Below are 288,358 nucleotides of genomic sequence, written 5' to 3' on the forward strand. Positions count from 1 at the left end.
GCAGCATTAAGGAGGGCAAAGGTCACCTGTATGTTTGGCATTCCATGAAGTGCACTGGTGCTGTTAGTAGAAAGCTTGAGGCTGAAGAGAGCATATTCGCTGAGCTTCTTCCCTCTTTCCATGGCCGCCCACCTTCCCTGATGACTGGTAGGCACCTTGGTTCACAAATGGGCTGCAGGTTCACCCGAGATTTCATCACCAGTTCACCTCTCCCTCTACGCTGTCCTTCCTCTTCACGCATCCCTTTCACTCGTGTCAGTTGAGCGAGCCTTCTCTAATAAGCCTCTTGTACGCTAGTCTGTGTGCAAGTCTGATTCCCTGAGAAACCAACCCACCACGGCCTGCTTCACACTTCTGCTCAAGGCTAAATGTCACCAGAGGTAGGACTATAATCACATGAATGGGTATGACTGAGCCCAAAGGTGTCCTCTATTTATTGAACAATATGAAATAAAATTAACTTCACGTTATAACCTCTGACCATTTAGTTCTGTGAATTTGAATGACGTACATCAACGTGTACTCACGAGGTCCAACTTTGATTGCATGTTTATGGCAAACCTAGTGAGTTGATCAATATTGAACCTTTCTCCATCTCTGATGATTGTCAAATTTCTAAGAAAATAACTCTAATATACCTTAAACATAAAAATTTAAGAAAAGCACACAAGGTACCAAAAAAACCCCAAAAGAACAGTTAACATTCAATTCCTTGAAGCCACATGAAATGAAAGTTTATCAACTCTATATGAAGAGAAAAAGATATTTGGAAAAGGCAATCGAAATGCTTGGTGTGTTAGTCTAGCTAAATCCAACTCTGTCTGCTTGATGCACGGCAGAGGTAATCACTGAGAAATCCCGTGTATGGCAGGAAAGGGTCTATTGGAGAGGCGGCCGGAGAAGGAGACAGGAGGGCAAGCCTGAAACCCACCTCCCAGAAGGAAGAGAGGGAGAGAAATTTAAAGGCAAAGGAAAAAGATGGGGTAAAAATTTGCAGTTGCATTTATTAGTATGCAGCTGAGATCAGTCCCATTGACCCTTTTGTTACTGGTTTCATGAGAACAAGTGTTTTCTGTGGATAGACAAAAACTAAAGTAAACTGAAAAGAATTTCCAGAGTAGGCGGTCTCTACTCTGTAACAAATGTTTTTTCATGATCCAATTTTTTCAACCATACCTGCAAAATCCCAGGAATTTTCTCAGTCATTGGCTGAATGCCGGGAACATGGGTGACTCTCACTCACTTTGGCCCAGTTTCCTTCTTTCAGACATAATGCCACTTGACAAATGCAGCTATCTGGATGGCAAGTTGCTTATGAGCACATCTTCTCCTTATGTGGACAAAATCTTGATGGGAATAAAAAAGTTGAATTCTTTTTGGAGTGGTTTATGGTTTAGAATAAGCAGGGGTTTTTTTAATGTTTATCTGTTTTGAGAGAAGAGAGAGAAGGTGAGAGGTAGAGAGAGGGAATCCCAAGCTGGCTTCACGCTGTCAGCTCAGAGCCCAATGCAGGGCTTGATCCCATGAACTTTGCGATTATGATCTGAACCAAAATCAAGAGTCGGAAGTTTAACCAACTGAGCCACCCAGGTGCCCTGAGAATGAGCAGCTTTTCTTGAAAGCAGTTGCCCACATGGGCAAGCAGAGGATAAGCACTAAGGCTATCAGGTATTCTAGGCTCCAAATTTACGTTCTGTAGATGCAAGTGGTCTTCTGGGACTCCAGCAGAAATCCTAAGACTTCTGATTTTCCTTTCTGCTACTGACTTTTTTAATATGCCCAAGGAGTGGTAGCAATGAATGATTTGTCTCAACCCTATTGGAGGGCTGCTGAATTTTCTCTTATGATTTTGGCTAGGATTAGAGTGCTTAGCAGAATTTATACTTAGAAACTTTTTTGCTATCCTTATATGCATCTCCCATTTCAGAGATGTCATAACTGAAGCCCCCTGAGAGAATTGGTGACCGTAAGCGATGGAGTCAGCTCTGACGCTTTGAAACACAGGGCTTAGGATTTCAAATCAGGTGTTTCCCCTCATTTCGCTACTTTACTAGTGAGTTTTCTTGCAGTTATTATTATTACCTAATTACCTAACTAGTGCTGATGCTGCGATGAGCCTGTGGTAGGCCATCCTGAGGATTAATCCAAAGAGATCTGGAAATGACCAGTCTGAGCACTTTATTCCCCAAACTGTATATTTTATCAGAACAGCAAGGTAGGCAAGGTAGTCAGTGGATTAATGACCCAACCATCCTGCTGACTACATTTAGAATCATGCAATTACAGATTTTAATGCAGATCATGACCCAGCTTTCCTTGGCAAGTAAAATTGAGTCACCAAAGTATATACACCACATACTAGACATCTTGAGAATTGTTTTGGTATTTTCTTTAATCTTTGGAAAAGCCATTGGGGCCTTCTTTAAGAAGCAAATTAGAAGAGACAGAATTCATTAATAATAATAATAAGGAGACTTAGTTCTCTCACTAAAACCTCTGCCATTACACAACAATTTGCTGCCATAAATTTCCTACTTTTTAATAAATGTGCCTTATGAATATTACTGTGTCTATATACATGTGCTAGATTCTTACTGGTCTCTCTCTGTCTTTTCTGTTGGAGTCTAGCATCTCTGCAAAGAACTTCAAGCCCCTTGATTAAATGACAGCAAAGTTCTCAAGGAACCTGGTGAACATATCTTGAGAAACCACCTCCTGTTCTCTCTCACATATGGCTTGAGAGAATTAGTGGGGACATTCCTAAAATATAGATCCTACCTTAGCGTTCTCCATAGCATAGCTGAGTACCTGTGTGGAAATCCTGACCTGGCTTTTTACTTACCACGTGACCTTGGGCAAGTTGTTTAAACTGTAGCCATCATTTCCCCATAGATTTGGTATAAGTTCTAAATGAGTTTAAATGCATATAAGGCACATCCTATATCCAGTTCTCCATAATGTGGGTAGCAATATTATAATCCCACCTGTAGTAAACTTGGTCTATGACTTATTTGTAGTGCCTTGCTATCCTGATAATAAAACATTTCTGCTAAAACTAAATAAAGCAAAAGTGAAACTAATGGCAGGGCTTTGCAAAGCATAGTACCCCCCACAGATAAAAAGCAGGGAATGTAGTATATAATGCTGAGGTGCATGGTGTAAGAGTTAACCTTTTTGACAAAGCCCTTAGGTATGGCTGATTCGTATTTGTCATTCCTAATTCCTTTTATATACTTTTTTTTTTCCTGGAAGAAATCTAGCACATGTATAGGACACCCCTGCATGCAGGGTTCTAGATGTCAGTTAGGCTTTGCAAATTACATGCACACGTGTAAAATTTCCAAGACAATCGTGGAGTGGAGGCTATCTGCCTATTAATATGTGGGTTTAGGTATAGAGGCAGTCACACAAGGTAGCTATAATCAGTGTCCCAATGCCTGAGGTCAAGAGCCAATAGCAAGAGAGCCCTGATTTCTAGATAAAGGCTACAGTAAAATGTTATTGCATACAATAGTTTAAGGGGTGGCCCTAGACTTCTCCTCCCTTAGCCATTTCTTGCTCTTCTGGGCTAGTGCCAAACTCTATAAACAATAGATTTTTTTAAGTCACCTTTTAAATAGGAAATAGAAGGAAGAATTTTTGCATGGTGACATGGAAGTAGTTTAAAAATAGTGTGTTTTCCGGATGTTGGTAGATCATGGTTTGTTACAATGAAAGCTTGAGCTGAAGATATTAAAGAAAATAACCGTTAAGCTGTCCAAAAATTATGCACATTTAATATATTGTGCACACCTAATACTTGTATTAAATCCTCTCCTGTTTAAAATACTGGAATCATTTCTATCTCTTGCATTTTATTCTTGTTGGATAAAGTATTTGGAACGCAAACTGGTTGCAAGTCTATTTACTCAAAGATATAAATTTGGTATTGGTTACCTAACCTGGTTGTGAAAGAAGAGACAATTCTATCACTGTGTAATGGAACATTAGCAATTCTTGGCTTGCAGTGGAAAAAAAAAAATCAGCTACTGAAATTATTACCTGAGGTCACTTAGAATGAAATACCTATTAAAGCCAAAGTTTTGGTGAGCTATGTGATTTCTTCAATAGAATTTTATGATAGGAATATAAATATAATAATTGTGGGGCAGGCTAGCTCCTTATGACTGGACTGAAATGTGTAGAGAAAGAAAACAACAGCTCAGGGTTTTAAATACTTTGCTCAAGGCAAGTCAGAGGCCCAGAAAGCATCCATGACTACTCCCCACAGTCTTTTATATCTTGTAGCTGCAGGGCTGCTGTTGGCAAAAAAAAAAAAAAAAAGAAAAGAAAAGAAAAAAGAAAAAGAAAGAAAAGGTGCACAGTGTCAGATCTTGTTTATTGCTGAATTATAATGTGGGCTGAATCACAGCCTCACCATGTCTCCTCTGTAAAAGTTACGGCGTTGATTGGGAAAGACTGAGAACCTGGAAAATTCAGATGGAAATATAAGGTGGATATAGATTTAATGTTACTATACTGATTGTCCAAATCCAATGAAATCTCCTTGCCAGTAGAAGCCCATTATCCCTGTTGTAAAAGGTCAGTTTTTCCTGACTTGGGGAACTAACTTGCCTGAGGTAACTCATGTATAAGGAATGCCATTTTTCCTCATTGCTTGTCCTTGCCACTTTACTGCTCTCAGACCTGGAGTTAGAATCAGTTCCCAGGGTGTTAGAAGAGGCCAAAGGGTGAACCAGGAGGAAAAGGCTAAAACATGGGGAAAATGTCGTGTTTTTTTATTTTTTTTATTTTTATCAGTTGAAACCTGGGGAATATGTGTGGCAATAGATTTGAAGGGAGTTTCACCAGATGAGAAAGATCATAAACACATTGGTTGAAATTAACTAATATGTGTGCACCCACTAGAATCTGCATCTAATGTGCTTTCCCAAGCAGCTCAGAGTGATTCTGTCTACTGGATTGGTTGCCTAAAACCTGGACTCAATAATGGCTCACACAAAATGAAGGTGAGATGCAAGGAATCTTTGGTATGTGGTAAAATCTGCAACTTGGGGGCATATGAACAGAGGAGTGATTTATCATCTGATTCACTTTACTTCTAATCATGTCTCCTACGAGAGTCCAAAGGATATTTATTTCAATGAGGCATTTAGCAATACATTGATGAAGCTGTCCTATCTTGGACAGAAATGATACTGCCCTTGAAATGGGTTCTATGTTTAAGTGGGAATGATGGAATCCTGGAGTGAGAGAGGTCAATGACAGAACTTATTACCAGGTATAGGGTGGACATGATTATAATAGGCATCAACAGTAAAGTAGTACAAATATGGCTTACCCATTTTCTAGGAGTGTATATTTATTGTCACTTTATGAATAAAATAGATGTCCAGCCAACTTAACTCATATTACATTGTACAACTGAAGAAATGACCCAGGTATGACAAATGAGAGCCTGGCTTTAATTATGACAATGGAGTGTCATAGCCACTTACCAAGAGTTACCCAGAGTTAAGTTGTAGGGATAGTGATTTCTATGTTATCCCCATTTCACTTGCTTCTTTCACTGAGAACAGGTTGGCTCTAGTTTGGAGAATGGCAGATCTAAGTTTAATCAAGTGGTGACTTCAGTTGCCATGGTTGTAGACAATGTGGTCTTTATTGGAAAAAATCAGCTGAGCTGTGACATCTTGATTTCAGCTATTAACCTAGAAATGGTTATAAAATACCTTTTTGTTTTATCTCAATAAGCAAAGACACCAAACTGGTTTGCTTTCACCTTAATTAACATTTCTCCTGGTGATATCATGCATTCCTTCCAGGGGCCTTGACTGTTTCACCATACTAGAAGATGTCACACAGGTCTACCATTTAATGACATCGAGTGACTGAAATTGGAGAGCTATGAATAGATGATATCCTAGCCAACTTTGTAATTTACATACACGCTGAAAGGTAGGAGAAAACACCTCATGGAAATTCAGGATCTACCATCTTTTTCGTATTTCTGAAAATTTGGTGAGACATGTCTGAATATCCCTTCCAAAGAAACAGGCCCACTTCTTGATGGGCTTCTGGATGTTTGAAAGCAAAAATATACTAATTTTGGATCTGCTATTACAATATTTTTACCACGTAATTGCTAAAGCTGTGAATTTCGTTTGTTCCAGAAGAAGAGTAGACTCTCTAGCTCATCCAGGCTACACTGCAAGCTGTTCCCTATGCCACTTGGTCATAATGATGCAGCAAATTCAATGGTGTCTAAAGTGGTTGAAGCAAATGGCCTTGTAGTTTGGAAAATCTTGCAAATCTGATAGGAGATTAATAATGTAGACCTTTCGGGTATTGAAACAAAATGAGGTTTTTTTCCCGATATTGATTATTAATATCCTTTTGTGAAAAAGAGTCTACTTTGCTAATAGATGCTAAGAGAGGCCAAACACTTGACCATCGGACCCCCAAGTGGCCATGCAACCATAGCTATCATTCCTAAAATGAACTAACCATAAAGTTGAGCTTGGGCAACAAAAAATCTACATGAAATAGAAATGGTATATATAAGATTGGCTCAGTGCTCAAAATTGTTGTTTGAACAATTGTTTACCCTACCCATGGATTATGTGTTTGTGCATTGCCACTTCTTTAACCTATGCTTATTCCCCAGAAAAGCTATAGAGATGAGAAATCTTCCAGGTGGGCAGATCACTGAGTAGTGCATGTGCTTGTTCACTTTGCTTGGAAATGAAGGTTGCCAGAAATATGAATACAATTTGGAAGACTGGTAATAAGGAGATCTAGGAAAGAGGTATGTGGAAGGACCTTTTAGAACTGGTAGAGTCCATGTGGATATCAACGTCCCATAATTCTCTTATGAAGCCATTCCCAGCTGAAGAACCTCTCAATAATTGTGTGAATACAATGACTCATTATAAGAATGTCAATAAGTTACTTTCAATAGCCACTTCCCCTTGCTTGCTCAGTAGATTCATGAATTAAAAATTAGCAACAGCAAGAATATAGGTGAAAACATAGATTCAACAACATGGCTTATTTGGTTCCGTTCAATATCAGTATCCATGTCAGTATCAATATCCAAGCTGCCAATCGCAGAGACAAATGCTGACACTCTCACATATCACCATTCACTAGGGGGACCAGCAATCTATCGGATAACAGGTAATGTCACTGGACCCCTTCCATTATGGAAAGGGCAAACATTTATCCAGTTTGGAATAGACAATTCTGGATATGGATTTGCCTTTTTTGTGGCCATGCCTCTGTATCTGTTGACTTATTTAATGGGACATTATCAGAGTGACCCACACAATACTGTTTTGGGGAAATGCATTCATTTATGATACGAAGGTTGAAAAAATGGGCTCAAGTCAATAGGATTCACTTGTGTTATCATATGCCACAAGCTGCCTGAAGCAACTGGCTTTTTAAAACAGTATAATGTACTATTGAAGACTCAGTTATAGCATCACTTGGGAGAAGACACCATGGGGGGATGAGGGCACAGTGTTCCAGAATAAGAAATGTGATCTGAATTAGTGACCAATACATGGTACATTTTTATTGTTAAATGTCATGTGGGAATTACCTTAAGCTATCCCAGAGGTCATTGAATACAAAGAGGCTCACAGACTAAACTAAGATGCCCAAATCTTACATGACTAACTCAATTTAAAACACATGACAGGGGTGCATGGGTGGCTCAGTCAGTTGAGCCTCTGACTCTTGATTTTGGCTCAGGTCATGTTCCCAGTGTCGTGGGATCAAGCCCCACATCTGGCTTCACACTCAGTGTGGAGCCTGCTCGGAATTCTCTTTCTTCTCTCTCTCTACCCATCTCCTATTCATGCTTTCTCTCACTCTCTCTCAAAATAAATAAATAAACTTAAAAAAGAACATGACAGAAAGTAAGGGGAAAGAGCTGGGGTCAGTTAACATTATTCTTAAAATAAGGTGCAAGTGAGCTTAAGGTCTAAGGAAGAGTCTCTAATAGAAGTACTTTGGGACTAACTTACCCTACCCAAGAAGCACAGGGCCATGCTTAACTGGCAAAAGCTGTAGACCGCCAATTGTTGCACTAACAGCTATGTATTTTATTTGCGTTTATGAGAGACAGGACACATTGGTTCAGGATGAGTTTCACAAATGTGTGGCTAATCCTCAACCCCATAAATTTGAGTACCTCATACGCTTTATATACTTTTAGTATGTCAGGAGTATTTTGTGCCTCAGGTACCTCATGTATATTTAGCATATTATGAATATTAGGTGGATTTTGGTCTTCCCATATCTTTATATCTATGTTCAGCACACAGAAGACATACTTGTTTATCGATATTTAACATGGCTAACATAGCTCATAGGTTACTAACTTTATAACACATCTTATGAGTTTTTTTGTGTGTGTGTCAGTAATAGCAGAATTGAATGATTTCTAACAATAGAACATATATAAATCATGCAAAGTATATGTCTGGAAACCAAGCTATGGAACTGAGAGAGGAGACATTAATATTTCATCTAGAGATGACTCAGAATATTTACCTTTCTATTCACATGACCTTGAGCTGCAATAGTTTCAAGATCTTTGCACTCAAAGGAAGACTGCTTCTCTTCCAAGAAGACACACACCAGTGATTCCTGTGAATTCTAAGATTACCATTGGATAATTTGGTCTTCCCATGCCAGTTAACCAATAGTTGGAGAAGTTAACTCCATTGGCTGGCACAACTGATCCTGATTATCAAGGAAAAATAGACTTGTTTCTACACAGATAAGGAGATGTATATTGGAGCCTAGGAAATTCTATAGGATCACATTTTTAGTCAAAATTTAAATGGAAGAGAAACTTAACAGAAACCCATGGGAGAGGGGAAGGAAAAAAAAAAAGAGGTTAGAGTGGGAGAGAGCCAAAGCATAAGAGACTCTTAAAAACTGAGAACAAACTGAGGGTTGATGGAGGGTGGGAGGGAGGGAGGGTGGGTGATGGGTATTGAGGAGGGCACCTGTTGGGATGAGCACTGGGTGTTGTATGGAAACCAATTTGACAATAAATTTCATATATTGAAAAAATAAATAAATAAAAATAAATGGAAGACCATACCAACCCAGTAGAGGCAGAACCATCAACAATAAAGACCACTCAAGAACAAGGATTCCATTCCCTTATCCAGCAAAACAAACAAACAAACAAACAAACAAACAAAAACACCTGACCAATTTCAGTACTGGGAGAGGTACTCAAAAGTAAAGGTAATGGGATTAGGATAAAAGCTGTCATCAACAACATCTGTGATCTTGTGACCAGTTGCGGAATAAGGAATTCATAATCCTTCCTCTTTTCTTCCTTGCCCTGTTATGTATGTACTGACTTTCCTTTTTACCTCTTTCTTTTCCCTCTACAATTTTATATACACTATGATGTTTGTAATTTGGTCCTCCAGTTACAGACTATCAGGTTAGGATTAAGACTGGAGCTGAAGGATGACAACAGCCCAGCTATGGCCACAGTGACAAATACATTTGGGGAGAAATACAAATATTTCTATTTGTATAAAAAATGCTGGCTATATATTAGGCAGGTGCATATTGAACTCCCCCCCTCCGCCCTTTTTTAAAGTAGAAGTTGCAGGTCTTGAGTTGCCAAAGAGCGTATAGGATACAGTCAATTGGCACTCAACTTCCGTTCTCACATCCTTCTGGGTGTTGTCCTGTATTAAAGAAGCTGCAGGCCTAAAAAAGCATTTCCAACACCCCTGTTGCTAGTAGTGTAGATGGAAATTAGGTAACACCATCAGATGTACCTTTTTGAAAGGCAAACTGAGGCAGAGGCCATGCTTATGCTGCTGTTTCAGTTAGCAAGTTCACTGAGACCTGAGTGCAAAGAGCAGCTGAGATGGGATAGTTGCAGGACTGAGCAGAAGTTTTCCTAATTCCCAGAGAACAATCACTCAGATGTGTTCTAGAACTTACTGTGATTACTTGCATTGGAGGTCCCCTTTTTCTGCTCCTTCAATTCTCCCTACAATTTTCCATCTACCTATTTTTTTTTTTTTGCCTAAATACCTAGGGTAAGTTTTATTTATTGAGCTGTATCTCTGAGTAGATATTGGTATTCAGTTGTGAATACCCTTGGAACTTACTTACCCCTGGAACTGCATCAAGGACACCGGCTTCAGTGGTCATCTGTGTGATTGTGGGTTTCATGACTATCTCCTGTTTCATCACAAGATCCATGAAAGTAGAGACAACAGTTGTTTTGGTCAGAACTTAGCACAATGCTTCCCACTGTAAGCAGAACCAGAAAAGGCAGACAGACAACAGTGAAAGTGGCGAAAACAGATTTTATTTAGAAACTATTGCAACCAGGGAAAAGAGAGCTCAGTGTAGAAGTGGCTTCAACCGTGAACACAGCAAGGACGGGGCGGGGGAATTTATAGGGGGTGGATTTATAGCCAAGGAGTGAAGTGAGTTGTCAGTAATGGACAGCTAACTATGAGGAAATGTCAAGGGCAGGGGGAGTCTTGTTTAACAGAGTCAGGATTCTTCCTTTCCACAGGCCAAGGTCATCACATATCAAATGTGGAAAATTCTCACAACATGACCTAGCAGGACACTTGCTACAAGTGGGCTAGGCAGGCTCGAGGCTGAGGCCTCATTGAAACGAGGGCTCAGAAGAAACTGTCTGAAGTTTAGTCAAGGAGAGAGACTATCACACGTAGTGGGACTTAAAAAACAACAACAACTTTGAATGCATAGATTTGAAACCATGTGTAAGCTGGTACAAAGTTTGTAGATTTTTTTTCTTTTTTTTTTTTCAAGTTTTAAAAAAGTTAATTCCAGAATAGATAGAAAGTTAGCATACAGTGTTATATTAGTTTCAGGTGTACAAAACAGTGACTCAACAATTCCATACGCTACTCCGTGCTCGTCATGAGGAGTGTACCCTTTAATCGGCATTGCCTAATTCACCCATTCCCCACCCACCAGTAATTTACCCACACCCATGTAGAGTATTTTGCCACAGACAGTGCTCCAGAACTAATGTGGGCAGATATTCCATATCTCTGGGGAATTTTGATACTGTCCCCCGTCATTATGCCAGTACCTCAATGTGACTTAAGATTGTCTTGAAGTCTGGCTCCAGGATCAGAGCTCTAAATGTATTCATTTTAAACATGATGTTAAGAATCTGAAAATGTACTAATTATTAATTTTCTATTCTACAGTTTCCTCCAGAAAGCTCCGAAGTATTTATTTTGGGTAACAATTTATTTGAGCAGAAATCACTTGACCCAAATTTTGATGATTTAATAGCTCATTGAAAGAACTAGCCTGAAGCAGATAACAAAATCTGTTGCAGATGCGCTAACTCCTATTCGCATCCGTTGGTCTTTTGGTTTATGTGCTTTAATAATTTGAAAAACAAGAGGATAATCAGGAGCCAAGATAGATATGTGTGTCTCAAGGCAGAACTTAATTCAAAATTGTACAAAATATTTTGTCAGATGAACTCCTTAACCACATTTGTTATCAGTGGCACAAAATACATTGGATTAAGTTTTTGAATAATGTGCAAGGATGGTGTCACACTGATCCTAACAAACAAGCAGCTCAGGATCGCAACCAGAGCTCTGTTTCTATCACACTAATTTTAGGTAAAAGATTGTAAGATGAATTCTTTCAAAATGGAGTATCTGAATGTATCTGCACTTTTCATCATTATAAAATTTAATGAACTTAATATCGCTGACATGTTGGAGTCATCTTTGTAGTCTTCAATTATCTTTATTTGAATTTTGTCAATAATTTCTGAGAAGAAACCATTTTTTGGGCAAAGGCAACGAGTTCCTGCTTTTAATATACATCTATACACATAGAGAATGCTTTCTCATATTCTGAGGAAGAGTGTAGAGTTTCTGTCCTAGTTGATTGTACAACTTATTGCTTTGTTATCTTTTTTGTGTACTATTTTATATTTTTTATGGGGAAATCACTATTATTTACCCACACAGAAAAATAAAGAGAGCATTAAGAAGAACATTCATATACCCACCAACTACTGTTGTCTGATCTTAATATTATTCTACATTTACTTCAGGTCTTGCGTTTATTTAAAAAAAATATACAAATATAGTTGAAGCCTTTGTGTCTCTTATCTATCACACTAGTCCCTTTTACTTTCTCAAATATTTACTATGTTCACATGAATCAATAAACAGTATATAGTGTTGTTTTACATGTTTTAAATATAAACCTAAATGGTTTCAACGTCTATGAATCATTCTCTATCTTGCTTTTTTGTACTCAGTATCATGTTTGTGAAATGTACCTATATTGTTTTAACCCATTCATTCTCAATACAGTATAATATTTTATCATATAAATATATCATTTTACAAATAATATAATATGAGAATTTAACTTTTACGTTAGCATGCTGATGAACATTTAAGTCATTTTACGTTTTACATTTTAGGATCACAGAATCTTCACTGAACATACTTTTAATAGCTTATATATGAGACTTCTTGATCATATATATCTAAGATTTGAATTGCTAGATTGAAAATTCAATTTTAATTTGTAGCTCTACCTGATATTACCAAATTGTTCTCCAAAGTGTTTGTACAAATTTTAATTATCACCAGTTATACATGAGAGTTCTCATTTCCACACCTTTGCTATTTCCTATTGTAAAACATGTAAATGTTTGTCTATTTTAGGAAAGGAAACAGCATTGTTCTGATTTGAGTTTGCATTTCCCTGATTCTTCTGGTGTTTAAGCTTCTTTTCATTTATTTATTTATTTTATCCATTTGGAAATTTGGTTAATTTTTCCCTTATCGGTTCAAGTCCTCTATATATGCTAAATAGTAATTGTTAGCTTGTTATATTGTCTGCAATCATTTTAAAATTTATTTTTCTTAATACAAGACTACAAATTTTTCTCTGAGTTTCATTATCTCTCTCAACTTTTCGTGTGTAAGTTTAACATTCAGCTCTAGAATCTAGTTCTGATTCAACTGATGTAACTTCTTTGATCCATAAATTATTTGGAATGTCTCCAGGATTTGTTTATTTGTTTTATAGATATATATCTTTAATTACTTATTCCTGGTTATTTTCATTTAAGTTGAGAATATGGCCTGAAAATATCCATTCTTTGGTATTATGATTTGTTTTATGGCTTAGTAGAATTTGGTCATTGCTTGAAACGAGTGTTTTTTCCCTAATTGTTATTTATGGAATTCTATGTAACATTAGATTGAGCTAAGATTACCTCATTTTATCTTTTCAACTTTTTGTTTTTACCTGCTTGTTTGATGAATTATTGAGGTACATTTTTAAATGATTGTGCATGTGGCAATTTGTCAATTGTGTCATGTGTTGACTCTATGTTATTAAATGGGTAGATTTTAAACTAGTTCTATGTTTTTGTTAAGTTATTCCTTGTATAAATATGTCTGACCCATTTCATTTCTCAGAGGGACATTTCACTTTATTGCCTTAGACTCTATTTTGTTGTTATCATGGTTACACTAACTTTATTTAGGCTGATATTTTCTTGTTGTGGTTTTTTTCCCCCTTATTTTTAGCCTCTGTCCTTATCCTTAAACTGTCTCTTAAGAGGAAGTTCCCTCCCGCAACTGATTTGGAAGATGCATATTCTATTTTTATTTTTTTAAAAAGTGGTTTCCTGACAATCACAGCAAGCCTGTTTGAGTTAAAGTCCAAATGAATCAATGGTTTCTTATTTCTCCTGATTAATGAGAGGACTTTCAAACATGTTACTGTCCTTCATCCGTGCCTATTTACATATGCTGGCAGCTCACATATGCATACATCTGAAAAAAGACTTTTCTTTTAAATAGGGGCTTCAAAACAACACCAAGAAAATCATCTAGATTATATAAGTCTCATTAAATGAACTGTTTAAAAGTAAAGCAATGAACAAAGAACATCCAATATTTCTTAGGAAGGAAAATAAAGTATTATTAGAAGTATGTTTCATGTTGCTGAAGATTCATAAACATTATTTAAAGTCACTAGAATTATGTTTTTAGCACAGAAGACGTTTTTAGCACAGAAGATATTTTAATGATTTGTGCTAATATATTGTTTGGAGAATCTCTAAATAACACTGCTAGTTTTTTGTTGTTGTTGTTTTGTTTTGTTTGTTTGTTTGTTTGATATGCAGTAGCATTTACACTAAGAAGCATTTTTTTTTTTATAACTGTTTAGGAAAGACTTCTGTTCCCTGACGTGCTTCCTCTTCACTGAAGAATACCCAAGATAACAAGTTTTCTTTCTTTTTTTTTTTTTTACGTTTTTTAACGTTTTTTTATTTTATTTTTTGAGGGACAGGGGCAGAGCATGAGCGGGAGAGGGGCAGAGAGAAAGGGAGACACAGAATCCAAAGCAGGCTCCAGGTTCGGAGCTCTCAGCACAGAACCCAATACAGGCTGGAACCCATGGACTGTGAGATCAAGACCTGAGCCGAAGTCAGACACTCAGAGCCTGGAGCCACTCACACACCCTGCAAGGTTTCTTTGAGAAGCAATGTGCATTTTCTACCTTGGGGTGGGTTTTAATTTTTTTTTTAGTTACAGAAAATATTTTCTGAGAATTTTATTCTTGAGTTGAGTTTTTCATTTGATAAGCAAACAAAAAAAACATCTTTATTTTTAGACGAATTATCCCTTATGAAAATATAAAACTTTCAGACAATCGAAAAAAAAATGAGTGTGTCTTTTATTAGGCTACAACTTAAACATAATCTTCCTCTATTAGTGAGCCAATTGCACAATTTGAACCTCTGGCTTTTTGTTTATGTTAAGTTATATCAAATGAAGTTGCTCAAAATGAGTATATCACAACTAATAAGTATAAAAATACTGTTAGTGATTTACAAAAACGTAGAAGTTATCAGCGAATTTGCTTTATTTGAACAGTTTTTGGTTTTCAAATTTCCCCCGCTCCTTTTAATAAAGGAAAGAAAAGAAATCTAAGTTTCAGTCATTAATCCACATAATAATATCCTAAAATCATTTCACTCTGAGTTGTAGAACTTTGATCCCTTTGATTTGTTCTGCTTGAGGAATGTCATATTCCATGCTGTGAATGGAAGTTCCCTTTAACCATGAGAACTAGGAGAAAGTCAAGGTTTGAACCCAAGTCAGCTAATACACAATGGCTGGGATGATGGTCATTACCTACAACAAGGAAGGCAGCAAGTAAGTTCCAGACATTTACAATGATGCATCAGAACTCAAAACACATTTAAAAACAAAAACAAAAACGAACAAGAACCAAAAAAAAAAAAAAAATCAACTGGTGATCCATTTGAGGGTTTATGTAATTAGGCTAAAGCTTTCCAGTCACATATTACAAATGAAATGTTTTAAGCAAAGTCAAAAAAGAAAAAAACACTTTAAAAAGCAACCCTAGACACAGAATAGTTTTTTCTAAGGAACAGATGTAACTTGGAAAGATACCAACTTCGTCATCCTAGATGACAAATCTTCTGGTGGCATCAATGGGGTGCCATTTGGCTAGTCAGCCCTGGGTGAAGAATATCCGGAGGTTCTATGTTGAGCCACTAAGGATGCTCCATTAAGTCATTTAAGCCAAACTTCCAAGCGAGTGATCTCCAGAATCTCAATTTAACTGTATCTTTTAGCGGTTTAAGGGAAATCTCTGGCAAAGCTAAAACTGCTTCTGCTAGGGGACCTATTAGTATTCTCCACAGTGCTACTCAAACTCACTGCCTTTTCCTAGAAGCACATGAAAGAAACTCAGATCGAGTATACTGTATTCCCCTCACCAAAGCCACCTTGGAGAGAACGTGCCCTGAGATCCGGAGACGTGGACTCTATTAAGAGCTCAGCCACAGAGTTACTTTGATTGAGTAACTTAACCTTTGTCCTCATCTAAGTGCCACCTACTCCTGGCCTGTGTTGCAGGGACATTTTGAGAAGAAGTCCATGTGTATGAACTTTTTGCTGGGTGTCGGTATTAGAGAGACATTGTCAGGACAAAACTGAGTAGCCGCCTGAGAAATGAATGAAGAAAACAGAAAAAATGATGCCCATTTTTCTTTTAAAGTAAATTACAAAGAAGCTGTACCTTTGTTTTTCATGATACTAAGAATGTGCGATTTTACGGTTTTATCACCTATCAGTGTCATTTTACATGAACTGACTTAGTGTTACTTATCTTGTTTTTCAAAGTTATCGGATGACAATCAGAATAATTTCTCTTAATCTGAGAGATGTTAAAAGAAAAACTGGTTGGCAAAAGGACTTTGACATTCATGCCTGTGCCAAATATTGTCTGGTTCAGTTTCTGGTGGAATGATTGTAATGAAGAGACCAGCCTTCTTGCCTGTGATCTTTCTGTGAATAATAGCACAGATTTGAGATGGCTATGAAAATGTCATGTATTAATTTGTAAATAACTTTCTCTATGTAATTGCAATACATATTAATTGTGGAAAATCTAAGAAGACACATGAAATATAAAATAAAAATTACTCATATATTCTCATCGCCCAGAGCTACCAAATGTCACCATTTTCATTATCTGTACGTGTATTCTTCTTTAAAAAAATAAAATCCGGATAATCCAATCTAAACAGATCTGAATCCTACTTAAGCAATTTATATTTATAAATTTACTTTTTGAATATACTATTCCATCTTATTGAGGCACTAACCTTTATTTAACCAGTGGTCCAATGAAGAAGGATACTCAGATTAATTTTTTTCAGTAATATATTTAAAGTAACATGAACATCTTCGTGCTTGTACACTTTGAATAGTTGGGAAAATTAGGCAAAGGTCTGAATACGTTTAAGCTTTTATTTCATATAATCACCTTCTTTCAATAGTTTGTACCAAGTTACAGATTTACCTGCAGTGTATAAAGACCCCCGTTTTATGCTAGCCCCGCTAACACATTGCTAATGTAACAAGGTTGGAGCCATTGCTGATGTCTTCTTGGTAAAATCATAAAACAGACTCCAACCAGATGTTGAAATAACACCTGGCTATTAACAACAGTTAAACAAATTGAAGAAGCATCTTTAAATTCAATCCTGAAAGCTCTTCCTCAACATTTGAAAAGCTTGAGGCAACAGAAGAAGAAAGAATGCATTAATTTGAACCTAGGGGTCCATATGCTGTCTACAAATCAGACCCATTAGCTTTGCTTACCTTATGGTTTGGCTATCACGTGGAAACCATCTTTGCTGCCAAGGAGAGATAAAAGTGTACATTAAAAATACATTGCACCTTATCTCACGGAAGCGGGTGAAGAGGCTTTCATTCTTTAAGCAGACTGACTCTGCCTTTTTGTTGCATGTGTTTAAGGAGAACTCAACATAAATGCTAGCAACATGCAATCTGAGCATGCTGTTCCAGGAGCAGTGTCTGCCATCTGCTTGGGCTAAATGGAACTGCCCAGCCTTTGCCTCCCTGCCCTTGAAACTCGACTATTGGAATTTAATTACATGATTGTATGATTAAATCAAAGAGATTGAAAGGTTAAAGCTAACGTCCCTAGAGGTGAAGCAGGCCCCAGGCTTCTGAAACAGCTGGCATGGGGGAGAAAGGTCCCTCCTGGCATGTCAGAGAAGGAAAGGTAATGAGCTTTTCTGGGGGTGACACTGATTTTGTTTTATTAGATGTGGTGCTGATTGGGAAGGAATTTTAAGTTACGAGGTCCAGAAAATGACTTTGAAAGCTTTCTTCTTTTCTTTTTCTTAAGTCAAAGTACTCAAGAATTTTTATCCCCCTTGATTTAGCCCTTCGATTCCTTTGGCTCTTTAGAGTAATTTTGAGAGTCTGGAACATATTGTCTGAAAGTGAAGGAATTAGGAAGGCAAAAGAGAATCTGGGACTTATTTCCAATAGATGTGTTGCCTCAAACTTACCTCCAACAAATCAGTGTTATGCTGGTGTCAGCATCAAGATAGATATTTTCTGATGGACTTTGGCCTTGCGAGTCCTTTTGGAAGACCCATCAGATATCAGCCAATGAGGGGAGTTAATCAGTTGCAAACAATCACCTGAATTTTACGCATACTGCGCACTGAGCATAGCAGGAGGTGATACAGCCCAGATTCAGGATAATAAGATTTGTAGTGGGGAGCAGAACCTGTCTCTATCACTTACTGGCATTGGAAAATTACTTAACCTGTACTTGATTCAATTTTCTCATCTGGGAAATGGACTAATAATGACACCTACCTTGTGGAATTGTTAATCAGGATTAAACTGGCTAGTTACTGCCAGGTACCTGGAATGGGGCCATTGTAAAGATGAGTTCTTACGGCTGTTAGATCAAATGAGGGGATATCCGATTTCTCTTTCATTTGATTGTTCACATACTTGGAAAGTATTCCTTTCAGAGAGGTCTACACGTGCTACTTCTATGTTTCTTTGACAAATTCCTCTGGGCATGCAGAGTGTGCCGTGAGAATTATCACACAGATTGATGACAGTATCATATGGCCTGATGGCTGCAACTGTAGAGTTTGCGGCATGATTTGGTGATGAAAATTATTCTGGCGGGAAGAAGAGTAATAGAAATGGAGGCTGTGTTACTCAGAGGACTTTCAAATCCTCAGTAGCAAAGTCCATCTCTCATCCCACCTTGTACTTCCCTTAGTTTAGCTTCCTTGCATCCTGTCATCTTGAAGCATTCCACATTGGTTACTTTTGTTTATGAAAAGCTTATCCATCAAGGATAGGACAAAGCATTGCTTGCACCTAGAAAGCAGTGATATTACCAAATCAACAGTTACTTGCACAGGTTTATGAGAGAGACAATGTCTGGCCTGCAACTCAGCTCTTAACTAGTGACTGCAGAGATCAGAGGAAAGATAGACTTTAAATGCAGAATGACACGGGCATGGTGGGAGTGGGTAAAAATTTTCCACTAGTGAGTATGGTGAATATTTGAAACAGTGTGTATTCCTTTGTCCTATATGTTTTGTTCCTATAATTATAAGAATACTTGTCTACATTTCCACACCTGGAAAGGAATGACACCTGGTTTGTACTTAGCTCTTGGCAATCTCAAAGCCCTTATTCTTGACCAGGATGCCATATTGTACTGTGTAGAGCAATACAAGTGCCATAATAATAATTACCCAACATTTATGGAACTTTTCTATGGACTTTGAGGCCTGCAAGTCACATCCCATCCTTTTCTTAATTGTATCATATTAAAATATAAGTTTAGTCTAGAGTTTGGGAGAAAAACAAATAGCTACATATGTGAAGCATTAGGAAGCAATAAAAAACGATGAAAAGAGTTTGTGTATAAGGATGTGGAAACCCAAGTTCATGGCTCTGATCTGCCACAACTCTCTGTATCAACTTGGATAAACCAGTTAAACATTCCATACAATGAGAGAATTTGATGAATTACTATTGCACATCCTTCCAGATGACCACTCTGAATATAAGCACCAGATTATTGATACAGATCATAAAAATAAAGGTGATTAAAAGGAGAGAGACCTCATTCTGAAAAGTATGGACTACATCTGATGTTCTCACTTTATTCATTTTCTTTCACTTGTCTTTCCTTTTTTTAAATGTTTATTTATTTTTGAGAGTGAGAAAGAGAGAGACAGAGCATGAGCAGGGGAGGGGCAGAAAGAGAAGTAGACACAGAAACCAAAGCAGTCTCCAGGCTCTGAGCTTTCAGCACAGAGCCTGATGCGGGGCTTGAACCCACCACCAGAGAGATCATGCCTTGACCCAAAGTCAGACGTCCAACTGACTAAGGTATCCAGGTGCCTCTAATTTTCTTTCACTTCTCAACGCATTTTTGCAATAGGTTTCTTTTATCCCAAACATAGAACTACTTTGACAATGGTCTCCAATGACTTTCCATTTCTTATTTTTAGTTGTTTTAACTATTATTATATCAGTTAAAGAATCTTTTTGTGCCATGAAATTTGATTCATTGAGACTCTGATGGAAGCTATAAGATCTTTCACTAGAAAAGTATGCTAATGCATAAAAACACATTTCTACATGTGGTCTCAAGTGACCCACAGTGCCAAATACTGCATTCTGTTCAAGAAGAGGAGGTCTAAGGAAAATCCTGTGAATTTGTCAAGGACTTTGTAACTCTCAGCTGTTAAAGGTTGGACAAAACTCAGAAATGATTGTAGAGGGAAGAATTTGAATCAATGAATCCACTGGAAGTTTGTGGAATTTCTTTTTGAAAAAAGGACTATATAAAAAAACAGCGTTAATCCTGGGAGCATTAGAAATGATCTTATTTAAAGTCTTTCTTTTATAAATCAGGCAAATTATCTATAAAAATGGAAAGCAAACTTTGACATTATAAAATTACTTGACTAGATCCTCTTTATGTCTCCCCTTCCCCCAGCCCCAACCTAGGGCCAAGGGCAAAGGAAGTTGTCAACATCAGAGATATGTTACAAATTATTTCTTTTTGAGTATGTATGTGGGATTTCCATTTCTTTCCATTTTCATTTCCCAATGAGAAGGGTCTTACAATCTGTTTTGGCTTGAATTTCATGCTACTGTCTATCCATGAGCTTGTAGGGGTAATGGAGAACAGAACTAAGTGGCATGTTGCTGTGCACAGAGGAGAAAGAGAAGATAAGATAATTAGATAAGCAAAGTGATAAATAGCTTGGGTGACAAACACATGCTGACTACTGCTCTTTTCTCCTGATTTGAATCAGAGGTGACATCCCCTGCTACTTCCTTTTACTATTTTTCTAGCAGTGCCAAGGATGGGCAGTATGAAGTGAACCCATATGAATGTTGCTTTAGCCACTGAATGAATGACTATGAGCAAGTCGTGCAATGACTCCAGACCTCATTTCCTCATCATCTGCAAGTTTGTTGACAGGTTAATTTGTGTGTGTGTGTGTGTGTGTGAAGATCCTAGTGAAATTTCTAGCACAAACAAAAAATCAAAAAGAAAAACAAAAAAAAAGTAAAGGAAAATAGTTATACAAAATCATAATGAGCATTCAGTTTTCCATTTTGAAAAAAAAGGGAAAAATATATTCTCTAGGTGTCCTCCACCAGTGCTATATGAGAAGCTCATGTTTACACGACTGTGTATGTATGTACATATAGGCTCTCTCTATATATAGATACACCTATCTGTATCTATATTTCTCTATAGCTATCTCTACATCTATCTATCTATCTAGAGATTTATTGTAAGGTATTGGCTTCCACGGTTATGAAAGCTCTAAAGGCCCAAGATCTACTGTCGACAAGCTGGAGCTCCAAGAGATGCAATGGTGTAGATCCAGTTCAAGTCAAAAGACATGAGAACCAGGAGAGCTGATGGGGTAAGTTCCAGTTGACATGCCAGCAGATTTGAGGTCCAGCAAGAGCCAGTGTTTCAGCTCAAGTCTGAAGACAAAAAAACAACCAATGCCCCAGCCCAACATTAAGACAAAAGGAGCTGAGTCTTTTGGTTGTATTATCAATTGATTGGACGAGGTCTACACACATTCAGGCGAATAACCTACTCTGCTCAGTTAACCTCCTTCAGAAACACCTCATAGATATATTCAGAATAATGTGTGGCCAAATGTCTAGGCACCCCATGGCTCAGTTAAGTTGACATGTTAAATTAATCATCACACCAGAGAATTGTAGATGCTCCGAATTTGAGGAAGATGGAATTTGGCTGACTCTGTATGAATTGGATGTTCCTTGTGACTTGTTTTTTTGTAATCAGAAGCCTGCTATAAGGAGAGACAGAGCAAACTGGAAAAGACTACAGTCCCAACACTCTGAGCAAACCATAATAGGTATGACCTATTCTTGAGTGTGAAGTCAGACACAGCCTACTGAGCTTTGCTGTCCCTAAATCTGATCACTATTGTCAATATGGGTTAAATTCCCTTGTCTAGCCCATTGGAGTTATAACAGTAAACACTCATCTTGAAACTTTGCTTTGCCTTTCTTGAATAGGGACATAAGATCAAATCTCATAGACAAAATGGAATTTGATCATGAGAGGTACAATGTCCCAGGCAGAAAGTCTATCATAATGACTGTAAGGTTTCACCTGCATTCACCTGAACATTCTCCAATATCATCCCTAAACGTAATTATGCATATCCCCTTACCTTGCTTATGACCCATCTTTGCTTCCAACAGATCTTAAAAGGGCTGTGCCAGCCATTTTGAAATCTGGCCACTCTCATGACAAAAGTGGTACCTTGGTTTCCATGAACCAGTCAATTCTTAGTATAGTTTATGAGCATGACAGGAGACAGATGTCAACACCTAACACAAAAGCTGCTTTTGGTTTAATTTGGAAAACTATCCACTGGACAATCGATCTCACAGAATCTACTTAGTGTGATTATCAAAGTGTAATAAATTTCATTGAAGAAGAGCTTTGAATGCAGTTAAATGAACACCTTTGACACAAAATGTTTTGTAGTCTATTTTCTGTCACCAGTAATATCCAGTGAACTCACTGCCTCTCTTTTCCTTATAGCGCTTTTACTTCAAAAAGTAGCTATTTTCTTTGTTTTCTTTCTTTTCTTGGCAAGCAGAGGAGTTGTGATATCCAGGGTACCAAGGCTTCAGCTCTGGTTTGTCATCTGGGGATGCTATCACATCTAATTTTTAAAGGGGAAGATTGCATTGGTGCCCACAGGCCATAGAAATGTCAAAACTACTAAAGAGTTTGATCCTCCCAATGGGTTGGGAAAGCTCTCTGAAAATTCCATGGATGTAACAAAAGAGCAGGAGAGAGAGAAGAGAGAAAGAGAAAGGGAAAAAGTAAAGCGGTATTTATTTCCCCTAAACTGATGCAGCAATCAACTTTGCAATTACCAAGATCCATTTCACTGGACTTTATAACTGGAAATGAAATGAGTGAGAAATGAGAATCTCTAATGAAGGCTCAGGTCCCCACCCATTGCGTTATCATCACATTCCACCAATTCCAACATTCACTCGCCAGCTTTGTAATTTGCAGCTTATTTTCTCACGGCTCGCCAAGCGATTCGCATTCATTGACATTATTGCCGTTTAACACGCAGACGAGTAGAAATATGGTTTCAGATCTGATGGGCTAGGCATTTTTTTTGTCTAGTTGAGTTTGTTTTGCTGCCTAAAACAAATGTCTCTGGAGCTCTGTTTAATTTAGCATGTCAAACTGCTTCCTTCAAAGGCGATTTGGAAATGCTTTATATATACGATAGACACAAAAAGCCAGAAAAAACGGAGCGGGGAGTGATGCTTAAATGAGCAACCATGAAAACACAAGCAGGGCTGTCTATCAGCGTGGATGCGATTCCCATTTCTGTTAGATGAACACTGTGCGCTCCGGAATTGAAACTGAAAAGAAGGGCACAAGGCATTTCACAATTATGAGCTATAAAGAAGACGTTTCTTACACAATTCCTTCGCCTCTTCTTTTAATTTTTTAATTGCTTTTAACTATAACCTAGCAGCGGCAACTCAGTATTTGTCTAGAGACCCAAGCAGACATTTTCCAGGGGTCTCTAGCTCTTAGGGAACTCACATGTTCTTGATACTAGATCCTTATCAGATGTATGATTTGCAATGATATTCTTTCATTCTTGGGGTGCCTTTTCACTCTCATGGTAATGGTTTTTGGTGAAAAAACATTTTTTTTAATTTTGATAAAGTCTACTCTATCTTTTTTTGCTTTCATACCACCTGATTACCAGGTCTCCCACAGTGCCCAGTGCCCAGTGCATTCGGATATTTTAAAAATGTTCTTTAAAAATGAATCAGCCTTGGGGCTCCTGGATGGCTCAGTGAGTTAAGCCTCTGACTTTTGTACAGGTCACAATCTCATGGTTGGTGGGTTTGAGCCCCACATCGGGTTCTCGGCTGTCCGCTCTGAGCTCATTTTGGATTCTCCATCTCCCTCTATCTCTGCACAGCCACCCTCCCCCGCCCCGCCACGATCGCATGCACATGTGTGCTCTCTCTCTCTCTCTCTCAAAAATAAATAAACATTAAAAAAAATGTAATCTGCCTGGGTTTTCCAAGAACGAATGGCATCTGATATTGAAATTACGGAAATATAAGCTGATGATTTCTCATCACTGTTTCCAAAATCTGAAAAGTTATTGAGAGGAACAGTTTTTATAATTCAGGTGTGAGTTAAACCTGTCCTAAACTGTCATGAAGCTAGAGTTAGTCTTTTTGTTAATCCCACTTAGTGGGAAGATCTGTCCATTTTGCTTTTAGAAGTATTAATATGCTTAGTAATGAGATGCTATCCCAGACTCCACTAACTCTCATAATTGGCGTATATACTGAATTACTCTTTTTTTGCCCTGGGATCCCAATAAACTTCATTTTTTAAGGTGTAAAATGTGATGGTTTAATACACAAATAAGTTGTGAAACGATTACCACAATCAAGTTGACATATCCATCACCAGACATAGTTTCCTGTGTGTGTGTGTGTGTGTGTGTGTGTGTGTGTGTGCGCGCGCGCACGTGTATGATGAGAATACTTGAGATCTCTCCTCTTAGTAAATTTCAGCTGAATTACTTTTTAAAAATCTAAGATATTCTGAATTTTGAAGAACTTCTGGAAGGGGTTATGAACCTGCAATGATACTAGCAGCTAACAAGGGTGTAATGCCTTTTAGTTTCTAATGGGTTTTCTTGTATTAACACACTTGAACCTTACCAAAGATGTTTATAGAGTGTGTTAGACCTATTTTACAAGTAAAAATACTGATGCTCAGAGAGGTGAGGTCTGTTAATGAAAATCAGAGCAAGATAGAAGGCGAGGCAGTGAGGATACATTTTATTTTTTTTTAAAGTTACTGCAATAAGGAAAAACAGACTGTAAGGTTATATTCCAAATCCAGCATGGACCAATGGGAATTACAGCCAAAAATTAAGGTGGGGTGTAAATGAATATGAAATTACTAGGAAGGAATCTTCAGGGTAACAGGAGATTCTGGATAAGCTGACTTGATAAGATTATACTGAAGGCAGATCAGTGTGATCAGATACCAAGGGCCATAAATAGGGGATTTTGTTAGATATTGAGGGTGATAAGATATTGAGGGCTATTCGGAAGCCTTGCTAAAAGTGGATTCTACAAAGAAGAACATGGAGCCCCAGAATTGAAGCCTAGGCAGAAAGAGAGCTTAAAAGAGCCTGAAAAATTTTGGTGAAGGATAGAGTCTTTGTCAAATGACTTTCCCAAAAGTGATTAAGTGTCAGAACTGAGAGGTTAGTTCTCATGGCTTCTGGCTCCGAATTCCAGTGGGCAGCATAGTGTCTGTTTCTCAAGCACATAGGACAAGATTTACTAAACGAATTCACCCATATACAAAGTTTGGCCAAAACTGTGTCTAAGTGATGCTAAAAAAAAAGCAGGTGATTTATTGAGAGAGTGGGCAAGAGCAAGACTGAAAGAGAGAGAGAGAGAGAGAGAGAGAGAGAGAGAGAGAGTCAGTCTATACCAGACTCTCTCTGGACTTGACAGACAGTTGTAATTTTCTATTACTGTAGGCCTGGAGACCTGAAGCCAGGGAGTGGGGTTGATAGAACCAAGAAGATAAACAAGACTGTGGATGTAAGGTGCTCTACACCTCTCTTCCATGGGATACTTCCTAACAAATGTATAGAAGAGGCATATCAGCTAGATAAGATTTTAGGGGTAGAGAGAATTTTGGGACACTTTCCCCTGACTCTTTTCTATCTGTCAGCTCACATAGGCATTCTGACAGATTTAACTGGTTTTATTCCTGATTCATTAAAGGATGAAAATTCATACCAAGAGAAACACATGAAAATGTTTCCATCTCTATGCTTTAGTATTAATATTTTTTATATCCTTCTCTGAAAGCATAAGGACTCTGAATTTGAGATGGAGGAGGGAAGGGGCATCAAAGACCCCTGCCAACTGTTCTTAAAATTTTGGGAGTTCCAGCTCACATACCTTCTTATAGGATGTTACTTGCTGACTGCGTGTCTTTGGAGAAGAGTTGTTAGCATCTCTGAGCCTTCTTTTTTTCTTTTCCTCGGGGAAGCAATACATTTGGCCAGACTTTCAATATCTGTAAGGCTCTATCTTGCTGGCAAATAATTTGGAGGCTAAGAAATCACTTTGTACACCTGCCAGCATTTGGGAGGAGGGTGCCATTGGGGGGTGGGTGGCCATAGCGAGTGAATAGTTAGTTGCTTACATAGTCCTGAGCTTATTTCTAATGAAGACTCCATTTGGAAGTCGTGAAGGTACTTTTTAAGTCAGGACACCCATGATTGTGTTTGACTTCATTCAACCAAACCAAGGTAGGCATTGACAGTGAGCGGTACTCTGAATCATCCCCTGCCTCCTCTTCTTTCTACTTCTACGTATTGCTGAAGCAAAAAATTGGAAAATTTACCACAATCCAGCATTTAGAAGATTGTTTCTTTTTTTTTTAATGTTTATTTATTTTTGAGACAGAGAGAGACAGAGCATGAGCAGGGGAGGGGCAGAGAGAGGGAGACACAGAATCCGAAGCAGGCTCCAGGCTCCGAGCTGTCAGCACAGAGCCCGACGCGGGGCTCGAACTCACGGACTGTGAGATCATGACCAGAGCCGAAGTCAGATGCTTAACCGACGGAGCCACCCAGGCGCCCCTAGAAGAATTTTTCCTTTAAAAAAATGTTTACGATTCTTCCAAGTTACTAATTAGCTTAGCCCTCAAACACACGGATAGGTTGCCAGGGCAAGGAAGGGGGTGGAATGAAGTCTGAGTGGAACCTTTCTTATTTTGTTTGATTCAAGAAAAATAAGCAGTTCTCATAAGCACACCACCAATCTTTCCTATAAATCCCTTTCCTCTGGAATTCAGTTGAGATACAGGAGCCTGAAGGTGCCTCTATATAAGGACTGTACAATGCACATATTGCAGTGGCTCAAGTCAGCTATCTCCCACACACACCCTAGCTTTTTTAACAAAACCATCTTTACTACCAAGGTTAGGAGTATAAATTACCAGCTACAATCCTTTTTTTTTCTTTTTTTTTCCATAAAATAATTCTGCTGAAACTAATCCTGTCATATTAAGGTAGGTAGGTTAAGTAATGTTTAAGAAATTTCCCAGCTTCTATTACTTTTGGGGTGTCAAGATAGTAATTCTTACAAAAAAAAAAAAGCACATGTCTTTTTTTTTTTTTTCCTGCTTCTGTGGCTCTTATGATTCTATTATTTGTAGTGGCCCCACCACCCTGATGTAGACTCATTTCTTCTCTCCCTTGGGCTGTTAAAGCCAGGACAGGAAGCATTTTGTGACGGGCAGGATAGATTTCCAGAACTCCCTGGTGCTTCTAAATCTCCTGTTTTGGCTGGGGGAAATTGCCCAGCACAATTTGTAATATCAGACAGCAGTATACGAAGAGGCTAAATGTCAGGGCTGGGGAAGCAGAATGATGAGGGATAAATGTGATTGCCCAAAGCAGGGCTGAAATGATCTCATTAATCTTCCATTTTACGGGCACTGGTTCCTAAGACAGACAGCAGGGACATGAATAGAAGAGGTGTGCTCTGGGCAGCTTATGGGACAAAACCTTCCCAGACTGGCCCAGTTGGAATGTTACATGGCCCGGCTAATGCCAACATATGAAGGATTCTGATGTTCCTGGTGCTGCCTCAACGATCTCATTAGAAGAATATAGATGGACATTCCTTGAATCTCTGTGGAAAACATTCACAGTTTGCAGGCCATTGGAGAATTTGGGGGGTTTTGTTTTTTAAACAAATCAACCTTGTTTTAGATCTTGATAATTAAGAATAACTTATGGTAGGGGCGCTGGGGTGGCTCGGTCAGTTAAGCGTCCAACTTTTGATTTCGGCTCAGGTCATAATTTCGTGGTCCATGAGACTGAGCCCCGGATCAGGCTCTGTGCTGACATTGTGGAGCCTGCTTGGGGTACTCTCTTTCTCTCTGCCCCTTACCCCCTCTCTTTCTCAAATTAAGTCAATAAAAATAAAAATAAAAAGTTCTAAGAATAACTCATGGAAGCACGGTAATTTCTATCATTATTGCTGCTGATTACATCTGGACCCCAATGATTCAATGCCATAATTGCTATATCAAAGCCCATCTATATCTGAGTAAGCAATTTCCCATGAAATCAGGTTAGGTCACAATCAAATCATCATTTTACTTATCTCATGTCACTGGTTCTGAAGAGCCCATCCTAATCCTGGATTTACAAGTCGAATTGTTTATTTACATATTTATCGAAATAGGGTCCCGGACTAGGTGCTCTTGTAAGGTGATCAGCGTCCAGTGTGGAAGGACACTGCATGGAAAATTACAGTGAGATGCGACAGTTCCTATCCCAGAAGCAACAATGGAATGAACCATGGAAGAATGTGTGCTCATGTCTGCTAGGGAAGTGAAGAAAGTCTTCTTGGAGGAGGTGCCGTTGGCACTGATACTTGAAAAAGTGGAAGTTTGCCATATGTATAATTCAGGGGGAACTTTTCTAAGGAGAGGAAATATCACACAAACAATACATATAAATTGAGCATTCTGATAGATAGACTATTTCATCTAGAGTGCCTGGCTGGCTCAGTAAGTAGAGCGTGCAACTCTTGATCCCGGGTATGTGAGTTCAAGTCTCACGTTGGGTGTAGAGATGACTTAAACATACAAAATCTTGACTGTACTAACTTGTAAATAGCCCTGTTTCATAAAAATAATTTAATAATTGTGTTCTGTCAGAACTGAAGATGTGTAAGTTCTTTCACATATTGTGCTTCTTCAAGTAAATAAATTACCCAACAATCAGATTCTCTGTGGTGCGAATTGTGTGATTAGTCATTATGAATATTATCTGAGAATATCTCATATCCCACACTGTAATATATAATTGATCTCTTTGCATGTGTATAATGCACTGAAAACTTCTCTTCATAATAATTCTGGTAAATTACAAAATTATGCAGTGATTGCTGACATACTGGGAAATATACGAATTATGCCATGTAGTTTTAGTGTTGTGGACTTTCAAATATATTTTCCTAGCTTTTTAAAAGAAAGATTTTAGGTTTTGATAGTATTTGTGTACTACTAAACAGCAAAGACTACATCTTCCCACACTTGAGTTTTCCTGTGCATTCTGTACAGCAATTGCTCTGAGTATACACCTCTCAAATTATATTAGTGTTGTAATCCTGTTTAGTAGAATAGCTGAACGACACAAATTATTTCCTAACTCTGTTAGGGAATCTGGTTTCATGTGATCAGTTGTGATCACAAATTTTTTCATAAACTTTTTCAACTTTCATTTTGAAATAATGTCAAATTTTAAAAAGTGGCAACAACAGTACAAAGAATTCACAGATGCCATCTCTCCAGCCTTTAAAAATGATAGCATATTTACATAACTACAGTTTTATAATAACCCAAACTAGGAAATTAACAATAACATAGTACTATTAGGTAATCAGTAGAACTGCACAAATTTTACCAATTGTCCAACCAATGTATTCTTTACTGGCCCAATATTTAATCCATAATCCCACGTTGCAATCAGCCATCATGTGTCCTTAATCTCCTCCAAATTGGGAAGGATCTTTGTCTTTCATGACTCTATCCTTTTGAAGAGGATTGGACATTTACCTTGGAGAATGTCTCTCCTTTTGGGTTTGTATGATGTTTCCTCATGGTCAAATTCAAGTTTCCATTTTTGACAAGAGGACCAAAAAGGCATTATGCCCTTTTGACTGCATCATATCAGGAAGTACATCTTGCTGCTAAGTCTATTTACTTGTTTTGTTAATTTTTATAACTTTGGAGTGCCTGGAGGGCTCAGTCAGTTAAGGATCCTGCTCTTGGTTTTGGCTCAGGTAATGATCTCACAGTTAATGAGTTCAAACCCTGTGTGGGGCTCTGCACTGCTTGGAATTATCTTTCTCTCCCTCACTCTCTGCCTTTCTCTCTCTCTCTCTCTCTCTCTCTCTCTCTCAAAATAATTAAATAAAAAGTTTTAAAAAATTAATCACTTTGAAGTTTGACTACAAGAGACAAAACTTGAGTTTATTCTTTTTTTATTGAAACTAGACCAACTTCAGTTCCCAACCTCACATTCAAACTTCAATTTTGGAAATAGTGTTGTTCAGATAAGGGTGTATGAGTTTTAGTTGGAAACAAGATTGTTATTATCTTTTTAATTCCATGATTTAGCTTAAGGAAACCAAAACACAGGTCTAAACTTTTTGTGTAACTTAAAGGAATCAGCATATGCAAGTTCAGTCTCTCTTATTAGACTCCTTTCCTATCTTGGCCAAAACCCACAAAGATAGCAGGACTCTACTATCCACTGTCTATACTTTACTAGAAATGGAGCAAAATGTATCACATATCCCCACCAAAAACCTTTTATCTATACTTGCAATTCTTTCATTTTCAATCCTTTAGTATAATAGTCAACAAAATACTTTTGTTCTTACCGAGTGATCTCTCGTTGACCTTAATTTCCCTTTTACCATTAAAAGATATTATAAGGTCAGTATATGTAAAGAAAAATAAGACCAACAGCCTAGTTCTTAGTGGCAGGAAGGCAGGAGAGATAAAAATTTTTTTTGGATAAAGAAATTGTGGTTTATATACACAATGGAATATTATGTGGCAATGAGAAAAAATGAAATATGGCCTTTTGTAGCAACGTGGATGGAACTGGAGAGTGTGATGTTAAGTGAAATAAGCCATACAGAGAAAGACAGATACCATATGGTTTCACTCTTATGTGGATGCTGAGAAACTTAACAGGAACCCATGGGGGAGGGGAAGGAAAAAAAAAAAAAGAGGTTAGAATGGGAGAGAGCCAAAGCATAAGAGACTGTTAAAAACTGAGAACAAACTGAGGGTTGATGGGGGGTGGGAGGGAGGAGAGGGTGGGTGATGGGTATTGAGGAGGGCACCTTTTGGGATGAGCACTGGTGTTGTATGGAAACCAATTTGTCAATAAATTTCATAAAAAAAAAATTTTTTTAAAAGTCTAAGAGTCGCAGGAAAAATTACCAAGAGAGTTTAACTGCATTATGTCTTTGTTTGGGAAAAATTAGTCAAACGAGACTCATCCCTCTCCAGGTCAGAAATTCAGTTGGAATGGGAAGAATAGCCAACATCATGCAAATGGTATAGAGCCAAATATGGAAGAAAGGCCAACAGCATGCAACTGTTAAAGAGCCATATATGGAAGTCCGTGTGAAATTAAACTCTCCAGGTCCCTCATTATATAAAAGTTGTGCTACCAAGAGTGCCAACAGGTTAATATCCTACTTATGTGAACCTAAACAGATTTGATGAGATTATTTTAGTAAGACTCTCTGACCACTCTAACCAACTAATCATTAAAAGCAAAGAATGCTGTTGCTATGTGATGATCCAAGTACTGTGTATTATCAAGTCAGAAAATATTAAAAATGTGTGGTCTTCATGTGTGGTTAAATGTGTTCATGGACTCAAACAGGATTTATCCCTGATGAAGCATAGTAAATATGCAGTTTGGAACATGAAAGCACAACTGTCTATAGTTTCTCTATTTTGGAAAAGTGCATGACATCAGAGGAGAGAGATCTCTTTTTTAGTAGGTCTAGGATTCAGATAATTTAGGTGGGAATCTCCACCTCACCACCACTGTATAGAATGGAGCTGGTCACCCATTCCCAACATCTGGTCTCCTACATTCCTCATCATACAGATCCTCGGGGGACAGAATGAAAGTGTTTGAGTCCAAGTGCTCTAGATTATCTAGAGATCTCAGCTGTTATAAGTGTTCTCTTTTAAGTTCAGTCAGTCTTAGCTTTTTACATCAACATCAACAGCAAATGTTCACTTGACAACAGACATTCATAACTACTCTATAGTCCATCTTTCCTGACAACACCATTCAATTATTAACCTGTCTTTTCTGAAAATGATGCCATAGAATTAAATTCATGAGCTGCTTTCCCTGCTGCATTTTTTCATTTTTAAAGAGCAAAACAATCTCTGTAGTTATTTAATACTTCCAAAAAGGAGAACATTTTTTAGCTACTTCATGATTAACTATTGAAATATGTAAGCCTAGGAATTTAGCAGGTCTGCAAAAGCCAAACACCTTCTAAATCTGACTTCCATTTGAAAAATTAGAGGACCATTTAACTCTTATTATAACTGCCTGTTGCTTAAGAGATCAGACTGAATACCAAAGAGAAGTAAATAGATCCAATGAAAGGAATTTCTGTGGCTGGCTGCTTGGGTTTGTTCTGTGTAAAACACACCTTTTTATTTAAATTAGACAAATGGCAGTGTTTCCTGCCTAATGAGACTGCTTGGACTGTGGTTTGGAAATGTCACCTCCATTCTTTATCAGATAATCATAATTAGGCTGAATGAACCAACCAGGGAAGTGGGAAGCAAGTCAAAAAGTGTACTGAATGGAAACAGAAAAGACCTCCAACAGGCAGACCACCAGGAGGAAATCAGAAGGAAACATCTACAGAGCAAACACAGCCCTGGAAAAGTTGCTGGGCACCAAAGATGTGACTGCTGAATTATAGTTCACAGCAAGCTTGAATCTTGACTGTCCAGATGGTCTACCCAGTCCTTTTTGAATTGTGTTCACTCTCTCAAATCAGCCCCCAAAACACTTAACGTGTTTCTTTCTCTCTCTTTCACTGTGCATCAAAACAGTCCGTGATAGATTTAAAATGCATTAGTCCTTATACTTACTTGTGGTGTTTTTCTGCTCCAATTTTAGAAGTCTTTCAACAACATTGGTATTTATCTGCCCTGGAACCCATACACAGAAATCTTTTGAACCATAAATGTACCCCTTTGGATGCATTGTAGAATCCATATCAGACAGTAATAATTGCTATAAGGCCCATGTAATATTCAGTTTTTACAGTTTCAGGACTGCTAAATGCCCTTTTCTTTCAGGAAGATTCCTGAAGGAAATTTCTAGATCTAACCAAGACCAGGCCCTGAACTTCGATTAAATACAAAAGGCATGGTAGTTACCACAGGGATAGATGAGGTCAAGGCCAGGTTATTTTTCAAAATGGTGGAAAGACAGAAATAAGAGAACCATGTAAATAATTTGAAGGAAACATAGAAGTAAATTTTGGAAGCCTGGTGACTCAAGAAAATGGAAAGTAGCAAATAAATTCCAGATTAGTGACTTTCAGACATTGGAATAACACAAGTATATTACCAGACCTCATTCTCCATGAATTCTCATTCAGTAAGCCAAAGGTGGGGCACAAAGATCTGCATGTTTTAGATGTACAGATAATTCTGATTCACCTTGTCATCACCAAGAACACTTTTGAGGAACACTGTGCTAATACATGATTGAACTCTTTTTTGTGGCAAGGGACATAAGCTCATCTCAATTTTATTTAAGCAAAAGTAGTAGGAACATATTGATTCAAGTGCTCAAAATGTTCAAGAGCAGATCCTTAAGGTTGAGATGAACGTGGCCCCAGGTGCTGACAAGAAATCATCTGGAAACTTTTTCTGTCTTCTGGCTTTGCTTTTATACTTGCTGGCTTCATTGTCAGGGAGGCTTTGACTGGGAATGGTTTTAATGTGGTACTAACAAATTTGGCTTAAATATACTGGCTTAGCAAACCTATTAGAGAAATGACTTCTATTTTAAATGAGTTCAACAAATTTACTTTGATTTAATTATATTGAATTAATTTATTGAATTAATTAAATTAATCTATGGAATTAATGTAGTCTACTGAAATAAGTCCAGTGGACAGGAGGACGGAACATGCTAATTAACTACCTTTGTCTTCTCCCGTGGGTTTTGGGATAGGGTTTTCACACACAAACCAAATGCATTGAAGATGAGTGAGGGTTAGAATGTGATACTGGATTTCCAAAGGAAACTGTATCCTACTCTCAGAAGAGAAAATGAATGCTGAGAAAGAATAAACAATGTTATATCCTCTACCCATGCATTCGGATAAAGTAAACAGACTCCTGAACCTGAATTCAATGAGTCTAGGTAATGGCCAGCAACTCGGTGAAGAAAGTTAGCTTATGCAGTGGTGGTCCTTTATTCTAGAGTAAGAATGTATTTTCTTTGCACAGAATGTGTACTCTCTGCGTTGAAGAAGTAACTAGGAGTGTGTTCAACAGGTAATGGGAAAGCTGAATTCACAGAAATAACAGAGTTATTTGAGGGATTTTGATGGATGGGTGTAGAAATCTGAATGCAAAGTCTTCAGTAAGAGACTATCAAAGAACTTCGTTATAGAAAATGATCCCTTAGGCTGATTTACCTCTAATCAGAAGCTCTGAGAAAGTTCAAAGGTTTATTATTGGGTGATGGTTAGATTTAACTTCAATATAGCGTTCAGGACAATTAGGAGAAGATATACCAATTACATTTGATAAATAAAAAAGACCGTAACAATGTATGATCGAAAAGTTATATGTTGATGTGAAAGGTAATAGGTACATTGTTGGTTTGTTTATTAGCTGTCAATTTAAGGTCATTGACATTCAGCAGATGTAGCATGGTATTAAACTATAATATACATATGTACATATACACATTGTATGTATGTATACATATATACATAATACATGCAAAACATATATATGTATGTATATAAAGTATATATACTTTTTAAGATTTTAATAAAATAATTATAACTTAAAATGTACCATTTTAACCATTTAAGTGTACAGTTTGGTGGAATCAAATACATTCACAAAGTTGTACAACTATTATCACTGTCTGCAAAACTTTTTCACTATCACAAACTATAACTGTGTATCCACCAACAATTAACTCTATTCCTCCCTGGTAGCCATTGGAAACCACTGGTCAACTTTCTGTCTCTAAATATTTAATGACTTACATACTGCAGCTAACTTAAATAATATAATATTTGTCTTTGTTTTTAATTTTAAAATTTTGTTTTGTTTTCTTTTGTTGAGAGAGAGACAGAGCCAGAGACAGAGAGACAGAGCATGAACGGGGCAGGGGTAGAGAGAGAGGGAGACACAGAGTCTGAAGTAAGCTCCAGGCTCCAAGTTGTCAGCACCGAGCCTAAGGTGGGGCTTGAACTCACTCATGAACCTTGAGATTATGCCCTGAGCCCAAGTCAGACACTTAACCAACTGAGCCACCCAGGCGCCCTATGTATTGTTTTTTAATTAAACAGGAAAGTCTGCAAATGTATGGTTTTTAGTTGGTGAATATCTAACTTTTGTATTTCAGATTATAGCTGTCATCAGCATAAAAATCTTATAACTTATAAAATAATTTTATTTTAAAACAAGTGAGTGCTTGAGGCATCTGGGTGGCTCAGTCTTTTAAGTGTCCAGCTCTTGAATTTGGCTCAGGTCATGATCTCAGGGTTGATGAGCATAGCAGCACAGAGCCCGCTTGGTATTTTCTCTCTCCCTCTCTCTCTTCCTCTCCTCTGCTTTCTCTCTCTCAAAACAAAACAAAACAAAACAAAACAAAACAAAACAAAACAACAAGTGAATGTTTGCAGCACTTATAACACAATTGAAAAGATATAGGAGCTCCTGGGTGGCTCAGTCAGTTGAGTGTCCGACTCTTGGTTTCGGCTCAGGTCACGATCTCACGGTTTCATGGGTTTGAGCTCCCCCACCCCCATTAGGCTCTGTGTTGGCAGTGTGGCGCCTGCTTGGGGTTCTCTCTCTCTGCCCCTCTCCTACTCACACTGTCTCTGTGTATCTCAAAAACAAATACATAAAACTTAAAAAAAAAAAAAGGGGGGCACCTGGGTGGCTCAGTAGGTTGAGTATCTGACTTCAGCTCAGGTCATGATCTCACAGCTCGTGGGTTCTAGCCCCGTGTCGGGCTTTGTGCTGACAGCTCAGGGCCTGGAGTCTCCTTCGGATTCTGTGTCTCCCTCTCTCTCTCCCCCTCCTCCACTTGCACTCTGTCTGTCTCTCTCTCAAAAATAAATAAACATTAAAAAGATTTTTAAAAAAAGATACATAGAAGATTAACTTGCCCCCCCCAAACAAGGATGATATGCAAATTTGGGAAGCATTCCTTTATTTATTTATTTATTTATTTATTTATTTATGAGAGAGAGAGAGAGAGAGAGAGAGAGAGGCAGAGCACGAGAGAATAAGTGGGGGGCTGGGAGAGAATCCCAAGCAGGTTCTGCACTGTCAGTGCAGAGCCTGACATGGGGCTCACACCCACGTACCATGATCATGACATGAGTCAATGTTAGATGCTCAACCAATTGTGGCCCTAGTGTGCCATTATTTAGAATCCAAACAAACAGAAAACGAGTGAATTAAGTGAAGGTGGAAAGCCCAACCCTCTGCTGCATTTCACATTGTTCCTCCAGTGTTTTTCATCGTGTGCGATACCTATAGTATTGAAGTAAGTGTAAGTGGCATCTGGACCAACTTATTCTTTCCATGGTTATATACACATGTTTGTGTATTGGGAAAACATGTGACCAGTGCATGAAACAGGAGACAACCTTAGAATGATGCCTTGCTAAAAAACCAAAAACAGTGAGTTTGAAAACAAACAAAAAAAGCAGTAAGTGGATATGGCAAAAATTGTGAAGGTAATGACTGAAATTTTGGTAATATATCATGTATTTAGGAAGAAGTGGTGAAAAATAAATCTATTACCAGGAAGAGAGATAGTCAATTAAGTTTGCATTTGTATGCATAGCAATGACAAAATAAAAGGTCATACCACATTACAAAGAGAGAACTAATGTAGTACTTATTAAATGCAATTGCATACAAGAGACAGATAAAAAGGAAGAATTTGACTGGAGTTTGAACCAAGACTTGAAAGAAGTGATAGAAATTTTTGCCTCATCGTTCCAGTGCTGATGTCAGATTCTCTTTCTGCCAAAATTAGCTTATAAAGAAGGAAGAGATTTTCACATTGAGTCCTTTTAGCAGATGCACCTAGTTTTCTTGTTTATTGTCAATCCCAAACCCCAAATGTTACACTGAACATGTTAGCACTGCATTGTTCAGACGAAAGAAAAGTCGTTAGTTCTTAGCAGAGAATTACCTTTTTCTATTTCAACCCTGTTTTTATATGACATCTAAACCCTAGAGATGAATCGTAAAACTCAGCTCAAAATACTCAAAATTTTCTCTATACAATATTAAGTAGATAGGTAATAGAAAGGTCCTCATAGATTATCTCCAAAAGTAACTCATGAATCAAATGGTTTATTTTTGGATATTTTGATACTTGGCCATTTCCTAAAACTTATAATGATGACACTTGCTTATTTCATATCGTTTTTTTTTCTGTTACAAAGCAAGAATCAACCTTGCTGAAGGTTGAAAAGTAGAAGGATGAAAGGTAGAGTATTTTGATAGGAAATGAAGTCAGTCATTTCTAGGAAAACAATTTAAATATGCTAGTTCTTTATAACAGAAGGCCATATACTCATGATGCTATTGTCTTAAAGATTTGAGGTGAGAGCATTGTATAGAAATATTTGAATGTACTTCAAATGTGCACTTTTTAATTATCTTCCTATGAAATATAGGAGCCAGCAAACTAGAACACTACGTGGATAAGGACTTCACCTAAAACTTTTGGAGGACCTGTGTTCCACCACAATTTAAATCCATAGAAAGTGCTTAAAGATTTAAATTTTTTGTAGATTACTGTTAGTATATGCTTATTTGAATGAAAGTCATCTAAAATTTCTAACTTGAGCTTAAAAATAAATAGCCAAAATCTGTTAAGGAAAGGCTAGCTGCCTTTTGAAGTTAAAACTTATGTTTTGTAAGCACAAAATTCAAGGCATAAAATTTTAAACACTTTACAGTTTATATCAAAAATATAAAAGTATTTGGAGTTTATGGAAAAATATATTAAATCTGAGAATACAGCACTCTTTCTCTGGATTGCTTGGTCTTTTTCTTTCTCTTTTTCTCTCTCTTGCCATAACTATATCTATCAAAATATATCCTAAATCATTAAGTTTTATTGCACTTCCTAGATCGTGGAGTACTTCTGATTTTTGAATGTATTATCTTCATATTTAGGTATTACAAGGTCCAAGATTATTCTTATAGAAAAACAGGCTAATTTTAACCATTTATTTAATCTCCATTAAAGCCACCACAAATAATTTATTCAATATTTTTAAAAGACAAATTCCTTTCCATATGGATCTCCAAGAAAATGTTGGAATCATAGAGTATGCCCCCTGATGATTTTTATATTCAAAAACACTTAGTAAGTCTCTAAAGTTTCAATAGTTAGAATACTATTTTTAATGTAAAAATATGTATGTATATCATCAACATTGTCAGATTCTAGAGTGTATGAATTAATATTTTTCAAAAATTGTATAAAGCACTTGGGAACACAACTTAAAATATTGATGATAGCATGGGGCACCTGTATGGCTCAGTTAAGCATCAGACTCTTGGTTCTGGCTCAGGTCATGATCTCATGGTTCGTGGGTTCGAGAGCTGTGTCAGGCTCCACGTTAATAACATGGAGCTTGCTTAGGATTCTCTTTCCCTTCCTCTCGCTCTGCCCCTCCCATGCATACACACATCCTCCCTCTATCTCTCTCTCTTTCTCTTTCTCTCTCTCTCTCTCTCTCACAGTAAATTAAAAAAAAAATTTGTGGGGGCGCCTGGGTGGCGCAGTCGGTTAAGCGTCCGACTTCAGCCAGGTCACGATCTCACGGTCTGTGGGTTCGAGCCCCGTGTCGGGCTCTGGGCTGATGGCTCAGAGCCTGGAGCCTGTTTCCGATTCTGTGTCTCCCTCTCTCTCTGCCCCTCCCCCGTTCATGCTCTGTCTCTCTCTGTCCCAAAAATAAATAAACGTTGAAAAAAAAATTAAAAAAAAATTTGTAGTAACATTTTAAGAGTGAAAAATATGGACTAATATTCCATATTAATAATATTTTAAAACTATGTCATTTAAAGGCACAATCATGCAGCACATTTTTCAAATGTGTTTCATGAAAACACTATTTTTTTCAAAATGGTATATGATAAGAGGACCTAGTGGTCCACGAAATTTGGGATGTATGTTCTAGCCAACCATAATGCACATTAGTATATTAAAGTCTATAAAGCAATAGGATTATTCTAACATGGCTTTAACTTGAACTTATGTTTCTTTTTTTTTTTTTTCAACGTTTATTTATTTTTGGGACAGAGAGAGACAGAGCGTGAACGGGGGAGGGGCAGAGAGAGAGGGAGACACAGAATCGGAAACAGGCTCCAGGCTCTGAGCCATCAGCCCAGAGCCTGACGCGGGGCTCGAACTCACGGACCGCGACATCGTGACCTGGCTGAAGTGGGACACTTAACCGACTGCGCCACCCAGGCGCCCCTGAACTTATGTTTCATGATGTTTTTTAGCATACATGAAGAATGGCTCTCAGAACTGATGTTTGATAGAATGATGGAAGGAAGCTATAGAATACAGTGTTTAAGAGGATACTCTGGGACCAAAATGCTTGGATTCAAATCTTGCTACTTAAATCTTCATCTTGGAGCTATTCTGTAAAATGGGAACACTTATATAATAATACCTGTCTTTAAAGTAATTATATGAGTATTATATTAATTAATATAGGTAAAGGTTTGGCGTAGTGAACAGAACAATGGACACTTAAAAATGCTAACCATTCAAAAAACAATGCTAACTACTATCATAATTTGGTAAACTTCTCTGGGGCTTTGAAGTAACCCATGACTGATTCATTTGTTCCCATTCTATCTCTCATTACATATAGATGTATATGTATATGTCTGTATATGCATGTATGCATATGTTTACATGTACATCTATCCACTCAATCTAATCTATTTTAATAGGTTTTATTTCTCAACATATTACAAAATATTTTCGATGGAAGAGCATAACTTAAATAAAATCAGTCTGATCCCTTGGGTTAAGATATTTAGTTTGTTAGAAAGTATTTGTTATATTTTCTTAAAATATAAATAAAATCATGCCTTTCTTTCCAGGAAGACTGTCCACTTAGTTATAGGAGTTAGAAGTAGCATTTGCCAGGGACATACCCACCTTTGACTCAGCACATTCATTTACAGACTGCTCCACAGAACTCCTTAAATCTTCTGCTGGGATTTTGAAAATTAACTTCTGCTCAGACATGCATGTTCTCTTTTGTAACCAGAATAGAGGTTTCTGAGAGTATTTTCCTAATACTCTGGTTGCTTGATACACATGGTCTGTTCAGATTTCATTCCTAGGCTGGACACAATGTAACATTTATATTAAAATCCATACATTTTATAGTGAGATTGAAAGAAAAAGTTCTACATTGCCCATATATTGCTCCTGTTTTTCCTATATTCTCTTAGAATGAGCAAAAATGTAAACTTATTTATCTTTTATTTTAATTAAAATGATCTTTATTTTTTGATGTATCATCACTCTGGTGCATATTGCTAAGAAATAAGAGAAGAATGTATTGGCTTACATGATTATACCATTCAAGCTGTGAAATTTGCTTTAGGTACTTTTGTAGGCAGAGCCTTAAATCAATGGATCTCAGTGGGGGCGGCACCACCCTCTAGGGTACATCTTGAAATTTTATGGAGGTTATTTTTAGTTGTCACAACATTTGGGGGGTAGCCACTACTAGGATTTCATGAATGCGGCCAGGAAGGTTAGGCATCCTGCAATGATCAGGATTGTTCTGCAAAAAAATATTAGCCATATCCTGCAGAGTTCTTAAATATCTTCCATGCATCCAAAATGTATGCTTATACCTAAACCTATAGACTAAGACTCCATTTTACTTACAAATTCAAAACAGGTTTTTTGGGGGACAACTTGAAAGCAAACTGAATAACCAAGAAACACAAATATGAACTAAATCCAAGAAAAAGTTGTTCTATTTTAAATTTCATCAGATATTCCATATCATTTTGAATTTTCCATTAAATATGGCCACATTTCTCAATCTGGATCATTCTCAATTTATAGGTGTTGAATATAAATTTGTAATAGAGCATATCTGAGACTATTTTTTCACGGCCAGATGAAAATATAATCGAAATTAGTGGAGACAAAAAATATAGGCATCTCATTAAATTTTACTAATAAAGGTTGTCTAAAAATAATTCATGCTCTTGACATTCTATATTTGAGTATTTCTACCGCATGATGAAAAGCTTGTGAGGAAACATTGAAAACAATTTATTTTTCATTTTCTATACTTAGAGTTTACCCATAAACAACATGAGGATTAAGGGTAGTGACCTTCTCATGCAGTCAAAAATCTATTTGCAGCTTTGGATTCCCCTAAAAGCTTAACTATCAATAGCCTACTGTTGACCGGAAGGCTTAGCAATAACAGAAACCGTTGATTAGCACATATTTTGTATGTTTTTATGTTGTATTCTTACAATAAAGGAAGCTATAGGAAATAAAATGTTATTATGAAAATCGTACATTTACAGTGCTATCCTGTATTTATTAAAAAAGAAATCCATGTATAAGTGGACCCACACAGTTCAAATACGTTGTTCAAGGGTAAACTGTATTTAAACCTTATTTTCAGTTAAAAAAAAAAAAAGCGGGGAGGTTGCACTGGGTGGCTCAGTGGTTAAGCTTCAGACTTTGGCTCAGGTCATGATCTCACGGTTCATGAGTTCCAGCCTGGCACTGGGCTCTGTGCTGACAGCTAGGAGCCTGGAGCCTGCCTCAGATCCTGTGTCTCCCTCTCTCTCTGCTCCTCCCATGCTCATTCTCTGTTTCTCTCTGTCTCTCAAAAATAAATAAACGTTTAAAAAAATACAACCTTATTTTCAGATGATTCTAGAGATTTGAAACACCATTTTTCTACAGATTTTCATTCTTGTCCTTTTCCCATGTACAGTCAATTTCTCCAATTGTATAGTGACCAATATGGTCTTTAAATTCTTTTAACATAATAGAAATAGGGGTGCCTGGGTGGCTCAGTCCTTAAGCGTCTGACTCTTCATTTTGGCTCAGGCCATGATCTTGCAGTTCGTGAGTTCAAGCCCTGCATCGGGGTCTGCACTGACAACACGAAGCCTGCTTGGGATTTTATATCTCCCTCTTCTCCACTCCTACCCTGCTTGCTCTGTAGCTCTCTTTCAAAATAAAAAATAAACTTAAAAAAAAACATAATGGAGACAAATTATATCCATATATATATGAAATATATTTTGTGAAATATATTTTGTGATTCTTTGATTTTGTCCTATCATACAATGACCTCAAAATCAATTGTATAAGACACTGGAATCAGAATACTTGATTTCAAATCCTGGATCTGCTGCTTACTAGCTGTGGCTTCTTGGGTAAGAAACTTAATTCGTCTGTGTCTCAGTTTCCTCGGCAAAATAATGTTTTCAGTCCCACAGGGTAATTCATATGAAAAGTAAATGAGATAATGCATTTAAAAAATCAGAGAACTGAGCCAGATATACAAAAAGGCATGGATGGAGCTAAAGAGTATTGTGCTAAGTGAAATAAATTAGTCAGAGAAAGAAAAATACCATATTATTTTACTGATACGTGGAAATAAAGAAACAAAAATAATGAACAAAGGGAGAGAAAAAAGAGAGAGGGGCAAACCAAGAAACACACTGTAACTATAGAGAACAAGCTGATGATAACCTGAGTAGGCGTGGGGGGTGAGTTACATAGGTGATGGGGACTAAGGAATTTTTTTATTTTAAAGTTTATTTTATTGTGTATTTTGAAGGGGGCAGAGGGACAGAGAGATAGGGAGAGAATCCCACGCAGACTCCACACTGTCAGTGCAGAGCCGGATGCAGGCTCTATGTCAGAAACCATGAGATTAGGACCTGAGCAAAGATCCAGAGATCTTAACCAACTGAGCCAGCGAGGTGCCCCAAGGAGGGCACTTGTGATGAGCACTAGGTATTGTATAGAATTGTAAAATCACTATTTGTACGCCTGACACTAATATTATCCTGCATGTTAACTAACTGGAATTTAAATAAAGTTTTTACAAATTAAAGAAAATAAATATAAATAATTTTAAAAATTGAAAAGAAAGCACTCTACACATGTTTGATAAACAAACTATAAAGGATTATTTTCAAATTGCATGTATAAATAAGGTCTAAATCATTTGCAAATATCTTGACTCCTCATTTTCTCAATTTCAACCACCTGGTAGTTCTTAGCGTGTTATATTTACATGGATTAAAGTCATTTTCCCTTTTGTCTTATTGCTAACAGAAAAAAGTCTATTCCATTATTTTCTTATCCTCATACTAGTTTTATTCTAATGTCCACCTGGGTGTCTGCTTTCATTTTCAGTAAAACTTGTACAGAATTGCTTCTAACGGTCTTCCTCCTTCTTATTCTAAACAAACTTATAATAATTAGTGAAATAATCTGATGACTTTGTTATGTTTCCTAGTATAGTCAGCCTGAGCACTGACACACTTATATGGAATATTTCATTATAAAGTGCTTTTTGGTATTCTATGCAACACTTAATGTGTTATATTGACTTTTAAGAAAGAGCATTTTGTGTAATACATGAATTTTACTTCAGGATAGTAAAAGAAACCTTACAAAATGTTGTTATAAAAAGGTTCCAATTAGGTTAAGAAGTATTGTATAAGAATGTGAAGAAATAGCAAAAAACATCTCTGAGCACTTGTCTTTTAGAATCACATTTGTAGGTAATATTGAGAGATGACGTAACTCTTCTCAGAGTTAAGTGACTGCCTTAAAACCCCACATCTAATACTAAGGAATAAGCAAGAAACCAGGTTTCTTGAAAACTCTGTAAAACTATAGTTGAAGATGATTTTCAAATTAAGTTTCAATAAAGTACGTTTACTGAATGAAAATATGAGGTTAAAGGAAAGTAATCAATTGATCAATATTTGTCTTAAATTACTTCTTACCCTCTCAATGTTTTAAGGTAAAACATAGTGCTTTTGCAACTTTCCTGATAACTCCTTTTGACTCTATGAAAAATATCAGAGCACTTTGTCTTAGCTAATTCTACTGTCCACTTTGAGTCCTGCCTTAGAGAACTTAAGACTTTACACACCTTAAATAATAATTGGAATCATTAATCATTTTTATCTCTGAGTCAGGAGAAGATCCATTGATGCAATGTGTTGAGGGAAAAACAAAATCCCAACCCAAAACTCGAAATCACTTTGTCTTCAGGATTAAATGGCCGTAAGTATTATTTCCTTTGCTACTTCAACCAAAAGAATGTGGGTCCAAAAGCAGTTTTAGTAAGACCTGAATGAAATTACAAAGCATTTTAAAAACCAATCCTATTCTCCTGAGTTTTAATAATATAATGAGCCTTGTTCCTGGAAAATATCAGAATTGTGGTCTAGAAATGATGTGCAGTGACTAGCCTACATAATATTTGAGTCTGTGGAATATTAATTTACTGAATGATTGGTTGCTTATTGCAAATTTGGTCGGAAATTTGGCAGTGCTGACTCTGGTACAGTCATTCTCTCTGTTCATTATCTTGTAGGTGCATTGCCTTCTAAAAGGGTCATGAGAGCAATGTGCTCTAACGTGGGCTTTCTTGCAGCTGCAGCTCTACCTAATTTGTACTTTGGCACTCGAAAGATTATAATAAATGAAGTGCTGCTTTCAAAGTTTCAGACACACCAATTTTTCCCCGTTTGGCAAAGGTGGATTTAATTTGACTTTCACGAGTGCAAAATCTGTCTCCTTAGAAGTTGGTCAAACTATTAATTTTATGGCAGGGACAACTGAGTACAGTAAACCTTTTCACAAAGCCAGACAGCTTAACCTAATTAAAGGGTTGTTTTGACAGGTGGTTTAAAGTAGAATGAATACTATCAGGAACGTTTCAAGAAATGAGTTTGATGAATGTATAGAGTGTGCATGCAGGTGAAAAGGTGATTTGGAAGGCTATGATGACAGGTCTGTGTCCAAAAAGGTGGAAGATATACCTTGGTTTGTCTGTGTATTTAGTCGGCAATTTCTGTCTCTTATCTAGATATTTTAAGAGATGAATAACATCAAGTTCATATGAACATCAAAAGACATTGAGAACTGACAGTGGGCATTAAAATAACTTGCAAAATAACTTGCTTGTCTTATAGACTAATTAATCTCTCTTTAAAACATTAGAGGTGCGTTAGGACAGAAATTCTAATTCTGAATTGAGATTTTTCTGAATATTAGCAAAATTTCTCATGCCTCATTTCTATTAGAGTTTCTGAATCCTAAGACTTGAGATCATACAAAGATATTGCCATTCACCGGTGTTATGATAATTTGATCAGTAACGCACAACTTTTTGGCAACTTTTTTTTGTCCTTTCAGGCAGGTTTCAGTAATAATAATAATAAATAATAATAAAGGTCAATCTTCCAGACTATGTTTCAAGAACGTGATCTCAAGAGAAGAATTTCTAAAATTTGTTTGGATACGGAAGCCCGTGGTCTTCTGCTTCATGTTCAACAAGGACTGATTTTTAGAATGCAATTCTTTTGACTGATTCTGATTTCTCACCTTCTGTTTCTTTTTCCCAACTCTTCAGTAGAAAATGCAAGTAAGGCGATCCAAGATTCTGGGTCCCAGAAAGCAAAATGAAACCAAATCAATACAGGTACTCTATAGCCATTTAATAATCATATGCTACATTTATCTAAAAAGTGATGATTTCTTTAAAATGTAACACACTGATGATGTCAAGGTTTTCAGAAGGAATAGCCTTATCATATGCCTTGTCAAATTGCTTCTTTGCCTCTCGTATGATGGATAATAATCTCTTAAAAATAATTCATGAGAATTTCCATTTTCATTTTTTCTGTGCTTAAAAGTTTTTAAAAACTGAAAATGTTGATAGCTAAAGTGAAATTATTGCTAATGACAAGAATACTAACAAAACTTAAAGTATCTTGTTCAAAGTTATATACCATAAATTAATCTGAGGGGCATCTAGGTGGCTCAGTTGGTTAAGCATCCCACTTTGGCTCAGGTCATGATCCCTCGGTCTGTGGGTTTGAGCCCTGCGTCGGGCTCTGTGCTGACAGCTCAGAGCCTGGAGCCTGTTTCAGATTCTGTGTCTCCCTCTTTCTCTGACCCTCCCCTGTTCATGCTCTCTCTCTGTCTCAAAAATAAATAAATGTTAAAAATTTGTTTTTAAATAAATTAATCTGAAAATTAATTAAAAAAATTGAAATCCAATCCAGCTCTTTAAAATTTGAGGCACATTCTCTTAACCATTATGTTTCTCCAAAAATTTACTCTGTAAAATTTTGTGTTATGCAAATTTAATTAAACAATTTCAGATAAAATCCATTCAAAATCTAACGTTTTCTCATTCCAAATGTGTTCAGACAAATACAGATCAAGTCTAAATTATAAAACATGGCCTCTATGTAGTTTATCATTATGAGGACAAAGAAATAAGATGATAATACAAGCTATATTGAACTAATATGTAGAAAAACTATGAAAACTTTTGACTGATTTAAGGTAATTGGAATGAAGAAAAAAAAGGAAAACTGAAATAGGTTATCAACTGGCTTTGACCTGGCTTTTTGTGAGATAGGCACCACCTCAGAAAATGGACAAAATTCACACTTCTGTCATCATATCGAGATGAGCACTGACTCGTGACTGGACACCAATAACAAGACCCTGGTACATTTTGTCTCATTGCACCTTGGATACTGGTCTGTCCTGCTTACCTATACCAAATCTTCCCTGCACACTCAAGAAAATGGTACTAAAATGAAGGGAGCTTTATAAACAACACAAAAGAGTAGCCATGAAACTGAGAGATTTGCATGCATGCTGAAAGTTATAGATACAACAAATACAGAGAAATTGGTTATCAAAAGAAAGAATTCTTGATAGCAGATAACTTAGAAATTATATTTAAAAGTTAGGCTGATGGGCACCTGGGTGGCTCAGCTGGTTAAGCGTTGAAGTTTGGCTCAGGTCATGATCTCTGTGCTGACAGCTCAGAGCCTGGAGCCTGCTTTAGATTCTGTGTCTACCTCTCTGTCCCTCCCCCACTTGCGCTCTTTCTCTCAAAACTTATAAATAAATAAATAAATAAATAAATATATATATAAATAAATAAGTAAATAAATAAATAAATAAGTAAATAAAGTTGAATAGCTAGAAACACTCGAAAGCCAGGTAGTAGAAGTAGGTGAAATAGACAACTTCAGGAAAGTAGAATTTGCCTGGATCCAGATTTTAGAAGAGTGCTATGTCCATTATCTTTTCTCTCAATGTGTAAAAACTCATACCTATTATTCAGAAAATAGGAACAAAGTCAGTGTCTTTTTCAGGCCCTTGATATTGTGTGGAAATAATATTTTATCACATACAATCAAGAGGAATAAAAGTCAAGTGCACACACACATACATACACACACTCAGTAGACCTGTATCAGATAAACGATTTTCAAATATATTTCCCATTTTATATCTCTTTATTCTCTTGGTGGGATCATTTCCTACTCAACATATTTCAATTTTAATGAAATCCAACTTATCTAGCTTCTTCTTTTGTTTCATATTCTCTCTCATTGTTTATACAACACACACATCTAGACATTTAATAAATGTTCTTTATAAATGGAATCTGCATGAACTTCCCAACACAGAAATTAGATTTAATATTTAAATAATGGAAATAAAGGTCAACAATGTCTCATCACCAACTCCAAAATACAAAAAGCCATTGAAATAAAAAGCTTCTGTGACTCAATTGAGAATGAAACCTGTCCTAAAGATAGTCATAAAACTAGATACACTCTTTATTTATCCCACTTGGTGGGAATATTTGTCTATTTTGCTGCAGAAATATTAATGCATTTGATTATGGATTGCTACTTCAGATCTCACTCAATCTAATCATTGGCATATGTACTGAATCACATTTCTGAAATCCAAAATATTTTGAATTATGAAGATACCTGCTCCCAAGGGATTCTGTAAGGACTTGTGAGTTTGCAATGACAATAGTAACTAGCAAAACTGAACACCATTTCTGTTTTTAAAGGGCTTTCTTTCATATTACCTCACTTGAGCCTCACCAAAGATTTTTATAGTGGGTGCTATTCTTATTTTACAAGTAAGAACCCTGCGTCTGAAAGAGGTTATATGAGTTTCCCAAAGGTGATAAAGTATAAGACCTGAGAGGTTGGATCCCATATCTTCTGGCTCCAAATGCCATTGGTACCACAACATCTATTGTGCTATTGCACAGAAGGACAACGACTAAACAAGTTTATCCCCATGCACCGTCATTCCCTTCAAAAACCAAAACATCAGTAGGTGTTGATTATAACAGTCTGAAAGTGAAGTGGGGAACAAGTATAAAACAAAGAAGACATGTATTTTCAGGACAATGTAAACAGAAAAAGATACTATTGCTAATCATTACAGAGTTGTAAGCCCTCACAGACAAATTATGGGGAAGGTACTATTATCCCTGCTTTACAGCTGAAGAAACTGAGGCACAGAGTTATGCACTAACTTGTCCATGACTTCCAGAGTTAGTGCTGTTTTCACTATTCCATACAATTTCACACTACTGGTATCATGATATATGTTTTAAGTCAAAAACATTTAAACAGAATTAGTAGGCATTTTTAAAAATTAGTTAAGGACGCAATTCACAATGATAACATAACTAAGTAACTTCGATGAACACAGAATATTGAATATTAAAGGCAAAGTAGTTAGAGAAGTAAAGTGAAATTGACAATATGTGTTATAGTCAATTATGTAAGTTGACAGTAACATATTAATATAATTTGTCTTCAGATAATGTAGGTGATAATTAATTACATAGATTAATTTAATATATTTATATATAAAACTCTGTCCTCTTCGTACAAAAGCTATGTAGTTCCTTTTCAAGTGCAAAATGCAATATTTCAAAATTTGTCTGTATGACTCAGGGAAAATATCAAAGCCCAAACCAGAGGTTTCAAAGGCTATATTACTTAAGTGCAGTAGAGTGGCACTTTAAATTAATAACAGCTAACCACCATCCAATAAAAAAGAAACAAAATTACCCTTATCCAAAGAAATCAGTTAAAATTCCCAAATTGTTATAAACTTAAAAGAAATCTACCTAAAAATTTAGCCAAAGTTTTAGGAAATAAAAATTGTAGTTATAATGACAACAATGCCTATAAAAAGTTATGTTATTTATCCCAAGGTATATAAAGAGGAAAACTATTACTTATTTTTTACTATCAAAGAAAAAATTAGAATAAATAAATTATGCGATCAAGAGAAGGCACGTACAGTCACACAGACACACACATACTCATATGCACACACCTCTAAGGAGAATAGGTACTACTAGAAAAGTAACAGAATTTACAAATTGAGATAAGATTAAATTTTTGGAAAGATAAACCACTGGCAAAGCTATTCATGGAGAAAAAGAGTAATATAACTGCTTGCTATTATAAAATAGAGGATAAAATCACATTTAAAAAATAGCTTTTAACCTGAATAGGCCAATAACCATAATAGATACTCAAAATGTAGCAACAAGCAAACACACTTTTTATCTTCACCACGAATAGACAGCTTTTCAGAAAAGTCTAACAAACCATCCAAGAATAGATACTTCCATATAATTTGATCAGTATCAAAGCTTAGAAAAATGTGAAATGCGTGGAAAGATGTTCTACTGTAATAGTAAATAAAAGAGATGTGAACTATTAAAGTAGTAAAATATTACATTTAACTATCATATTTACCAAGATTTAAAAATAGTGATATGATTTAGTCGTGCTGAGACACTTAAGGAAAAAAAATCATGTCTGGCTTGTGAATGTGAAAATTGTGCTTTTCTGTAGGCATTTGCTACAGAAATACTGTAGGAAATCTGAGCCAACAATTCATATCTAAGAATTTGATATAAAGAATTAATAAAAACAAAGTGTGTCCTCAGACATATATGTATAAGGATCTTTATTACAGTGTTGCTTTTTTTAGTATCTAATAATATCTGTGTGGTTAAGTCAATTGTGGTGCATCTATCTGTCTATGCAATGGACTATTAGGAACTCATCAAAAGAGATAATAGAGAGGTCTGTTTTGTGACATAGAAATATTCTCATCATTTATGGGAAAATACAATAAAATATTTAAACACCATTTTTCTATATGTTTTTGTTTATCCATAGTGCCTTATACATATTATAAAATATATATTCCATACAATTTATAAATCATATATTTTACATAAATAATAGGTAGTTAATAGTTAAGTAGTGCCCTAAACATTTGTTAAATATCTACCAGAAATGAAAGGTTGAGGAAGACTGGTTCATAGAACAGTTATAACTATAACTGTATATAGAAATATTGGCATTACTTCAACAAAAGGAAGGGAATATAAGCAAAATCCTGGAGGCAGACAGTTTGATGTTTGGTGGGGGACCCACTCTGGATGAGAAGCATGAAAGAAATCCGATTTATGGTCAGTTTATACAAGACTTGTTCCTGCATTCATCATGAGCAACCTACTTTAACGGAAACTTGATCTCCTAGAATGCAATTTTTTTGTTGTTGCTCTTCACTGGGACCCACTTGACTCATTCAGAAATATGGCTTTTTTGGTGATTATCCAGTAAGACTCTTATAGTTCCTACCAGAGCACCTAGCACCCATTCGACATTTGATAAATGCCTTTCAAAATGAGAAGGACATAGCAAGCACTTGGGCTGACTCGTGGTGGGTTGTCTGAAGCTTTCTAAATATCTGTCTTCAGACTGTTTTCAGGGAGACATATGCCATAATGGACTGTCATTTCCTGGCCTCTCTATGCTATTCAAAGTGCTGATGGAAGGTGGACCAATGAGTACAAACTGGGCCTGTAGTAATATTCTGTATGATCCCCACATTTGGCTATTCCACATACAATTTCTATGTATTCCAAATAGAATTTCAATTTCTATGAACATCTTGTACGTATGCTTTTGTTTTCCTGTATGACTATAGCTTCAAGTTAGATTTCCAGAACTGGTCAAAAGTGTGTTCATGGAGAGGATTTTTGTTCCTTATTAGTTGTTCACCTGTTGGTCGTTTGTATGTCTTTTGAGAGCTGTCTATTCGGGACCTTTGTACATTTTTCATAGTTTTTTTTTTCTACTAAATATATGAATTCCTTAAATATTTTGGATGTTAATATCTTATCAGATATATGGTGTGCAAATATTTTCCCCCAATCAGTAGGTTGCCCTTGCACCCTGTGGATTGTTTCCTTTGCTGGGCAGAAGCTATTTAATTTAACACAATGCCAGTTGTCTATTTTTGCATTTGTTGATTGTGCTTTTGGTGTCATGACCAAAGAAATTATTCCCAAGACTAATGTCAAGACGATATTCCTCTATGTTTTATTCTTATAGTTTTATAGTTTCAGGTCTTAAATTAAGTTTTCAGTCATTTTGAGTTGATCTGTATAGATGGTGTGGGATAAGGAGAAAGGCTCTCTTTCATGTTCCTATATGTGTATTGTAATGTCTGTACCATACTGTTTTGATTACCAAAGATTTATAATATATTTTGAAATCAAGGAGTATGAAATACAAATCAAAACAACACTGAGCTATCACCTACCACCCATCAGGATGGCTATTATCAAAAAGACAAAAGGTAGCAAGTGTTGGTAAAGATATGGAGAAAAGATAATCCTATGCATTCTTGGTGGGAATGTAAATTGGTAAAACCATTACAGAAACTAATACGAGTTTTCTCAACCAAATGAAAAATAGGACTACTATATGATGCAGCAATTTTACATGTAAATATATATCCCAAAGAAATAAAGACTGGAACTGGAAGAGATTTCTGTACACACACGTTCATTGAAGCATTATCCGCAACAGCCCAAATATGGAAACAACCTAACTATCTGCCAGTGGATGAATGGGTGAAGAAATGTAGTGTACACACACAGACACACACACACACACCACAGACACACACACACACACACACACACACACACACAGCAATACTATTCAGCCTTAACAAAGAAGGAAATCCTGCCATTTGCAACAACATAGATAAACCTGGAGCACATTATGCTAAATTAAATAAGCCAGGCACAGAAAGACAAATACTGCATGATCTCACTTATATGCGCAATTTAAAAATGGTCAAACTCATAGGAGCAGAGAGTAGAATGGTGGTTTCTGGCAGAGGAAAGATGGTATGAGATGTTGGTCAAAGGGGCACAAGGTTTCAGTTATGCAAGATGAATGAGTTCTGGAGATCTAATATACAGCATGGTGACAATGTTTAGCATATAGTTGAAATTTGCTAATAGAATAGATCTTACAGTAAATTTTCTCACCGTACACACACAGGCATACGATGGCAATTATGTACATGTGAATGATTAGTTATTTAGCTTGATTGTGATTATCATTTCACAATGTATACACAAATCAAACCATCAAGTTGTATACCATGAATATATACCATTTTTATATGTCAGGGACTTCACAATAAAGATGAAAAAGAAACAGAAAATATGTGCATGCATGCTCTACACCTCTTCCTCTTATTCCTCCTTTCTCCTTTGTGTCTTTCTACCACATTTATTTGTTATCTCCTTCACTCTGTGAGAACTATACTATTGTGCTGTTAGGCGCTGCCGTGATAACTTTGAAAAAAAAAATGAGAAAGGCTTATTTGCCACAATATTTCTACATCTTGGCAGTATTAACTATGAGTACAATGAATTGTAATAAAATGTGGTTGAGTCTCCACGGACTTTGTTAACTTTTCAAATTAAACTTTATTGATGTTTTATGGTTTCACATTGAGATTTTACAATTCTGTCTTTAGTGAAATTATTGTATAGAACTAATGCTGTGAACTAAATTAATTATTTTAAGACTTAACCTCATACAAAAAATATTATATGGTTCTTAGATGAAAAAAATGTGCAATGAAAGTTTAAGCAAGCTAAAGACTGTTGAATTAAATATATGGAGTTGAATTATTTATTAAAATATTATTATGACTTATTAATACTAATTGCTATTTATGCAGAAGTTTCAAAGATCAAAGAATAACCCGATGATTGGAAATATAACATGTTTTACTAGGTTTTGCCTCTGTCATTTAGATCAAAACTAAGTTGAGATTATTTTTTTCTCAGTTCGGTTACTTACTACCAGAGTTCCTGAATTCACCATTCTTAAAATGAGTCGATCTAGTTCTCCCTAGACACACAAAAAAAGGTTGCAATGTGTTCTCCTTACCAAAGACTAAAAAGAGTTAGGACATTAAAAAGTGCTATGTCTAGAGCTTTATGTCTCCTTAATTGAGTGTTATAAGAAGCATTAATGGTTAGGGAGGTTGGAGTCTCATGGATGATGGACAAGAAAATAACTCATGACATGAATTTTTCTCCCAACATCCAGGTCAGCTGCAAAAGACGTATCAAGTAAAATCTGACTTATTACTAAGATTCAGACTTCACTAAAGCAGTAAATATGTTTTGCGCACAGACACAAACACAATGTATTAACAAGTTATGCAATTTTCTGCAAAAAAAAGCTATTTATAAGTTCCTTCAACTTTACAGTTCTAATCTTGAGAATTTTGTTCTAAAAATGCTACTGACTACATTTCTTTTCTCAAAGTTTTATTGAGATATGATTCAGATATAATATAAATCACTAGTTTGAATTACATAATTCGCAAAGATGTAAACATGACCACCATAAATTTTGGGACATTTTCAAGGTTTTTCCATGCTGTAGCATGTAGCAGCATTTTGTTCCTTTTTATTTCCAAATAATATTCAATTATGCATATATACCATATGTAACTTATGTGTTAGTTACTTGATGGACGTTGTTATTTCCACTTTTTGGCTATTAGTAGTGCCTCTGTGATTATTCATATACACATTTTTGCACGATTTGTTTTCATTTTTCTTTCATATATATCCAGGAATAGAACTGCTATGTTGTATGATAACTCTATGTTTAACACTAGAGAACCCCCAGATTCTTTCAAAGTGGCTGTGCAATTTTACATTCCCACCAGCAGTATATGAGAGTTCTAATTTCTCCACATCATCACCAACAGTTGTTAATATTGCCTCTTTTTTATTATAATCACCATGATTTGTGTCTCTCTGATGGCTGATGGTGTTGTGCATCTTTTCACATACATTGGCATTTTGTATATCTTTGTAGAAATGTCTATTCTGATTATTTGCACATTTTCTAATGGTGTTGTTCTTCAAATACTGAGTTGCAAGAGTTATTAATATATTCTAAACACAAGTCCCTTGTCAGATAAATGATTTAAAAATAATTTTGCCCATTCTATGGGTTGTCCTTATACTTTTTTGATGGTAGTCTTTGAAGCATAAAATTTAAAAATATTTTTAAAGCTCAATTATACTTTTTTTAGTTATTTTTTAGGTAAGAATTTTGGCATAATTCAAAGTCACTTCAATATCTTCTACGAGTTTTGTAGTTTTGTATTTACATTTAGATCTTTGACCCATGGGGCGCCTGGGTGGCGCAGTCGGTTAGGCGTCCGACTTCAGCTCAGGTCACGATCTCACGGTCCATGAGTTCGAGCCCCGCGTCAGGCTCTGGGCTGATGGCTCAGAGCCTGGAGCCTGTTTCCGATTCTGTGTCTCCCTCTCTCTCTGCCCCTCCCCCGTTCATGCTGTCTCTCTCTCTGTCCCAAAAATAAATAAACGTTAAAAAAATTTATAGATCTTTGATCCATTTTTTTTTTAATTTTTTTTTTAACGTTTATTTATTTTTGGGACAGAGAGAGACAGAGCATGAATGGGGGAGGGGCAGAGAGAGAGGGAGACACAGAATCGGAAACAGGCTCCAGGCTCTGAGCCATCAGCCCAGAGCCTGACGCGGGGCTCGAACTCACGGACCGCGAGATCGTGACCTGGCTGAAGTCGGACGCTTAACCGACTGCACCACCCAGGCGCCCCTCTTTGATCCATTTTTAGTTAATTCTGTGTGGTGTAAGAAAGGGGTCCATATCCATTCTTTTGCATGTGACCCTCCAGTTGTTCCTGCATCATTTGTTGGTGTTGAAGAGACTATTCTTTCCTGCATTTAATTGTCTTGACATTTGATGAATACTGGTAAAGTTTTGAAGATAATTTTTTATTATATTGGCTACCCTAAAAAATAGTGCAGATATATCATCCCTGTAAGCTATCCAAATCTGAACCCTTGGAAAGAGATGAATAGTGTTCTGTTTATTACTAACTGATAACTATACTTTCTATAGTTTAGTGATAATTTTAACACCTTTGAAATTATCAACATTGCAGTGTCAGTAAAAATAGTCTTGGTAGTATCATTCGTACAACTTTAATCAAATTTAACAACATAAGGACTGTTCTATGTGTGCATGTATGCATGCATGTGTATTCATGAGATTGTGTACTATGTCTGTATGTGAGACAGAGAGAGATTATGTGTAATAGTATGTTTGAAGTAAGAATGTGCCAATTCTGTTATTGATATGTAATAGTGGAGTTGTACCTAATGAGTTAAGTTCTAGAATCAGTTAATGAATGGACAAAAATTAAAATCCACCTGTGAAACCTCTTAAGTTGCCTAGAAGTATGTTATTAAAATTTCAATATTCAAGACTACTATTTTTAGTTTGTATGTTAGAAGAAATTGGAGTGGAGATTGAAAGCCAGTAAGTTGCTGTCATATCCATATTGTTCCATGACTGAAGAGTGTAGCTAAGAATTACCTTCCCCCACCCATCTTTATGGAAAAAGCCCCATTCAAAACTATTTTTTATTGATCTAGAGTAATAGGAAAAAAATCAAATGTGCCTTATCTGGCCAAGAAATAAAGACCACTAAAATTACAAACCAATTACTAATTTTGTGTAGTAATAAGATTTGGGATATTTGACCATAGAAGTCACATTTAGTTCCTTGTTATAAATTATTACCTTTTATAATTTGCAGTTCTTAATGATCTATCAGCAGTATGGTGTGACTGAAATTAAGTAAAAGGAAAAGAAATCTTTAATAAATCATATAAAATTATAGATCACTGAGTCCCTGAGATTATCATTGAATTATATTACATTTCCAACCACCGAAAGTGTAAGTTTTGTTCAATGTACTCCATTTGAGAGCATAAGAATGAATGTACTTCATATTTGAAGTACTTCCACAAAAAATAATGAACCTAAAATCCTGTTCCACATAGCTGTCCACTTGCCAAGTTGCACTGATTACCTTTACAGAACCTCTCATCTCTATCTCCTACTTTCCATCCCGACAGTAGCTGTATGTTTTCTCTAGAAAATTATGTCTTCTTTCCACTTCTGCTATTTCTATTCCTTCCCTGATCTAAACCCTCTAAAGCAAAATTCTACAATGTTACTGTTCTGTTAAAACATAATAAACACTTGGTGTTAAAAAACTCTCTACATTGCACTATTTCCCACAGAATAAAGGAAAAATAGGCCAAATATGGTAGAGGTGTGGCAATCCACTTCCCAGATACCAGCTTCTGACTGAAGTGGTTTACTGGGTTGATAGATTGAATAAATAATTCCAAAATATATTTAACCACTAGGGCTTACATTTGACACAGAGCATATGTGGTTTTAACTGCTGATTTAGCCCAAGTTATATGAGAAATATATGTCAAGATTGGATTAAACATGTAAGACATTTATTAGGGGAACAACTTGTGAATAAAATTTGAGGGGGGCCAGGACTGGAGAGGAGGAATGGCAGACCATGATGTGGGTATGCTCTTGAATGAAGGAAAAAGGTGGGTGAAAGCATTTTAGTCTCCAGTAAAGTTCTGGAGGAAATTAGACAAGACCGTTATGGAAGTTCTTAAGCCCAGGTCACTCCTGAGAAATAGAGTCTTCCAGAAATGGGTGTGACTTGGCATCCCTGCTGTGTTCAGTAACTAGTTGAGGGCAACTATGGGAACCATGAACTTGGTACAAATACAAAATTGAAAGTTGGACTGCAGCAGCTGGAGCCTCCTGTAACTATGAAATCTAGGAACTTCATCATCGTGACTGCCACAGCAAGCAGTGCATCCTCAGAAAAAAATGATTTCCATCTAGATCATGATTTGGTCATAATAGCTGAGAAATAGCTGAAGGAATTCCCACATGGGCAGTTTTTGCTTTACCTGTAGAAAATAAGTTTCTGGTGGAACATATCAAAATATATATTTTTCATGGTACACTACTTCTGAGTATCTAATTTCTCAGTGTCCACTGAAACAGAAGAGTAAGTTTTAACACAAGTATTTCAGAGTGATTATCCCATTTGATATTCTCACTAGAAGCATGGCTAAGTTTTAGTTCCTACCCATCTTTATCAACACTTGGTAATGCTAGACTTGAATTTTACCCAGTAAGGTAAGTGTACAGCTTTATCTTATGGATCATGCTTTTGATGTCATACCTAAGAATTTTCTTGCCTTTCTCAAAGTCAAAAAGATTTTCTATTATGTTGCCATTTAGTTACAGTTCTAGTTTTACATTTAGGTCTCTAATCCATTCTGAATTAATTGTTTTATATGATGTGAGGTATGGATCAGTTCTCTTTTTAAATATGTCCAAGCGTCATTTGTTGAAATGATTCTATTTTTTCTAGTGAATTGCCTTTGCACCTTTACCAAAAATCAGATGACCATATATGTCTGTTCTGTTCCACTATCTCTTTGTATTTATACTACTATCACACTGTCTAAATTCCTTTGGCTTTAGAATAAGTCTTGAAGTCAAATGTTTTAGGCCTCCAACTTTATTCTTTGAAAAATTTTTTGGTTATCTTAGATGCTCTTTTTATTTCAATATAATTTTTAATACCTACTCTAATTTCTACAAAAAAATCTAGTGGTATTTCAGTTAAGATTATGTTGATTCTGCTGAAAATAAATTGTGGGAGATTGGCATCTTAAGTATAATCTGGTATTCTGTTCCATGAACATAGTACATTTCACCGTTTATTCAGATCCTCTTTAATATGTCTTAACAGTGTGTTACAGGTTTAAGCATACAACTTTTACAAATTTGTCAGATTTATCTTTGAATATTTTACCCTTTTTCATGATATTAAAATCTCATTTTTAACTCTGATTTCTCTATATTTTTTTCTAGGACTACTGATTTTTGTATATTATTTCTGTGTTGCCAATTTTAACTCACTAAATGACTTATTATTCTAGTAGGGTTTTTTTGTAGATTCCTATCTTTGTAAATTTTCTAATTAAAATATCATGCCATGTTTGAATAGAGGCAGTTTTACTTCTTCCTTTACAATCAGGATGACTTTTATTTATTCTCCTGACTGATTTCACTAGCTAGACCCTTTAGTAGAATAGTGAAAAAAAAAAAAAAGAGTAAGAATAGACATCTTACCTTATTCCTGATTCTAGAGGGAAAGTTTCAGTCTTTCACCATTATATGATGTTATCTGTAGGTTTTTATAGAGGCCATTTATCAAGGTGAAGAAGTTCAATTCTATTGCCAAAACTTTATCAGGAAGGGCCTTTAATTTGCCAAGTGCTTTAACTACACCTTATTGAGATAGACTTATGGTTTTCTTTTTCAGTATGTTACTACAGTGGCATTCCTTGGATAAACACACTTGTTTCATATATATTATCTATTTTATATATTATTGGACTCAATATTAATATTGAATATTAAATAATAATAATATTAATATTAAGTAAATGTAAATTCAGCAGGGGAAATCTTATTTATTTATCATGTCTTATTATGGTCTTCATTCATATTGACCTTTATTTTCACTTGGTATTTTCCTTTCACCTAAAAGATTTGTTCAATGTGTATTATAGTAAAGGTCTGGTCGTGTTATGTTATTTCTGCTTCCGTATGTCTAAAACGTCTTGATTTTACCTTTTTTGAAAGATATTTTTTACTGGAGATTAAATCCTAGGTTGACTTTTTTTTTTTCCTCTCTCTATATTTAAAAGTTGCTGGTTCACTGTTTTTATCGCCTGCATTTTTTTCTGACAAGAAAATGTGATGTGTTTCTTTGACCCTCTGAAAGTAGGATGCTCCTCATTCCCCATTGGTTGCTTTTAAGATTTTCTGCTTAATACAAGTTTTGAGCATTTTGTAATGTGACTTGCTATGGGCTTCTTCATGTTTCTTGCCCTTTGGGATTGGTGAAATTCTTGGATCAATTGGGTGTATAGTTTTCATTAAGTTTGGAAAATTTGGGGCCATTATTTCTTCAAATATTTCTGACTCCTCTTTTGAGGATTCTAACTCCACATATACATGAGAATTCTTGAATTGTCCTACTCTCACTGACGCTCTTTTAATTTTTTCTTTGATTATTTCTCTGTGTTTAATTTTATTTATTTATTCATTATTTATTTAATTTTGCCTCACTGTAACCACTTTTTTCAGATTTTTATTTAAATTCTAGTTAGTTAACATACAGTGCAATATTGGTTTTAGCTATAGAATTCAGTGAGTCACCACTCACATACAACATCCAATGCTCATTGCAACAAGTGCTGTCCTTAATAACCATCACCATCCAACATATCCCCCACCTATCTCTTTCTGTCAACCCCCAGTTTATCCTCTATCTTTAAGAGTCTCTCATGATTTAATTCCATTTGTCTTTTTTCCCCTTTCATATGTTCATGTCTTTTGTTTCTTAAATTCCACATACGAGTGAAATCAGATGATATTTTGTCCTTCTCTGACTGAGTTATTTCACTTAGCATAACACCCTCTAGTTCCATCAACATCATTGCAAATGACAAGATATCATTCTCTTTGATGGCTAAGTAATATTCCATTATATATACATCACTTCTTTATCCATTCATCAGTCAGTGGACATTTAACTATTATTGATAATGTTGCATCAGGTGGCAAATCTGTATTTTTTATCCTTTGGGTAAATTTTGAGTAGTGTAATTGCTGGATCATAGGGTAGTTCTATTTTTAACTTTTTGAGGAACTTCCATATAGTTCCAGAGTGATTGCACCAGTTTGCATTTCCATCAACACTACAAGCTGGTTCCCTTTTCTCCACATCCTGACCACGATCTGTTGTTCCTTTGTTGTTAATTTTAGCCATTGTGACAAGTGTGAAGTTGTTTCGATTTGTATTTCTCTGATGATGACTGATGTTGAGCATCTTTTCATGTGTCTATTAGCCATCTGGATGTCTTCTTTGGAAAATAGTCTATTCTATGTATTCTGACATTTCTTAACTGGATAATTTTTGGGGTGTTGAGTTTGATAAGTTCTTTATAGGTTTTGGATATTAGCCCTTCATCTGATGTCACTTGCAAATAGCTTCTCCCAGTCTGTAGTTTGTCTTTTAGTTCTGTTGATCATTTCCTTTGCTTTGCAGCTTTTTATCTTGATGAAGTTCCAATAGTTCATCTTTGCTTTTGTTTTCCTTGTCTCCAGAGATATGTCTAGGAAGAAGTTGCTACAGCTGATGTCAAAGAGATTGCTGTCTGCGTTCTCCTCTATAATTTTGATGGTTTACTCTCTCACATTTAGGTTTTTCATCTCTTTTGAATTTATTTTTGTGTATGTTGTAAGAAAGTGGTCCAATTTCATTCTTCTGCATGTTGCTGTCCAGTTTCCCCAACACCATTTTTTGAAGAGACTTTCTTTTCTCCATTGGATATTCTTTCCTCCTTTGTCAAAGATTAGTTGACCATACAGTTGTGAGTCCATTTCTGTGTTTTCTATTCTAATCCAATGATTTATGTGTCTGTATTTCTGCCAGTACCATACTGTCTTGATGATTACAACTTCATAATATAGATTGAAATCTGGAATTGTTATGCCTTCAGTTTTGTTTTTCTTTTTCAGGATTGCTTTGGCTATTTGGGGTCTTTTGTGGTTCCATACAAATTTTAGGTCTCTTTGTTTAATTTAATCATATATTTTTAATTTTTTTGAATGTTTATTTATTTTGAAGGAGAGAGAGAGACAGAGCATGAGTGGGGGAGGGGCAGACAGAGGAAGACACAGAATCCAAAGCGGGCTCCAGGCTCTGTGCTGTTAGCACAGAGCCCAACGTGGGGCTTGAACTCAAAAGCTGTGAGATCATGACCTGAGCCAAAGTCGGACACTTAACTGACTGAGCCACCCAGGCGCCCCTCTGTGTTTAATTTTAAATGGTTTTTATTACTATCTCTTAAAATTCACCAATATTTTCTTCTGCAAAATCTTGTCTGCTTTTAATCTCAAGTGTATTTTTTCTCTCAGACATTAACAATTTAATCTGCAGAAGTTCATTTATAGTCTTTTTATGTTTTCCGAGTCATGACTTACCTCACGGAACATATGAAATACAGTCATAATAATAGTTGTAATGGCCTAATCTTCTAATTTTAAAATATGTCAATTTGAGTCTGCCAATGAATTGGTATTTCTCCTCAATACATATCATGTGCTCTTGCTTCTGTGTATGCCCAGTAATTTTAGATTGGATGCTTAACATTGTGAGTTTTACCTTGCTTGTGTGCTGCATACTTTTGTATTCCAATGCAAAAGTCCTTGTAATTATTTTTTATTCCTTGACCTTATAACAGATTTCATAACTCTTAGACTAACTGGGGGCCTGGATAGGTAGAACTGGTAAGAACTAATAGATGAAAAATACCAAAGACTATCTGATACTATATACACCCGTCTAGAAAGATTCCAAATGAATTATGTCTATGATATTTATTTCCCTCCTATCAAAATGTCAATACACCTTATTATTGAGACATTTAACAAACTGTAAATAACAAATAAATATAACTGGCTGAATATTTTCTTAGAAACATTGATCCTGATCTGATTATCTGACTGCATCACTTGAGAAGGTAGTAGTTCACACATTTAATATTTCCCTGTAGCATTCTCTTCTTGCCTGTGTAAAATGATGCAATTAAGGTTGACTGTCTAGATTATCAAGAAAAATATAGAATTATACAAGTATAAGACTATATATATATATATAATTTTTTAAATAGGCTTTGCACTCAGTGAAGAGCCCAACACAGAGCTTGAAATCACGACCTTGAGACGAAGACCTGTGCTAAGATCAAGAGTCAGATGTTTAATTGACTAACCCACCTAAGCACCCTTGTTTATATATGTATATATTTTTATTATATATATTATTAGGTATAATATGTATACATATAATAATATGTATTATGTATAATATATATTATATTATTATAGATCATATTACATATATGTATATGTATATGTATATGTATATGTATATGTATATGTATTTTATGTACACTCCCATCAGTGCCAGACTCCTGCTTGGATATACTCCAAGGTATGTCAACATTTCCCTGAGCCTCTGTTTATAGTGATTCAAATTATAGAAACTAACCTACTTCATGGTTAAGTCTTTTTCTATATATTGGGCCTCCTCCTGATGCAAAAAGTAGATCTTCTTTCCAGTGGTTATTGAAGTGCATTTCATTTGAAACTCGGGGGAAAAAAAAACAAGAAAATTTACGCTCAGCATTGTGAAGATTCAAAGTAATACCAGAGTTTATGTTTTGTTTTTCTTTCCACATTTGCACATACACATGGGGCAGTAAATATTTATTATCGCACAATGAAAAGATGAGTTCTTGTCCAGTTGAGTAGTGGTCTATGGTTAGATTTACATGAATTTAGCCTAATGAAGTAGATAACTTCAGGGGTCAGGAAGACATTGCATATAAGCCCATTGTAAACAGTGGGGAAAGGGGCTATGGATATATTGCTTGAGGTTGAAGTCCAATTGCTGTAGCAAACATAATAATAGAAAGGTGTCACTAGTCTATATCCTATGGACACTTAGTTTTGTTTGCTTCTAGGAGTATCCATCTTTATTGCTTTTCTTTGTAAGAGAAAAACTATGTTTGTTTAAAGTAAATCAAATCAGGTTTTAAATATGAGACTTCAACAATTTTAATTATTGCTAAATTTAAAAGCAATGAATGTTTGACATGACTTTAATCATGAGAGACTATTTTTCAAGTTCATCAGTTAATAACTGTAGACTCAATCTTTTGAGCAGGTAGATCTACCAATACCACTTCGGTGATTCCTTCTTATTTGGAGTATTTTTGGAATACTGGAATAAGTCTTTTTGGAACAAGTCTTCATCACTCAAAGGTCAAAAATCCATGGTAAAGTATGAATATCTTTGCATCCTGAAGGTGAAAAGAGATATTCCATACTTTCCTAAAAGCAACATCTTTATATGTTAGAATATCGAGTGATAGCAATACTCTGAGACATTTATGATATTATTCTTGGGCTCAGTAATATCCATTTTTGTCTTATTTACAATAGTCTTTATGTATAATGTGTAATTATACATTTTTCTGTTGTTTTTAGAAATGCTTTTTCTGATGCAACTCTTAATTCTTTCACTCTCAGACGGAGCATATTTAAAGACTAGTATAGCAATGTATTAACTTTCTGTAAAGAACAATTTGTCAAAACACTTTATTGACTCTGATATAAATTATAAAGAGTTAATAAAACAGCTTTGTGGTGCTTCATAAAATAATGCCACGATAAGGTGTTAACGGTGCAAAGAAAAAGTGTGGGTGTTGAACATCAGGATCAAGTAATGAGACAAGCTGATCATAGGAACCCAAACTTGGGAAATTCCCTAGTAATTGAGGATGCAGAATCCAAAGAAGGTTGGAAGAAATGTCTCAGAGTAAAGTATTGGAAGCCTCCATGAAAGTGGTAATTGCATCATGTTGCAGGGAAAAGTTTCTTGGAACCATCATCCACTTTGCGTGTCTTCCCAGTTGACCCTATGGCCCAGCTGCACTGAATTTTCTCTGATTTCAAAAAGACCTCAATAAGATTATTAAAGAGTAGTTGAGAATGTGATAATAAATATAAGCAAGCGGACACCAATGCTATAGGCATTTCTTGGAGGATCATGTGACTTCTGTATTTGTTGGGTAGAATGGCAAGACTGTTTAGGGAAGCCTGTGTTTATGCAGTGTTCTCAAACTGTCATTGCAAATCTCCCCATGTGGAAATTCTTTAACATCCTCCAACATGAAATCATATGAACCTAAGAGAAGGTACAAAAGAAAGTGGGAATCTGATAAAAACTGGCAAAGAATACTTGATATTATAGTCATTGAATATAAACAAGAATAATCGTTTTGAAATTTTCAACCATTTGGGGCGCCTGGGTGGCGCAGTCGGTTAAGCGTCCGACTTCAGCCAGGTCACGATCTCGCGGTCCGTGAGTTCGAGCCCCACGTCAGGCTCTGGGCTGATGGCTCAGAGCCTGGAGCTTGTTTCCGATTCTGTGTCTCCCTCTCTCTCTGCCCCTCCCCCGTTCATGCTCTGTCTCTCTCTGTCCCAAAAATAAATAAACGTTGAGAAAAAAAAATTAAAAAAAAAAAAAAGAAATTTTCAACCATTTATCTTTTTTTGATAATCTTATTTCATTTCCTGTAGCCTTTCATGTTATTGTCCCAGAGACAGGTGAGGGCAAATGGAAAGGAGGACGATAAGGCATATGGGAAATTTGCTGTAAGAAATAGAGAGATCTAATGGTGGTGATTAGGGTAAAACTCTAGTGCAAAAGAAGACAGAGCATCACAGGCAGTAAAATGTGAATTTCTCTACTCCTTTGTGTTGACCATCCTTAGGGTATGAGAGGAGAGGGGCATGTAGAAACACCCAGGTAGGTTTGAGGCTCATGCTTAGTGTCCTATGCCTTCTTTGTTGTGTTATGGAACAACATGTGTTGTGTTTAGAAGACTGGAAGCCTTCTAAAGAAGTCTCACACACGGCGTGGCACAGTGGATATTATGGTGAGAATTGCAAAAGGAACAGTATTGTGGAAGGGGGTCCAGATAGATCTACTATGTAGCACTGCAGGTTGCCTAAGCCTGTATGCACTGCATGGGGGGTCCGGAAATTAGAGAGAGCAATAAAATAACAACATATCTGAGCATATTTTAAGAGGAGGAAAAAGATGTTAATATGATGTCTGACTTTGTACAGCATTTATGAAAAAGTGTCTATTCTAAAGCAGATTAGATAGAGTTATTACCAAATAGCACTTCTCCCCATGTACAAAACATTTATTTATATTTGCTTAAAATAAAAATATTTAAATAAGTGCCTAATGAACCTGTACAGTTGAGCCTTGAATAACATGGGTTTAAACTGCATGGGTCCACTTATAAGCATATTTTATCTTCCTTATGATTTTCTTAATAACAGTTTCTTTTCTCCAAATCCTTTATTGTAAGAATATAGTATAATATGTACAATGTACAAAATATGTGTTAATCAACTGTTTATGTTATCAGTAAGGCTTCTGGTCAATGGTAGGCTATAGTAGTTAAGTTTTTGGGAAGTCAAAATTCTACCTGATTTTCAACTGCACAGGGGTTGCTGCTCCTAAACCCCACATTGTTCAGGGTCAACTGTGTGTATAAGGAGTACAAAAGTAGAAATTCAAGATCAAATGTAAAAATAAACTTTTGTTTATTTAATAGCCTTTTGAGTAAATAGCAGAAAAAAAACTTAAAATAAAAAAAAAATAACTTCTGGGGCACCTAGGTGGCTCAGTTGGCTAAATGTCCAACTTTTGATCTCAGCTCAGGCCTTGATCTCAGGGTCGTGGGTTCAAGTTCCTCATTGGGTTCCACAGTGGGTATGAAGCCTACCTAGCAAAAATAATAATAATAACTTCTATGTCAGATTTACTTTTAAAATAAATTTGCCACAAATTAGAGTCTATGGGCCCTGTCCTTTCCATTTTCTGTTATTTTTTCTGTTCTTTTTCTTCTGATTTCTTCTTTTTTTCTTGCCCTCCCATCCTTATCTTTTTTTGGGGAGGGTGACAAAACTGGGATAATTTAATCTGTATTTTTTCTTTTTATTAATTCTGGGAGAGCCCAAGGCTTATTTCTTAATGATTACCACTCCTTCATTCAAGCTTTCTTTTCTTTCTGGAAAGAAAATTTTCCTTTTATTAATTCTGGGACAGCCCAAGGATTATTTTGTAATGATTACCACTCTTTCATTCAAGCTTTCTTTTCTTTCTGGAAAGAAAATTAATCACATATTAGATTTTAATCTATTCATAATGTCTCTTAAATTTTCTTGCAGATTTTCCAACTATTTGACTACTTCTGTTGCATCATATGTGTGATTTATTTAACCTGACAAGTAGTTTATTACTTTTCTTTTTAGTTGGTTCTAATCTGCTCTAAACTTGCTCATAGAATTTTACTTTTAATAATTAGATTTTAATTTTGAAAATGTGTATTTGGACTTGTGTCCAAAAATATGTATTTGGATTATTATTTTAATCATATTTTACTTTTTTTGATGTGTGTTCAGTTTTTTTTTAATTTTTTTCAAACATATTGAATGTGTGTGCATGTGTGTAACATAAGTCTCCATATATACCATTATTGCACGTTTTATTCTGCTACTGCTTTTGCTGGCTTTTGATTATGGTACCTTGTTCCCTTGCGACTTTGTGATTTACTTTTATCTGTGACTTATAGTCCTTGGAAGTTTAATTGTAAGGATTGCTGAAGTGAGTTCTTACAGAGAGGAGCTGAACATACATCTGACACTTTCTGAAGGGCACTATCAATGTTGGATCAAATTGGACATTTGAAACAAAATTCTTTACCAGTGATTGTTTTTCTCCCCAAATTTGTATAAGTTCAGACTGTGTACTCATGTGAGAACTTCCTTCAGAGTTGACGCCATTTTCTCCATCTAGCACTAAGATTCAAGACAGGTACCTTGGTATAAAAGAAGAGGGTGATAAATATGGCATCCTTCTTCCTCAACCTTACACTAAATATGTCATCTTTACAATAAAGCTGAAGCTTATGGAAGTTCAACAAGTGGCTGTGGATAAACACATCTTCAGTTCCCTGAGAATCTTTCTGGACCTTCATTCCACATAGTCTATAGCACATGAGGATTTCTTTCTTTCTTTCTTTCTTTCTTTCTTTCTTTCTTTCTTTTCAGCATTCAGTTATAAGATGATTTTAATATTTACCTGACATTATTAGATGCTGTCAGTGGTAGGTAATTTAGGGTATGAAGTGAACCAGATTACTGACAAGGGAAATACAGACTTTGATCTCACTAAGAAAAGAATGTTTACAAATTAAATAAATGCCCATAAAAATGCATATCTCACTGTTATGGGTTGAATTGTGTCCCCCTACAGCCCAAATAATATGTTTAAGTCCTAACCCCAAGTACTTAGGAATGTAAGTTTATTGATGATAGGCCCTTTACAGAGGAAATCAAGGTAAAATGAGGTCATTAGGGTAGTTCCTAATCCTATATGACTGGTATTCTTATAAAAATCTTGGTCACAGAATTGGTATTATAAAAATCTTGGACACAGAAGTTCAGTGATGGATAAGATACACATGGTATCCCATAAGCCCTTGAGTAGTCTAGAAAAACTTAAAAAAAATTAAGAGCCAAGAAATAAACATGGTAGTTTCAAGCAGCCACAGGTGTTCTGTAAACCTTAAGCCAGTGTTACAGTAGGCGTGTATGGGAGTTCAGGATCTTTAGTAAGATGGTTGGGGAGGTCTCCCTGAAAAGAGTTCACATGAGTTAAGATCTGAACGACAAGAAGGCAACCATGGGGCACTCCTGGGAACAGGCATCCAGAAAGAAGGAGCATCAAAGGCAGAGATCTAGGGACAGGAAGTAGTTGTGATATTCAAGGAAAAGAAGAATGGTCATTGTGGTCACGAATTGATGAATGATGGCGACTTGTACTTAATATCCAGCAGAATTGAAGAGTCAGGTCTTGTAACAATAAACTAACCAGTGTCAATTATATGGACATTAAATGCTCAGGGTATTTTTCAAGGGGATATCCTACAGAGTGAGTTTATTATACGAAGTACTTGGATGCCTAGAAAATAGCTTCACCTTCACAACCTAGGACCAAAAATCTAACCCACTGAAGAATGCATAAATAATAAGAAAGAAGTTGATACTACTGTGTTACATCCTGGTGCTCCAATTCTACAGGCATCGATTGTCTTCATTCTTCATGCCATAAAACTGAGGTTTAGAGAGGTTTAGCATCCTGTCTTCATTTTCCAGAGCTTATAAATCACTCCATTAAATTTTTTAAGTTTATTTTTTTGAGAGAGAAAGAGACAGAGACAGAGAGAGAGCAAGCGGGGTAGGGAAAGAGAAAGATGGGGAAAGAATCCCAAGCAGTCCCTGCAGGGTCAGTACAGAACACAATGTGGGGCTTGAACCCACGAACCGTGAGATCATGACCTGAGCCAAAACCGAGAGTTGGATGCTTAACTGACTGAGCCACCCAGGCACCCCATAAATAGCTCTTTAAATTTTTTTTATCCTACCCTTTACAACTAAACTCAAGTACCTCTGAGTACAAAATGAGTCCATCCTTCAGGACATCTGTTTTTAGCAAGAAAAAGGGTTAGAGCTTGTTCAACTCGGCTTCTCCAACAGCTCAGAATGTGGCCTTGTGCACATCACTTCACTTAGTTCACCCAAAAAATACTGATTATATTCCTACTGAGTGCTGGGTACTCCCCTTGATGTAGGGCACTTAGCAGAGACCAGGACAAAGACAGGTTCTGATAGCTTATCCTCTGTTTGTTCTCCATATTTAAGAGTCTCTTATGTTTTGTCCCGCTTCCTGTTTTCATATTATTTTTGTTTCCCTTCCCTTATGTTTATCTGTTTTGTTTCTTAAAGTCCTCATATGAGTGAAGTCATATATTTGTCTTTCTCTGACTAATTTCGCTTAGCACAATACCCTCTAGTTCTATCCACAGAGTTGCAAATGGAAAGATTTCATTCTTTCAGATTTCCGAGTAATACTCCATTGTATATATATACCACATCTTCTCTATCCATTCGTCCATTGATAGACATTTGGGCTCTTTCCATACTTTGGCTATTGTTGATAGTGCTGCTATAAATATTGGGGTGCATATGTCCCTTCTTAACAGCGCACCGTTATCCCTTGACACATGAAAAAATGCTCCACATGCACTCATCATCAGGGAAATACAAATCAAAACCACAATGAGATACCACCTCATACCTGTCAGAATGGGTAACATTAACAACCCAGGCAACAACAGGTGTTGGCAAGGATGTGGAGAGAGAGGATCCCTTTTGCACTGTTGGTGGGAATGCAAGTTGGTGCAGCTACTCTTTGGCATTTTTAAGATACATATCCATTTGGATGCGCCTGAGTGGCTTAATCTGTTAAACATCTGACTCTTGATCTCAGCTCAGGTCATGATCAAACAGTTCATGAGTTTGAGCCCTGCATCTGGCTCTGCATGGACAGCATGGACAGTGTGAAGCCTGTTTGGGATTCTCTCAATCTCTCTCTCTCTCTTTCTGCCTCTCTCTGCCCCTCCTCTGCTCTCTCTCTCTCTCTCAAAAAAAAAAAAAATAAACTTAAAAAAATAAGATACTTTCAGTTGTTCAAATATTTTTCTGTGTGGGTAAAAGTGAGAATTGAAGAATTTTTGGAAATAAGGACCAAAAATAGTAGTTACCATTTTTGAATCCCTGTTGTGTGGACACTATCCTAGACCCTTTGCTTAGATTTTTTCTAAGTTTACAAGATCACATGGCAAGTAAGTTGGTAGATATACAACTCACTGCAGAATAGGTCCCAGAGAAGTTAAGACATTTTCTTAATGTCTGTTACAAAACTTGTCTAGCAGAGATAGACAAATCTCTTTTGTCCACCCCAAATGGTGGACATATAGTTAAAACATATAGTTTTATGGTGGGCATATAGTTAAAACAGGTGATTTAAGGAGAGTTTAAAAGTGTACAGATGTCTATCAGTCAATAAATGCGATTCAAGAATTTGAAACGGAAAGTTTAGAAGAAAACCAAGACCGAGCATGGAGGACGTAGGGGGAGGTGAGAAGGGGCTCCATGGTTAGGAGGTAACATCCATAATTCAGTCTGTAGATGTTCCATAGCAAAGGTCAGAGTAAAAGCTAGAGTGTAGAAAGAGGGGAAACAAGACTAAAAGGGTCAGGATGGCACTCCACTTTTTCGATGTAGCCCACATGCTCTGCCCCCCGATGTGCAGCTGCAGTAGCAGTAAATATAATCATTACCTAGTGAAACGTATCATTAAGGTGACCCCTCTGTGTCCGCCACCTTCTGAGAACTGTTTGATGTTACACGAACAATTTAATCGCTCTGTTTCAGTTACCTGATTTGTATAAGGGAAAAGAACAATGATAGAAACCTGATAATGTTATTGAGACGATTAACTAATGTGTGAAAGCATCTAGCAAGGGCAAATAAATCTCCTATAAAGACTGCCGGGAGGAGTGATTAATGAAAGAAATTCAAGGACTTTGGTGGAGAGAAGGGCTGCCTCTGGCACAATATTTTCCAGCAGTGGCTGCACACTGGAGCCACCTGGATGCCCCCAGAAGTTTGATATAATTGGTCTGCAGTACAGAGTGGGCTCTAGAGAAGTGCTTTACTCCTCCGTCGTCCTCTTGCACTGCTTCACCTCCTTGCGAAGTCGCTTCCACTTTGTGTTTGGGGTCTTCCGCCCTCAGTTTTACTCAGTCAGGTGATACCAGGTGACTCAGCTATGGCCAATCAGAATCTCCTAGTCCTCTGTCATGAGCAGATAAGCCGCTGAGTCAGGGCAGGGAGATGCTATGAGACTCAGCGGGGCCTTCGAAGGACAGATGCTCTAACTTGCTGGATTTGAAGGTGACAGGTGTCAAATATTATAGCCCCAGCACCCACCTTTCTGTCTTGAAAGAGAGACTACAAGATGGAGGGAAGCCTAGCTCTGAGCAGCCTAGTTAGTCGTGCCTGAAACGTCTCTAAACCCTGCACTTCTAAGTGGACTGTGTTGGCATGCTCCCTCCTTTGCTTAACCTAGTTTGAGCCAGGTTTTTCTTCCATTTTTTTTTTATTTTATTTTTTTTATTTTTTTTCAACGTTTATTTATTTTTGGGACAGAGAGAGACAGAGCATGAACGGGGGAGGGGCAGAGAGAGAGGGAGACACAGAATCGGAAACAGGCTCCAGGCTCTGAGCCATCAGCCCAGAGCCCGACGCGGGGCTCGAACTCACGAACCGTGAGATCGTGACCTGGCTGAAGTCGGACGCTTAACCGACTGCGCCACCCAGGCGCCCCCTTTTTTTTTTTAATTTTTTTTTCAACGTTTATTTATTTTTGGGACAGAGAGAGACAGAGCATCAACGGGCGAGGGTCTTCCATTTTTGAAAACAGAGAGAGAGAGAGAGAGAGAGAGACTTAAGGGATACATTCCTTTCTTCCCCATACCCAAATTCCCAAGTTCTTTGCCTAGAGGCGAGTATGGCCATGATTTCTGGTAACGGTGCTGCTGAAATAATTTAGCAAGAAGGCCACTCTGGGTTAAGCATGACATTTAATTAACTAATTAAAATCTGTGAGACATTCTCTCTTGGCTGCTGGTCCCAGACAGATCCCTGGGTAAGGAGGCCATGGCAAATGAGTCTCAGACTCTCACCTTTCTGGGTTATACTGGAAGAACCAGGTTTCCGAATCTAAAGTGGGAACGGCCGTGAAACTTACATCTCACATAAGAAAGGTGCCTTAAAGGCCACTGGGCTGGCTGAGTGGCTCTGAAACATTTAGTTTCTACTTGATCTTTCACCACAAGTAGTCAGAAAACAGCCTGGCTTGAGCTACTCAGCAAATTCTATCAAGGGCAAGGATTCACGCCATGGGTTTTTTGTTTGTTTGTTTGTTTGTTTTTTGTTTTTTGTGTTTTTTTTTGGTTTTGGTTTTGTTTGTTTGTTTTCGTTTTTTCAGGTCTGATGACTAAATCTCCCACTTCATTTATTGTGGGGGCAGCATGGAATGGAAAAGCAACATTTTGTAGAAAGAGGTTGGGTGATGAATGTGCGTCTCTTCCCCTAAAGCTGCATTCTGTCACGTTGGCCCAGGAGAAAAGCAGCACGCTGCAGCGTGTCCCGGCGTGCTATTGTAGAAGATAATGGAAGGATGCCATTGAGTGGCGAGAGAGCAGAAGAATGCGTGGAGAGCCTTCTGTGAAAACAGGGGATGCAATGGCAGCCCTGCCCTCCTCCAACTTCACAGGTCAATTGTACCTTTTCATTTTGTGAAGGCAATTGTAGACTGTTGGAAAACTTAGCCACTAGAGGGTCCCTCTGTTCAAAGTCAGGGCATATAATGTTGAAGGAAGGATTTTTAAACAAATAAAGAGAGAAGAAGAAGAAGAAGAAGAATTATTAGAAGGAGGAGGAGGAGGAGGAGGAAGGGGAGGAGGAGGACAGGGAAACAGTTCCAGCTTTGAAAATATGAATAAAAGAGAAAGATGGGAATTGGAAGGTAGTAGGCTTGCTTTAGTTCATTAATATCTGCCTATATTCTGCTAAGGCTGTTGGCTGAGCACTTTAAATGAAATTTCTCCTCTTTGAAGGAGGAAGTGATTTTGCCAGAAAGTGCACAATGGCATATTGGTAATTACTGCTTCTTATGGGCTAGTCTATTTAACATCAGAGTGGAAGATTAAGGTGATTGGCTGTAGTCCTTCTCCCCTCCCTGTCCCCCACCATGGAAGCCTTGATAGCTAAATTAAACAAAGGGTGAGACCTTGTGATTTATAAGAAATACCTATTTGGTCACGCAGATGATGAAAATATATTTTTCCTGGATTACAGCTCCCTAAACCCTTGAAATTTCATAACTGAGGAGAACCATTAAGGTGTCTTTGTTTGTTATGAAATGACTTTTAGACCCCACCCACAGATGGGTCCTGGTTTCCAGGAGAGCCAACCCTGTGATTAGAAGGTTGGGACTTTCAATCCCACCCATGACCTCCTGAGAAGGGAGGGGGGCTGAAGGTTGAATCAGTCACCAACAAATAATGGTGTAATCAATCATGTCTATGTAATGAAGCTTCCATAAAAACCCAAAAGGATGGTTTAAAGAGCCTCTGAGTTGATGATATGGGGAGATCTGGGGACAGTGACATGCTTAAAGACAGCAAAGAAGCTCCTCGTCCTTTCCCCATGCCTTGCCCTATGAACCTCTTCCATCTGACTATTCCTGAGTTATACCCTTTTATAATAAACCAGCGATCTAGTAGGTAAAACATTTCTCTGAGTTCTCTGAGTCACTCCAGCAAATGTATTGAACCTGAGGAAGGGGTCACGGGAATGAACCTCTGATTTACAGCCTGTCAGTCAGATGAACAGGTAGCAACCAGGGAAAAATGCTTTTGATTTGAGATGCTAGACTTAGATGCAATTAATTCAGAAAATTTATGAGCTTCTGCCATAAGATGAGTTGTGCCCAAATAACATCCTTCTTAAGTGTTTGGGTGTTTATAAAAGTGGCTCAAAAAGGAGGTCTGTCTTCCTTGGTTTGGAAGTGGCCGTGGATGGCCATAAAATGAGGTCAGATCTTAAACATTTTCTACTCTCACTTAAAAACTTGAGGGGTCCAGATCATTGTTAGTAAAAATACATCCTACATGTGAAGTCCCTCTCAGCATTGTATGTCTAAAGCATTTTGGTCCATTTTTAGTTTTGCTGACAGTAAGAATATATTTCCAGGCCGGCTGAGAGAGTGAGTCAGATAGAAATAATTGTCCCTGCATGGACACACTGATTAAGCTGGTGAAGATTTTATGGTTGCTGTTTTTGTATTTTTGTTCATATTGGTTTTCTTCTCCCATTGGTAATGTCTTGAAGTCTTTTTCCTGTATTTACGCTTAATCAATCTTTTAAGACTGTTAGGATCTTAAAACATCTTCAAAGTCTTCAGTCTTCCCAGAGGAATGATTCTTCTGAACTAAAAGACTCTGACCCATGGCCGTTGATTATGTGAATATCACCTTAAAATTTATTATCTTCATTTGTTATTATTATTACATAAACTACTGGAAACTATTACTTATGGAGATTTTTACCATCTATATAAAAAGCAAAGAGCTGAGATTTAACACCACGTCTGCTTGCCTTTCATACATTAAATCATCTACCCATTAATTCAGATGTATGGCTAATCATGCAAGACTAGACTTTTTGGAGGACTCCACATTGGCTATGACTGGTCTTGCATGTGACTCCATTAAACCAGTATCACCTTGAGTTATATATGTTTGCTTCTCTGGCCCTCTTCTGCATACAAAAGGATGAATCCTTGAGGGAAATATTTGTCTTGTTCATCTTTCTATCTCATATCTAATATGGCACAGGTGACATCTTAGGTATGGTATTGTCTTTCCTCCATCCATTCATCAGGTCAGTCATTCATTTTATTTCAGAACCATATTGAGTCTCTACTCTGTCTCAGGGACTCTAATTTCTAGGGATACAAAAATGAGGTATTATCTGTGTCTCCCAAAAAGTCACCGGCCAGTGGTGGGTCATTTATACTTAAACAAACGGTACCACATAACACTGTTATGGTAGAATACACCGATACACTGATGGAACACACTGATAAAAGTGTCCAGGCTGGGTTCCTCACAGGTTGAGGTTCAATCCTCTATTACCTTTCCAAGTCTCAAAGTATAATGTTTCTTTTGATGTCAAATAAAAAGTTACAACAGACACTAGTGTGTTTTAAATGCTTTCACATTAAACACATAAAATCCAATGAAATATAATTTTACTATTTGCAAATATTAAGAAGATGTCTAAACTATTCATAGGGTACAAGTCTGGGGATACGTGTTGAGCCAACCTGAGATAAAATAATAGGTATGGTATGTAATAGGTATGGGTATCCCTGTGCATATAAATGGGGGGTGTATGAAAAAACCCAAAGGAGTAGCCAAGGGAATGTATACAAAGGAATCTGGGTAACTGCTGTGCAAGAACTGTTCCAGGTATGGGACCGTTTGGGGAAAATAATGGTATCTTCCCATTGCCAAACTCTTCGGATTAATGAGAATGTGTGCTCTCCACCAGAAGGTGCTTACAGAGCTACAAGACACAACAGGTATGTTGTGGGAGAGCTCAATTCAGAGGAGGAAAGGGGTGTGAGCTCAGAGAACACTTGATTTGACTCATTCCCTCTAACGTCTATTTATTCTCTCTGGGTCATTTTCTTATTCTTGGTTTAAGACTCATTTGAATTGCAGTTGACCTAGATTATGGTGATGGGAGGAGTAGGGAATGAGACCCCAGATGCTTTATTAAGTGTTAGTGAAGTATTTGGCTCCCTAACTTACAGCTCTTACTTGATATGACAAAGCGTTCTGTTCTTACCCCAAATTGATACATGTCTACTTATCTTTTATATTTTAAAACATAAAACTATCAAATGAAGTGAATAATAAAGAAAGAACTGTTAGCTCTTTGGTGTGTGGGACTGTGGACATGGAATGTCCTGCCTTTTTTGGTTAATGACAAATTGCCAAAGGACATTTGAAGATCATTCAGAGCCTCGGGTGGGGGATATGATATCAATCATAATCGTTCTGAAGAATGGAAAAGTAATGCTTTTAATATAATGATACTATGGAAACAATGTCCCTCACCCTTTGTTAAATGCCATTTTGCTGTCAGAATCTGATGACGTTCTTTATATAATCCAAAATATCTTGGGAGTGAGAGTCACTACATTAAAAAATGTTTCTATGTTCCAAATGTGTCGCAATATTATTGCAGCAAGAAATTCAATCAGAATGAAAGGAAAGAGCTGCGATTTGTGCTGTATGTGGATCACTGTAGATTTATAGAAAAGTTATAAACCAGATCCCTATCTCTGAAGGGTTTGCATAAAGGTCTTTTCCTGTGAAACAGAGACCAAGTATATTAACAAAGAAAATATATAAAGGGTTAAATCCATGCTACCTCAATCTTCCCACTAAATTGATTTTATTTATATCAATTCAGCCTGGCTAGCTTATTTCTTGATTTTTTTTTCTTTTAAAGAAACATGTGTCAAGAAGAAAATTACCTGACTCCACTCAGATCAAATTTTTTTATTTCATAGAAAATAATGCCATTAGCAAGCAGGTGCAACAATGTTTTATTCTGTTTTATAACATTACCAGTTTCTCTCCTACTTCTCAAAGAAACATTTTGAGTTTTGGGGTTAACGGTGGTGCACACAGAAAACATGAATTGAGAATAACAAGGCTGAAATTAGTTATTTTTAAAGGGCATCTTTCCAAATTGGACTTGATATGAGCTTTATTAGCTGGTATGATGGCTGGCTGAGGGTGGCAAATCAAGAAAAATGACAAAAGGCTAGGTAGATGGTCTTGTTTTACATCTTCATTAATGATCGAAAAGGAGCAAACAGCACATTAAATTTGGATGATATTAATTCAATAGCTTTTGAAAGCCCTAGTGAGGTCAGAGAAAGAATTTTATAAAAGGCCTGTAAAACTTAAAATTGATGGAAAAAAGATTGAAATGAGAGAAAAGAGACTTCCCAGACCTTGAAAACAGGTAATGCTCAGAACCAATACTTAATGAAAAGGGTGTATAGTTAATGAGAACTACTGAATAATACCTCAGATTTATAATGAGAAAAAAATTAATGGAATTTGCAGTATGACCCAAGGGTGAGAAGATAAAGATAAATTAGCATCGTATGTCTAATACATAAATTTAAGAATGTGAGCATTTGTAAAAAATTAAGATATCACCCACAAATATGCTTCCACATTTCAATCACAACAAACAAAAGCTAGAAGAATCATTGTATGTGTCAATCATCCCTAACACCTATGCTTAAATTTTCTGTTTACTTCCAACAGCAATTAGAATTATATCCAGGTCCTCCTACCACTTTTCTTTTTTACTTTTTTTGGTAAATTTTATTTATTTAATTTGAGAGAGACAGAGACAGTGCTATCAGTGGACGGGCAGAGAGAGAGGATAGATAGACAGAATCTCCCAAGCACAGAGAATCTCTGCTAGCACAGAGTCAGTCACAGGTCTCAAACACAAAACCGCAGGAATATGACCTGAGCTGATACCAACAGTCGGATACTAACCCTCTGAGCCACCCAGGCACCGCCCCCCATCTTATGACTTATGAGCCGAGAACTCGAGTTGTTATTCTATCTACTGGGAATGTAGCCCTGAATAAAATAGACCAAATCCTTCCCTTACTGACCCTATATTCATCTGGAGGGAGACATAAGCAATTTGGGGGGAAAAAAAAACTAAAGAATTTTAAGAATTTAAGAATAAAATTAATCAATGAAAAAAATAAACATATATTTTGGAATGTGTGGAAAATGCTGTTAATTGCATTTTGTTACACCTTATGGATAGAAGAGGTAAAGTAATAAATTTAGCATCCCTTTTAGTTGTCTGAATAACAAATTGCCTCAAATTTAGTGGTTTAAAACAAAATCAGCCATCTATTGTTATTATACTGCATGTTCTGGGGGATTGATGAGGCTCTGTGAGGTCGTGCTTTCTTGGCTTCTCTTCACTGTTTTAGTGAAATGGTGGTTGGCTCTGGAACCATCTCTAAAGCTTCTGCTCTCTTCTGTCTGGTATCGGGCCTGGGAAGACCCAAACAGCCAGGAGCTATAACAGCCATAGCTCTTCAGGCATCTCTCTCTGTCCTGTGTGGTCTATACATGTGATATGTCAGCACGGTGGCTTCAGAATACTTCGGAGCTCCAAAGACAAGTGGCCGGGAAGTAAGACAGAAAACCAGGTGGGACCTGTATTACCCTTATAACCTAATCTAGGATCGCTCGGTGTCACTTTTGCCACAATTTGGTGACTGGGAAATTTATGAATGTCCTTCAGGTTCAAGGAGAGAAAGCATGGACACTATCTTTGCTTGGGAGGAATACCATGCAAATGCATACCGACATGTCATGAAGAGCAAACATGGGGCAAATTATATACTGCAGTGGTAGTCCTTGGAAAATACAATCTTCCATGTCAAAAAATAATTGCTGCTCTATTGTGTACAATGCAAGTTTCTAAGTTTTCTGGTAAATAAATTCTAAGAGACTGCAGCTCAGTAAGAAGAGCTTATGGATACAAGCTACAGTGAAAGTTTGAACAAATGTTACATACCAATATAATACTACGAAAGAGCTGACACAAGATGTTGTATGATTTTGTGTGATGCGATTTCATAGAATAGATTCTATAAGTTTTGGAGGAAGAGCTGACCATGGGACATTCTAAGAAATTTCATATTGAAGAAGGACGTTCCTCCTCTAGACTGGATTGTAGGCTGAGAAGGGCATAAGGTACTCCCAGGCAAGAAGGAGAGTGAATAAAAGCTAGAAGATGAGAACGTTCTTAGAAAGTCTGATCTGAGGACAGTGGAAAGACAGGGAAATTCCCTCAAGGGAGTGATTAAAACAATAACAACAACAAAAACCTAAACAAACTAGAAAGACCACAAGGACGTAAACAATTCTACTACATTCTGAATTGTATTAGAGAACCAAGGGTTAAGAAAATAGGAAATTAAGATGTTGGCCCTCCTTGGGTTGTGAACTAAAATTTGTTAAGGGAATCAGCAACAACGTGGTAGTAGAATATTTGCACTTTAAAACTTGACTGTTTATATGGAGGAAATGATGACAGTTTGCTGCACAAGTAGAATAAAGTATGGAACATAAGCGTGTCCTGAGCAAAAGCTAAGTGGTAGCTCTGTTGACTTTAGTGACCTTGTTTCAGAAGTTACTCAAATTCATTCAGAAGTCACTCAGTAGTCACTTCTGTCACATCTTTTTGATTAAGGCAGCTACAAAGATCAATCTAGGTTCCAGGAGATGAGCTTTCTCATAATGCTTCTTACGCTTATATGATAAAAGAGCCAGAATGAACTCAGTTGTTGCTGGATCTAGACGACCTTTCTACCAGCCAGGGAGACCCTTGAAGGTAGAGCTCATGTTCTAATAATCTTTGTAACCTCAGGGCTTGGCACAGTGCTGGGCATAAAGTACGTATATAATGAGTGAAAGAAAGCAGTAGCCCCCACTTGGATAATGATGATTTATGGATCCTTTTTTAAAAAGTTTCTATCTATCTATCTATCTATCTATCTATCTGTTTTGTTTTCTGTTTCAAGTTTTTATTTAATTCTAGCTAGTTAACATATACTGTAATATTGTTTTCAGGTATACAGTAGTGATCTAACACTTGCATACAATACCAGGTGATCATCAGAAGTACACTACTTAATCCTCATCACCTATTTAACCTATCCTCCTATCCACCCACATACTTCCCCTACGGTAACCATCAGTTTGTTCCCTATGATTAAGAGCATGTTTCTTGGTTTGCCTCTCCTTCTCTCTTTTTTCCCCTTTACTCATTTGCTTTGTTTCTTAAATTCTGCATATGAGTGAAATCCTATGCTATTTGTCTTTCCCTGACTGGCTAATTTCACTTAGTATAATACTCTTTAGCTCCATCCATGCTGTAAATGACAAGATGGCATTCCTTTTTATGGCTAAGTAATATTCTACTGTGTGTGTGTGTGTGTGTGTGTGTGTGTGTGTGTGTATTCTCTTCATCCATCCATCAGTCAATGGACATTTGGCTACTGCTGATAATGCTGCAATAAACATTAGGGTACATGTATCTCTTCAAATCTGTGTTTTTGTAGTGCAATTGTTGAATAGTAGGGAAGTTCTATTTTTTTACATATCTTTTTTAATGTTTATTTATTTTTGAAAGAGAGAGAGGGAGAGAGAGAGACAGAGCATGAGTGGGATAAGGACAGAGAGAGAAGGAGACACAGAATCCGAAGCAGGCTCCAGGGTCTGAGCTGGAGCACAGAGCCCAATGTGGGGCTTGAACTCATGAACCATGAGATCATGACCTGAGCCAAGTCAGATGTTTAATCAACTGAGCCATCCAGGCACCCCAGAATAGCCCCAGGGTAGGTATTTTTAAATTTGTGAGGAATCTCTATAGTTTTTTCCACAGTGGCTGCACCAGTGGGATCCCCACCAACAGTACAACAGATTTCTGGTTTCTCCACATCCTCGCCAATATCTGTTGTTTCTTGTGTTGTTGACTTTAGCCATTCTTACAGGTGTGAGGTGATAACTCATTGTAGTTTTGATTTGTGTTTCACTGATAATGAGTGATGTTGAGCAACTTTTCATGTGTCTGTTAGTCACGTAGATGTTTTCTTTGGAAAAATGTCTACTCATGGCTTCCATCCATTTCTTAACTGGATTATTTGTTTTTTGGGTGTCAAGTTTGATAAGTTATTTATAAATTTTGGATACTAACCCTTTATCAGATATGTCATTTGCAAATATCTACTCCCATCCCAAAGGTTGCTTTTTAGTTCTGTTGATTGTTTCTTTCACTTTGCAGAAGCTTTTTATCTTGATGAAGTCCCAATAGTTCACTTTTGACCTTATTTCCTTTGCCTCCTGAGACATGTCTAACAAGAAGTTGCTATGGCTGATGTCAAAGAGGTTGCTGCCTGTGTTCTCTAGGATTTTGATGATTTTCTCTCTCAGATTTAGGTCTTCCATCTATTTTGAATTTATTTTTGTGTGTGGTGTAAAAAAGTGGTCCAGTTTCATTATTTCACATATAAATGTCCAGTTTTCCTAACACCATTTGTTGAAGAGACTGTTTTTCCCCCATTGGATATTCCTTCCTTCTTTGTCGAAGATAATTGACCATACAGTTGTGGGTCCATCTCTTGGTTTTCTATTGTGTTACATTGATCTATGTGTCTGTTTTTGTGCCAGTACAGTACTTTCCTGCTGACTACAGCTTTGTAATATAGCCTGAAATCTGGAATTGTGATGCCTCCAGCTTTGTTTTGTTTTTTCAGGATTGCTTTAGTTATTTGGGAACCTTTGTGGTTCCATACAAATTTTAAAATTGTTCGTTCTAGCTCTTTGAAAAATGCTGGTGGTATTTTGATGGGGATTGTATAAAATGTGTAGACTGATTTGGGAAGCATAGATATCTTAATGATATTTACTCCTCCAGTTCATGAGCATGGAAAGTCTTTCCATTTCCTTGTGCTATCTTTAATTTCCTTATCAGTGTTTTATAGTTTTCAGAGTACAGGTCTTCCACTTCTTTGTTTAGGGTTATTACTAGGTAGCTTTTGTTTCTGGTACAACTATAAGTGGGATTGATTCCTTGATTTCTTTTTCTGTTGCTTCACTATTGGTATATAGCAATGCAACAGATTTCTGTATATTAATTTTGTATCCTGTGGCTTTACTGAATTTATCAGTTCTGGAAGTTTTTTGATGCAGGTTTTGGATTTTTTAATGTTTATTTATTTTGAGAGAGGAGATAGAGATAGAGTAGAGGAGAGAGAGAGAGAGAAAGTAGGGCAGGGGTAGAGAGAGAGAGAGAGAGGGAGAGAGAATCCAAAGCATGTTCCACATTCTGAGCAGAGCCTGATGTGAGGCTTGATCTTATGAATTGCAAGATCATGACCTGAGCCAAAATCAAGAGTTGGATGCTCAAAAGACTAAGCTACCCTGGCGCCTTACTTTCTTTTCTTTTCTTTTCTTTTCTTTTCTTTTCTTTTCTTTTCTTTTCTTCTTTTTTTTTTATGCAGCATATTATGTCATCTGCAATTAGTGGAAGTTTTACTTCTTTCTTGACAATTTGATTGCCTTTTGTTTCTTTCATGTTTTGTTTTTTCTTTTTTTTCTCATTGCTGTGGCTAGGACTTCCAATACTATGTTAAATAGCAGTGGTGAGAGTGGACATCTCTGTACTGTTCCTGTTTATAGTGGAAAATTTCTCAGTTTTTTTCCCATTGAGGATGATATTAGCTGTGGGTTTTTCATATGTGGCCTTTATTATGTTGAGATATGTCCCTCTAACCTTACTTTGTTGAGGTTTTTTATCATGGATGGTTGTTGTACTTTGTCAAATGTTTTTTTTTTTGCATCCATTGAAATGATCATATGGTTTTTAACAGACATATTCAGAATATTCCATCCTAAAACAGCAAAACTACATTATTTTCAAGTGCATATGGAACATTCTCCAGAATAGACCACATATTATGTCACAAAACATGCCTCAACAAATACAAAAAATTGAAGTCATACCATGCACCTTTCCTGACCACAGCACTATGAAACTAGACATCAACTGCAAGAAGAAATGTGGAAAGACCACAGACACATGGAGGTTAAACATCATGCTACTAAACAATGAAGGGGTCAACCAGGAAATCAAAGAAGAAATAAAAATAATACACAGAAACAAATAAAAATTAAAACACAAAGGTCCAAAGCCTTTAGGATGCAGCAAAAGTGGTCATAAGAGGTAAGTAAATTGTAATACATGCCTACTTCAAGAAGCAAAAAAAGTCTCAAATACACAATATAACCATACACCTAAAGAAGCTAGAAAAAGAATAACAAATGAAGACTAAAGTCACCAGAGGGAAGGAAATAGTAAAGCTTATAGCAGAAATAAATGATATAAAAGCTAAAGGAACAAATAGAAGAGATCAATGAAATCAGGAGATGGGTCTTTAAAAAAATTAACAAAATTGATAAAATTCTAGTCACACTTATCAAAAAGAAAAAAAAGAAAGGTCCCAAATAAATAAAATCACAAATGAGAGAGGAGAAATGACAACTAACACCACAGAAATACACACATTTATACGAGAATATTATAAAAACTCTATGCCAACAAACTGGACAACTTGGAAGAAACATATAAACTACCAAAACTAAAACAGGAAGATATAGAAAAATTGAACAGATAGATAACAGCAAAGTAATTGAATCAGTAATCAAAAAAACTCCAGGGGCGCCTGGTTGGCTCAGTGGGCTGGACATCCGACTTTGGCTCAGGTCATGATCTCGCTGTCCATGAGTTCGAGACCTGCAACGGGCTCTGTGCTGACAGCTCGGGGACTGGAGCCCTTTTTGGATTCTTTGTCTCCCTCTCTCTCTGCCTGTCCCCCGCTCATGCTCTGTCTGTCTCTCTCTCTAAGATAAATAAACATAAAAACAAAACAAAACAAAAAAACTTCCCAATAAACAAAAGTCCAGGATCAGATGGCTTCACAGGCAAGTTCTACCAAACATGTAAAGAAGAGTTAATACCTATTTTTCTCAAACTACTCCAAAAAACTGAAAAGGAAGGAAAACTTCTAAATCCATTCTAAGAAACCAGGATTACCCTGATACCAAAACCATATAAAGACTCCACTATAAAAGAGAACTAAAGGTCGATATTCCTGATGAACATGGATGCAAAAATTCTCAATAAAATACTAGCAAACCAAATCCAACAATACACTAAAAAAAAAAAATCAGTCACTACAATCAAGTGGGATTTATTTCTGGGTTTCAAGAGTGGTTTGATATTTACAAATCAATCAATGTGATATACAACATTAATCAAAGAAAGGATAAGAACCATATGATTTATGGTTTCTTAAATCAGGCCTAAGATCCCTATAATTGGTCTTCTCATTTCAACTGGTAGGTTTAGTCACATATATGTCCAAATATGGACAACTCCATTGATCAGATTCTCCACCCAAGCTACAAACTATGAGCATCATTCTGTAGTACATGTTGGTTGGTTAGTTTCATTACATACGCATTTTTTTTCACCAAGGAGTTAGAACTTTTTGTGACATTTTGCAAAAACAAACTTATTAGATTGGGATCAATGTGAAAAAGTGTCTCCTAACTTAAACTCGTGGCGTCTGTGATTCTGTCTTCACAAAGCAGTGGAAGCTTCAATTCCTTATATTTTTATGTCATAGGCTGTTCTTTAATTGGGCATTGTTTCATATTCATATCCCACTCTCAGATGTTTTGCTTAAAATGACCTGTGTCCAGTAGTTTTCAACAGTATCTCAGTAAAATTTTCAGACTTGGAACATACAGAATGTAAACACAATACTGCAGATCAATTCTTATAGACCCACCTCATTCTTCCCACACCCACACTGCAGAACCACCACTGATGGAGCATTACTCCCTCATTCCAGTTTTGAATTTCGAATCAATAGCAGCGATTCAATTCATAACAAACACAACTCAGCTGGGGTGGTGTTTCTGTTCTTCCCTACAATTTCTGCCAGGCAATACTGTATTATATTCAAACACAGACTCAAGTGTTTACTCTGCCAAGGATGAAGACTGGCTACAAAAAAACCCCACAATTCTCTGAAAAACCATTATTGTTCTTCCTCCTCACTCTCCATACACAATGATTCCAGTGGAATAAATTTCTATCACATATGCTAGCTTTCTGAAGCCTAAAGCAATCAGTAAAGCTCCCTTAAGTGCCACTGCTTCCAGAAGTCTTTCCTAAAGGGATCCCACAAGCCCTCCAATGTTCATAGTGATTTATTTTTATTTTTTTGATTTTTAGGTGTTCATTGCGCATTTATTAAGCACCTAACATATGGACACAGAGTGCTAACTAATGGGTATATAAAAATTGGTAAAGAAAACAAACACAGACTCCATTTGACAAATTAGCTTGGTGAGGGGCACCTGGGTGGCTCAGTCAGTTGACCATGTGACTTTGAGCATCTGACTTCGGCCCAGGGCATGATCTCATGGTTCACGAGTTTGTGCCCCACATCGGGCTCGGCGCTGATGGTGAGGAGCCTGCTTGCGATTCTCTCTCCCTCTCGCTCTGCCTCTCCTCTACTCATGCTTTCTCTCTTTCACTTTCTCAGACTAAAGAAATAAACTTTAAAAAAATGGATTGGTGATTTAAGGGAAACAAGTAAGAATCACATGACAATAAAAATGTGTGTTTCTCTTTATCTGTATGTGTGCATTGAGTGATGGGGGAGTTACAAAAAGTACTCCAAAAAAGGCTCATAAAGGTGGCATTTAAGCTGAGACCTGAAGAAGTTAATGATATTAAGGATATGACCAAGGCCAGGGGTGGGAGAATGGAGCTGGATGAGGCTGAAGGAAGAGCATCCACTCAGGCTCTAGATAATAAAAAGCCTGGCATGTTCAAGAGACCGAAGTCCAGAATGTTTGGAGAAGCAGCAGGTGAGGCTTAGTTAGGACCCAGGTGAGACACAGAGTTTAATTTAACTCAAAAGTGCTATGGAAAGCCATTGAAAAATCGTTAAGTAAGGAATTTCATGCAATTTCATAATGAATATCTGTTATCTTTTGAAGTTTGCATGCTTTTCACCAGAGTTTTTACCTTAATTTCTTTTTCTAAGTGAGATAACCCACTTTTGTTCTCAGGCTTGGTGCTTACCTATCAGTGTCTTTTCTATGGTACCCAACAGAGAGTAGATAGATGTTCATTAAATAGCTGTTGAATTGAACTGAGAAAACAAACAAACAAACAAACAAAACCCCTAATTTAACTACATATTTTTCTCAGCCTTATCAACTGTTTGATTAAATATTAGTTAGCCAGAACTAGACATCAAATTCTCCCAGAACTTAATGACTAAGAAAACAATAATCATTTATTATCTTTCACATCTCTCATTGTCGCTGTAGGTCAGGATTTGGGGAGCAGTCCTGAAAGACCTGGTATAAGGTCTTTCATGAGCATGTGGTTCACTAGGCTGCAGTCATCTGAAGGCTCGATTGGGCTGGGAGCATCTCACTCCCACGATGGCATGGTTAGAATACCAGTGCTGGTTGTCTACCAAAGTCTTCGCTCCTTTCCACTTGGGCCTCAGGTCTGCTTAAATGTTCTCATGTCATGGTGGCTGGCTTCCCTGAAGGAGTGGTTCTAGCGACCAAGGTGGAAGCTGCAACACTTGTTTTGATGCAGCCCTAATTCAGTGAGGGTGTACAATCACAAGAGCACGGATGCTAAGAAGCAAGGGTCACTGGGAGCCATCTTGGGGATTGGTGGCCACAGGCTGTAAGTACTTAATACTAAATGTGTTTGCCATAGATTGGTTAGGAGCCTTCATACCTTGTTTTCTCTTTTCTAGGTCTGGTATTCTCCAGCAGGGCCACAGATGAAATTGACTTCTCTAATGCAAAGATAATCTGGAGCTTCTAATCGAATGCTCTCGTCTGTGCAGAAGTCCACCTATGGCTGCTGAAAACAATTCAGTGTGTCTTCTGCTCTCAGCTCCATTTCTTTTTTGCCACCATGGGAACCAGACGGTAAAACTCTCGGGAGTGCTGGTGGCTTTTAAAGCATATTTACAAGATTACATGAGACAGCATGTCTTTAATTTGCTACTTAGCTGAAGAGTAATATGCTTCTCTATTTGGAAAATGGTTTTGTCAAGGTACCGGAACAAGAGATAGGAAATTAGGATTTCTAGGATCAATTTCCTAACTGACTTGTAAGTTGCTGTGTAGCCTTCAGCAAAGCACCTGATGTGCTTATGTGTAAAACAGGGATATGAAGAATAAATCCCTACTTCAAGGAAATGCATCATAGTAGAATTCATATTATTGTAATAGGCTTTGAAAAATCTCACAAGAAAAGTACTATGGAATGCAAATTATTATGGTGTAAAGCTTTTTGGGATAGAAGGTGCTATGTGCCTGAAAAATATCAATCTCTCTCTTTTATCTGCTTTCGGATATTGTCTTTTAATTTCAAAAAGTATCTCATTTTCTTGAATTGTGACAGGACAAAGGGCAAGCTCAAATTGCATTTTGTAAATAATACATTGTTTTGGTAGCTATCTTTCTGATAACCTTAAAATGGCTCTATCATTCTCATATGGAATTCACCCCTATAATCAAATAACACTGCTCAAAGATGACAATTGCATTTTACTCTCATGCTAGCAATAAAAGGTGTATCATATTATACCCACAGTTCTTTACTGCTTAAAGCATGATTCTAATAATTATGAAAGTCTGAGGGAGGATAGGGGAAGAAGGGAAATTTAACTAGAAGCTTATTGCATGATTAGTACATATAACAGTGCATATAATATAGTCGTGTACATGTATATAGATACATATAACATATGTATATACATATAATATATGTATATAACATATAATTTAGTGTGCATCTAATATGTATTGCTTGTTTTTAATTTAGTAACTGGTATATTTATGTTCCTGAAAATTATTTTGTTGTTGTCTTGTCTTAGGAAAGGAAAGAGAGAGAAAGGTGTTACAGAAGTTTTACAAAGGATTCAGTTACAGGAATTGAAATTATGTGATATGCACACATGATCAAAGTCCACTGCTGGCAAAATTTAGAGTAGTTGGATTTTTATTTTTGAATTCTCTCCCTTCCTCAACATGCTTTCCTTTTTCTAATCAGTTATGCTGCCACTTTTTATCTCTAGGAATCCATTAGTCTCATGCTGTTTCTCTATCAAAATCTCCTCTTGAGAATGAAGCTGAAATTTCTTCTCATGAAAAGCAAAAGTGACAGAAAGCAGTTTAAAATATGACCTCAGCCTAGGGAATTTGCAACTTGAACAAGAATGAAGGTCCTGTGGTAGAAGTTGACAAATGACCCTAACATGTCTCTTAGTGACAAAGAGACTTCTTCACCCACAACAAGTATGATTGGCTCTGCCCACAACAAATCCAATACCAATTTGGAATCCTGGGGGAAGAGTGAGAAATGATAAAGAGGAGGTAAATCACAGTAGTAAAGGGCAGGAGTCAGTGCTATGGTATCTCAGGTAAATCTCTTTAGTACCATGTATTCTTGTCACTCCAAATACTTAGACATTATTTATTCTTATCCAGGAGGAAAAAAAAAACTCTGTTAATCGCAAAAACAACAACAAAAAAGTGAATAACAAATCATTCCAAGAACTAGTACTTAAAATCATAAACATTTATTGTTTTCCATGGTTTTGTGGATTGACTAGGTGTTTCTTATCGCCTGGGTCAAGTTATTTGGGGTAGAATAATTTAGGATTGCTTCACAAATGTATCTGGTGTCTGGAAGTAGTTTGTCTAGGGCACCTGTCTACCTGTCTGGTGGCTGGTTTGATGTCACATGGAGAAAGGCCTTGTAGATCTTGTCATCCAGCAGATTATCCCAAATTCATTTCTATGGAACTGGAAGGGGTCCCAGCAATAACAACAAGCAAGCCCCCAATGCACAAGCCTTTGCTTATATCACATTTTCTCATACCCCACTAAACAAAGTAAGCCAAAGGCTAGGCCTGGCATCAAAAGACTAAGAAATTGGGGCACCTGGGTGGCTCAGTCGGTTGAGCACCTGACTTCAGCTCAGGTCATGATCTCACAGTTCATGAGTTTGAGCCCTGTGTCGGGCTCTGTGCTAACAGCTCAGAGCCTGGAGCCTGCTTCAGATTCTGTCTTTCTCTCTCTCTGTCCTTCCCTCACTTGTGCTCTCTCTCTCAAAATAATAAATATTAAAATAAATGTTAAAAGACTAAGAAATTAACATGAATTTTTAGTCTAAAGAGTTTCAGATAATTTGTGACCAGTGTTTTTTGTTTGTTTGCTTGTTTGTTTGTTTGTTTGCCACAGACCATAAATTCTACCATTACATTTGAGTCTTTCTTTTACTATTGGTCCCCGAACATTAAAAATATGTTTCTTTGTTCCCCATTGGATACCCAGTATCAAAGTACTCTTCCTTTTCTCTTCCCTAATAAAATAGTTTTTGAGAAACGGTATAAAAATTTTGTTTACATTGAAATGGATAATCATCCTCTTCCCTAAGAAGTCTATCAGTTTAACATGGAAAGAGTGTATTGAGCCTAATGTCATCACAACATAGAGTCACACATTTCTATGACCAATTTAGAAAGAAATATTTTAGGGTAAAGCCAGAAATTCCTTTTGATTGTGAAATATTACCATATATTGCAAGTGGTAACAGGTAGTCTTTAAAAAGTCACTGTTTATCTAGAGAAACCAGGCTAAGTCTGTCCTTTAAAAGCAGTGCTAACACAGAAAGCCATCATCTATTGGAAATCTAACTACCGTAGTATCTGTCATTCTCTCATGTATTTTCCTTGTATGTACTTTTCCTGATATATAGCTACATGTCTGCAATTTCAAGTACGTCCACCCTTCCATAAAATCATGTGTCCATCCATTCAACAAATATTTATGAAGCATGTACTATGTGACTGTTACTAAAATTTGGGTATGCTACAAGAAAGATAATAGACAATGTCCCTGCCACCATGGACCTCACCTTCTAGTGGGGGTACTGGCTCTTTTCCCTTTGATTTCCTAGATTCACTCTCCATCCTTCTCCATCCTCCTATGTGCTCTAGACTGTATCAGTGTGCTTCCTTTCCCCTTTGGCTTTCAGAGGAGTTTGGGCAGTGAGGCATCAGTAGCATAAGAGTGCAGGCAAAGAAGAATTCATAGTATTACTCCCAGGGCTCAAGTGTTGTTAGATTGCCATAGTTTGGCTGCACCTTTCTATTTAATGTTTATTTATTTACTTATTTATTTTGAGAGAAATGGGGGTAGGGGGAACATGCACGAGTGGAAGAGGGGCAAAGATAGAAGCAGAGATAGAATCCCAAGCAGACTCCATGCTGTCAGTGCAGAATTCAATGTGGGGCTCGAATTCATGAACCTGAGATCATGAGCTGAACTGAAATCAAGAGCCAGATGCCCAACGAAGCAACCCAAGCACCCCTTGGCTGTACATTTCTACTGAAGTTTCAGAGATAAAATTTATCATTAGAGACAAGGTGGGAACGATTATCATAATAAGCCACAGTTCCCCATAAGAGTGGTAATCAGAGTGTTTGGACCCATAAGGAACTGTTGTGATAACTAATTAATCATAGAATACTGAAGAATTAAATAGATAAATAACATTCTAAGGTGCTGCTTGACACTTATATAAACAGATATTTTCTAAGTATGATACAAAGAAACCAAACTTGAGAGACACCTAGTTGGTTCAGTTGGTTAAATGTCAGACTTTGGCTCAGGTCATGATCTCACTGTTTGTGGGTTCAAGCCCTGTGTTGGGCTCTACGCTGAGAGCTCAGAGCCTGGAGCCTGTTTCGGACTCTGTGTCTCCCTCTCTCTCTGCCCCTCCCCTGCTTGTGCTTTGTCTCTTTCTGTCTCTCAAAAATAAATGTTTTGTTTTTTTTTTTTTTAATTAAAGAAACCAAACTTGAGCCACTGACATGGAGGTCATGGTGTTTACCAAAGGGTATAAACTAGTTAACTGATCCAGATTTATTGAGGGTAAGACCTTATCCCTTTGAGGAAGACATAGTCATGTGGCTACAGATATACACCATGCATGTTTTCCTAAGCCTTTCCCAAAGTAGTCAGGGGCCATTTATAGAGCCACGGGGACCTCAAAAAGATAGATGCTCACACTTTCTTATTAATATTACATAGTAGCTTTGAAATTGCAACAATCACCAGACCTAAAGTACCACCCCAGCCCACTGGTTGCAGAGGCTTTTGGAGACCAGATGATAATTGGAAATTTCGATAAATATATCTCATAATCTCTCCAGTGGGACTGAGGGTCCATCCCTTGTTTTGTTTTGTTTTGTTTTCCAGATCCAGGCACTATTATAGGAATAGATACACTAAAAAATTGAAAGAATCCCCACAATGGTTCCCTGAACTTTTATACTAAGAAAGGGCATGTGGAAGTCCCTAGAAATGCCTCCCCCAGACAATAAACCAAAAGCTATATGGGCTCCCTTGAAATATGACAAATTAGTACTTTTATCAAAGCCCTAATAGATGCAAACGTCTTGATTACCATATCATCCTTATTTAATTTGCACATTTTGGTCAGTAAAAAAGCTAAATGGTTCATGCAAAATGACAGATTATTGTAGACATAATCAGGTCATGCTGTAATTCACAATTATAAATCCAAATGTGTTATCTTTGCTGAAACAAATAAACAGAAATTTTTGGCACCTGGCATACAATTATTGGCCTAGAAACATTTTTTTCTACATCCCTACTATCAGAGACATTCAGAAATTGTTTGTCTTCAACTGGCAAGGACTTCGTGTCCCCATAGTCTCTTGTCTCTGGATTGTGACGGTTCTCCTCCTCTCTCATTATATATTCTAGAAGAAATTGGTGATCTTTAATCTTCCCCCCTCTCCCCAGCTTTAGTGAGGAATGATGGATAAATAAAAATCATATCTATTTCAGATGTATAATATGGTGTTTATATATATATATATATATATATATATGGAGAAATGATTACCACAATTAAGCTAATTAGCATATATATCACCTTTTCATTTACCATGTATGTGTATGGTAAGAATACTTAAGATCTACTTTGTTAGCATATTTCAAGTATATAATAAATCATTAACTCTAGTCACCATACTGTATATTAGGTGTCCAGAACTTATTGATCTCACAACTAGAAGTACCCTTTGACCAACATCGCCCCATATTCCCCCCCCCCCCCTGCTTAGTCCCATGGAACCACTCTTCTTCCTCTGTTTTTATGAGTTCAACTTTTTTAGATTCTACATGTAAATACTGTCTCTCTGTGTTTGGCTTATTGCACATAGCATGATGGCCTCCAGGTTAATCCATGTTGTCATTCATGACAGGATTTCCTTATTTAAAAAAAAACTGAATAGTATTTCACTGTATATACACACCACATTTTCTTTATCCATTCATCCATCAACAGAAACTGAGGCTGTTTCCACATCTTGGTTTTTGTGAATAGTGCTTCAGTGAGCTTGAGAGCTCAGATATCTATTTGAGATAGCCGTTTTATTTCCTTTAAATATAAATCCAGAAGTCAGATTGCTGGCAGTCCTATTTTTCATTTTTTTGAGGAACCTCTAAACCGTCTTTCATAATGGCGGTACCAATTTATATTCCTACCAACAGTGTACAAGGAGAACTTGGTAATCTTGATAGCACAGAAACACGGTCATTATCTTAATGATAGGAAGTTAATTGAACTGGGTAGGCAGGAAGTAGTAAGCATTCTAGGTAATTTAGTAAGCTGTATGCACTTCAAAGAGTGACAATAATACTTGAGAGATTTCGGAGGCTTGTTCCATTGGTGAAGTTTCTAGGGATCGATTAATGTGATGTATGCAAGTTGTATATCACCTTTTTTTAAAAGTTTGCTTGTTGTTTGTTTGTTTGTTTGTTTGTTTAAAGAGAGCACAAGCAAGGTAGGGGCAGGGAGATAAGGAGAGAGAGAATCTCAAGCAGGCAACATGTGGTCAGTACAGAGCCCGATGCGGGGCTCAGACTCACAAACCATGAGATCATGACCTGAGCCAAAACCAACAGTCGGATGCTTAACCCACTAAGCCACCCGACTTCCTTGCAAGTATATCATCTTTAAAGTGAGAAACGAGTGTTGCATGTTCACTGTTGACCACAAAGTAAGAAACACATTTGTGTTGGTCTGACCCACATACTGTATAATCTTCAGGGCTACCAATTCCAAGTGGAGTTCAGAACAAAACAAAAAATGACTTTGAAGAGGATGTAGACTGTGATCCAAGTTTTCCTGCCACTTGGTTCTCATAACTCAACAGAATCCATCGTACGGGAAGTGCCTGTGGCATGTATACTGTATAGAGCCACTGGGAAACCCTCAGAAGAGAATCAGAGTAGATGCTACACTTTCGGAGAAGGACAATGCTTTCCACCGCCAACAACTATTCCCCGTTGTTAAAGCAAAGGTTGACTTGCTTTGAGGCCAAGTAGAAATGAATGTCTCAACGAAGGATAGTTGGAGGCCCAGTGGTCATAACTGGTTGTGGTACTCACTGCCAAAACTTGAAAAAAAAGTGGAAATATTATGGAAGACCAAACCTAGGAAGATTTTAAAGGCTGATGCAAACACCATGAGCAGATGGTTCAGGTTCTCGTGGTATCTGCTCTCACTGCTTTACTGCTTTACTCTTATTCCTTTATGGCACACTTACGGCTTCATCAGGAGTTCCCAATTATAAGTTAATGGAGGAGGAAAATATCAGACGAGCCATAAAATGGATCTTCATAATATGCTGGCATGAGCTAGAAGTAAACGCAACTCTACTTAAGGATGACCCTGTAACACAGCAGTGGAGGAAAATTCTCCCAGCGGGCAGGACTTTGGACCGATAGCTGGTGTTCCACTTCATGAAGACTTGGCCTAAGGTATGCATCTATGGCACTTCAGAGGAATTGAGTATGAGTTTTTCACAAGGTTCGCAAGTTAGAATGAGACTGAAAGATTAATGGCAAGGCAATCTGGGAAGGAGGAAGAGGACACATCTCTCAGGATGCGCAAGAGACTGTGCGGGTATTCAGGTCCTGGGTAAATGTCAGCCCGTTTTTAAGCACTGCAGAAGAGGCCCAAAATAATTAGGTGAAGTAGATGTTATTAGTAAATAACAAAGACTGAGCCCTGGGGTGTTTTCATATTTGGAAGTCCAGGAAATAGGAGCCACAAAACATTAACTATCTCTCTGATCACCCTGATCATTATTGTGAAAGTAATGATTTTAAGACATATCTGATCAAATTACTTTCCTACTTAAATCTGTCTTTAGCTTCTCCCTTTCAATCAGATCAAGTCCAAACTCCCTATTATGTCATATGAAGTATATATTGCACTTATTTCATGTCTATAGCTGTACCTCTGTGAACGAGATTCAATTCACAGTGTCTGAGACATGGGAGGACCTCAGTAAGTTCCTGACCACAGTTATCTAGAAGATTTGGATGGTGCTACTCAGCTGGTGAATAAATGTTGTGTCGGTTATGCAAACTTTTAAAGGGATACTTCTTGTGTCTATAATCAGACTGGAAAGTCTAAAGCACGATGTTTAATTTTGTGTGCCAACTTGATTGGGCCACCGAGTACCCAGATATTTTGTCAAACTTTATTCTGGGTGAGGATGTGAGGGTTTTTGTGCATGAGATTAACATATGAATTAAGAAACTGAGTAAAACAGATTGCTGTCCCTCATGAGGGTGGGTCTGATCTAATCAGTCAAAGGTATGACTAGGGGAAAAAAAAAAAAAAAGGCTGATGGACGGCCCCCTGAGTGAGAGAATTCTTTCGGCCTGATTACCTTCAGACTGGGACATTAAATTTTTTCCTGCCTTTGGACTCAAGCCAAAACTTTGGCTCTTCCTGAGTCCTACGCCTGCTGGCCTTTGGACAGGAAGTACATGATTGATTCTCCTGGATCTTCAACTTGTTGACTCACCCTGCAGACTTGGGATTTGTGCACCTACATAATTTCATGAGCAATTTCTTATAAGAAATCTCTTTATATTTCTCCTAATGGTGCTATACTTATTCACTGAAGAAATAAACTATAACAACAACAACAAAAAGGAGTCACCAGTTCAGATTTTTCTTTTCTGTATACAAATGCCTAGTTTGAGTAATTTGTTCAAATCACTGCTTTCTCATTGCTCCAATCCTTATTTTTAAACTCTCATTATTTAATTAATATCACTGAGGTCTTAGGACATTGGTAAATAATAATAAAAATAGCTTATAAAAATTGTAAAAGAGTGCCAGTATGTGCCACAGTTCATTCTAAAAGTTATATCCACTGATTCACTTAGTCCTGACAATTACATGTGGTAAATGTTAATGTTATCCTAGAAAAAAGCACATACAATTTGTGAGACACCTCCTTTATGCCAGACCCCATGCTATATGTTTTCTATAAATTATTACATTAAAATTTTCCTATGAACCCAGCAGCTACAGAGGTAGCACTGCCATTCAGTAATTTTAATAATTTGTTGAATTGCAACAATGTAGGAAATATCAATCTGAACCCCGTGTGTCTATGTAAATCCAAGACTCTTTCCCAGTATTCTAACTGGGTTTAGGCTAAGATGTGACTCAAGGTGGAAAGATGCATCTTCTTTTCACCTCAAAAAGCACTGTGGAGTTTAGTCTTTAGGGACCAAGGCAATATATTTTAGGTGTATCTCCAGGTCTGTCCAGACAGAACACTGTGAGCTTGTATAACGTTCTCTACACTAAAAGCACCGAGTGAGTGCTTATCAGAAGGGATCAATAAAACAATGACTGGGAACATGTGGATCTTAACAAGCAACAGACTTAAAAAATTCAAAAGAAAATGGACTTCGAGCTACAACCGACATGAATCTAAAGCATGTGTGAAAAAGAAACACATGTTCATACCTGAAAATCTGCCATTTCATGAGATCCTCCCTTAAATTTTCTCTCTCTTGAGTGTACTCTGAGTTTATTTATTGCTTCTGAACCATTACAGAGAGTCTCCTGGTTCTAAGCAGAGTCACCATCCTTAATAACGTAGTGACATGTCTATTGGATTATATTTCATCAACGGACAATTCCAGCCATTGTGTACTTTGTCCAATCCTCCAATGCATCCGATGATGTGTTTCTCTATCTAATTATGTTTCCAAATATTAGCAGAGATAATCTTTCCTACGTCCCTAGGAAAAGACGAGACTTTATGCTATTCTGAGTCCTTTTTTAAAGGAGCAGTCCTCTCTGTGTTTTGCCCAGAGGCATTTTCATTATGTGTTTCCTGCTCAAAGGCCAGACAACCTTTGCAGATAGAAAATACACACCGTCCGTTAAGGGCCGCACATTCAGTTGTTGCCACCTGGATTCTAGTTTAAAGAACATATTTGTGTTCCTGCTCATTCTGTGTCAGAGGGTTTAGTAGATGTGTCAGCTGTATGAGCCATTGTGAGTTTCTTCTCCTATATATAGGCTTTCAAGCTAGATGTAAGGACCCAACCACTTACAATGTTTTATTAGAAAATAATTTCTAAATAGAGCTCTAATTCATTATTCTTTTAAAGTTCTTTGAAAGACTAGAGATTTGCCTTGAATTATTTCACAGCAATTTAAGTTGTTCAGTAAGTAAAATCAAGCTGACATACACTATAAAATACTGAAGCCACTGTTTCTTAGAGGTATTAAAATGTTGTGCATGAGGATAATAACAACGGTTGGTATGAACTGACATGAAGATCTCAAAACATTTTTACATTTCTTTTACTAATACTATCCCAATTTTGCTGTGTTATTGTCCTTTGCTAGTTGTTTTTGATTCCACTTGAAGCACATTTAAGGGATTACATATCCATTATTAAAACGTAAAATACTCATCAAATTTGGCATAGTTCCTGGAAATCTGAAAGAGGTACACATATTCCTATAAAGAGGTAAACCTGAAAATGCTTCCTTCACTTTTCTATAGGCAAACGTAGAGAAATCTGGAGAGAGCTTCGAAGATGATAGCCATTTCCCTCCGATGATCACATTATTTGATGAAGATGAAACATCATTCTGGGCTTTCCTTTATTTTCTTCGCACCTACACAAACTTTGCATATTTATATGATGCATGATCATGGTTACAAATGTTTCCAAAACCATTCTTGGAGACAGAAATACCAATATAACTCTAGTATCATGGTATATGATGTAAGCTTAAGACTGTGAATTAATTATTTCCAAATAATATGCAACCTACTTGTATTTGGTCATTTTTTTAAAAAACAAAATCCATTACTTACAATGTCAGGGGTGGATTCTTGGTCTTTCCTTCAAAAAACTGTTAATATGAGTATTTAGAATCTGAATTGCAGAACAGAGTTTGTGGAGTAGAGAGCACCTTGGGGGGGAAAGCTTTAATCTTGGTGAAAACTACTTCTTTTTATCTATAGCTTTTTGTAGTGACCCTAACTAAAATAGCAAATGATGTGAGACTATTATTTATAAACACAGATAGCAATAAGAAAATCAAAAGGCAGGATTGAATTAGTCAAAACACAAGCATATATATGCTATATGTTCACTAATAGCTACACTAATATAGCTACACTAATATATAATATAAAATAGCTACACTAATACAAAAGTATCTGCCGAGACAGAGGGCCAGGAGTACAGAAAAAATAGGTGGAACCATCCTGCAAGCAGGGACATCAGGACCCCAAATGCACATGGGTCTGAGAGTTAAGTTTGTTCCATTCATCGTATTATAAATTGATGACATGGCAACCTCTACCAAGATACCAAAATGGAGACACTTCCCAACAGTTTTTACTCTGGGTTAAAATCCTATGGGCGACACCACAATTTACCCACTCTCTTACCTACGATTATTGGAGATCTGTTGGCACTTGCTATATTAGCCATGACCTGTGGGTGGAGGCAATATATGGAAAGCAACATTTCATTTTCCTAAGACAAGGTCCAGGAACACAAAGTTTCCATGCCCTTTTCCTTCCTGTCCTTTTCATCTCTCTTTAAAACATTGATTTCCTGGTAAATGGATAGGAAACATATTAATTGGTGTCCTGGCAGGAAGCAGATGGCATATTTAAACCAGTGATTTGAAGAAATTAAAGTAAAGAGAACCTCTAAAAAGAGCTTTGGAAGAATTCAGGAAAGTCAGTATGGGAAACTATGAGCTAGTGACAGCCCAGTAGGGGCAAAAGATTGAAGAAATTCAAGGAATTTGGAAAAAGGTCACTGTTGGGACAAAAGCCTGGTTGAGGAATGTGGCCAGACATCAGTCACCTGGCAGGGAGGAAGCTGGCCTCATGTCCTCACTCACTTACCTCCTGTTGGCTAAAACCCACAAAATGACAGAGGCTAAGGGGTCCTTTGATATAATCCAAAGGGCTCATCTGTCAGGGGCCCATGCAGAGTGGAAGAGGAAGCACCAAAGATCGTCGGGGACAAAAATATTCTATAACACATAAGAGTATAATAAACAAACTTTTAAGGAACCTTTACATCTGCTTTGGAGCAGCCCAATCTGACGCAAACAATACAGTAAACAATTTTTCTTCAGATTTTTGAAATTCTATTACAGCCATTCATAACATTCAAGGCAAGGTCAATATAGAGAAAGGTTTTTGGGGACTGATCTGAAATATAAAAGGAGTTCAGAGAAGTTGGGGTAAAACAGGGGAAGATGTAGATTTAGAAGCAAACTGCACAGGTCTGCCGCGTCTGAGTAGGTACTTGTCTGCTCAGAGTAGAATTCTCTGGAACCTGACCTAGGTTTGAGGGTGGACCTCTGTCTGACTTCACCAAGCTTCTCCTCTCTCATGATCCAGTGTAAGGATTTATTGAATGTCTTCTGAAATTATAGCACCTGGCCAATTCATTTGAATTTTTTTTCTCCCCAGTGAGTTTTGTTGGTGGAGAACCTGGTAATGTCTGTGAATCTCTAGATGATGTTCATTCTGTCTTTCCTCCCCTCTCTGACTGTTACTTAGGGAAAACTTGGTCTGAGCTGCATGGAGGAATGGCTTTATCATTGGAGGCAGAGTGAGCCTTGCTTCCAGCACTTGCTTTCTCTACTTAGAGAGAATTTTTGAGCCAGTCATATCATGTACATTGCTCTAAGAGTGGCGGGGCAGGGACAGTCAGAGGGGGCCCATACGCAAACATAGCACTATAAGAGAGATATGTACAGTGAACGCCCAGCATACATAGAAAGGGTAATTTGTGAAAAGGTGATTTTGGTGAGTCTTCATAAGCTATATGATAACCTTTAAGCAAATAAATTCAATTCAACAATATGTTTATATGTGGTAGTATGAATTTGCACTCAGCGAACTGTTAGGTGTTACAGAGGGGAAAATATGTATAATACATGGTCTGTGCATCAAGGGCCTTTCCACCTGGTTAAGATGACATTAAAATCCATTAAGCAATGAATTACAGGCTGTGTTGCATTGCTGTTTAAGTGTCCAGTGAGTGGGACTGGTATTAAGTATTGAAAGAGAACTGTATGTAACAAGAAAGTCTAGACAAGATGAAGGTCAGACCATAAGCTTAGAAACAGGGACTGTAAAGATTGTAAGAGGAGATGGTTTTCCAAAGGAAGTATAAGCATCTACCCCTTTCAAACTAGAGCGATAAAGAATTAGGGCAGCAGCAGAGTTGGCAAGAATAATGATTCCTGACCTTCAAAATCTTCCCTATCTATAACTCTCATGGATTTCCATCTGTCTCAGCAAAGATAAGACTATGAATTCTTTTGCAGTGTGGTCTTATTGATTTGATACGTGTCATAATTTATGGTGTCTAAGAAATACAAAACTATGGCCATTTGGGGTTCATTTTGGAGTAAAACTAGAACGCTTGTATTAAATCTATCTCTGTATTTGTGTATGTATAAAATATCATATTTCTAAATATGAGTATCCAAATACACAATTATGAATATATTTACAGTATTATCAAGTGTTATGAGTCTTTGGTATTACGAATAATGTGCTATTAGACATATAAATACCACCCAGGATTTAGAAAACTCGTAAATGTTATATAATCATTCTAAACATTTTAGTAGAAATGTTCAGTTTCCTTTGCTTTGCTAACTCTTCATCCATGTTCAGTTCTCATAAAAAATAGCGTGTTTTTCCTGGTTGGACTTAAAATTTCTCTCCTAGTGCTTGATTATTCCATTCAATATCAGATCTTGGCAAGATCTTTCAGCATCCAGGAAGTTAAAATCATACACAGAAAATTACATTTTACTTTGTTATGAGAGCAGCTCTTATCTTTATACGTTGTCTCTATTGTAACATATAGTGTAAGACAATCTTCCATTTAGAAACCACATGCAGGTACAGTTATTTTATTTTGGAGGCATCCTTAGAAAATACGCAACTACCAGAGTTAGCAGTCAGATTCTGGATGTTCTTTGTTAATAAACATTACCTCCGTTCTGACGCGTGGCATTATCATTTCCTAAATTATTGGAAAGTCTTCCCATCCTCCTCACCTCTAAAGTGTTTGTAAAGTATAAACCCCCATTGTTTTATATTGACACTGAAGCAAATTTCCCCACCCAATCTGTCAAAAATGCTTACATGGCTCTTGAATGCCTGTTGTTTTAATTTCTTAACATGGTGTTAGAAACTTTTCATACTAATATCCAACATCTCTTTTACATTTTTGTTTCTCAGTCCACCAGTTTCTCTACTGACTACATAGACGTGCCAGTAAGACTCTGCACCTGTTACTGAATAAGTTTAGTAATTTGTTTCTCCATGTATTTAGTTCTATTGTACTTGTTCCCTGCAATTACCTCTCCCCTCTCTTACTCTTATAAAGTCTGTCCTTGTAGGCCAAAATTAAATCTTCTGGTCCTAACTTTTTTCCTTTTCTATATATTCATGTACCATTTATTCTCCAATAAAACGTGTCATTCTTGGTTCTATTATAAAAATGTATGTACATATCTCTCTCTCCCTGGCTAACATTTTACTCAAGAAACATTTAGTATGTCTCTACCGTGGGCCATGTTATTTTATAAGGAATTTGGAAACCAAGACAAATGCAAAAGAATCCTTGTGCTAATAGAGTTATTTTGAATTTAGTAGATCAATAGCTAAACAAATGGTTACAAAATAGTCTGACAAATATATATATATATATATATATATATATATATATATATTTCTATCTATCTTTCTATCTATCTATCTATCTATCTATCTAATCTAATTATTATTATAAAAGAACATAAAAATGTTATATAAAAAGAGAAGAAAAACTACCAAAGTCAGCCTATGAGAGTCAGGGTAGTTGTCATTAATAACAGGTTAATCAAACTCAGTCTTTACAGAAGAAGAGAAAATTTACTAGTCAGACAAAAATGAGGCAAGACACCTAGTAGATGAACAGATAAATTGGGAAATTAGATTGCCAGATGCACATAAGGGATTCAGTGAAGTTAGATTCAGAGGGCTTATAGCAGAAATACAGTAGTAGTCAGGTCATAAAAAGCCTTTTGTGTCCTACTAAGGTCGTAGAGGATAGGAAAGACCTGAAAACATTCTAAGCTGAGCAGAGATTTGTGTATCTGAAACACTGCCCAGACTCTGGTGCAGAGAGAGAATGGCTTTGAGTACATTAAACTCGAGAAAGAGAGAGTAAAATTATATGATTGCTTGTGTGGCTCAAGAGAGCCACAATTAGATAATAGGCCATGGCAGTGGCCTTGATCATGGAGAAGGGAGATAGATTTGACAACAAAAAGAGGTAGCCAGTAGTAATGGCATAATTTAGTGGTTAATTGACTACAAGAATGAGAGAGACAGAGAGTTGAAACCATTCTCTGGTTCGGGACAGGGCAACTAGAGAAGCGGGCAATCCATTCCCCAACACAGGGAATAAGAGGAAAGGCTAGCAGAAGGAATAAGAGAATGAGGTAGCTTCTGGACAGGCTGAGTTTGAGTGAGGTGCATTTAGAATTTTCACGGTAAGTTGTCAATTTGGAAGCTGGAAGAAAAGTTGAAGAGCTCAAGAGAGAGAGATGATAAGATCTCCCAGGAGAGTATGAAGGTATTGATTTAGGACCGGGAAGCAACACAGGTAATTAAAACGGTGGCATGCAATGAAATGTCCACAATAAGATTATAGAGTGAAAAGGGTCAAAGAGCACTAAAAACTCTCACCATAAGAGGAGCCAAAGGTAGCTTATGATCAGTAACAATAAAACAAAATGAACAAAGAAACAAATGAAAAACAAAGAAGGAGGTTTCAGGGGAGTGTGGAGTGATGGAACTCGAAAAAATAGAGAAAGTTTTCAATGGTGTCACATGCTAGTCAGCTACAAGTGAAATATTAGTCATTGAATTTGGGAGTTAGGGATCCTTTATGTCTTCATCAAGTCATTTCCAGTGGGGACAGAGGCAATTTTCAACAACTCAGAAGAGGAGAAGAGGAGATGGAATGTATTGGGTTCTGTTTTGATAAAGTGAGAAATGAGGAAATAGTGCATGATAGGACAGCAGCCAAAAAGAAACATTTTACTTTTGTTTTTGTTTTGTAGGTGAGACGTCTCAAGTATGAGTATATTCTTAGGAGAATGATCTAATGGAAAGCAGTAAAGTTACCCGCTTGAGAAAGAGGGTATTTGATAGCAGTTGAGTCAAGATGAATTATATGTATTAGAAAGAAAAAAGTGATGGGATGGTCTTTGAACAGTGTATGGACAAAGGCAAGATTTTAGAGGAAAAAGTGAGACACTCAGGGCTTTCCCCCCACCCCCCTTGTAGACTAGGTTATCTACTGTGATGTGGAGAGGAGAAGGGGCCTTTGAAGACATGGCTATGTATTTGAAGTAACTACTGTGTGGATACGGACAAGGACTTGACCAAGTGCACGTGACAGGATGTCTGCATAGTTTTCTGTCTGAAGGCAGACACCATAAGGTTTTAATGGTACCTTTATTAAGGATTGGGTGATTTTTCTTCCAGGTGCAGAAATACAAAAAAGGATCATGGGACCGTTCAAAGCAGATTTAAAGAATTTTAGGTGGAACACAATTGAAGCATATGAGCAAGGAATGTTGAGGTGAATCTATAAAAGATTACAAGTAATGAACCATGAGACATTAAAGCCTTAGATGTGGGTGGTAAGTTCGGGAAAAATGAGAATTTCCTTTTGGCTGACGCAGAAGCCTGTTGTTCTCAAACCTATGTGTATATAAGAATCATCAGGGATATCATGTTAAAAGTGCAAGTTTTCAGGCTGCCTCCACAGACTTTAGGGTGAGTTTTGGGGAACTACATTTTAAACCATACCAGATGATGATGCGGGAGGTCCTCAATCAATTTATTTTTTGTTGTTGTTATTAAAAAAGAAAGAAAGAAAATACTGGGAAAGGATGTCAGTTGAGAACATAGATTGGGAATGAGGCTGAAAAGGTAAATAAGGGTTGTGTTGTCATGGGACTTAAGTGTTTGTGTGAGGAATGTAAAAATTTTCCTTCAGATAACACATTAGCCTAAGGAATTTACAAAACAAAACAAAAACTCTAAGAGCTAATAAGTGATTCAACAAGGTTGCAGGACATACAACCCACAAATATCAATCACATTTCTATATATGCTAACAATGAACATGTGGAAATCTACATTTAAAACAGAATACTATATATAATCATTCCAAAGAAATGACATATCTAAGTACAAACAACAAAACATGTATGAAATCTGTATGCTCAAAATTATAACATATTGAATGAGGAAATCAAAGAAGAGCTAAATAAGTGGAAAGATGTGTTATTTTCATGGATGGAAAGACTCCATATAATAAAGATGTCAATTTTTTTTCAAACTGATCTATAGGTTTAATGTGATTCCTATCAAAATCCCAGCAAGATTTTTGGAGACATATTCAAACATTCTCAAATGTATGGGGAAAGGCACAGGCCCTAGAGCAGCTAAAACAATCTTGCAAAAGAATAATGTAGAAGGAATTGCTGCGTACAATATTAAGCTCTGCTGTATTCCTATACTGACCAAGACAGTGTGGTCGTGGTGGAGAGACAGACACTTAGACCAACCAGACTAGAGAACTTATAAATAGAACCATGTACACATGACCAACTAATTATTGACAAAGGTGCAAAATCAATTCTTTTTTATTATTTTAAGTTTTTGTAATATTTATTTATTTCTGAGAGAGAGAGAGAGAGAGAGAGCGAGCAGGGGAGGTGCAGAGAGAAAGGGAGACACAGAATCCAAAGCCAGCTCCAGGCTCTGAGCTGTCGGCACAGAGCCTGACATGGGGCTCACACATAGGAACTGCGAGATCATGACCTGAGCTGAAGTCAGCCTGCTTAACCGACTGAACCACCCAGGTGCCCCAGGAGGGAAATCAATGCAATAGAGTAGACAACTTTTCAATAAATTGTGACAGAGCAATTGGACATCCCCAGGGGGAACAAAAAGGAATCCTAATCGAACCTCACACTACACCCAAATGATACATCAGGTGGAAGTTTTTGTAAGAAAAAGGGGAACCGGTTGCCCTTGTCTGGAACAGAGCTGGCACATCTGGAGTCTTTCCCTCCCTGCCCAGAGCCCCCTGACAGGACTCCTTCACCAGCCAATGCCACTTCTGAGTTACTTCTATGGTCCTCAAAGTGCACATGCATCAGTATCACCTGCAAAGTTTGTTAGAAGACAGATTGCTGGGTCTCACGGCCAGAGTTTCAGATTCTTGGTAGGTCTATGGTGAGAACCAGAAACTTACATTTTTAGGTTGTCTCTGGGCAATACGGATGCTACAAGTTGGGAGGCCATACTTTGAGAACTGCTGTTTTAGGTGTTCACAGGATAGGTGAAAAATTGGTGTTCACACAATAAGGAATCAAAAGACAAGTTTCAGGAAGTAACCAATATAGTGAAAATGATAATACTTTGTCAATATTTGGAAGATGATTCTGGGTGGGAAGATATTGGAGGAACAATGAAAAAAATGCTACAGCATTTAAGGAGCCAGATATCTAATTGGAAGTGATTGGTAACAGACTGGAAGTCAGGAAAGGGAAGGCGGCATGCCAGTGATGTATAGAACATTTTAGCTTGAGGAGTTAAGTTTCCCTTCAATGATGTTACGGGGGTTGACTGGAACTTTAAATCACCAATCAATGGAAATAAGTTATTAGAGGAAAATGTCTATTTCAAGAAGCTTCATCTTTTTTTCAGGTAATTCTGACTATCTTGCTTATTCTCTATGCTTCTTGAAGGATGCCATTTTGCTATTTGAGAAAGAATGGGGAGTTTCGTGTCCTAGGAATCTCTGATTATTGTGGCATTGCCAGAGGATGAGTGGTTGAACCTACTGAGGTGTGACTGGTGTCATTCAGCTTTGCAGTCTTAGATGTCCCTCCCTCTGGTCACTGTCTGCCATCATCTGTGGTTCCCAATGTTAGTATTCAAGATGGTCTCCTTTTTCTGATGCAGGCTTTGTTGGTCCACCTGCCTGCTCATCATTTCTTGGTTCCATTAACAAGACAGGTGGTAACTTCTGTTCTCCTTCATGTCATGTGTTGACCATGGAGCACCGGTGGTGAAGCCCAGTCTTCCTTCTAGTCTTCTTCTCCCAAACAAGCTCCTACTCTGCACTGCATCTAGATCCCAGCCAAATACTGAGCTCCCATCTGAGGCTATTTGGGAAATCATGCTATAATGTCTTCAAATTCTTCATAGTTTAATTTTATTAGCATGAGTGTGGGGGAAGCAGAGGCCTTACTGGGCTCTGCTCTTAGCATTCCTCTTCTTTTTCTCATACTCCAAGGAAACAAAGGCAGCTAAATACTTCTGATCAGTATTGGGCAGGGAACTCCCTTGTATCATATCCTGTTCATTCCTGAGGTGGTGTTCATCCTGTCCTGTTTCCAGAAGCTACGATCATGGATGAACACAAAAAGAAATGGATTTATTAATAACGTAAGATACACTGGAAGGCATGACATATGCAAAATATCCCAGTCCCAGAAAGGTAAAGAATATGAAAAAGGATCTACTTTGTTAGGGAAGGCAGCTTACTCTGCTTAAGCAAGGTTGAATTTACGTCTTGCCATCAGTCATCCAGATGGACATAATCCAAGAGAATTTGGGGATATAGATGCAGAGTTCTGAAATAAGATTGTGCTGAAAATACAGATATGATAATTCTCCAAGTAATTCTTCGGGTTGCCTGGCCATTTAATTAAAAGCAAAACAATCAGTTAATTAAAAGCTGTCTCTTTGGCTGGAATATATTCAAGCTAATTGGAGTGGTTTTACGGTCATTTTTTAATTTTTTTCGGAATGTCAGACTAGTTAACTCTTTTGACTATAACCCTGGGATACACTACATTTTTAATACTTAATTTTCACATTTGGAATTTGGAGAATTAATTTCATGTGGTTAAATTACAGATAGTGACACAGTATTGTAGAAATGACCTTATTTATTTCAAAACTGATGTGGTTTCAACTTAGTTCTGGGTTGAATTAAAGAAAGGTACATATTTGTAATTACTCCTACTCACAGTTACCTCTCAAAATTTCTCTTTGATGGAAGATTTGTGAAAGCAGTCTGATTGCCATGTTAGCCTTTCTGGACTCTTCTGCTAAATTCCCGTGTTCTCTCTGTCCTTGCTCCTCACTTTCCACATTCCTACCCCAGGTAAGATTTCTGCTGTGCAATCCTGTTTTCCTTTTCCCTCACCAGCCACTTCTCAGAAATTGTTTTTCCCCTGGATTTTCCTTTTTTTTTCCTTCCAATATCTGAATGTTGGAGTCCCAAGTGTCCATAGTGGGTTCTTCTTTCATTCACCCCCAGAGATCTCATCCTGTTCTCCAGATTAAATACTGTATTAATCATCACAAATACCATCTATCAGCAGAGAATTTACCTGTTATATCTCTGACTCTGACCTCTGTGAGCTGCAGATATTTTAACACCTGCCATCATGGCTCAGAACAGAACATCTTGAATTTAAAATATCTATAACAGAATTCTTGATATATCTCCTGTATCAGTCTACTTGCACTGACATAACAAAATAGCACAGACTACATTGCTTAAACAGCAGAAATGTATTTTCTGATAGGTCTGGAGCTGAAAGTGCAAATTCAAGGTTTTGGCAGGGTTGTGTCTTGAGAGGATACCTCACATGGGGTGTAGATGTACCTGGAATTTCCTGTGGAATTGTGTGGGGAGAGAGGGAGCTCTCCCTTTGTCTTCTCAAGACCATCCATGCTATCAGATTAGGATCCCACCCTCATGACCTCATGTAACCTTATTTACCTCCCCAAAGCCCTAGCCCCAATTATTGTTACAATGGGGGTTAGGGCTTCAACATGCAAATATTGGAGGGACAAAATGTAGCCCATCCCCACCCTCCTCAGGATGCTGAAACTTTTGGTATAGAATCAGTTGAAAGCAGAAGTTATTATAAGGATAATTCCATTCTCTGGTGTCCCCTTTTTTTTGGTAAGGACACTAGTCCCATGCCCTACCCTTATGACCTCATTTAACCTTAATTTCTTCCTTTTAAGTTTATCTACAAATTCAGCCACATTAGGAGTTAAGGCTTCAACTTCCACATTTTGTAACATACAAGCATTCAGTCCGTGTTATCTCCCCACCTTGAATCTTCCTCTCCCACAGTCACCCATACCTCAGTCAATGAAGACATTGGCGGTGAACTCCGATTCACCAGTAATGCCATGGGCTCCATCCTCAAAATCCACACAGGTTTTGATCACGTTTCACCTTCTGCACACCTGCCTCTCTATCAAGGCCTATTGCAGTAGACTCCTAACAGATTCCCCTGCTTCCCCTTATGCTTGTCCACAACTTGTTTTCCACAAACATAAATCAGATCCTTTCACTTGCCTGCCCCCAGCGTTCCGTGCCTTTCCTGTCACTTGGAAGGAAAGCCAACCTTCTGGGCTGTGGCTGTCAGACCTCGGGTGATGTGTGAGGCTACTGACTGAAGTCTACCTCCTACCCCTGTTTATTGTGTTACTACACTCCACATACATCAACCTCCTTATGAGTGTCCGTGCTTCTCCTTCCCCTACCTTTGCATCTGTTCTTTCCTCCGTCTGGGATGTTCTTTCCCTGCCTCTGTGCATGGTTTACCGCTTTCATTCCAGGACTGTGTAAACAACGTCCTGCTGCTGCTTCCAGGTTGCCATCCTCCAGTCACCTCCCAACCCCCTGCAGCCAGTACCACGTCAGAGAATCTGCTCTCATTAGCCAACCTGCTAAATCTAACAGAAATGATGCAACTTGTGTACAACCAATGCTTGTTGCAGTATCTGCCACCATTGGACCCCTTCTCTTTCTCCCTTGAACTAGTCCTCTTTGCTTTTCATTGCACACTTCTGATATGTCACTCCTGAAACTTGCATTCTTCTGAGGGCAAAAATAATAAACACACAATGGAATGTAGAGCATGAAGTCGCCTCTGTAGGAGAGGCCTTTTCTGTGTACCTTGTCTAAGCCACAGTCCTCCTTTTACTTTCCACCCCATTGGTTCTATACTTATCGCCACCTTGTATTCTACTACACGCTAGAATGTAAACTCTCTGAGGGCAGGGGGGCAAGAACGTTTTTATTGGTCCTTGCTGTGATTCTGGTTTTCAAAACCACCTACCATTTGGCCCTAGTGCCTCAATAAATATTTTCTGAGTTACTGAATGAGTCACTGCATTATGAAGCCAAGAAGAATACCATTATTTTATGCCTTACATCTTGGTGTAGTTTCGAGTAATTTTTTTTTCTTATTTTTGATGTGGACGATACAAGCACTTGCAAGTTTTTAGAAAGTCTGTACAGCGTCCGCATAGTCCTGAGGAGGTTGGGTGCATTTACACCATTACAATAAAATTGGAAAGAGGAGACAGACGTCTGAGCTCACATCACTGCCTGTCCCCAGGGAGAGGTTTACAGGGCAAAAGGTTGAGACGAAAATTATAGACCATTTTGTCTTGATTTGAACGAAGTTTCAGTGTGCCTGAAAAACTGTTGCGTACGTCCGTGGTTCTGTGAGGAAGAAGTCACGGTGAGCTCACATTCAGTCTATAACCTCTTCTACAATTTCCAGAAATAACTGCAATATCCATGGTGGTGCTATCCTTTTTGCTGTTTTCCAAGTATGTTTTGATCAGTTGCAGGAGATGAAATTAATTCCTCAGGCTTCAAGATTAACTGGCAAACTCCCAGTGAAGCTGACCAGATTATAAAGTGCTAGAAAAATACCGTGGTGTAGATCGAATGTGATAAGAGAATCCAAGTGAGAAAATGAATACATTTTTTGTTGTTTTTATTGTCAGAAACATATCAAATTGAATTAATTGTAATGTGTCAATATTCCCCCTTTGAATCCATAATGAAATCCCGATTTCAGTCTAGGAGGGATTCACAGACCGTCATATGCAGACACACACACACACACACACACACACACACACACACACGCACACACATTCAAAATGAAGCATCTCGAGGATCAAAACATTGAAAAGTGTTATTTATGGCAGGGTTTTTGTCAATTATAACTGGATCTGCTACATGACAGCACACCTCCCCATTAGCTTTTCTCACTTGGAAGGAAGAAATAAAACCCATTTTCTTTGCATTAATGGAAGCAGCAAGCTCACTAATTGTACCTGGATCAAGTCTCCAGCAGGGTGATGTGGATGGTTGGTATCTCACTTAGCCCACCTCCCATATCCGGCATTAAATACTCCCCAGTGAGTAGCAGTCCGTCTGTACTAAGTTTCAGAAGTTCTGCACCTCATACCTCATACTGTAACGTCACTGCCAACCAAACGACCCTCCTAAGTGCGAGGCCCTTCAGCTGCAAGAACTTCAAAGATAAGACCTATTTTTAAACAATTTTAAGTGTTGCTTCCTTGCTACTATCGCTACTGTATGTAGGGGACTGGCTGGCTGTGGTTAGGAGAGTGGCAGCTCCTGACTTGAGAAGATATGATAGGCACTATTTTGAGATGACCTCCAAGACTGTTACTTCTCTGGTCTATATGAACTTGTATACAATTCCTTCCCCTTGAGGATGGGAGGAATCTGAAATTTGCCTCTAACCAGTAAGATATAGCAAACGTGAAGAGGATGTTTTCAGATATGATTAAGGTCCTTAATCACTTACTTTTGAATTAGTCAATGGGTGGTTTTTCTGGGTGGGCCTGACCTAATCAGTCAAGTCCACCTCTGAACTTAGAGACTCTCTTTGTTTCTGACTTTGAAGAAGCGGCTTCGAAAGCCATTAAGAAATGAATTCTGCCAACAGACTGAGGGAGCTTGGCAACAGATCTTTTCTCAATCAAGTCTCCAGATGATGACACAGCTCAGTCAACATCTTGATTTTAGCGTTGTGAAACCATGAGTAGAGAACCAAGTAAGGTTGCTCAGACTCCTGACCTACAGGACCTGTGTGGTAATAAATGTGTGGGGTTTTAAGCTCATAAGCTTGTAGTAACTTATTACGAAGCATCAAAAACTGATCCACAAGGGTTCAGGAATTTAAAAGTGGTTGCTGAGTGGGGCGCCTGAATGGTTCAGTTGACTGAGCATCCAACTTCAGCTCAGGTCATGATCTCATGGTTTGTGAGTTCAAGCCTCACGTCGGGCTCTGTGCTGACAGCTCAGAGCCCTCAGCCTGCTTCAGATTCTGTGTCTCCCTCTCTCTCTGCCCCTCCCCTGCTCATGCTCTGTCTCTGTCTCTCTAAAAATAAATAAACATTAAAAAAATTTTAAGTGGTTGCTGAACAAAGGCAAGATTTTAGGGTATCAGATGTGTTCTCTGCTATCTGGGCCAAAGAAAATTTGATGAAGAATACTGAAAAAATTCTGAATTTAGTGTTTCTGAGAATCTGAAGATCTAAATGGTGTTTTAGATGTGTCTACTTATTTGACTCACAATATCATTTATGTAAATTTTACATTATCATTCTCATCCTCTAAACCTGTCTTATTATTTATCTTTTGTATACTCACTAAACTGTGTAATTCATTTGTTTCTCGATTGTAAAATGCACCACCATCTGGATGAAAACAGAAAAGAAAATCACCGATTTGGAGAGCTTCAAATATATAGATGTTTAGTGTTGAATAAACTAACATTCTGGATGGTTGACTGGTTTGAATTTGCTTTTATTTGGATGTTTTGAGACCATGCAGATATACCACTCGAATCTGTAGTTAATGATAAGAAGCCAGATTTGTCTGTTAGTGACGACAATATGTAATATGATAACATGAATTATAAACTGTCTAAGCCTGTGTCTATGTGTCTTTGATAAAATGTTTCTACCTTTTCCCCTACATCAGAGTTTAATATATTCTTTTTCTGAATGATTTTTTAAATGTTTATTTTTGAGAGAGAGAGCGAGCGAGAGAGAGAGAGAGAGAGAGAGAATGAGAGAATGAGTGGGGGAAGGGCAGAGAGAGGAGGAGACACAGAACTGAAGCAGGCTCCAGGCTCTGAGCTATCAGCCCAGAGACTGATGCGGGGCTTGAACTCACCAGCAGGGAGATCACGACTGAACTGAAGTCGGACACTTAACCGACGAAACCATCCAGGTGCCCCGAGGGTTTAATATATTCTTGAAGTGAATGATAACAAAACTTACAGACTTTCAGATACTTCAAATTACATTTCTACTTGGCTTCCCTTAAATAGAACTTCTTCTTTCTTTCTCTCTTTTCCACTGGACCTCAGTTTCACTCATTTGTAAATGCCCAGTTTTGTTGGCTGTGGTATATTATCATAGAATCAAAAATAAAGAAAAAACTGGAGGTTCAAGTTGGCAGAATAAGGAAAGCCTCCTCAATGCTCATTACATTGAGGAGGGCACCTGTTGGGATGAGCATTGGGTGTTGTATGGAAACCGATTTGACAATAAATTTCATATTAAAAAAAAGAAAAGAAAGCCTTACTGTGTTTGTGGGAGGAGATAAGCTTAGGATCTTTCTACACCACCTTCTTGAAGCGCTGTCCCTGAATAGACAAAGTCTTGTTGGCTCTAGAGTGGAAAATTCTGCTCTGGTAGGATAGATCCTGTCTTTGATAATCAGAAATATAATTAAGTGCTTACATGTGTATTGATTTATTGAGGAAGTGACTCTGAGGATTTACTGGTCACTGAAAATAATTCACAGATAGTAACACAAAATCTGCCTTCACATTTTTTCAGTGAAGTGGATGAGACAGTGTTTTTTCATAAATAATTATAATTTAAGTGAATGTGATAACATTTTCCTTCTAGAGGTACAGAGACTGTGGCATTTCAAAAAAAAAAGAAAAGAAAGAAAGATGGGCAAGAGGGTTGCTACTTGGAAGGGTAGTTGTCAACCAATTTTAAAATTTAGTTTATTTTGAATACTTGATGTCTGAATCTCTGTGGCGTATAGGAAAATATTTTAATTGTATTGAGCACTGGAAGTTGTATATATATTTTAACACCGAAAATTCTTAACCACTTAAATGAATTTTTAGGTTGCACCTTTATACTTTTATCTGATGAATGGGGTAAATGATCAGTTGCATTGCTGGAAAATTGTGTTTTGGGAGGACTGCCTTCCAGACAACCAACATTGGTATGTCCTAGAAATATAAGACAATTGCTTCTAGGAATTTGATGGTGGCAAAAGGAAGGGGTGAAATTTCCTGGATTTGGTATTTCTATATTAGTCTCTAAATGTATTACCCTTTGAGGTATTTCTCATTACAAATAAATACTACTGTCTCACTATCACGAGTAACACTTTTTCATGCAATGGTAATACTTGAGCTTTCAAGTGCTTCCATATTTGTTATTCCAAGAAGACATGATCTCCTCTAGGAGGAGAGAAACATTTTTGTTTTTGTTTCTGCTGAAGGTCACCTTGGGCGATTGAAAAGGAAAGCATTCCTCTGCATCCAGATTCATTTATTTTTTGGCTTGAATTTGTAGCAGAGAAAAAGCACCAATTCCCCACTGTTTCCTGTTCGTAGCAGGTCCAGCTGCCAGTGGGTGGTCTGTACACTTAGGAGAGTAGAGCCTCGTCATGGATAGAGAGAGAGGTTGCCCATGGTCTTCCAACTTTGGGCTCCTCAGCTGGAATTGCTCATATTTGGCACAAACTTTAAGGAGAGACTCTAGTTTGAAAAACTCTTCGCTTTAATTAATGATTGCGTCTCAATCTTACTCTAATTTCCCCTTGTTTAAAGCTACACTTACATTTACATATTGATTTTTAACATTGGTTTTATTGTGACATTGCCTTGAGATAACACTTCTATAAAGAAACGGAAATTATATTTATTTGTTGTTTCAGGTAAAGCTGAATGGCTTTTGTTTGAGTTAATGGATAGTTTGGTATCTTATAGTTTATAGAACATGGAAATGAAAGGACAGTCATTGCAACTTAAAAAATAGATTAAAAATTTCAAGTCCAATCTATATAACTTAGAGGCCATAATGTTGAATTTATGTTAAATTAGCAATGTGAAAAATGTAAATGTTATACCTTTCTGCTTAGGTTACATATTTCAAATACCAACTTTCTTTCAGGAGATAAATGGATATATTCTTGTCTTTGTGCTATTTTGTTTTTAACGAAACTTCTATCTCCAGTACTATTTTATTTAGCAATTTTTTTCAGATATTTTGTGTTCCATAAATTGTGCTATGTCTTGGGCATTCAGAGATAAATATCATGCACCTAGTAGTCACAAACCAATGGAGGAAAATAGTGTCATCTAATAGCAACGAAATGAAGGAAGTAGAATGATCTGCTTTAATTTACGTTTTATGCTGACGTCGAAATGCGAAAGGATGGCTCACTTACTGGCAGTTAATCATGTTCAGTCAACTTATATTGGTTGGTAGCCCTTTGGTGTCTGGCTGACCATACATGAGTTATTATTATCGATGAGAGGTTGTGGGCTCCACAGTCACATGGGCTGAGTGTGAATGCCAGCTTTGCCCTTCTTAACTCTGTGACCTCAGGCAAAAGAGGAAGCCCCTAGTGCTGCATGGCTCCATTGCAACAGGAGGAGAATAATCATATCCGCCTACTGGATTGTGAGGAGTAACGAAACGATATGTAGAAATCACCTAGGACACTGCGTTAAGTATTACTACTGAACATGCATCATGGGTTTAGAACTGCAAATTCCACATAATATCACAAGTGACAAACTTTTTAAACAAGTCCCTGGGTCATAGGCAAGTAGAATATTTTGATAAATGCAAGATAACCCATCTGAAATATAAAATTAGATGCAAGTACCCAGCGTTAGGTGAAATTGCAGTAACCAATAGGAAAACTACCACGTTATCAATGATGAGAAAAATGAATCGAGTGTGACATAAACTTATAGGAATGTTTTTTCTATGCTTGAAATCATGGCCTTTGGTAGGTTCCTTCAGCAATCTTGTTTAATATGCACAGGGTCCTGTAAAATTTAAATGATCTCCCCATTTTGTAGGTAAGTATACTAAGGTCTGTGCCATTTAAGTGAATTGCTCAAAGTTACAAATCTAACAATATGCAGTTTCTGGATTTGAAATCATGACTTTTGACTCTGAAGCCTGGCAATTAACCATTTCTTATCTCCTTCAGGGCGGTTGAGCCTCGGGTTCTCTGGCCTAAACTAGTTCACGTAGCCTAAATGATAATGGGACTGGTCTACTCTCAGTATACTAGTGACCTTTGGGGATGCATTAGGTTGCAGTAACAGACTACTCCCTCAAAATCTTGATGGCTTTAAGGACAAGGGAAAGAAGAACACTGTTCCCTAGAGCAATGTACTATGACAAAATGGCAAAGGGACAAGGGAACGGTTTTCTTTCATCAGTTTCTAGAGTTTGAAATGTCTCATCAATCTTTATGTGAATCTACAAAGAAAAATGTTTCCTGCATGGATTTTGAATAGAAGGGCAACATTAACATTTCTTTTGGGAAAAATCCTGCTACTGCTCGCTGCTTTCAGTACTGATGACCGCTGCCTACTGTCCCCTTCCTGTGCCTTCAGGCTTAGCCTGTATGTGGACTGAAAGTTTGTTTCCCACCAAACTCATATGTTGAAACCCAATCTAACCACCACATTCTTTTTTTTAAGGAGATATCTTTTTATTATTATGTTTATAGATATATGATATATATTATAATATATATTATAATATAATATAATATAATATAATATAATATAATATAATATATATACACATATATTTCAGAGAGAGAGAGAGCAAGCTGGGGAGGGACAGAGAGAGGGAGAGAGAAATCTCAAGCAGGCTCTGCACCATCAGCTCAGAGCCCAACATGGGGCTCGAACTCACGAACTGTGAGATGATGACATGAGCCGAAACCAAGAGTCAGAATTCCCTGACCCAATGCCTGTGAATCTACCTCTAGTCCTGCAGTGTTCTTCCCTAATTGGCCTCCTAAAGGACCTGAGAAATGACCATTGTCAGAACCTGGGAGGGGCAGATGCATGAGCACAGACGAAGCTTAGAATCTAGCAGATGGACATCCACACACAGGCACAGGTGATCCTTTATGCTGAGTATCAGAACCTGGGCTGGGAAGGGAAAAGCCAAGGTCCAGGATCTCCGGTCGTCCTCTTGCCTTGGGCCTGACAATTTTTAAAGGTGGGCCTCACAGGAGAGGAAGAGAAAAAGGGGGTAGGTGAGAGGAGGGAGATGCACGAAGTACACTTGTAATTTCAGGTCCATGAAATTGCCTTTCTCTTTCTTAGGGAAAAGAGAACTGAATCCTCTGTGAAGAACTTGATAGGGTCATATCAGGGAGTTTCTGTGGCTTAATTATGCTCTGATAGGAAGAAAGCACACGCAGGCACAGTGAACAAAGAGAGAGAAGCTGAACGTTAAGATGATTATAATTGCTACTGGGAAACCAAAACTGCTGTTGTATCTCAAAAAACAGAGCAAAACAAAACTGTCCAGTTCCATGAGCCTTTAGATGTGACTACTGAGGCAGCTGTATATTTCCATCCTCCCCAGTGTATCCTTACAATTAACGCTAATTCCCTGGGGCTCCATTCTGGTCCTTGCAAACTACAAGGGCTGAACTAGGGGAATAATTATCCCCAGCACCACTGCCACCTTCCTCATGCCTACAGAGACCCACAGCTAAGATGTTATGAGAGATCCCTCTGTGGGGGTTTGAGGTTTGCAAAATCAAAGCACTTTAGCAAACTACAAATCTGCCCCCTGTTCTCTTCAGCTGATAGGAGGCAAACGCTTTGAAAGCCTTTGACAGCTCTGCAGATGGAGAAACTGACCCCGGGGTGGGGGGGGGGGGGTGGAGTTTCACTCGCTTCAAGCAATGGTGGAGTCCAAGGCACCTGTTTGCTCCTACTTCCTCCACACCTGGACGTTCACGCTTCCTGACGGTACACGTTCAGTGAACCACCAACCTCTCCTTGGTCTATGTCAGATGTTTGGTAGAAAACACAGTTTCTGGTTGAAATCTTTCTTTTTCTGCCTTCTTCCCTGTCTTATTTTTCTTTTACTTTTTTTTTCCTTCTTTTTCCTTTATTTTATTTTTTCAGATGCTTTCTCAAAATGCTGAGAGGGTCAACTCATTGACCTTGCTGCACAGGCCCATCCTTCTCCTCCAGTCCTAATTTCTGACTCCTGTTGAGAGCTATTGTGTGAGGGCATTACTCGGCTTCCATGCCTGCTGGATCCCCAGCCTTTCTTCTTAAACTGCCAACAGCACCAATTAGTACCACATGTGGTGTGAGTTTGTACAGTGGCCGTCGTAGCCAAGTCCTTAAAGTGTGGCCAAAATGCTAATTGGCCTATAGACAAGTTCTTGGGTGTGAGTTTAGGGGAAAAAGTTTGAGGACGGCAGCATAAATACAAGTCCTTTTATTCTCTGTAGCTCCTGGCATGCTTGACGCCTTTAAAGTGAAGTGTGCAACAGGACCCGGAGAACTCTCCAAGAGGAAATATGAAGAAATACCGAAATGGAATAAAATTAGAAGAGTAAATCTCTTAAAAATTAGCTGGTGAGCTTTAAAGAAAGACAAGATGTGGGGCACCTGGGCAGCTCAGTCGGTTGAGCGACCGACTTCGGCTCAGGTCACGATCTCGCGGTTTGTGGGTTCGAGCCCCGCGTCGGGCTCTGGGCTGACAGCTCGGAGCCTGGAGCCTGCTTCACATTCTGTGTCTCCCTCTCTCTCTGCCCCTCCCATGATCATGCTCTGTCTCTCTCTGTCTCTCAATGATAAATAAGCAGAAAGAAAGAAAGACATATGCCTGCAGTTTTGAGCCTGTAACTGCTTATCATCACAACAGAAATCACGTAACTCTGTCCATCCAACAGCAAAGCAAGGACCACTTGCCCTCCCAACCCCTTGAATCTTTTGCCAGTTACAATAAATTTGTGTCAAGAACATTTGTGTGACCCTGTGCATCTAGTTCCGATTTCCCGGAGTGCTGCTTCTCTAGGAATGTGCTCTATCATCCCAAATTGTCGCAAAGCGTCTTGAGTTTATGGCCACATATTCTTTTGCTGTAGTTCTATCTTCATGCAGAGCTCAGGTCTGGGTCTGAAGTCCCTGGAGAGTGAACAAGAACCCTTGACAGGTCTCCTTCTTCATCTCTGCCCTAATCTGAGAAAATTAAATAAATTTGGGGGAGAGTAATGACATAATAAGTGGCCACTATTACATGCTACAGACTCTCTCAGGCACTTCATTATATAATTGATTTAATGATCAAATGATCCCTACAATGGAATTATTGTTTCTCCCAATATAAAGATAAAGAAAGTTCAATGAGGGAAGGAAATTTGTTCTAATTCATACAGCTACGAAGAGGTAAATCTCGTATGCAAACCTGGTTCTGTCTCCTTCACTAAATGATACTGTCACATAAAACATGAGTGATCATAGAGATTACCATTTATAAAACACTACGAAGTACCAGGAATAATGTTAAGTGCTTTACACACATTTTCACTAAGCCTTACTGTAAAACCAAGGGTATTACCTGCAAGGTAGGCACAGGCAAGTTAAATGAACTGCCCAAGGCCACACAGCTGAAATTTGCAAAAAGGAAGTAAAACATCTTTGCTCCTTTCATTGCACTAAACCTTCTACACCATTAAGAAGTCCCAGGTGCCTGGGTGTCTCAGTCGGTTGAGTGTCCAACACTCAATTTCGGCTCAGGTCATGATCCCAGGGTTGTGGGATCGAGCCCCACATTGGGATCGAATTCGCCTGTGTGGAATTCTCTTTCTCTCTCTTTGCCCCTCTTCCCCAGTCTGTTTCTGCCCCTCTCCCCCGCCTCACCATATAAAAAAATTATATTTAAGAGGCCCCAGTTGTCTGTGTGATACAATGGTCATTGGGTCTTCTTGACCTCTCAAGAGGAACAAGCAATATGGTTTTCTCTGGCACTGGGGAGTCAAATCCAAAGTCATCCTATCAATAGGCTATCTGAAAGTCACCAGTTCTGTGTGCTCACTCATAAACTCAGTTCTAACTTTCTCCTTGTGGGAGATCTGCCAATACCCCCTTCACGAACCCTGATAGGATGTCTCTTAAGCAGAATGCACTCAGCCCTTGAACATCGGTTTCCACAGTGCTCTGATATCCTGTTTCCCCAGGTTTCTCATTTGTATGAAATTGCTGTGCTAAATGGTGCCTCCAGGAGAGACTATCCCCATGCCCCTTTTCTACTTAGTGGAAGATTATGCCCATTAAATAACCATATATGGGCTCAACTTGTTACATCCCCTGCATCACTCAATGAGACATATTTGTAGTTGTGCTGGCCAACTGGCATTTTGGCCAAAACAGATTTATTTCTCTGTATTTCTTCTACTCACTACACAAACCAGTTGCCCAGATCATAGTTTGGGCTTGAACGAGGAAAGAAAAATCTTGCTGACCAGATCAACTAATTTTCCTAAGGTATCAAGTTTTCATCCCAAGATTAAAAATAATCATTCCTGATTCAGCTGGGTTTAGTCAGTGACCTGGGCTCTGTCTATATCCTATTACCAATGCCAAGCGGCACAAACCACAGCCTGTCTCAGTATTTGCATAGAAATCAACCCCAACCAAAGATTACGCAGTTTGGTTCGGGAAGAGCAATCCATTCCATTTACAAACATCTGTTGAAAAGGTCAGACACAGGCTGGCCAGTCCTTGGACTCTGATCTGGAGTCTACTTTGATTGTAAGTATTGCGTCCAAGGGAAATCAAAATTCAAAGTGAACCCAACTTCAGGCAGAAATCTCTGACAGTTAAGTCAAATTCTGTCCAAACTAAGATTTGACAGTCTTTTTCCAAAGGTGTTGGGCCAGAGAGACCAGTGAGATAATTTATTACTTTTATTCAATACATAGACGAACAGTAGAAAGTGTTTGGGGGGGGCACATGTGTGCATGTGTGTATTTCAGAGACAGACAGAAACATTACTGTTAGTTCTTAAATTCAGGATTTTGTTTCCTTTTCAGTAAGTCCATAAAGAAATTATTTTTAGGTAACCAATGCCCTGCTAGCAAAATATGGATCATTTGATTTAATTTTTTTTCATGGAAAGCTACGTTACTATCCAAGGTAATTTAAAATAAAGTCCCCCATAATAATGTTCAGTTTAAGCAATGAAGACAACAGAAACTATCAGTTTCCATTTCAGAGTATTGGACTGAAACATTCTTCCAACTTGGGGTCAGTGAGCACATACTGTTATAATTCCTACAAGCCTGTGCCCCAAAGAGCTCATTTCCCTGATCTGATCTGACCAGCGATGTATCTGTCAGGGAAATTCATTACCAGTGCCCCAGCAATGCCAAATGAAGTGAACCGCTCTGCAGGGCACAGAGCACATGTACAAGAATCAGAACCTACTACTATTTATTGGCTTCTACGAGAAGTTTCCTTTTAGGATCCGCAAATATGGCTTTAATTTAGTGGGGTTTGAGGTGGTGGGGAGGGATGAGGGGAAAGGAGGAGGGGAAGGTTCAGAATATTCTTTCTTATGTAAACGGAACAGCATGTTTCCATCCCAATTCTACTAACAGCAGAAAAACACCACTGTAGCAATCTTTCTTACTCGTATCATATTCCAGTCTGTGCATTTGGGCTTCAATGCGATGAGGGCTGCATCCAGAGTGGGCCTCGGGAAAGGCGCCTCAGGTTGGCTGGGAAAGAGCATCTACCATCTACCTCTTTATTTTTACCATCGTCATTGTTGTGCTAATGACAATCTGTGGCAACTGCCTGGTCAGTCAAAGTGAAGAGATAGGATCTGTTTCAGGCTATGCTTGGGTTTGCATGGGTGCTTGTCAGGATGGTGTGAAGTCTTCTGCCTTAATCAGAATTTTAGCACAGGGAGCATTTGTTGGGTTTGTATCCAAACGGTGATTTGAAGTTCAATGTGCTACAAGAGTGTGGTAGATTAAAACTAGTTGCAAAGTCCTTGAGGGATGGTGTCTAATTCTACTCCCCTTGGATTGGCCTACATGACTTATTCCACTAATAGGGTGTAAAGGAAGTGGCAGTTGGATATTCCGTTTAGGGTGTATGAAGTGTGGGCCATTTGGTCTCTTGAAATGTTCCCAGGTCTCTTGAAATGCTCCCCCTGTTAGCCCTGAGCTGCCATACAAGAAGTTTACAAATCCCCACCCCAAACCAAGACACCATCAACTTGTTGGCTTACAGGTCAACATTCTCAACTGAGTCTAGCATCTGGGTCATTCAGAGATGGGTCTATTAAGGTGGGGGCTCTGAAGATGCCAGAGATGGTGTGTACCCCCTGGACCAGTCTATCTACCTCCTGAAAATCATGCAGGTGACACTTGGAGCAAGAACAGTTTTCCAAGTACCTGTCAACTGGAGAACTATGAGAACTAGTAATAAATTATTGTTTTCAGCTTTTAATTTGGGATAATGCTTGTTAAGTAGAAAGGAACAACTGAACTAAGCTTGATTCAAAAATAGAAGCACACTACTTTATATGCTAGAATGGTGGTCTAGTTTTTATCTTTTTTTGTGTGCATGTTTTTATCCTTTACATCTCAGATCAATTGTCATTCCCTCTTAAAGTCTGTCTCTAGCCTTGCTCAGGACAGATTAGATTCTCCTTCTCCTTACTGAGTCCTCCTTTCTCAAATTAAGTTCTCTGAGGAGAGGTAATTTTTAAATTGATTGACCATTTATTCTTCACATAGGAAACACTTGCTGCACACCTAGCAAGTACGAGTCATTTTGTTCCCTACTGGAAAAATTGGGGAGTATCTCATTGTTCTCTTTTGCACTCCTTGAACCTAGCACACCTGTGGGTGCAGCTTGGTACCCATCAGTTTTTCCTAAATTCAAACTGTGGACATCTTCTTTTCATTTATCCTCTTTTGTCTTTGATAGATCTGAATCGCTGCTTATTATTGTGTGGTAGAGATCATGAACATGGATAGCAGCAAATAAAACCAAGTTCAAATCCTGACTTGACCAAAGACAAGGCATGTAACTGAAGGGAAACTTGGCTTGTGCTTCTTTCATGATAAAAGTTACTTGATGAAGCCAGAGGCCTTGGGGTTAAACCACATTCTCACCACATGTCCGCCCATCTTCAGTTTCACCAGTAGTAAAGTGGGAGCCATATTATGTGACTTCTGCATAGTTATGAACACTAACTACATTAATATGTACAAAGTGGCTTAAAAGAGTGCCCTTTACATAGTAAGCACTGGAAAAATATTTGTTAAACAAAATTATTTAAAAATGTATTGCTTAGAATAGCATCTAGTATAGGATGATAATGATTAGAATCATTTTTTCTCATATCATAGTCTCTTATTTTTTTTCCATCTTGAGCCTCTTGGCTCAACCTAAGTAAGTTATTAATGTATGATTAATGTATGATTAATGTATGATTTTGAAAATAATTTGGTTTCCATACTATAGGGAAAATGTATGTAAACCCAGTTCTTTGTTAATCAAAGCACATACCTGTTAATCCAGGATTGGCTCATGTGAGAAGGCTCTCAAATAGGTAAGAGTCCAATGATTTTGATTCTCTCTCTCTCTCTTATTTTTTAAATCACTTCATTTATTGTTGGCTTGCAAATCTAATACTTTTGAATGGCAATGAAGTGATACTTGGTTAAATTTTAACCAATGCATTTACTCTGTAATTTCTTCCTTGAGTATTATTTCAATTACTTGCATATATTTAAATTTTTTTTTTTACAAATGTTTTATTTATTTATTTTTGGGAGACAGAGAGAGAGAGAGAGAGAATGTATTCATGGGCCAGTGGGAGAGGGACAGAGAGACAGAGGGAGAGAAAGAATCCGAAGCAGGCTCCAGGCTCTGAGCCATTGGCACAAGCCCAACATAGGGCTCAAGCTCACAAACCATGAGATTAGGACCTGAGCCAAAGTTGGATGCTTAACCGACTGAGCCACCCAGGTGCCCCAATCACTTTTTATTTGAATCACTGTATAGAGGAGAGAGTCAGGGGGAAGGGAAAAAACAAGGAAGATAGGAAAACAGAAAAGGCAGACATGTTATAGGTTATACGATTCAACATCATTGGCTCCAAATAATTTCTATTTCACATGAATCTTTGTACTAAAGTCACAGAAGTTTAGTGATATTAACCTGATAATATATTCTTTAACCTGAATAAATATAGGAGTAGGAAGGTCTGATTTTTACAATTACTTATGGGTAGTAGATACCCTTAGAACTTTCCGTTACACTGGCAAATTATAGTCATTGTGTATAGCTATATAAGTATGGACATATACATAAATGTATACATTTATTTCTTTGCATATAACACTTACATTAAGTGTTTGATTTAAGTCAATCATGTCCCAGTAAAATCTAGCAGTCCATAGATGGGGAAACATAAGGGTTTTCAAAAAACTGTGTGTGTATCTAATTTCTAGTGGGACATCAACTAGTGATTGCCTTAAAAAAACAGGAAACAGAGACTAAATAATTACAAAGGCATGAAATTAAATAAAGCAACTAGTGAACATTATGTAAAACAAATCTTAAAAGGGATGGGGATGCATATAATGAGTGAGGAATTAGGAGCTCTTCCTCTGCTTCTACTCTGTAAATTCCTTCCCAACTGTTGCTTCTCTCCTACAGAACCTCCCACCCTGTTCTCTAACTGTCCATAATCTTGACTTTTCTGATGAGACTCTGGCTTCCTCAAGATATTAATCTCTACGTGACTGTCATTGGTTTCAACTACATTGTGCTGACATGATTTGTTTGCCTGACTGCCTTCTCCACTTGTCTATGAGCTTCTGGAGGGCTTCAAGTGCATCTGTCTTCTCCCCGGCTTATTATCTCAGGTCTAGCATGTGTCACAGAATGTCAAGCGGAACTTGCCTTCATATCTCAATTTACCTAATAACCCCAAGCTTCAGAAAACAGGTGACCAGAAATCCTGTGCTATAATGATAGCTGCTACCTACATCTCTGTAAGATTTAATAACAGTTGGGCAAACTGGTCCTCTGACTACCGATACACTTACCCACCTCCATTATGTATAAGAAAAGGCTAGACATTTTAAAAAGTGTTTTTTTTTCTTTGTTTAATGAAAACACATAGAAGAAGAAAGGGCTGTGGTAGTTCTATCATCTAAAGTTGAAGGAAACAACCAGATATTTCTCCCTCCTCCTTCTCCTGCCCCCACCACGCAAAATAAGGAGAACACCAGAAGTACCACCCATGCGCACTTGAGATTTTTTTTTCAAAATGATGTGTAACGTCTCATACCCATGTAGACTCTGGCTGAAATATAGGCTGGTCCCATACTGTTACAGCAGCAGGCAAAACATGGGCGAGTTCTCAGAATCTGACATTTACCTATGAAAAGGCTTGTGCTTCCTTTTTGCCTGAAAAAGCTAGAAGGAAGGAGGGTATCTGAACCTGGAAAGCTGGATGTGAGGATAGATCTGCAACAGGGACAACAATTTTTACTGTTTATAAAAGCAAGAAGAGCTCTTTGGGATACTTTGGGAAGGGACGTGGGCTTTGATTCCCCAGTGGGCCAAAAAGATTTTAGCAGGAAGATGCTCTGGGTGCATTGTCTGGGTCAGGATATGAGGTAGTTACACAACATCAACCATAGTCCATTACTTTGTCAGGAAAAAGTGGAATCCAGTCATTGGAAGGGAAGTGGAGTAGGCAGTGCCTGGGAAAAATGTGCTACATGAAATCTATGATCAAGGGTTAGTATTTTTACAGCTGTCATGGCAGAGGGTACCAATCACCCAAAGCTTTGTGCTCAAGACTTTACTCTTTTGCTTGTAATTCTACTCCTAATCTAGAAGAGCCGCGGCATTGGAAGACGAAGTCACAAGGGTGGGGGAAAGGCAATGGAAAAATTTGGTAGTACTAGACATTTTATTCAAAAACATCTAGTTTTAAGTGCATATTTTGATGATTTTTGAAAAATGCATACATCTGTGTACGCATCACAAAATCAAAATATAGACCATGGTAATCATCTTGAGAAGTTCCTTGGTGCCCTTGACAGGCTTTTGCTTGCTAGTCTCCACTCCTGGCCCTAGGCAACCACTGATTTACTTTCTGTTGCTATAGATTAGGTTTTTTTTTTATTCAAATTTCAAATAAATAGGATGACAGAGTGTGTGCTTTTGTGTTTTGTTTCATTCAGGTTCTTTTTTGAGATTTATGAACACTGTTGATGTATCAGTAGTTTCTTCCCTTTTTAATTCTAGAATTCAGTGGAATTCTAATGTTGGGATAGGCCACAATTTGTTCATTCACCTGTTGATGCACGTCTGGGTCATTTCCAGTTTGGGGCTATATTGAATGAAACTGTTATGTACAGTGGAAACTTTGTGTAAACTTTAAGTTTTTATTTTCCTGGGTAAATACCTAAGATTTTCTGAGTTGTATGGTATGTATATGCATTTAAATTATAGGAAAATGTAAGACTATTTTCCAAGTTGTATCAGTTTACAATCTCACCAGCAAACATATGAGAGTTCTATTTGTGCCACATCCTTATCAAATCTTGATATTGTAGGTGTTTTTAACAATACCTAAAAAGGGTTAGTATCCAAAATATACAAAGAATTTATACAACTCAATACCCCCAAAACAAGTAATCCAATTAAAAATGAGCAGAAAGCATGAACAAACATTTCTCCAAAGAAGACATACAGATGGCCAACATATACATGAAAAGATGGTCAACGTAATTCATCATTAGAGAATGCAAATCAGAAATACAGTGAGATAGCACCTCATACCTGTCAGAATGGCTAAAATCAAAAAGCACAAGAAAAGAAACAACAACTGTAGGCTAGGATGTGGACAAAAAAGAACTCTCATGCACTGTTAGTAGAAATGCAAAATGATGCAGCCACTGTGGAAAATGGTATGAAGTTCCCTCAAAATGTTAAAAATAGAACTCACTACCCTATGATCCAAGAATCACACTACTTGGTATTTACCAAAAAAAAAAAAAAATACAAAGACACTAAATCAAAGGGATACATGCACTTCATGTTTATAACAGCATTTTTTACAACAGCCAAATTACAGAAGCAGCCAGAGTGCCCATTGATAGATGAATGGATAAAGAACAAGTGATGTGTGTGTGTGTGTGTGTGTGTGTGTGTGTGTGTGTGTGTGTATTTATTTATATGATGGGATATTATTCAACCATACAAAAGAATAAAATCTTGCCATTTGTAATGACATGGATGGAGCTAGGGAGTATAATGCTAAGTGAAATAAGTCAGTCAGAGAAAGACAAACATCATGTGATTTCAGTGATATGTGGAATTTAAGAAACAACACAAATGAGCAAAAGGAAAAAGGAGAGAGAGGGAGGACCAGAAAGTTAGACAGACAGACAAACCAAGAAACAGACTCTTAACTATAGAAAACAAGCTGATTGGTTACCAGAGGGCAGGTGGGAGGGGGACGGGTGAAATAGGTGATGGAGATTAAGGAGTGCTCTTGTCGGATGAATACTGCGTGATATATGGAAGTGTTGGATCACGATATTGTACACCTGAAACTTATATAACGCTATATGTTAACCACATTGAAATTAAAAAAAAATACAACAACATTACCTAAGTTATGACTAGTGGTATTTCATTGTTGGTTTACTGTTGACTATGAATTTTGAATTTCTTTATGTGTTAATTGCCATGAATGCATTTTCTTTTGGCAAATGTTCAAAGCTTGTGCCTTGTATTACCTTAATATTGAGTTATGTGAAGTTCGTATATATACTCAATACAAATCCTTTGTAAGACAAATGTTAACAAATATTTTTTTTCCCAATCCTATTGAAAGACTATCTTTTCCTCATCTGGGCACCTCTGACAAATATGAATTAACTATATACAAATGGGTGTATTTCTGAACTATCTATGTATACATTTATCCTTATACAGATACCATAAGGTCCTGGGTCCTGTAAGATTATATGAGTTTTATAATCAGGTACTCTCAGTTCTACAGTTTTGCTCTACTTTATCAAAATTATTTGACTATGACTTGTCTTCTGCACTTTCATATACATTTTAAACCACGTTCCTAATTTCTACAAAAAAAATCTGCTGTCATTCTATTCAGATTATGTTGAGTGTGTTAAAACAATTCGTGGAGAATCGACACCTATTGACTCTTCCAACCCATTGGCAGAGAATGGTTCTTTGTGTAACTGTACTCTTTTAAAAATTTCAGTTGTGGGGCACCTGGGTGGCTCAGTCAGTTGAACGTCCGAACTCTTAATTTCAGCTCAGGTCATGATCCTAGTGTCATGGGATCGAGCCCTGCAACAGGCTGTATGTGAAATGTGGAGACTGCTTGAGATGCTCTCTCTCCCTCTGCCCCTCTGCCCCGCTCATGCCCTTGGTCTCTCTAAAATAAAATAGAAGATTAAAAAAGAAGTTTCTCTCTCTGATGTTTTATAGTTTTATTCTCTATCACTTACACATATCTTATTAAATTTTACCCTAATTATTTCATATTTTTGAAGCTATTGTAAATGGTAACAATTTGTAAGGATGGATTTCTAATATTTATTTGCTGGTAAATAGGAATACAATTGAAATTTGTATATTGACCACATGTCCTGACTAGTTCTAGTTATTTTTGTAGATTCTTTAGAATTTTCTGCATAGACCATCAAGTCTTCAGTCTACAGAAACAGTATTACTCCATATTTTGTAATCTCTAGTTTCCTTTTTTTTTTTCTTAACTCATTTCACTAGCGGGACCTCTACCTGAATAAAAGTGGTAAGAATACTTGTTTCCCATTTACAATATTACTTGTAAGTCTTATATAGATTTCCTTTAAAGGTTGAGGAACTCTCTTATTCCTAATTGTTGAGAGTTATTATCATAAATTGGTATTGAGTTTTGTCAAGTGTTTCTTTTCTCTCCATTGATTAATCACAGTGGATTTTATTTTGCACCAGCTAATGTGTATTAAATTAATTTTTTAATATAAAATAATCCTTGCATTCCTGGGATAAATCCCATTTGTGCATGGTATAAGATTCTTTTTATATAAAATTGGATTTAATCAGCTAATATTTTGTTAAGAATTTTGTTTATGAAGGATTTTAATTTCTAGTTTTCTTTTCTTGAAATATCTTTATGCCTCCATATCAGTGTAATACTGCCATTATAAAATGAGTTAGGAAATGATAACTCTTTATATCATGAAAGAGGTGGTGTAGGAATGACAATTTTTTCTGCCTTATATGTTTGAGATAAATGACAAGACATGTTATCCAGGACTACAGCTTATTGACATAGCTGCCAAGTTCCAGAAAAATCTCAGGGAAGTGTCCAGGCATGGTTAGTGTGGCTACAGGATGGGGTGGTGGAGAGGTTGGCATTTCTCTGACCAGGTGGGAGGCAGGGAAACAGCAACTTCACCATAAGTCTTGCCCTCAGGCAGTGCCTGCATGGAGTCCAGGGGTTCAAAGTGCTCACTCCCTTATAGACTGGATGATTCAAGCCTGAAAGAAAACTTATCTTGATCTCCCTGGGCACATGAGACCCTGGAAATCTATAGAAGAAGTACAAAAAATTCTAGGGAGTTAAGACCCCTTGAAGACCCTCATCAAGCCATATTCATTGCAAGGATGAAAGAAAAGATAGTCCAGTCCACCTTAGTACCTGATATGGGACACTACATTCATGCTGAGCCTAGTCAGGGGACACAATATTTATGATGTGTTGGGCAATCCATTGGAGATATGGAAGAAACTGACAAATCCTGGAATGGGTACAGGCTGTGCGACAGATCTGAGACAGAGAGGGAACTCAGAAGCCAAAAGGCTATCCCAATTGGCCATCCAGGGCCCAGGAAAAGCAACCCAGAGGTGAATGTGGTTTGACCTTGTGCTGCTGAGGCCCCACCTGAGAAGACAGACTTACAATTTGACATTGGGTTGTCCAGCCTGTGGAAAGCCTTAATACCTCAACAACAGCTCAGACCTGCCCCTCCCGCCCCCACCATCCCTGATGCCCCACCTGCTCCAGCAGAGGTCTCAAGATACCATCCTATTCAGGATGAGTGCCTCTCATGCCCCAGGTATAGGATACAGGCCAAGATACCTTCAGGTGGAGGCTGTTGAAGGCGATTGGAGGCCCATGTTGTGCTCACTATTCACTGGTCTCCCAGAAATAAATGAAGGTGATGGCTCCGGTGGATACTGAAGCTGCATGTACTCTAATACACGATAGCTGTCAGAAGTTTTGGGGGCCCCTCAACATATTTGAGAATTATGAAAGGCAAATGTTATGGTCGGGAAGATCCGTTTGATATTGCAAATTAGGCACTCTCCTCTGCCTATGAGAATACTAAATTACCTCTCCAATACCAGAGAATATATTGGGCACGGAAATCCTACAAGGTCAAACTCTGCAAACTTCTATCAATGAATTCCACCTCTGGGTTAGAGTAATCAAACTAGCCCTGAAAGGGGACACCAAATGGGCACAGGTAAGGTTTCCCACCCCTGCAAACAGTGGTGCCTGGGAGACGTAAGAAAGTAGGAGACACCATCCAAGAACTGCACCAAATGGGTATTGTATACCCTTCCCAGAGTGCTTTCAATAGACTGATATGGCCAGTAAAAAATAACAACATTTGTGTTTTAAACAACGCAATGAGGCAACTTCCAAATGAGTCTGGGACCATCCACTGCAATTCTTAACAAATGAAGGATTAGCAAATTGATTATATTGGCCTTCTCCCTCTGAGTGAGGGTTCTAAACATGCCTCGGATTGTGTGGACACTATATCTGGCCTAACTCAAGCTTTCCCCTGTCATTATGCAATCAGGCTGCCCCCAGCAGGGAATTAGAGAATCCCAGTACCATGTACAGATACCCTCACTGAATAGACACTTATCAGAGGGCACATATCAAAGGTCATGAGAGGCAAAACTGTGCAACGGAACATGGTATTGAATAGAGGTTCCATCAGCCCTATCATCCTAAAGCAGCAGGTTAAATTATGAACAGGTAAACCCACTTTGGCCAGGTAGACTAAGGTACTATCCCAGGTTTTAATACCTTTGAAGGATCAACAGTAGACTCTGTTTCTCCTTATATCAGACTGGACGCCTCTGTCCAAACACCCAACCCCTTAAAGATATGGAGTCACAGGAGACAGCCATCATCCTGCCTTTCAGCATGGGTCGCATGCGGTGGTGCTGAGCACACAAGTCCCATCATATCCGGGAAAGGAGCCATCTATTGGAATTTGTAATGGGATGCTCCACAAAAGTAGGTAAGTAACTTTGCACCTCTGAGTAAAGGAAAACTACTCAATCTCCATGAGGGTCCCTCTGTCCTGCTGTAAGCAGGACCTGTTCAAAGGCATTAAATGTGGAATGGAGCATGTACCATTGGAAGAGGGGAGACGATGAGGGACCTGGTCTGGCACATCCAGCCCCCAGGCCGTCTCCTCACATCCGACAGTGCTGCCATCCCCAGCGAACATGTGTGGTACGCATGACGAGGTCAAACTCCCAAAGTTATGGCCACATTAACATCTAAAGATCAGACCACGAGTGCAATTCTTATAAAAGGAGGAGACCTTACCATACGAGTTCCTACTAAATACCTGTCTTTTCGATCTTGAAGTTCTGCTGCTCCTGTGGTGTCCAATCATGCGATGGGTTCCTGATGGAAATACCTTTCTGCAGTGGGTCCCCTTTCATGCCTGACAAACTAATCCAGATGTTGGCAGATGCCCCTCTCTCGCTTGTCAGGGTTGCCATGGTGGGCGTCAAGCATTTGCTTTAGGGCGTCAAGGCCCTAAAGCAGTCTAGTAAGGAAGAAGAAGCTAGGATTAGAACTCGTAATTCATCTGATATTACCTATAGTGATCCAGAAACCTGGCCCCTGGCACACACTGGCCATGGGTATCTTTTACTGTCAATCAAACTACACAGGCTGTCCATCAAACTGCTGATAAGAAGTGCCCTAAAAATACCACCAGTAGAGCCATGGTGGCTATGCTCAGATTTGGAATGTGGTTTACCGTGGGTTATGGACATTGGAGCATCTGGGCACCCCTATGTTGGGAACAGAAAAATCACTTTCAACAGAATCAACCCACTTGTACCAAGGATACAGAATGGATATCACCGAAGCATGAAGTCATTCTGTCATAGTAAAGGATAGCAGCTGGTTTGGCACTGACTGGGTGGCCCCCAAATGTGACCCAATGTATGGCATAAATCTTTGCCCACGGGTGGTTGGGCCCTGGGTTTTCGCTGATGTAGAGAATTTGCCCTATAGTAACAACAATTTCCAGCCTCCCTCTCCCCAAGGCCAGATGGGCACGTTCTGTTTCCACTGGTACGATCATTTGGCTGCCCTCTCTGTCCCCTCTGTTGGCCTGGAGGACATTAGAGCATGAAGAGAAGCCCTTACTAAACTCACCCAACTGGCCTTAAATGATAGCCAGCAGAACCTGTCTGTACTGAACAGCTTTTCTCCTTAGAGAACAGAATGGCCTTGAACATTATTACTGCGTTGGAAGGAGGCACCCGTGTCTTTGGTTAAATTTTTATTTTGATGTGTATTTATTTTTCAGGTGGGTGGCTGGGGAGCAGGGAAGGGCAGAGAGAGAGAGAGGGAGACACAGAATCTGAAGCAGGGTCCAGGCTCCAAGCTGTCAGCCCAGAGCCTGATGTGGGAATCGAACCCTCGAACCACGAGATAATGGCCTGAGCTGAAGCGGGACACTTAACCGACCGAGCCACCCGGGCGTCCCAGCACCCATGTCTTTTTATCCCCAGTGCTGTACGTTCATACCTGATGAGTCTGCTAATATATCCACTTTATTAAATCACATGAATACGCATGGGAATACCCTGAGTTACCCCACCTCAGCATAGGGGACTTAAATCAGTGGTTTGGATCATGGAGCTCTTGGTAGAAAAAAAAAAATGTTACTTCTTTTAAAAATCGTTACCTTGATCTGTGGTTTCTCTTGCACGTGCCTCTATGGCTCCTGTGGTACCAGCCTCCAGGACAGCCACATAGTGGCCCCCGGAGCTGGCGAGGCTCCCTGCGGACTGCTCAGGGCACAGAGCAGAGGAGGGGCCGTGTGAGGTCCTGAGAGCCAGTCACGAGGGCGGAAATGTTACAGGAGGTCAGCCGGAGGACGTGACCGCCAGTTGGCCCGGGGGCGTGGTGGGGGGGGGTTCCACCCAGAGAATCAGAAGCTCCTTCCCTCCCTCCCACCCCTCTCCCCACACCCTCCCGGAAGGAACGCTCGGGCCATAGTTCCCATGGTGGGAGCCGTTTCCAAGGATGCAGCCTGGAGAAAGCAGTGTTTGCTGAGACCGTGGGGACCATCTACGTGGTGGCAAAACCCAGGTTAGGCTTTTATAGGAACTTCTAAGATTCCGATGGGCGGGTGTGGAAATGTGCTCTGCCTGTAGGCATGAAGACAAGCCTCCTAAATTCCCTTGCTGAAGGAACCTGCCAGCCAGCAATCTGGAGCGGCCCGCCTTCCTTCTTCCTTGTCTCCTTGCCCTTCCAGAATTGGGGCTAACTTCAGATTCACGGGGGAAGCTCTGAGTTGGCAAACCAACAGCGAAGCCTTTTGCATATGATTTTCATTGATTTGGTAGACATAAAGGAAGTTCTGTATTCCATTCTTTCACTCGTTTTGGCAACTGGGATCTTTTAAGGGGTTTGTCCGTGTAAACTACCAATTTGAAGTTAACGGCCTACTACTGTTGGTAATATTCTTTCTTATCCTTTCAGTGTTTGATGTCTGATAAATTTGCCCCTTTCCTTCTGGATGGCTGTGGGTTGTTTCTTGATCTGTCTAGCTGAAGCTTTCTCATTTTTGATTTTCAGTTTTTGATTTCATGACTTTTGTCTATTGCTTTTTTCAGGTTTCTGTTTCATCAGTTTATGCTCTTATCCTCATCACTTCTTTTTTTTTTAATACTTTGGATTTAATAATTGTATTTTTTTAAAGGCGGAAGCTTTTGTCATTGTTTTTATGTGTTGCTTCTTTTCTGGTGTAAATGTTTAAAGGTAATGAATGCGTCATTCTTTCATCACGGATTTAGTTACGGTCCATAGTTTTGATGTGCTGTGCTTTTCATTTTACAGGTTTTAAAATATTCTCTGATTTTCATATGATTTCTTTAAATGTTTATTTATTTTTGAGAGAGACGGCAATTGGGGGAGGGACGGAGAGAGGGGGACAGGATCCCAAACAGGCTCTGTGCTCACAGCTGCGAGCCTGACGTGGCGACTGAATTCAGGAAAAGTGAGATGGTGACCTGAGTTGAAGTCGGTGGCTCAACCGACTGAGCCACCCAGGTGCCCCTAGCTTGTGATATTTTTAAACTCATGTTTATGTATTGGACATATACCGCTTGAATTTCCAAATATTTGGGGAATTTCCAAATGCCTTTCTGTTATCGACTTCTCCTATAATTTTTTTTTTTTTTTTTTGCGGTTATGGGACATTCTACAGTTCAACTATGTTTCTATCTTGCTGGAAATTCCAAGTGCATCTATGAATGTGTAGTCTGCTGATGGTATGGAAATGTCAGCTGGGTCATGTTGATTGGTACTATTTAATATTTCATCTCCTTGCTCATTTTCTATCTACTGTGCTTTCAGCACAGTCTGCTTGGGATTCTCTCTCTTTCTCTCTCTGTTCCCCTCCCCTGCTCTCTCTCTCTCTCTGTCTGTCTCAAAATAAACAAACTTAAAAAAATTCTGTAAAACAACTTTCTTATAGGCAGCATTTTGCATTTTTATTTTTACTGGCAATCTTTGTATTTTAATTGAATGTGTAAACATTTGCATTTGATATAACTATCAAGAAGATTGTACTTAAATCTGTCACATTGCTTGTTCTTGTCCATTGATACCATCCATTTTTTTATTCCTTTTTCCATTTACCTGATTTTTTTTTTTGATTCGTTAAGTGCATTTTACCATTCAGTGTTATTTCCACCATTTGCTTCTTAGCTATACCCTTGTGTTTTCCCATGGTTGTCCTCAGGTTTATAATACTTCATTTAACTTAGCGCACTTGATTTTGATATTAAATGTTGCCATTTCATGTAACTTAATAGATCTTAACCAAATGCTTCCATTTCCCCTCTTCCTTTCTCCTGTCTTTTACACAATTATACTGCTATGCATGTGTGGTAATCTCTGAAATGCATAGCTATTATTTTTGTTTGTTTATTTATTTATTTATTTATTTATTTATTTATTAACGTTTATTTATTTTTGAGACAGAGAGAGACAGAGCATGAACGGGGAAAGGTCAGAGAGAGGGAGACACAGAATTTGAAACAGGCTCCAGGCCCTGAGCTGTCAGCACAGAGCCCGACGCGGGGCTCAAACTCACGGACCGCGAGATCATGACCTGAGCCGAAGTCGGCTGCTCAACCGACTGAGCCACCCAGGTGCCCCTATTATTTTTGCTTTACACAGTAAAAGATCTTTGAGAAAAATTTAACATGAGTGAACACTTTTAAATTTAGCCACATATTGGAGTGGCTGGGTAGTTCAGTCAGCTAAGCATCTGACTTTGGCTCAGGTCAAGATCGTGCAGTTCATGAGATCGAGCTCCACGTGGGGCTCTGTGCTGACAGCTTGGAGCCTGGAGCCTGCTTCGGATTTTGTCTCTCTCTCTCTCTCTGCCCCTTCCCTGCTCATGCTGTCTCTCTCTTTCTCTCTCAAAAATAAATAAACATTAAAATTGTATATATATTTTGTAATTTGGCAACATATTTAGCAAGTTAGAATTCTTCATCCCATTGTGTGTATAAATTCCCATTTTAACCTTCCCCTGAAGAACTTCTTTAACATTTTTTTGTACCGTCAAACAGTTGATGATAAATTATCTTAACGTTTGTTGTTTTGAAAAATTCTTTTATTTGTCCAAGCTAGTGATTGATATTTTCGCTTGGTAAAAAATTCTAGTTTCATAGTCTTCGTCTTTAATCATTTTAGAGGTGTCATAATATTTATTTTGGTTTGCATAGTATCTGATGAGAAGTTTGTGATTATGCTTATCTTTCTTTTTCCATATGTTCCTTATTTTTCCTGGTTGCCTTTATAATTTTTTTCTTTATCACTGCTTTTTAGTAATTTGCTTTTGATATACTTTTGAATGTGTGGATCTGTGTCTGTATTTATTCTGCTCTGGGTTCTTTGAGCTTTGACTTAAGTGTGTGGGTATTTTAAATCAAATTTTAAAAATGTTTATTATTTCTTCACATATGTTGGGATAGTTTGCTGTTGTTTCCTATTGCTATTATTGGAGTTGTTTTTGTCATTCGTTGATCTCTCTCTCTCTCGGAACCCTAAGTACACATATCTTAAGCTATTTGATATATTTCTAATAATCTTTTAAATTCTGTTTATTTTCTTTCAGTTTTTTTTTCTTATTATGCTTATTACTAACCATTTCTATTGCTATGTTTTTAATATCAGTGGACTCTCCTTTTGGAGTTTTAATCTGCAGTGAATCTCATTCAGTGACATTTTCACTTCAGATATTTTACTTTTCATACCTAGAAATTCCAGCTGATATATTTTTTATATTTTCCACTTACATCTTCATTATGTTCATATTTTCCTTTAAATACTTGAATAGAGTTCTAATAGTTGTTTTAATGTTCTTGTTGGCTAATTCCATCATTTCTCATTTCTGTTATTGTAGTCAGTTACCAACAGCAACAATCATAGTGTTTAGAAGCGAAATAGGCAAGTAAAATGAATCCTCCTGCCATGGATATTTTAGGGGAAGAAATTCTAAAACTTTGGAACTAAAAGCAAACTACAGTGTTGAATATGAGTACTGGCTTTATTCTACCCTTTTATTTTTAACATTAATGAGTCAACTTCCACATTAATGAAAGTTGGCCATAGTTATCCCCCCCAAAAATATGAAACTAACTCTTAAAAAAATAACCCAAACTGATTTCATATTTCTTTTGCTCATGGATAAGATTTTCCTTTTTCTTTGCATGTCTATTCATTTTTGGATACTTGTTAGACATTTTGACATTATGTTGAGTATTTGGATTTTGTTTGTTTTTTTTTTTCTTTAAGGATCACTGGGGTTTGATTTCGCAGCCAGTCACGTTACTGGCAGATCAATTTAATCCCTTTAATCCTATTTTGAAACTTTGTTAGTGCGTGGCAAGAGTAGCCTTTTATCCAGAGATAGACTCTGGTTTCTCTACTCTGGCTTGTGGGAACTCAAATATTTCCCTTTCTGATGTGAATGTAGAGCATTGCTCAGCTTATGACTTTCTGCTCCTTCTTTGCTTATCTTTTGAAGTTTTACTTTTCACATCTGTGATCGCTTTGTGATGTGCCAAGTTTTCTAGACTAAACAAGACTAAACTACAATTCCCTCTGTAGTGTGTTTCCAGTTAGAATGGGCAACAAATGGAGGAAGCAGTCATCTTGCAGCATGAAAACATTTTCTCCCAGTTTACCCGTTAAACAGTAAACTGGGTGTTGCTGTAAAGATATTTTCCAGATGGGATTAAAATCATAATCAACTAACTTCCAGTCAATCAAAAGATGGTCATCTTAGACCTGATTTAATCAGATAGAGGTCTTTATTATTTATTTATGTATTTTTTTTAAGATTTTAATTTTAGTTTTTATTTGAGAGAGAAAGAGAGAGAGAGAGAGAGAGAGAGAGAGAGAGAGAGAGAGAGAGAATCCCAAGCAGGTTACACAGTGCAGAACCTGATGCAGGGCTTGATCCCACGATCCTGGGATCATGACTGAGCCAAAATCAAGAACTCCACCGACTGAGCCACCCAGGCACCCCTCAGACAGAAGCCTTTAGAAGAAGATGTAGGCTTTTCCTGAGGAGAGGGACTCCAAACAGCAGCTGGACCTGATAGTGCTTTCCCATTCCCCTGGATTTTCTCTTCCTAACTGTCCACCTGTGGATTCAAGCTTCATCAAGCTCATAGAGTTCTAGCCTGCTCATGATCCCAATTCCTTGTAATAATTATATACAATTATTTAATCATGCATACTTATTATTATATTAATTAAACATAGGTATATATTGCATATATATATATATATATATATCCATATATATGTCTTGCAACAGCCTCATTTCACCAGCCCCAAAATTGCATAAGTCTATTTATTTATTTATTTCTTATGTTTATTTTTGAGAGAGAGAGAGAGAGAGAGAGAGAGAGAGAGAGAGAGAGAGAACGAGTCAGGGAGGGACAGAAAGAGAGGGAGACAGAGGATCTGAAGTTGGTTCTGCACTGACAGTGGAAAGTCCAATGTGGGGCTTGAACTTATGAACCATGAGATCATGACCTGAGCTGAAGTCAGACACTTAACAGACTGAGCCACCCAAGTGCCCCAGCCAATTTATTTTAATAATTATATACATATATGTATATATATATACATACACACACATATACACTTAAATACATATATACCTATACATTAATATAATGTAATATAATATAATAAACATAATAAACACAATAAACATAATAAACATAATAAACATAATAAACATAATAAATATAATATAATATAATGTAATATAATATAATATAATATAATATAATATAATATAATATAATGTAATAGTTTGTATATCTCCATCCTATTCATTCTGCTTCTCTAGTTTAACCCGGGTTGATTGGAAATACTTATCAAATCCTGAAAGGGATCTCTTTGTAAATTTTTTGAGCTCATTTCCTGTGTGGCTCCCTTTTTTTTATGAATTCTGATGCACAGATTTCACCTGCTTTAGCATCCTCAAATTCTGACCTTGTTCTCCTGAACTCAGCAGGACTTTAGGTTTCTGTTTGGATTTTTCCTTCCTGCTAATAATTGCTTCCAGGCACACTAGGACTGTTGTAGGTTTGCCTCATTTTTTTTTTCCCTTTCATGAAGTATTATGTCCCGCATGGGTTTTATTCAATATCTGTAAACCACCTTTTAAAAATATTTTCTTAGTTTTCTATTTGTTTTAGGTTGGAAGGTGAAGTTCTAGATAATGACTATAACATGCCTGAAAACAAATCTTTGGTCTAGATTTTTTTGTTTGTTTCTACATGTTTTAAGGACTTAATTTTTTAGAACAATTTTAGGTTTGCAGCAAAATCGACAGAAATGTACAGAAATTTCCCATATACTCCCTGCCCCTACACATGCCTAGTCTTCTCCATTATCAACATTTTCCACCAGAGTGTTATATTTGTTACACTTGATGAATGTATATTGGCACACCATAATCCTTCCTAAGTTCATAGTTTACCTTAGAATTTATTCTTGAAGTTTTACATGCTGGGAGTTTGGATGGTCTAGATTTTTTAATATGTGAAAGTTGACTGTCCTTAGCGCTAAAATTTACCATAATCTGCCCACTCTAACCCAGTGACAAAATGGAAATATTTCAGACTGTATTTGAAGGTATTGGTGAGGAAGGAAAAAAAAAATCCTGATTGTGCCTTTCTAAGTTCATCGGATTCAATTATTCATTTGTATATATTACCTGGTATGTAATATACTCTCAGAAATTTTTGTTGACCCATACTGAGTTGGGCTTCCAGCACCTACTAACACAGCATCTGTTACATAATTCATTTAAAACAGTAGACTCTAGTGGTTAAGAACTTAAAAACTAGATAAAACATATTTGGATTTGAGTTCCTAATTGACTAATTATGTGACTTAAATGCAAATTTATTAATTTCTAGTAGCCTAATCTTCTTCATCTGAAATAGATAACAGTTACAATTTCAACCTCATTGGTTTGGCTGGTTTGGCGTGAAATTAAAGAAAAGAAGGTTTGCAAATTTCTTAGCACTAATGTTATTGTCACATTCCGAGCACTCGACTTATTTTTAAAATACTAAGTGTATTTTTTTTATTTAAAAATAATAAATATTTAAATAAAATTAGCCTGTTAGCAAAAACTTTTCTTCATGTTTGAAGAAAAAGGGAACCTGATTTGTTTGGAGCTTTGGATGTGATAGTCTAAGTAATCCAGATGATCCCCTCTTCAGATGCTTGAAACTTAATTCAGCAGGGAATTAAATTCAAACTGACTTATGCAATACAGACCACATATCAATTCACATAACTGAGATGTCCAGAGGTAGAGCAGGTGTCAAGCGGTTGACGAGCTGTGCTAATCAAGAATCTTCTAAAATCCACCCTATTCCTTATGCTGGTTTCACCCTCATGCTGACTTCGCTCAGGGTAACCAAATGGCTGTAGTAAATCCTGGGTTTACAACTATATATTTCACCTTCTAAAGTGTGAGAATTTCTACACATGTATAAAACAAATGCCCCTTCTTTTCTTGGATAGCACCACTTGAGGTCACACGCCCATCCCTTCTGGTCAAAGTAATGGCTTATCCTGAGAGATAATCTGGGATTAAATGTCCGTATGGTTGAAAACAAGTGGTTGGTTGACCAAAATTTTGAGTTTTTCAACCAATTTATGTTCTTTTTAGAGACAGAACCCAAGCCTAGTTTATGAGCAGCTATCACAAGGCAATAATTCTTGTTCTCTAACCTTATTAAAGTAGATTTGTTTTGTCAATGTTGAGGTAAAATGGCTTTAAATAGTATTATTAAACCCTAAGCTAAGCAATAGCTTTACCATCAGACTTTATGCTTTGTGGTTGCAGCACCTTATGGATTTATTCTCCTTGCTGTCAGCATAAAAAAAGACCAGCTGGAAAAGCCTACATTAACTGAAGACCACAGGATTCTGGACATGCAGATGACCCAACATTAGGGAATCTGGGATGGAAATTTCATGTGTGTGGAACAATTTCATTAGCCCAGAAATGCTGCTGACTATCTCTTTCTCTTCACCTCTCAAACTTGCACAAGCACATAAAAGTGTGGAATAGTTTCTACCATTTTCTCTGAACTAACAGTACCCTTTGGCATCTCACTTCTATGGAAAGTATGGAAAGAAATAACCAAAGCAAACAATTTGTTCTCTTTGAGTCTAAGAAAATGCATTAGAACAACCTTTGTAGGAGGTTCATGGCTTTTCCACAAAGAATGTCTGTGTAGTTAATGTTCACATGTTCATTTTTAATCTAATTTCTTTTCTCTCCAAACTTATTGATAGTCATCTGGAAAAGTAATTCTTTACAAGATTTATTCATGTTACAGAACACTTCCTTAACTAATTTTCACTGTAGTTTGATATGAGTCTTTAAAATCTATCATCTATCTATCCACCTATCTCTCCACCTATCAATCATTCACCTATGCCCTTCCTTCCTTCCTTCCTTCCTTCCTTCCTTCCTTCCCTCATTCATTCACTGGTTTAAACACAGTCAAAGGAAAAAACCTCAAGAAGCTTAAAAGATAATAATAGTACTCCTCAATCTTACTCAAATCTTTCACAGAATTCTCTAGGCAGCTACTTTTACAAGGCATTTATTCTGGTAATATTGCATAAGTATAAATTGATGCAAAAGTCACAAATATCTTTCAAAAAGTGACTGTGAGAAAGTGCCTGGGAACCTTAAAAGGTAGCTCATAGCAGTGTGATGTTTCATTGTTATATTTTGAAATTGCTTATTAATAAAGTAAATTAAGTTCATATGGGAAGAAGAGATGGAAATTAATTTACTGTACCTTAAGAACTCTTTCTAGGAGCTTGGGAAATCAATTTTTGGTCACTCTCGTCTGTTTGTGCACTTACAGTGCAGCATCTAAAGCTATCCATAAACATGGCTTTAGGCTAGAAGGAATATTCCCACTGGTCTTAATAGAATTAGTCGTTTGGAGGAACGAGTCCCATTTAATGTTGGCAGTTAACTTAAGGTAAGGGCCTTTTGGGTTCTCCCTTAGACAAACAGTGGACAATTAAGTATATTTTACCTTTGAAAACCTGAAATGTGTTTTCATCTACGTCTACATCTAACCCAGACTCTGAGTCAATGAAACATACTTATGAATATTTCTGTCACATACAGGTTGGAGTGGTGTAGTGGTATTAATTTGGGGGTGTTTGACTAAGCAAATATATTAGTATTTTAACGTTCAGAGATCCAGTTCTCTTTAAAATGACCCTTTAGGGGCGCCTGGGTGGCTCAGTCGGTTAAGCGTCCGACTTCGGCTCAGATCGTGATCTCACGGTCCGTGAGTTCAAGCCCCGCATTGGGCTCTGTGCTGATGGCCCAGAGCCTGGAGCCTGCTTCAGATTCTATGTCTCCCTCTCTCTCTCTGCCCCTCCGCCGCTCACACTCTGACTCTCTCTCTCTCAAAAATAAATAAACGTTAAAAAAATAAAAAAATAAATATAAAATGACCCTTTAGACAGTAGTCTAAGCCCCATCTTGCTTGACTAGTAGGTTTTCAGTCTTTTGTAAGCTTCCACACCCCAAGGATTTCTGGGTGATTCTGAACAACGTTTATGTGTTTACAAATTCTTCCTGTTTGTCACTTGTCCCAGATCTTATGTCTATAGGTGATGACATTCCCAAAATAACTCCAACTAACCATCTGTTATGTCCTGGACTTCCAGCCGACACGTTGCAGGGGCCATCTTCCATCAGTGGGGGTGCCTTTGATCTTGCCTTTACTACCCCAAATCTATTTGTGCCTTCACAATTCTCTTTGAAACGGAGCAAGAGGAAGGAAAAAGAACAAAACTGTTTACCTCATGCTCTCAATTATCAATCCATTTCCTAGTCAACATAATTATAATTTGCAGAGATAGAGCATAACTCTTCATGAAGATATTTTACATTTTTATGCTTACAAAATTAATTCACTATAATTAGGGCTGTCAGACTTAGTAACAAAAGTGCTATATATACTTTATACTTGCATAGAAGTTATTTGTTCTGTGCCTGAAATTTCAATTTAACCAGGCATCCGTATTTTCTCTGGTGGCCTTAACTAACTCAGAATCTTCCTCCTAGTACTGGTTACTTTAAAAAAAAACATTTTGAATCGGCAAAAATAATCCAATTAAGAATAAATCTAGCCTAAGGCATCTAAACCTTCCCCTAAAGACATAGAGAAATTTTTTGATCCTTAAAAATAGCAATTTCCATCATCATTTATCTATCAATGGTTCAAGGATATTCGAGTTAAGTTTCAGACCATCCTTCAAATGGCTATTTCCCTTCCTAAATGGCTATTTCGGTGCTTAGTGTGAAATTTCTCTTCAAGGTAGTGCCCTGACCTTGGGGATACTTCTTTTGTTTCAAGGTTGGTTGATAGGATGATTTCCTCGGATTCTCCTTTCTACAGGTCTGAAGGATAATCCCTTTCCTATGTTCCAGTTTTTGCCACTCTAGTCCAATCATAAGGAATATAGAAAGCATTTGTAAATTATGTCAGCGGTATTTTCAGGACTGTCCAAATGAGAGAAGAATGAGATGGGAAAAGTCATGTTGCCCCCATATAGAAATGTCTTCACCTGTAATCTAAATGAAGGGGCTTCTCGAATACTGAAGCTCTTAGTTGTGTTAGAATTCTTACAATTCTTTGCATTTAGTGATATGACATGGGCACTGGCTGAAGTTTAGCTGTAAAATGTTTGGCCAGAGTAGTATTTGGTGCGTTTGGGTTAATTCTGCATTGAGAAAACAGACACTCTGCTCTGATGTGGATCACAAAAATCTGCAAACTCAGTTTTTATCACCTATTTACTGTCAGATTTGTATCAGTGCTGAAATGCTCTAGCAATCAAATTAATTCAAATCTGCCTTAGCATCTCTTTACCCTAAGATTAAAAGTATTCACAGTATTGTGTTACGGAATATGTTTGCATGGTTTCCTTGCACTCAGCTTACCTAGTTTAGACCTTGCTAATGCAGCCTTTCGATCCATTAACTACTGACGCATTAGCTCTATTATCTGTTGCCTCAAAAATTTGTAACAGAGTCTGACCCTTTGACCCCATCCTGGCAAAGTAGTAATTAATGTCAGATACATTTTGATAACACTATTAAAATTGTTTTAAATGCTGGAGCAGCTAATTAGAGAGAGTAGTTTCCTGTATTACTTTACCAGCCACCGTCCCAGGGTGAATATTATCTTTGTGATTAAACACAACAAAATACCTAACACTTCAAGAAAATAATCAAATAAAGCTTATTTCTGTAGAGGGTGTGTTTATCTAGGGAGCATATTTAACAAAGCAGCAATTCCTTCTCCTGTACGATTCAGAGAGTGAAATGGCACTCTGACCCAAGACATTCTTTACATGATGATGGCACTGTTTGTGTTTTGAGAAGTTATGAAACTTGGCGAAGGTCATCGTTGGGTCCTGCAATCTGGTACAAGATTAATTTTTCCAATATATTTTGTGGGTGTAGAAAGGATCAGGGGAGGCATGTAGGCCATGCTAGTGTCTGATGAAATTTTCCTTTGACACCTGCTGCCTGTCCACATTTTTTTATGAGCAAATGTTGCTTATGCTTGATGAGCCAGGAATATTTTGACCGTGACGCTATTCACTTATGAATAAATCCTAGAAACCTCTTTATTTTCAGATTTTGTAAATACTAGACTAAAGCTGGGAAATCAAGACATAATTTGATCCCAAATATTTTTTTTTTCAACATTTCACATTAATTAAAGCCTAAGATGCATTTGGCTAAGCTGCTAAAGTAATTTTAAATCCAAACCAACACTTGGTCAAAGTAATCTCATCTTTAAAAAATCTCATGATTACTTCACACAGTATCATTGGATTTCTTTTTTTCTCTTTAATAAAGTGGATGTGGTATGCAGGATGCAAGATTTTTTTTTTCCTCTTCCTTTTTTCTTCTCACTGAAAACAATCAATAAATGGATAAGAAAACAGGTTTACTTTTTGAAACTTTCAAACTACTGTTTTGAATACTTTGAAAAGTATCATCAAAACATGAAATGAATAAGTGGACTGAGTTGTAAATTTTCAATACCACTAAGGAAAAATTTTGTGATTTTATGTTAGAAAAAGAATTGGTGATATCTGATATTAACCACCATATTGGTTTATCCACACCTCCCTGGTGTACTCAGCTCCATCAGTATGGATAGATGCTGGAACACACTCTGGTCGTTTCCATTTTGTCTTTGAGTATATGACTGACTTCACCTTACAATCCCTCACATTTCTCATCTAACCCTCCAAACTCTATACCACTTTCAAGGAAAGGTGTCTGCCATGAGGACATTTCTGACCATTCAAACACACATCAGACTGTCTTATGTCACCATTCTCCTCCGGGTCAGTAATATCAGGACCTTACTATGCATAATTAATGCAAATTGATCTCTTACCCTATGCCTGGAATGTATTGGTTTATTTAGTCTTATGAACAATCAAAGAAGGTAAGTATTGCCATTTCTCTATTCTGCAGAAGATGAATGTTTGCTTTAGAGATGTTGAAAAATTTACCTAAGGACACCTAGCCGATCTACACTGATTCTAAGTTCCTTATACTATGTCATGTGGCTTCACAACAGGGATCTAGTCAATCCTGCAAGGCAGCTATGGGTGGGGCTTGGAGGGAGAGGAGAAATGGTTCCAGAAGGCTTCTGATTTACCTAAGGGAAATGGGCTTCCGAAGATAGTGTGCCCCAGTCTTTTGAAACCCACTCACATAAGCTTGTCCAGGTGAAAACTCATGGGACAAACACAAGCACACAGGGGCGCACACACACACACACACACACACACACACACACACACACAGGCACCCACACACATGCACAAGCAAACACTGAGGGCCTGTATATAGGGTGGAGCAGGCAAAGAAGCACATTTAATCAATCCCTCATCTGTATTTTGGGTCTCAAGTCAAGAAAGAATCAGTATTTCTGATGGCTTCCTGTTTTAGGCTGCTTTACCTCCTGTCTCTCCCTTTAGAAGCTGAGCATGCTATTAATCATTTTGTTTCTCCCACATTTGCTGTTGAATTTACTTATCATTAGCTTATTTATCCTAAAATATGCTAAATGTGGCAATTTGGGCTGCTAAAAGAAGTTTTTTGTTTTTGTTTTTTTTATTTGTTTTGTTTTGTTTTTTAATACAAGATCTTATCTTGGGGGGAAACACAAGAGTTATATTTGTGGCTTTTACTATCTTAGTCCTTATAGTTTAAAATGAGTCGGACTTGCTGTTTTCCCACATATTCTAAGGAGAGACGGCCACAACGACATCTTCAAAACACTCATATTTAGTTATATAAATGCAAGGCTTATGAAGACTGCCCAGTGATAAGGTGTGCTTATTACTTGAATCTTGTATTCTGTTCTGGAACTTTATAGGGCCAAAGAGACGATGATGATAGGAAGCCCAAGAAACCGGGGTGGCCACAAAACTGTGAGGACCCAAGAAATATTTTGGAAACAGCTATTAGGTTTTGCTAAATTCTGAGTTCCTCGCTAAGACCTCAGCGGCAGCAAGGATCACTGAATACTAAATTAGCTCAGGTGTGGATCTCTGAATTTTGAAAACTGATGTATGTGGATAGCTACCTTTCTAAAATAGCTATGATTTCTTTCCCACGTCGTATCAGTGAAGGAATTTACAAGGGTCCAACAGTACTCTGGCCTTCTAGTGTCATGCATTTGTGACTCAGCATTCGGTGGATTGCATATGGCTGCCTTCTGTGGGCGTTGCTTCCAGGAGGCTAGCTGTTGTCTGTGGTGCCCGCAGCCCTGAGGTGGCCTTTTAAGAAGTCGTGTGTTTAATATTACTGATCAGCTCAATCCTCACATTCTGTGTTTATCAGGACTCTCCAGAGAAACATAAACAAGAGGATATATATATGCTGAGAGAGATTCCTTTTACGGAATTGGCTTCCACAGTCGTGGGGGGCTGGCAAACCTGAAATCTAGAGAGAAACCTGGCAGGATGGAAATTCATGGAAGAGCTGAAGCTGAGTCTTGAGTTCGAAGTGAACTGACTGAGAACTCGGGCAGGGTTTCTACGTTGCTGTCTTAAGGCCACATTGGGCATTGTTTCTCACTTAGGAAACATCAGTCTTTGCTCATAAGACCTTCAGTTGATTGGATGAGGCCCCAACATTGTGAAGGGGAGTCTTCTTTACCCAAAGTTGACTGATTTAATTAATCATATATAAAAAAACATCTTCAGGACAACATTCAGACTGGCGGCATAGCCTAGCCAAGGAAACAACTGGGCACCATAGCCTAGCCAAGCTGACATAAAATTAACCATCAGACGTGCTCTGCCTCCAGATTAGAATAATACGGAAAGATAAATATAAAGAGAGGAAATGTAAATTGTTTAGAAAGTGAGGTCTGGATTTTTTTTCTTGAACTTTAATGTTTTCTTTAATCAAGAACATGTGAGCAATAACACCATCCCCACCTCACATGCAGTTACAGTTACGCTAAAATCAATAAATTGGTGTCTAGTGTACTATTGCATGTGAGTCACTTGAGCTGGAAATAAAATACAAACTAGAGAAGCTGGTTCTCAGAGTTCCTTTGTTATGGAATCATTTTAATCAAATCAACATATTTTAGTCTTGCAAACTTATTTTTTCAAAAATATTCATTGAACGTCCTGCACGATTTTCAACTCTGGATACATGGCAAAGAGCAAAACAAAAAAAATCTGTTTTCACGGACTTCATATTTCAGTGGGTGTTGGCAGATGATGAAGAAGTAAAGGCGACACTGATGAGAGAGGGAAAATTTTAAGGTGGCTTATTATGTGAGGTGTCTCTAAGGAGGTCATGTTTGAATGGAGATCTGAACAAAGAACATGAGTTCTATAGATATCTGGGGAAGGAAGAAATGGCAATGTCCAGAATATTCAAGAACCAGCTGGAGATAAGTGTGGCTATAGTGAGGAAGAATAAGATAGGAGATGATGTTAGAGGAGAGGGGCAAGGACATCTAAGCCTTAGTTGGTGAGGGATTTGGAACTTAAGTCTTCATGAGAATTTTGAGTGCAAGAGAGATTCCTGTAGATTTTGAAAGGATTCTTTTGAAGCTCCGTAGAGAAGAATTTCGACTTGAGGCCAGGCTGTGGTATTTAAAGAGTCGCTTGAACCAAGGACATAGCAGTGGAGCGAGTGAGAAGTGTCAGATTCCATATACATCAAACACATCTATCCAGCTTGAATGGTACAATGCTACAATTTGTATTAAGGTGCCTCCCAAAGGGCAGATGCAAACATAGAAGCTCTCACTGGCATAGCGGGTCCCCTTCAGTTAAAAGTGTGAGACATCTGTTGGGGTTAGGAGGAGACACAGGAAAGACATGAGGCCTAGAGGTGAGGTGGAGTTGCGGTGTTGTGTCTCTTCCCAAGCAGATGCAATGAGTGAGTCATCTTCTGCTTTGCTCTTCCTCTGAAGAGAGAGAGAGAAAGAGAGGCAGAGAGAGGAGAGTGAGCAGACCTGGAATCAGCTTGTCTGTTCACTGAGTAATAAGCTTTCCCCTTTTCCAGGTGCTCTGGTTTTCTTATGTGGAGTTCACATCCTTCCTCCGACCCCTTTGCCTGCTCCTTCAAAGTATCTCCCTTCCAAAATTTTTTTAATTAATTATTTTATTTATTGGGGGAGGGGCAGAGAGAGAGAGAGGGAGAGAGAGAAACCCAAGCAGGCTCTGTGCTGTCAGAGCTCAATCCCATGAACTGTGAGAGCATGACCTGAGCCCAAAGAGTGTCAAGAGTCAGAAAGTTAACTGATTGAGCCATCCAGGTGCTCTGCCTTCCATCATTTTCCAGGGAAGCGCAGGAACCACAAAAGCTACACATACAGACTGACTTGTGAAAGATATCAAAGCTCAAAGAGTAACTGATTCCACTAAGGGGGCGTGCTGGGGTGGAGAAGATAGGACTTGTGAGGCTAAGACAGGACTCGGGCATCACATCCCACAGCTCGTTGCAAGGTGAGTTGAGAGTGGATTGGTAATCCAACACTTGGGGATAGAATTCTTTGTATGAGTGAGTGTATTGGGGAGAACATGTTGGATCAACCCCAGAGCCGGTTTGTTACCCAAAGAAGAGAGTAAGGGGGTCACCTGGCTGGTTCAGGTGGTACAGCATGTGACTCTCGATCTCAGGGTCATGAGTCCCAACTCTATGTAGAGTGTAGAAATTACTTTGAAACAAAACAAAACAGAACAAAAACATTAAAGGCAAACTAAAAGGTAAGGAATAAGATTCCTAATAAGATTCGAAATATCAACCCTGCTACACATCTTGATGTAAATGTGTGAGGAAGAGGAGAATGTTGTTTAAATATCTTGTCTGGACCATAACTTCTTTAAATGATGCATAATTGATTCCTGTTATTCACAGTACTTAGGTTCTATAAAGTTGCTGTGGATATGAAACTAACAAATATGGACCCATTGCAAATAGATATCTGTAAGCCTTTGGTCAGGATATTTTCATAAATTAGTTAATGCATAATCTTGTCTTACATGTGTTTATCTTTATAGACACCTTCTTTAATATATATTGTTAATGCATTAACACTGAAATCATGGCCAACAGCACTATAGCTCCTGTCTGAAGGAAGCTTCTCTAAAACATATATTTTCTCTGTAAGGCACATCACAGCTGTCTTGCTCTGAGGAACAGTAGACAGCAATCAGCACCATACTTGGAGGCCATTTTAAATAGCAAAATCTCCAACAAAAGCCCAAAACTTTTAAAAAAATAGGGAAACGTAGCTCTAAATAGACCATGAAAAGGACACGTGTTTACAGTATGAAAGCTGAAACAAGAAATCAGGGCATCGCCTTACTTGACCTCGTATGGGCACATGCACATCAGGCAAATGTGAGTCAGTTTTTCACCGCTCTGCATATGTCCATGAATAATCATGAAAGCACTGTAAATATAGATTTGAGGTTACAAATACATTTTTGTGAGTGGGATTTGCAAATATGAATTTGCAAATACCTTAGATCACCTTTACTTCTCTGGAAATGGACTACAGTGAGTCAAAAATATTTATTAAAAAAGTTATGAACAACACAAGGACTATTTATTTCTTCCTATCTGTGATTTGCACTTGTACAAAAGAATCCAGGGTCTATGTAATTCTCCTGGAGTTATTTTAGAACTCAACTGGAAATATGAAGAAGTGAATTTAGGCAGTTTGGAGTGTGCACCTTTGTTGGTTAGTCTCTGTGTTGCTATGACCACCCATTGTCTATTTCTGGAATGGGTACAGTAACACATATTTCAAAAAGTTGCTATGAAAATTGATTGAAGTATCTAGCAGTTTTGAGCAGCTAGTACAATTTTATCGATGCCATGCATGTTTCCAAACCCAGCTTTTATTGTAGCTTCATAGTCTCTCTTGATTCCTCTTACCCTCTACTTCTAGGAAACACCAAACAAAGTAAAGGAGTATTTTTCAGTAATCACTACCCTAAGATTGTGATATGATCATCTTGTTCCCATTTTACTCATGATTATTCATCTATCTAACAAGTTCTTTTGGAACATAATAGAGAATAAATAATAAATGTTAAAAATAAGCACATAAATGTATGAACAATGAAGTCATATTTACTTTTTTAGGCTTTGGTAGAACTGGCTTCACTGTGAGATGTATAAAGTCTAGCATTTCTCTTCTAAATATTTATAAGTAAGAAATATAAACATGAGTTTGTGGCTAAGCACCACGCTTAGGATGGTATATGTTTTGATGCAAACAACATAATAATAAAAGAAATGGAACTCTAAAACAGAGGATTTGCCTATTTTTATGAAAGTTATATGAAGATGCATTTAGAGTTTATGAAGAACAGGTCTAACAGGGCCAAACCCAAGTATTTTTCTACATTTCAAGCCTCAATGAAATGAAAGGACTAGCACTGAATGACACTTTTAATAGTCCATTAATGGTAATAATAATTGAATCATTTATTTTAAGCTCTCGTTATTTATTTATTTATTTTTTAATTTTTATTTTTTTTAACGTTTATTTATTTTTGAGACAGAGAGAGACAGAGCATGAACAGAGGAGGGGCAGAGAGAGAGGGAGACACAGAATCGGAAGCAGGCTCCAGGCTCTGAGCTGTCAGCACAGAGCCCGACGCGGGGCTCGAACTCACGGAGCGCGAGATCACGACCTGAGCCGAAGTCGGACACTTAACTGACTGAGCCACCCAGGCGCCCCATGCTCTCATTATTTATTAAACATTCTAGTGAAACTGTGCATTATGTTACATATATTTCATATCAATCTGCAGTGGAACCAATTTCTATCTCTATTTTAGAGAAGAAAGTAAAGTTAAAGAAGTTATGGGGGCGCTGGGTGGCTCAGTCAGTTAAGAATCTGCCTTCAGCTCGGGTCATGATCTCGGGGTTTGTGGGTTTGAGCCCCACATAGGGCTCTGTCCTCACTCCTCGGAGCCTCAAACCTGCTTCAGATTCTGTGTCTTCCTCTCTCTCTTCCCCTCCCCTACTCGCACTCTGTCTCTCTGTCAAAAATAAATAAACATTAAAAAAAAAGAAAAGTTATGGAAATAGTCTAAGGTCACGTAGCTCTTAAATAGCACGGCTGTGATTGGAACTCAGGTTCTGTCTCTAAACTTTCATTTGTCTTTTCTAAACTTTCATTTATCTTCAATGACTGGATTAGAAATGAATTCTATGAAATATTTTAATCAAACTGCTAGGTTTGTATACAGCCTGCAAAAAAGCGGGATCCTAAAACTTCTAAAGAGGATTTTCAAAGCCTTATATTTTTAAAAATGTTTTATTATTTATTTTTGAGAAAGAGCAGGGGAAGGGGCAAAGAGAGAGGGAGAAAGGATCCCAAGCAGGCTTGGTGCTGTTGGCAGAGAGTCTGATGTGGGGCTCGAACTGGAAGATCATGACCTGGGCTGAAATCAAGAGTCAGATGCCTAACCTACTGAGCCACCCAGATTCTTATTTAAAAATCTTTGCTAGGCAAACAAGTCTACTTCAAATATGGGGCTGTCTCATCTGGGAACGGCAAATTAAAAGGGACGGCCCCAACCATGTAGAGGCTAATTGTCATTGCTAGAATGATTATCGACATAGAGGTTTTGTTAGGAATAACAACGTAAAATTGAGAAGATGCAACTACATTCAGATAGGAAAAATGAAAGTTATTAAAACCAGAAAACATGCTCTATATAAATAGAGTAAAGCACTTTTTCTTTCTTCCAGATTTTCCATCCTGACCTACAAAGTATGGTTTATGTTGGAAAATGTTTTTATCTTAGTCATTTTGGTTTTGGGGATAGCTATAACACATTAAAACTCATCTCTATCCTGTATCGTTTCCTTTTCAATCAACCTCAGCTTTCCGTGAGTAAAAAATAACAGAGTGCCTGTGTGAGAACACAAAAGATAAAGCTCTAAGATTTTTTTTCCCCCTCTCTAAAGAGGCTTATGCAATGATTGGAGCAGACACCAGGAAATTAGACCAAATGGTAGTGTTAAATCCATTAGCCAACCTACATTCTCCAGTGAAAAATGACATAACTTTTAACAGTTTGGGTGAAAAAATTAAATATGTGGCTAGGATCTTTAATTCCTTTGTGGGTTACTCTCCCAGTAAGTATTTGCTAAAGTTTCACCATATGTACTTACTTGGCTCACGGTTGAGATCACGTGCAAAATTTATTTAACAGGCATATTCTCAAAACCGTTTAAGCCATGAGAGGGTCTTTTCCATTTCCTTGGTAGGTTTTTATTCCTTGTATTTTATTTAGGATTTGGGGAATATGTGAGTGTGTGTGTGTGTGTGTGTGTGTGTGCGCGCGCACGCATGTGCACATGTAAATGAGTTTTGTAAGAGATTTTAGGATTAGTTAGACAATGTAAATATTCAGTTATCTAGTCTTTCATTCCTTGGACTGAAATACTTTCTTAGAGTTAAAAGAAACACCATTTATCAAAATGAAAGGGAAACCTGCAGAAGAGAAATATTCCCTGTTGTTAACCAAATGAAGTGAGACTTTAAAGTCTACCTGTAGTTAAGGAACGCAAATCAATACCATCTATAAAAACCCAAGCAAGGCCAAAAATCAGATGCCTTTTTTTTTCCTTTTTCAAAAAGTAAAACACTTCAACAGATTTTTGAGCCTGATGGTTAGAACAAAACATTAGCCTTAGGTGCTAAGAAGTTGCTTACAATACAAAATGGGAGAAACCCATTTTTCCTGAGGTCAGAATAGCAGGCTCACCACAGGATGCAATTTAAAGGATACTCAGTGGTCTCCACCTGTCCAGATTCTTGCTTTCCCCGCTTGCCATGGTACCTGACTATCATTATGAGAGATTCTTCAACATCTAGAGTGATTTGGATTGGCAGTCAACTGAGAACAAGTCCCTTCAAGAATATGCCTTATGGGGGGGGGGGGGCAAAGGGAAGTCACCCAAAGGGCGCCCTGAGGTAAAGATTGAGGCTGCATGAAAGATATTTTGTACTGCTTGGTAATGTGACTCAGGGAAAGCATTGAGTCAGATGTTTAGTTACACTGTTGTGGCTTCTCAGTGGAATCCATAACTAACACAGAGGAAAGGGTTCCTCTTTTACGTCCTAGGCAGAAAGCGCACACTTAACTAGAGAAAAAATATGGCAGGACCAATTCTTTGGAGCCATTCTGTTGAAAGTCTTTCTAATTTCATCATCATGCCAATATTGCATGTGCATCAACATCCAAAAGAGGGCTAGTTGACCAGAAGACAGCAATAAGCCATGTCCAGCTCATGAGCATATGATCACTTTGGTTTATTTGAGGAGAAAATGATAATTGTATGTAATGGAAAGTCAGTTCACATAAATTTAAACAATAGAAGTGAATTTATTGGCTCATAAAGTTGAGAAGTCCACAGAGGTACAGGTGATTTTAGGCATGTCTCAATCTAAATGTTCAAATAAGGTCATCGAGTTTGATCTACTGGTCTCTTTCTTTTCTCCCTGCACCCCCCACCCCTTGTTTTTCTTCTTCTTCTTTTATCTGATTTTTTTTATGTTTGGTTACAGAAATGATCATGTGAAGCTCAAGTTTGTAGCATCCTTATATCTCTGATTCCAGAGAACCAGGGCAAGTTTTCTCTTTCTGGGTCTTTATCATTCTGCCCCAAAAGAATTTACACGGGCACTTCTTGTTTAGCCCTAAATCAGCTTTAAGCTTTTGTTCCTGCAGTTATACTGTACAAGTATGGAAAATGTTTTGGTTTATTTTGATACTCAGAAAAACATGTGCTGAGGAGACATTGCAGAAAATTATTTTTGGCAAATGCTCAGGTCTTTCCTTCAATCATAATGACAAAAATGGCTACATGCTGATAACTGCCGTATTATCAGTGTTTCACCTGATCCGACAAGTTCATACTGATAGACATGTGCACTGGGGAATTTCATATCTGCGTACTATGCATAAATTCCTTCTTTGTCAATCTCCATGGGTTTCTGCTACTAAAACAATAATTTTTATTCAAAATTAAAAAGGCTGTAAAGCAAAACAATGGTAAGGAACACAAATGTTCCTCTTTTCCTTTCTGTTAGTTATAATAAGGGATCTAAACCTTATAAATATTTGAGGAGTTCCAGCAAGTTTATTGTTCTCTTTGACTCTCCAAACTCTTTAGACAAACAAGAAGGCATGATTGAGAGAAGGAAAGAGGCGGTGAAAACAGTGTTCAGGAACAAAACAAAAACAAAAACAAAAACAAACAACAAAAAAAAAACTTGACCAAAGTGTTTGTCAGTACATGAGAACTTGAGGAAAATGTAGATCAAGTGACAAAGCATATAAATCAGTAAAATAACTATTGTGAAATATTTACCACCAGACTTTTAAAATATATAGGCTTTGGAATGCATTCAGTCATTTGATCATGGAATAAGCTTTAAAAAATGTTGAAGGCCAGGCAGAACAATTTACAATTTGGAAGTAATGTTTCTTGAGGAAAAAAAAAAGAATTAAAAATCTGAAATGTAAATCTACTTTCATTCAATGCGGGAAAGAGTTTAATTTTCAAGAACATGTACCAAACACACATACACACACAACTCTTTAGGAGCAAACCTATCATATAATGGAAGTATCCAGTCTGTGAGGGACTTGCTCTGAAATACAGAGGTATAGCAGTAGTTACCCAGACATCCAATAAAATGCAACCCTTGGGAATGGTAATATTTTATCATTCATTCCTCAGCTCCAGAGAACATCAGTGAATGTGCATCAACGATGCTTCAGAAAAGCTTGTGTCACCAGAATTACGTTTTATTTACAATAATTGACTCTATTTGGCTTGTGTTCCAGTTTTTAAGAGACCACAGTAGAAGGATCTTGATAATGTGATCACTGAAGTCCATAATACATCTAATTATGCTGTAGTTTGCAATGGGGAGTCACTTTTAATCTGAAACTGTGACTTTTTTTGATGTGTAATGACAGTTAATAGCATAGCAAGGCTTTGAAACAACAATGCAAATGCCAGGTGACTTATTCACAGTCACACAAGGGTGGAATACATAGTGACTTCCTAAAATTTACTCATCTTTACAGAAATGCTAGAGGGAAATTATATTTGGAAGCATCAATCAATCAATCGATCAATATTTATAAAGGACTTCTACTGGGCCCACAGTACTATGATATCTACTTTTCACAAAACAAGAGAAACATAAGATATGATACTTTCAGGTATGCTAAATTGTATCATAGTGCCTGTAAATGCAATTTCTTATCACCAAAGTCACTGTCCATGATGGGCTGGAAAACAGAGAATTGAAGCTGAACCTTGAAGGATTTGTTGAATTTAGAGAAGCAAAACACATAGATTTCATGGAGAGGAAGGGAAAATATGCAAAGGTGAAGTGTTAGATGTGGGCATATCCGTACGAGGAAGAGGCATGAGATGGTAAGGAAGAAGCGGGAATGTTTTTTTTTTTTTGGATATAGCAAGCTTGCCTAGGTAAGAAAGGATGAGTGTAAGACAGGCTTTCAAATTCCCTCAAGGAATTTGGAATTTAGATTTGATATAAGAGAAATAAAACATTTATCTTTCTGGGTAGGAGAATGATATTTGGACAATCATAATTGGCAATGATATTTGTTCCACTGATACAGCAAAGTATAAAATCTGTTTTAGAAGGAAAACAGAAGGTCTATATGTAGAAAGGAGTTTAAAGATTACTGAATGCCCTGTTGGGGGGTTGGGTCAGATGACAGCAAATTTAAACTGAACATTAAATTGAACCCCCCACTCTTAGGAATTTAACTCAGTAGTATCACCTATCACAAAGATATTTTTAAGTAAGCCTGATATGAAGAAAATTCCTATAAAAATTCCATTTTTGATTACCTTTAATGCAAATATCAGAGGTGTCATTTAAAAGAAAAGCAATTTCCCATGAATGTATCTGAAATATCAGAGAAAAATATCTATCTCTTCATGTTCATCAATCAGAAGTTCTTTGTATTGATTCTACTCACACCAAGGGTTTAGTCACATGCTAAATCAAGACACAAACTGAAATCTAGATCATGCATTTGCATTGTAGTTCATTGCCCGATTTACAAACCAGAAATTTGTTTTTAGGTGCAAATCACTAGTTTGTGGGATCTGTTTTATTTTACCCTTGGGCCATTAACTATTGCACTTTCTGGGGGCTTTCAATTTCCCTCTCTAGACAACTACAGCTTTTAATGAAACCTTTTCAACCTTATTTACTTCCAACTAGCTTGTTGTATCCTAGAATCTGCTGCCTTTAACACTGGAGACAACTTGATATTTCAATCCCTTGACTTTCTTGGTGGTTAAATTTAAGTGGTATGCCACGTGGGAACAGGCAACCAGGAATTGTAAAGGACTTTATTTAAAAATTTTTTTTTTACATTTATTTTTTTTTGAGAGGCATAGACAGAGCACAAGTTGGAGAGGGGCAGAGAAAGAGAAGGAGACAGAATCCGAAGCAAGCTCCAGGCTCCGAGCTGTCAACACAGACCCTGACGCGGGGCTCGAACTCACAAACGGTGAGATCATGACCTGAGCCGAAATTGGACGCTTAACTGACTGAGCCACCCAGGCGCCCCTGTAAGGACTTTAAACATGTAACACTTGTGGAAATAAAGATGATAGTTTAGTGGCGAATCCAAGGCCAAACTCCATTTCTGTCTTTTCATTTCCCTATTCCAAGCACACTGATTAAAGCAACAACAACAAAGCATGAATGAAATTTGCAAGATTTTAAAACTTTAGTAGGTTTGGCCCCCTTGGCATACTGCATGCAGATAATTGAGTGTTATGTGCTTGCATATGCACAGCCAAAGAGAAACAGAAAATAAACTCTTTTGGGTTGTTTTGGTGAGACATTTGCAGTAAGTATCCCAACGAGTCATTGCGTTGATTTTTTCTCGATAGGTTGTGGGAGTATCATCAGATAATTATGCAATAATGAGTGTTTAAAAAAGAAATAGTCTCAGGCACTGGATATTGATTTGCAAAGAATGCTAAAACAAAGTTTTAATATTGATGTTCCTTTAGGGTTTTTAAGTCTTGAGTAATGCTGGGAGTCACTAAAGGTGTCCAAGTTAATCAGTAGAATATTTTGGTGGAGATTTGTAGTTCTAGCGATAATTGGCAAGGAGGTTTATGATACTCCTACACAATACTATTATAAACAACCAACTTGGCAAAACACAAAAAGCCAAAGCAAAACAAGATCCAAGCAAATGTAATTTTCTCTACAACATGGATCCAATCTTACTATTTCCCTCTGTATATATTGTATTCTATCACTCTTCCACACTATTCAACTCTATCAACTAGTCCCAGTGATATACCAGATGACCTTTGAATTGGGCCCAAGATTTTATGCCTCAGACCTTTGCTGTTAGCGTTTCTCCTACTGAGAAAATTTTGTTCCCATCAGCCTCAAAATCTATCCATTTTTCAGTTCTCAGTTAAAAGATCATCTCTCTTGGGAATATTTTTAATGCTCCCATTAGAATATGATGTTCATCTGGCTTGCCCTGAAATTATTTTGATGCCTGTCTTACATTTACTACTAAATTAATAGTGACGCTAGGAAGCAGCTATTGTCCTACCTTCAAAAAAAATCTCTTGTGTTTCTAACAAAAAGAGTTCTTTGGAAATACAGGTGTTAAATAAGTATTTGACAACTGGAAGTCAACTGAACTATAAATTGTTAATAACACCAAGAGCAGTTTTGAACTGTTACTTAACCCATCATATATCCATCTTCTTTTCTGTTTGCACTGTAGTTTTGAGCTAGAAATGGATCATCTGTCAAACACAGTGTTTGTTTTTACTTTGAAAAGACTAGCTCTAGGGTTCCCGTGGTTTCTCAGTCATAGCATGCTAGTAAGAGGATGAACTTGTGGGTCAAACTGACCTGTACCAGTGTGACGACTTCACTGGCTGTTAACTCAAATTCATTAACCAGCCTAATAAGACCATTGTTTTCATACGTAAAATGGGGTTGAAAGAGTTCCTGTTTCCCAGACTGTTCTGAAGATTAAATGCTCACGTGCTGGCAAGTGGCTTCATACACTGCCTGTCTATATCCAGTGCTCCAGAAGAATTCAGTTGCCTCGAAGGCTTTTGAGTGTTAGCTAAATATTCAGATTCTTCCATGCCTAACGTATGTTTTTCAACCCTGCACATTTCTAAATTTTAGATGCGTTTTGCCTGAGGATTGTCAGCAAAGATTTTCGAGCTATCAACTCTTTTCTACCATGTGCAACTAAGAAGAGGGATATCTTGTTAAATGTCATTAATTTCTCCTTTGTCTCCATAGACTTCTCCAGTCCAGATCTGAAGTCTTTAGGGAGGTGATGGCTGTGTGTGAGGGAATGGTAGGTTAGGAAAACAAGATAGGGGTGGGTGATACATTGGAAACTTACCTCGATTCAAGATTAGTTGACCTTAGTTTAAATCTAATATTTTTCTTCCCAAATGATTACATATTTTCCTACTTAATAATGACCAGTGCAGAAAGGCTGAGAGAGCTTTGAAGTTCAATTGATAAATTATCTCCAGACCTTGTAAAACTATCATCATCCAGCTGGCTTACTGTATATTCAAATTCAATTTGGGACAATAAGAAAATTGTAGCCATGTGTCGACTTTAGGGCTGTGTGTGTGTGTGTGTGTGTGTGTGTGTGTGTGTGTACATGGGGTACATATGCATGTATGATTGTTAGTAGTGTGCGTGTGTATCTGATTAGAAATTTGGCCAGTTGATAAAAAAAACAAAACAAAACAAAACAATGGAGCTTAAATGATGAATGCTCAACAGGAGGTTTCTATGATCCAGGAACCTATCTGACTTGAAGCTGTTAATTTTCTCTGGTATGTTCCAACACACTGCCAGGGACATATAAGGTTTCTCCCCAGTCACTGCTATTATGCCTTTTCTTATTCTGCTGCAAGGAGTGGGGGCAAAGGCCACAGGATCTTTGAGAAAAATTATTTCATAGTCATTTCAGAAAAGACACTGCATTTTTCTGTATACAGATGAGGTTTTCTTTCATCCCAGTGGCCTTCTGTCGAGGCTCTGAGAATTTTAGCAAGTGGTGTATCCATTCCTCCAGCTAGCGCACACAGGCATGAGGCTGGCTTTTTTAAATTTACTTGTTATGATCATTTATGGTCTTTCTAGTCCTCTCTCTCTCTCTCTCTCTCTCTCTCTCTGTATTTGTGTATGTGTGTATACAATGAAATTACTGTCTGCTTTTCATAGTAGAATCTACAGTTTGTGTTTCACTTTTCAGTTAAAAAGTTTCTTTTTCTCCTCCTTCCCAACTTCACTCTTCTAGAAATTGAAAATTTACTTCTCTGCTAAACGGCAAGGTGTGCCAAACCCCAAATAGCTCAGGGATCATAATTCAGAAGCCGCTGGTTTAGTCTCTTGTATGCGAAGTCTGTAGAAGTAACTATGGGCCCTGGGATAAGTTTCTCAGGACAGCCAGGAAACCCAGCAGGAAGATACTGAAGTTGCCTGAAAGAACTTTCCAGAAGAATTGTCAGGATAACTGCTTCATATTTTAAACCATATGGTAACACAGACTGTGTCTTTTTCAGGTAGGCAAAGGCTCCTTTTGCAAGAAGGTAAGTGATTCCTTGGGAAATAGCACTTCTTTCCCACCTTTTCTTAGGATTTAAGAGGCTGGACTGGGATTTAAGAGACTCAAATTCTAGTCCCTGCTGAAAAGTTAACTAGCTGTGACCTTGGGAAAATGGCACACTCCTTTGTCTGTTTCCTCGTCTGTAATTTGAGGTCTTTGCAAGGTATGATCTCTACGGCCTCATTTAGCTCTAAGCTTTTGTGATTCCCTATGACTCCTTTCCTGCACCAGGTCCCTCCAAACGAAAAAGGTCAGAAGACACTTTTGTGTTTTTGTTTTGTTTTGTTTTGTTTTGTTTTGTTTTGTTTTGTTTTGTTTTGTTTGTGAGTAGGTGTGTGCTTCATTTCACTGTTTCCCCACTTACAAAAATAAAAGGGGATTCCCCCGTGGTCTATAAGAAGATCTCCTGTTGAGTGCTATGCATTACAGCCAGTTTTCTCCTTTAATCCTCTAAAAATACCTGCTAATACAAAACAAGTGCAGATTGTTACAGAGCCTCTCCCTGACTTCCAGCATGCTGAGCGGTCTTCCCTCTATCCAGACAATTTTCCAGTGCTGAAAGAGTTGGAGTTTCAACATAGCCTGACACCCAGGGTCCAATGTTATAATGTCATTTGGTGACCGCTAGATTTCTCATCCCATATGGTGCCCAACACTGGAGTTAGAAGAAGCTGTGATGAATAACTGTATCTTCCATTTTGTGTTGATAACTCTTCCTCTCAAGAGTTTCCCCTTGTGGGATAAAATTTACTCGTGAATCTGGAATATAGAAATGTGGACACTCCTACAAGTAAATCTGTAATGGATTAAAGATTGACTGACAAGACATGAAACAATGACAAGGCAAGTGTGTTGGTGGGAAGAGAAGAAAGGAAAAGAAAACAAAAGGGAAAAAGTAGTGATCAAGGGCTAAAAGGAAAGAAGAAATGTCAGGACTTGGCAAATGATGGGGCATGAGACAGGAAGGACATAGAAGTCTGGTTGTTCACGTTTCTGTTTTTTTTTTTTTTTTAAGTTTATTTATTTATTTATTTTGAGAGAGAGACAGACACAAGTGGGGGAGGGGCAGAGAGAGAGGGAGGGAGAGAGAACTAGCCAGGCTTTGTGCTGCCAGCACAGAACCCGATGCAGGGCTCGAACTCATGAAACCACAAAATCATGATCTGAGCAGAGATCATGACCTGAGCCAAAATCAAGAGTTGGATGCTTAACCAACTAAGCCACCTAGGTGTCCCAGGGTTTTTGAACCTGGATAATTGGGAAGATGGTATGTCACTGGCAGAGATGCTCTATGTTGGAGAATGAGTGCAAATCAAGACATGAGGAGTCTGAGAGCCAGGGAAGATGTCCAAAGGGAGATGTTTAGCAAGCAATGAACTTTGAGGGATTTGAGACCTGTCAGGTGATATACTTTCATCCATGGGGGGAAAATAATTAGAAAAGGAAGTTTAAAAAAGGAAATTTAACTTGGGATTAAGATAAAATAAAATAAAAATTATAAGTAATTCTTATCTTAAGGCATATAGGTCTTAGACTGTTTTCGGTTGCACTAGCCAACTCTTAGAACTCAAACTGAAGGCCTTTTAAACTCAAGAGCATATATTAGGAACTTGTCTCCCTTATTTTATGTATTATTTTAGCATTTCCGTTGACTAACAACCTAAGAAGAGATTCTCCTGCTCAAGAATTAGTTTCCATTTTCCAAAATTCAGCTTTGTTTCCCCAGCTAGTTATTATACGTATTTTACATAACTAACACTGTGCTGATGGTGCAGTGGGGTAAGAGGGAAATATATGATGTTGCCTTTGGTATTGAATGAGTTAAATGTTGTTGAAGAAATCAGACACACTGGCTGGGGAAAAAATAGCCACGCAAAGAAAAACAGGGTCAATCAATCTTTATATACTAAAAACTTAAATGTATGTATTCTCAGTAATCATCACCTAGTGATGTTCAACACATTGCATGAGTGTATCTGGAGGTTGGACACATATTTCAAATGCAGAACAAAACCAAACTTATCCATATGCTCTCATCAGTCTTTTTTTTTTCCTTTTTTTCTTTTTGTAGTTTTTCTCTCAGCAAATAGCCTCACAATTCTCCATATCACCAAGTCAGAAGTCCAGAAGTCTAGAATGTCTAAAAATCTAGACTGGCTTCTTCATATCCACCTATCCTTCTCCTGGTGGCCCCCACCCCCAGCAAATTTGATTGTGGCCCTTTGCTTCATATGGGCTACCATTGTTTTTAAAACAAAAGGCTATTATTGTTTTTATAATAAAATCCAAATGAAAAGCTCTTTATGGTTTGGCCTTCTCTCTGACCACTTCCTTGATCTGTATGTTGGGTTCCTTCCCATAGGAGGTCTTTGGAACTTTCAATAATACCCTTCTGCAAGTCTACTTGGTTTAGCACTTGCTGGGACCAGCCTTCCAATCCCACTTCAACAAACAAAATCCTAGTTTTTCTTCATGACTCCAGTCAAGAGCTACCAGCAAAACCTCCTCTGAATCTCTCTGGCCCTGCTCTCCATTTCTTGAGCTCCACTGGTCACCATGCTTGCCCCTTGGGAAGGTGCTTGCTGCTTACCCATGTAGTGGCTGCTTTTCTTACCTGTCTCTGCACTGGACTGGGATCTCCTGCAGGGAAGTAGCATCTCATCTCCTGATTGTGATAATTACAATGTTTATTCAAATCCAGAGTTGCATTTAGTATCTACTCCACCATAGACATTTGAAGATAGAATTGAATTGAAAAGACTCAGAATGGAGGGCTTGCTTCCTTATGAACATGTTCCTCCTTGCTGCCTTTCCTGAATCACTATCTTTCACCTAGGGTGCAGTATAGGTTTCTCTCTCCGCATTTTATCCTCTTTTTAAATCTACACTTTCCCTTTCTCTTTTCACCCTCATCCTCCCATCTTTTGTGATGTATCTTTGTTGAACCAAACTAAGAACTTTCCTTCTTTTCTCTCTTTTCTGTCCCTCTGAAAGTTTCTGAGCTTATATTATGCACCAGTCACAGAATTGGAGGTTTTCATTAATTATAGCTGAAACTTCATCATAACTTTGCACAGTAAGTTCTATCCTTTGTTACATTTTACAGATAAGGAAAGTAAGGCCTAGAGAAGTTATCTGTGCAAGGTCACACAGCAAGTCAGCGATAAAAGCCAAGGCAAAGTGGCTTCAGGACCAGTCTTAACAACTGTGCTTTGTTATATGGAAGAGAATTAGGCTACTTAATTTTGTTTAAAATGATTTATTCTCTCTACGAAATCATAAGGGAATAATGTTGTGGGTAGGTCCCAGAAGGAAATGGAAAAATAATACAGAAAGGAAAAGTGGATGAAATTTGAGGAGATTCTGAGAAAGCAATTTGAATCTATCTTAGCTCTGATCTAGCAAAACCAAGGAAATCTAAACCAAGTGCTTCTGACTTAGGCATTGTTTCACCATGGTAACCTGCGTGCAACTGTGCTCCGTGGCTCAAAATTCTGCAATAAACATTCCTCATCCTAGGGCTTCTCCCACGCCTGGTGTGCACCTCTCCTGTGGTTAGGCTTACACACAAACACCACAAGCAGCAGACAATCATAAAATACCACACACACAAAGACCATGTGCTTACACAAAACATACACCCCTCTCGTATTACCAGAGCCGGTTGAGCAACCAACTCAACATTGCAGGGTGCTGGATTTCTCCAGCATCTGACTGAGCTGCCCCCGAGCACAATACAGCATCTTGTTCAAGACCATATTAAGCACTCCAGCACCGGATCTTTACTGTGTCGGCCACAAGGGACTCAAATTAAATATATTCAGAGATCTCCTATTGGATTTGGGCTGGCAGGCTGATATCCCAGATATGTGAGTGCTGCACTAAAAATGAAATTCACCTACTGTTGTATGGACTTTGCAGGATGTACTTCTGACTAGAAGGAACCTCATGTTGACGTCACAAACCAAAGTCAAGCTGAAGCCGCCAGTGTATGTTCTCTGAGTGAGTTTCTTGGAGTTAGGAAGAAAACAAGTGGAGTTCCTGTGCTTTTGAGTCTTCTCACAACATGACTGATGAAGATATTAAGCATTGGGATACCTCTCTTCACATCCAAATCCTTGTGTTATGTCACTGCAAATAGAAAGTGAAACAGCTGGGGTATTAAGTGACAGAAATGTTTCTTTTGTGTGTTTCAAATACCAGGCAAATGGTTTTCAATGTCAATGGGGAAAAATTGAAATGTAGTTAACCCTCCATCCCCCCAAATCATACACTGGATAGAAAAAAATGTTAATTTTGGTTTAATTTGGCTGCAGTTTGAGAAATAGGGTGGTTTTGATGAGTGTCTATGTCTCCAATAATCTAAATGTCACAACATAGAAGATTTGGGCCTGAACTCACTTTTCAGTATTCTGGTTTCAACTTAGAAATACGTAATTAGTATGATCAGATTTAACAGATGAATGAAACTTTATTGATTTAAAAAAATACAACAAAGTTGGTCTTAAATATTGGACTGGGATTGCTACCATATATTGCCATAAATATTTTAGTATAGCAAATTTCAAACCTACAAAAGGAGAGAGGGGAGTATGAAGAATGCTAATATTCTCACTAACACCAGCTTTAATGATTGATTATTAACTTGGGGACATACTCATTTTGTCTATATTTTGTCTATATGCCTATCCACCTCCCTCAGCCCCATAGCTTTCTGTTGAAATGTGTTTCCCAGATTCATTTAATTTCATCTGTAAATATTGCAGTATGTGTCTCTAAAAGATACAATATTATAAAATTAGAAACAATAACTATTCTACAATTTTAAATATGCAATTTCCCAATGCCCCTAAGTAGCACATAAGATTTTTCCAATGAGTTTTCTCAAATCAGGAAGAAAGACACTTAGTTTATATGCCTTTTAAGACAGTTTTTAACGTATATATTGTTTCTCTGTACTTTGTTGAAGAAACCAGGTCACTTGTAAGGTAGGATTCCCACAATCTGGATTTTGCCAAGAATGACTTGAGCACTGCTTTTGACTTCCTTAGTCATATTATTAAAACAAAACAAAACAAAACAAAACAAAACAAAACACTACTGGGTAAAATTGCTTTCTTTTATATGACTCTTTGTTTTAAGTAGCAAAAATAAGGAGATTATTTACCTCAAACTAGGTATATGTCTTATTTTTCTCTATTAAACAAACTTTTCCTTTATGTCGATATCTTACAACAAAAGAACATTATGTAAAAGGAGTGATGCTCTAGCAGTTGTATGAGGCCAAGGGAATCTTGCTCACACTGATTATTGCAGATGTGAAGGAACTTAGGGAGCTGTCCGTCCAATTGCTTTTGACTGTTGTAAAAACCGAGGCTCATGGAACTCAAACAAGAATGCTTATTGTCAGACTTTGCCTTTCTGGAGGCCTAGAGATCCTCATAGATGGTCAAAGTCCTCAGATGCTCTGCTTGGTAGGATCAGAGGTGGAGATGTGAGTGTGCGTGGCATAGAGAACACACGCGGAATCTGCCTTTTGGGTCTTCACTGGCCAGGCTCACCTCCATTTGGGGATGTCCGGGTGCCGTTGCTAACTTCTTAAGTAGTGTTCTTGCATATAGTAGCATGAACTTCAGAACTCGTACCATGACTTTGAGCTGAATTCCACATTCTGCCCAGGTACTACCTACCCTCTCTGAATTCCAGTTTCCTCATCTGAATAATCTTGGTTGTGCAGTCGATTGTGTCATACCTTAAACGTAACCCCTAATGGACAATTGCAATTTCCAGTGTCACTGACACTAGGCTTGGCCTTGGAACTTTGCTGTGCTCCTTCTTGTAGAAAGTTAAAACAGCTCTCTCACAGCTCAGGTTGCACAATAAACTATGGGCAGGACTGAGCTGTGCCACATAGGGGATGTGGTGGTTCAACGTATCTCCGCTCTCCCTTCCTGGAAACTACAGTATCCCAAATACAGACAACATAGCGACAGCTGCTTTGCAAGGTCACGTAGAGTGAGGAAGAAATCAGTGTTGGTGTGCACAGTCACTAGGATTCGAGGGTTGTTTGTTACTACAGCATAACTGTCTATTCTGCTTGACAAAGATGCTGGGCACACTCTGTTACCCTTAGAGGGTGTACTGATCTTAAGTCAATGTGAAACATCAACTTTTTCTGTACCTCATTTCTTGCACATGCAACTTACATTCTCAACCACAGCGTAACAACCTCAAGACAACTTCAAATTACACTGCATTTTGATAGTTCAGGATTTATGGCCTGAACAGTATTTTGTTTGCCCGGAGTTTAAAGTTAGAAGTGTGTTTAGGGTGTCACTCTGACAAGTATAAGCTCTGCGACATTAGGTAAATCACTTAATTTCTCTGAGTCTCAGTAAAATTTCTGCCTTGCCCTGCCTTTGGCAGCAAGGGCTGTAACTGTGTAAAAGTATTTGTTAACTCCTTAGAACCATATCACTCTTGTGTTTGTTTTAAAGTAGAGGCTCAATTGCATGTTTTAATGCAATTAATAGGGATAGGTTCTCCATCCTATCATTTTTTTCTTTTCTTTTCTTTTCTTTTCTTTTCTTTTCTTTTCTTTTCCTTTCCTTTCCTTTCCTTTCTTCTTTTCTTTTCTATCCCTTTTCCCTTTTCCCTTTTCCCTTTTCTCCTTTCCTTTCCTTTCCTTCCTTTCTTTTCCTCTCCTCTCCTTCCTCTCCCCTCCTCTCCTCTCCTTTTTCCTTTATTTTTACATTTAAGGACTCTAATTTTATTTTATTCTTATTTTTTCATGTTTCAAGCTTTTATTTAAATTCTACTTAGTTAACATATAGTGTAATATTAGTTTCAGGAGTAGAATCTGGTGACTTTCAGTTTATATCAGTGTTATTTTTGATGTTAAAACATTCTTAAGAGCAAGGTGGTCAGAAAGGCTAAACATTTAAAAATTGAAGATGGAGAGCAGGTAAATTTTAAACAGAGAAAGAAAAAGAGTGCAGATCCATGTTTATAAAGAAATAAATAGAGAAATGTCAATTTTGGGTGAGATAAAAATTAAAATACATGGAATATTAAGTACACTACTTTCCTAATGTTAAAATATAAACTTTATAGACATAGAAAGCCCCCATTCTTACCAATGAAATCATGTTTAGTTTGCATCCTCTACAGGTACTGTGATATTTGGACAAATAACTTCCAAGTAAAATATTGTTAAAAGGTGCCAACACACCAGAAGTCAGACCTGTTTCATACTTAAGGGGAAAAAAAGAAAGAAAAAAAAAAAGAAGAATATGTTGTTTGGCAATTTTATTTCATGTGTTAGGATCAATATCATGTGAGTTTTGAGTGGAATGTGTCAAACTGAGTTTATCTCCGGAGTCAGTTTTCAGTGCTGGCCATTATTATAGACACTGGGGAAGCCACATCAAACCATTACTGCCATGGAGCTTACTCTATTGGGAGGCTGAGGATGGGAGTGTGGGAGCTGAAAATAAACACAAATATATACAAACTTCCGGTCACAAAATAAATAAGTCACAGGGATGTAATCTATAGCATGAAAACTACTGTCAATAATATTGTATTGCATATTCAAAAACTCCTAAGACAGTGAATCTTAAAAGGGCTCATCACCCACAAAAATATTATAACTTTGTATGGTGACAGAGAGTAACTAGACTTATTGTGGTGATTATTTCACAATGTATGCAAATAATGAATCAGTATGTTATACACCTGAAAGTAATACAATATTCTCTCTCTCTCTCTCTCTCTCTCTCTCTCTCTCTCTCTCTCTCTCTTTCCCCCTATACTTATACCTATACCTATACCTACATCTGTATCCATCTATCTATATATGATGTACATATATGATGTATGGGAAGTTTAGGATACAGAAAATAGAGAGCTAGGGGACTCATGGGAGGTAAGGCTGGGGAGGAGAGTCTTCTCTAGGAAGGTAACATTTGATCAGAGACATGGAGCAGTGAAGGATGTAGGGAATGAGCCCTGTAATACATGAGGTAGAACATTCCATGCAGAGGTAACAGTAAGTAAAATGTGGGACAATACTTGTGCCTGAAAAGTGTCAAGGAGACCAGATGGCTGGAGCTGAGTAAGCAAGGGTGGAGAGTGGTGGGACCAGAGTTCAAAGAGGTAGCAAGAGATGAGCTACATGAATGTTCCAGTTGATTGTATGGATTTGAGATTTTAATCTGAGTGAACTGGGCAGTTATTACAGGATTTTGAGCAGAAAATTGATATGACCTAACAACTTTTTTTCTGAGGTAAAATTGACATATACCATTACATTAGTTTCAGGTGTACAACATAATGATTTGATAGTTGTATATATTGCAAAATGATTAGTAAGTCTAGACAATGAGTCTAATAACTAGATAGTAAGTCTAGTTTCCCCCTTAGCATATAAAGATACATAATATGTAATGCAAGATTATTGACAAAAGTCACCATACTGAATACATTACACCCCCATGACTTATTTAATGACTGGAAATTTATAACTCTTGCCCCACTTCTCCGATTTTGTCCAACTTTCAACACCCCTGCCCTCTGGCAACCACTAATTTATTCTCTATGTCTGTGAGTCTTGCTTTGTTTTGTTTATTTTTGAGATTCCACAGATAATTGAAATCATATATATTTGTCTTTCTCTGTCTGACTTATTTTACTTAACATAATATCCTCAAGGTATATTCACATCATCACAAATGGAAAGATTTCATTCTTCTTTATGGCTGAGTAGTATTTATACACACACACACACACACACACACACACACACACACACATATATATATATATAATGCTGTTCATCCATCAATGGGCACTTTGGTTGTTTCCATATCTTGGCTATTGTAAACACTGCAATGACCATGAAGGTGCATATATCTTTTTGAATTAGTGTTTTAATTTTCTGCAGATAAATACCCCTAAGTGAAATTTCTGGATTATGGTAGGTCTATTTTTAGTTTTTGAGGAACATCCATACTGTTTTTCACAGTGGCTGCTCCAGTTTATATTCCCACCAACAGTACACCCTGGTTCTCTTTTTTCCACATCCTTGCCAACATTGGCTATTCCTTGTCTTTCTGATTCTACCCATTCTGACAGGTGTGAAATGATATCCCATTGTGGTTTTCATTTGCATTTCCCTGATGATCAGTGATGTTGAACATCTTTTTATGTGCCTGTTGGCCATCTGTATGTTCTTTGGGAAATTATCAGTTTTGATCCTCTGCCCATTTTTTAAAAATGCTGGTTTTTTTTTTTTGGTGTTGAGTTGATGAGTTCTTTATAAATTTTGGATACTAACCCTGTATTAGATATACTATTTGCAAATATCTTCTCATATCTTTAGTAGTTGCCTTTATATTTTGTTGGTTTCCCTTGCTGTGCAGAAGCTTTTTAAACTTTATTTTTTAATTTATTTTTAAGAGAGAGAGAGAACACAAGAGAGGGAGGGGCAGAGAGAGAGAGAGAGAGAGAGAGAAAGAGAATCCCAAGCAGGCTGTGCACTGTAAGTAGAGTCTGATGCAGGGCTCGAATTCTTGAACGTGAGATCATGACCTGAGCTGAAGTTGAGTCGGACACTTAACTCACTGAGCTACCCAGGAGCCCCAGAAACTGTTTAATTTGATGGAGCCCTATGTAGTTGTTTATTTTGGTTTTGTTGTCATTGCATTGCATTAACTTAACTTTTGAAGGTACCTCTCTGGCTGCTGTGTGGAGAATAGAGAAGGCATGTGTGGAAGCAGAGAAGTGAGTGATTTGGTTGTGTAATAATTCAGGTGAGAAATCTTGACACTTGGACAGGAATGGCTATGGTGGAGGTTTGGGGAAATAGTCTGATTCTGGATATATTTTGAAAGCATAGCAAATAGAGTAAACTGAAGAGCTAGATGTGAGGCTTAAGAAGAACACGATGATGATTCCAAGATTTCAGGCTTTAGCAGCTAGATGAGTGGAGTTGCCACTTTTTGAGCTGGGGAAGGCTGCAGGAGAGGGGTTGGGGAAATGTCTACTGTGTATGTCCAAGGGTTGGAATATAAGGGGATGTCCCCCAGGCACTGCACAAAGCATGGGGTGAAGATTTGATGGCACTCTCTCCCAGTGTAAAGTCTTTTACTTCTAATAACTCTGAGCTGTCATTTCTGAGGGACTTTTTTTTTATATACGACCTTTGGAACAAGATTTAACTGGTATATCCTTTCATCCAACAAACGGTTGTTGTTCACAATGCTATGTCAAACTGTAAATTTCTACTTAATACAGAGCACACATTTTGTGTCCTAAGCCAGATTGTAAATATCTCAAAATGTGAAAGGAAGACTCAAAACTCTGTCTCTAATTATATGTGGGATATTTCTGACCACCTAGTCTTGGCAAATGCATGCTAATGCGGGTTGATTTAAGCTTATTTACATCTGAAAAGGGTCACGTATCTTTAAGGCATAGAAGCACAATATGACAGAGCATCCTTCTGATATAAACTGAAGGCAAATTGAGGGGATGTGGTTCAGGATAATGTTGGTTGATGAGTATTTTAATCTATGAAGCTTCCTTCCCTTTATGCTTCCCTTTTGTCTACTTTCCTACAGGATCCAATTTGGGGTTAGTGTTGGTCTATAGTTAATAAGAACAATGAAAATGATCATGATCTGATCATTACTATAATACATTGTAGTGGGACTAAAGAGAGTGTTATAGCACTGTAATGTATCTGTATCCCAGAGGTGCCTGCAAATTCTGAATTTTTCAGAGAAGGTCCTTTTATTTAGGGAAAAACTTATCTGAAGAACATTCTGAGTATGAGAAGATAAGCACCCCAATCCTGCTTTAGGTCCAGGCCTTTAACAATTGTTTTTCTATTTGCTTAGAGCACCAATCCCCCAGATATAGGTATTTCTTGCTGGTCACTGTTCAAGTGACCCCTCCTTGGAGAGGCCTTTCTTGATTGTCTTATACAAAATGGTGTCCAACCTTGCCCCCTCCATCCCATGTCCCTTACATTATCATTCTCAATATTTGTTACTTGATTTTATACATTTGTTACTTGATTTTACCTGTCTCCCTTCCCACAATATCAACTCCCTGAGGGCAGGGATTTCGTCTGGTTTATGTATTGTGATGTGCTCAGTCATCAGAAAAGTGTTGATTTAACTAAATATTTGTTGAATGAAGAGCTAAATGAAAGGCAGAGTTCAGGATGGCAAAAGTTGAACAAAGAATCTGTAAACTGCTTTGGGAAAAAAATCAGGTCCACTGTTTGTTTTATTAGGGGTGAACAAGGTCTCTGGAAGGGATTTGAATGTAACTGATCAATCACCTTCCTGGGAGCAGCCTAGAGACTTGGGTTCAACTGTCGTTGGGGATGGAGGCTGCAAGAAAGGTTTCTTTTCTAGTAGTGCTGACTTCTAAGACAGGTAATGAGCTAGGCATCCTGGAAATATTTGGTTCATCATTTGCACTGACTGCCTCTAAGGTCAACTGATTGCAGTGGCTCTCTGGTAGCCAAGACTCTCTTAAACCTAAAAATCTCCTTACTGGTGCAAATGTATTTCCTTTGTAACATCATTGTTTCCTGTGTTAAACCTTGTCAAAATTCCCTACAGGCTCTCCCCTAAGGTGGAGCTGGATGGTCACGTGTATCTGTAGTTTACGCCCTAGTATTAGCTGTAGTACAAGGAAATGGAGCGCCACACATATTCAGTTCCATTTGGATGTGGCCTGAGCTGTGCTCTTAGGTCATCTCAGCTATCTTGGCAAGATTGTAATTTGCTTTTATTCTTTCTTACATTCTGTGAATTCTGGATGATCATCCATATTCTCCTGTATCATGATTTTACATATTCTATTTCCATGAATCCTTATACATTTCTCTTGTCCAATTAGGTTGGTTTTGGCTAATACCCCTTAATAAGAGTCGGTATAAGCAAGAGGGAGCTACGCTAGGGAATTGGGAACCCAATGCATGGATACATTATAAATAGCTGTTATTTTCCATGTGATTCTCTATAGTAAGCTGTTGTCCACTGTAATCTTTGTTGACTTCTGTTGGTCTGTTTACCAGTAAATGAAAAGAGAGATTGTGGCCTCGGGTTTTGGACCACAGTAGATGAGCAAGAGCAGTAGCTGTATGAAGAGTATTGGCAGGTCAGAGAGGAGTGAGAGGCATAGAAAATTAAATGGCAAAGAAGGGTGTCAAGTGAGAATGTGGCAAGTTATGCACTAAGTGTCCTCAGGTATGTTTAGGGGAGGGCACTGAACTGGTGGTCCACGGGAGACTGAGTTAGGGAAGATAGGAAAACTAAGATACACTCAATCTGTAATAATCAAAATCTAGTTATTACTTTATTACTCTATAGCAGGTACTGTGCTTAGCACATTTCATGAATTCTTGTATTTACCCTTCATAGTAGCACCATGGAATCAAATCCTACTCAGTGCTCCTATCTCCACATTGAGTAGAACCAGCTTAGTAGAAACCTGGCATTTTTATCTACTCAGGTGTTGCATTGGCATTTTCTTGAGCTCCCCAAAGATGTACGTGGTCTTAAGTGAGGAGACATGTTTATCAGATTGTCCAGTAGCCACGCAAAAGTTACATCCCGATGAGAAAACATATGTCGGCCTAGGCCAACTACACATTCCTGTAGCACAAGCTACTGCATCCCTGTTTGGTCATGAGAAATCTCATCCATGGATCCTATTATTTCATATATGCAAATAATCCCATTGAGGTAAAAGTTGGAAGTAGAGTGATATGAAGTTTTGGGTGCATATTTAAACAATTAAGGACATATAAAGAATCTGACAAAAAATTATTTTACTACTTAGATACACTCAGATTTTCACAATGGATGTTGTACACAATCCAAAAAAGCATTTAAAACAATGAATATTCAAGTACATTAGCTTGATTGGACAGAAAGCCAATACAAATTGAAGAAAACTGAGGCATTTGGGCCTGGAATTTGATCTCTGCTCCCATTTATTTACATGATTTGGCCCATTTCCTTTGCCTTCTCCTCAGCCATTCCTCACCTTTTATTTTTCCATTTTTAGGATGTTTTTGTACACTTAGTATCAGTTATTCTCCATTGATCCTACACTCTTTATTTATTTTTCCCTCAATTAAACATAGTACGCTGAATCACTCAAGGCCATGTGGGTGATTGAGTTGCCTAGAAATAAAATTATTTTTCATTCATTAGTCTGAGCCCTATTCAATCAGGAGAAAAGTAGTCCTTCTTTTCCCTCTCTTTATTCCATATTTCTTTCTCTAGTTCAGAGCCAAGTATAAATTTTGAGGGCCTATGAAATCAGCTGTATAAGTGGAGAAAAGATAAATGAATTTACCGGAGTTGGTATGTCAGCTTTGGAAGATACATTTCTTAGTTACATTCTCTCCTTCCTCAAACCCAAATGTATCCCCTGAGGCATTAATATCTTGGATTGTTCTTGGGTGGGGATTTATTAAATGATTTCTAATGTTTCTTTTAATATTAAATTTATAGAATTTATGGTTGTATGATGTTCAGTGATTATTAGAGGTAATGCTCCATGCTGTACAGATAAATGATATTAATCTTTCACTTATACAAAAATTCAGTGTGATTTTCAGCAATCAGCCTTTCCTGTGGTGATGGAAGTTACCAGGTTCCTTCAGTGTTTTGACTCACTTACCCTTAGGGCATTCTACTACTCTGCATTTAGGTAGAAGGTAGGGGAGCAGAATAGAGATAGTAGACGCTACTTCCGCTTAAAATCTATTATCAGTAACTAGTCACAAGGCATATGGAGATGCCACTACTACTGGGAAACACAGTCCCTGGCAAGGTAACTGCTTCCTGTCAATGACTCTACACCTTAAAAAGGGAATACAAATCTTTGGACGGTTTCTTTCTGTGCCACATATGAATTAAGATTTGGGAGTATAAAATACCAAAATTGATTTTTCATTGGCCTAGAAACATAATTAAGGATCAAGGAAAAACTATATTTAACTCGGGGCACCTGGGTGGCTCAGTCGGTTGAGCGTCCGACTTCGGCTCAGGTCATGATCTCACGATCCGTGTGTTCCAGCCCTGCGTCAGGCTCTGTGCTGATGGCTCAGAGCCTGGAGCCTGTTTCAGATTCTGTGTCTCCCTCTCTCTCTGCCCCTCCCCCATTCATGCTCTGTCTCTCTCTGTCTCAAAAATAAATAAACGTTAAAAAAATTTTTTTAAATAAAAAAAACCTATATTTAACTCTATTTTTAATGACATGAATTCATATTAAAATATTTCCTTGGGAAAAAAAGGGGAAAAGATCAAAGATTAATATACACAATTTTCTATTGCAGAATAGAGACATAAATCAGGGGATTATCCTCAAACTTTGTCACAGATTTTTAAGGTAACTTAGGTTTGACTGTTTATGTACTTTGACACCTCTTTTCAAAATTAAACTTGTAAATCCTATGATTTTTTTTTAAGTTTTTTTTCAACGTTTATTTATTTTTGGGACAGAGAGAGACAGAGCATGAACGGGGGAGGGGCAGAGAGAGAGGGAGACACAGAATCGGAAACAGGCTCCAGGCTCTGAGCCGTCAGCCCAGAGCCTGACGCGGGGCTCGAACTCACTGACCGCGAGATCGTGACCTGGCTGAAGTCGGACGCTTAACCGACTGCGCCACCCAGGCGCCCCTGATTTTTAATTCAAATGTTGGAAGAGTTAAGACATAATTTAGACAAATATTTCACCAAAGAATAAACATATTTAAAATTTTATGTATCAGTACCTACTAGAATAACCAATGTGGACATATCTCTTAGGCTGATACAAACAGACATTAATGGAGCCCATAAGATGACCCCCAGCAAAACAAAGAGGATGAAAAGATCCACCAGTGTTTGTACTATCAATGGATAAGACTTTCAGCAACTAATAACTAGAATCTGCTGTTCTTAGTGCTGGCCATCAGTTATAAAAGTGGAAAACCACTTCTGTTTGTTTTCTTAACTGTGGTTGTTTTCAGGGATACTATGGAGGCATATCTAAAAGTATAAAAAGAGGACAATAAGATTGCTCTTTGAAAGTTAAACTCTTAAAACATGAACAATGTTGATATATCGGATAAAGGGTTAGTATCCAAAATCTATAAAGAACTTACCAAAGTCAACACCTGAGAAACAAATAATCCAGTGAAGAAATGGGCAGAAGACATGAATGCACACTTTTCCAAGAAGACATCCAGATGGCCAACAGATCTATGAAAAGATATTCAACATCACTCATCATCAGGGAAATACAAATAAAAACCACATTGAGACACCAGCTCACACTGGTCAGAGTGGCTAAAATTAACAACTCAGGAAACAACAAATATTGGTGAGGATGTGGAGAAATGGGAACCCTCTTGCACTGTTGGTGGGAATGCAAACTGGTATAGTTGCTCTGAAAAACATTGGTGTGGAAGTTCCTCAAAAATTTAAAAATAGAACTACCCTATGACCAAGCAATAACACTACCAGGAATGCATCCAAAGGATATAGGATAGCTCATTCATAGAGGCACATGTACCCCAATGTTTATAGCAGCACTTTCAACAATAGTCAAACTATGGAAAGAGCCCAAATATCCATCAACTGATGGATAAATGGATAAAGAAAATGTGGTTTATATATACAGTGGAATACTACTTGGCAATGAGAAAGGATGAAATCTTGCCATTTGCAACAGTGTGGATGGAACTAGAGGGTATTATGCAAAGTGAAATAAATCAGCCAGAGAAATACATATATGTTTTCACTCATATGTGGAATTTGAGAAACTTAACAGAAGACCATGGGAGAAAGGAAGGGGGAAAATAGTTTCAAACAGAGAGGGAGGCAAACCATAAGACTCTTAAATACAAAGATCAAACTAAGGGTTGATTGCAGGGGGTAGAAAATGGGTGATGGACATTGAGGAGGGTGCTTATTGGGATGAGCACTGGGTGTTGTATGTAATCGATGAATCATGGGAATCTACTCCCAAAGCCAAGAGCACACTGTATATAAATATATACGTATACATATATATATACATACATATATGTATGTATATATATATTATATTTTTTAAAGGACAGTGGCACTCTTTTTGTCAATGTTTTTTTTTTTTTGAGAGAGAGAGAGAGAGAAAGAGAGAGAGAGAATGTAAGTGGGGGAGGGGCAGAGAGAGAGGGAGACACAGAATCCGAAGCAGGGTACAGAGCCTGAACTGTCAGCACAGAGCCCGATGCAGGGCTCGAACTCATGAGCCACAAGATCATGACCTGAGCTGACGTCAGATGCTTAACTGACTAGCCACCCAGGTGTCCCGCCCCGGCAATAAATTATATATATATATATATAAAATACTGATATAAAAAATAGCAATTTAAAGAGATGTATCATTTCTGGACCTTTAAGGCTAACCTGTAGCTCAAACAAATATATTAAGATTTCTAAAGAGAAATACGCTCATCATAAATGGAATTGAACAGCCACGAAGCTTAGAAAAGGAAATTATAATGATCTCGCAGTCTGTGAGTTTGAGCCCTGCATTGGGCTCTGTGCTGACAGCTCAAAGCCTGCAGCCTGCTTTGGATTCTGTGTCCCCCTCTCTCTCTGTTCCTCCCCTGCTCGTGCTCGGTCTCTCTCTGTCTCAAAAATAAATAAACATTAAAAAATTTAAAAAGAAAACGAAAAGGAAATTATACAGGCAATGCATACAGGTTCCAACAAAGCTCTACAAGAGGGAAGATGCTGTTTTCAGTGGTTCTAAAGGACAGCATCCTGCCTCCAGCTGACACACTTTAAATTTTTTTTTAATGTTTATTTATTTTTGAGACAGAAAGAGACAGAGCGTGAACGGGGGAGGGTCAGAGAGAAAGGGAGACACAGAATCCTAAGCAGGCTCCAGGCCCCGAGCTGTCAGCACAGAACCCAACGCGGGGCTTGAACTCAGGGACCGTGAGATCATGACCTGAGCCAAAGTCGGACGCTTAACCGACTGAGCCACCCAGGAGCCCCCAGCTGACACACTTTAATCAAGCCCTTCTAGCCAGGCCACCTGGCAACTCTAGATCTGACTTCATGCTCAACAAAAAGTATCTAAGTAAGATTTTGCTTTCTGAGTAATTTATGAGGGTGAGATACACTGATCCGCTGATGTGCATATTCCAGACTTAGTCGTATTTCTCATTATAAAATAATAGATTTTTTTTTCAGAGTTATAGATCAGTCTTGGTTGACGAATGCATTCTTGATGTGCTGAGCAAATAAAATTCATAGCCTACAAGTTTCAAGGCCAGATACTGGTCTGAGATAAATTGACCAAGTTAATGAATGGCAGAACCCCACGTAAGCTTTCTAGGAGATGGTTTCCTTACTTTTTTTCAAGTTTATGAAACTCTCCTCTGTATCACTGCAATGGCTTAAAATTTGTATTTTTAACTTTTAGAAAAATCTTAATTATCACATAATACCAGGGTCCCTTTACTCAAATGAAACAGTTGAAAAAGAAAATTTAATAATTTCAGTTGGATAGATCAAGAAGGCCAATACCATATGTGCAAACTTTACTCTCTATTCCACTTTAGTCCTTAGAGAAATGTTAATTATCTCTAGTTATTATTTCATGAATATATTTCATAGATTATGTAAAAGTAGATAGCAGTAATAGCTGTAACATTTTGTCCCCATTAGTTCATAAAGAAATGTTTCTTTTCTTGCCAATTACCTTGCTTAGTTTAAATAGACCAAATGTATTAGGCAGAGCTGCTAATTTTTAGCAAAAGCATTATGGTATCAGTGAAAGTAAACATTCTTGTAGTGGTCCTTGCTGTGTTGAAATAGAAGTGTCCCTTCTGAGTTATAATAGGATTTGATTACAGACACCTCTAGCTGTCAGGGACCTCATGTGGTTTAGGGACTATATGCTGGATTCTGAAGCCTGAGTTCATGTCACAGAGGAGGGAGAAGGTCTGAGCAAACACTGTGTATGTTATACAATGCCTGCACTGAGCTGAGAGCTCTCATGGCAGTGGTGAGTTTGTGCCCCAGACAGAGCATGGACCTGTACCCCCAATCCAATTATCCTTATCATTAATGGGAATCCAATTCCCGCTAACTTTTCATCACTCCTACTCACCGGGGAGACCCACACAGGTTCATTTGCCAAGAATGTCAGAGTTTTTATTTTCACGCTGATGGAAATCAAACACAGTCGCTATCCATTCCATCAAAAACACTAGTGAGGCCAACATCAGAACTCAGGGGGTCAAGATACCTCATGGCTCTAATTTCCATGACCTACATTTTAAAGTTCCACTTAATGTATGGAATTCACACGTGGTCTTACCATACGCCAAACATAGTGATGCAGCCTTCAGTTGGGTGTAAAGAGTCCTGAGTTTTAGTCCTGACTGTGCCTGTCTTACATTACCTATAAATTTAGCTGTGAGTTGATTTTGGTTCTTAGAATTTTCACTATCGAGAATCCCTGCTATTCTCTGGCTTCACATTTGAATGAGCTTATTTGTCAGGATTAACTAATAGGAAGCTGCATGGGAAGTGAGGATTGGGGAGATCATATTTATTATCTGCAATATCGGAGACAGTCCATGCCTACTAGCTGTTTTTATTCTCAGAGCAACCTAATGATGTAAGCAAGCTGATCTCCATACACGGAAAAGAAAACTAACTTTTGAACCTAAAACATTAGCAAGTTGTCCCAGGGCTTTGTAACTCTGCACGCATACTCTTTCCACACTACAAATTTGAAAATAAACTTTTAAAGACTTGTCATCATAATTTTATATTTCATGATCAAATGCAGGGATTAGTATGATTTAGATGCTCTGAACAGCATGCGATAATAAATGCCATGATGAGAAGAAGACCCGAATGATTGTGCATGCTACAAAACAGCCTTGGTAGGTCTAGAGTTATCAGAGAAGGTAGAGATAACTGACCTAAGGGAAGGAATATGTTGTCATGGATGAAGCTGGTCAAGGGTATGCCTTATTTCAAACGGAGGCATTCTACGTTTTGAGTGTAAAGGAAATCAATAGCATGATCTGATTTGTGGTTTAGAAGAGGTTCTGGAAACCAGAAGGCCAAAAATTAGCCTCCCAAAAGTCAGGCAAGAGGTAATGAGAGTCTCAATAAGTTCTCATCCTATACAAACTCAGCTGGAGGAAAACATACCATTTAGTTGGGTATCTGCAACACTAATGTAGCTCACAGCTGTGGCAATTGGCTAGTACTCCCCTTTAAAAGAACTTCTATTTTGAGACACAGATTCATAGGATGTTGTAAAAAAAAGTGTACAGAAAGTACTGTAAACCCTTCACCCAACCTCTCTATAGGTTTTAAGACTATTGGGAATACCCCTTTGAAAGGAAATAATGTATTTATGAAGGCTTAGCGCCATATACCAAATGGATCATAATTCTAAAGTGATAATAATTTTAAAATAGGCAACAATATCATAAAACTACCAGGAGAAAAAAAAATATATACGTATAGCTGTAGTTTCTTGTATGACATTGTGAATGTTACACACACACACACACACACACACACACACACACAATGAAGGAAAAAATAGGCTATAATACATATATTTTGAAAAGTTCTGTGTTAAAACACAAACAACTAAGTAGCCCAGAAGTACAGGTAATATTTCCATCCCAAACATCAGCAATTCCAAAGGCTTTACTTGGCAAGAATCATGGGGGCGAGTGGCACTTCCCTCATCAGGCTTGTTGCACAGGGAGGGCATTCAGTCTCTGAAAGGAATTGCAGCCAAGGACTTAGCCACTCCCCCCCCCCCCCCCCCCCGCGCTTGACCCTAGCCGGTCCTGTTTCTCCAAGACATTACAAGTCACTCATTGTCCAATACACAATCTGCACATCTGTACTATGGAGGGGAGTTTCTTCAAGTTTTGAATGGGTGTTTACTAGATAAGAAGGTGAGGGAACACTTCTCTGAAGGAATTCTAAAGACCTACCAGGAGGAAAGACCATGCCAGGCAATAGGGAGAACATGTGCAGAGGCCTGAAGATGAGAGGGACCATGGAGGGGACCAGTGGAGGGCCAGTGAATATTCTGGAGCAAGGAAAGGGATGGGGAGTGATCTTCAGCAAGTTCAAGTCGGCCCTCAGGATGTAGGCAGTGACCAGATCATGCAACTGAAGGGAAACCTATGTAAGATATGTACAGAAGGGATAGATAATAAAAGCCTCCCCCCCCAAAAAAAAATAAAAAAAATAAAAGCCCCAACATTTCCCAGCACGTAAAAAATTAGGATCTGTTTTGAGTGACCGTTAAACTATATTCCAAAGGCTACTAAAGAGTAAAGCAGGCAGATCCACATGCATCATCCATAATGTGTTTAAATTTTTTAAATGTTTATTTAATTTGAGGGAGAAAGAGAGAGAGAGCAAGTGAGCAAGGGAGGGACAGAGGGAAGGATGCTAAGAATCCAAAGCAGGCTCCAGGTTCTGAGCTGTCAGCACACAGCCCGACACAGGGCTCAAACTCACGAGCCATGAGATCATGACCCGAGCCAAAGTCAGATGCTTGACTGACTGAGCCACCCAGGTGCCCCCATAATATGTTTTAGGCTCCTTTTGCTCTGGATCCCAAATATGAATGACTAGATTTGGTTAATTTACTTTGTAATCAAGTTTGAGATATAGCTTGTTATACAAAGGCAGATCAGTCTGTGTCACTTCCCCTAAGATGATCAATTATTGATTCTCCAGCAAATCCCATCTCTCTCTCTCTCTCTCTCTCTCTCTCTCTCTCTCTCTCTCTGTCTTTGGTTAATAATGTGATTCCTGCATATTGCTGTTCTGTTTTTTAATTTTTTTTAATGTTTGTTTATTTTTGAGATAGAGACAGTGTGAGTGGGGGAGGAACAGAGAGAGAGGGAGACACAGAATCCAAAGCAGGCTCCAGGCTCCGAGCTGTGAGCACAGAGCCCGACGCGGGGCTCAAACCCACAAACAGCGAGATCACCACCTGAGCTGAAGTCGGACGCTTAACCAACTGAGCCATCCTGGCGCCCCACCTGCATACTGATCTTAAATCATCAGCTACCCTCTCTCCTCCACTCATACCAAGACCTGGATGTTTTCTCAGTGTGTTTCCTTTCTTTTTAGGTAGGGCACTGAGCTTTTGTGCATATGTCTTTTCATCTCCCTCTGCCTTGTCCTCCTAAGAAATACTCAGCCATCCTTCACCTTAAGTAAACCTTTCGATAATCCCTTTTCACCTTGACAGCAAAGGTATACTCCTATTTTTATTCTTTATGCATTGCGTGTTAATCATTCAAAAAAACTCTCTCCAAATCTGTGATGGCATGAGAAGTATATGTTTTTATATTTATTTCAGTATCCTTGCTTAGAGTGATGGCTGCCACATATATTGAATGAATGAATCATCTATGCATGTATTTAAAAAATTGTCCTCTACTGAGAACAAACTGAGGGTTGATGGGGGGTGGGAGGGAGGGGAGGGTGGGCGATGGGTATTGAGGAGGGCACCTGTTGTGATAAGCACTGGGTGTTGTATTGAAACCAATTTGACTATAAATTTCATATTTAAAAAACTTGTTCTTTATTATTAACAATTCAACAGATTGCTATTTTAGTACTGTAGGAAGTAGAGAAGTTCTGATTGATGTACTATGGATCATTTTTGAATGACTACCTGTAAGCCTATTTTAATCATTTTATTTTTAAACTATTCGTATGGACACTGTGCTTGATGCACATGGTCAGATTTAAGCTTCTGGAAGAAAAGACCATGTTCGCCTCATCTCCATACTCCTAGGTAGCACCAACCAAAGATTATCACATATAGTTTTTGCTCTTCAATTACTTTCTTGTTTTGAGAAAAGCCAAGGACAGAGATTTAAGTGTGGGCTTTTTACATTTGGTATTTAATCAGATTCTCATATCTCAACGCTCATGGGGTTGAGTCTCCACACCAGAGCATTTCCTTCTATTCCCACAGCCAAGCTGAAATAGAAATTTAACTCAGATTTTGCTCTGGACATACCTACTTAGACTGTTCTTAATAAATGCAGTTGTTATTGCTAAGCCAGTTGTTGTAATTATATTTTTGTTGGCTTTCTTCATTATATTTCTTCTCCAGATGGTCCAAAATTTAGGTTTTTTGGCTCCCATCCTAATATCAAACTATAGGAATATTACGCCATCTTCTTTTAAAAACAAATCTCAATTGGTTTCTTATTTGCCAATGGCTAGAACTTTGAAAGTCCTCCTCTGGGGACCTTTCATATCTCAATGATTTCATTATGGAAGAGAGCCCCGTGGGAGATCCTGTTTTTCATTTCAGTCTGAACAACGTTCTGGCAAAACTATGATACCATGGATTAGATTTTGACATCCTCACTTTTATATAAAACATTATAAAAGCATTCTACTCTGAAAATTCTGCTGAACTCAAAACTCATGAACTACCTGACTCATGACAACATTAACTGGAAAACAAGGCCATTTTTTTATAAAACAAAGTATGGTGATATGTGAGTTTGCAGCTCACATACGAGGGCATTTTGAATATGCAGGTAAATTATAAAGGGCTGTTTGTCCACACTCATTTGTTTAATTCAAGAAAGGACATCACAGGTATAATTCTCTGATCTTCAGTTTCCTTTAAAAAAATAGAAATCATAACAGTACACATCATTTCATTTTTCCCTTGAGGATGAAATAAGTGAATTTATGTAAAGTACTTAGAAAAATGTCTGACTAAAAATAATAATAAGCTCTATAAATGTTAACTATCATTATTAGTCGAAGCAGTTTGTATTGATATACTCCACTCTCACTAAGTGTTACCATAGACACAAAACTACTAAGAGTTCACATATAATTACATTTGCATGTAGTTTTCCTGCCCCTCTTTTGAAGTAAAGGAATAGTAAGAACTTAAATCACATGCAGTTTTTTACAGGGTCAGCTAATTTAACTTAGTGCATGGACAGAAATGCTTCAGGTTTAAGTGTTACTTTGGGTAAGCATTTCAAACCCTAACAATTTAACAGTGAGGGCATATTGGGTCATAAATAAAAATTCCTGGCAAGAGAAAGAAAGAAGGAATCAAGAAAGTGAAATAAAGAAAGCTTGTATGGCTTTTTAGGGGAAGACACGTGGGAAAAAATCTGGGAGAGAGACTCCTTGTTGCTGTTAACAGCATCCTGGCACCCCACGATTTCAGTTTAGAAGTAGCTGTCTTCATGGTGAAAGGTGACTTCCAGTCACTCAAAGAGATGATTCTGAGTTGTCACACAGGGAGATGACAGTGTAATTTTGTGTAACAGAATCTACTGTAGGTGACTATGATGGCGAACATGGCAGGCCCACCCCAGTCCTATTTACCAGCATATGTCCAGCCACTTGCATGGTGCCTAACCCCTGTATGGAGCTGCTATTCAATACCTATAGAATGAAAAGGTAAAAGAATGAATACAAAAAAAAAAAAAAACAACAAAAGGAGTAAATATCATATAGTTCTAAACATGTATACATTTCACAAATTAAAATGGTAAATATGTAGATAATAGTTCTGAACCTTAACTAAATCACTTGGGAACTTAAAACAAAAACAAAAACAAACAAAAAAACAAAACAAAACAAAAAAACCTGATGCTCAAAGTATGCCCTGGACCAATTAAATAAGACTCTCTGTCAGTGGTATCTGGGCATTAATGCTAATTTTAATAATCTTTCCAGCTACTTCTACCAGGCCTTTTATATTAACAAGCACTGGCTTAGACCCAAACCAATGGAACAAATGTGATCCCAAAGAATGACTGATACAAAGGAACAAAAAATTGCCTCATGGGTCAATACTTTTTTTTTTAACCTTTAGCCATTCATTTATTCAACAAATGAATATTGCTAGTTATAGTAGGAAATGAGCATGATACAGAGATTTATAAGATAGATATGCTGTACTCAAGTAGCTTACAGTCTTAAAAAATAGTTACCCATGCTCTATGATGGAAAGTCTTATGAAGGCTCAGAGATAAAGTGTGTCGGAAGTTATTAGGACAAGGACATTACCTTCAATGAGAGATCCCAGGAAGTGTTTCCCAAAGAAAGGGCCAACTGAAATAAACCTTGATATATGAGTATATATAGGGCATACAGAAAATATTTTGTTTAACTATTAATAATGGATATAATGTAGTGCATTATGGATATCATTTTAGTTACATCATTCATCCAATGAGATTTTCATGCAAAGATATGAAGATAATAGTGTGAGAAGTAAGTCCATTAGAAATAGTTGAAAATGAATTTGGGTTCAAGTTATTTTACCAAATATGTTTATATCTGAATGTGCAAATTCTCAACCTCCATTTTTCAAGAAGGATAGTGATTACTTAAAAACCCATATGTTCAAACTTCACTCGCCCCACTGGTTCAACTTACAGTATTAAAGTTAGCTTGCCATTCGTACGGATACATTAGGCCCTGCTTTGTGCTACCTGTGTATTCAGAAGCAGCCTACCTTATGGACCCAGTGCCTAATGGAATAATGGGCCATGCTTTGCCTTCTCTGGAATTTCCTATTCTAACATTTTTCAATAGTAATAAGGCAATAAGTGTATAACTTCTGAGCTGAAGTCAGTCTATTTTCACCCACTTCCCCTTTCCATGCAAGTACATTCACATACCTCTCATCCTTAATGCTCCTGTTTTGTCCATACCTTCTAATTTCTACTCTAAGAAAATAAATGCAGGATACTGCTTGGTTGGCTCAATAAGGCTTCAGGACTTAGGTCATATCACTGCTTCTTTCATTCGTTCAAGAAACATTTACTGAGCCACATTATGCTACACAGCCTCTCAGGTATTGGAAATAGAAGAGTATATAAAAAAGAAAAAAAAATCTCTGTCCAGTGGATTTTATATTTTAGAGGGAAAGACAACAAACAAGGTGAGTTATTACCATATGTAATATTTGAGTTGTTAGAAGCGCTAAAGAGAAAAATAAAGCAGGACAAGGAGATTAAAAAAACAAAAGTAGTGGGGTATGTTACCAAGATGGTGGCATAAGAGAACCCAGCCTCTGTTTCTTCACAAAGAGCAATAATTAGGCAGCTATCCATTAATAAAAAAACAAAAACAACTCTTGGAGAGCTCTGGAGTCTACTTAAGAAACTTCAACACAGTGAAACAAAACAAAACAAAAAAAACCTGAGAATAACTGTACAGAAAAAGAAGTGAGAGAGCTTCATTTGCCTGCATTACCTCATGCTCCAAGCTGACATTCTCAGTGCTGAAAGGGATCTCCAAAGCTAGAAAGAGTGCCCCTTGCTGGGAAAGAAAGTATAAGGTGAACAACCAGCTTACCCAGCTTTTGGAGGGGATTGCACAAAGGTCCCACTTTGATTTCATTCCACTCAGACCATCAAATGTGAGACATAGACAGACAGACAGGAAAAAGGAAGAAAAACAAGGCTACCAATAGTAGTCACACAGCACGAGTGATCACAACTCACAGAGGCCTGATTGGCAGATAAACCCAACTTTTTTTTCCAACTGAAGAAGGAACCGATGGCCAGTACAGCTGCTACTGACCTCTTGCAGATTTCACTAGCTTTCTGTCTGATGTCGGGTGCCTGAGCTCCTGAGCCTCAATACTCCCATCCGAGCCCAGGGACCCTGTACCAATAGCCAGCCCTGGCTCCTGTGGCTGCATGAGAGCAAAATGTCAGTCGAGACTCCTGGGGCTGAACTCCACTGCTGTACACCTGTTTGTGGCTAGCTCTTCCAGGTGTGCATTTGCATGCTGCTGGCCTGATACTTGTCACCAGCCTCCACCGTACAAGCACACCTGGGGGCAGACTGCACAGCCAGAGGGGAACATACCTGACAGCCAGCGCCCCACAGCTATTTGTGGGCATGAATCAGGCCCTATCTGCTATCACTTGCCTGCGTCACTGTGCTCACCTCTAGTTAGTCCCTCCAGTTGAACACCTGCATGCCTATAGCTCAAACGCTATCACTGGCTTCCACTGCCATGTGCCAATGATGAGACTTAACTGCCATGGTCGTATATGCTGATAGCCAGGACCCCTGCAGCTACCGGTGTGCCTGTAGTTGGCCATGGCCTTTGTGTCCTGCCCTGACCCTTAGAATATGCAACTGACCCCTGCCATTACACAAGCACCTGCAGCTGGTCCCTAGTTGAGTGTATGGATACGAGACTCTGGTCACCACTGCTGCATGCTCTGGTTTCTAGATACTGGACTTGAGGTGCTGTTGAAGACACCAACAGCCTTTGCAGACCCCCTGGGAAGTCCCCTACAAACACCCACCACGGACTACACCATTGTTGATACAGTGTGCACTAATGACGAAAATCAAAGAGGCATCACACACCTCAAGGGCCACCATATACCTTCACACTGGTGTCCTGCACTGTTAGATCTGAGGTCACAGTACGCTTCAGTATGCCCCCTTCTGTAGGTTTCCCTTACCAAAATCAGTTCATAAATTATGGAAGAAGTGAATGTTTCTTCAAATGTGTGGATATGTATGAAAGACAATGGGGATCACAAAGACAAAGGAAAATGTGACTCCACCAAAAGAATCAGTAAACCTTAGGCAACGGCCCCAACGAAATGTAGAACTAGGAATTACCTAGCAAATAATTCAAAATTATTTTTATTTTTTAATTAATTTATTTATTTTCAGAGAGAGAGAGCAGGGAAGGGGCAGAAAGAGAGGGAGAGAGAGTATCCCAAGCAGGCTCCACACTTTCAGTGCAGAGCCTGATGTGGGCTTGAACTCACAAACTGTGAGATCATGACCTGAGTTGAAATCAAGAGTCAGACACCTAACCAACTGAGCCACCTAGACTCCCTGAAAATAATTTTTCTAGAGATACTCAGAGAGCTATAAAAGAAAACAGATAAATAGCTTAATGATTTCAGGAAAATAATGCAAAAAACAAAGGGGAACTTCAATAAACATAGAACTTAAAACAGAAAAGAACTGAAAAATTTTTGGAGCTAAGGAAAACAGTGGCTGAACTGAAGAATTCAATAGAGATTTAACAGTAGAGTTAACCAAGTGGAAGAATGAATAAGTGAATTAAAAAGCAGATCAATTGGACTAAGCCACCTGGGTGGCTTAGTCGGTTGAGCCTCTGACTCTTGACTTCAGCTCTGATCATCATTTCATGCTTCGTGGGTTCAAGCCCCAGGTTGGGCTCTGCACTGACAGCACATGGCCTGAAGATTCATAGAAATATACAACCTACAAAACTGAGTCATGAAGAAATAGAAGATCTGCACAAACAAATTACGAGTAAGGAGATTACATCAGTAATCAAAAGACTCCCCAGAAAGAAAAGACCAGGACCAGATAGTTTCACTGGTGAATTCTACCAATTATTTAAAGTGTTAACACTAATCCTTCTCAAAGGTTTCCAAAAACTGAACGAGGAAGGAACACTTACAAGTTAATTTTATGATGTCAGCATTATCCTAATACGAAAGCGAGATAAGGACACTAAAAGAAAAACGAAGCTGAGAAAAAAATGATATTTTAGTAAAGATAGGAATAAAATTAGGGAACAAGGAATGTAGATATTTGAGGAATTAGCATTCCTGACAGAGGTAATAGCAAGTACAAAGGCCCTGTGGCAGGGGTGTGCCAGGGTTTTTAAATATAGTCAAAGACAAAAAAAAAAAAAAAATCAGTGCTGCTAGAGGACTCTGTAAGGAAAAGAATAGAAGGCGAGTAGGAGATGTGTCAGAGAAATAGAAGTAAGAGAGCAGCTCATGTAAACTTTATGTAAAAATATGTGGTTTCCACTCTGAGGAAAGTCAGAAGTCTCTGGAGGTTTGGGTATGGGTCCATTTCCCTCCTTGGAAAATCATTATTGGGCGCCTGGGTGGCGCAGTCGGTTAAGCGTCCGACTTCAGCCAGGTTACGATCTCGCGGTCCGCGAGTTCGAGCCCCGCGTCAGGCTCTGGGCTGATGGCTCAGAGCCTGGAGCCTGTTTCCGATTCTGCGTCTCCCTCTCTCTCTGCCCCTCCCCCGTTCATGCTCTGTCTCTCTCTGTCCCAAAAATAAATAAACGTTGAAAAAAAAATTAAAAAAAAAAAAAAGAAAATCATTATTGTAATATTGACACCATAGGTAAGTTTTATTTATGTTTACACTCCATATAATTGGAATTATGTAGAATGTACTCTTTTGTTCCTGGCTTTTTTTTGCTCATTATTACGTTTGCTACACTCATCTATAGTGTTGTGTGCAATGGTTCATGCATTCACATTACCTTATAGTATTACAGTGAATGGGTACAATTTTTGTATCCATTGTATGGGTATCTGAGTAGGACGAAGTTTGGGGATATTGTGATTATGAGCTCTTATGAACTTTTCTTTTGGAGAACATGTTTCTGTGCACTACATATATAGTAGGAGCTGACTTGTTGCTCCAAGTGTTCCGTGCTGGGAGTCCAAAATTTGAGAGATGAGCTGGGGCACGTTGGCAGAGCCTGGTAGGAACAAGATGCTTTAATTTTCTATGTAACGGGTGGCTGAAGAAGGGTTTTATGAAGTGAGTGACATAAGCAGGATTACATTTAAATGCATACTTCTGGCAGTTATGTGAAGGAAATTTGGAAGGAAGAAGCAGGGCACGGCTTTAGTTGTCTAGAGAAGAAATGGAGGAGAGACAGGAAAGAGAGAACAGTTTTGAGAAAATACTCGTGGGCCTTGGCAACAGATGGGTAGCGTGCAGAGGTGAGTAAGAGAGAGAGAGGGGTGCCAAAGTCTCCCCGCACAGCAGCTGGGGCGATTGTGTAGGTTCAGGGCTCTAAAACATGAGACTAGAGAAGAAGTATAAGTTCAGTGAGCCTTAGACATGTTTAGCTCAAGATGTTAGACGAACTCCACAGAAATCTGGGAGGTATTTTGATATAAAGTTTGAAGTTGACTTCCTGGTCCCGCTCCAGATAGACGTTTTGGAATCCTTAGTATAGGTTTGTCTCAGAAACCATGGGGCTTTGGAGGTGATTTGAAAGTGCCTACAGAACCAGAAGAGCACCACGCTGAGGGTATAAACCTAAGGAACCACAGCATTTACTGGGGTGGGTGGGGGGTGGACGGCAGGCATCCATAAAGAGAGAGAGAAACAGCTGTAGGGTGCAGGCAGAAGAGGGGAAGCTGAGTGTTTTAAGGAATGAACCTGTTGACAGATGAAGCAGAGAATGAATCCATGAAAGACAGGGACTTGGAAATAGCCATTGGGTTTGACAGCTAGGAGTATGTTGCCGACTTAAGTGACCTCGATATTGCTTGAGTTGTGGGGGTTTCCGGAAGCCAGCTTAAAGGTTGAAAGTGAGAAAGTAGTTAAGTAGAATAGTGGAACTGGATAAAATCTGTTCTTTCAAGGACTTTGCGTAAGAAATATGGCCTGATTGGGCGATGCAACTAGAAGAGATAGGATCAAGAAATGGCTGTTTGTTATTCTTTACCTTTTTATATTAGTCTTAAGATGGGGGATGTGAGGGTGCTTTAAAATATGAAGGGAGAGGTGCCTGGGTGGTTCGGTTGGTTGAGCCTCTGAATTCAGCTCAGGTTATGATCTCACGGATCATGAGTTTGAGCCCGAATCAGGCTGGCTGCTGTCAGTGCAGATCCCATTTCAGATTCTCTGCCCTCTTCTCTCTCTGCCTCTCCCCCACCCACACACTCTCAAAAATAAATAAAACCAAAAAAAGAAAATAAAATAAAGTGTGAATGGAAGGAATGAACCGTCAGTCTATAAGACTCTAAAAATATAGGAAAAATCATTTGGAAGGGCTAGAGAAACAGTCATCGAAAACAATCTGTGACAGGGGGTGCCTGGGTGACTGAGAAGGTTAAGCAGCATCCAACTCTTGGTTTCGGCTCAGGTCATGATCTCATGGTCTATAGGTTCAAGCCCCGTATCGAGCTCTGCACTGACAGTGCAGAACCTGCTTGGGATTCTCTCTCTGCCCCTTCTCTACCCACCCACCCCCAAACATAAATAAGTAAACTTTAAAAATAAAGAATCTGTGACAGTTAGCGTTGTTACCACGGTGTAGCTTTTCCCTTTTCTGATGGTCTCCACCAACCTCATTTTCATATGAGGCCAGCTTCACTTATGTACATTACCTGTCCTGTCCCACATTATGCTATGTAATCGACACAATATTGACCGTAAATAAAACTGAGTATGCCCTATGGTCTAGGCACCGTTACATGTTTTATACAGTATCTGGAGTGAGAAACAACCATTCGAGTCAAAAGTATTTACCCAACTTGTAGATGGGAACCTCGGTCTCACAGTGCTATAACTAAATGGCCTAAGGCAATACTGAATGAACAGATACCAGGATTTAAACCCAGCTCTGTGTAGATCCAAAGTTTATGCACTTTCTGCTATATCAAGCTGACTTGACTTCCATAATATTTGTTTATAAATATATGTCATCTTGATAAGGATATGGCAGTGACCAGCCCCTTTCTGAGCTGTTGAAGGAGGTGACTTGTTGTATCCGATGCATCTGCTTTTACATCCTGAGAGTCAAGAGTGAACTATCTGTAATGCTAATTACCTTTGATGCACTAAAGCAGATACAACTTCAATAAATCAAAGACCAGTCCCTCTGTCCCTTCCAACCATCCATAGTAAAGTATTTGATGCATGACTTTTCTGAGCCTTCCTTATTACTAGTTATTAAAGAGAAAGGCAGGAAGATTGGCTATTTGGGGTGGCTTTCTAACACAGGACGCTACCAGCCTTAAGATATAATAAAGCATTGTATTACTTTTATGGCCTTAGTTTATTTGAGTTTGGCTTGGCTGAATTTTAGCTAATATACTTTGCAAACAATCTGTATTTTAAGTAAGTACCTTTTAAATTTCACTGCTGCTTCTTTATAGAGGCATTTGGAAGAGCAAAGGGAGGACTGTGTATATATGAATCATGTCATTAGAGAGATTGTTCCCTGACACAGGCAAATCATATATACTGCAATGAATGGCCCTCCCTTGAGTGCTACAGCCATGTTTTACCACAGATGCTCCTGGGAAAATGCATGGGCCAAATGCACTCTCTGGGAAAGGAAATAATGTTTAGGAGATCCGAGCTGAATATAAATATTGACTGTTCTCCTTGAGTAGCAGATATAGCAGCCTTCATAACGCGAGGCATGACAGGGTGTATGTGGGAGGACACACATGGCCCTTAGGACTCTAACAACAGCTTGACGGAATCCATTTCAACTGCAACCTTTCTAATTCACTTTTGAAACATACTTATTGATTTTAAGAGAATGAAGCTTGCCAAGTGAGAGATGGTTAAGCTGTGGTTATGATGTTTCTTAAAAAACAAAAGCATAGCCCTACATCACACCTTGATATTTTGGGTGGGAGAATGCACTAAGAATCCTTGCTTGCCCATATCCTTAACTGACGCTTGAATTGCCAGATTGAATTGTCAGGTTGAGTTGTGTTAATATTTTGTGTAATTTTCAGTTGAATTGTACTAATACAATTGGAATGCATTGTATTATTATTATTATTTTAGTTTCCCTTTAACTGACTCATTTAACAGATACTTGGTGCCTGTTCTGTGCTAGACCTTAATATGCGGTGCTGAATTGAATAGATCGAGATCCTTTCCTTGTGAATTTGGCATTCTTGTTGGGAATAAACTTTAAGCAGAGAGTTATAAAAACATTTATGACATTAAAATTGTAAACAGTGTAGGGAAGCACAGAGGAACAGGGGAAAGTGTAATGGGGGAGACGTAATTTTTATTAGTAAAGATGTCCTTGAGGAAGCTGGCATTTAGAAGGAAATTGGTAGGAGTTAAGCAGACCAAGAGTAACCATGAGAATTTTCTGTGCCATGCCATACAACATAAAAGTCCGGAAAGTTGCATTTTATTGAAACGAGGCTGTGTTTTGAGGTATTTTAGTCTATGCTTCTAGGATTTTGATACAAGAAGGACATCAACATTCATTGAAAATATTATTGTATGCCAGAGACTTTTCACATACTCTCTCATTTCTCCTCACTGTAAGCCGCTTATATTGATGTTATTATTCCTGTTTTAAATGCAAAACAAACAAACAACAACAGAGGTTCAGATTAAATAAATAGATTCTCTAAGGTAATGTCTTTAGGAAGTGACTGTTTGGGAATGCCAACAATTTCTTTTCATCCCCAGGATAGTCCACAATGTATTCTGGTAAGACTCAATTCCATGAGAGTTATTATTATGCATAGACACACACACGCACACACACGCGCACACACACACACACACACACACACACAGAAAACAAGGTCACACACACACATGTATACACACAAACAACTGAGATTTCTTTTATTAAATACATTTGGAAATTTGAAGGTAGGCAATGCTAACCCAGCTTGTAGTATAAATCAATGTGCACTGTGAACCTCCAAGAAGGATACTCAGATGTTAGAGAGCCAATAAATAGCACCCACTCCCACTCCCAGTACAAAATGAATTAAGAGATAACCATGAGGGTCAGACAGATGGCAAAGAAAATACCAGCTTTGTAACCTAAAGAGCTAAATTGGAGGACCTGGCTTTAGATATATCACCCTGCTGCACTTGCTAATTCTTCATGTCAGAATTAGATTTATCCAGCCAGTCCCTGGCAAGTCTGGCCAACAAGTAGACCATACCTACAGCGCCTGGCCTACATAGAGACTAAGACCAGAATGGATCCTACTCCCAAAGATGCACATGTGAAAATAGGAGAGAAGTGGTTGATTTGAGCATCATCAGCTCCTTTTCCTAAATACATCAATCAGAAAAGTAATTCTTTCCCAGGAGAGTAAGCTGGCAGAGAGAGGGTGGTAGTATTTTTCCAATGGAAATTTCTCCGTGTGGAAAGGGGAAGTTCAAGGGAAAGGAATTTATCTCCTTACAAGACATGGAAAGTGTGCCCTGGATTTTTAAAATAGATTTTATTTTTTAAAGCATTTTTAGTTTCACAGTAAAATTAAGCAGAAACTATAGAGAGTTCCCATATACACTTAAGGGACAGATACTTTCCTTCATATTTCATAGTAAAGCATTTAAGTATTTCACTCTGTGCCATGAACTTTCATGCATTAATTTCAGTGTTCACAAAAGCATTATTACAGAGATATCATTATTGTTCTTACTTTACAAATGAGGAAACTGAGGCATAGTAAAGGTAACATTCGGGGTCAGACGGCTGGTAAATGGCAGAATCACGATTTTATTCCCAATGAATCCAATCTCCAGAGCCCATACTCTTAGCCAATGCCCTATTTGTCTTTTATCTGTAAATTTAAAACTTTAAAATCTTTAGTTTTGATGAATTTTTAACATGAATGTTTTATAGTTTAAAGAGTTCATGACTGTAGGTCCTGACACCCAGGTAACAATAGTCTGAACCCAGATAGACACTCCTAAGGAAGAGTTTCAATGGATGTTACCCCAGATTTTTTATAATGTTACCTTCTTTTGCATACTACCTTTATCATCCCTGCTAAAGTATTTTAGGACACATTACAGAGGTCTAAGCACACACAAATTGCCTTTACTTCTCCATTGCATGTCTCCTGTGCTACTTTTCCAGTGGTTTCCCATAGTTTTACTCTTATCCTTTTGAAATTGGTGATGACACCTTGACCAAAATAAGAAAAAAAAAAAGGTCATTTTGTAGCACAGGTTGCTAAGTTATTGCCCATCCATTTTCTCTAGGAAACTTAATTAATTATTGAGTAAACATGGCTTCCTATTGATTCTGTGTTGATTACTTTCTGATATGAAAAATGGAACCACGCCATAATGTCATTTGAGCACAGCAGATTGAAAGCTGTATTGTGGAACAAATAAAATAAAGGATATTGGAATTTCTGTAGAAGGAGGGGAGGGTGTCAGATATCCATGTGAAGGAGGCTCTATCTTTATACAACCTCAGAAATAAACAGAGTGTGATAGGAGGGACAAGTCATATTAGCAACAAGGTTTGGATTACATAGAAGTCTTCATTAGTCACTGATCTTCCCAGTGAGAGCTTAGTGCCCCTTAAACATTATTAAAATCTATTTACAATATATGACTACTTGGAATCAGCTCTAAATGCCCCATGTAACCTCTGGTTTTCAAACCAAAGGAAGGGAAGAGTAATGACAAATGTTTACCATCATGCGGATAAAACAGACTGCTTCAGAAATCCATTCAGTACAGCATCTCCCCATCTACAATCAGAGCTTCTGTGTGTGTGCATGTCAAGAAGCTTTATACCACAATCACTATGATGAGTGCAAGGTAGAACACTTGCTTTACCAAATTTAATAATAATCTAAAATTTGTGAATTCATTTCAGTAAGCTTCTTGGGCATTTCCTGAGTTTTCCAGAGAACACTGCATTTACCTCTAAAAAGACAGTGTCCCCCGAACTTATTCTTGAGGCCAAACCTGCAAATGGAAGAAAAAGAGCTCCAAGTGTCTCTTTGGAAATATATGTTGAGTATTTAGTTATAAATCCTGCAAAAATGCATGGATTCATTTTCCCATGAGTGAATGGATTGGCAGCTTTATTTTATCCTTTACTGAAATTAAGACGTCAGGAAAAGTCTGAAGTGTTCATGCTGAAACTTTTTTTTTCTTCTAAGAACTGGGCAACAGCCTTGTTTCCAAAGGATTATTGCTGAAACTTCATGGTTCATATAAAGTGAAGGGGATTTAAGAATTAAAGAAATTCTTCTCCAACTAAAATGTGCTTTATACCAAAGTCCAGACACATATATATGTATTTTTCCATACATTTTCCAGAATCATAAGATTTTCAGGCTGAATACTGAAGAATTGTTATTAAATTCAAAGCTTGAGTTAGAATAAATGACCAGTGAACTCTAAATTGTACAACCTTAAAAGTGGCGTTATTATTTGGAATGGAAACTAAGCCAAGTTTTCTTCTCTAAAAATATTGTTTTGTAGCAGCAGTAAAACATTGGTATGTATGTAAAATAATATAATTGAAACTACACAGATACAAGATCCAATAAACTGTATATCAAGCATAAAAATGACATTGAAATAGAGATTAGTAATCATAAAAAATTTAACATGTGTGAACTCAGATTTATATGACGATCCTCTTTTTTAATGTTTATTCATTTTTGAAAGAGAAAGCATGTGAGTGGGAGAGGGGCAGAGAGAAGGGGAAACAGAGGATCCCATGTGGGCTCTGAGCGCTTACAGCAGCGAGCCCCATGTGGGGCTCGAACTCAGGAACCGAACCATGAGACAATGACCTGAGCCCAAGGGACCATGAGCTGAAGTCAGAGGCTCAACCTACTGAGCCACCCAAGCACCCCCCATGGTCCTCCTTTAATGGTATTTTCCAACCTTCTTTTTTCCAACCCTTTTCCAACTTTCTATTTATTGTTAATTTTGCTCTTTTTAAATTTTTAGCATTGAATGGAACATGGTTCTCTTGCCTTAGTATTTTTAATATGACCAGAGTTCCCAGCTTTACTTTTTCTTCAAAACTCATCATTCTGTACCATGTAATTTTGTAATGCATCTGGTTAGTGTGAACTTTTGACAACTCAAAAGCCAAAGTGCCCTTTCTTTTTTATTTAGACCCTGTCTCTCTTTTCCTTTTCTCTGAGAAAATAAAGTGGATCTAAATTCTCCACTTATCTCTAAAGTCATAATCCCCTTTCCCTTTTTGAGCCTTATTCTGTTAGATCTGCGAGAAGTGGCTTTTGCTGCAAACCTCTTAAAAGATGATCAGTGGTAAGTTGCCGGTGGACAGTTACTCACATGGCCTAACTCCTTTGACTTTATCAGGGACCCGAGCATGGTTCCAATGAGCATGGTAACAGATACATTTACTCATTGACCTATTAGATCACTATTATTTAACACAAAACATACACTATGGAAACATTTGAAGTCAGTGAAGATGATTTTTTAAAATGTAGATTTGCTACGTATCTGGAAAAAGATCATTGAAACAATTTTTCAGATGAATAGAATAATTAGAATCCATAAATAAAAATGATTGCTATTTTAAAGAGTAAAATATATCATTTAAGAATTGGGGAAATTTAACCTTGACCGAGTTCACTCACAGAATGAATGAATGAATGAATGAATGAATTGCCCCAGATGTACCCATGTGTCATGAAATGTGAATAAGTACCATTTGAACATTGACGATACTAGCAATATATGGTGAAGTCTACAGGTCTGTTCTTTCATGGTGACTAATAAATGATGGATCAAGGTAAATTAAGCCTGCCTCACCTAACAGCCCTCAAGTGTTTCAAGATTAAAGAAGAACTAAAGCAGTGACTCCTTGTTCTTAAAGCTATTCAAGACACTAAAATTCTGGTTTAACAAAAGCCAGTGTCTTTATTACTAGTTAATAAAGTAGCAGATGCAATCACAAAGAATGACTATTCTTTACTCATTTAATACACTTTTTTTTTGTATAATCCCAGACAACTGACTTTGTGGTAGCAACAGCTCCTCTTGGCCAGGGGGGCACAAGCACCAGCCTCAATGTCCCAGCCCCTGGTAGTCCTAGTGCAGCTTGCTTCCCTGGCTCATGGAAGTGGGCTTCTGGATTGTTATATGGTATGTTAAAGATGCTATTCAATTTCATAGTAACAAGGAATTAAGCCAGATTACAAGAGAAACACTATTTAAATCTTTGGGTTTATGATTCTTCATTTGTGATTTTGAAATAATAAATATTAGCTTCACCTACTTAATGGGATTTTTAATGAATATAAAATAAAATATCAGAATTGTACGTGTTCTGTGAGATTTAAAAGTGCTGTAAAAGGCTTGCTATTAATTACGTTTGTAGTATTAGCACATTCCAAATAAACTTGCAAGATATCTCTGGTAGATGATGCCTTTAAATTCCAGGAAGAAAGGACACTGCTCTTGTTCTTTTGACATGTCTATGATAATCACTTCTTATCCTTGACTTTGTTTTTATTGATTCAATGGAACACATGGTAGAAAAACACATACCCTCTTATTCATGAGCACATTACACACAAACATTGGCAATCTCTAAAACAATGACTTTTGAACAAACACAGTGGCATTGGTAGAGTAATATAAGTAAAGAATGTTTGTCTTCTTGTTTTTGGAAAGGAGGGGTAACTTCCAGGCTTCATTGTCTCCATAAATCATTATGTCCTTGAAAATGCAAAAAAAAAAAAAAAAAAAAAAAAAAAGCAACCCAGACTATTGAGAACTGAAAGCTGGTTAGTGAAGGTGACCATTTCAAAGGTATATTTTGTTCTTCTCATCCTTTACTTCTGGGTGGGTCAGGGAGGCATTTCAGCTGCAGTGCTGGCATTCAGCTGTAGTTACAATGAATTGCAGCCATGATTGCAATTGTTTTGTGATGCCTGTGGTGTCATTACCAAGATGCGATTACCAATTGCTATATGAAATTAGTTATGCATGAAATGAATAGGAAGCATAAATACTAGGAGGGAGAGTCTGAGCACAGACTTCATCCTCATTGTCTTCCAGATCCACTGATGCTTATGCATAATGTGGTCATAAAACTTTAATTTATTTCAGAGTCATAGGACTAGAAGGGATCTTTAAAGGTCAACTAGGACATCCCCCTGGTTCCAGGGCCTTCAGCAAACCTAAAAAGATAATGAATGAACCCCTTCCCCCCCACCCCAGGAACAGATTAAAAACCTTCTAATAATTGTCAGTTGAAATAAGGCAAGTTTGTGGTGGGAAGAGGAGTTTCTCATTGGCCAATGAGCGTAATGTATTCTATATATATTATGGACCAAATTAATATAAAGATATATACATTGACTTTTAAATATTATAATGTCAGAATATAACTTCAGCATGAAGCTTTAGGAAATTAATTGTCATTTTGTGTCATGTTTCTTTTTAAGGAATGGTGTGTTCATGAGTTTTTGTATTAATTAAAATTTCTCAATGGAATACTTAAAGGCTTAGCGGAAATTGAATTGAGACCTTTGTCAAAGGTCTTTGAAATCATACGATGATGTTTCTTTTCTCTGGTAGGAAGACCACCTTTGTGTGATGGAGCAGACGTTGGGCTACCATGACTCAGTGGCCTGCTCTGTGTCTCAGCGATGCTAGAAGACTCACGGTAGGCCAGTTATTCTCTTCTGGACTCAATTTCTTCCCTGTAAAATGGAGGTCATAATTCTCTCTTTTATTTTTGTGAGGATTAAATAAAATAACACACTTCATTTTCTTAGCAAATTGCTGAACACACAACAGATGGACTGTTACACAACTAACAGATGAAATGTTAGTTCACTGTCCCTTTTCTCCTCAAAAATGAAGGCCCAGGAGAGGCACCTGGGTGGCTCAGTCAGTTAAGCGTCTGACTCTTGGTTTGGGCTCAGGTCATGATTTTGCTGTTTCGTGAGTTTGAGTCCCATGTCGGGCTCTGCACTGGCAGTGTGGAGTCTACTCAGGATTCTCTCTCTCCCTCTCTCTCTCTGCCCCGCCCCTGCTCGTGTTCTGTCTCTCTCATAATAAATAAACTTAAAAAATTTTTTTAATAAATAAAAAAAAATGAAGGGCTGCAGAGGATTCTGACATACAGAACTTTATGATTATCTGACCTCTTTACATTAGGCTAAACATATGATCAAATAAAGAGTTGTAGAGACATACATGTGACCCAATGCCTCAGCTTAGGAAACTATGGTACAGACATAAATGTTTGAAAAAAATACTATACAAGAAAGAATTTATTCATGCTTCTATGCAGATTATGTTCAGTATTAGTAACCCAGAATATTAATATAATTGTGTATTGAACACTGATTCATAAAGTGTGGCCTATATTTACTCACTCTCTATGATACATTGTTCTTTTCCTCCACCTCCTTTTCTACAGAGAGGCGAAACTAGCACCCAATATGTATAGCTTCCAAGTTGTGGAACTTTTAACCTTAATATTCAAACTTATCTTATTTTCCTTGCTAGTAATTCTGAGATTCTCAGGTCCTCCAGCCACAGAATTATGTAGCATTTTTCCATTATTAACATGGGAAATTATATTATTAAGTAATATTATATTATATATATTATATTATTATATAATATTATTTTACATATATTATGTTATGATATTAATAGGGGAATTTACATTATAGCATTTTTACCTTTACTTTGAGGAATTTAGCCATGTGATTTGTCAAATGATTTACATCGCTTCTTAGTGCACTCTCCTCCCTGCTTTGCAATCCTGGGAATATATAGATTCTGATGATAAAACAAATAATCTGCAAGATCTGTGGAAGCAATCTTCATGTAAACCAAAGGAAGCCTTGGATGCAGAGTAAATGAAACAATAAAAGAAGAATGAGCAGCTCCTAGAGTAAGGGATAGACATTAATAGAATAGAAATTAAACCTGATGCATCCACATATTGGGACCAGGATGCAGCTGTAACAAGCATATTCCTTACATCAAACTTTCTTCTAGGATGATAAGCCAGGATAAGTATAATGGGGAACAACTGGATGGTTGAAAGCTGGGCAGTGGCATTGATTGGATCTGTTTTTTAAAAGTGTCAATCCACTGCAGGATTGAGAATAGACCAAAAAGGGCAGAGGTAGACGCAGGGAGACCAATTAGGAGGCTGTCGCAGCACACGTGAGAGACCATCACAGCTGGGACCAGGGTGATGCAGAACAGGTGGTAATAAGTGCTAGACTATAGCGTATTTTCCCGCTTGTCTGAGGTTCCACTTCCCATGGTTTCAGCTGCCAGTGGTCAACTGTGATCCAAAAATATTAAGTGGAAAACTCCAGAAACCAACAGTGTTTTAAATTGAGTACTAGTAAATTAACTTTGAGTAGCATGATGAAATCTGGACCTGCCCCACTCTGTCCCACCTGGGACGTGAATCACCCCTTCGTCCAGCATATCTAGCTGGCCAGTCTGCTAGTAACTTAGCAGTCTGTCTTGATTATCAGACCAACTGTCACAGTATCGCAGTGCTTATGTTCAAGCAACCCTTATTCTACTTAATAATGGCCCCAAGGTGCAGGAGTAATGATGCTGGCAATTCAGATATGCCACAGAGAAGCCATAAGGTGCTTCCTTAAAGTGAAAAAGGGAAAGTTCTCAACTTATTAAGAACAGGAAAAAAAATCATAGGCTAAGGTTGCTAAGATCAATTATGGCTTTTATTACAGTATATCATTATAATTATTCCATTTTATTATTAGCTATTGTTAATCTCTGTGTGTAATTTACAAAACAAACTTTATCATCAGTATGTACATAGAGGAGAAAACATAGTGTATGTTGGGTTCCTTACTATCTTCAGTTTCAGGCATCTGCTAGAGGTCTTGGAATGTATCCCCTACAGGTATAGACAGCTGTAATATATATTATGAAGTTTTGACTAACAAAATTTGCTATGTGTTAAATGTGGGTGTGAAATAAAGAAAGAAAGTGAGTCATGAAGGGATCCCACATTTTGGGGCCTGAGTGGATGAGTAAATGGAAGTGCCATTGGTTTAGAGAGGCAACACAGTCAGGAATGCACAGCTGGAAAGGGAATCAAGAGTTGCGTGCAGGACTTGTTGAGTTTGATATTCCAATGAATATTGGATATTCCAATGAAGACATCATGGAGGCAACAGAATGTGAGCCAATAGTCAAAGGAGAGACTGAGAAGGAAGATAGGTATTCAGAAGTCATCAAGATACTAATGGCATTTAAAGCCATGAGACTACATGAGATCACCCTGGAAGTCAGTATGAAAGAGCCATGTTCTGAGTCATGTAAACATCTACACATCAAGAAATTATGGGATCTGGCAAAGGAGATCGAAGACAAGAGTTCAGAGGAAAACTAGGATTGGAATGGTGTTCCAGAAGTTGAGGAAAGTATTTTAAGGAGTGAATGACAGACTGTGTTATACTGCTGATGGATAGATAGGCTGGGGTGAGAGCTGGAAACTGACTACAGAAATGAACAATTTCAATGGCAATAGTGACCGGCTCAAGTGAATTTAGGCAAAAGAAAAAAATTGGAGATGGAAACCTAATTGAATATTATTGGAAGTACAGGAGGTGATGAATTGAAGATAATGACAAAATACAATAAAACCTTGGATTGTGAGTAACTTATTCTGAGTGTTCCACAAGATGAGCAAACATTTCTAATGAATTTTAACTTGATAAATGAGCGGTGTCTTGCAATATGAGTAGTATGTGATGCCAATGTCACATGATCACAAATGAGCCAATGGTTCTTCTCTCTCTCTCTCTCTCTCTCTCTCTCACTGAGGAATTGTGGGTGATCATCAATGCAGTATCACATTTCTGCAAAATCCTCAAAAGGAGGCAAAAGCAAGTGTCATTGGATAGGTTCCTTGTTAAAGTTGCGTGAAGAGAAGAAAATTCCATTGAGCCAATAGATAGCAGTGATTCCATTAGTGATAGTGAAAGTCATCCTACACAATAACCCTCCTCTCTCTGGTCTCCCTTGCAGCAGCCATGAAGGTTTTCAAAAGTAAGTGCAGGATAATTTCCTTATTTTTCTTTATATTTTGTATTTTCTTTATTATTTTGTATTATATTACAGTATTGTAATAACTTGTATGAATATTTTTGGGCTGTGGAATGAATCATCTGAGTTGCCATTATTTCTTATGGAGAAATTCGCTGTGATATACAAGTGCTTTTACAAGCATGCTTCTAGAACGAACTATTTTTGCAAACCAAAGTTGTACTGTATTTTGAAAAGTGTTGCCCTGAAGAGGAGAGGGAGGGGAACCAGAAGGGATAGCTGATCTATTGTAACAAGTAAAACAAAAGTCATCTCCTCCTGGAGATGGAGACTTGGTGGGAAACATGGTTCTAACCTACTCTAAGTGTCTATTCGAATTTGACTGTTAACCCCATTAAGTCTTTTTCACTGAACGCAATTTGTATTTATTTTCAGTCATAAGAAGTTGTACACATTTTTGTATTTCAATTTGAGACACAATAATTGAGGGTTTGGAGTTGCTTGAGATGTATGTAATCTTTAAAAATGCAAAAATAAGGCAAGATGATTTTTAATCTGTTTCTCACAGTCCTCCCAGAATCCCAGAATCTCAGTCCTTCCAGAATCTCAGAATGCACTAGAACTAAGACCTATCAATGCTTTTTCTAGTCAAGCAATCAGGTGTTGTTTTTCGTGTCACAATTTTCAATTCAGGGCTAGAGGAATCAATGTTTAAGTGCTTTCCTTCATCAAGGTGAAAACTAATCTGAAGCTACCTGAGTAGAAGTTTTGTCTGTTTTTTTTTTTAATTTTTGATTTAAATCTAAATTAAGTTGTTTTTATTTGGGGGCACTTAGGTGGCTCAGTCGGTTAAGCATCTGACTCTTGGTTTTGGCTCAGGTCATGATTTCATCGTTCATCAGGCTCTGTGCTGACAGTGCTGAGCCCACTTGGGATTCTCTCTGTCTCCCTTCCTCTCTGTCCTCTCTCTGTCTCTGTCTCTGTCTCTGTCTCTGTCTCTCTCTCTCTCAAATAAATAAATTAATTAATTTAAAAACATTAAAGCAAGTTGTTTTATTTGTATGTCTATTGAGTCAGTTTATTGTCTATCTATCTATCTATCTATCTATCTATTATCTATTTACCAACCTGTTATCTATGAAACTCCCTGTACCACTTAAAGCAAGTTTTTTAAAGGATTTCTGTTTTTTTTCCTCCTGCCATTCTTGGAATAGTTCTTATTTAAGAAAGTTTTTGAATAAATATTTCTAAATGCCACCTTCAAAACTATCTTAAAATGCATGATTGCTTTCACTGAATTGTTTTTAAGGCATGGAATTAACTCTGATCTGAAAGCATTTATCCCTTGAAATGTCTCCACTTTAGGTTATGCTTTCTCTGGATAGTAAATTACTCTTTGTCCTTAACACTTGCCTAATTTATTAAAAGTTTGCCTAAAGTTTTTGAACTAATAAAAGATACTCACAGGAGATTTTTGAAGGTATTGCAGTGTTCCTCAGAAAGGTGAATGCTAAGTTTCATGTGGTTTGCTGTTTCTCGATTACAAATAACTTTAGTGTTGTTTTGTCTAGTGTATAAACTGTAAGTCATTTTCATTTAACCCATTATTGATGAAATATATTTCTTCCAAGACAGTAAAGCTTGTAACCAAAACAGTACCACTTGAATTGGCACAACTCAAAACACCTTATAAGGAAAACCTGAGAAACACTAGTTGCAATCTCAAATTTTTGAACACACTGACCTGTCATTTAGAGAGCACATTTAATGGGGTTCACTTACCAAACTGATATAACGTGATCTATTAGGCTATAACTATATGAGAACACAATGTTCAGACTGTTATCTTTTTTTAAGGAAATAATTCAGCAATTTTATTGAAGTGGTCTTTTGAACTGCTGAGTGGTTTCCATGAGGTCAGGCTCTATATGTATTTAGTAAGATTATTACATAGAATTTATCATGTGCCAGGAGCTCTTCTAAGCACTTTACAAAGTTTAATTTATTTACTTCTCAAAACAACTCTATGAAATTTTTATATTATAATTGCCATTTCAGAGATGAGGAACCTGAGGCAGAGAGCAAATGAATAATTTATTTGTCCCATGTCACACCGTCAGTGGTGCAATTGACATGAAAACCCATGGAGATATGCTCAGACATGCCTGTGAATATCCACCTTGCTAGGTTACCTCTCTAAGACTATGGTGGGTAGTATGTTTTATAAAGTTTTATAGTGTGGGCATTCTTTTTTTTTTTAAGCCAATTTTGAGAGAGACAGAGACAGCACAAGTGGGGGAGGGGCAGAGAGAGAGGGAAGGAGAATCCTAAGCAGGCTCTGTGCTGCCAGTACAGAACCCAACGCAGGGCTTGAACTCTCAAAAATATGAGATCATGACTTGAACCGAATACAAGAGTCGGATGCTTAACCAACTGAGCCACCCAGGTGCCCCTTATGGTGTGGGACTTTGAGCCAAATGGCCTGGGCTCAAATCTTCTCTGTGCTGTTATTAGCTTTGTGATCATGTGAAATTTACCTCATCTCTGTTTGCTTCAGTTCCTTCATCTGTAAAATAAAGATATTACTATATGTAAGCCAGGATGTTGATTAGCACATACTATATTTAAGCAAGGATATTGATTTATAAATCCAGAATTATGGGGTGATTTTTTTTCATATTTAATATTGTCTCTGGGTTGAGAAAATTCTATGTGACTGATTAAATGGTTGAATTGTCAGGCATGTATTGTGAATTCATATATATGTGGCTAAGAGAAAATTGTGTCAGGGGCTTAAAGTCCATCTGTGGAGAATGATACACATTTCTTTGTTTTTAAAAGTGGCGTGCACAGATAAGCAGCCTTTCTCAATATTGTAAGTGCCCACTTTTAAGGTGTCTTCATTTTTCTTCGGGGCAGGCGATGAATTTAGAATATCTAGAGAGCCCCCTCACAGATGATGTCAGTGTCTCTATAAGGCCAGACCTGGAGTGTTCATAGAGTCTAACCATACTCTAACTGGAGTTCAATTTTCTTGTATTATGGGGTTGATGGTTCCATCCCGAAGGTCAGTGGGTCTCACCCTTCAAGGTTGTTGGCTAGCATTCTTATGATTCATGATTTTCATCAGCCTCCTATACCCATTTGAATATATATGGAAATATATACACAACAATTTGCATATATATGTATATACACATGTATATATTCATGTATATATACATGTGTATATACATATACACTGGTATATAAAAATATGTGTATATAGAGATAGCTATAGATATAAACACATCAATATTTATATCTATTTATATATAAATTTTCTAAGTGAAAATAACATTGGCTACGATGCGGGCAACACAAGTTTTCTGGTCGTTCAAGTACATCCAGTATAGACATTCATGAGCTGTCCACTGTTTGGGGTCATATCCATCTCGTTCTCCAGAAACTAACTGCCAGAACCCTACTCAGAATTAATTTTAAAGCTTATACAAGTTAGCTTATAGCTAACTTACATATATATATATGATATAAGGAAGTATCTTTCTTTTGTAATTAACACCATACAATATGTCTCTCTGTGGGTTTGTTATTGCCTCACCAAACACACCTTTAAAACATTGCTCAACTTTGTAATTTACCTACCTTTACCTTTACATTTCAGAATAACTTCATAGGCAATTGTTCTTTAAATCACTTTGTCTTATGGAATATTTTTCTTTTATTCATACCCTACTTCAATTTTGCTTTCAGTAATTATCCATGTCTCTGCAACAAGGAAATAATATATATAATCGTACCATATAATATATATTACATATATATAATATATACCTGCAATACATCTATGTATATATGTATTCCTTGTTGGAATACATGGATACTCACTGAAGACAAAATTGAAGTTATATAAAACTACGTAAAATAATAAGTCACACATTGTCTAAAGAAATAACTGGGCCATCCCAGTACTGTAGTTATTTTACTTTAGCTAGATAAAGTTACAGATTTATTTAAAAACAACACTTTTTTTGCTGAAGTTAATTTTCCTCTCTCAACAGATACAGGAGATACGACTTTTGAATCTTTTCGTTTTCTAAAATCTACTTTAACAAGCCTATATAAAACACAACTCTGTAAAACACCCTGAATGACATATGAAGACACCAATTTGAAGAAAACAAAAACTCAGTCTTCCAGGAACTTAAACTCTCCTCAGGAAGTTTGCTGGAGTGCAGTGCAATGAGGGAAGATGTTCTCTGAACAAAATACAAACACCGGGTTGCATAATGATGAAACAGACTTCTGACTTGGGGAATGACATATGAAAAAGCCCTTCTGGTTTCTATGAGCATACAAGATACGAAATTTCAGACCAATTCTGCTTGACACGCAGGCCCTTTCCATTATAGACCTGCAATCAATGCATTTGAAAGAAAGACGCAGGCAGGGAAGAAAGGAAGAAGACATTACCGGGGCGGGGCGGGGGGGAGGTAGAGGGGAGTCAGGAAACAAGAGAGGAGCTGATCTTGCAGTGGTTCCTGTTTTTATTGTTATTTATTTTTGGGGTCTACCATTTGAGACAGGACTGACTATTTTGTTTTTTGTTTTGTTTTTTGTTTTTCAAGTTTTTATTTATTTTGAGAGAGACAGCAAGAGCTGTGGAGGGGGAGAGAGAGAGAGAGAGAGAGAGAGAGAGAGAATATCAAACAGACTCCATGTTGCCAGCTGCAGAGCCCAATATGGGGCTTGAACTTGAGATCTTGACCTGAGCCAAAACAAAGTTAGATGCTTAACCAACCGAGCCACCCAGGTGCCCTCTGACTTTTAGAAGTTCCTCCTGGAATCAGCAGGTCCCTGGACACGAATCCCCTGGAGCTAGAATTCCATACCCAGCTCTTATCTGAGAGAGACTCCAGTCACCATTCCCTAGGTAGGAATCACATTCTCCCCGCCTTATCGGGGTTTTACCTTTATGTGGTCAATGGATTGTTCTCAGACGCACCCCACATGTATGGGCAGTTTCTTTTCTTTTCTTCTTTTCAATATTGTTTTGGTAAGAAACCCTTAGAACTCCCATTGGCCTCCTACAGCTTTCTTGAAACATGGATATGATTGGTCTAGCTTTGATTCCAAGTTTCACCAATTTCAGGGCTGAGTCCTGACTTCCAATAATTCAGATGGTATAAAATATAGTTTTTGCATTTTGAGGCACAATGACCAAAAAAAACCCCCAGCTTTTCCAAAAGGATAAATGTATATAGTGACTCTAGCCCTGAGCTGGGGTCCAGCAGTCCCAATGTCCACAGGTGAGATAGCCCAGGAACGGACTCCGTTCTCCACAGGCAACTTGCTTACCTTCAGTGCAGATGTAGGAGGTATCTTTACTCCTTAGAAGCCATTTGGCCTACTTCTAATTAATACTTCACCTAATCTTCTAGTAATACCACTAATTGTTCACAAACCAGCAATTTAATCACACTCTGCTAACAGGCAAAGTTTTTTTTCCTCTTCACTTTTCTTGTGCTCTGACACAGTGCGAACTTAGGCAAGTATGTCCCAATTGCTTTGTTTCCATGTAATTTAACAGCAAGACATTATTTTCTCATAAGAGGTGCTTTGAATTTTTACTGCTAATGAATAAATTAACTAAAAAAGGTTAATCTGCCTACATGTTTATGAAACATTATGCAAATCGTTCTCCGAAAGGTTTAATGGTAATTGAAAGCAATTGAAAACCATGGTACATTTCCCCCAATTTTCATCTATTTTTTTAAAGCGTATAGATTACACAGATTTTTATATTTTACAGATGTGCATGTAGAGGGGAATCTGTGGGGCTCTGACATCATCTGTATGGTTTAAGTACATTAATAAACACATGCAGGGCCTCCATTTTTTATCAGGAATGGCACTAAATTTGGTAATTAATTTCAAAGCAAAGCTATAAAAATGAAAAGAATCTGTGTGATTAATATTATTACAGTGAACAGCAAAAGAAGTAATTATGTGTAGACACTCATTGTAAAACTTTGACAAAATGGTTCTTGCATCGAGTTCAAATTGCATAGAGTTTATGACCTGCTATTCAGTTTGGAGGTATTTTACATGAATGACACAGGTGTTAAAGGCTGAAAAGACATGAATCACTAAGTATTTATATGAGTGTCACTTTGTAAGGATACTTTTGCCTAATAAAGGGCCTATTTTCCTTATCTCAACCTCCTCTCTCCTGCAGTGAAGGTGTGCTGTCTTACCTGCTGATAAGCTCATTTTTAGAAGGGAAAATGTCCATGCATGCATGCGTGTGTGTGTGTGTGTGTGTGTGTGTGTGTGCATGTGTGTATTATGAAGTAGCAGAGGACATATGTTTCGAATTACATATTGAAATCAAAAGAAGGTAACAATTTTCCTACATTTCCCTGAAATGCTACATGGCTGAGAAGAAGAAATAAATGACTGATAAATCTGATATGATTAAAAAACTGTGGTATATAGGGGAGCTTGGGTGGCACAGTTGGTTAAGCCTCTGAATTCAGCTCAGGTCGTGATCTCACGGTTCGTGGGTTCGAGCCCCACGTCAGGCTCTGTGCTGACTGCTCAGAGTCTGAAGCCTGCTTCGGATTCTATGTCCCCCTCTCTGTCCCTCCCCTACTCATGCTCTATCTCTATCTCAAAAATAAATATTAAAAATTAATTTTACAATGTGATATGTAAAACTATGACCTCATAGTTTTTTTTCTCAAGGACACTTTTACATCCTCCCCCCCAAATTTTATTTAAACTCTAGTTAGTTAATATATAGTATAATATTTTCAGGAGTGGAATTTAGTGATTTATCGCTCACATACAATACCCAGCGCTCATCACAACAAGCGCCCTCCTTAGTATCCATCATCCATTTAGCCCAGCCCCCCACCCACCACCCCTCCATCAACCCTCACTTTGTTCTCTATCATAAAGAGTCTTTATGGTTTGTTTCCCTTTCCCTCCTTTCTCCCCCTTTCCATATGTTCATCCGTTTTATATCTTAAATCCCACATATGAGTGAAATTTTATGGTATTTGTCTTTTTCTGCCCAACTTAATGCACTTAGCATAATACATTCTAGCTCCATCCAGATTGTTGCAAATGGCAAGATTTCCTTTTGATGGCTAAGTAATATTCCATTGTTTATATTCCACATCTTCTTTATCCATTCATCAGTTGATGGACATTGGCTATTGTTGATAATGCTGCTATAGACATCAGGGTACATGTACTCCTTCAAATCTGCATTTTTGTACACTTTGGGTAAATAACTAATAGTGCAATTGCTGGGTTGTAGGGTAGTTCTATTTTTGTTTTTTTTTTTGAGGAACCTCCATACTGTTCTTCAGAGTGGCTGCACCAGTTTGCATTCCCATCAACAGTACAAGAGGGTTCCCCTTTCTCTGCATCCTCGCCAACACCTGTTGTTTCCTGTGTTGTTAATTTTAGCCATTCTGACAGGCATGAGGTGGTGTTTCATCATGGTTTTGGTTTGCATTTGCCTAATGAGTGACATTGAACAGCTTTTCATGTGTCTGTTAGCTATCTGAATGGGTCCCTTCAACTTTCCCTCTTCCTGTACATCATCATTTCAGTGTAACTCTCTGGATAATATAGGGAAGTAACACAAATATGAAAATTTATGATGGAGTTCTTTGGCTGTTAGCGTTTCCTAAAATGCCGTTGCCTTTTGCCTGCATTAATAAATTCAGGTTCAAAGAGAAAGCATATCTTCTCAGATGCCAGTCGTTGGCTGATAATCCTCCTACACCTCAGTCTTTGACGTAATATGCTTACTTCGCGCTTGCTTTGAATCTTGCTGAACTCCCATGCATTGTGGGCCCCCCTAGAATTCTGTGCTTATGTGCCATTGGGAGTGCTCTATACTAATGGGCTGGCAAGGAAAGGTGGCCATGAATGTTACGTGTCTCTTCTGCTCAAGCACGTGTTGCCTTGTCCCATTGCACGTCAAATATAAAAGGAAGAATTTTAGGTGGTGACAGCAGAGCATTTAACTAAGCATGGAATCCTTCTTTTTTTTCAGTTTATTTGTTTATTTTGAAAGAGAGAGAGCGTGCATGTCCAAAAGTAAGAGTGGGAGAGGTGCAGCGAGAGAGGGGGAGAGAGAATCCCAAGCAGGCCCAGCTGATAGGGTGGAACCCAATGAGGAGCCTGACGTGGGGCTCGAAGTCACGAACTGTGAGACCATGACCAGAGCCAAAACCTAAGAGTACAATGGTTAACTGACTGAGCCATCCACGCGCCCCCTTCATGGAACCCTTCTGAGTGCAGGACTCTGTGCCACTACTCAGGCCACACGCCCGTGAAGCCAGCCCTGAAAGTGGCAATAACAAACCCATTCATGTAAATATTGTCAAGAAAGATAACTATATTTTCAAAAATGTGAGAAAAGGGACTTACTTTTCCTTTTGCAAACGATGTTAAAGATTAAAATCTTTAATACCTAGTTTAATAGAAGACAGCTGGATTCTCACATCTGCTTTTGTATTGATTGTGTTGCAATATATTGTTTGGTTGAGGTACTTGGCCTCACGCAAATCTATCTGGCCTCTCACAAATATGTAGTTGGAGAAAACAGTAGCACCTTCACAACCCTTCAATGAATTGTGGATGTTCTTGTTTGAAATTATACTAAAATTCAATAGCGGGTTGTTTCTTGTAAGTTAATTACAATATATAATCTGATGTTATGTTAATATTTTTACTCTTTTAGGGGCGCCTGGGTGGCGCAGTCGGTTAAGCGTCCGACTTCAGCCAGGTCACGATCTCGCGGTCCGTGAGTTCCAGCCCCGCATTGGGCTCTGGGCTGATGGCTCAGAGCCTGGAGCCTGTTTCCTATTCTGTGTCTCCCTCTCGCTCTGCCCCTCCCCCGTTCATGCTCTGTCTCTCTCTGTCTCAAAAATAAATAAACGTTAAGAAAAAAAATTAAAAAAAAATATTTTTACTCTTTTAGATTTTAATCCATTGGCTATCTTGCACTTTGAATAGATTTTTACTTATGCATGATTTTCTTTTAACCATGATGCATTCTTAGTTGAAAAACAATGGACCCTGGATTTTATTCAGATATTACAAATTTTGATGCATTTCATTGTACAATAAGACTCAGATAATATTTATTATCACCATCGGTCTTATTATAAGCTGCCAAGCTCACAGTGACTGATACAATTTCTAATACAACTTGTAATAATTTCACTTAAAACTCAACTTTTACCATTGACAACAAATATACTACCAATTGTTTTCCTTGCAGTGACAGAATGATGCTTCATTTGTTTTTGAGAAAATATCTTCCTGAGACCTAAGTCTGAATGAGCATACTCTGTCAATCATTTTTAAATGAAAATTACATACCACGGAAAAAGGGGCTAGTTCAGCTGGAAATTCAAATTACACAAATATGCTGTCTTCAAACAGCCATCATGCCTGCGTATGCCATAGAAATGTCTAATCACACTTCCCATTTTGTCACACAGAATCTAAAAAAGGCATGGGTGGAAGGTTCAAAAGATAATGATAGTAACACGTTTTACTGTATTTTAGAGAGAAACTTGCTTTAATTTTTACGCTGTGTAGTGGAGAAGAATGCAATGGTTACTACTATAGGCCGTGTCACAGCCTTAATTTGTGGGAAGGTGCCAGCACTGGAATCCATTGTTTCCATGGCGCCAGCACAAATGTCAACACAGTGACAAAGACAGATAACATCTTCATACTTTTACAAAATTGTTTTTGACGTTGTGAATCCCATCAGTGGGTTTTGGGAACCCAGAAACACAGATTGGGAACAGCTTTTTTTTTTTTTAATTTTTTTTTCAACGTTTATTTATTTTTGGGACAGCGAGAGACAGAGCATGAACGGGGGAGGGGCAGAGAGAGAGGGAGACACAGAATCGGAAACAGGCTCCAGGCTCTGAGCCATCAGCCCAGAGCCTGACGCGGGGCTGGAACTCACGGACCGCGAGATCGTGACCTGGCTGAAGTCAGACGCTTAACCGACTGTGCCACCCAGGCGCCCCGGGAACAGCTTTTAAGGAAATTAATGCAGTAGATTTTTACTCTGTCTGCTACCTGGTTAGAAACATCTCTCTGGGTTGTCACCTTCTCCCTTGTGTACATCAGTTTTCTTCTCTGTGAAGTGGGGGTAACATCCTTTGTTCTGATGGCAGCAGGTTTACTCTAAGGATCAGACAAAATCATCCCTCTAAAGGAATTTTGAAAGAATAATGGCTTCCATGTTTGCCTTTGTTTTATTAAAATCATTATTGGTTTCTTTTCATTACTACTAATAAAATCTATATTTGAGTATCTCTTATGGTCTATGCACAGTAGAAATCACTTTTTTATGTTTTATTTTTGAGAGAGAGAGAGAGAGAGAGAGCAGGAGAGGGGCACAGAGAGAGAAACAGAATCTGAAGTAGGCTCCAGACTCTGAGCTGTCAGCACATAGCCAGACATGGGGCTCGAACTCACAAACCATGAGATCATGACTTGAATCTATGTCAGATGCTTAACCAACTGAGCCACTCAGGCACCCCATTAGTAATCACTTTTATACCTATTGTGCCTTTACTGTTTACCAAAATCTCTACCTTGTGGTCGTCACTACTGGGATTTGTACTGTGGGATCAGTACAAATGCTGAGGCCAATGCAGAAAAGAATTTGGGTAAGAAGTGGCTTGACTAGAGAACTTAATTTACAGAATTTCCATTCCCAAAGTGACAGAAAAAAATCCTTGAAAATGCATAAATAATAGTTACTAAATCACTCTTATGGTTAGACCACTGGGTAGTGTATATACTATATGTATATTCTGCCTGATAAGCATATGCAAATGCAGTTCTTCAAGAAGTTATTGCAAATAAAATATGTAGACATCTCATCTAGTACTTTATATGGAAGAGAACAAAGCAAAGTGGTACTGCACCAGGAAGCGTTGGTAAAAGAATTGTTTTGACTCAGCATTTCTCTAAGTTTTTGTTCATGTAATTTCTACGAGGAGACAAATCTGGAATTCATTTATTATCTAGTAGTTCGTCATATGCAACACAGGTCCCCCACCACCACTTAGGTAAAGATAGTCTCATTGCCTTGTGAGCAAATACTGGGTTTTAACACTTGCAACCCCACTGAAAAGTGTCAGATATGAGGAGATGAGTCATAGCAATCAGAGTATCCAACACAACACAGATATAATCTCTGGAAGGTTGTAGCTCACCTTATTTAGGTTCAGGTTCCATCAGTGGTGTTTGAGGGAGGCTTCTCCAAATGTAATACAGAGACTCTTGCTGTGGTCCGTTCCAGCAGAAATGACTCCTCTTCCTGACACACAGCCTCACCTTCCACTCTCTACCTCACTTGGTATTTTATCATCACCAACTGAATCACTTATCACCAACTGAAATTGTTTGAAATATTTCATTGGATCTATAACTTCTTCAGCTGTGAGACATTTCACTATTTTGCATACACTAAACATTACCCATTATATTGCTGTCTTTAGGTGTTGAAGTAGTTACTTTCAAAACTCCGATTTGATATTTTATCATGTAAGTAAAATAAACATGTCTGTCCTTTTCTAAACAATAGCATTCTCTTTGTGCTATTATAACACATCATTTATCTCTCAAAAGAACAAAAATTTCACCCTTGTCTCTGGGATTTTTTTCTGAAGGCCTTAACACTGTTTTGATAATGGTGCTTTTTATTTTATTTTATTTTAAATATTTTTTGGGGAGAGAGAGAGAGAGGGAGAGAGACAGAGCATGAGCAGGCTAGGGGCAGAGGAAGAGAGAGAGAATCTTAAGTAGGCTCTGCACTTAGTGCAGATCGTGATGCAAGGCTCAATCTCACGACTGTGAGATCATGACCTGAGCCAAAATCAAGAGTCAGATGCTCAACTGAGTGAGCCACCCAGGCGCCCTGATAATGGTGCTTTTAAATCTTCTCAAAAGATGTCAATGAAAGGTTTTAAGACACCAACTAGGATTCATATTCCTTCTTTAAGTGGTCTTTGGTGATCCATGGATTGAAATGTCAAGGGGATGAGGTCCTTCGGTGCCATCAGGAGTAACAGCCAGCTTCACCCAGGCATAGGCAATGACAGTACATTACTATTGCCACTTGGCCTGCTGTAATTGAAAGAAGCCATCCTAATTTCATTTGAAAGCATGGGGAGAGAATGAGATATAGTCTTATTTATTTTTTAATGTGTGTAGCTTCTTTCTTCTCCCATTGAAATGTAAGTTCATTGAGGACAGGGCTCTATCTGTATTGTCTCTCCAAGCATCTAGGTAGAGCATTGCTCAATCCATGCATCAAATACACGTGAGGTAAGTGAATGATTAATAAAATCTCAACAAAAATATGAAAACCTTACAGGAATAGAGAAGTAGGGTATACTTGAGTAAACAAAGCTTTGTAATCAGAAGGTAAATTGTAGTTCCAGGGTCTGTAGGTAATTTCTTTCTTCGTTCCTTTGTGAGGACATGTCCTTCCTCGTCCCTTTGCATCTGGTACTAATTGCAACACTTAGCTCAGAATTCTTTTTGTGATGGCCTTTTTCCTGACTCTCAGAGTTTACACAATTGTGGCAAACCATCTGAAAAAAATAGATCTCTTTACATTTCCACATCTGGAGATTGCCTTCCTCCTCTTGTCCAGACCAATAGGCAAAACCGGGAAAAAAACACGTGCTGACAGACAAGGCACAGCGAGAGGGGGAATAAAGATCATTTATCCATCCTCTACAACCCCAAACAAAAAATGTCTTGTTCTTATTTCTATTGAAAGATTGTGATGTTTCAGAATTCAAAATTCTTTAAATTCTCAGCTAGCAGGTGTTAGTGCCATGCTGCCATTTGTTGTCGGCAGAAATGAGTCAGATGGAGCTGAAGTTTGGAAAGAAGACTTGATATTTACATTTGAGCTATCATCCGTGTGTCCTGTAGCACGTACAGTTCAAAGAGAGGCTGTATTTTCTCCTTCTAAACAGCCAGTAATGAAGAAGTGGGCTGATTTCAAAGTAAACTGGGTTGTAGGTAGGAAATTGAGGCAAAGAATGTTCAGCAATGGAACTGGGAAGTGAAACAATTTGTGGATTTTATTATCTTGCACTTGATATTTAGCCAGCATCCCCAAATTATTATTTATATGCACATGTTTAGCTTGTCTATATATTCCTACATGATTTGAGGAATTTGGCCATCATGATTAAAAGTAATACTACCTTTATTTAATAGTTTATAGCACTTTTATTTTTTTCCAGTAATGCATTAGAAACAAAAAGAGAAGAGATGAAGTCAAACTACTATAAGAGGGAAGCATGCAGAGAAATCTGAATAACCAAACCAAAGACGTTAGATGAATTCAAAATTATACAATGATTCTAACCTAATATGCAAAAGAGATTATCAACCAGTAGAGTGTTCTGAAACCTTGAAAGTAAAGTAAAAGAAAATGTTTCTTTTAAACGTTGAAACCCTAAAGCATGGTAAACAATGTCAGTAACCTCCAGAGAATAGATGTCACTGTTGTTCCTTTCAATGAATTGGATAGATGGCAATTTCATCAACTACTTTTGCTGCGTTCACTCCTGACAGCTAGGATTGTGATTTTAGTTCCAAACTGAGAGAGAGTCTTCAAATCATTCACTAGTTCATGTTCAATTCTGTATTTGGTTCAAAATAATCTATAAATCACATGCCATCAGGTGTGTGTTTGTGAAACATGTCTTTTATTTTATTGCTTTTTCCAAACTTAATTCTGCCACACAAATATTTTGAAAAGCTTTTGTTGATTTTCCAACATGCCTTTGCAGTTCTTAAGTCACGGTGGTCTCAAAACCCAAACCATTCAAGTCTCTGGTTTTATTTTGACCCAACACATCAAACTTTACACAGTCTCACGATGTCAGACAATAGATTGGATTCATGTCTTGGGTCAAAATAAACTCCTTGAAATAATAGGAGTTTGATTTAAACAAGAAAAATTACAATTTTCCATCTTTTTTCTTTTAATTTATTTCACTAACTCATAAAGCCATGAACCAATTTGAATGTTTAGCTTCCCTTCTTGTTTGATTTCTTTCATGCCAAGTGATGCCCAAGGGAGCATTTCACCTGGTGCTATAATGGGAAACTTGGCAGATCTTAGTATATCACTGCAATGTTTTTCTCAATTATATACTTTTTTCATTGTAGGTTTTGGACATATTTCAGATGGTCTTGACCATTAGCTTTCTGTAAATGAATATTTTTCACAAAGTTACTTTAAAAATATCCTTGTAGAACAATTTAATAGCCTCATGACAGACCCCATTATAAAGTAGACAAGATTTTCAGTTACTTAGTGTATAAAGATGTTATGGAGAGATGAAGCTGGTTGAAATACTTGATGTGGATATTCGAGTTAAAACAAACAAACTTTCCATTCTCTGTCTACTTTTGAGTCCCCTGTTGAATAAGTTTGAACAATGGAGTGATATATTTTTGAAAGACAGAAGGATGAGGCAATCTATATAAGGGAATGGTCAATGATTACTTGAATTCTCATGCCAAGTAGTGAATAATGATTAATATGCATTTTATTTTTGGTTATTTTACATATTGCAAGCCTTATCGTATCATTCTGATGTCCTAGTTCTGTATCTTTATTAGTTTACTCATTCATGCAACCACTATTTTGAGTATCAATTATGTACCAGGCAACATCTAATTTTAAAAAGAGACAACAGACAATAAGTAAACAGGGTAATTAAAATAAGTTGTGACAACAGTGAAAAGAGAAATATGCACAGAATATAGAAGTCTCCAGGGAGAACAGTCTATCCAGACTTGGGAATAAAGAATGGTCCCCTGCAAGAAGAGACAGCTACACTAAATTTTAATGTCTGAGGGATTTTAGAACTAGTTGGTGTGAGCATGGGGGATTTATAATCACAAGTAGGACCCTTTGTGGCAAAATGAGCAGTGGATAAGTAGGATGGAAGACTATGATTCAACATATTTCCTTATGCTCTGAATGCTATCAGCTGTCTTCACAGACAGCAACTAATCCTACAAATTCTAAATGTTCTCCAGGTGTCATTGAATATGTGTGTAACAGAATAGAATTTGTTTTCACTTAAAACTCCCTGTGATATTTTCTGCCTTTTGAAAATAAAGTTTATTTATTTATTTTGACAGCGAGAGAGAAAGAGTGCATGCATGCATGAGCAGGTTAGGGGCAGAGAGAGAGGGAGGGAGAGGAAAGGAATCCCAGGCAGGCTCTGCATTATCAGTGTCAGGGTCCGGAACTCATGAACTAGGAGATCATGACCCTGAGCCAAAATCTAGAGTAGGATGCTTCACCAACTGAGCCGCCCGGGAGCCTCTGACATTTTCTGCCTTTTGACATGGGAGGATGTGGGAAATTTCTTTCACTGGGAAATAATTTTATATTATTTTGTACAAAGAGACTGGTGAATAGTCGAAAGAAAAGGCTCATTCTTCAGCACTGTTATTAGAATTTAAAAAATGAATTTTATTCAAATAATAGTGGAAAGGTAAAGGTGGAGTAGCCTAAGCAATAGTAAGCTAAGTAGCTGAGCAAAATGAGGGAAGGAAGAGTGGGGGGTACAGGAGTTTTAAAGAGAAGAAGCCACACACAATTTAGAGACGTGGCCAAAGCCATTTCAGATTCAAGATAGCTATTATTTAATTTTAATTTGGGTTTTGTGATCACATACCTTGATATGACTGCAAACCTTGAGCAGGGCTGCTCAACACACAAATACTTTACTTTTGAGGAACATCAAAGAGTAGGGCTGAGTTGCCCAAATGGCTTGGTGTAGAGTAGAGCAGAGAGAAAGTCAAGAAAACAGCGGATCACATGGTATTTTGTGAAGGACACGTGGTGTGACAAAGGATGTGGGTTAAAATACCCGAGTCAGTTGACAAAAGTCAGGGGTAGGATGAGCTCAGCTGACGTCTGGCTGAAAATGTCTTTTGAAGAAATATAATGCAACGTTTCTATGCATCTAAAACAACATAATAGAGTCAGATTTTAATTGCGCTAATGAAGGGGAGAAACAACAGTGGTCTCAATCTGTTAATATCTATTACAGAATTAAAAAAAAATATTTAGCTTTAAATGTATTTCTCAACTGATTGAACTTTTTGGTAGCATTTTGCTAGGGCTTATATTAAAATGTTTTCATTTCCTGAGCACAGTATGTCTGGGCAACAGGAAAAGAAGGTGAAAGTCTTTTATGAACAGTATATTATCTTAATGCGCATATCTGAAAATTCACTGCAGTTTGAATACTCTTATTTTATTCTTATAGATTCAAACGGTTAACTTTGCTTACATGAAAAAAAAATCTTTGATCAGTGATCTCATGCATGTGCTGAAAGCAGCTGAATATATATTTTGATTCCCCAGCTATTGGATAAGAGTTAATGTTCCCTATATAGTTCTTGTGATTGTATTCTACAGTTATAAAAATAAACAACTATAACTATAAACTTTAACTTACTAATGTCTTCAAGAATACTCAATTTCTAAACACAGTTTGTTATTTTCTTGCACATTCCTTCCCATTTGCAATTCTTATAGAGTTCTAGAAATAGGAACCAATAGTTGTGGTCAATGACCTTAGAAGATGGATGGTCAGCTAAGGACCTTGTAGGAACTTTGTTTTGTCTTCTCACTGATGCCACCAGCTGTTTGGGCTCCTCAAAACTGAACAGAATCAAATAATCCATTTACTTTGTATCCTTCAGTTTGCCAACTCTGTGCATTTCATTTTGTTTGGTCAGTAAGAACACTCAGGTTTTTTTTCAGTGTAGTTAGTCTTTTACTCTATTATTTTTTAATTTTAATTTTCTCATGTTTAGCATGAACATAAAACCAGTGGGTTTCTGGGATGGTGTTGAAAGGTTTAAACAAAACCAAAATTGGTTTTCACTTAATGCCAAAAATAAACTTGTGAAGCGATTTTATTATGAGGTTTTATAGCTCTTCAACATTCACTCTTATGAAACTGAAATTATGGATCAAAGCTAAATGGCCAGTGTCTTTTTAATTTTAAAAGCATGCTATAAAAGCAACTGACCTCTAGTCCATACAGTTTGCGTGTGATCATGTCATTGCGAAGATACTACTTGTTGTACCAATTGCCCATAGATGGATTTTCGTAGGAGGAATGTCTCCAGACTCATAGCCCCAATGTCATCCACATGCAAATGGAAATCTTGAAGAACTACTCTTGCATGACAGTTCATTCAGCTTGCTTCTCTTAGAACTCTTTTCTTGGTTTCGATGTGGTTGCTCTAGAGGAAAACTGTTTATTATGGCAGATAAAAAGTTGAAAGGAAAAAGTAGAAGATAGCTCTAAATACACTAGTATGCTGTCAGATCATTCTGGGTTCATGTCTTTCCTAAGGGTTTCTGAAAAACTTCGAAGTCCTGAATAACTGCCGCTAGTTCAGCTTTCAATTATATTTAATTGAAAAATGGAGTGGAAGAATAAAAAGCAAAACTGATGAGATTTCTATGGTCAAAGAATGTTAACTCATTTGATTTTCCTGAAATTCTAGGCACAAAGCAATCCTGCATACATTGCTAGATGTTGCCTGTGGCTTATATTAGAAATGTCACTTGGCTGAAGCCCTTTGAGGGCATTACATATGTGTACAATATAACATTCCTCTAGGGGAGAGGATTTCATTGTATGATCTACAGCCCAAGGACTCCTGCACTGAACTTGAAAAATATTGGTTTGTCGAAGTGGCTGTTGTGCTCTGCAAATGTATGTGATCCAAATTTTATTTTCTCTGAATTCTTCTCTTTAGATGGATATTATTCTCGTGCTTTCATCGTGGTGCTTATTGAGAGGGTAACATGTCTCTAATTTAAATGAAAAATAAGAGATTTAATTGGAAAGGAAAAGCAGAGTCTGAAAATCATTCACTGACCCCTCCTGATTCAAGCTATGAGGCACAAGAAAAATTTGAAAACACGGTTGTGAATGTCAGATTCCAAAGGCTTCTTTCTTCCCTTGCTTTAAACTGCTTATTCAACTTCTCACTGATCCAACATCTATTGATCGAAATGCATTCTACCTACCACAACTTCTAAGTTCAATGAGAAGTCAAAGGAGTGTAAAACATTGTCCTGTTCACCAAGAAATTTCAAAGCTAGTGTATGTAAAGAACTAACCAGAGTACAAAACCATAAATGATGAGAATTATGTAAGTGGTATTAGTGCTACATGTGTGTGAACATGTTTGCAGATGTATATGCACAATGTACTTATTAGTGCATGATCTTTTCGTCCTTCTACAAAATGAGGTAGGTATACAGCTATACAATTAAATGAACATTTCAGAGGCGCCTGGGTGGCGCAGTCGGTTAAGCGTCCGCCTTCGGCCAGGTCGCGATCTCGCGGTCCGTGAGTTCGAGCCCCGCATCAGGCTCTGGGCTGATGGCTCAGAGCCTGGAGCCTGTTTCCAATTCTGTGTCTCCCTCTCTCTCTGCCCCTCCCCCGTTCATGCTCTGTCTCTCTCTGTCCCAAAAATAAATAAACGTTGAAAAAAAAATTAAAAAAAAAATAAATGAACATTTCGTATTATGCACACAATTATCAGTAATAATGGGGTCATAGATTCAGCTATTGGGTCTCCCTACCAAAGTAGAGTAAGTGTGAATTTCTTCTGTTTTTAAAGCAATCTCATGTATTTTCCTACACCTTATATTTGGTTCTACTGCTCAAGGTAGAACCAATAATATCTATATCCTTCCTGCCTTTTGAACTCTTTACTTCATCTGTTTTTTGCCACATGCATCAAGGAATTCTGTTATTCTGGAATCACGTAGTGTAAATATTCCCCATGATGGACCAGTGTGAAACCTCTGGATTCCTGCAGTCCCTATCTCCAGTCTGCGGGGGTACAAAGCAGCAACGTGCAAACCTTCAGAAGAGAATCGGTTCTGGAGAAAGACAATCCATTCCGATTGTTGGGGAAGTTATCATTGTTTATCTGGGACATCCTTACATTGTGGAGTGAAAGCAGGAAGAAAATTGAAATGAGACAATCAAGGTATAGTTTGTCCAGGTGAGCCCTGGATTGTAAGAGGAATCCACCCTCCACTGTGTGAGAAGGAGCCACCACCTGGTTCTCGTTCCCTCTGTGAGTTCATTTATTTGCTGACAGTGCTAATTAGAAGTTATCAATTTGGCAAACATATTGCCAGTCCATACGAGTTGATCTCATAAAAATGCACACATCAGATTGCAGTGACAGACTGTAGACTCCTTGAGATTAGTTAACGAAAAAGGTATACATTTTTGTTGTTATTACCATACTTTTCATACTTTTGTATCAATACCACCTCTAGTATATCTCCCTTTAAGGCACTGAGCCACTTAAGCACTACTTGTTTCAATAGTAAAAAGATGAGTGATGCTAAATGAGGACATGATTTTAAAAAAAGATTCATGGTGGAGGGATGATTGGCAAGTATATGAAATACGGTCATCAGCTACCACAAGGTCAGGTTGTAATTTCGCAGGAAAGCAGAATGGCATAAGCAGAATCACCAGAGTGAAAATTGTGAATTATATTCAGAAAAGGTCAACTTGTTCAGAGCATAGAATTTGTGTGGAGAAGTAGTGGCACAAAATGACAAATCTAGTCCCAGAATCTCACCTCCTAGAGCCTACCCATACCTCTTTCTAGATACTAGAGAGATCAGCCTATATCCCTTGAAAAATCAGCACATGTATGCACTTTACCGAATCTTTATTGGTGAAAAAACCAAGCTTGATGCCTACTCTCATGAATCTCCATTCTTTTTTTTTTAATTTTTTTTCTTTTCTTTTTTTTTTTTCTGAAATTTATTGACAAATTGGTTTCCATACAACACCCAGTGCTCATCCCAAAAGGTGCCCTCCTCAATACTCATCACCCACCCTCTCCTCCCTCCCACCCCCCATCAACCCTCAGTTTGTTCTCAGTTTTTAACAATCTCTTATGCTTTGGCTCTCTCCCATTCTAACCTCTTTTTTTTTTTTTTTCCTTCCCCTCCCCCATGGGTTCCTGTTAAGTTTCTCAGGATCCACATAAGAGTGAAACCATATGGTATCTGTCTTTCTCTGTATGGCTTATTTCACTTAGCATCACACTCTCCAGTTCCATCCACGTTGCTACAAAAGGCCATATTTCATTTTTTCTCATTGCCACGTAATATTCCATTGTGTATATAAACCACAATTTCTTTATCCATTCATCAGTTGATGGACATTTAGGCTCTTTCCATAATTTGGCTATTGTTGAGAGTGCTGCTATGAACATTGGGGTACAAGTGGCCCTATGCATCAGTGCTCCTGTATCCCTTGGATAGATTCCTAGCAGTGCTATTGCTGGGTCATAGGGTAGGTCTATTTTTAATTTTCTGAGGAACCTCCACACTGCTTTCCAGAGCGGCTGCACCAATTTGCATTCCCACCAACAGTGCAAGAGGGTTCCCGTTTCTCCACATCCTCTCCAGCATCTATAGTCTCCTGATTTGTTCATTTTGGCCACTCTGACTGGCGTGAGGTGATACCTGAGTGTGGTTTTGATTTGTATTTCCCTGATAAGGAGCGACGCTGAACATCTTTTCATGTGCCTGTTGGCCATCCGGATGTCTTCTTTAGAGAAGTGTCTATTCATGTTTTCTGCCCATTTCTTCACTGGGTTATTTGTTTTTCGGGTGTGGAGTTTGGTGAGCTCTTTATAGATTTTGGATACTAGCCCTTTGTCCGATATGTCATTTGCGAATATCTTTTCCCATTCCGTTGGTTGCCTTTTAGTTTTGTTGGTTGTTTCCTTTGCTGTGCAGAAGCTTTTTATCTTCATAAGGTCCCAGTAATTCACTTTTGCTTTTAATTCCCTTGCCTTTGGGGATGTGTCAAGTAAGAGATTGCTACGGCTGAGGTCAGAGAGGTCTTTTCCTGCTTTCTCCTCTAAGGTTTTGATGGTTTCCTGTCTCACATTTAGGTCCTTTATCCATTTTGAGTTTATTTTTGTGAATGGTGTGAGAAAGTGGTCTAGTTTCAACCTTCTGCATGTTGCTGTCCAGTTCTCCCAGCACCATTTGTTAAAGAGGTTGTCTTTTTTCCATTGGATGTTCTTTCCTGCTTTGTCAAAGATGAGTTGGCCATACGTTTGTGGGTCTAGTTCTGGGGTTTCTATTCTATTCCATTGGTCTATGTGTCTGTTTTGGTGCCAATACCATGCTGTCTTGATGATGACAGCTTTGTAGTAGAGGCTAAAGTCTGGGATTGTGATGCCTCCTGCTTTGGTCTTCTTCTTCAAAATTCCTTTGGCTATTCGGGGCCTTTTGTGGTTCCATATGAATTTTAGGATGGCTTGTTCTAGTTTCGAGAAGAATGCTGGTGCAATTTTGATTGGGATTGCATTGAATGTGTAGATAGCTTTGGGTAGTATTGACATTTTGACAATATTTATTTTTCCAATCCATGAGCAGGGAATGTCTTTCCATTTCTTTAAATCTTCTTCAATTTCCTTCATAAGCTTTCTATAGTTTTCAGCATACAGATCCTTTACATCTTTGGTTAGATTTATTCCTAGGTATTTCATGCTTCTTGGTGCAATTGTGAATGGGATCAGTTTCTTTATTTGTCTTTCTGTTGCTTCATTGTTAGTGTATAAGAATGCAACTGATTTCTGTACATTGATTTTGTATCCTGCAACTTTGCTGAATTCCTGTATCAGTTCTAGCAGACTTTTGGTGGAGTCTATCGGACTTTCCATGTATAATATCATGTCATCTGCAAAAAGCGAAAGCTTGACTTCATCTTTGCCAATTTTGATGCCTTTGATTTCCTTTTGTTGTCTGATTGCTGATGCTAGAACTTCCAGCACTATGTTAAACAGCAGCGGTGAGAGTGGGCATCCTTGTCGTGTTCCTGATCTCAGGGAAAAAGCTTTCAGTTTTTCCCCTTTGAGGATGATGTTAGCTGTGGGCTTTTCATAAATGGCTTTTATGATCTTTAAGTATGTTCCTTCTATCCCGACTTTCTCAAGGGTTTTTATTAAGAAAGGGTGCTGGATTTTGTCGAAGGCCTTTTCTGCATCGATTGACAGGATCATATGGTTCTTCTCTCTTTTTTTGTTAATGTGATGTATCACGTTGATTGATTTGCGAATGTTGAACCAGCCCTGCATCCCAGGAATGAATCCCACTTGATCATGGTGAATAATTCTTTTTATATGCCGTTGAATTCGATTTGCTAGTATCTTATTGAGAATTTTTGCATCCATATTCATCAGGGATATTGGCCCGTAGTTCTCTTTTTTTACTGGGTCTCTGTCTGGTTTAGGAATCAAAGTAATACTGGCTTCATAGAATGAGTCTGGAAGTTTTCCTTCCCTTTCTATTTCTTGGAATAGCTTGAGAAGGATAGGTATTATCTCTGCTTTAAACGTCTGGTAGAACTCCCCTGGGAAGCCATCTGGTCCTGGACTCTTATTTGTTGGGAGATTTTTGATAACCGATTCAATTTCTTCGCTGGTTATGGGTCTGTTCAAGCTTTCTATTTCCTCCTGATTGAGTTTTGGAAGAGTGTGGGTGTTCAGGAATTTGTCCATTTCTTCCAGGTTGTCCAATTTGTTGGCATATAATTTTTCATAGTATTCCCTGATAATTGTTTGTATCTCTGAGGGATTGGTTGTAATCATTCCATTTTCATTCATGATTTTATCTATTTGGGTCATCTCCCTTTTCTTTTTGAGAAGCCTGGCTAGAGGTTTGTCAATTTTGTTTATTTTTTCAAAAAACCAACTCTTGGTTTCGTTGATCTGCTCTACAGTTTTTTTAGTTTCTATATTGTTTATTTCTGCTCTGATCTTTATTATTTCTCTTCTTCTGCTGGGCTTAGGCTGCCTTTGCTGTTCTGCTTCTATTTCCTTTAGGTGTGCTGTTAGATTTTGTATTTGGGATTTTTCTTGTTTCTTGAGATAGGCCTGGATTGCAATGTATTTTCCTCTCAGGACTGCCTTTGCTGCGTCCCAAAGCGTTTGGATTGTTGTATTTTCATTTTCATTTGTTTCCATATATTTTTTAATTTCTTCTCTAATTGCCTGGTTGACCCACTCATTCGTTAGTAGGGTGTTCTTTAACCTCCATGCTTTTGGAGGTTTTCCAGACTTTTTTCTGTGGTTGATTTCAAGCTTCATAGCATTGTGGTCTGAAAGTAAGCATGGTATAATTTCAATTCTTGTAAACTTATGAAGGGCTGTTTTGTGACCCAGTATATGATCTATCTTGGAGAATGTTCCATGTGCACTCGAGAAGAAAGTATATTCTGTTGCTTTGGGATGCAGAGTTCTAAATATATCTGTCAAGTCCATCTGATCCAATGTGTCATTCAGGGGCTTGTTTCTTTATTGACCGTGTGTCTAGATGATCTATCCATTTCTGTAAGTGGTGTATTAAAGTCCCCTGCAATTACCACATTCTTATCAATAAGGTTGCTTATGTTTATGAGTAATTGTTTTATATATTTGGGGGCTCCGGTATTCGGTGCATAGACATTTATAATTGTTAGCTCTTCCTGATGGATAGACCCTGTAACTATTATATAATGTCCTTCTTCATGTCTTGTTACAGCCTTTAATTTAAAGTCTAGTTTGTCTGATATAAGTATGGCTACTCCAGCTTTCTTTTGGCTTCCAGTCGCATGATAAATAGTTCTCCATCCCCTCATTCTCAATCTAAAGGTGTCCTCAGGTCTAAAATGAGTCTCTTGTAGACAGCAAATAGATGGGTCTTGTTTTTTTATCCATTCTGATACCCTATGTCTTTTGGTTGGCGCATTTAATCCATTTACATTCAGTGTCATTATAGAAAGATACGGGTTTAGAGTCATTGTGATGTCTGTATGTTTTATGCTTCTAGTGATGTCTCTGGGACTTTGTCTCACAGGGTCACCCTTAGGATCTCTTGTAGGGCTGGTTTAGTGGTGACAAATTCCTTCAGTTTTTGTTTGTTTGGGAAGACCTTTATCTCTCCTTCTATTCTAAATGACAGACTTGCTGGATAGAGGATTCTTGGCTGCATATTTTTTCTGTCTAGCACCCTGAAAATCTCGTGCCAATTCTTTCTGGCCTGCCAAGTTTCAAAAGAGAGATCAGTCACGAGTCTTATAGGTCTCCCTTTATATGTGAGGGCACGTTTACCCCTTGCTGCTTTCAGAATTTTCTCTTTATCCTTGTATTTTGCCAGTTTCACTATGATATGTCGTGCAGAAGATCGATTCAAGTTACGTCTGAAGGGAGTTCTCTGTGCCTCTTGGATTTCAATGCCTTTTTCCTTCCCCAGTTCAGGGAAGTTCTCAGCTATTATTTCTTCAAGTACCCCTTCAGCACCTTTCCCTCTCTCTTCCTCCTCTGGGATACCAATTATGCGTATATTATTTCTTTTTAGTGTATCACTTAATTCTCTAATTTTCCCCTCATACTCCTGGATTTTTTTATCTCTCTTTTTCTCAGCTTCCTCTTTTTCCATAACTTTATCTTCTAGTTCACCTATTCTCTCCTCTGCCTCTTCAAGCCGAGCTGTGGTGGTTTCCATTTTGTTATGCATTTCGTTTAAAGCGTTTTTCAGCTCCTCGTGACTGTTCCTTAGTCCCTTGATCTCTGTAGCAAGAGATTCTCTGCTGTCCTGTATACTGTTTTCAAGCCCAGCGATTAATTTTATGACTATTATTCTAAATTCACTTTCTGTTATATTATTTAAATCCTTTTTGATCAGCTCATTAGCTGTTGTTATTTCCTGGAGATTCTTCTGAGGGGAGTTCTTCCGCTTGGTCATTTTGGATAGTCCCTGGCGTGGTGAGGACCTGCAGGGCACTTCCCCTGTGCTGTGGTGTATACCTGGAGTTGGTGGGCGGGGCCGCAGTCAGACCTGATGTCTGCCCCCAGCCCACCGCTGGGGCCACAGTCAGACTGGTGTGTGCCTTCTCTTCCCCTCTCCTAGGGGCGGGATTCACTGTGGGGTGGTGTGGCAAGTCTGGGCTACTTGCACCCTGCCAGGCTTGTGATGCTGGGGATCTGGCATATTAGCTGGGGTGGGTAGGCAAGGTGCACGGGGGCAGGAGGGGCAGGCTTAGATCGCTTCTCCTTAGGTGATCCACTTCAGGAGGGGCCCTGTGGCAGCGGGAGGGAGTCAGATCCGCTGCAGGAGGTTTGGCTCCGCCGAAGCGCAGAGTTGGGTGTTTGCGCGGAGCGAGCAAGTTCCCTGGCAGGAACCGGTTCCCTTTGGGATTTCGGCTGGGGGATGGGCAGGGGAAATGGCGCTGGCGAGCGCCTTTGTTCCCCACCAAACTGAGCTCTGTTGTCAGGGGGCTCAGCAGCTCTCCCTCCCTTTGTCCTCCAGCCTTCCCGCTTTCCGAGCAGAGCTGTTAATTTATGACCTCCCAGACGCTAAATCGCGCTTGCTGTCGGAACACAGTCCGCCCAGCCCCTCCGCTTTTGCAAGCCAGACTCGGGGGCTCTGCTTGGCCGGCGAGCCGCCCCTCCGCCCCGGCTCCCTCCCGCCAGTCCGTGGAGCGCGCACCGCCTCGCCGCCCTTCCTACCCTCTTCCGTGGGCCTCTCGTCTGCGTTTGGCTCCGGCGACTCTGTTCTGCTAATCCTCTGGCGGTTTTCTGGGTTATTTAGGCAGGTGTAGATGGAATCTAAGTGATCAGCAGGACGTGCGGTGAGCCCAGCGTCCTCCTAAGCCGCCATCTTGCCGCAACTCCTCTTAATTTTTTTTCAATGTTTATTTATTTTTGGGACAGAGAGAGACAGAGCATGAACGGGGGAGGGGCAGAGAGAGAGGGAGACACAGAATCGGAAATAGGCTCCAGGCTCTGAGCCATCAGCCCAGAGCCTGACGCGGGGCTCGAACTCACGGACCGCGAGATCGTGACCTGGCTGAAGTCGGACGCTTAACCAACTGCGCCACCCAGGCGCCCCATGAATCTCCATTCTAATGTGTTGGGTTTGGGGTGGAGAAGAGGCCCAGGAAATGATAGACAGATAGATAGATAGATAGATAGATAGATAGATAGATAGACAGATAGAGAGAGAGAGAGGGAGAGATAGATAAAAGATATGAAGGATAATATCTCTCAAGCCCATTTATGCTGGATATGAGAATATTATAGTTCCTGTTTTCACTTTATTGGCAACCCTGGATCTGAGCTTGATAAATGGGAGTGGTTTGGAGAGTGTTTTGTGATTGGAGAAGTTAACTTAATGAGTTGGAGTCAACAGGAAGTGTGATCTGCTGATCTGAATCTCAACTGAGGAAAGAACAGTATGGAAATAAGAGAAGCCCAGAGGGAGAGACTGCTCTTTTGATAATGTATTGAACGTCTAGTATGTGCCACATATTTTGGGGGGTGGGGGGCGGGGCGGGTAGCAGTGATATGAGCAGAAAATAAAATCCAGCCTCTTGCAGTTTATTCTCTGGGCATGGGGTATGTGGGATGATAAATTTAAAAAAAAAAATGACCCATTAATGAAGCACAGAAGTAAAATACGGAATATGTTTGTTGTAGGTAAGTACTCTGAAGAAGAATGAAGCAGAGAAGGGGGTGCTAAGAGGTGACATTTAAGCAAGGTCTGAAGATGTAGCCACGTGGGTATTCTGGGCGAGAAATTTAGAGCAGGGGGAAAAAGAGACGGAAATGTGCACAGCTCCTCATGCCTGGCATGTTCAAGAAACAAAAAGATCTGTGAGGCTGGAGGGGTGTGAGAAATTGAGAGCTAGGGGACCGTGAGATCAGAGCGAACCAGAAAGCCAGATTGTAGTGAATGTTGGAGTAAAATGTACCTAACAAGTAGTTGTCCCATCAGCCTATTTATACTGGAGGTAAATTATTTTATACTAAGCAATGGTTTCTTGGTGGTGCCTGAGGTAGCCTCATTGCCTTGCTAGTGACTGGATTAGAAAACTTAGAGGTAAACTAAGGGGCGGTGAAATCAGTTAAGAGGTGAGCTGAGGGGCCCAGGGACAGACACGGGGCAGTGTCTAGGGCTTGTTCTATAGAATTATCCTGGCTGTATTAAAGGTATCACATAAATGTTAAAAGGAGAGTTATAGGAACTCCAGTCTTGTCTTCCAAGCAACTACAGAGTGTTGTGATCTTAATATTGACGTGGGGCTTTTACTGTGAAAACGACCCACTCTTATCATGTGCTTCACCAAGCATGGGGCCCTATGTGACTCATTTTGGTGACGATTCAGGGATGAATATGGAGATGGCTAAAACAAGAGACTTTGGTTATAAGTACAAACGGTAGTTTTTGAACCCTAGTTTTCAACCCAGAGATTATTTTGAACCCTACCCTTTGATCCATTGACCATCTGCTCAGTTTGCCGTAGATACCAAATTCCCCTAATTTACCAAGAGAGAACCTCCTGGCTCCTACGATGTCTGGAGGGCCATGTAGAGCACATAATAGACACTATGCGGACATTGATCAATGCTCTATGCTGATAGTGCAGAATCTGTTTGGGATTTTCTCTCTCTCTCTCTCTCTCTCTCTCTGTCTTTCTCTCTCTCTCTGTCTCTCTCTCTCTCTCTCTCTCTCTCTCTTTCTCCCTCTGAAAATAAATAAATACACATTATTTAAAAAAAAAGAAATAAGCATATTTAAAAAAAGAAATAAGTATAAGTAATTTATTTAAAAAAATATATGGGAGGGGCACCTGGGTGGCTCAGTCAGTTGGGCGTCTGACTCTGGCTTAGGTCATGATCTCGCGTTTTGTGAGTTCCAGCCCCACATCGGGCTCTGTGCTGACAGCTCGGAGCCTGGAGCCCGCTTTGGATTCTGTGTCTCCCTCTCTCTCTGCCCCTCCCCCACTTGTGCTCTGCCTCTGTCTCCAAAAAAAAAAAAAAAAATGAATAAATGTAAAAAAAATAAAAAATTAAAAATAAAAAAAATATATGGGAAAACTGAAATATGGGAATTCATAATGATAGAATCTGAAGAATATTTAAGATTTAATTTTTAGTCTAATGACCAAATGACTTGTTAAGCTAATTGGATTCATACTAACTGTATTAAGCTAATAAAATGCAAAGTACTCTATACCAATATCTTTTTCAATAAGAATTTTTGTTTTATTATATGTGAAACTAAGTGGAAGATTCTACGTATCCCTGTATATGGTGTGGCGGAAAGAACATTACTAAATGACAGGAACTCTGAGCTCTGGGTTTGGTGATTTTGGTTACTAACTTGTGTGGCTTTGGGAAAACACTCACATATCTGAGCCTGTTTCCTCATCTATAGAACAGATTTTCTTACCGAGGGTTTACATTGGATCTGTGTTATTCTGGACATTTTATACATGTTATCTCATTTAACCTTCCCAATACCCATTATGTAAAACTGCCTCCTGATGAGAAGGGTGAATTAAATTATTATGCTTTCCAGGTCTGTCCTAGCTCTAAAAGTCCAATTTATTCAAATCAGTTCATTTTTTCCTCAAAGAATGGGAAAAGAAGCACCATGCTCTAGACCGTGGTGGTAGGTGAGCAGGCGAGGACTCTGATGTCATTTTACCACCTGCCTTAGCATCTTCATAGCTGCACGAATAGTGAGCTGAAGGTTTAATGCGTAGTCTAGATTTCTTAACCTCTGGCTCCAGAGTGGAGTAGTAGTATGTGAAATCTGACTTCTTCCTGGAATGATAGAATCACTGGGGGAATGTGAGTTAATTAGAATATCTCTACAAAACCCTGGACAATAGCCCATTAAATGTCACAACTTCAACAAACATACACTGTATGGAAAATGCTATTTTGGGGAGCTGTGTTCACATTATCTTGTTATAGGACAACTTATAACTCCTGTCACCACCACAACCCTACCAGATAATTGTCACTGCTGGTCGTGAGGGGCCAGAAATATTTACTACAGCAGTACTGGGCCATTGCTCACGTGTTCCTTTTTCCTTGTGTATGAAGCCATGGACTAGACGATTCTCAGAAAATGCTACTCATGACACAAGAAGTCCCATACCCAAAATTATTTTTGTGAACGTATATTTTCCTTACCAACAATTATGGCCTTTGTTTTCAATATGAAATGTTTTTCAGGTAGGTTCACTATAAGGAAAACAACTCTTACTGTTGTCTATCAGGAAATGTTCATGTGTCTCTAAAAGGGGGTCTGGAACAAAAGAAGTATTAAGTAGATATAAATAGGATAATTTGTTTAAGTATAAAGGGAGAAGGGAAAACAAATTCTAATTTAATAAAGGTTTGAATCCAAGCATGCTTTCTTTCTGTTACCAGTAATTATTGCCTAACTTGATAAGCCAGCAAGTAGTTATTGGAAAACGTTTGTGAAAATATAGTATCACTTTACCACTATTGGCCTATAACTGCCTGCATGGATAGTCATTGCTCTTTATCATTGATATTGCTATGTCTCTGCTCTGATGAGGAAAGACACAATTGTGGGTACCAAATTCTGAGAATAGAGCAGCTCAATTATCATTTGGACTAATTCGAATCCCACGGGATCACACCACATTTAAATGATTGATATTGATTCAAGGAATAGACCTCAAATGAGCTGGTATGGCAGACACAACATTAATCTCTGTTGAAATGTGAATGAAATCATGATGAGGGAAGCTGGCTGAAGATTTGCCTAATAAGAACAAGGTCACCAAGATCTATGATGATTTTTAATATTTTCTCTAATAATTAACAACAGGAGTTTATATGTCAGGAGAGCTGAATAACAGAAGCATTTAGGGAAACATGTTGCCCAGAATAGATCTAGGAAAAGCCAAAGGCGGGTGTTCAGTATTAGAAGAGTGTCTGGAAGAAGTCTGAAGTATCTGGATGACCTGAAGGAAATAAATAAAAACCTTCAGAGAAGATATGTCATTAAAGAAGTTTCTCACTTGTTTCAAGGTATTGTATTTTGCATAAATACTATGTATGTACTATGTATGCATTTTTATCTGACAAAATAGTGCTTGGGAAACTACAGCTATGGCAAGAATAAAACTATTGAAGTTTCAACTAGTTTTTAAAGACAAGAGGGGTAAATTAAAATCAGGAAAGAAAAGGAATAAAAATTGCAGGAAACAATAACAGGAAGATTAGAACAATTATTCAGGAGACTCCCTACACAGTCTTGTAATAGAGCCCCTTAAATCAGAGGGTGGTAGAAAGAAAGTATTGTCATCTTATGCTGGACACATTTTGCTTTGTATTAGGGCAAAGACTACTGAAATTTTGGGCATCCAAGCTTTTTATATCTAACGTTATGCGTTTTGAGTAGTAGAAAGTGAGTAGTATCTGGCAAATGATAACAATTCAGCCTTGTGTTGCCACCAGGGGGCGAACTTCATATTGCACCAATGGAGATCACGGAAGTGCTTTCCTAGTTGGCTGAGTTATTACACTTTAATATAGGTACCACAACGTGAATCTTTGTTGATAATAAGGATAGGGTACAGCTTTTTAGTTATTAAAATGTTTGACTTTCCTGCAGGAAATCATGACTAGGTCCACGAGAGACAGTAAATGTATATTTATAACAATAACAGTTAACAGATCTAGTATTCACCTTTGGTCAGTTTTGATCAAGTCAATGATAATACCAGTATTTAAATATCAGAATTATTCTAAAAGTAGTGAATGCTTTCCATCATACCATACCTAAACTTTGACTCTCAAGTTGGTGTTATTAATGGTGGCTCAACTTTAGGAGTTTATAAAAAAAATAACTTACTCTCCAAAGGTGAACACTATCAAAAGTTATTAGCATGGCTCAGTCAGTAGAGCATGCAAGTCTTGATCTCAAGGTTGTAAGTTTGAGCCCCAAATTGGGTGTAGAGATTACGTAAAAATAAAATCTTAAAAAAAAGAGTTAATAGCATGAATAGTATTTCCTGTGACTCAGATTCATCACTGATTGATTCTTAATCAGAAATGGAAGCTGCTGGACCCAACAATGGTACCCATGTCCTAGAATTTAAGCTGGGCATGATTCAAAACTGAGCTTCTCATGGCATGTGCTAGAAACAATTAAAAATGCCAAAATACTATGAAGGGTTTCCAGGTCAGTGTTGCTGAGGCTTATAAATTAAGCCTATTTATAAAATCCAAATAGAGCAAAATGAGTTGCTTCAAATTAATTACTATGAATATTCGGGACAGGGTATAAAGACAAGACCTGCATGAACTCCTTGGAATAGACAGATGATTATATCGGCTTATAATTTTTTTTTTTTTTGGTCAAAGAAAAGAGGTGTATTCTGAGCCCTTAAGAGCTCATCCTGAGAGTAGAAAAGACCCCTGATTACTAATAAAATTCAAGAGACACTATATTTTCTTGATTATCACAGCTTAAATTTAATTATTACTCATTATTTTGATAAGGCAATTTTATGATAATTGGCTTGCCTTCAAATCTGCTACTCTACTAAGCCCGGGAGTTTGCCAAAGAAAATTAAATCAGTGCGGTCTCTATTTACCACCTTGTCAATCCGTATAAGCAATAGCATTTCTATTAAAAAATCTCAAATCATTTAACTTTTAAATTAATTAATATTCTTTTTTTTTATTTTAGAAAGATAAAGATAATGCAAGCAATGGAGTAGGGGCAGAGGGAGGAGATAGAATGTCTTAAACAGGCTGCATACTCAGTGTGGATCCCAACATGTGGCTCAATCTCACAACACTGGGACCATGACCTGAGCTGAAATCAAGAGTCAGTCACTCACCTGACTGAGCCACCCAGGGACCCCAAGGAATTAATATTTTAAAATCCTTGTCCAATCCAAGATCTCCTGAATGAAAGAAGAGTCTAACAAATTGTGCTTCTCATTTAAAAATAAAAAGTCTTTGGATAAAACAACCCAATTAAAAAAAAGAGCAAAGTATCTGTACAGACACCTCACCAAAGATACAAAAGGCAAATAAGAATATGAAAATATACTGTCATATGCCATTGGGAATTTCGAATTAAAACGAGACACCAGTAAACACCATTGGAATGGTGAAAATTCAAAGCACTGACAATGTCAGTTACTGGTGACGATATGGAGCCAGAGGAAGTCTTATTCACTACCAGTGGGGATGCAAAATGGTATAGCCTCTTTGTAAGATAGTTTGGCTTTTTTTTTTTTTTTTACAAAATGAAATATAATCTTACATGCAATGCAGTAATCATGCTCATTGGTATTTACTCAAATGAGTGAAGATGTGTGTCCCCACCAAAACCTGCACACAGATGTTCATAGCAGCTTTATTCGTAAGTGTCAAAACTTTTAAGTAACCAAGAGGCCCACTGCTAGGTGAATGGATAAATAGCGATACATCTAGATGATGAATTATTATTCAGCACTAAAAAAGAATGAAACTATCAAGCCATGAAAATACATAGAAGAACCTTAAATGCATATTGCTAGGTGAAAACAACCAATCTGAAAAGGCTAGGTATGGTGTCAATACAACTATGAGATTCTGGAAATGGCAAAACTATGGAGACAGTAAAAAGATCAGTGGTTTCCATGGACTGGGTGGGAGAGAGGGAGAGAGAGAACAGAGAATTTTTTAGAGGGGTAAAGCTGTTTTGTATAATGGTAGTTTCATGTCCTTACATATTTGCCACTACTCAGAAACTATGCAACACAAAGAGTGACTCAAATGTAAATGGTGGACATTGGTTGATAATGATGATGTTGGTTCATGGATATTAACAAACGCACAGCTCTGGTGTGGGCTGTCAGGTGGGTAATATACAGAAGGGCGATTTCTTGTCTACTGCCCCCTCTGATATATGGAATTTGGAGGAGGTGATCAAAATCCAAACTCAGAGAATCTGGGTTCAAGCCCCAGCTGTGTAATCTGCTACCTAGAGACTATTGTGTAAGAAATATAGCTTCTTCAGTCTACAAATCTGTAGGACCCTGAGACTGCTGTGAAGGTTAATGGAGTAATATATTTGAAATACTTCTTGGTACATGTCTCCCAAAATGTCTAGTCTTATTATAATTGAATAGATGAATAAATAAATAAATAAACTGGGCATAATATATTCTTTCTATATATTTTGTATCTCCCCCCCACACACACACACGTACACGCACCCATACACCCCTTCCATTTCAAATGTTGATTGATGGCAGATGAACTCACCTTTTCCATGTTTAGGCCAAATCTCTCATATTTCTCATAGGCAGATGGTTCATATGTGTAAGCAAGTTAATTAAAAACATTTATCTGCATGCAGGGTTCGGATATAGTCCACGAAGTGTCAAACCATATTGCTAAATAAAGACTCCTGCTATATAGTAGGGGCACCTGAGTGGCTCAGTAGATTGAGCGTCTGCGTCTTGATTTTTGGCTCAGGTCTTATGATTTGTGAGTGCCAGCCCCGTGTCGGGCTTTGCACTGTCAGTGTGGAGCCTCTTGGGATTCTCTCTCTCCCTCCCTCCCTGTCCTTCCCTGCTCACTCTCTCTCTGTCTCCTTCAAAAAATAAATAAACTTAAAAAAAATAAAACAAAAGACCCCTGCTCTAGGACATTAGCATTTTCTTTTACTTTTTACTAAAAATCATTTCATTTTTATAAATAAATTCATGTGCCACGCATCCACTCATTTAAAGTGTAAAATTTGAGGGGCGTGTGGGTGGCTCACTTGGCTAAGCATCCAAATTTGACTCAGGTCATGATCTCACAGCTCGTGGGTTTGAGTCCTGCATCGGGCTCTGTGCTGACAGCTCAGAGCCTGGAGTCTGCTCCAGATTCTGTGTCTTCTCTGTCTCTCTGCCCCTCCCCCACTTATGCTCTCTCTCTCTCTCTCTCTCTGTCTCTCTCTCTCTCTCTCTCTCTCTCTCAAAGATAAGTAAACATTAAAAAGAATTTAAAGTGTAAAATTTGATTGATTTTGGTATATTCAGAGACTTGTACAAATATCACCATAATCCATTTTAGAACAATCTCATTCACTCCTTTTCCCTCCAACTCCCCCACAGCTTAAAGCAAACTCTAGTGACTGTCTCTATAGATTTTCCTCCCATGGACATTTCATGTAGAGGAAATCAGAAAACATGTAGTCTTTTGTGATTGGGTCCTTCAGCATAATATCCTCAAGGTTCATCATGTTTCAGCATGTACCAGTACTTCGATCTTTTTCTATCACTTGAATAATATCTCATTTAAAAATATTTATTTATTTTGAGAGCATGAGTGGGGGAAGAGCAGAAAGAATGAGAGAGAGAGAGAGAGAGAGAGAGAGAGAGAGAATCCCAAGCAGGCTCCACGCTTAGCACAGAACCAGACATGAGACTTGATCTCACAAACCTGTGAGATCATGACCTGAGCCAAAATCAAGAGTCAGATGCTTACCCAACTGAGTCACCCAGGCACCCCCTACAGATACTTCACATTTCGTTACTGTTTATTAGTGGGTTGATGAATCCATTGGGCATTTGAGTTGTTTCCAGTTTTGGGTTTTATGAATAATACTCCTATGGACATTCATGTACAAGTATTTGTGCAGACAGATATTTGTATTTCTTTTGGGTAGATACCAAGGAGTAGATTAATACCTACTTCTCAATCAGATGGTAACGCTATGTTAAACCATTTGAGGAGCCACCATACTGTTTTTAAAAGTGGTTGCACCATTTTACATTCCCACCAACAATGTATGAGCATTTCAATGTCTCCTTTTTTTCCACCAACACTTGTTATTATCTCTTATCATAGCCATCCTAGTGAATGTAAAGCGGTATCTCTTTATGGTTTTGATCTACATTCTCCTGGTGAGTAATGTTGTTTAGCATGTTTTCATGTGCTTATTGGGTTAACTCATTGATCTACTTAGTATATATTTCTGAAAGTGGTATTTGAAATTATATCTACATTTAAATAACTGTTTGAAGTAGATACAGTAGGTTACATAATGCATAAATGGATATATGTATTATATGTAAAATAGAAGTGTATTCTATACATAAAATGTGCAATAGCATAGTAATATACTATATGTAAATATATGAAATCTCTTGGTTCATCCTTTCATGTTACACTTATCTAATCTGATGCCACAATAGCTTTGCTCCTCCCATCAAGCCTGCAAAATACAGAGACATCATTATTATTCCCATTTTATTGATGATAATAATCATGCAGCTATTCTGTTAGACCTAAACTGCTTAAGTAGAATTATTGGTAAGTGGTTTCCATGTAGCCTGGGTGTAATGCAGTGAAAAGAGAGATGTGGGTCTCCCTGGAAGGACTAAGAAGGCAAGTTCTCCAAATCAGGAAGGAGAGGATTTATATCTGAGCAGGACCCTTGTGGTATCAGATTACATAAATGGAAACATGAAAGAAAGAGCCAAGAGATTTTATTATTTTTTATTATTCTGATTATCATGTACTTAACATGCGTAATATATAGATATAGGTTACATGTTCTATATGATATATTCACATACAGTGTGCTATTTATCATTTTATATACATTATGTATATAATGTGCTTATATTTTTATGGAACATACATATATTATTTTATATAATGGACTGTCCAATTGCTAGAAATCCTGTCTCAAAATTAGTCAAAACAGAGATGTTAAGTGACCTGTCTACCTACCAAAAATCATCCCCGTAAACTAATGATCCATATTCATACTGAGCACGTGACCGTGGAAGAAATAGCCAGTTTCCTCCTATTATCTAGTCTCTTTTTCCATAGTAATAGAGGCTTAAATATTATTTTTCTTCCTTCTTTGCAGTTTGTTATGGCCTCCATTTTTTTAGTCAATGGAAGTGAGTGGAATTTCTTGAAGCTTTAGGTCTTATTCTCAAAAAAGAAGTATACTTTTCACTCCCTGTTTCCTTGCCTTCTGCTGACTGCATTGCAATTACAAAGGTGGAACCTGGAGCAGTAATTTTAGCCCAAGAGTTAGTGACATTTTGTGACACACGGAGAAGCAAGATAAAAAGACCCTGCATCCCCCAAACCTTGAAGGTGCCCTATCAGTCCTGAAATGCTTAGTTCATATTCTGTTATTTTGGGTCTCTCTGTTGGAGCAGCTGAAAGTGTATTCAGCGAGACTTTGTTTGGCAACCCTTCAATATGCAAAAGCTGCTGGATTGTTTGTCCCAAGTGTGTTCTCTTCTAGACATTTTCCTCCAGTTCCTTCAACTGGATTTCATACACTTGTCATAGACATCTCACCTTCCAGGAGCCCTGCTTTATCAATGTTTCTCTGAAATGTTGTTTCTTAGAATGGAAAAGACCCCTCTACCTGCGAACTAAGAAGCATAGAGCAGACTGATTCCTCTCAAGATAAGAAGGCAGTTCAGCTATGAATTAGCTTCTCTAACAACCTCATTTATTTATTCAGTCAGTAATTAGGCTGAGATTATATTGACAGATAGGCTACGGGCAGATGGCTGGAGTAACCGAAGGTGAATATGCTCTGAATTCTTCTTGAATTTGCAGTGAAGAAACGGGATATCTTCATAACCTGTTGCTCAGGCAGAACTGCCCCATACTCTAGCAGTGAAATTAAAACATAACAGACTTCGCATGCATTGCATGCCTGTAAAATTTCATTGTGTTGTTTGTTTACATAGATCCAACCTGTGGAGTTAAGCCCAGGGTTTGGATTAGAGGCTCAGACATGTCCTGGGAAGAGATATGTACTTTTATTGCTCTCAGATATTTCTGGAACTCGGAACGACTCTACCGAAATGCATTGCCAGGCCTTGAGCAGAGGGGTGAGAAGGGAAAGACTCAGTCACTCTTGCTTTTACTTCTCCATTCCTGCAATCATTCAAGCATTTCCTTCCCGGATTTATGGCTTTGGACCTCAGGCGCCATGCTCACTCGTATTTAATATTCTTGGTCCATACATGGCTTCTCTTTCTGCCATCGTTCCAGAGGACTGGGTGCAGGCAAGGACCCTTGGAGTGTAGGGTTATTTCCCTCCATCCACTTACCATTCTACTCAGCCTAATTTTAGATTCTTTTCAACTTCCCCCCTTGTTTGCCTGTACTTTCTCCTTGAAAGGCCCTCTGCCAATAGTGTCAAATAATGTTATTTCCAATACATCATTCCCTTTCATTCCTTTATGGGGGAACTAGGGCGAGAGGTGGTTAACAACTGTTAGGTTTCAGCCATTGAAACTGAAGAAAGCAATTGCGAGGCTGCTGTGAAGGGGCTTTCACCAGGAGTATGTGTGCAGTTCTGAGCAGCAGCAAGCTTCTTTAGCTTTTAATTACCCCCACACAAAGAGCAGTGTTTGCTCCTCATGCACATGGGATTTACCCGCCTACTTTTCATTAGTGTTAATGGGGGTCTCTGTGTATAAATCCTCTTCCCTTCCCCCACTGTCAGTGTGGAAGAGATGCCAAGAGAGCGTTCTGCATTTTCACTCACTGATTGGTTTCAGATGGAACACAAAAGCGAGTCTCTGAGCATGAGCACACGCATCATCCGCACACCACACTCCAGGCTTTGTTAACACTCATGGGGCTTCTTGTCTCATTTGCCGTCTCAGGAGTGGCCACAAACAATCTTTCTGCTGGGCCCCCCTTCACCCCCTCCCACACCATTGAAAGTCACTTTCAGTTTTCCTCCCATCAACCGGACTTACTCTAGTTTCCTCGATGTAAGTCGATCAATGTAAAGACCACAAGCCAAAACTGCACAAAAATACAAATTTCTTCTTCCTTAGTTCCCACGAACACTCTTTAAATTTCCTTCTTGTCCTTCAGATGCCCAACTCCATTTGGATGTCCCATCTGCCAGAAAGCTATTCATTGAAGAGTGATGTCATCTTGCTGGGGCATTTGTCTCTCTAGATCTATCCTTGTGTTTTTCAGGATCCTCCATATTTATATCTTAATTAATTTCAGGATTCCTGGAATCTCCAAACTTTCACCCAAATATTTGGCTCTCAGCTTGTCAGAATATTATTCATTAGCAAGTAGGAGCTGGCCAAGCTTCCATTAACTACATACAAAACTCTTTTGTTATTCATATTGCCCTTAAATCATATACTCTACATACAATGCCTTTTCTTTCTTTAGTTTTATTGGTGGGCTTAAACCTCGGTATACTTATTGACCAATTTTTTCCAGCTACCCTGGGCATTGTGCAGTGAGAAGAGGCATATGGGTTTCCCTGGTAGCACCAAGGACAAATCAGAACAGAGAGGGTCATCCCAAATTAGGGCACAGACCCCAGATTTTTTTCAGCTGTTGACTGTAAGTGATTGCAGAGTTTTCCATCCCATCTTTAGGGATGAGAGAGAGAGAGAAGATGCAATGTTGTGGGGTATTTATGAGTGTCGTCTCTTTTAACAAATAAAAGCAACATCATTTTTAGTAAAATAGTTGAAATATAAAATTAATGTTTATTAATCTTTCCCCTCTCCTCTCTCTCTCTCTCTCTCTCTCTACATATATATGTAGCATATTTTCATATATATACATATATATATATATGTGTGTGTGTGTGTGTGTGTGTGTGTGTGTGTGCGCGCGCGCGCATGTATCCTCCTAAGCTTAAATTAATTTTTATGGGGTTAGTTTTGTTTATTTTTTTTTAATTTTTAATGTGTATTCTTGAGAGAGAACATGAGCTGCGGAAGAGAAGAAGAAGAAGAAGAAGAAGAGAGAGAGAGAGAGAGAGGCACAGAGTCTCAAGCAGGCTCCAGGCTCCAAGCTATCAGCACAGAGCCTGATGTGGGGCTTGAATTTACAAACCTGGAGATCAAGACCTGAGCCGAAGTGGGATGCTTACCAGATGGAGTTAGTTTTGTTTAAAAGACCTGATAAAAACATTAAAATTTTCAGAGACCAAATTGCTTATTTAAGCACTAAGTTAAAAAAATGCTATCCACAATAATGAGTATGCTACTTTACAGTTTTACCAAACAGTGTCATGTGTACTTTTGTGGTTGATGCTCCAGAAAATGCTGTTATTCAGGGATCACAGTCCCCTTTCTGAGGGTAAGGGATCAGCCTGCTTCATTTAGCACACTGACAGTCATCTTGTGTCATAAACCTACAATGCTTTTCCTTGATCTAAAGTTCCTTTGATGAAAAGAAACCTTAGTCATCAACCTAATCAGAAACATCCTCCACATTAGTCTGGTCCCCTTTGGGGTGCCTCATGATTTCACTTATTTTCCAAGTATTTTTTCCTTCTCTGTCTCTAACTCTATTCCCTAGCTTCAAAAGTGTGCAGATTTAATATGTGACATGCATGGTGGGAACATTCTTCCTTGCAGTTTGGAGATTTGGATGGTGGAGGACAGTCCTTAGAGGCTGTTGGTATATACCTCACTGGCCTTATGTTTCCAAGGGATAGGTTATTAACATCAGGTATGACTTCAAAGTTCTTTGGAGATCTGTTGATTTCTCATGTTCTAACACTTCAGAATATTTGTATTTGTTAATGTTTTTTTTAATCTTGACCCATTTGAGGAAGTAATACATCTGATTTACTGATCTGACAAAAGCTATTTGATTAGTTTCAAGGAATTCAGAGTGTGTTTGTAGAACAAACGGTGCCCACCTTTGCAAGAGCACCACAATGGCTTGGTAATTAAGAATGAACAGCCTCGCTGACAAGGTCTGCAGTCCTTGATAAATTTTCTGTGAATAAGAGCTACATTGAACGATGAAGTGAGGCACTTGGGGAGGAGCCTCTGAGGCTGACTCAACATAGAACGGTATGAAATGTCAATTATTGCTACTGATGCAGGCTTGGTGAGGCCGGGGAGTCTTGAGGGCTGATAGCCATGGGACAATCTGGTTGATTATGTAAAAGTGATAAATGCCTTAACAAAAGCAAGTGTCTGAATTAGAAATGAAATGATTTGAAAGTCAATGCAGCATAGATTAAATTGCTTTTGGCCTACATGTTTACTACACTGGTACACTTGCATAATAATTAAGCCTGGGAGTTAAGTTCTTAGAGAGCAGAGCCGTCACTCTCCCTGGACAGGCAGGAAACCTGTAATCCTTATATCCACACAGGTCTTTTAAAAAAGGATAAATTGAAAGACACCCTTGTGTCTTAGAAAGTTCAATGCTCATGTGTATGTGTGGGGGAAGTGGGATTGAGTGTGTGTGCCTGCTTATAAACATAACTACCTTTCCACACAAGCTCCTCATTCATGTATGGAAATGATTAATGCCCAGGAGCCGAGGCTTTTCACTCAACAGCTCCAGAGGATGTGGTTTGATTGGTTGTGGGTTCAGCGGCCATTGTTTTCTCCAAGATGAGAAAGGACCTTGCATATTAAAGCTCCGCCCACCTTCTTCACGTCTGCCTCCTTGGACAACCTCCCTGGATTGCCAAGAGAAGTGAAGGAAGAACAAAGGTGAAACTCAGCACAACACAATATTATGCCTCTGGTTGAGGAGTTCCGTTAGTGGTTATTGCTGCTATCTTCATCAACATCACAAATAACCATGATAAATAGATATCTTGATCCACGAATGGACTGGCTCCTGAGGACAATTGACTCAGTGAAGGGCTTGATCTGTTTTATTCCCTTTAAAGAACATTGATGAATGCTTATTATGTAGCTTACTGTAAGTAATACAAAGAAGAGTAAGACACAAATCCATCCTCAGTTTAATGCATAATTCTATGGGGATGAAGAGAGGAAGCTCCACGTAGATAAATAATAAAAAGGATAAACCAGGGACAGAAGGGGGAGGAGCAGACAGTGGGTTACTGAGCCCAGGAAAAGGGTCTCTCCAATTTCATTTTGGAACATAAGATTATGGCTCCTATTAAAGCATATCCAGCGATTTTGTTGGGAAAGTACTAAGTGGGCTGGAAGTGGGAAAAAAATTAGCTGGCATTAATTCAGATCGCAGCTCACAGGTGAGAGGGGATCTTACCTTGGTTTAGGGCAGTGTTGCTCAAATTGTGGCCCAGAGCCCCCACCCCCCACCCCAGGCTCAGAGTTACTTTGAGTGTCTATTAGATGCAGATCTGTGGTATCTGCCTATGGCTCTAATTAGAATCTTTTAGGGGTAAACTCAGAGCCAACATTGGAAACAAGCTCCTCAGGTGATTCTTACGACCACTCGAGTTTAAAATGACACATCCAGGAGAAAATGACATTGCAAAAGTTTGTCCTTATCAAGAGTCTTGGTCAAATATAGATATTACCTGTGTCTTTTTTCTATTCCTATACTTCCAAACTTAATTAAATGTAAAGTAGATGTAAGAAAGGGAGAAAGAGTAGAATACATGATGGAAAGGGTTGAAAAAGAAACTATCCAAGGATAACTTTGGTTTATTTATTTCTTTTGAAAGAGAGAGAGAGAGAGGGAAAGAGAGAGCATGCGACAGGGGAGGGACAGAGAGAGAGGGATAGAGAGAATCCCAAGGAGGCTTCATGCTGTCAGTGCAGAGCCTGACACAAGGCTCAGTCCCATGAACCATGAGATCATGACCTGAGCCAAGATCAGGAGTTGGACGCTCAACCTACTAAGCCACCCAGGTGCCCTTCCAAGGATAACTTTTAAGATCTCCCTTCTTCCCTCGACTCTTGAGGAGACATTCTAATTATGTGTCAAGGATTTATGGCAGGGATGGAAAATAGCTAGCACTTGTGTCTTTTTTCATATCTCTAGTACCCAGAGTGGTCATTATTCACAGGTAACAACACTTTCCCACAGAGGCCTAATGCTGTCTCACAACTTGTTCCAACATATCCCTCCATGTAACCAAATTCAGCCAATGGAGTTGCTGTGGCTGATGAAATCGTCCTGCCATCCTGGGGCACACGCCATTCATCCCTGTCTCCTTCGATGAAATAAACATGTAAAAACACCAGTTCTTCTTTACGAATTATGTTTGAGGCATATCTGAGGGTACCTGGTATGCAAGTAGGCATGAGCCGATGTCCCGTTTGAAATCCGTTGTCTTAAACATACATTCTTACGTTCATTCTTAGAAGGTTATCAAGCTCAGAGCGGGTCCTGAGGTAGGGAAGTATTTTGTGGGTGGTTTAGGCAAGTTTTCTGCTAAATCTCGGTGAGAAAGTTCATTTATTTTGAGAGAGAGAAACAGAGAGAGAGGAGACAGAGAATGAGCAGGGGTGGGGCAGATAGAGAGGGAAGAGAGAGAGAATCCCAAAAAACCCAAAAACAAAACCCAAAAGCAAAAACAACCCCCTCCAATAAAATAAAAAATCTGGTATTCTTTTTTTTTTCCACCTAGGCGTTAAGTTTGAGTGGCAAAAAGAATCCCACCGAACTCACGTATGATCATATCCCATTTACCAGGGCAACAAAGCTCATTTGTGAGGAGAGTCCAAATCCAAACCCTGGAGAATACGCATTGCCTGTTGAGACCTCTAGATTATCCCAGAGAGTTTAGATTGAATGGCTGTGACCAAGGGGGTGGGGTGGGTGAGTGACGGTTTCAAATAAAAATGATTAACTCTACTACATAGAAAAAAAATGTCCGGAAAGGGATTCATGCATCTTTTAAGCAACACACTAAAAGACAGATAAGGCTGTTGTAATTCTGACTGCCTCCGATCGCCTCGGCAGCTTAAGAGGCTAACATTCTCCTAGACTCTTCTTTATGGGATTGCCTACAATCCGATTTCCAAGCCTAGTACTGGCTGCAGTACCTGCTTTGTAAGTGAGCATTGGTCAGCTTCCTTCCTCTCCATGGTGGCAAGGTAATGAACTGTTGGTTATAAACAGTTGAAAACAAATATTAGAAGGTCATTGTGCTGCTAAAGTTTGATATATTGAGAAATGTGAACTTTAGCAGGGCTTCTGAAGTATTGTCATGCAGGAAGCCGTAGAGTAAGTGGATTCATCTATCACTGGTGAAAGCATGGGCACAGCATCACTGCTTGAAGGTTGAGCATGGAAATGCTCAACCCTGATTAAATGGCCATAATTCCTCAAGGCTATGACATGGCTGGCAGGCATGGGAAGCTGGGGCCTTAAAATATAAATTGTTGGAATTTATAATACACTGTCATTCTGTCAGGAAAAAAAGAAGTGTTGGAGTCTCTCTAAATTCAAACTATGGGATAATTATTTCAGCATTCTCAAATGTTAATTTGCATGATTATTTTGGTGGTCAGGGGAAAAACCCGTATTTTTTTCACTTAAGCAGAAAGATCATGAGCAGTTTGCAGATGAAGATAAGACTTAATGTTTCTTTAAAATACATGCCTTCGGAGCCCCTGGGTGGCTCAGTTGGTGAAGCGTCTGACCTGGGCTCGGGTCATGATCTCACGGTTTGTGAGTTTGAGCCCTGCATCGGGCTCTGTGCTGATAGCTCAGATTCTGTGTCTCCCCCTCTCTCTGTCCCTCCCATGTTCATGCTCTGACTCTCTCTGTCTCTCAATAATAAATAAAAGTTAAATTTTTTTTTTTTTTTAAATACATGCCTTCTTTGCTAGCTTGGGTGATTGGTTAATAGCCTTATCTTAAAGTATGGATTGTGAGGTTGGGATAATTAGGGATGCTGAACAGTAGACTTATCCTTAAAATTCAGACCCTTACATTTCAGAAATGAAAACTCATCTAGTGGATGCATTTTTTTTCTTCCAAGAAGGAAACTCCCAAATATATATTGTACCTATTTCTGTTCTTTCAAAGAATTAGAGAAGGTACAAGTAATTTATTGGAGCAAGAAACAAGGCTTATGTCTGGCACTCAGAACCAAGACTGTGCTTAGAATGATCTTGAGTCACATCCTTAAAGGTCAGGGTTAAGTCAGTGTTTCATCTATTTTATAGTACTCAGCATATGTATATAGTGAATAAATATTAGGTAAGAAGAGATTTTATTAAGAATCTTAAGATCATGGGCACACGGATGGCCCACTCATTTAAGTGTCCGACTCTTGATTTTGGTTTAGGTCATGATCTCATGGTTCAGGAGAGAGATCCTCTCTCTCTCTCTCTCTCTCTCTCTCTCTCTCTTTCTTCTCCTCTCCCACTCAAAATAAATAAACATGCAAGAAATAGTAAGATCATCAGTCAAGAAAAGTCATTGCTGATGTGGATTTGAAAGGGATTTTATAGCTCTAAGACATGTGGTCTAGTCACAGCAACAATTATTTTTTTTTAGCTATCATTATGTGCCTTGGTATGTACCACGGAAGGTAGGACAGAAGAACAAGGGAAAGACTTCCTTCAAGTAGCTCACCATCTGGGGAGACAAAGCATAACCACTTGTAGCTGTAGGCATATGATTGTTTTAGAAGGCAAATGGGATTAAGTGCATTCCAAGAAGAGAGAGAGAGCAATACTGGCTCAGTGGTTGGGGGAAGTTAGTTGCAGTAGGTAGAGCTTCACAAGGACCTTGAATGATGAAGACAATTTTTAACATCTGATGGAACACTCTTCTGATGGGAAATTTCAAAGGTAAAGGCGCCCTAAGGATATGTATGATATTAAGCTTCTTTATGTATTTGCTCCACGTTTTATGATATTCTGTAACTTCCCTTACCTTTCCTGAAACTCCTCTTTGAACCTCTCTTCCAGTCTCAGGAGTTAATTCAATAATCCCTACTCTGCGTTTTCCTTTAGTTATTCTTTTCTTCACAAAGGTTCTGATATTAGACTGTTTTGAAAAGATTCCATCAAATTCCTGTTCCTGTGACAGCCACTCCTAAGGTGATAGACTTACCCCTACCATGCTCTGTTTATTTACACTCTTATATATGTGTTTCCTTTTCCTCTCTCACCGTCTTATGCCCCCATAGACTCCTAGCCATGTTTGCATCCCCTACAGCACCTAACACAGTGCTTTGCTTCCAACAGGTATAGAATAGATGTCTTTTGGATTAAATTTCCCTGTCAATCTTTCTATAATGGAATGGAACTGAAATGAAAAAAAATTAACATAATGCTTATTGGATGAAAATGGAAAGAAAATAAATGCCATCTTCCTCACTACTGAGCAGATGGCTGCTACTAGACCGGAGCCCCTTGAAGATTGGGCCTGTATTATTCACTGATCCCTTCCTAGTGTTTTTTGCAACACCTGTTACGGAGTAGGTGCTGAAAACTGATGAATGAATGAACGAATATACATAGGTGGCCCCAGTGCTATCTGTGTACTTCATGGAGCTCACACGTGTGTCATCACTGCACCTGTCTGCACTCTCTGGCTTTGCCAGGTCCCCACAGCTGGTTCTAGTGAGATCAGTCTGTGCCTACCCGATAGTGTGTGCACCACCCAGGCCCAAGGCTCTACTCCCTCTACCCTTGGAGACGGTTTTTCATAGAGGAAGCTATACAATGGTAGCTACCGTGAAAGCAGGCAGACATAAACTGTAAGCCAGATCATCATTCTCGTAGTCAAAAGAGTATGTCCTGCTTGTAATGAGAATATAGAACAAAATCCAGAATCTTTATCTTGTGACTTAAGTCAGAATGACTGAGATTTGTGTGATTCATTTGCTGTAAGGAAGTATCACATCTTCTAGAAGCTGGGCAAAATCCTGGCTATGATTTCAGTAATCAGATTAAGGCCTAAACATATTATAGCTACAAGTAATATATTTTCTATATAACTTCTGGGTCTTTCCTATTATCAAGTCTAGAGAGGTATACAAACCACTTTTTCTGGGAATACACACTTGTTCTTTGAAACTTTAAATAACAACAGATTTTCTGATTATGCAGAAACATGACAGTAAGGTACTTCTTGTAATAACCAAATAAACAGAAATACTGTTTTTAAGCTCCAAAATGATACCATGCCATGGAGATGACAATCTCATCTGGACCAAAGTTATCTCCATTTAGATGGAGAGCTCTAGAGAAATCTAATGCTAAATGATTCATAACCATAATGATGAGAATTGTAATTATTTTAAAGAGAGTATTTATTTTCAAAACCCAAGTTCAGTTGTATCCATTGAGAACCATGAATAGCTGTAAAAACATGTAAGTTCTTGTTTCTGTGTATTTTGTGGATGTACCTTGGCACTTTTATACACAGGCCTTGTGTCATATCTCATTATGTGGACAAAGCAAGAAGGCTTCTCTTCCAGACTTGTAGATACCTTGCCATGCCACAGATAAATAGATGACATAGCACAGTGAGCAGGTGAGGGCATTTGGCGTGGTCTTGTTACACTGAACCCACATAAGGGATTCCATTCAACGGTGAGGATATATCTGACTAGTTCAAAGTGATTCATTAGCACAAAGAAATTGCAGAGTGGAAACAGTTCTCAGAGCCTTTGGCAAGCATGTTAAAGCAGGCCCATGACAGATGAACTCAATGAACTAACAGCTTAAATAGCAGTTGGGAACTGAGAGTACTGAGAAATGAATGTGCTGACCTTACAATAGTGAACAAAACTTCATGACTAGAAAACACAAACTTTTGGGCCCTTGTGGGAGAATGTATCCCATCATGTAGTGTTTAAGGGGAGGAAAAGGGGACTGTATGGTTATAGATGCCATTAATTAAACTTAGCGCTGAGGACATGGGTGTCTGCCTTACTGCCTGATTAACATATTGGGTCAAGAGCATTGGAAATTTACAGACTGTTTTCGCATTAGAAACCATAAGGGAAACGGCCCCTCAGAAGTCCATCTATAATTCATGGACCAAATCAGAAGCTGTGCATGTAGACTTACATTGCTATGTATGCTTTCCCTTCGTTCAAGTGGGAGCCAGCCATGAATAAGAAAGGTCCTGTCATGCTATGCAATTCCATTTCTGTTTGTGTTAGTTTCCAGATGCTTTGGATATCCCGAGGCATGGGCAAGGACAAGGGAAGAGAATGGTATGCGTAGGTTAAATGAAAGGAATTAGTAGATCTTTCAAAGATTTGCAGGTATCTAGTCAGACAAAAACAAAATATTATAAGTCTGCAATGTGTAAAGATACCTCACAGGCACCACCATCAGATTAAATTGTGCAATATATTTTTACCTTTTTGATATTTCGTGATTATTTAGTATAGCTATGGCATTAGTCATTTTGATATGTTCTCCCATGTGTTTGTATTTGCCTCCAATTTTCGAGCCCCCTGCACAAAAAGTAGGCTCCTAGTATAAGTGTTTTTAAAAATATTTTGGAATACATGTATCTTACGGATTTTTCAAATTAATACATTTGTTCTGAAAATTTTAAATAAAATCTTTTAGGATTTTTCTCTTAGGATTTTTAGGATTTTAAGATTTTTCTTACTGAAACAACAAGTTACATGCTTTGAAATTTTTCTTGCAAAAGAGTAACAGTTTCAGTGCACCATTAACAGAAATTAAGAGAACAAATTGAAAATAGCTTTTCAACTTATTATGGAATTTCTACCTTCAACTGCAAAGTATTAAAGTGTGGATTATAAGTCACCCTTGAGGGCGGTGTAACTAATCACTTTCACGATTAGAGGGCCCTGCAGAATCATCCTTTCCTAAGTACCAGGGAGTGGCCTGCCAGTCTCCCTAAGTACTTGCGGGGCTAAACCAAATCTCTCACCAGTGTTGGGGTTGATGGGGCTGGGAGACTGTTGACCAGAGATGGGCATCGAGCACATACAGATGGTGGAGCATGGCATACAGCACTGTCTAGCCACGTGCTGACTTGTGCTCCAAGTCACTTCTGAATCCGTTCGAGTCAAATTAGTTTGCAAAGATGAAAAGCTATCACTTTTGGGTAACTTAAATCCAAATCCTAACGTAGATACGAACTGAAAGTGGCCGGTTTCTAACATTAGATTTCAGCTTTCTGTCCAGTGAGCCTGCCCCTGTCTAGGTCAGGCAATAGGATTCCAGAAAAGATCAGCACAGTGTGTACTTTTTGCCTTGTGTGCTCTAAGACAGTATGGACTAAGTTATGTGCGTGCGTTAAAAAAAGAGTCTGTTCGTTCTCCAGCGATTGTGAGGTGTGTAACTTTGCCTCCCATGTTATGTAATTCTTAGTTCATAGCAATTTCCAGCCACATGAACCAGATCTTGTCTCATTTTCTTTCAATGAGATTATGCCTTCATAAGTATGTTTGTAAAATGGCAGTCTAAGCTCACGTTCCAGGAGCATCATACCACCCGTTATCCATCTGACTTGATTCCGTGTACTGACTCAGTACCAAACCCTCACTTTACCCCCACCACATCTAAAATCCTCCTCAGTCTTTTTCCATCAGCCTGTAAGCAAAGAAAAGAAACAGGTTCCAGAGACTTCCAAATAGACCAAAGGCTGTTGATTGACCACATGGAATTGGGTACACACTCAAGGATGTCTCTGCCTCTGCCCCAGCTGGTTAGATGTGGGTAATCGTGCACATCTGCAAGCCAGCTGTTGCCTTCAGCTCGATCTCATCTGATGTAGAAATCCCAGGAGGTCAAAGAGAAGAGCTTTTCACTTCTCTGCTGTGCCGACATATGGTGGTGCAGGTGGATCCCTGCCCAGTCCAAGTGTCAGAATCAGAGAAGGAAGGGTGGCCATACTGACCCTTCTTCTTATTGTTTTCATCTGCATTATGTATTAATGTAGTTGTGTGTATTAGTTAAGACAAGTACCCTAGAAACCGGAAGCCTTTGTTCTTTTTCTAACCAGCTGAAAATCACCAAGTGAAGCTAGACAATATTTTTAGGTTCTTTGTGTATTCCTTCTTTTGTATTTGCAAACGTGGCATGCTTCATGATACAAGAAGATGGTGGGAGTTGTTTTAAGTTTGTAAAGGACTTGTCCAGTTGCATTTGTTTAAATACAATGAGAGAAATCCCAAGTTAGATTATTCCTTGTGAGGATGGTGGTCACCTCTGACTTCTATTCTGATATGACCATTGGATAAAACATTAATCAAAATGGGAGCTGATAGTGATGTGGAAAAACAGAGAATAATTAAAGTCAAGGAGAAATTCACATGAAATATGTGGGAATTACCAAACATTAAGGGCATAATAATAATTTAAAAGTTTCTTTATGGTGGTAAGGGGTAATATAAAAGAAGCAAAGACAAATTTATTTCCCTAGACAAGTAACCAGAAAGAATGAGTAAATTAGGCATTAATGAGCAGACTGAGAGTCCCCTTGGGATATCTGAAGTTAAGAGTTTTCTCCAAAATCTCCACTCCAGTTGCTTAGATGAAATCCCTTGACAGGCATGGGCAAGAAATGGGTTGTATTGTTGCCTGCTCTGTTTTTTCATCTTTAATCATGTTTTCATAAGAGTCCTGTCAGGCATCTCTGAGAGAAGATACCTATAGAGAAGGTAGTATTAGTGCCTCTTTCCCAAAGACTCTGTTCCCTCCTTCTGGGTCTTTCCTCTATTTTAATTTCTCCCTTTGTCTCTATGCCCACTGCTATCCACAGTCTTTTCTGCAAAAAAAGAATGAGATTAATGAATGAAATTGCTCTATGGAATTTATTATTAATTTTTCTTCCAGGGATAATTGTACTATCACTGTCTTCCTGGAAACATCTTTGTATTTTATTTTTTTTTTGATGTTTATGTATTTTTGAGAGAGAGACAGAGCACGAGCAAGGGATGGGAAAGAGAGAGAGGGAGACACAGAATCTGAAGCAGGCTCCAGGCTCTGAGCTGTCAGCACAGAGCCTGACGTGGGGCTCAAACTCACGAACTGTGAGATCATGACCTGAGCCGAAGTCGGATGCTTAACTGACTGAGCCATCTAGATGCAACCCCCCGACTTTTTTTTTTAAGAAAGGGAAAAGAAAAGAATCCTCAAAACCATTCATTGTGTAGCCCACCAAAATGGAGGGTTTCAGATGTGTATATAAGGGATTGTGACATATTTCAAATCATTACACATATTACTCCGCCCATTTGTTTAAGGTAAGGCCAGCCACACATCTGTATTGGTCTTTGGGCATCTCATTTAAAGGGAAAGTCTCCTCATTTATCCATAAGGTGTACACCATGACTGTGGTACAGACACAAACAGGAATGAAAAGAAAGGAACCTTTTGACTAAATACATTTCTTTCTTAAAGAAGTCTTGTTATACCAAAGTAATATTTGCTAGAATCTTTGGGGACTGGGAAACAACGTGCATGGTCAATATGTTTCCCTGATTTGCTTTACAAAACCAAGTGGTTCTTCTCTCATTAGTAAAAATTATAAAACTATGCAAGCTTGTGTCCCTGAAGGTATATATGATCTGCCTTTCTCTTACCCCTTATTTCCTCCTTGAGTCTATGAGACTAGTTTTGGGTAATGGTTGCTCCATAGAAGTTTTAATAGAAGAGCTTCCTCATTTTAATTTGCCTCCAGATAATAGTTTGCTTTCTTAATTAATGCTGTGAAAACACACATTATGATCTTTACCTGAAACACGTTTTGATTAACACCAGTGCCTATGGTTTCGGTTGACTAAAGTACTCTTTCCCCTGCTGAGAGCTGTGCTCTGTTAAGCAGCTGCTTCATTTCACCCCAGAGGTTGCTGCATTTTGCCAACTGTAAGAATAATGTTTATTTATGGTAGAGTTTGTAAAGATCTTCGTATCAAATGAGATAAAAATCCCCCCATTCTCTGAGATGGATCAGCATCTCTCTCATTGTTGCTCTTACCTTTGCTCTTTCGCAGCCTGTCCCCCGTCCCTCTTACACACGATCTCAGTGTCTGTATAACTTTATGAGATAGAATGCCTATGAGCTTCATTGAACAAATACTCATAATAATAATGATGATAAAAATCACGGCAGCTTGTTGAGCAATGCCTATGCAATTGGCTTTATTGTAGAGTTTTTGCATTATGTTATCTCACTTGTTTCCATGACAATCCTATATAGCAGGAAATATTATTATTCCTCTTACGCAGAGGAAACCAGCTGAGTTTCAGAGTGGTTACAGTATGAAAGAGAGAACAGCTGTACTGTGCCTGCTCTGAATCTATCCATTCTTTAAGTTGAAATTAAACAGTTTAGCTCTTTACATGGCTATTGTTCGCTTGAAATGAGAGGCCAAGAGACACTAACCAATCTCTATATAGAAAGTGTTTTTTTTTTTCTAAAGGGTAAATTGATTCACGATACTCTCCCAACTTAAAATTATTCAATTGTTCCAAATTTCCCTCAAAATAAAGTTCCAGTTCTTTATCATGGTGTCTCCAACCTTCTTGGCCTGACTTTGGCTAACGTCTTGGATTCCATCTCTCCTCATGTCTACCCTCCTCTTTGAATTGATTGGCCTGATTGCCAAGGATTTATATATTTTCATTTTTTCCATTCACAATTCACTTCCTTCTCTTCCCTGGCTGGGTTCTACACCCCTTCAAGTCTCACTTTGGACAGTTTTATTGATGGGCGACCCTCTTAACAACTCCTGCCTCCCCTGTTTGATTCTCTTGTGTTCCCATAGCACCCCAAGCTTGCCTATCTCTTACTTCATCTACTATTTCTATTTTTCACTGGATTTTTCTTTCACTTACTAGATGAAAAGATCCCTGAAGGCAGAGGCAGCTTCTCCGTGCCTGCATTTCCACCAACTCAATCCCTGACACCAAGTAACATTCAAACAAGATATGCTCAGTGAATGAATAAGCAGAGAATCAAGGCTGAACTTAAACACACATTCATAAAACTTTACAGAGCTAATATATGTTAATGTTATTACTTCAAACTCAATTATGGGAAAATTATTGCTGTCTCCTTTCAGGTCAGCACATGGTGGTTGGTTTAGAGATGGCATGAGGTCAAAGCCTGGCAAGTGAGTTGGGTTAATTTGACTAGAACAATTGGGAAGCAGAAGTTTTCCATTACTGAGGACGTTTAGCTGGAGAAATACAGATCTAGATCTGTGGATGGCCTTCCAAATGAATAAGCCTGATTAAGTCAATTCAAGTTGGGTTTCTATAACTCTCTGTCAAAATAATATTAATACCCTTTCTTGGTTTATATTTTCATTTTACTCTTTTCTGTTCTTCACTCCTGTCTGTCCTTAAATGTTGGCCTGAGCTATTTTGAAATGTAAATGCGATCATGTTGTTTCCTTTCCTAAAAGGCTTCAATATCTTCCCATAACCCTTCAACGACTGTTTTCATACTGAATAAGACCCCGGTCTGCATATGGAGCCTGTTTACTGTTACTGCCTCTCAGGTCACAGCGCCGTTATAGTTGATACTCTCTCTCCACACGATGAGATTTCCAGGGTTTGGCACATGTATTACTTTCGCTCTGAATATCATTCTCACCCAACTTTGTGAACGAGTGTTCCTACGCTAAATGCTTATCAAATATCATCACTTCCCAGTTCCTATACCATTAGTTGCTCCATTCTCTCTCGTCTAAAATTTAAACCTGCCTTTTGTAGTATCCATTGCACTATGTTGTAATTCTTTAATTTCATGGCAATCTCTCCATGGAACATATGATCTTTAGGGTCAGTTTTGGTGTCATGTTCATATTTGTAAAAGTACTATATGCCATATTCTTGAAACATAATAAATGTTCAATAAGTATTTATAGAATGAATAAAGAAGCACGTTGAATTATGTGATGCTCCATTTATCACTTTATCAGTATAAAGCAAGAGTTGGAAAACTTTTTCTGTAAAGGATCAGATAGTAAATATTTCTTTCTGCCTTACAGGCCCTACCACGTCTGTCACAAATGTTAACTCTAGAGCAAAAGCAACCAGAAATAATACATCTACAAATGGACATGGCTCTGTTCCACAAATATTTCATTTATAAAATTAGGTGGCAGTGTCCCTGGGCTTAAGTTTGTCAATCGCTGACATAAAGGAAGGAGAGATCGTAGTTCTTAAACTGACCATAGGTAGACTTTGAAAAGGAGCCACAAGCACAAAATAGGCAGGAAGTGGGGGAAGAGTATGGTATGTAAATTGTAGGATAATCCTGTAAAGTTCCTAGCCTTTATATATGAAAGCTCTGATTTGCAGCCTCTTTGATACAGCGTTTCTTGCCATATGTTCCAACAAATCTATTATATTTTTATTAAAATCTATCTAGTCATACAAGTGCTGATTGAAAACATAACCATTCATTCTCTATTTGAAGAAATTTCAAATAATACATTCAGATTTAATGTTGAGTATGCTCAAAGTAGAAAATATATTTTATTATAAAGAGCCAGTATGTACCTAAGCTTTTTTGAGAAATAGAAAGTTTATTCTACTTTCCCTTAGTTTTTGATGAAATACTTTTTTTTTCAATTTTATCTCAAACTGTTTCCAAACACCCAAAAAGCAAATGAGATTTCTCTAACCTGAAATCAATCTAATGGTATCATACTTAGGAAGGGCTCCATTTTGAAGATCAAATGAAAAGAACTGACTGTTGTAGATATATATATATATATATATATATATATATATATATATATATATATAATCCAATTACAGAATATTGAATAGTTTCTAATTATGTGTCTTTTCTAAGCACCGAGCCAGCACAATCAGAAGCCATGGGCTTGGAAAGACCTGGCAAAACCTGAATTAGAAGAGTATACATGAGCAAACATATGGAAAACATTTAATTATTTGGAGGTCATCTTTTGGACAGTGTCTGCTGGCCGCAGCTGGAGCTTAATGCAAAAGCCCCAAAGCTCTAGCAGTATCCTCTCTCCCCTCCAGTGCATTTCACCAAAAAGCCATACAAATCTACATTCTAATTAGGTTAAGCTTTTGAATTGATTTGCCTAAACCAACAAAGGCACTTTTAGACAGATATGATATTGCAATGCTGCATCCTGTTTTTCTGTGTGTGTGTGTGTGTTTAATGCCACATTACACATATTATGTTTTTTGTTGTGTATCATTTCTGTTTGTTCAACTTGCTATAAACACAGTGGAATTTTGGATGCTTTGGTTTAATAAAGATATCACCACATTCAAATGGTCTTTTGTATGACTACCATGATCTGCTTTAATTTTCTACATGTTTTTTAATTTTATTATTTTTTTAATGTTTATTTATTTTTGAGACAGAGAGAGAGCATGAACGGGGGAGGGTCAGAGAGAGGGAGACACAGAATCCAAAACAGGCTCCAGGCTCTGAGCTGTCAGCACAGAGCCCGACGTGGGGCTCGAACTCACGGACCGCAAAATCATGACCTGAGCCGAAGTCGGCCGCTTAACCGACTGAGCCACCCAGGCGCCCCTATTTTCTAAGTTTTAAACAGACTTGGCATCAGTGCATAAAAGCACTTGAAAGGCTACATACACAGATAGAGTCTTCTGAAACAGTAAAATTTACGAAATAAATTTTAGGCTAAACCCCCAAAGCTAAACCTCTTTTATGTGGGCCCAAATTAAATGTTATTCCTTATAGGTGACATATATATCCCCTGTATCAGTCGGGGTTCTCCAGAGAATATAATCAATAGGATATCTGTGTCTATATCGATCTGCATATACACATATATACAAATGTTATGTATATGTACATTTATATAGTATTATACTATGCTATTATACAATATGCATATTTACATTATATATGAACATATATGTGTATACATGTATAATGTGTAGGAATACACATTTATGTGTTTTTATAATATATATTATATATTTTTTACACTATAATATGCATATATATTATGCATATACAATTATTGTGTGTGTATGTATGTATAAAAAAATTTATTTTAAGGAATTGACTCATATGATTGTAGGAGTGGCCAGCAAACTAGAAATTCAGAATTTGATAATGTAATCTTGAGGGAATTTCTTCTCTGGGAAACTTCAGATTTTTCTTTTCAAAACTTTCAGCTGAATGGATAAGGTAATCTTTCTCTAATGCTAACTGATTGTGGATATTAACAACATCTATAAAATATTTTCATAGGAATACCTAGATCAATGTTTAATTAAATAACTGTGATTATAGCTTAAACAAGTTAATACATAAAACTAGCCATCATACCCACCCAAAATGCAATTAGATAAGATGAACAAATTTCTTAATATTAATGTAATAGAAATAAAAACTTTAAAATGAAGTAGATAAGGAAAATACACTGGTTAGAAGTATTGACTTTGGAACTCATAAAATCAGTTAAAATTCTATTTCTTCTACTTTTTAGCTTTATAAATGTGGGAGCCAGCTATAAAATGCTCCCCTCCCCCATGAGCCACTCCTTTTAACCTCCGTATGCCTACATAGTCCCTCCTTTTGTTTTTTGGCTGGACTAGTGATACACTGACTTTTTTTTTTTTTAACCAATTGAGCATAGCAGTGATAACACAGTATTATTTCTAAGTCTAGCTCATAAGAACCATTAAGCTTCCACATGTTTTTTTCTGGATCACTTACATGGCTTCAGATATCTGACTACCATGAGCAAACCAGGCTATGAGAAAGGCCAAAATAGCCAGGAGAGATGCCATGTGTCCACTGAGATGCCCTGCCAGTGGGCAGGTGTTCTTTCCATTCTAGCTGATGCACCAGACAGATAAATGATGAAGCCATCTTGACATTTGGATGATTTCAAGTCCAGCCCCATCTGACTAGGATCCTCTTCTCAGTTTCTCTAAAATTAGGTTTTGGAGCTTTTTATTTGAATTGTATTGAATGTGTAAATCAATTTGGGAAGAAAACTGTCTAAACAGTAGTAAATCTTCTAATCCAAGAACACAACATATTTCTCCATATATTTTGGCTTTCTTTAATGACTCTATGCAATTTTATATAGTTTCAAAATAGAGGTTATACATATATTGATGAATATATTTATAGGTATTTTATATTCCTGATAATGTGAATGTTTTATTTCTTTTTCTAATTATTTCCAGGTAGCATGTAGAAATAAATTCGAGTTTTCAATAGTGATAATGTACAACACTATCTTGTTAAATTTATCTATTATTTGCAGTTTCTTTTTTTTTTTTTTTTTGAAATTCCCTACAGTTATATCTTTCAGTAGTTTTGTTGTCTTCAGGTAAAAATTGTTTGATTTTGTCATTTCCAATCTCACTGCATTTTATTTCTTTTTCTTGCCTTATTGCAGTGGCTGGGAGCTCCTAGTAATGTTTAGTAAATATAGTGAGATAAACAGCTTTCCTTAGTTCCTAAACATAGAGGAAATGCTAGCATTTCATTATTAACATAATGTGGAATTTTTGGAGATATACTTTATCCATTTAAAGAAGTTTTCTTTCTCTTCCTATTTCACCAAAAATTTTTATGGAGAATGGCCATTTAATTTTTTTCAAATGTGTTTTGGAAATCTGAATACTTTTTTTTGTCCTATTAATTTGGTGAACTGCATGGATTGATTTTTAAATGTTAAATCAAGAGGGACAAACCTTGCCTGGTTATAATGTAATATATTTCCTGTTATTTTTGATCTGCTAACTTTTAAAAATACATTTAAATATTTCTGTGTCTGTTTTTATGAGGGGATATTTGTTTATAATTTTATTTTTGTGAAATATCTTTTTAAGATTTTGATGTGCATTGTCTGGCCTCATAAAAGAAGTTAGAGGATCACTCCATTCCTCTACTTTGAGTCTGTTTAACTTTTAAATGGCATTTCTTTTTAAAATGCCTGATAGAATTGGTGCACCTGGGTGACTCAGTTAGTCGAGTGTCTGAATCTTGATTTCGGCTTAGGTCATGATCCCAGGGTGATGGAATGAGCCCCACATTGAGCCCCGCATCAGGCTCTGCACTGAATGTGGAATCTGCTTAAGACTTTCTCTCCTTCTTCCCCTCTCCTCTGCAGGCACACTCTCTCTAAGAAAATAAGAAAAATTAAAATGTGTGATACAATTAGCCAATGAAACCACATGTGCCTGAACTTTTTTGTTAAGATAGTTCATGATAATAAATTCAAATTCTTCATAATTATTACACTTTTCGATATCTTTATCATCTTTTGTCCATTTTGGATTTTCAAGAAATTTTTCTGCTTCATCTAAATTGCAGAATTTATTGTCATAAAATTATTTATAATGATTCCTTATTGTCCACTCCATCCTTTAACTCATTCCTGATATTGATAATTTGTGTTTTTCTATTTCCTAGCTACAAGTTTATTGTTATATTGTTATTAGTATATTATATATTATGTAATAATATGTTTATATATTATTTTCTATATTATGTATAAGTAAATTTTGTACTTCTATTTATTTAAATTACATCTAGTTATTATATTTAACTTATTTATTAATTTTATTACTGTTTTCAGAAGTATTGGGACTTTGTTGATTTTATTTTGATTTTTTGTACTTAATTGATCTAATTTTATCTTTATTTCTTTCCTTCTACTTATTTTGGATTTAATTTTGTCTTTATTTTTTCTAACTTAAGAAGATAATTTGATTGATAACTTTTGGAGTCTTTTTTCTTAAGTCCCTAAGACTATTTCCCTTTAGCCATTGCATTATATCAAAGTCCAGTTAACATTTTCAATAAAGATTCAGATAGAAAGTATTTTGAGCTTTGTAAGCCATACAGTCTGTCACCATTAATCAGCTCTGCTGCTGTAGTATAAAAAGAGCCATAGACAATACATAAATGAATGATGAGGCTGTGTTCCAATAAAACTTTATTTACAAAAATAGGCAGGTGCTTGGATATGGCTTTCAGGTTGCACTTTATGCTTTTATATCAATCTCACAAATTGTGATGTTATATTTAAATTACAATTCATTACCATGTATGATTTCTTGTGATTTTTTTTGTTCATCAACTATTTATAAGTGGCTGGTTTAATTTCCAAATGTATTTTACTTTTCTGTATATCTTATATATTGATTTCTATTTTAATTCCTCTTTGATAGGAAAGCATAATTCATAAAATTTTAATCTCTTGAAGGGTATTGAGATTTTAAAAAAATTTTATATGTTTATTTTTTTGAGAGAGACAGAGACAGAGTGAGAGCTGGGGAGAGGCAGAGAGAGAGGGAGACATAGAATCTGAAGCAGGTTCCAGGCTCCGAGCTGTCAGCACAGAGCCCTATGTGGGGCTTGAACCCACAAACTGTGAAATCATGACCTGAGCCAAAGTCCAACACTTAACTGACTGAGCCACCCGGACACCCTTGAGATTTAAAAAAAAAAATGTTTTTAATTCATTTATTTTTGAAAGACAGAGACAGAGCCCAAGCAGGGGAGGGGCAGAGAGAGAATGAGACACGGAATCCAAAGCAGGCTGTAGGCTCTGAGCTGTCAGCACAGAGTCTGACGTGGGGCTTGAACTCACCAACCGTGATATCATGGCCTGAGCCAAAGTTGCCACTTAACCAACTGAGCTACCCAGGAGTCCCGAGATTGTTTTTTTCAATACAAAAATCTGGGTGTTATTGCAATTATTGAGAGAGTATTGAAATCTCAAGCTAGGATTGTAGATTTATCCTTACTCCCCCTTTGTACTCTCAGTTTTGTTATATGAATTTTGAGGTATATACATTTACAACAGTTACATTTTCCTAAATTTCTTTTCTAATGATTGAAGGAAAAAAAATAATTTCACATGTTTTGACTCTCCTATGAAAATGTTGCCAATTAACATGCAAAGTGACAATTCCCTTGTCCAGGAGCTATAAAATATAGGCACGCTAATTGGAAGGCCACGGTCTAACATGGACTGATAATCTGTGTATCATTTCATATTCACATCATTCTTTGAATTCACCGTTTTGCTGCATTTCTACACATGAATGCTAGCATTTAGCAACTAAAATATTAGTGCCTATGAAGCAGTGACAAAAAGAGGTCGCTGTTTAGAATACTGATAGTTGGCTGAGGCCCCAAGCCAGAAACCTGCCTTGGCTAATGTGTAGGATAGTCCTGGTAAATATGTCATTGATGTTTAGACTAACATATGTACTCTTTTTTCTAATGTGTATTTATTTTTGAGAGAGAGAGAGAGAGAGAGAGCGTGCAAGCAGAGGAGGGGCAGAGAGAGAGGGCGACAGAAGATCCAAAGCAGGCTCTGTGCTGACAGCAGCAAGCCTGATGGGGGGCTTGAATTCACATACCGTGTGATCATGACCTGAGCTGAAGTCAGATGCTGAACCAACTGAGCCACCCAGGTGCCCCTAACATATGTAGTCTTAAGTGACAACATACTAGAACACGTAACTTTTGCTTTCAGAAATCCATAAAAGGGGAAAGTGAACCACATGATTTGATGGAGAGAGAATAAATCCAATTTTGATAAAAGTTGAATTGGGATTAAAGATAAGCAAGTGAAAGACAGAAAAGTAACTTGCGATTTCTGGAGACAATATGATAGCCAAAATCTAATTGGGCAGCTAAACTTTGAATACTATGTGACTGGGCACAAGCACAGAACTCACTTTCTAGTTTGCTAGGGGAATGGCTCTATGTATGAAGAACCAAGAGATTGACTCAGTTAAGTCTCCTTGGGAGCAGGGTCAAGGCCCATTCAAGCTACCTCATGAAAAGAGTGATTTATTACAAGATGTCAGTATGAAGCCATTGAGAATATGAGGCTAAATACTAGGTCATAACTAGGTCTCATGACAAATGAGACCAAGGAAAGTTTTGCCATCAAGACCAAGATGGGTGGTTGAATTCTTGAGGGCCATTCTAATTAGTCTACTGACTAATTCGGCTACTCCTGATCTATGGACTGCAGGTACATCAGAAGTGAGCAAAGGGTTAAGTATAAAGGAGCTTTGAATCTATATGCATACAATGTACTGTGGTCTGAAAAGTATTACTGTATTTAACATGTATAGTTCTACTGGAAGGAGAAATTAATGTTCCTGGGGATCCTAGGGTTTAACACCTCTTCAAGCCTTTATCTTATCAATTGTTCAGTATCTAATACATAGTATGAGTGGGTCTTGGACCCTTGAAATTAGTTACAAAATTTCTGCTTGAGGGCATTATCTGCTTCAAGTAGAGAAGTAGGACCGACTTGCATTTCAACAACATTTTGACAAGTCAATCTTAACCTGAGTTAACTGGCAAACTATTTTCATTTATTTCAATAGTATTTTAGTGCTCTTTATAGATTTGCACTCTGGTCAGCGTCTGGCATGTCTCTTTAATTTGTACCACTCTTTCGTTTGTTTGCTTGCTTATTATATTACCTGATAATTGTGTGTGTGTGTGTGTGTGTGTGTGTGCACAAGCTTAATGATTTAAAGTGTCAATACATTTACAACAGCTTTTAGTCATTTTCTCAAACACTGACAGGATATTAATACACCATGGATCTCTAAAAAGTTTTTTGGCATCTAAAAGAGGTCCTCATACATGAAAATGTGCAAACTACTGTACTGAACCCTAAAGCTGTCAGCTGCAAAAACAAGATCTGTTTCTATTTTACCGTGAGATGTATTTTTTTTTTATTATTTTTAAGCTCAGTCTCATTTATAAGAGCATCCAGAGAGTCTTTTTCCATTCAGAGATTGCTATTTCATTTTATTCATTTACCCAAATACCCACTTTTTCTATTACAGAAATCACCTCTCATTTGACATTCCTTTTTCTCCTACCCCACCCACCTCCCGCTGAATAAACTAAGACAATATCATTTGCAGAAAAGTCAGAATTTACATCATCATCTGTCTATATTTCTCTTTCAAAATAATTTAGAATCTGTGGCATTGTAAGAGTCTTTTAGCTTAAACAATTCTGAAAAATTTCATGGAGTTTTCCAGATGTTTTTTCTGAATGGAAACTTTGTAAAACCATAATCTGCCGGGACCTCAAAAAATATTTGGTTGGTTGTTTTTCCTTTTCCTCTCTCTGCTCCAAATTGAAACTGAGTTCTATGTCATCTCTGGTCAGAAAGATTTTTCTCCCTTCTTTTCCTTTCTCAATGGACCACGCTACTCTTTGAGAGTAATAAAACATCATTTAAATGAAATGTACAAAACAATAACCACTAAGCTGAATGACATTAAATATTTATCAATACAATAGTACAAGTTTGACTGCGAAATAAACATTAGGTCCTGCAAATTTAATAGTTTCCTGTTAAAGGGGGAAAAAAATCTCTCTAAGCTTTTGCAGCCCAGAGTACTGGACTTAACAAATAAATAGTTCATGGTGTGCCAAAATGGAATTGCCAAATGATTGACCACATCCTATGCTGCACAAGGAAAAGGCCACTATTGTTTGTACATGTGTGTTTCATTCAATATTTGACTTTGACAGATAAATAGCATGAAGTTGGTATTTTTAAATTAACCTTTGTTTTCAACTAACTACAGATGAAGGAGTATAGGTACAGAAAAAGGACACGGAAGGGTTTAGGGAAAGAGGAACATCAGGAAGTCTCAATCTGATATATCCTGAACAGATTCAAGAATTGCTGATTTAAATTTGGAGGGACTAGACCCCACATAGTGAAGTTTTTATTCTGACATTGATATAGATATAGATATAGGTGATATAGATATAGATAGATATAGATAGACATGTATAGATATAGATATATGAAAACCAACTACTGCTTCTGAATTTTTGTTGTTGTACCCCCGGAAAGAATAACAAAAGTAAAAATTTAAATAAGTGATTTTAAGGTACTAAAAGGCAGATTATTAATTATGATCACACACTGATGCCAATGATGTTTCTTTAGTAAAAGCTATATATGTGTCATTAGCAAAAGTTATCTTACACTGGGTAATTGTTTCCATTTTTTATTTGAATTGGGCTCAATATATTCTATGAGGGCTATATTGATCAATTTAATCATAAAATACTAAATTCAGAGTATTTTTTTACATTTTGAAATATTCTAGGACAGACACACATGCACACACACACACACCTACTACATTTGGCTTATTGATTTTAATGAAATATATTACCTATAGGTCACAGATATGTTATATTAATATAATTATGATAAACAATTAAATACCATGAAATTTTTATCTTAGAAATAGTTATGTATTTAGCAGAGAAAAATATTTTGTTATAACAATGATGACTATGAAAATAAGAATAATATTCATAACAAAAATTGTAACTTCTTTTAATGATTCTCAATGAGTGCTGAAATATTAGAAGCACTCTTCTAGACAACTAACCTCCAACAAGTCTAGATGATATTTTTAATCTTATAGACTCCACATAGCCCTCTATACCGTATATCCTTCCAGAAAACCATGGCCAAGGCGCACCTCTCTCCATGGAGAATCCAGAGTTTTGCAGCTTTTTGGCACGAGTTATTTTCAATACTCATGTCTCTTCTTCCTCATAGGTTTCAACCTCTCTGGTTCTTTTCTTTGTTCCCCTTGTTTGCTGTTGCCTTCTCTTCTCTCCTTTCCTCCTCTGTTCTTCAATTAATTTCCCACTTCTGGTCTATAACTAGAGCCCTGTTCCTTTCATCTCATCATCTCTCAAGAAGGAGAGATATCATACATACATTTTGATGATGTAAGTTTCAAAGAGATTAGCGAAGAAGGCTGACTCATGAAGAAAAAAGTCCAGTGTCTGGGGTAATATGATTCAGTGAAATGTGTAATGAGTGACCTATTTTCTAAGAGTTCAGATACTGGAGGGAAGCTCATTGAAAACCTAGTACTCCCCATATCCTTTGGTCTGGACTTAGAAGGCAAGAGTGGTGTCAAAATTCTAGCCTAAGAAATTGGTAAATAGGAATGGCACATTTTAGTCTTTCCAGAACCTAGGACATCATGGGAGTTGAATGTCTTTCTTTAACTGCACTGATAACTTCTTCTAGTTCAAAAAAGTAGACTTCATAAAAATGTAATGGTGGGAGATGAATAACACAGATCCTGTCGATGTTGTTCTCACATGGACAGTCACTGGTTATATCCTGTGCTAACCTTCCAGAGGTTTTGCAGAATTCGGTGCCTCAGGCAGCCATAAAAAACAAATCCACTTCAGCAAGCCTTTAGTGAGAAATGTGTAATTTGCTCAAGATTTCATGGAAAAGAAAAAGAGATTTTATATTAAATGTTACACAGCAAAAATTAATACAAATCCCTATTTTTCATTTCTGTTCTTTTCTAAACATTTGCTTTGTCCTTCAGCCACTAAGTTATCTCTATAGGCATTTTCCAAGCAGCCTCATTATTTTCCCTTTATTGTGTTCTGGGTTCCAGAACCAGGAATCTTTCTTATGGATTTTTCTATATTTTTCATCCCATGTTTATTTTATGAGTAATTTAAATCTATGGCAGCTCTTATCCATTTTCACCCCCAAATCCATTTCCCTTGGTTCAAAAGCCAGCCAACCCCTTTATTATGATGATCTATCCTCCTTACATGTCAATGACAGGTTGCTAGTTTGTCCCTTTTCTTGTTTTTCATAAATAGAGACTTATGATGGATATTATATGTAATATTATAATTATATTATATTATATTATATTATATTATATTATATATTAAATATATTTGTATATATATTATTACTTTCTAACTAGTTGATGCTATGCAAGGTTCTTAACCTCTCTAAGCCTCAAGAGAGATAACTGTACTTACCTCAAAAGGGAATAAAGGGTGTGTGTGTATGTGTGTGTACTGTGGGTTCAGAATAGTATCTGACCCATAGTAAGGACTATAGAAGTGCACGTGTTATATTGTTATTTATCATACATATTCTATCATTGGAATTTACTAAAGGAGTTTTAAAAATACAAGTTTCTAAAAAGACTAAAAAAACATGACTTAGCTAAAACTCTATCTCAGAGGAGAACTTAATAAAAAAAAATATTTAAAGAGAGCTAGATTTGCTCATTTTAGCCACTCTGACTGGTGTGAAATGATATCTTAGTGTAGTTTTGATTTGTATTTCCCTGATGACGAGTGACGCTGAGCATCTTTTCGTGTGCCTGTTGGCCATCTGGACAAATCAGGAGACTATAGATGCTGGAGAGGATGTGGAGAAACGGGAACCCTCTTGCACTGTTGGTGGGAATGCAAATTGGTGCAGCCGCTCTGGAAAAAAGTGCGGAGGTTCTTCCAAAAGTTAAAAATAGACCTACCCTATGACCCAGCAATAGCACTGCTAGGAATTTACCCAAGGGATACAGGAGTGCTGATGCATAAGGGCACTTGTACCCCAATGTTTATAGCATCACTTTCAACAATAGCCAAATTATGGAAAGAACCTAAATGTCCATCAACTGATGAATGGATAAAGACATTGTGGTTTATATACACAATGGAATACTACTTGGCAATGAGAAAGAATGAAATGTGGCCTTTTGTAGCAACGTGGATGGAACTGGAGAATGTTATGCTAAGTGAAATAAATCATACAGAAAAAGACAGACACCATATGTTTTCACTCATATGTGGATCCTGAGAAACTTAACAGAAGACCATGGGGGAGGGGAAGGGGAAAAACAAGTTAGAGAGGGAAGAAGGCAAACCCTAAGAGACTTAAAAACTGAGAATAAAGTAAGGGTTGATAGGGGGTGGGAGGGAAGGGAAAGTGGCTGATGGGCATTGAGGAGGGCACCTGTTGGGATGCGCATACATGGAAACCAATTTGACAATAAATTTCATATTAAAAAAATAAAGAGAACTAGAGTATTTTTCCCCTTTAGTAGATCTGGCAAGACTCAAGTATAGCAGTCCGACCTTGTGTTACACCCCAAGAAAAACTCTTCACCAGAATCTCTGCCTTCTTTCTGGTTGTACCTAGAGGGATGATCAGATGACCTAACTTTCACTTAGTAAGTGTCAAAATTTACATAGGAACGTGAATAGCGAGCTGTCATTGCCTTGCTCTAGGCATCTTGCCAGGTTGTGAAGTTGAATATTCAGTTGAGTTTGTATCTCATCATTACAGCTATGGCCTTCCAGGGGGGACCAAAAGGGCCAGACAGCGATGAATTAATGAAGCTCTGTGGGAAGTCTAAATAGAGACAAAAGTTTTCATCTATATTTGTTTAAGAATGTTGAAGTAGAGCCTGCTTTCCAAATGCCATGTCTAATTTAAGAGCAGGCCTGCAGTGGTAATAGCCCAATATCACCATGTCTCCACTGCCTGCTAAAGCTGATACCAGGAGACGTCATGCTGTGGAAACAATTATATCAACATAATTGGGAAATATTTTTTCGGTGCAGTTCTGCCTTAATTAAAGCTCATTTTACATCTTGGAGAAGGAAGTGTTTTCTCAAAACTTTGGGGTATATTTAAATATCTTTCAAAAATAAAGCCTAGATAAAACACACAAAGGAAGGCTAATGTAGACCAGGGATGCAAAGAGTCAAATGGAGATTTTTACATCAGGTGATCGAGGTTTGAATCCTAGTCCTGCCACTTAGTGGCTAATGACCTTGGCATGTAAATTCAAATCTGTAGGTTTAGGTTTTTCTACTGAAGACATTTATGACAGATGTGTGCTTCTGAGTATTGTTGTGGGAAGTAACTTGCCTGTGGAGATATTTTGTATAAGGGGTAAGAGGTGAGATTGAGTAAATATGATGGTAGCTAAGCTACTCTGCATGACCAAATGAGACGAAATTGTTTTATGCTTCTGAGACCAGCATAAAGAATAGAAAGGATTTCAAAAGAGAGGGGAAGGGGAGGGAAGTTAACAAAATGGCTCAAGACTGGACCCATGTGGCTTCATAGATCTCAGGCCAATGGGTGGCTGTAATTTTAAGACTTTTAAGACATTAAATAATAAGAAGACCTAATATACAATTTTTATAGCTATTCTCTGATGTTGGTGTAATCCCTTCCATTAATCCAGAATTCTTAATGATATTTACCAATCACTTCAGTGATTATGTGTTTTATTATTGGTGACACTACTGGTGGAAACTGAGAAGAAGAAAGACTGCCAAAGTTTTTGTCTGGTTCAACATGACCAGAAAATCGCACTGTTGGAAACAGGAGCTTGGTTACAGAAGTGACAGTGGGAAAATAAGCTGACCGGAAAAATCAAACATAGCTTGGAGAGATCAGGCTAATAACTGGGTACAGAAGAGGGATTTGAGATGAAGGTCATTGCATTTGGCAGACTCATCTGATATCTGGGTTATCGACATGCATAGACAGGCATACATAGGTACTTAATAAATTTTATTACTGATGTTAAACCAATGAGGATAGCTCAAACAATAATAGTGTATTTTGACTAACTAATATTTTACCCTTTATAATGTCATTTCACTTTTTAATCTCCTTATCTCTTAGATCAGGCTGTTCTCTCCCTCCCCCAGTAGTTTTCCCCAGAATATTAGTCATCACAATCCATTCTAGTTTGGTTACATATTTGTTTGAGGATAGATTCTCCAGGAATGAGGTTATATTCATCTTTTCTGTTCATAAAGAATAGTAAAGTGCCTGATGCATAGTGCAGTCAACAAACCTCTCATGAATACATCAGTCAGTTTGTGTTTGATTCTCACAATAATAGATAGGAAGAATATTGTTTCCTTTCATATATGGACAAAATGAAGATCAGAGTGATATACCCAAAGTTACATAGATAGTAAGTGACAGAGTTATGGCTTAGACCCAAGTCTTGGAGAATTATTCTCATTTTGTTTTATTTCATTACCAGCTTTTCCAAACAGATAAGGCAAAAAGTAGCAGAATTTTAAATTTCTGAGATAGTTACATTAATTATATGGAAAATTAGACAATTCCTCCTTCCTACTGTTTATTGTACTAAAAAAGAGATTGAATGTTTAATGACAGATTTTATAATTTTGCATCCCTCGGTGCTGGATTTAGCCTTCATTCCTCAAAATGAAATTGCATAACTTTTAATTTGTCATGCTATTTCCAGCCAAGAAGAGATGAACACACTTTGTGTTTGATGTAATGAATTCATGACCTTGAAATGTATTCTGGGCATCTTAAAATCCTGAACCTAGCTTCTCACTTTAGATTGTTAAATCCTGACTACCCCAATACATTGTCTTCAAGTCACAAAAAAATAAAATAAAAAATAGAAAGCAAAAAACAAACAAACAAACAAACAAACAAACAAACAAACATCATTTTGGCAATAGAAAACAGAAAGGGGCAGTACTAGGGACTTTCCAAATCAGAGCACTGAGAAACCTATCATTTACTTTTCTCTTTACTCTTACCTGGTTTTATCTTCAAACTCTGCTCTAATTTCAGATGACTGCTTGGAAGTCAGTTCTCAACTTCACCCTTTCACAGATTTGTTATCTCCTTTCTATTCACTTAGTGCACGATTTTGGCCATGTACCATTACCCGCATGCTATACCTTGGTGACTATATCAGTTTCAGAGTTTTCAGGCTAAAGATGACAGAAAACAGAAATGTAGTGCTTTAAAAACACACGGGCTTATTTAACATAATAATGAGAAGTCCAGAGGGAGCCACTCAAGGGCTGGGAGGGCTGCTTAGAGATGTTTTCATTGACCTGCTTCTTTCTATATTTCTGCCTCAACCTGGAAACTTTTACCCACAGTTTCAGTATGTCAGATGTGTCTTCAGACATCTTGTGTGGATTTCTTAGGGAAGTCTAGCCTTTTCATTTATAGAGACCTTAGTTTATATTCACTGAGACCTTAGTCTATCTTTTTGATCACGCATCCATCAAATGGCCAACTCTAGCTGGAAGGTAGCTAGTGAAAAAAGGCTAAATGTCTACCTAAGTGATCTTCTAGTTTTTCTCAAAATTCTGATTTTACTCTTCTTTCCTCAGATCACAGGTCTCTAATATGTAGGAGAGAGAATTACTCTACTATACTTAATTTCTACAGTAAAACTTTGTGCCCCACAATCTGAGAATCTCAGACTTGGCAAAGGCTTCAAAGGTCATCTGGACCACTCTTGTATTCAAGGCTGATTTTTATGAAAATGAATTTTCTCAGCCTGTATTAGAAAATCTTCAGCAATTTCCATGAACCAGCAGCTGGCTAAGGCTACTGTCAGCAGAATGTGGCTTTTGATTGGCTTTAGCACTTCCTAATGGAGCCACCTACCAAATTAAGCGCATCTCTGGTCGGTGTTCCCCTGGGCTCTGATGGCAGGCGAAGGTGCACAGCAGAATACGCAATAGCTTACTTATCTGGAGTTCTTTCCCCCATGTAGCTGCTGCTGGTCTGGAAAATTAACAGACAACTGGAATATTCTGAGGGTAAAATTAATGGTTAGAACAAGGAATGCTGTCAGGGAGATTGCCAACATGCCTCTTTCCTAGGACATTAGAAATTCTCCGAAGGCGACCTGTGTGGGTAAGTTAAAGTTTTAGTTCTTTTTGCGAGATTGAAAAGGGAAGAATATTAGAAATAAGGACTAAGGCATTATGAAGGTAGCTCCCTGATATGACTGAATAAAGGAAGCATTGTATATATTGACAGGCTTAAATTATCTCAGCTAGGTGGGGACATTTTAATATTTCATTGACAGCTTAACTTATATAATATATATATATATATATATATATATATATATATATATATATAATACATACACACACACACACACATACACACACACACACACCGATCTGTTGTTTAATAGCCAGGGAAATGAGAGAAAAAAAGGGGCTTTTTACTTTTGAGTGAGCAATTCATATTTTTTGAGGTCATACATAAAATGAACATTCTTGCAAATTACATGTTTTTGAAAAACAAAACAAAATGATGCTAAGAAATCTCTAAACTCATATACCATATTTTCATGGAGAGATAGCATCAAAATACACACAATGCCCTTTTCAAACTGCTGTGGAAATTGATATGACTGAAAACAACTGTTTCTATGCCCTTTTTAGCCCTAGTTGTGACAGATTTTAGATAATACGGAAAGCACAACATTGAAGGAAAACACTTTTATACCTGGAAAGAAGAATTCTGTTATATAAAGTTTCTAATATCATGGATTTATTTGATGTGATTATTGTTATGTTGGGTTTTATTTTAAAATCTTTATGGGACGCCTGGGTGGCTCAGTCGGTTGAGCGTCCAACCTCAGCTCAGGTCATAGTCTCACAGTTTGTGGGTTTGAGTCCCGCATCGGGCTCTGTGCTGACAGTTTGAACCTGGAGCCTGCTTAGGATTCTGCTTCATGCTCCCTCTCTCTGCTCTTCCCCCGCTCATGCTCTGTTTCTCTCTCTTTCAAAAATAAATAATAAAACATTAATTTTTTTAATAAAATAAAGTCTTTAAAACGTGCTTTCCTACTTCCTCTGAGAGATAGCGAAAGAATTAACAGAACTTGCTCAGCAATTCACAAAGGTTTGATTGACAACACAGAGACATTTAATAAACCACTTAGCTCATATCATTTTTGCTTTATTTCAAATAAGGAGTAATTTCATCTTTGGGAGTAAGGTAGTTCTTGTTATCATTATATATTTATATGCTTAATATTTTATTGACAACTAAACTTCCTGTATGTACATAAAAAGCTACTGATCAAGTCTTTAATAGTAAATAACGGCTAATTCAAGTCGTTCCATAAATACATAACCTGCTATATTCAGCAATAGCATACAGGAGCCACCTTCAGAATTTCCCAGTTCTCATTTCCAACTTTATTCCATTTTTAATCCACCAGAATACATTGACACTTTAGACTACCTCTGGATAGGTAGATTCGGTGGGCAGACCCAAAGACACACAGACAGAAGACAGATAGACGGATAGACGAATAGAAGAATGAATGAAAGTAGAGGCAGTGGCTCAGAACAACAGTTCAAGCTTCATTTCTATATCCTTAAACATTGGCTTTGGAAAAGGCTTCTCTCATTCCAAAGAGAACTCCAGTAAAGTTCTTTCTGGGACTTCCCTCTCTAGAACACTCCACTGGCTCTCTGGATTAAAATGGCTGTTTGAGCAAGAGATACCTTTTTATTCTTTTTGAGTTTAAGATTTATGAGAATACTTTCTAAATATAGCATACAATAATAGTATATAATTATATTATATGTAATAATAAGATATATTAATAAAGTATAATAATATATAAATATATAATAATAATAATAATATATTTTGGTAATATCTTCTGTAACCAGGACTGTGGTACATTACATTGATCTTTGGATTTGATTTCCTTTTGATTTAAGGAAGAGACACATTTACTTGAAGTAGGATTATGAAAACATTTATCAAACATAGACCAAAGGCTCATAAATGATGCCTCATAGTATTTGAATGACTGGACCAGTTCTGTAGATTCAACAGCCTCAAATATGCCAGTAATGTCTTTTGTTTCTGCTGTTATTAGTCTAGTCTGATGCATTATTCCTACAATCCTCCACAATTATTGTGTTTTTACAGCAGCTCATTGAGATTAGCCAATGACCCATACACTTATGTTCATCTTTGGAAGAGAGAGTTGAACCCCAAAGTGTTATGCATGTTCCAAGTATAAGAGAATAATTGAGAAGTGAGACTAATACTCAGAAATTCAGTTGATAGCCTTATGGGCATTTTGTTGAGTCTCAGGCCCGTTACCAAGGAAGAAATAAAAGCTCCCTTACCTCATTATTTCTGTATCCTTTGTTATTGCCTAAGGTATGCAGTGATTTGTTTTCAAAATCACTGTTGTTTGTTTTTCCTTTCATATTTCCTCTTGATGCTTCCATTTTCTCTGGTATATGCAAGATAGAACTCCACTCAGCTTTTGGTTTATATTTTATTTTAGGTAACTTTTCAGTAGAATGACAGATAAGCCATAAAACCTAAACATGGCGGTAATTTGTGTGGTTTTTACCTTGATATCACGGCATTTACCTGTATAAGGCTAACTACAAAGATAGGACCAAACTGGGTTGTGTCCATGAGCCATGAGCCACCAAACTCAGTGGTTGTTGACATAGGTGCCTTGTGGGTGAATGTGGCCGAAGAGAGAGAGAAGGGATTCATTTATTCATTAATTCATCCATTCATTCATTCCAACAAGATAAGTACTGAGAACCTGTGTGTGGCATACTAAATTCTCAAGTGGGACTACGGAGATGAATAAATACTATGTTTGTCCAAAACAAACAAGCAAACAAAAACACCTCAATGTATGTTTGGAAGAGTTAGATGGCAAAGTGAGAGGGCCACTGAAGGTAAACTTTGCCTACTTTATAGTGTTAACCTGTACTTTTAGCCAGTAAGTTAAGAATTGATATCTTGGTGCTATCAGGAAGGGACTTGACTGGCAAGGGTAGTCTATTCGAATTGAATACTGTGAGAAGAGTTTCATATGAATTCTATTCACAGAGACACAGGCAAGGTGGAGGGGAATCACAGAGGATCATAAAGTGCTCAGGCTCGAGGGGCTGGGCATGAAGCGGCATGGAAAGGATCTCGAGACAGGAGTTAAAACCTTTGGTTGATAGATCAGAAATGCAGCCAACCTAAAATAACCCTGTAGGGAGACACGGGGGGATAGCTGCCTGAACCTCTCTCTTTGCTACCTCCAATCCCTTGCTTGCTAGACTCCGTACTATTCAAATACATCTTGAAGCTGGGGAAGGGAATCAGACAAGTCAGCTTTCAGGGACATGGGAGAGGGTGAAAAGTAGATCAGAAAACACTCTGCACAATAGTCAAAAGCACAGTCTCTAAAGCCCGAGTGCCTAGGTCCAAATACCAGCTTTGGCACTTACTGAACTATGACCACAGGTAAGTTATTTAAAGTGTTATGTTTTGTTTTGTTTTCATCTACTTATCTTCATAATGGAGAGTAATACCAATACTTCAACATTGAGAGTCTTGGGGCACCTCGGTGGCTCTGTCTGTTAAATATCATATTTCAGCTCCGGTCATGATCTTAGGGTTTGTGAGTTTGAGCCCTGCGTTGGGCTGTGTGCTGACAGCTCGGAGCCTGGAGTCGGCTTCAGATTCTGTGTCTCTCTCTCTGTCCCTCCCCAATGCTCACTCTATCTCTCTGTCTTTCTCAAAAATAAACATTAAAAAAGTAATATATAGTAATATTTTAAAAATTGAGTGTCTCTTAAGAAAATTTTAATTTTAGAACAGTTTCAGATTTACAGGAAAAATGAGAAGATAGTATAGAGAATCCCATATGCCCCTCATCTAGTTTTCCATATTACCAGCGTCTTACATGACTGTGGTATAATTGTCACAATTAATGAATCAATCTGATACATTATTATTAAATGAATTCTATGCCATGATCATATTTCTTTAGTTTTTATTAGGTCTTTTCCTGTTCTTGGATGTCACCCAGGACATATATTCCATTTGGCTTCCATCTTTCTTTAGTCTCCTCTTGGAGACACACAGGTCATGAGTGACAGTTTCTTAGTCTTTCCTTATTTTTGATGACCTTGACAGTTTTGAGGAATACTGGTTGGATACAGATGAGGAATAGAGGCCAGAATGGCCCTTCAGTGGGATGTTTTAAATTTGAGAGGTAATTAACATACCATAAAATTCACACTTCTAAATAATATAATTTAGTGAATTTTAGTCTATACACCTGGTTCTGCAACCATTACCCCTATCTAATTCCAGGATAATTTTGTCACCCCTAAATGAAATCCCATACTCTTTTCTGAGTCCCAAATCCCCAGGAAAACACTAACTTACTTTGTATCTCTATGGATTTGTGTATTCTGGACAATTCATATACATAGACTCACATAATATGTGATCTTTTCTGTCTGGCTTCTTTCATTTAGTATAATGATTTTAAGATCCATCTATGGTGTTGCATGTATTAGTACTTTATTCTTTTTTGTGGATAAATAATATTCACTTGTATGAATACACTGTATTTTATTTTTCCATGCATCAGTTGGTGGGCATTTGGGTTGTTTCTGCTTTTTGGTTATTACAAATAATGCTGCTATGAATGTTTGAGTACAAGTTTTTGTGTGAGCATAAGTTTTCAGTCTCTTGGATATGTGCCTAGGAGTAGAATTGCTGGATCATATGGTAACTCTACTCAACTTTTTGGGACTGCCAAATTCTTTTCTATAGTGGCTGCTCCATTTTACATTCCCACCCAGCAAGCAGTGTATGAAAATTTTAATTCCTCCACATCCTTGTCAACACTAAGTATCATCTGTCTTTTTAAACTTGGTCATCCTAGTGGGTGTGACATGATAGCTTATTGTGGTTTTGATTTACCTTTTCCAGATGCTAATTATGCTGAGCATCATTTTATTTCCTAATTTGCATTTGTATATCTCCTTTTTCCATAATTTCTATTCGATGTTTTTAAATTGAATTATTTTTCTTTTCATCTTTGAGTTGTAAGTGTTCTTCTTTCTTTCTTTCTTTCTTTCTTTCTTTCTTTCTTTCTTACATTTATTTATTTTTGAGAAACAGAGAGAGACAGAGCATGAGCAGGGAAAGGGCAGAGACAGAGGAGACACAGAATACGAAGCAGGTTCCTGGCTCCCAGCTGTCAGCACAGAGCCCATCACGGGGCTTGAACTCATGAACTGTGAGATCATGACCTGAGCTGAAATCAGATGTTCAACTGACTGAGCCACCCAGGTGCCCCAAGTAGGAGGAGTTCTTAATATATTCTGGATGCTAGATGATGAGGAGCCATATAGTTTATAAATATTTTCTTATATTCTATGCGTGGTCTTTTAACTTTGTTGATAGCATCCTTGAAGCACAAAGTGTTTAATTCTGATGAAGTCAAATAATCTGTTTTTTTTTTTCTTTGCTTGCTTGTGCTTTAGCTATCATCATAACAACAAAACATACCTAAGCCAAGGCCACAAAGACTTACACCTATGTTGTATTCTAGACTTTCATAGTTTTGGCACTTACATTTAGGCCATTGTTCCATTTAAAATTAATTTTTGAATAAGGCATGAGGTTGGGGGTCCAATTTCATTCTTTTGCATGTGGATATTCAGTTTTCCTAGTACCGTTTGTTGAAAAGAATAAATTGGTATTTGTCTGTGTTTCCCATCATGAATAGAATGGGCTTATGGGTTAGGCCACAGAGGTGAAGTTACATTCTTACCATATCATACAGTCACTGATCTTACCACAGTGAAGTAACCTTGATTATCTGGATTAGGTAGTATTTTTCAGGTTTCTCCACAAAGTTAGTCTCCCTACTCTTTCCTTCATGTGACTATTTATACTATATTCTTTTTTTTTTTTAATTTTTAAAGAAGTTGGTTTATTTGGAGAGAAAGATTGAACGGAGGAGGAGCAGAGGGAGAGAGAGAATCTCAAGCAGGTTCTGTGCAGTCAGTGCAGAGCGAGATATGAACCATGAGATCGTGACCTGAGCCAAAAATCAAGAGTCGGATGCTTCACTGACTGAGCTACCCAGGCACCCCCCCATACTGTATTCTTTAGATGGAAGTCATTATGCTTTGCCCACACTTAAGGACAGAAGAGTTATGTTCCACCTCCTTGAGGGCAAAGTATCTACATAAATTCTTCTGCACAGGAAATTATTCTAGCTCATTTTTAAAAATCCATTCATATCAGTATGCATTCATGAATATTTATTTAATACTTATGATTATAGCCCAATAATGCTTTGTTCATTTTATTGTTCAAATTGTTGAGTTTTTCACCTCTGTGCTCTCTTGGTTGTCTCCTTTGACATAATCATATTATTGCATTATCATTGAACACTTTCTTCCCTTTGGAATTTCAGGATTTTCCAGACTCATTTTGTATGTGTCATGCCCTCGAACCTAGAGTCAGCCATTTTTTCAGGGAGCACAAATTCCTTTTATTGGCAAATAGTATTAGAAACTGTTATCTAGGCCCTAGTTTGTTTATTGTTATTAGGCTTTAGGGAGTCATTTTTTCATTTGTCCTCTCAGCTGACATATAATTATATGTAACTTTCTGTGTAAATAAAAGCTAAATATAAGTTTATTACAGTATCTCAAACTTTAATACATTATCACATGGATGATTTCGGCCTTTTTCCTTGTTTGTCTATAACCTACTAGTCCAAATCTAGCTCTCATGAGTGTCTTTTAACACTTCATACTGGACAAGTTTGCTGGCAATAAAGTCCTTCAATTTTGTTTGTTTTTGTTTTTTTATTTTTGTTTTTGTCTTTAAATCTTTTTAATTTTTCAATGGTAATTTTACTCAGTATGGTATTTAAGTTCTATTTTTTTCTTGCAAAGTTTTAAATATTTCAATCCACTCTCTTTTTGCTTATATGATTTCTATGATAAATCTGCATTAATTCTTATCCTTGCTATTCAATAGGTACATTTTTTGTTTCTGTTTTTTTTTAGATCTAGATACTTTCTTTCCTTTAATTTTTATTTTTCTTTAACATTTATTTTTGAGAGACAGAGAAAGACAGAGCATGAGTGGGGGAGGAACAGAGAGAGAGAGAAACAGAATCCGAAGCAGGCTCCAGGCTCCCAGCTGTCAGCACAGAGCCCAACGCAGGGCTCTTATTTGCGAAGCACAAGATCACGACCTGAGCCGAAGTGGGACACTTAACTGACTGAGCCACCCAGACGCCCCTAATCTAGATACTTTTGAGTGGTCATTTTGTATTTGTTTTTCTGTAGTTTGATGCTACAGAAAATCACATGCTAATTGTGATTTTTTTCTTATATTTATCCCAGTTGTTTTCTAAATTTTCTAGATCTTTATTTTGATATATCTATTATGTTCAGACAGTCCTTGGTTATTATTATTTAGAATATTTCTTTGCTCCATTCTCTGTTTTTCTTCCAACAATATGCATATTCCAACTTTTGAATTGTGTAATTCTTGAGTATTACACTCTGTTTTTTTATTTTTTTTTCTTTTTGTATATATTTTGGGAATTTTTTCCTGGCCTAACTTCAGCCTCAATTGTTTTTTCCTCAATTACATGGAGTCTAGTAAAAAACTATCAAAGACATTCATTTTTTTCTGTTACAGTGGTTTTCATTTCTAGTATTTCGCTTTGCTACTTTGTACCTTAAATATGTTCTGCTTTATTCACAGAAACTTCATTTGTGTTTCCATAAGGATGGAAATCTGAATGAAATGTACAAGGAAGTCATTTAAGTGGATATATTTCAAATACCCAGATTTTTGGAAATGATAAGATTTAACATTCAACAGTTTAGTTGACCTTTTTTTTTTTTTTTTGAGAGTGACAGCAAGCAGAAAAGGGTCAGAGAGAGAGATAGGGAGGGAGAGAATCTCAAGCACGCTCCATACTGTCAGTGCAGAGCCTGCTACAGGGCTCAATCTCATGAACCATGAGATCATGACTTGAGCTGAAATCAAGAGTTGGATACTTAGCCAACTGAATCACCCAGAAACCATGAGTTATTTTTTTAACTTAATTTAATTTAATTTAATTTAATTTAATTTTATTTTATTTTATATTTTATTATTTTTTTAAAATTTGAATCCAAGTTAGTTAACATATAGTATAATAATGATTTCAGCAATAGAACAGGAATAGAATTTAGTGATCCATCACTTACATGTAGCACCCAGTGCTCATCCCAACAAGGGTCTTCCTTAATGCCTCTCACCTATTTAGCTCATGTCCCAACCCACATCCGTTTCAGCTACCCTCAGTTTTTTTTTTTTTCTGTATTTAAGAGTCTCTTATGGTTTGTCTCTCTCTGTGTTTTTATCTTATTTTTGCTTCACTTTCCCTGTGTTCATCTGTCTTGGTTCTTAACTGCCACATATGAGTGAAATCATGATATTTGTCTTTTTCTGATTGACTTATTTCACTTAGCTAATTCCATCCACATTGTTGCAAATGGCAAGATTTCATTTTTTTGACTTCCAAGTAATGTGTATACACACACACACACACACACACACCACTTCTTCTTTATCAATTTATCAGTTGATGAACATTTGGGCTCTTTCTATACTTTGTTGTCGATAGTGCCGCTATAAACATTGGGCTGCATGTGCCCCTTCGAATCAGCATTTTTGCATCCTTTGGTTAAGTATCTGGTGGTGCGATTTCTGGGTTATCTATTTTTAATTTTTTGAGGAAACTCCACAACCTTTTCCAGAGTGGCTGCACCAGTTTGCATTCCCACCAGCAGTGCAAAAGTTTCCTCTTTCTCTGCATCCTCGCCAACATCTGTCATTTCCTGAGTTGTTAATTTAGCCATTCTGACAGATGTGAGGCGGTATCTCATTGTGGTTTTGATTAGTATTTCCCTGATGATGAGTGATGTTGAGCATTTTTTCATATGTCGGTTGGCCATCTGGATGTCTTCTTTGGAAAAGTGTCTATTCATGTCTATTCATGTCTTTTGCCCATTTCTTCACAGGATTATTTGTTTTTGGGACATTGAGTTTGATCAGTTCTTTATAGATTTTGGATACTAACTCTTTATCTGATATGTCATTTTCAAATATATTCCTCATTATTTCCATTGCCTTTTAGTTTTGCTGATTGTTTACTTTGCTGTGCAGAAGATTCTTATCTTGATGTGGTCCCAATAGTTCATTTTTGTTTTTGTTTCCCTTGCCTCCAGAGACATGTCAAGTAAGTAGGTGCTGGGGCCAAGGTCAAAGAGGTTATTGCCCGTTTTCTCTTCTAAGATTGTGATGTTTTCCTGTCTCACATTTAGGCCTTTCATCCATTTTGAGTTTATTTTTGTGTATGGTGTAAGAGAGTGGTCCAGGTTCATTCTTCTGCATGTCACTGTCCAGATTTCCCAGCACCACTTGCTGAAGAGACTGTCTTTTTTCCATTGGATATTCTTTCCTGCTTTGTCAAAGATTAGTTGGCCATATGTTTGTGGGTCCATTTCTGGGTTCTCTATTCTGTTCCATTGATAGATGTGTCTGTTTTTGTGTCATTTTTGGAGGAAGAAAAAAATTAACAAAATAAAAAATTAAAATTAAAAACTACAGGGGCGCCTGGGTGGCGCAGTCGGTTAAGCGTCTGACTTCAGCCAGGTCACGATCTCGCGGTCTGTGAGTTCGAGCCCCGCGTCAGCCTCTGGGCTGATGGCTCAGAGCCTGGAGCCTGTTTCCGATTCTGTGTCTCCCTCTCTCTCTGCCCCTCCCCCGTTCATGCTCTGTCTCTCTCTGTCCCAAAAATAAATAAACATTGAAAAAAAAATTAAAAAAAAAAAATGTTTCTTTCTGTATCCGAGAAAAAGAAAGAAAAGAAAGAAAAGAAGAGTGTAAGCAAAAACAGAATCAAAGAAAACGAACATATAAATGAACCAGCCTACAGAATGATACCCGAATAGTTACATCCAGGTTCACCGGGAACTGAAACTATGAAGCATACTGTCATCCTTACACCAAGGAGTGACTTGTGCTTGTCTTCTGGGGATGTGCTTAGTGGGCACAGTTGGGCGGGGCTTGGTGAAACAGCTCCCTTCTCCACTAGGTGGCGCTGCCTAGCTTACTGGAGTGGATCAGTGTGTGTGTGTGTGTGTGTGTGTGTGTGTGTACGTGTGCATGTGCTGGAGATGTGGAAATGGCTTCACCCAGCTCCTTAGTCCCTGGTGCAGGAACTTCATGCTTTCACTGACTCGGAATCAAGCGCCCCTCCTTTGTCTGAGGCCTCTGTCCACTTTCCCCTCTACTCTGTCTGTGTTCAAGCTGTTTGAACAGAGTTTGATCCCTCCAGAGTTTGATCTCAGACAGTGTTGTGTTTTAAATTCAGAGAGCTGGCTCTCTGGGGGAGGGTCTCACTGAGCCATGGTGGGTGCAGACTTGCCCCAGAAAACATTCATGCGATCATGCAGCAGCAGCGGTTCGGAGATTTTGGCAAATAACAGCACACAGCCAGCACCAGGTTTTGCCACACTCTGGCATCCTGGTCCCAGTACCAGCAAACGTGGCTGCTCTCTGGGGTCCTCTGGGACCTTTGCCTGTGGAGAGGCCATATGACCTCTACCAAATGTACTCCAAGCAGAGGAACTGCTTCTCCCCATGTTGCACACGGACCCCTCAGACTGCACTGCCTGCTCCTGGGGATTTGCCCTATTTCTTCACCAGAGCACTGCCAGGCACTGAGCTTTGATACTTCAGACTCTGGGCTCCATTGTTTATAGAATCCCGGTGGTATTGAAACCCTCTCCTTTCTCCCCATCAGTGGTTTGGGGGAACCGATTTCTTGTTCAGTCCCCGGCTAGTGTTTTCACTCTTTCTCACCAGCTACTTTTGGGGGGAGTGCTTTTCTTGCACCATCCCGGTGTGCCACGCTCTCCCCCTTTCTCCCTCTCTGTCTGCCTTCTCTCCGTGAAAACTGCTCCCTACCCTCTGCTGCTTTCTCTCCCCCCGTTCACCTCTTTGAACCAGGTAACTGTCGAGTTCTGTAACTCAAATTATGCAGATTGTTGTGTTCAACGTCAGATCCATTTCTTAGGTGTTCAAAATGGTTTGTTGCTGATCTAGCTGCATTTCAGGAATGAGACAAGCTCAGGGTCTCCCTGCTGCCCATCCATTTTCAGTTTTTTTTTTTTGTTAAATCCATATTCTTTGCTCCATCTAAATATATTTTTATACCTGACTTAGTAGGAAACAGTATCTAATTTTGGTCGAACATTCAATTGAGGTTGCTATAATATTTAGTGCTAAGACAGGTTCAAAACCACAACATACACTAAAATCTAAATTCTGGAGTCAGCAGATGATCAGTGGCTAAATCAAGGTCAAATGTACAATAAGAATTACCCACATTAGGGTGAAGGAAATTTGAGGACCAGAATCGCTGACTAATTTCCAGGACCATGCCAAATGGATCTAACGTGAACATCAGGTGATAGAACAAGACTGCCGGAAAATGTAAGTGAAAGAAATTCCTATGAGCGGACTCTTCTGTCCTTCTGTTGTGAAGGCTATAAGCCATTTTTCCCACCCTTCCTTCAAATTCCAACTTTCAGCTCAGAGTGCACTGTTTGTATAATCAAAGTTACTCAAAGCCTTTCATTTTGAAAAGGTTAGCACCTGACACATTGGGGAAACCGCAAAACTAGCTTTAAACTGCAGCATTTTATTTTTAACACAAAACACAAACTATCACTCTTTTCTAATACTTTGAATTGAAGAAAGTAGAAAGGTGTTCAAATACCATACCTTTAGAATATTCTTGTTTTCCTTGAAATAGGAAGAAGAAAGCACTTCTTAGAACCAGTTGCAAAAATTACATGGCAGTGATAATCGTTATAGAGTAAACTTCTTTCTAAAAATGTCTCTAGACACTCAGCATAGGTGCCTTCATGCAGTCACTCAGTTCAATGATGTCATTTTTATTTTTTAGCAATGATGAACCCTGATTCTGACAGACTCCATTCCTTTCTCAAAAAATCAACTCCATAATAAGGTAGATCTGATTCTACATCCATTTAACTCCTGTCAAAGTTATCACAAGTAATTTGCTTTCTAATGAAAATAACAAAAGGGCCATGTCTCATTTTGCAGGCAATTTTTAGTAGAAAACACAAGGGACTGAAATACGAGCAACTTATTTTCTGGTGGTAGGATTCGTTTGTTGTAAAAAAAAAAATAAGTAGGAAGCTGAGATTGGAAGGTGAGCAGAACTAACTGAGCTCTTGAGAGAAAAGACAAGTCATTTTTATCCTTGTATTCCCAAACCTAGTGTGTGGTATAATGCTCAATTATTGCTTGTGTAATGAAGGAATGAATGGATGACCAGACTATGGAAATTCCTACAGGGGTTTTGGCTACTATACAAAGTCAATCCCCAAGTTTCTTTTCCTTCCCTTCCTTTCCCTTCCCTTCCCTTCCCTTCCCTTCCCTTCCCTTCCCTTCCCTTTCTTTTCTCTTTTCTTTTCTTTTCTTTTCTTTTCTTTTACAATCATGAAGGAGATCAATGAGGTCAGAGCTTAAAGATACACTTTGAGTGTTTAACATGTCACTTGAGAAGGCCCCAATGAAAAATTCATTCTTTCATTGAATAAATACGTATTGAGAACACACTGTGTTTCATAACATTTGCTGGGCTTGTGAGACACATTCAAGGATATTACATATATTTCCCTTCTTTCATAGGGCTTCAGTATAATGGAAGGTAGGCATTAATTAAATAGCTCTTTAAATAGATAATTTGTGACAGTGCTGTGGAAGAAAATATGGAGGACCGTGGCAGTGCATAAGGGAACTCTGATCTGGCTGAAGAAGTGGTGAAGACACCATTCCCGAGAACGTGGGGCTTGAACTAAGATCTAATGTTTGAGGATGAGTTGACAATGACAGGGAATGGAACTATGATGGGAAGTAGTTAGATGGGAAGAAAAATGAAGGTATCAAAACTCTGAGGAAGGTTGAAGAGTCATTGTGACTTGGAAAAAAGTTATTTCTAAAGCTATGGACAGAGTGAACATGCCAAATGGGACAAGGTATACCTACATGAGAGTAGGGCAGTCCTGATGTGCCCAGACTCCACAACATTGTCTGAGGTAACAAGCATCCCCTACCAGACCAGAGCCCAAATCCTAGTGGTGTCTCACCCAAAGCAACCGCTGCTTACACCTAAGCCAGATACAACTGTGCCTTCCTAAACAGAATTTCCGATGTCTCACTTCTAACACTGGCCTGTATTCACAACTTAGGTGTATAACACATAAGCCACTCAGATCGAATCTGTCCCTCTTTTAGCATGAAAACTTTCTTTTCTTCCAAATTTTCTCCATTGCCTCTATTACATACCTTCGTAGTAACTCTGCTACATAACCTTTCACCTGGTCTGATGAGACTTTCATCAAACATGCAAGTCCAACCATACCTTTTCTCCATGTAAGCTTCAATCATCTTCCATAAACCACAGGAACCCCAGATTCCTACTTGGACATTTGAACCCCTTATAATTTGAACCCAGCCTAACCCTTCATCCTCATATGTGACTTTTGCTCTATGCAATTTATAGCTGTGTGACAGAAAATTGCTTTGGATTCTATAAAAATATAGCGTACCTCTCTCTTCTTGTAAGTAAATGACATTTTTCCTGATTAAATTAGCTTCCTGACTCCGCTTCCTTGCCTGCTTCTCTTAACATTTGCTTCCAAAGCCAACTACGGTTGTATCATCTCTATAAAAAAAATTCCCTGATGGTTAAGTAGGGGGGTTTAAATAGGGGTTAAACGAATGGGCTTTGGATTTTGATAGATATAATAATGAATCCCAAATCTTCCTGTTATGAGCTATGGAAATAAGATATTTCCTCTTTGATCATAATTGTTACTGATTCAAATGAGGACAATTATACCAATATTCATCAGGGAGGACTCAAGGAGCACTACATACATGAAGCACATAGCAAACAAGCTGTGACACAATGAATATAGTTGGCACTAATATTTATTGTTATTTGTTACTGTTATTCAGATGATTTTCTATGTTTTTGGACAGTTCATCTGTCATGACACTAAACACATGAGACTGAAAATGCATTTTTGCATACCTATGTATCCCCTTAAACTTCAAGATCCTTAGGGCAAACACTTGAAACCCAGAACTAGAATATAGACACTACCATGTCTGTTCAACATTCACTATTTTCTAAATAATAAATATGCTTTTATTTTTCTTTCTGACTAAATATCTGTATTCAGGTAAAGCTCATAACTTCCCAACTCATTAGCTGTGTAGGTGTTAGAAATTCTCCATTAGTGTCAAAAAAATAAAGCCAAATTACAAAGCAATTAGCCAATTGTATTTGGGTTTTTTCCCCCCTTTTGGCTCATTTGAAATAAAGACAGACTAAATAACTTTTCCACTTTGCCTTTGATTTTTTTTTAATGCACGTATTGTATTTTGGGTATAAATAGAAAAATTACATCTTTTCAAGTTTGTAAAATATGCTGAATTCAATAAAATTATGTGTACTTATCTATGGATTCTGGAACAGATAATAAATGCTTTTAGGACAAAGTCTTTGACTAGTCTAAAATGTTAAAATGTAGTTTTTGTTACTAAAAATCTCAATCTTTTTTCAAACTCTCTACAAGACTTTGTTAAACATTGATTCTCTGGCATTAGAGGAAACTCAAGAGTCTTAAAAGTCATATACTTATAAAGTTTTCAGCTTTTGAAGTCAAGAATGTAGACTCAGAAACTAAGAGGCAAGCCAGTGATATCTTCTCAGCTCAACTCCCTGTATATAAGTTAGCATATTAGTAGTAGATGAATATGAATGCCAAATTCTCATTGACATACAAATATAAGCTCTTTCCATTTCCTTGTCTTTGCTCTGTTAGAAGTACCTCATTCAGCCCCCTTTTGGGTAGGATTTGAGGATGGATGGTTAGGATGGGAAGCTATCTTCTGGGGAGCAGACTGAATTCTTTCTTTTTTACTAGTAAATATCAACTACACAGTTGCCCATTATGAGAGGAAAATATTTTAATTTTGTTTTGTTCTTCACTACTTGGTTTTAATTGATTATTATACAGGTTACCGATTGGCTTTCAAGTGTTTGTATTGCAGGAGAGATATTGATACAATTTCGTGGCAGGGAACAAAGGGCTGTGAACTGGAAAAACATGGAGTCTGAAAAATGTAGGAGAAACAGGGACACATGGGTATTAGGATTCCTCTAACAGTAACATGGTCCAGAGAAAAGACACTTTGTGAAAGAACTTGGTAATAGAAAAAAAAATTGAATGTAATTGCATCATTTTATTTCTGAGGAACTTCACGGAATAGAAGTTCTTCGAAATCATTCATAGCTCAGGTTCCCATTAGTCAAAGTATTGCCCCAACTTCACCAACAGCCTTGATCAGCTTGTCTCCTAACGGGCCAATGGGCCAGTGCCATGAGAATTTGCTCTTGAGCCAGCTACACTAAGTAATGCTCCTCTGCAGTTCATCTTTGAGAAACTGTAAGATCAAATAAGCCCCTGAGCACCTAGTGGGATAGGACAGGAGATCCTGCCTCTTATACTTGGGGGTTAAATTATGATTATGTCCAACCTCCAACAGTTGAGACAATTGGGAATAGTGATTCCTGATATACATAGATTATCATTATGTAAATTCATGTCCTTTGTACTTCTAATTATTCATAAAGGATTGTAACCTGCATTGTAAGAGAGATATACTAATTTTTTACATGATAGGAGCCTCAATTGGATTATATATTAAAGGAATAATTAATTTCTCAATAATTTTAAGAGACTTAGATGGTTCCATGGGAGATTTCAGGAAAATGTCTAAATAGCTGAGGTTGAACAGATTCGTGTATTTCACATGCCAGCTGATTGCCTCAAGTATAAATGGATCCAGTTATAATAGAGAACTACCCCAATTTGTTGACCATAAACCACCCTTTGATAACAATTCTTGGATGGCATGCTAGATGACCTAGCTTCTTTGGTCTGGTTGTGTGGTACTGAAAGTCATGTTGGTACTGACAAGTGACCAGAAAATTCATTTTTACAAAAATATATATTTTTCCCCTATTAGACTACAGGTTGAATTGAGCTAATAATTGGTTGGTTTTAGTAAAGAATAGGAAACAATCTTTAATATATTTTCCAATTATAAAATAATATGCATATCTCAATGGCCAATTTTAATATTTAATGCTCGTTTTTATAGCCCTGTTTCTCAAAAGGGAAGTTAAATATGGATCACAGAAGATACTGCTAAAAATGATCTACAAGCTTATTCAAGATGGAAGACTGAGCATTCAGTTTTACTGCCTTTTGTTCCCAAACTTCCTTTGGGATTATAGAAAGTTATAAAAGAAATTAGGAAGCTAACTGCAGGAAAACAAGAAGTCAGTGGACCAGAATATTTGAGGAAATCTGAAAAATTTCAAGCAGATGGGTTGATATTAATAGAGAAATTCACAATCCAAAACACCAGAGGTAAGAACAATCTTCACTGAGGGAACCCTGGAGGCACTGGAATCTGAGCTAATTGTACTAAAGGACAGGCATGGGACACAGGGCAATTATGAGTATAATTAATTAAAGAACTCTATCAGGAATAACTGGACCAGTTAGGATTTCGCCATTTCATTACCCTTTCTCCTCCTTTGTAGTACAAAATGGCAGTTTTTTAGTCCCAAGATAAAAATGTATGAACAGCTCTCTGTAGGAAGGATATGGAGGAGCCATAAAGATAGACTCAACAAATTTTGTAAGAATGACATTATTCAGATTATATTCTCTAACCACAAAGGGATTAAGCTAGAATTTGTTTGATTAACGTTTTATTAAAAACGAAGACGATAACTAGAAAATCCCAAACTCCAAAGTATTAGTGAAGATATTTTACTATTTCAGGGTCAAAGAACTCAGAATGCAAATTGGAAAATATTTTAAATGGAAAGTTAATGAAGCTATACTTTTTTTTTTAATGTGGACTACAGCTAAGATAGTGTTTTGAGAGAAATTTATAGGCCAAATTCTATGTATTAGAAAATATGTAAAGATTGAAACTGGTTTAAGCATTCTCATAAAAGTTGAGAAGAAAGTCGAATCAAATCCAAAGAGTGTACAAAAAAATAAATGCCAATGATAAGAGAAGGAATAAACAAAATATAATACAAATATAAGTGGATAATGTAAACAAAACTAAAAGTTTGTTTAAAAAAATTTACTGTTTACTTATTTTAGAGAGACCGAGACAGAGTGCAAGTGGGGAAGGGGCAGAGAGCGAGGAAGACACAGAATCCGAGGCAGGCTCCAGGCTCTGAGCTGTCAGCACAGAGACTAATACGGGGGCTCGAACTCACCAGCTGTGAGATCATGACCTGAGCCAAAGTCAGACAACCAACTGAGCCACGGAGGTGCCCCAAAGCTGTTTTTTGTTTTTTGTTTTTTTTAATACCAATAAGATTAGTAAACCACTAGAGAAAACATAACAAAAAAAAAAAAGTGATATAGATTAGCAATTTTGGACATGAAAATGAAACATAAATAATTCCAATATCAAATGATGATAGTATATTATTACCAACTTTCTGATACTAAAATTTATAATTTGAATGGAGTAGAAAAATTCACTGGAATAAATATAAATACAAAGCTTAAATAAAAATAAATACAATGTTTGATTATCTCAGTGCTTGTGAAAATATTGAGCCCATTGAGTTCTTTCACAGTAAAAAACTTAGGACCATATGGCTTTTCTAGAAAATTTTTCCAATACCAGAATTCCCAGAATAGAAAAAGGGGAATAATTATCTGTTTATAAGACTAATTTAATTTTGATTCCTAATATTATTTTTCAAGAAAAAAAGTATTGACCCATCTTTCTCAGAAACTTAAATACAAAGATGTAGCTATATATGAAAAATATATTAATTCGGGGCGCCTGGGTGGCGCAGTCGGTTAAGCATCCGACTTCAGCCAGGTCACGATCTTGCGGTCAGCGAGTTCGAGCCCCGCGTCGGGCTCTGGGCTGATGGCTCAGAGCCTGGAGCCTGTTTGCGATTCTGTGTCTCCCTCTCTCTCTGACCCTCCCCCGTTCATGCTCTGTCTCTCTCTGTCCCAAAAATAAATAAACGTTGAAAAAAAAATTTAAAAAAGAAAAAAAAGAAAAATATATTAATTAATAAAATTAACACAATAATTAGTAAAATTCACCACATTCATAGAAAAGAGAAAAAAGAGTAAACAATTTTAATACATGTACAAAAGGCATTTGACAATGTGTAACCCCCATTTATGATTTAAAAAAAACTAGAAATAGAAGAAATTTTCCTCAATCTGAAAAAGAATAGCTTCAAAATCTTACAGCCCACATCATGCACATTATGTGCACATTAGGCACAAGGGTGAAATACTGAATTTTTCCCCAGAAATTGTTAAATAATATCCATTCTATACCATATTTCTTTAAGTCAAGGAAAAGAAATAAATAATATCATGATGTGAAAGCAATGACAGCATCACTACTTACAGATGAAATGGTTATGCAGATAGATAATGCAGAGACATCTACAAACTATTAAAATTTAATGAATTTTTAGCAAGTTTACTGGATACAGGTCAATTTAAAAAATCAAATACAGTTCTATATACTAATACCAAATAGTTAGACAATAAAATGAATAATTCACCATAGAAAATCATTCAATATCAAACAATAAATTTAAACAAGTTCTGAAAAATCCCTAAACAAAAAGCTGTAAAAATACCGTTGAGAAGAATTAAAGAATTTCAGTAAATGAAAGCGTGCACCATTTTCATGGTTTTCAGCTGCAATACTGTAAGGATATTTCCTTCTAAATTAAACTATATTTTAAGGCACCTGGGTGGTTCAGACAGTTGAGCAATCTTGGTTTGGACTCAGGTCATAATCCCAGGGTTATGGGATCAAGCCCCTTGGTGAGTCTGTGTGCTGAGCATGGAGCCTGCTTGGGATTTTCTCTCTCTCCCCATCTGCCCCTCTCCCCAACTCAAGCTCTCTCTCTCTGTCTCTGTCTCTGTCTCTGTCTGTCTCTAATTAAAGAAAGGAGTTTAACAAAAATGAAAAAAAAAAAAGTATATATTGAATGGAATCTTGATCAATTATTCCAGCAGGATAGTTTATTGAAATTGACAAGATGAACTTTTAAGTTTCAGAAATACAAAGAACTGGGACACCTAGGTGGTCCACCCAACTCTTGGTTTCGGCTCTTGTTGTGATCCCAAAGTTGTGGGATTGAGGCTTGTGCCAGGCTATGCGCTGGCAGCATGGAGCCTGCTTGAGACTCTCTCTCTCTCTCTGTCTCTCTGTCTCTCTCTCTCTCTCTCTCTCTCTCTCTCTCTTAAAAAAAAAAGGAAGGAAGGAAGAAAAATACAAAGAACCAAGAATAATTCTGGCAAAATTAAAGAAGAGCAAAGTTGAACTATCCATACTAACAGAACTCAAAGCTCTTTATGAAATAATAAATTATATATAATAAGTCTTTTCTATCTTTATTTCTATCTCTATATCCCTGGTTTCTGGTAATAATCGGTCTTTTGACTCTGGTGCCTAACAGAGTTCCTAAAACGCTTGTCATCTCCTAGGGTGCTAGGATCATCTTTTGTTCTAATATTTGGTCTTTGCTCTTGGTGTCTTACACAGAGATTCTAAGTCATAAACATAGGAGCATCTTTGTTCTAATACAGCAAATCTTGGTAGGTTCTTGAATGTTAGTTGGTCACCGACAAGATCAAGTATAGTTAGAAATTTGGTACTTTTAGCCCCACCCGCATTTTCTGGAGAGAGGAAAGAGGTTGGAAAGTGAGTGAATAATTGATCATGTCTACATGATGAGGCCTTCACAAAAATCCAGATAGTACAGGATTCTGGGATCTTCTGGGTTGATGAACACATCTACATGGCAGGAAGGTAACACACTCCAACTCTGTAGGGACAGAAGTTCCTGTGCTCTGGACCCTTCTAGACCTCACTCTGTGTACCTCTTCATCATGCTGTTCATTTGTATCCTTTAAAACATCTTTCATAGTAATTCCTTAATAAAAAGTAAGCTGTTTTCCTGGGTTCTGAGAGCTGCTCTAGCAAATTATTGTACCTAAGGTGAGATTTGTGGGAACAACAATTTGTAGCCAAGTAGAACAGAAGTTGTGGGCAACTGGTGACCCACTACTTGCAGTAGCTATCTGAAGTGGAAGACATTGTTTTGTGACTGAGCCCTTAACCTGTGGGGTCTCCACTAAGTTTTATTAGTGTCAGAATTGTATTGAATTGTAGGACACCAAGCTGGAATTGAAAAATTAGTCAAAGCGAGAAGAAATTCATATCTCTGGTCATGAACGTGTTCTGTGTGGGTGTGTTAAGAAAAACAGTGAGTTTTTCCTATACACCATTACAAAACTATGGTTATGTTTTTCATTGGGTTATTTGATTGGGTTGTTTTTTTAAAAAATCTTTATTTATTTATTTAGAGTGCTCTCTTGAGCATAAGGGAGGAGCAGAGAATCCCAAGTAGGCTCTGTGCTGTCGGTGAGAAGCCTGATGTG

The 288,358-nt window shown here is 37.8% G+C and overlaps 1 long non-coding RNA gene across 1 annotated transcript; it reads right to left on the minus strand.

The window, feature by feature from the left end:
* Positions 1 to 5,428: 5,428 nt before the first annotated feature.
* On the minus strand, positions 5,429 to 130,898 carry LOC125168660 (uncharacterized). Its single transcript, XR_007153241.1, has 4 exons — positions 130,777 to 130,898; positions 129,418 to 129,621; positions 10,165 to 10,305; positions 5,429 to 5,711 (listed from the first exon to the last, which is right to left on the minus strand). It is a non-coding gene; the product is annotated as an uncharacterized LOC125168660 (long non-coding RNA).
* Positions 130,899 to 288,358: the final 157,460 nt, after the last annotated feature.

The sequence above is a fragment of the Prionailurus viverrinus genome, chromosome B3, assembly GCF_022837055.1.
Source record: "Prionailurus viverrinus isolate Anna chromosome B3, UM_Priviv_1.0, whole genome shotgun sequence".
Lineage (NCBI taxonomy): Eukaryota > Metazoa > Chordata > Mammalia > Carnivora > Felidae > Prionailurus > Prionailurus viverrinus.